Source organism: Nerophis lumbriciformis, linkage group LG01 (assembly GCF_033978685.3).
Source record: "Nerophis lumbriciformis linkage group LG01, RoL_Nlum_v2.1, whole genome shotgun sequence".
Classification (NCBI taxonomy): Eukaryota; Metazoa; Chordata; class Actinopteri; order Syngnathiformes; family Syngnathidae; genus Nerophis; species Nerophis lumbriciformis.
The window spans coordinates 78,360,289-78,607,779 of NC_084548.2; the positions used below are offsets into that span (position 1 = coordinate 78,360,289).

Genomic DNA, 247,491 nt, shown 5'->3' on the forward strand with positions numbered 1-247,491 from the left:
TCCTTTTTTTTTTTGCAAAGATTGCAAAGTGGCACTTTTATTGTATTTATTATTGAACTTGATGCAAGTTATTTGATTTATTATTGAACTTGATGCAAGTTATAACACTTTTTTTGATTTATTATTGAACTTGATGCAAGTTATAACACTTTCGTTTTATTTATTATTGAACTTGATGCAAGTTATAACACTTTTTTTGATTTATTATTGAACTTGACGCAAGTTATTTGATTTATTATTGAACTTGATGCAAGTTATAACACTTATTTGATTTATTATTGAACTTGATGCAAGTTATAACACTTTTTTTGATTTATTATTGAACGTGATGCAAGTTATAACACTTTTTTTGATTTATTATTGAACTTGATGCAAGTTATAACACTTTTTTTGATTTATTATTGAACTTGATGCAAGTTATAACACTTTTTTGATTTATTATTGAACGTGATGCAAGTTATAACACTTTTATTTGATTTATTATTGAACTTGATGCAAGTTATAACACTTTTTTTGATTTATTATTGAACGTGATGCAAGTTATAACACTTTTTTTGATTTATTATTGAACGTGATGCAAGTTATAACACTTTTATTTATTTATTATTGAACGTGATGCAAGTTATAACACTTTTTTGATTTATTATTGAACGTGATGCAAGTTATAACACTTTTATTTGATTTATTATTGAACGTGATGCAAGTTATAACACTTTTTTTGATTTATTATTGAACTTGATGCAAGTTATAACACTTTTATTTGATTTATTATTGAACGTGATGCAAGTTATAACACTTTTTTTAATTTATTATTGAACTTGATGCAAGTTATAACACTTTTTTGATTTATTATTGAACGTGATGCAAGTTATAACACTTTTTTATTTATTTATTATTGAACGTGATGCAAGTTATAACACTTTTTTTTTTTTATTATTGAACTTGATGCAAGTTATAACACTTTTTTTGATTTATTATTGAACTTGATGCAAGTTATAACACTTTTTTTGATTTATTATTGAACTTGACGCAAGTTATAACACTTTTATTTGATTTATTATTGAACGTGATGCAAGTTATAACACTTTTATTTATTTATTATTGAACTTGATGCAAGTTATAACACTTTTTTGATTTATTATTTATTATTATTTAAAGGCACATCACATCTCTAATGTAATCATTTTCACTTTTCAACAGAAATAGCACTGCAAAAATATTAAGGACATACTTCTGTATTTTGGTAGTTATGCTGTCAACATTTAACAAGATTTCTTCAACTTGGACTTGAAAGCATAAATAGTATAAACACTTTTAACAGTATAACAGTACTAAACAATTCCAATAGATAACATTGGTGTCATTACCTTTTTGTGGCTAAAATCCAAATGTATTCTAGGTGCAATTCGCGTAGTTTTCACCCTTTTTCTTTTCGGTTTAAGACTCGTTTGCGATTTTTCTCCGGCTGATTCCATGATCGTTCGCTCGTTTGGAAACAATGGCAACTGGTGCCTCGTGCTTGGCAGCGGTGCTATAAATAGCCTCGCGCATGGCATTCGGAATGGCTCGATAGGAAGTTACGGGAAGCAGTGTCGATTGTCATTGTTGTTACGCGATTTTGTGAATAAAACTTTAAAAAAATAAAAATAATTTTAATTAATGAAAAAACGTATTTTTTATCACTGCAACCGTAACCCGGAATAGGGTTGATGAAAACCGTACTAATTACGGGAAAACTGGAGTAGTTGGCAGGTATGCTAATGTGACACTATATAAATGACTCAACTAAAATAGAAGAAATGGTGTGCTTGTTGGAGGACATTTAGATGTGAACTGTCAAGAGATTTTCAATGCAAGCTGATATAATCCAATTTTTGCTCATCATATCCGAGCGATATACGATATCTTTATCGAATGAAGACACCCCTAGGCGTCCTAACAGGGGTGCAACGGTACAGATGAAGCCACGGTACGGTATTACCTGTCTGTTAACAGTTTAGTACCTCTTCCTGGGGACTCAATGGGACTCCTTTGAGTTTCCTGAAGTACAGGCTGGTGTAAGTCTGCACATCCCGTGCACGCTGGAGGGCAAAAGTCCAACTTCCTCTACGCCTCTGTTCCCTGATCTCACTTAGGTTTGCCTGGATGGCAAACATCCACCATTGCTTGCAGCTAGGAAAGAAAATGAAATTAAAGTTAATTATCTTATTGCCGTCAACCATTAGCGATGCAAACAGAGTAACTAGGGGAGTTGGTACCACACCTCTCATACAGTTCTGAAAATGTGACATACATACGAAGCTCTGTCTTACTTTCCAGAGATGGGGCAATTGGGTCTCCACTTTCGGTAAAGCATCTCCCTTTCCCTGCGGTATAGTTCCTTGAGGAAAGCCATGAGCTGTTGGTACTGGACCTGACAGAACACAATGACCCAGATGAGGCAATATGAATGAAGTTGGTATGGTTTTATAATATGAGCTCACTCGCACACCGAGTAAATGATGTTACTGGAACAGTATAAACTGATGTCTTTCAAACGTGCAAAAATGGAAATGGATAACATACAGTGGTGGTGAAAAGTGTACATAGACTTGTAAAGAACATCATGTCATGGCTGTCTTGACTTTACAATCATTTCTACAACTCTTATTGTTTTGTGATGTAGTGATTGGAGCACATACTTGTTGGTCACAAAAAACATTCATGAAGTTTGCTTCTTTTATGAGTCTACTGAAAATGTGAGGGTCAAAAGTATACATACAGCCAGGCCCGGCCCTAACCAATCTGGCGCCCTAGGCAAGATTTTAGGTGGCGCCCCCCCACATCGGCAGTGAAGTGTATATACTCACAAGAACCCGAATAGCTTTGTCTTTGACCTTTTTTTTTTACTTAAAACTATACCTAACATATAAAGGGGTGGAAAAGTGACTATTACCTGCAGGGCAAACATTAGCTAACCAGAAGGCAATAACAATGTAAACAAAAAACACCTGCTTAAAAGATCTAATACAAATGTCCCTGAGGAATGTAAGGTGGGAGTACTGTAATTACCTAACGTTACATTATTATTTTCCATAACAATTTAGCCCCCTCCACAATATTAACCTGACGTTAAAACAGAACTAGCTATTTATTGATTAGCAATTGCCGAATCATGTAACATTAGCTTAATGCTAAAAAGCCAGCTACTATCACATTCTGTAACAGACAAATAATTTCATGTAGGCTAACGTTACCTACCTGCTACCTCTGTCTTTTCTCGTTTCTCCTCCTCTTCTTTTCTCTTTTTTCTTCCCTGGGCACCTGACAGTTTTGGCCGTTTTGACATCTTGTGTTGATTTTTTTGATGTGGTGACGTCCAAAAAGAGTCATGATACGGGAAGGGAGGGGGCGCACCGTGCGGGGGGAGGAGGGGACGTAATGTTGTAACAAATAATATTTCTATTAAATAGGCTTTACTTTGCATTTTAATTAACGTGGGATTATTTTTTGTATTTAGAAATAATAGTACCAACTTTTTTTTCTCTTTTTTTTTTCTCTCCAACATTTGTGGCACTGGCGTGGCGCCCCCTGATGGACGGCGCCCTTAGCATTTGCCTATATGGCCTATGCCACGGGCCGGCCCTGCATACAGCAACATATATGATCAATTTTGGTGATGTAGAAAAGTTACAATCAAATAAAATCAGCTTCATGGCCTCTTAACTTCATGTGAGTGATTATGATTGACGACACCTGTTGACTTGTCTGAGCACATTTAAATAGGGCTCATGTGATGCAGTCATTAGACTCGCTTACAAACGCCACAATGGGAAAGTCAAAGGAACTCAGCACAGATCTGACAAAACTAATCATTGACTTGAACAAGTCAGGAAAGTCACTTGGAGCCATTTCAAAGCAGCTTAAGGTCCCAAGAGCAACTGTGCAGACAATTGTTGGTAAGTATAAAGTGCATGGCACAGTTTTGTCACTGCCACGATCAGGAAGAAAACGCAAGCTATCACCTGCTGCTGAGAGAAAATTGGTCAAGAGTCAACCAAGAACGACCAAAAAGCAGGTCTGCAATGAATTGGAAGCTGCTGGAACACAGGTGTCAGTGTCCACGGTCAAGCGTGTTTTGCATCGCCATTGACTGAGAGGCTACCATGCAAGAAGGAAGACCTTGCTTCCAGAAGCCACACCTTAAGGCTCGTCTAAAGTTTTCTGCTGATCACATGGACAAAGATAAGACCTTCTGGAGGAAAGTTCTGTGGTCAGATGAAACAAAAATGGAGCTGTTTGGCCACAATACCCAGCAATATGTTTGGAGAAGAAAAGTTGAGGCCTTTAATCCCAGGAACATCATGCCTAACGTCAAGCATGGTGGTGGTAGTATTATGCTCTGGGCCTGTTTTGCTTCCAATGGAACTGCTTCTTTAAATGGGACAATGAAAAAGGAGGATTAGCTCCAAATTCTTCAGGACAATCTAAAATCATCAGCCCGGAGGTTGGGTCTTGGGCCAACAGGACAATGACCCCAAACACACCTCAAAAGTGGTAAAAGAATGGCTAAATCAGGCTAGAATGAAGGTTTTAGAATGGCCTTCCCAAAGTCCTGACTTAAACGTGTGGACAATGCTGAAGAAACAAGTCCATGTCAGAAAAGCAACACATTTAGCTGAACTGCAGCAATTTAGTGGTCAAGTGGTCAAGCAGACACTTGTGGATGGCTACCAAAAGCGCCTTATTGCAGGTCAACTTGCCAAGGGACATGTAAGCAAATATTAACATTGCTGTATGTATACTTTTGACCCTCACATTTTCAGTAGAGCCATAATAAATTCATAAAAGAAGCAAACTTCATGAATGTTTTTTGTGAGCAACAAGTATGTGCTCCAATCACTACATCACAAAAAAATAAGAGTTGTAGAAATGATTGTAAAGTCAAGACATGATGTACTTTACAAGTGTATGTACACTTTTGACCAGGACTGTACAGCAGCAGTTTACTCCTACAGACCTGAGATAAGCGTATGGACATGGTCTCCAGCTGAACATGACCTTCAATCCGTGGGGTGTGTCGGAACCTCAGAGGCTCCTTGGAAGCATTTCTTCTGAGCAACACGGAGGCACACACTGGCTCAAAGATATACTGATGAGTCCACGTCTTCATGCACTGAGTCATCGCCTCCTGTTTGTTCCCAAAACAACAAAAATACTGTTAGGAAATGGAAATAAGTAGTCTTTTTTTAGGCATTCTAAAATGCATGTTTTTTTTTTTGCAAAATCTTTAAAAATGTCATCAAACTAAAAAATGCAATGTCATGATGGGCACAATGTACAACAGCAGGTATATCCCAGACCTGGGCAGTTATTTTGACACAGGGGCCACATTGTTTGCTGAAATGTGTCTGGGGGCCAGTGTGTGTTATGTGTATGAATTAGAGATGCGCGGTTTGCAGGCACAACCGCGGAGTCCGCGGATTATCCGCGGATCGGGCGGATGAAATTAAAAAAAATTAGATTTTATCCGCGGGTCGGGTCGGGTCGGGCGGTTGAAATAAAAAAAAATTAGATTTTAAATAGATTCAGGCGGGTGGCAGTTAAACCAATTGGTAAATATATATACATAGTTAAATGTTGTTACCCACATACGAAAAACGAGCAGGCACCTGCAGCATATGCCACAACAGAAGAAAAAAAAAAAAAAAGAGATGGACACTTTTACGGAGCGGAGAAGGGACGCCTCGCCGGGGTCCGGGACCGAGGCCCCTTCCCCCGAGAGGGCCCCACCGGGAGCCGTAGCTGAGGCGATCCGCGAGAAGGGCCCGACGCACGTCCAGGGTCACCACCGCGCCCACCGCACCGACACCCCGCCTCGTCCGCCTTCGCCGCGGCCGGCGTCACGCGCAGCAGGTAAGCAGCTTACCTGCCCGCCACCCCCGTGGCCGGGGGCTCGTAACAGGGGTCACTCCGCGCGCTCCGCCGGCGCAGCTTACCTGCCCGCCACCCCCGTTGCCGGGGGCGCGTAACAGGGGTCACTCCGCGCGCAGTGCGCTCACGAAAGGGGTGGGGCTCACCCTGGTTGATATAGACAGCAGGACGGTGGCCATGGAAGTCGGAACCCGCTAAGGAGTGTGTAACAACCTACCTGTCGAATCAACTAGCCCTGAAAATGGATGGCGCTGGAGCGTCGGGCCCATACCCGGCCGTCGCCGGCAGCGAGACGCGCTTGGAGGTGCGCTCAGCGCGGCTCCCATATGATTGCGCACTGGTGTGCGTCTGGGTCGTGACAGCGTGGCACACGAATGTCTGTGCTGCATTGGATCAGTCTCCTTTCTTTAACAGGCAAAAGCTTTATAACCTCACTAATGCCTTGCATCGTCTATATTAGATATATAACAACGGGCGGGTGCGGTTCTGATCAAATGTTAGATCGGGTGGATGGCGGATGGTTGACGACTTTCTGATGCGGTTGCGGATGAAATAATTGCCTATCCGCGCATCTCTAGTATATATACACTATAAGAGTTAACTTCTTTAGTCTTACTTTTAGACCTGTCTCTTGGTGATGCTATGGTTGCGTTTTAAGGGCTGGTCACCTAAAGCTTTAGTAAAACTTGGCCAAGTACTATTGTGTCTCTGTGGTCCTTTTGACTCAACATGTATGTCATCCAAAGAAGGACAGATCAGTGTGTTTTATTGCCTGAGCAAAAGGTGCAACGGGAGTGGGGGTCCCGTTCAATTTTGCTCGAAGCTTTATTCATTATTGTGAGGGCAAACATTGCCCTGAGGTGAAGTTTCTAGTCTGCCGTTAGCCGTTTTTGATCTTGTTAAGGCTAAGAATAAGCGTTGATCTGAGAACAGAGCTGTTGAGTGAATAAACCTTAATCCCTGGCACGGTGCCAAGCAAAGACAAGCCACCAAAACCTCTCATGTCAGGATTGCGAACTCCAATCAAAAGGAGGACAGATGAACCCTGACCTGGATCTGATTCACAGGGAGTTTAGCCAGCATTTGACATTGGGTATCCCAGTAGACCCTGAAATCATCGATCTCCAGCTGCTTCTGTCGAAAGGGATTTCCGGCCTAATGAAAGGAAAAAGATGTATTAGTTCCAAATGTGGACAACATGCCTTGTGTGAAATGAGGGAAGTCTGTCAAAGTCTAATGAAAGTTGCACACCGCTGGTGATGTTCTTCTCCTTTCCACACAATCACATGAAGACATTCTAATTTTTTATTTGAAAATGTTCAGTGGATCCTAACTTTTCTAGATTCATACTGTAAGGGTTACATTTGAAGTCAAACTACTTGCCTTGTCTTTGGAAGGATTCTGAGCAGAGATGTTGTTGATGCAGACTCCAAAGGAGAAGGGCTTGTCTGGATTGCAGGTGTCATCCTCAAATCTCAGGTGCACATCTTGGATGTTGAGCTGAACAAATGCATCAGAAAATCAGGGTGTTGTTGAGGCATTGTCCACTCAAATAACACAGAGGGTAAATGTTAAGACCAGGTCTTGGCAAGGACTTCACGATACAATAGGAACACAATATTGTGACATGGTGATATATTCGACATGAGGACTGAGTCTTGGCAAGGACTTCACGATACAATAGGAACACAATATTGTGACATGATCACCATGTCACAATCAGTCCTCAAGTAGAATATATCATATTCTACATGAGAACTGAGTCTTGGCAAGGACTTCACCATCTGAAATGTAGGGCTGCAGCTATCCATTATTTTAGTAATCCACTAATCCAGTGATCCTCAACAGGCGGACCGCGGTCCATGTCCGGACCCAGTGACGTGTCCGTCCGGACCCAGCACGAATTATAGTATAAAAAACAAAAACAAAAAAAAACAAAAAATTTTATTATTATAATTATAATTATTATAAAAAAATATAATAATTGTATTCATCTGTGAGTTATCGCTAGCGCAAGTCAACGTTCTTCGTTGTTTTTAATCAAATATCTCCACGTTTCGTTTACACTTTTCGTGTCTCTCTCTCTCTCTCTCTCTCTCTGAGAGAGAACGCCACTCTGATTGGCTAATTCCGGGGTATGGGTTGTCATCTCTATCACAACGACGCGCTGATAGGCTGTTACCACCTGGGTCATGTGCACAGTGCATGGAACCTTTCGCTGCAGGCACACAGTTGTCTCGTATCGCTACTTCGCTAACTGTTCACTTGTCAGTCACTGAATGTGAATCAAATCACAATGGCATGCTCCAAGTTGGCTCAGGCTGGTAAAAGAAAGGTGGACAGGGAAAACCGACGTTTCAAGGAAGAATGGACAGAGCAATATGTTTCATCCTACCTACTGCAAGTACCAGACCAATGTGTCTACTATGCAACAGTACTGTTGCTCTGGTGAAAAGTGAAAATCTGAAACGTCACTATCTGAAAGAGCACCGTGAATTTGAAGAGACATTTCCTCATGATTCAGAGCTAAGAAAAAAAAGAAATCACGAGGCTGAAAAAGTCATATGAAACATCAAGCAAGATTTTTGTTAAATCTATGACACAACAACAAATAGCAACAGAGCAGTAACGTGCGGTGAGGTTGATGGCTGGTGAGGCACTGACTTCATCACAGTCAGATTTACAAACATATGAACCCTAAAGAGTATCTTATTCACCATTTGATTGGCAGCAGTTAACGGGTTATGTTTAAAAGCTCATACCAGCATTCTTCCCTGCTTGGCACTCAGCATCAAGGCTTGGAATTGGGGGTTAAATCACCAAAAATGATTCCCGGGCGCAGCGCCACTGCTGCCCACTGCTCCCCTCACCTCCCAGGGGGTGATCAAGGGATGGGTCAAATGCAGAGGACACATTTTTTCAAAGTTCTTATTTATTTTTGTTTCAAAGAAAATATTTCATGTATTTTTTTGGATATTTATTTTATTTTTGTTAATTTTAAGAAAATGTTAAACTACCTACCTCCTGCTACTATATAAGCTTGACCGATAATAAACGGACCCAGACTGTTTGAAAAAAAACATTTGTGGACCTTCAAGATTTGTACTTGAGGACCCCTGCACTAATCTATCGACTAGTTTGTTCCATTAATCGAGTAATCGGATTAAATACACTTTATATCCTCATTTTATTTTAAGGCAAATAGTTGCAATTACTTTTCTGCTTGCCATACCCTTCATTACCTTCTATTTCCCTTCTTTTAAGTTTTTTTTACCTTCAATTTCACTTGTTTACGGTAACCTTCGTTTACCTTCAATTTTTTTTTTACCTTCTATTTAACTATATTTACCTTTTATTTCCCTGCTTTTACATTTTATTTATCTTTTTTACTTTCTATTTAGCTTGTATTTACCTTCTAATTACGTTTTACTTTCTTTTACCTTCCATTTACCTTTTATTTACCTTCTATTTAAGTCGTTTTACCTTTTAATGACCTTTCACTTAACTTGCTTCACCTTTTATTTACCTTCTATTTAACTTGTATTTACCTTCTAATTACGTTTTACTTTCTTTTACCTTCCATTTACCTTCTATTTAAGTCGTTTTACCTTTTAATGACCTTTTACTTAACTTGCTTCACCTTTTATGTACCTTCTATTTAACTTGTATTTACCTTCTAATTACCTTTTACTTACGTTTTACTTTCTTTTACCTTCCATTTACCTTTTATTTACCTTCTATTTAAGTCGTTTTACCTTTTAATGACCTTTTACTTAACTTGCTTCACCTTTTATTTACCTTCTATTTAACTTGTATTTACCTTCTAATTACCTTTTACTTACTTTTACCTTCCATTTACCTTCTATTTAAGTTGTGTCATTCACATCGACGTCCCACTGGGGTGAGTTTTTCCTTGCCCTTATGTGGGCTCTGTACCGAGGATGTCGTTGTGGCTTGTGCAGCCCTTTGAGACACTTGTGATTTAGGGCTGTATAAATAAACATTGATTGATTGATTGATTGATTGATTGATTGATTGATTGATTGTTTTACCTTTTAATTACCATCTATTTAAATTGGTTTACCTTTTATTTACCTTCTATTTAACTTGCTTTACCTTTTAGTAATCTTATTCTACCTTCTATTTAACTTGTTTTACAATATTTTACCTTTTATTTACGTTATTTTACTTTTGATTGACCTTTTTTTAAATTTTTATTTAGCTTGTATTACCTTATATATACATTCTACTTACCTTTAACCTTTTATTTACCTTCTATTTAACTTGCCTTACCTCTTATTTACCTTCTATTTAACTTGTTTTACATTATTTTACCTTTTATTTACCTGCTTTTATCGCCTGTTTAAGTTGCTTTATCTTTTGTTTACCTTATTTTACACCTTCTAACTTGTTTTACCTTGTTTTTAGGATTCAAGGAGCTTTATTTGTCGTACTCGCACACATTTGCAAGGTGTACGGTACGAAATTTGACCGCGATTAGCAGGATAAGAACGCTGTTTGGAATGAGATTTACCTTTTATTTACCATCTTTTACCTTCTTTACCATATATTACCTTGTATTTAACTTGTTTTACTTTATTTTACCTTCAATTTACATTGACCTTCTTTTACCATATTTTACGTTCTATTTAGGGTCACTTGTCATACCTTCCTTTACCCAGAACACTTTTCAACTCCCGTTCCGTTGCTCTGAGTTTATAAGGATCATTTTACAATCCTTTAAGTGATGTTTTCTTTGTCAAATCTGCCATCTTAACATATTTTATTGGAGACTGTATTCGTGTTTAGAGTAGCTGAAAAGGAGCTTCCCTTACTTGACACTGGTTTCCGATAACACCAGAAAAAGATACTAGATTCATTGCTAGTCATTCATAATAAATAAATAGTCTCTAAAAGGATCGGATAAGTCCCTAGAAAGCTGAAAAATTCTCAACAAAGTATACAGTAAGCAGCAACAATTGAAAAAACGAGCAAAACGATAAGAAAAAATATATATTAATAATAATAAATAATAATAATAATAATAAAAATATATATTAATACCAATGAATATTTTAATAAAAAAAAAAAAAAAGCATCATTGTTGGAATAATTGTTTGTAAGTTATCACAAAAGAAACGTTGTATTATGAATGCTGTCTTTTGAGGCCTAACAAGAGGAAGAAGGCTCGTGAAACGCCACTGTGATTTCAACACGGACAGATGGCAGGATCTGCTCAACTTCCAGAGGAACTCTCTTTGAAGTGTTAAACGAACTCTCTTTGAAGTATTTCACAAACTCTCTTCCAACTGTTTGGTTGACCGAGGTCAACGCTGTTTACGAGCCGCTGCCCTCTTGAAGTCACTGTGGTCAGGAGACGGGAGGGGTTATCCATTGTCCTCCAACACCTGCCCCAGCTGGATCCAGGAAGAGCCCAAGCCCGAGAAATCCTCTTCTTGGACTTCAAAGCGACCGAAAACAATGACTGTTTTACATACTCCCCATTCCTGCTGTGACATGTGTTGGTGCGTGAACATTGAACATCTGAATAAAGGAGGTGACGAAAACCTTCTTCGTCAGAGCGTGGTGCAGGACTGTACAGAGAGTGCAGTGGCCATGTCTCTCCTCAATATTGAGTCCAAATTGAATTCTGTCTCTGTTTGATTCCTTGCCGTTTGTCTTGTTTAATAGATGTCCTCAGTGTTTGAACGTGACAATCATCGAGGATTATGCAAATTGTATGCTAATGTAATTTTGACCGCGCCCCGCAAGCTGTGGGAAACATGCAGCGTACATACGGACTCCTTACTTCAATGTTTTCCACGATTCTCGTAACCACGGATGCAGTGACGGAGTACCAGTAAGACTCTCCTCTCTGCTCACACTCACTCTGTAGACGGAACAACAAAAATAGATCATACATTCATACAGTATGTCTCAAATGTACACGCTTCAAGTCATTAGTAAACAAAAAAGCAGACATTACAGAAAAGGTGGATGATTTCATGTCAAATCAGGGTCCCCTTACCTTGAATTTGTCTTCAAGAGTCTTGAGGAGATACTTCTTGCGCTCCCTCTGCTCCTCTTTCTCTTTCTGGTCGTCATACTCCTGCAGCTGGGCAGGGCCGATGATGAGGTTGAGCTGGGACATGGAGATGACCCACGGGTCGCTGTGAGGCCGGTAGAACGGGATCTGCAGAGTAATCTTTCCAATGAAGCCTAAAGCCGACACAACACGGGTTATTTTAGGGGTCACGTGGAGAAATACAACAGACTATTTCCATAAATACAATCATTATTGGTAGGGTTGTCCCAATACCAATATTTTGGTACCGGTACCAAAATGTATTGCGATACTTTTCTAAATAAAGTGGACCACAAAAATTGTCATTATGGGCTTTATTGTAACAAAAAAATGTTACAACATGTGTTTATTATTGCAATTTAGTCCTTAAATAAAATGTTGAACATACTAGACAACTTGTCTTTGTCATGTCTGTGTAATCATGTTTTGTTTTAAGTCATGTTTTGTTTAGTTTCTGGCTTTTCACTCCCTTGTCTTGTTTGCATGATTAGTTTCACCTGTTCCACGTTTGGACTCATTGTGCACTCTTGTTTGTCACCATAGCAACCATTAGTTTTCACCTGTCACGTCACGCACCTGTTTCACGTTTTGAGTCACGCACCTGTTTTCGTTAATCATGTCTGTTATTTAAGCTTTTCATTTTCTGCTGTTCGTCCTGACGACCTCACCACATTTATGCTCTGTCCATTCTTTCCATGTCCATTCTTCATGCAACTATTTTTGTCCAAGCCAATTAAGTTTTTGTTCCATGTTTATAGTCTTTTTGTTTTTCATAGTTTGTTCTTCGCCACTGTGCGTGTTTTTCGTTTGTACTTTTTTGCTATAGTCTTTTGGTTTCATAGTTTATTCTCCGCCACTGTGCGCGCTTTTCGTTTGCACTTTTTTTTTGATATATTAAATAAATCATGTACCTTCATTCCCGTCTCGCCCGTGCCAACTTTCCGTTGCATCCCGGAAAAGCAAACACCCAAGACCAAGACTTGACAGTCTTTTAGTAGTAAGTAAACAAACAAAGACTCCTAATTAGTCTGCAGACGTATGCAGTAACATATTGTGTCATTTATACACCTATTATTTTGTACACTTTATGAGGGACAAACTGTAAAAAAATGGATTATTAATCTACTTGTTCATTTACTGTTAATATCTGCTTATTTTCTGTTTTAACATGTTCTATCTACACTTCTGCTAAAATGTAATAATCACTTATTCTTCTCTTCTTTGATACTTGACATTAGTTTTGGGTGATACCACACATTTAGGTATCGATCCGATACCAGGTAGTTACAGGATCATATTCAAAGTCCTCATGTGTCCGGGGACGTATTTCCTGACTTTATAAACATAGTATGAATTTTTTAAAAAGGAAAAAATATTTTGTGACAATAAAAAATAGATGTAATCATAGTGGTATCGACTCGATACACTCTTGTACTTGGTATCATTACAGTGGATGTCAGGTGGAGACCCACCCATGGCATTTGTTTACATTCATGGGTTAGCGGTGAGCTATTGCATCCTCCCACGGTGTGTAGTGAAACTTGTTTAGCTATTCATTGTCCTGCAGTGAATTTCCTGGAAAAGGATGCCAAAGCAGACTTATTTCACACTACCTCTTGTTCAGCGGCACAAAAGCACACACACGGCCCCTCTTTGTCTGCTCCTTTCTTTTCAGCTTTACTTTTTTAAATGTTTACTAGTGCAGCAACATTGTTGTTGTTGTTGTTATTTTGGCTTGTTAATCAACATAAAGTTGATCCATCACCATCTTGTCATGTTTGTTTGATATACAGTACTGTATAGCACTTTCAATTGTATTCAAAATGTACAAACCTTCACTAAAATATGGACTTTTGTCGAGGCTAGAACCCATTATTCATAATTACGTTGTTTCTTACGGAGAAATGTGCTTAACTATACAAACTTTTCCATTTACGATGCCTGTTAAGGAACCAATTAGGTTGGTAAATCAAGGTTTGACTGTACTATAAATTTGATATAGGGTTCACGGTGACCCTGGAAAGGATTATTTCTATTTCCATTGTGTTCCATTTGACAAAATACATTTTGATTTTGTTCAGCCTTAGAAGTTCCAGCGAGTTCATCCCAAACGAAAGTGAAAATGCTCACGTCCATGAAGCAAAAAAATCGATTAGTTATCAAGTTGGGTCAGTATTGCACCACCTCATGCAACCTTTGACCTGCAGCCTCACCTGCTTTGACCTCAAAGGGCAGGTCGAACTCTCTGAGTGCATCTTTCCTCAGAGGGAGGTTCTCCAACTCAACTGCACCTGAAGAACAGACGTTGCCTGGTAAAAACACTCAATCGTGTCCACGGGAAATGTCAATTTAATACAAACATGGCTTTCCAGATAAAGCATTGATGTAAGCTATAAACATTTAACATACACTACATTGCCAAAAGTATTTGGCCACACATCCAAATGATGAGAACCAGGTGTCCTAATCACTTGGCCCGGTGTATCAAATCAAGCACTTAGGCATGGAGACTGTTTCTACAAACATTTGATTTCCAGCTTGGAACTGTCACAGGTGTGCCACCTGTGCAACAAATCCAGTCCTGAAATGTCCTCGCTCCTAAATATTCCAAAGTCAACTTTATTATAAGGAAAGTGAAGAGTTTGGGAACAACAGCAACTCAGCCACCAAGTGGTAGGCCATGTAAACTGACAGAGAGGTCAGCATAGTGCGAAGACTTTCTGCACAGTCACTTGCTACATAGCTCCAAACTTCATGTCACCTTCCAGTTAGCCCACGTACAGTACGCAGAGAGCTTCATGGAATGGGTCGCCACTGGACTCTCCTGGCAACCTCCAAACCCAGACTGGTCCATCAGATTGCCAGATGGAAAAGTGTGATTTATCAGTCCAGAGAAGGCGTCTCCACTGCTCTAGAGTCCAGTGGTGATGTCCTTTACACCACTGCATCCCACGCTTTGCATTGGACTTGGTAATGTATGGCTTAGATGCAGCTGCTCGGCCATGGAAAGCCATTCCATAAAGCTCTCTGCGTACTGTACGTGGGCTAACTGGAAGGTGACATGAAGTTTGGAGCAAGTGACTGTGCATAAAGTCTTTGCACTATGCTGACCTCTCTGTCAGTTTACGTGGCCTACCACTTGGTGGCTGAGTTGCTGTTGTTCCCAAACTCTTCACTTTTCTTAGAATAAAGTTGACTTTGGAATATTTAGGAGCGAGGACATTTCAGGACTGGATTTGTTGCACAGGTGGCATCCTATGACAGTTCCACGCTGGAAATCACTGAGAGCGGCCCATTCTTTCACAAATGTTAGTAGAAACAGTCTCCATGCCTAAGTGCTTGATTTGATACACCGGGCCAAGTGATTAGGACACCTGATTCTCATCACTTGGATGGGTGGCCAAATACTTTTGGCAATATACAGGTAAAAGCCAGTAAATTAGAATATTTTGAAAAACTTGATTTATTTCAGTAATTGCATTCAAAAGGTGTAACTTGTACATTATATTTATTCATTGCACACAGACTGATGCATTCAAATGTTTATTTCATTTAATTTTGATGATTTGAAGTGGCAACAAATGAAAATCCACAATTCCGTGTGTCACAAAATTAGAATATTACTTAAGGCTAATACAAAAAAGGGATTTTTAGAAATGTTGGCCAACTGAAAAGTATGAAAATGAAAAATATGAGCATGTACAATACTCAATACTTGGTTGGAGCTCCTTTTGCCTCAATTACTGCGTTAATGCGGCGTGGCATGGAGTCGATGAGTTTCTGGCACTGCTCAGGTGTTATGAGAGCCCAGGTTGCTCTGATAGTGGCCTTCAACTCTTCTGCGTTTTTGGGTCTGGCATTCTGCATCTTCCTTTTCACAATACCCCACAGATTTTCTATGGGGCTAAGGTCAGGGGAGTTGGCGGGCCAATTTAGAACAGAAATACCATGGTCCGTAAACCAGGCACGGGTAGATTTTGCGCTGTGTGCAGGCGCCAAGTCCTGTTGGAACTTGAAATCTCCATCTCCATAGAGCAGGTCAGCAGCAGGAAGCATGAAGTGCTCTAAAACTTGCTGGTAGACGGCTGCGTTGACCCTGGATCTCAGGAAACAGAGTGGACCGACACCAGCAGATGACATGGCACCCCAAACCATCACTGATGGTGGAAACCTTACACTAGACTTCAGGCAACGTGGATCCTGTGCCTCTCCTGTCTTCCTCCAGACTCTGGGACCTCGATTTCCAAAGGAAATGCAAAATTTGCATGGTTGGGTGATGGTTTGGGGTGCCATGTCATCTGCTGGTGTCGGTCCACTCTGTTTCCTGAGATCCAGGGTTAACGCAGCCGTCTACCACTTCATGCTTCCTGCTGCTGACCTGCTCTATGGAGATGGAGATTTCAAGTTCCACCAGGACTTGGCGCCTGCACACAGCGCAAAATCTACCCGTGCCTGGTTTACGGACCATGGTATTTCTGTTCTAAATTGGCCCGCCAACTCCCCTGACCTTAGCCCCATAGAAAATCTGTGAAAAGGAAGATGCAGAATGCCAGACCCAAAAACGCAGAAGAGTTGAAGGCCACTATCAGAGCAACCTGGGCTCTCATAACACCTGAGCAGTGCCAGAAACTCATCGACTCCATGCCACGCCGCATTAACGCAGTAATTGAGGCAAAAGGAGCTCCAACCAAGTATTGAGTATTGTACATGCTCATATTTTTCATTTTCATACTTTTCAGTTGGCCAACATTTCTAAAAATCCCTTTTTTGTATTAGCCTTAAGTAATATTCTAATTTTGTGACACACGGAATTTTGGATTTTCATTTGTTGCCACTTCAAATCATCAAAATTAAATGAAATAAACATTTGAATGCATCAGTCTGTGTGCAATGAATAAATATAATGTACAAGTTACACCTTTTGAATGCAATTACTGAAATAAATCAAGTTTTTCAAAATATTCTAATTTACTGGCTTTTACCTGTAGTGTATGATGGTAAAAAAAGAACCTGCATCCTTAATATTGAGATATTTGACACACGTTCAGTTAAATGTGCATTACACTAGTTCTGAATCTACTGTATGAACACGGATTCACAGGTAGGAGAAGAGAAAGGAAAGTATATTAACAAACAATATAATGATTAAAAGGTAACTGGTGTATGATTACCTTTGAGGAGGGCAATGGACAGCTGATCTGTGTTCAAGTTGCTGACATATTTTCCCAAGTATGTGTTCAGCACCCAGGCGACAAGACCCTCCAACATCCTGTTTGTTCAGGGAACGCCGCCACTCCCCAAAATGTGTCTGCAGCAGACAAAAGTGGGGCTCTCAGGGGGAAGGCCCTCAGTGTCTGATAAGAAGAAGGCAGCAAAATGCACATGAAAGCAATGTTAGATAGTATACCTTCCATTTCACTGCAGCACCATATGAGCTATTTTACCTGGCAGAAAGACACCTTTAGCAAATCCTGCTGTATTTTGGAAGTGAAAGAATGTTTTTTGTAAGGCTGAAACGACGCGTCGACGTCATCGGTTACGTAAATACGTCGACGCCGTTTTTGTGCGTCGACGCGTCGCATATTTACGTCACACTACTGTCATGGCGGAGCGTAAAGCAGACGGTGCGAGCGGTGCGAGCGAGGGGAAAAAAGCACGCCAAAAGTCGTCAAAAGTGTGTGAGTATTTCAATAAACGGCCTAATAATGTTGTTGTATGCACACTGTGTGGAGCGGAAATGGCCTATCATAGCAGCACAACGGCTATGAAGGAACATTTGAAAAGAAAACACCCGACAGCGTTCTTGCCATCACCATCAACTAGTCAATCGTCCGCGTGAGTATACGTTGTCATCATTACACAAAAACATGAATGTGTCAATTGTATCTGCGTTGTAAATTCATAAACTAAAGCACCGTTTCGCTCTGAGAGGCGCGTTTGGCGTGCCTGTTCAGTGTTTACAAAGACGCGCTCCTCTTTAACGCTGTGGAGAGGCGGGGCCGGCGAAAGAGCGGCGAGGCGGGGCGCGCCGGGAGCGACGACGCAATCGTGCCCAGGTGCGCGATCCGCGCACCTGGGCACGATCATCCAATCTCCTCTCGCTGAAGAAAAGGGGAGCAGCAGAGAGACTGGAAGGAGCCAGAGTGAAGCTGACGTGGAGCGAGAGAGGAGGAGAGACAGAGACAGGGGACGACGAGCGAGCGAGGAAGAGGAGCTGAAAAGCGAGGAAAGAAAGAGAAAAGAGTTGGAAGAGAAAAGACTTTGTGTAAAATTAAAAGATTGTAAACCCGGCAAAGCCGTCTGGCGTTCAGTCTGTCGGTCCTGGAAGAACCTCACTGCACAAGACGTGTCACAAACGCTAACGTTAATTAGTTGTGCAAATACCTTTTACAACATTAACAGTTACATATACTATGTACAAACCAACAATTAACTTTCACTTTAATCATACTATCATTGTTGTGTTATTAAGCAAAATAAGCAATACTTTTACTTTTGTTGAAATGTTTACACTGTACACTTTTTTGTATTGGATGTTTAGCTTTATTTTTGCACATTTTAGCAAATAAGCAATACTTTTACTTTTGTTGAAATGTTTACACTGTTACAGATTATTTTCGTTTTGCACTTTTTTGTATTGGATGTTTATCTTTATTTTTGCACATTTTAAAGCAAAATAAGCAATACTTTTACTTTTGAAATGCTGATACTATTGCAGAATATTAAGATTTGCACTGGATGTTTACTTTTATATTTGCACATTAAAAAGCAAATAAGCTACTTTTAATTTTGTTAAATGTTAAAAGTTTTAAATGTTTACATTGTTACAGAATATTTTGTCATGTTGTTGTCAATGTTGACTGAGTGGCCATACTTTTTTTTTTTTGTAAATAAAAGCCATGCCTTTTGAAAAAACTGGCCTACATTTATTTTTTCATCTTCATTTTAAATAAAAAAAAATTATCGGTAAAAGGAAAAATAATCTATAGATTAATCGAAAAAAATAATCTATAGACTAACCGATTAATCGAAAAAATAATCTCTAGATTAATCGATAGAAAAATAATCGTTAGCTGCAGCCTTAGTTTTTTGTTCATATGGTAGCACACTAATATGTAGAAGTACATGTTAGTCTTTATTACCAAAGCTTTTTTTGGTACTGAATTTATTTAACTGAATTTCATTACATTAATTTCATTAAATTTACCGGGAGTAGGTCTTGAATTTTGAAGCGACAAATATATTATTGAGTAAAAACACTGTATTTTACTCAACTGAATTTTTAAACACATACATTATGCTCACTTTGATTAAATACCAAAATTGAGAGCAAAATGTGTGTGTTTAAAAATTCTGTTTGTAAAAATACTAAAATATAATATTTACAATAAAATAAATCAGTGCAGAAACATTCTTTGCTTCAAACTCCGGTAAATTAAATGATTTTTTAAAAATTTAATAAAACGAAAATCTAATGAAAATGTCAGTATAATTTGATGTAAAAAGGACTAGGATCCGACCGAAATGAAACAGTCATTGTCGCGCCTGACAGACTGCTATGATATATATATATATATATATATATATATATATATATATGACACTATAACAGTACTGTATGTTGGCTCTGTAAAGGTTAGCCACTGCCAAGCCGAACTCTAACCAACTTGTAACATTTATTAGGTGATCGTGTAAATCAGTGTTTTTCAACCACGGTGCCGCGGCACATTAGTGTGCCGTGAGATACAGTCTGGTGTGCCGTGGGAGATTATGTAATTTCACCTAATTGGGTTAAAAATATTTTTTGCAAACCAGTAATTATAATCCGTAAATGTGTTGTTGTTGAGTGTCGGTGCTGTCTAGAACTCGGCAGAGTAACCGTGTAATACTCTTCCATATCAGTAGGTGGCAGCAGGTAGCTAATTGCTTCGTAGATGTGGGAAACAGCGGGAGGCAGCGTGCAGGTAAAAAGGTGTCTAATGCTTAAACCAAAAATAAACAAAAGGTGAGTGCCCCTAAGAAAAGGCATTGAAGCTTAGGGAAGGCTATGCAGAACAAAACTAAAACTGAACTGGCTACAAAGTAAACAAAAACAGAATGCTGGACGACAACAAAGACTTACTGTGGAGCAAAGATGGCGTCCACAAAGTACATCCGAACATGACATGACAATCAACAATGTCCCCACAAAGAAGGATAAAAACAACTGAAATATTCTTGATTGCTAAAACAAAATAGATGTGGGAAATATCGCTCTAAGGAAGACATGAAACTGCGACAGGAAAATATCAAAAAAAGAGAAAAAGCCACCAAAATAGGAGCGCAAGACAAGAAGTAAAACACTACACACAGACTCAAAATAAGTCAGGGTGTGATGTGACAGGTGGTGACAGTACACCTACTTTGAGACAAGAGCTATATTGATGCATGCTTGGTTATGATTTAAAGCAGACCTGCGCAAATTAAGGCCCGGGGGCCCATTGAGCTTTTCAATATGGCCGGCCGGACATTCCCAAATAATTTTTTTAGATGTTTAAGATGTAAAGTGTAGCTGCCATTATCATGTGCACTGACAATTTCCAATTACAGCAAGTCTTGAACTATACAAAGTATTTCAATGGTTGGAATCTGTGCTTTTGCATGATATACTAGTTACTATGGTAATCTAATTAGTTACTATGGTAATCTAATTAGTTACTATGGTAATCTAAATCACAGCAGCTCAGACGAGGCTGTTTCCAGAGCGGCCAGCCTTAAATGTGGGTGTCAGGGACAGACGCGGAAGGAGATTTTTACAACAAAGTGCTAAAGCTTAGTGATGTATCACATATATCAGATTGTAGGTGTTTATTATTTTTTTTACCCTTCGCGTTCATATTTTGCTGTGTTTATTGCATTTTTGTTGCGTTTCGCTTGATAGTAAAATATCGAGAGGGGGTGTGATGTGCATATGTTGTCAATATTCAGTTTTTTATCAGTCATAGTTAATATTGTAAATCCCACTGTGGGGGGTGGGGGGGGGGGGGCCTGCGGACCTGCAGCGAAGCGGGGTGTGCCAGGATCGGCTTCGAGATCAGGGACAGGTGCGTAGATGACCCAGCTGGGAGTGTTTGTCTGATCACCTGTCGTTCTGTCAAAAGGCAGCAGTCAGGAAGGAGAAGGGAAGTTGTTGATGGTGGTGGAACACGAGTACAAGTGAGAGCGAGACGGACAGAACTGTCAAGACCTGATGGCTGAAAAGCACGAGGAGCAAGAGCTCCACACCCACATTCTTTATTTTCATGTACATTGTGGGTGTCTCATTCAGTAGAACAACTTCAAATTCCACTACGTTTTTTTAAGGCGGTCTGTCGTAACGTTCTTAGCTTTCAATCAGACATTATTGTATTAAGTGTTCCTAACAATCAGATATACTGGCCCCCAGACACAATTCTTTCTCTAAATTTGGCCCTCCGGGTCAAAATAATTGCCCAGGCCTGCTTTAAAGTCATATCCAACAACGACTTTTTACTGTCAACTGAGTTTAGTTTTTTGAATGATTTCTGCTGGTGGTGTGCCTCCGCATTTTTTCAACGCAAAAAATGTGCCTTGGCTCCAAAAAGGTTGAAAAACACTGATGTAAAGAATGAAAGAATGAAAAGGTGAAGAACTCACAGGTTGCAAAAGACTGGTGTAAAGAATGAAAGAATGAAAAAAGGTTGCAAAAGTGAAGTGAATTATATTTATATAGCGCTTTTCTCTAGTGACTCAAAGCGCTTTTACATAGTGAAACCCAATATGTAAGTTACATTTAAAGCAGTGTGGGTGGCACTGGGAGCAGGTGGGTAAAGTGGCTTGCCCAAGGACACAATGGCAGTGACTAGGATGGCGGAAGCGGGCATCGAACCTGAAACCCTCAAGTTGCTGGCACGGCCACTCTACCAACCGAGCTATACCGCCCCACAAAAAACTGGTGTAAAGAATGAAAGAATGAAAAAAGGTTGAAAAAGACTGTTGTAAAGAATGAAAGAATGAAAAGGTGAAGAACTCACAGGTTGCAAAAGACTGGTGTAAAGAATGAAAGAATGAAAAAAGGTTGCAAAAGACTGATATAAAGAATGTAAAGAACGAAAAAAGGTTGCAAAAGACTGGTGTAAAGAATGAAAGAAGTTTGAAAAAGACTGTTGTAAAGAATGAAAGGATGAAAAGGTGAAGAACTCACAAGTTGCAAAAGACTGGTGTAAAGAATGAAATAATTAAAAAAGGTTGCAAAAAAAACTGGTGTAGAGAGTGAAAGAATTAAAAAAGGTTGCAAAAAAAACTGGTGTAGAGAATGAAAGAATTAAAAAAGGTTGCAAAAGACTGGTGTAAAGAATGAAAGAATGAAAAAAGGTTGCAAAAGACTGGTGTAAAGAATGAAAGAATGAAAAAAGGTTGAAAAAGACTGTTGTAAAGAATGAAAGAATGAAAAGGTGAAGAACTCACAGGTTGCATAAGACTGTTGTAAAGAATGAAATAATTAAAAAAGGTTACAAAAAAAACTGGTGTAGAGAATGAAAGAATTAAAAAAGGTTGCAAAAGACTGATATAAAGAATGTAAAGAACAAAAAAAGGTTGCAAAAGACTGGTGTAAAGAATGAAAGAATGAAAAAAGGTTGCAAAAGACTGGTGTAAAGAATGAAAGAATGAAAAAAGGTTGAAAAACACTGTTGTAAAGAATGAAAGAATGAAAAGGTGAAGAACTCACAGGTTGCAAAAGACTGATGTAAAGAATGAAAGAATGAAAAAAGGTTGCAGAAGACTAGGGCTGCAGCTAACGATTATTTTTCTATCGATTAATCTATAGATTATTTTTTTCGATTAATCGGTTAATCTATAGATTATTTTTTTCGATTAATCTATAGATTATTTTTCCTTTTACCGATTTTTTTTAAAATTTAAAATGAAGAGGAAAAAATAAATGTAGGCCAGTTTTTTCAAAAGGCATGGCTTTTATTTACAAAAAAAAAAGTATGGCCACTAGTCAGTCAACATGACAAAACATTCTGTAACAATGTAAACATTTAAAACTTTTAACATTTAACAAAATTAAAAGTATCTTATTTGCTTTTTAATGTGCAAATATAAAAGTAAACATCCAGTGCAAATCTTAATATTCTGGAATAGTATAAGCATTTCAAAAGTAAAAGTATTGCTTATTTTGCTTTAAAATGTGAAAAAATAAAGCTAAACATCCAATACAAAAAAGTGTACAGTGTAAACATTTCAACAAAAGTAAAAGTATTGCTTATTTTGCTTAATAACACAACAATGATAGTATGATTAAAGTGAAAGTTAATTGTTGGTTTGTACATAGTATATGTAACTGTTAATGTTGTAAAAGGTATTTGCACAACTAATTAACGTTAGCGTTTGTGACACGTCTTGTGCCGTGGGGTTCTTTCAGGACCGACAGACTGAACGCCAGACGGCTTTGCCAGGTTTACAATCTTTTAATTTTACACAAAGTCTTTTCTCTTCCAACTGCGCGGATCGCGCACCTGGGCACGATTGCGGCGTCGCTCCCGGCGCGCCCCGCCTCGCCGCTCGCTCGCCGCCGCCGCCTCTCCACAGCGTTAAAGAGGAGCGCGTCTTTGTAAACACTGAACAGGCACGCCAAACGCGCCTCTCAGAGCGAAACGGTGCTTTAGTTTATGAATTTACAACGCAGATACAAATGACACATTCATGTTTTTGTGTAATAATGACAACGTATACGCACGCGGACGTTTGACTTGTTGATGGTGATGGCAAGAACGCTGTCGGGGGTTTTCTTTTCAAATGTTCCTTCATAGCCGTTGTGCTGCTATGATAGGCCATTTCCACTCCACACAGTGTGCATACAACAACATTATTAGGCCGTTTATTGAAATACTCCCACACTTTTGACGACTTTTGGCGTGCTTTTTTCCCCTCGCTCGCATCGTCTGCTTTGCGCTCCGCCATGACAGTAAAGTAGTGTGACGTAAATATGCGACGCGCCGACGCACAAAAACGGCGTCGACGTATTTACGTAACCGATGGCGTCGACATAGTCGACGCGTCGTTTCAGCCTTACAGAAGACTGATATAAAGAATGTAAAAAATGAAAGAATGAAAAGGGGAAGAACTCACAGGTTGCATAAGACTGTTGTAAAGAATGTAAAGAATGAAAGAAGGTTGCAAAAGACTGGGTAAAGAATGAAAGAATAAAAAGGTGAAGAACTCACAGGTTGCAAAAGAGTAATATAAAGAATGTAAAGAATGAAAAAAGGTTGCAAAAGACTGATATAAAGAATGTAAAGAAGTCACAGGTTGCAAAAGAGTGATATAAAGAGTGCTATAAAGAATGTAAAGAATGAAAAAGGTAAAGAAGTCACAGTTTGCTAAAGAGTGCTATAAAGAGTGCTATAAAGAATGAAAAAGGTAAAGAAGTCCCAGGTTGCAAAAGAGTGCTGTAAAGAATGTAAAATGTGAAGAACTGACCGCCAGAGACATGAGTTGCTGTTCATGGATCAACCTTTGCGATGAAGACGATGTTGCTGTCAGGAGAAGACATACAAACATGTTATATATTATTAACATGGACTTAATCAGGACATATTTGAAATACGTACAGAAATAAGAAAGCACTTCAAAGATGAGTAAAAAAAGGAGAAGGTTGAAGTCCAGCAAGCAGCTAGCCAACAAGCTAAAAGTAGCCTCGGCTCACAGTCCAGACGGCCGGTCGTCAGGACAACAAACTAAAGCACAAAATAAAACGCAGGATGTTTTCATGGAAGACAATGTTGTTCCGCGCTTATCTTCTATTCTTCACTTCATGTACTTTCACATTTGTGTCGCATGAGCTTAAAACCAGGGGACTTCCAACTCATACTTCCGGTCACGTGATCAAAACAAACCCTCTCTTCTTCGTTGAGCTTCTTCTTCTTCTTCTTCTTCTTCTTCTTCTTCCGCTTTTTTTTGTTTTTTTTATAAACCTTTATTCATAAATTGCAACATTTACAAACAGTTGAGAAATAATAATCAAAATAAGTACAAAAACAGTACAAAACAGCGCCAGGGGGTTGTAAATTCAAATTAAATTTGGAACACAGCATCATCGTTTTCACAGCTTTTTGCTTGTTAGAGGTCGAGAGTGTTTTAACATAGAGTTCTAATTCTTTTCTAAAGGCACTTCTTCTTCTTCTTCTTCTTCCTCTACAGATCTTATTATTATTATTATTTTTAATTTTATAAACCTTTATTTATAAATTTCAACATTTACAAACAATTGAGAAATAATAATCAAAATAAGTACAAAAACAGTACAAAACAGCGCCAGAGGTTGTAAACTCAATAAAGTAATTAAAATAGAATGCTATATATATATATATATATATATATATATATATATATATATATATATATATATATATATATATATATATATATATATATATATATGTATGTGTGGGAAAAAAATCACAAGACTATTTCATCTCTACAGGCCTGTTTCATGAGGGGGGTTCCCTCAATCATCAGGAGATTTTAATGGGAGCATTCACATACCATGGTTTATATAGGGCACAGAGTGGGTGGGTACAGGCTGGTGTAGGGGCGTGGTGATTGGCTCATGTGTTACCTAGGAGGTGTTTCCGTCTGTGGCGGCATGCTGTTACAATTTTGTTGCGCTTGTTGAGGGATGACAGGTCTGGACGGTAAATAATAAACAGTTTCTCTTTTAAGCATAGGTTGCATCTTTTATTACCACTATTGTAAGGTGTGCTGGATGCAAGAATTTGCCATGTTATTGAATATTCAACATTATTGTCTTTGAGGTCCCAAATGTGTTTGCTGAGTTCTGTGGTATTTCGCAGGTTTTTGTTCCTGAAAGAAGCCTTGTGATTGTTCCATCTGGTTTTGAATTCACCCTCGGTTAATCCTACATATGTGTCGGATGTGTTGATGTCCTTGCGTATTACCTTAGATTGGTAGACAACTGATGTTTGTAAGCACCCCCCATTGAGGGGGCAATCAGGTTTCTTTCGACAGTTACATGCTTTGTTGGTTTTGGAGTCGCTCTGACTGGGGGTCGACGGCTCATTTGCAATTGTTTTGTTGTGGTTTGAGATGATTTGTCGTATATTGTTCATGCAGCTGTAGCTCAATTTAATGTTGTTCTTGTTGAATACTTTTCTTAGGTTGTTGTCTTTGGGAAAGTGTTTGTCAATCAGATTGAGGAATTTGTGTCCAATGTTCGTTGAGACGTTTTTGCTGTATGGGGGGTTGTACCAGATGATGTCATTTCGTTTTCTGTTCTTTTTCGGTTGGTTTCCTGGCGTGGGTTCATAGGAAACGAAAACGAAAACAAAACGACATCATCTGGTACAACCCCCCATACAGCAAAAACGTCTCAACTAACATTGGACACAAATTCCTCAATCTGATTGACAAACACTTTCCCAAAGACAACACCCTAAGAAAAGTATTCAACAAGAACAACATTAAATTGAGCTACAGCTGTATGAACAATATACGACAAATCATCTCAAACCACAACAAAACAATTGCAAATGAGCCGTCGGCCCCCGGACAGAGCGACTCCAAAACCAACAAAGGTTGCAACTGTCGAAAGAAACCTGATTGCCCTCTCAACGGGGGGTGCTTACAAACATCAGTTGTCTACCAATCTAAGGTAACACGCAAGGACATTAACACATCCGACACATATGTAGGATTAACTGAAGGAGAGTTCAAAACCAGATGGAACTATCACAAGGCTTCTTTCAGGAACCAAAACCTGCGGAATACCACAGAACTCAGCAAACACATTTGGGACCTCAAAGACAATAATGTTGAATATTCAATAACATGGCAAATTCTTGCATCCAGCACACCTTACAATAGTGGTAATAAAAGATGCAACCTATGCTTGAAAGAGAAACTGTTTATTATTTACCGTCCAGACCTGTCATCCCTCAACAAGCGCAGCGAAATTGTATCAGCATGCCGCCACAGACGGAAACACCTCCTAGGTAACACATGAGCCAATCACCACGCCCCTACGCCAGCCTGTACCCACCCACTCTGTGCCCTATATAAACCATGGTATGTGAATGCTTCCATTAAAATCTCCTGATGATTGAGGGAACCCCTCATGAAACAGGCCTGTGGAGATGAAGAAGTCTTGTGATCTTTTTCCCCACACATACATATATATATATATATATATATATATATATACAAAGTGCAAAGCCATAGGCTCACACAATTTCAGTAAATAATTTAAATTTGGAACACAGCATCATCGTTTTCACAGCTTTTTGGTTGTTAGAGGTTAGAAAGCGTTTTAAAGTAAAGTTCTAATTCTTTTTTAAAGGCACAAAAAACAGGTTTGGTATTGAGAAACTTACAATTTATATTTATAGTATAATGAGGTTGCAAAGGTAAAATTCCTTTTCAATGGTTTTCTCATACTACTCATACGGTGTAAATCCAAATAGCACATCTTTAAAACAAAGCACACATTTGTCATGAATATTGTCCAGGATGAAAGGACAGATGTTCTTCTTCTTCGAACTCTTTCATGTCATTGATAGTACTGTATGTCTATGGAAAAAAATAAAATAAAATAAAAAAGAATATAGATGGAATATAAAGTATACATGGCAAGAAAGCTCGATAGGTAGATGTTTAAAACAAACGGTGTTTAATAAAAAAACAACCTTGTCTGTATGCACATGTGTCATGTCAGCAAGTTTTAATGTTGTAAATGTGATGTTTTATGTGTTGTTTACTGTTTTTAATGTAACCTTGCTGCTGCCCTCTTGGCCAGGTCTCCCTTGGAAAAGAGATCTTTGATCTCAATGGGATTTTTACCTGGTTAAATAAAGGCTAAATAAAAAATAAAATATTCTTTATTCGGTCATTCTTTTTGTGTGTAAATGTGTATGATTGTTAAATATGTATAATCTGTACTCCATCCATCCATCCATCTTCTTCCGCTTATCCGAGGTCGGGTCGCGGGGGCAGCAGCCTAAGCAGGGAAGCCCAGACTTCCCTCTCCCCAGCCACTTCGTCCAGCTCTTCCTGTGGGACCCCGAGGCGTTCCCAGGCCAGCCGGGAGACATAGTCTTCCCAACGTGTCCTGGGTCTTCCCCGCGGCCTCCTACCGGTCGGACGTGCCCTAAACACCTCCCTAGGGAGGCGTTTGGGTGGCATCCTGACCAGATGCCCGAACCACCTCATCTGGCTCCTCTCCATGTGGAGGAGCAGCGGCTTTACTTTGAGCTCCCCCCGGATGGCAGAGCTTCTCACCCTATCTCTAAGGGAGAGCCCTGCAACCCGGCGGAGGAAACTCATTTCGGCCGCTTGTACCCGTGATCTTGTCCTTTCGGTCATAACCCAAAGCTCATGACCATAGGTGAGGATGGGAACGTAGATCGACCGGTAAATTGAGAGCTTTGCCTTCCGGCTCAGCTCCTTCTTCACCACAACGGATCGATACAGCGTCCGCATTACTGAAGACGCCGCACCGATCCGCCTGTCGATCTCACGATCCACTCTTCCCCCACTCGTGAACAAGACTCCGAGGTACTTGAACTCCTCCACTTGGGGCAAGATCTCCTCCCCAACCCGGAGATGGCACTCCACCCTTTTCCGGGCGAGAACCATGGACTCGGACTTGGAGGTGCTGATTCTCATCCCAGTCGCTTCACACTCGGCTGCGAACCGATCCAGTGAGAGCTGAAGATCCTGGCCAGATGAAGCCATCAGGACCACATCATGTTTAAAAAGCAGAGACCTAATCCTGCAGCCACCAAACCAGATCCCCTCAACGCCTTGACTGCGCCTAGAAATTCTGTCCATAAAAGTTCAGAACAGAATGGGTGACAAAGGGCAGCCTTGGCGGAGTCCAACCCTCACTGGAAACGTGTCCGACTTACTACCGGCAATGCGGACCAAGCTCTGACACTGATCATACAGGGAGCGGACTGCCACAATCAGACAGTCCGATACCCCATACTCTCTGAGCACTCCCCACAGGACTTCCCGATGGACACGGTCGAATGCCTTCTCCAAGTCCACAAAGCACATGTAGACTGGTTGGGCAAACTCCCATGCACCCTCAAGGACCCTGCCCAGAGTATTATTGCAACATTTAAAAATGAGCTAACTCTGATAACTGCTCTCCAGTTGCTACATCTTGTCTTTTGAAGTCTACCCAGTCCAAGAAGTGAGATGGCGGACGCTTTCCTCTCTCCCTTTTCTCTGCTTCTGTGTTTTGTCTGTACTGTTAAACCTTTACACAAAATGGTTGATGGTTGATGATATAAACTTATTTCATACCATATACAGGTATGGCCTTCCTCTCCTTCCTTGGTATTGCACTGCAGCCCAGAGGCCCTCGGTGCATCTGACAGTGCAGCTTGAAGATTAGGACGTCACCGCAGAGTTGTAAAGAGCATCACGAGGATCACAGAGAAGATTAGGTGGCAGCATGGGACTCCAGGAGTGGGTCGTAAGGAAACGAGCAGCTACGTGAAGGATGAAGAAGACAATGAAACGTGTCGTCTTGTCCTTGGTAAGCCAAATGATGTATTCTGCATGAAGACTTACATTGACTGCCTCATCTTTTTTCAGATTGCCCCGTGGATCCACGGCCAGTTTTAACAGGCAGGATGAAGGTGAAGTGGACCATGTTGGGCATGGTGGTCTTCTTCTTGCTCTCCGTGGTTATGACCTGCTGCTTCATTTGGCAATATAGGATCCCCAAGATGAAGACAGGTAACCTTTACAGTTACACCTTGACCAAGGCGTCCTTGGCTCCAGGGCTGACTTGAGGAATCTGCAGCAGGATTACACAAAGCTGGCACAGGCTTACTCGCTTCTGTGGGGGGGGGGGGGGGGAAAGGTCAATACTGCTATCAAAAGTGTTCAAGCTCCGTGTAAAAGGACATTTGTAAAGTGATGAAAGATTTAAAGTTAGTCAACAAATCATCACTTTGAACACCACTGCTCTAAAAATGCATGTAACTTGTTCTATACTGTATATACAAAAGAAAAAATATCATAATGGCTCACCATTACTTAGATCAGCGGTCCCCAACCACCGGGCCGCGGCCCGGTACCGGTCCGTGGATCGATTGGTACCAGGCCGCACAAGAAATAAAAAAATAAAAATAAAAAAACAAAAACATTTTTTTAAATTTTTTATTAAATCAACATAAAAAACACAAGATACACTTACAATTAGTGCACCAACCCAAAAAACCTCCCTCCCCCATTCACTATACTTGCCAACCTTGAGACCTCCGATTTCGGGAGGTGGGGGGGTGGGCGGAGTCGGGGTGGGACGGGGGCGTGGCTGGAGGCGTGGTTGGGGGCGTGGCTAAAAGGGGAGGAGTATATTTACAGCTAGAATTCACCAAGTCAAGTATTTCATATATATATATATATATATATATATATATATATATATATATATATATATATATATATAAGAAATACTTGACGTTCAGTGAATTCTAGCTATATATTTATTTTATTATATGTATATATATATATATATATATATATATATACACATATATATATATATACATATATATATATTTATTTTATTATATGTATATATTAGAGATGCGCGGATAGGCAATTATTTCATCCGCAACCGCATCAGAAAGTCGTCAACCATCCGCAATCCACCCGATCTAACATTTGATCAGAACCGCATCCGCCCGCCATCCGCCCGCACCCGCCCGTTGTTATATATCTAATACAGACGATGCAAGGCATTAGTGAGGTTATAAAGCTTTTGCCTGTTAAAGAAAGGAGACTGATCCAATGCAGCACAGACATTCGCGTGCCACGCTGTCACGACCCGGACGCACACCAGTGCGCAATCATATGGGAGCCGCGCTGAGCGCACCTCCAAGCGCGTCTCACTGCCGGCGACGGCCGGGTATATGGGCCCGACGCTCCAGCGCCATCCATTTTCAGGGCTAGTTGATTCGGCAGGTGGGTTGTTACACACTCCTTAGCGGGTTCCAACTTCCATGGCCACCGTCCTAGCTGCTGTCTATATCAACCAGGGTGAGCCCCACCCCTTTCGTGAGCGCACTGCGCGCGGAGTGACCCCTGTTACGCGCCCCCGGCAACAGGGGTGGCGGGCAGGTAAGCTGCGCGGGCGGAGCGCACGGAGTGACCCCTGTTACGAGCCCCCGGCCACGGGGGTGGCGGGCAGGTAAGCTGCTTACCTGCTGCGCGTGACGCCGGCCGCGGCGAAGGCGGACGAGGCGGGGTGTCGTGCGGTGGGCGCGGTGGTGACCCTGGACGTGCGTCGGGCCCTTCTCGCGGATCGCCTCAGCTACGGCTCCCGGTGGGGCCCTCTCGGGGGAAGGGGCCTCGGTCCCGGACCCCGGCGAGGCGTCGGGGGCCTTCTCCGCTCCGTAAAAGTGTCCATCTCTTTTTTTTTTTTTCTTCTGTTGTGGCATATGCTGCAGGTGCCTGCTCGTTTTTCCTATGTGGGTAACAACATTTAACTATGTATATATATTTACCAATTGGTTTAACTGCCACCCGCCTGAATCTATTTAAAATCTAATTTTTTTTTATTTCAACCGCCCGACCCGACCCGACCCGCGGATAAAATCTAATTTTTTTAAATTTCATCCGCCCGATCCGCGGATAATCCGCGGACTCCGCGGTTGTGCTTGCAAACCGCGCATCTCTAGTATATATATATATATATATATATATATACATACGTATATATATCTATTTTATTATATATATATATATATATATATACGTATATATATCTATTTTATTATATATATATATATATATATATATATATAAAAAATAAATACTTGAATTTCAGTGTTCATTTATTTACACATATACACACACACAACACTCATCTACTCATTGTTGAGTTAAGGGTTGAATTGTCCATCCTTGTTCTATTCTCTGTCCCTATTTTTCTAACCATGCTGAACACCCTCTCTGATGATGCATTGCTGTGTGGCACGCACAAAAGTGCTTTCATCAAATGCACTAGATGGCAGTATTGTCCTGTTTAAGAGTGTCACAACATTGCTGTTTATGGCAGACGAACTGCTTTACGGTATACAAAAATGTGACTGCTGTTGTTGTGTGTTGTTGCCGCGCTGGGAGGACGTTAATGAAACTGCCTAACAATAAACCCATGAGGACCTGAGTCCGCCTGAATTTCGGGAGATTTTCGGGAGAAAATTTGTCCCGGGAGGTTTTCGGGAGAGGCGCTGAATTTCGGGAGGGTTGGCAAGTATGCCCATTCACACAAAAGGGTTGCTTCTTTCTGTTATTAATATTCTGGTTCGTACATTATATATCAATATATATCAATACAGTCTGCAAGGGATACAGTCCGTAAGCACACATGATTGTATTTTTTTATGACCAAAAATTAAAATAAAAAAAAATAAAAAATTCAAGCGTTGACTGGTCCGCAGTTACAAAAAGGTTGGGGACCACTGCCTTAGATTGTTCAGTATGTGGCTCTCTGTCAGGTTCAAACACTGATGACATCTATTAAACAAGACAAGAAGCAAGGAATCAAACAGAGACAGAATTAAATTTGGCTCAATGAGGAGAAATGCGTACACCTGTATCTTTGCACAGTGTCGTCACGCTCTGACGAAAGATTGTATGCCTCCTCTTTTATTTGGACTTTCCCTGATTACATGGCAACAGCTGTTTCTAAGGGAGGGGGGTCGTAAACAGCCATTGCCTTTGGTTACAAAACAGTTCAAAGAAGAGGTGCCTTGAGGGGAGTCAGGTCCTGCTTCCTCTTCGCTTTGTAGTTCTCAAGTCAAGACAAAAATCTTTCTGTGGATTACAATACATCAAAGAAACCAAACACCTTCATGCTGCTTCCCATCCTACACAGTGGAGTTTTACAAGCCTTCTTCTTGGTAGGATCAAAGACAGCTTTTGTCTGCTGGCCGGGAACTCATTGAAACACAAAGTTTTGGGATAACTTACGTCAGGGCCGGCCCGTGGCATAGGCCGTATAGGCAAATGCTAAGGGCGCCGTCCATCAGGGGGCGCCATGCCAGTGCCACAAATGTTGGAGGAAAAAAAATAAAAAAAATAAAGTTGTTACTATTATTTCTAAATACAAAAAAATAATCTCACGTTAATTAAAATGCAAAGTAAAGCCTATTTAATAGAAATATTATTTGTTACAACATTACGCCGCCCCCTCCCTTCCCGTATCATGACTCTTTTTGGACGTCACCACATCAAAAAATCAACACAAGATGTCAAAACGGCCAAAACTGTCAGGTGCCCAGGGAAGAAAAAAGAGAAAAGAAGAGGAGAAACGAGAAAAGACAGAGGTAGCAGGTAGGTAACGTTAGCCTACATGAAATTATTTGTCTGTTACAGAATGTGATAGTAGCTGGCTTTTTAGCATTAAGCTAATGTTACATGACTCGGCAATTGCTAATCAATAAATAGCTAGTTCTGTTTTAACGTCGGGTTAATATTGTGGAGGGGGCTAAATTGTTATGGAAAATAATAATGTAACGTTAGGTAATTACAGTACTCCCACCTTACATTCCTCAGGGACATTTGTATTAGATCTTTTAAGCAGGTGTTTTTTGTTTACATTGTTATTGCCTTCTGGTTAGCTAATGTTTGCCCTGCAGGTAATAGTCACTTTTCCACCCCTTTATATATTAGGTATAGTTGTAAGTAAAAAAAAAAGGTCAAAGACAAAGCTATTCGGGTTCTTGTGAGTATATACACTTCACTGCCGATGTGGGGGGGCGCCACCTAAAATCTTGCCTAGGGCGCCAGATTGGTTAGGGCCGGGCCTGACTTACGTACAATTATTCTGGAAAATGTGAACTACGACACGACTGTGACCTACTCAAAAACTAAAAGTTGTAGTCCTTGTTTGTTGTTTTTGAACCCAGAAGAGGACCTGAGAGAAGCAGCAGTTGAAGACATGTGCCCACGTTACCCCGAGCCCTTGCCCCTCAAACATCCCATCGTGGCCTTGAGGGTGGCTTTGGAGAAGGTGACTGACCTTTTATTCTTGGCAAATATTCTTACTGCAATTGTTGTTATGAAATATTTGTACTGCAATTGTTGTTTCCCCAACAGGTCGATGTCCTCCTGAGGAGCAGTGTGGACGCCACCGAGCGTCCAGCGCTGTCTGCTATTCTAGTTTTAAATGACTCAGTTCTATGGCTGGGTAATTTTGGAAAGAAGAACATCAGCGAGCGGACGTCAGCCCCGCCCCACGAGCACACAGTGTACAGGTGAGCACACCTTTGCAGGGGGCGGAACTGTTACCACGTAAAAGTTGTACACTACATTTATTTATACTTGGATATTTAATACGTTACTTTTACTTTGTTACATTGACCTTCATTCCGATCACTACATTTATTTATACGTTACTTTTACTTTGTTACATTGACCTTCATTCCGATCGCTACATTTATTTATACGTTACTTTTACTTTGTTACATTGACCTTCATTCCGATCACTACATTTATTTATACGTTACTTTTACTTTGTTACATTGACCTTCATTCCGATCACTACATTTATTTATACGTTACTTTTACTTTGTTACATTGACCTTCATTCCGATCACTACATTTATTTATACGTTACTTTTACTTTGTTACATTGACCTTCATTCCGATGGCTACATTTATTTATACGTTACTTTTACTTTGTTACATTGACCTTCATTCCGATCGCTACATTTATTTATACGTTACTTTTACTTTGTTACATTGACCTTCATTCCGATCACTACATTTATTTATACGTTACTTTTACTTTGTTACATTGACCTTCATTCCGATGGCTACATTTATTTATACGTTACTTTTACTTTGTTACATTGACCTTCATTCCGATCACTACATTTATTTATACGTTACTTTTACTTTGTTACATTGACCTTCATTCCGATCACTACATTTATTTATACGTTACTTTTACTTTGTTACATTGACCTTCATTCCGATCACTACATTTATTTATACGTTACTTTTACTTTGTTACATTGACCTATGAACTATGGACTGGACTCAAACACACATCTGTTGTAATACATGCTATAGTAGGGTCACACACACATCTGTTGTAATACATGCTATAGTAGGTTCACACACACATCTGTTGTAATACATGCTATAGTAGGTTCACACACACATGTTGTAATACATGCTATAGTAGGTTCACACACACACATCTGTTGTAATACATGCTATAGTAGGGTCACACACACATCTGTTGTAATACATGCTATAGTAGGTTCACACACACACATCTGTTGTAATACATGCTATAGTAGGTTCACACACATATGTAATACATGCTATAGTAGGTTCACACACACATCTGTTGTAATACATGCTATAGTAGGTTCACACACACATCTGTTGTAATACATGCTATAGTAGGTTCACACACACACATCTGTTGTAATACATGCTATAGTAGGTTCACACACATCTGTTGTAATACATGCTATAGTAGGTTCACACACACATCTGTTGTAATGCATGCTATAGTAGGTTCACACACACATCTGTTGTAATACATGCTATAGTAGGTTCACACACACATTTGTTGTAATACATGCTATAGTAGGTTCACACACATCTGTTGTAATACATGCTACAGTAGGTTCACACACACATCTGTTGTAATACATGCTATAGTAGGTTCACACACACATCTGTTGTAATACATGCTATAGTAGGTTCACACACACACATCTGTTGTAATACATGCTATTGTAGGTTCACACACACATATCTGTTGTAATACATGCTATAGTAAATTCACACACACATGTTGTAATACATGCTATAGTAGGTTCACACACACATCTGTTGTAATACATGCTATAGTAAATTCACACACACATATGTTGTAATACATGCTATAGTAGGTTCACACACACATATGTTGTAATACATGCTATAGTAGATTCACACACACATCTGTTGTAATACATGCTATAGTAAGTTCACACACACACATCTGTTGTAATACATGCTATAATAGGTTCACACACATCTGTTGTAATACATGCTATAGTAGTTTCACACACACACATCTGTTGTAATACATGCTATAGTAGGTTCACACACACACACATCTGATGTAATACATGCTATAGTAGGTTCACACACACATCTGTTGTAATACATGCTATAGTAGGTTCACACACACATCTGTTGTAATACATGCTATAGTAGGTTCACACACACATCTGTTGTAATACATGCTATAGTAGGGTCACACACACATCTGTTGTAATACATGCTATAGTAGGTTCACACACACATCTGTTGTAATACATGCTATAGTAGGTTCACACACACACATCTGTTGTAATACATGCTATAGTAGGGTCCCACACACATCTGTTGTAATACATGCTATAGTAGGTTCACACACACATGTTGTAATACATGCTATAGTAGGTTCACACACACACATCTGTTGTAATACATGCTATTGTAGGGTCCCACACACATCTGTTGTAATACATGCTACAGTAGGTTCACACACACATCTGTTGTAATACATGCTATAGTAGGTTTACACACACATCTGTTGTAATACATGCTACAGTAGGTTCACACACACATTTGTTGTAATACATGCTATAGTAGGTTTACACACACATCTGTTGTAATACATGCTACAGTAGGTTCACACACACATTTGTTGTAATACATGCTATAGTAGGTTCACACACACATCTGTTGTGAGTCATACCAAAGACTATAAAAATGGGACCCATTACCTCCCTGCTTGGCACTCAGCATCAAGGGTTGGAATTGGGGGTTAAATCACCAAAATGATTCCCGGGCGCGGCCACCGCTGCTGCCCACTGCTCCCCTCACCTCCCAGGGGGTGATCAAGGGTGATGGGTCAAATGCAGAGAATAATCTCGCCACACCTAGTGTGTGTGTGTGACAATCATTGGTACTTTAACTTTAACTTTAATACATGCTATAGTAGGTTCACACACACACACATCTGATGTAATACATGCTATAGTAGGTTCACACACACATCTGTTGTAATACATGCTATAGTAGGTTCACACACACATCTGTTGTAATACATGCTATAGTAGGTTCACACACACATCTGTTGTAATACATGCTATAGTAGGGTCACACACACATCTGTTGTAATACATGCTATAGTAGGTTCACACACACATCTGTTGTAATACATGCTATAGTAGGTTCACACACACACATCTGTTGTAATACATGCTATAGTAGGGTCCCACACACATCTGTTGTAATACATGCTATAGTAGGTTCACACACACATGTTGTAATACATGCTATAGTAGGTTCACACACACACATCTGTTGTAATACATGCTATTGTAGGGTCCCACACACATCTGTTGTAATACATGCTACAGTAGGTTCACACACACATCTGTTGTAATACATGCTATAGTAGGTTTACACACACATCTGTTGTAATACATGCTACAGTAGGTTCACACACACATTTGTTGTAATACATGCTATAGTAGGTTTACACACACATCTGTTGTAATACATGCTACAGTAGGTTCACACACACATTTGTTGTAATACATGCTATAGTAGGTTCACACACACATCTGTTGTGAGTCATACCAAAGACTATAAAAATGGGACCCATTACCTCCCTGCTTGGCACTCAGCATCAAGGGTTGGAATTGGGGGTTAAATCACCAAAATGATTCCCGGGCGCGGCCACCGCTGCTGCCCACTGCTCCCCTCACCTCCCAGGGGGTGATCAAGGGTGATGGGTCAAATGCAGAGAATAATCTCGCCACACCTAGTGTGTGTGTGTGACAATCATTGGTACTTTAACTTTAACTTTAATACATGCTATAGTAGGTTCACACACATATGTTGTAATACATGCTATAGTAGGTTCACACACATGTGTTGTAATACATGTTATAGTAGGTTCACACACACACACACACACACACACACACACACACACACACATCTGTTGTAATACATGCTATAGTAAGTTCACACACACATCTGTTGTAATACATACTATAGTAGGTTCACACACACATCTGTTGTAATACATGCTATAGTAGGTTCACACACACATCTGTTGTAATACATGCTATAGTAGGTTCACACACACATCTGTTGTAATACATGCTATAGTAGGGTCACACACACATCTGTTGTAATACATGCTATAGTAGGTTCACACACACACATCTGTTGTAATGCATGCTATAGTAGGTTCACACACATCTGTTGTAATACAGGCTATAGTAGGTTCACACACACATCTGTTGTAATACATGCTATAGTAGGGTCCCACACACATCTGTTGTAATACATGCTATAGTAGGTTCACACACACATCTGTTGTAATACATGCTATAGTAGGTTCACACACATCTGTTGTAATACATGCTATAGTAGGTTCACACACACACACACACACACACATCTGTTGTAATGCATGCTATAGTAGGTTCACACACATCTGTTGTAATACATGCTATAGTAAGTTCACACACATCTGTTGTAATACATGCTATAGTAGGTTCACACACACATCTGTTATAGTACATGCTATAGTAGGTTCACACACACACACACACATCTGTTGTAATACTAGCTATAGTAGGGTCACACACACATCTGTTGTAATACATGCTATAGTAGGTTCACACACACATATGTTATAATACATGCTAAAGTAGGTTCACACACATCTGTTGTAATACATGCTAAAATAGGTTCACACACATCTGTTGTAATACATGCTATAGTAGGTTCACACACACATCTGTTGTAATACATGCTATAGTAGGTTCACACACACATCTGTTGTAATACATGCTATAGTAGGTTCACACACACACACATCTGTTGTAATACATGCTATAGTAGGTTCACACACACATCTGTTGTAATACATGCTATAGTAGGTTCACATACACATCTGTTGTAATACATGCTATAGTAGGGTCACACACATCTGTTGTAATACATGCTATAGTAGGTTCACACACACATCTGTTGTAATACATGCTATAGTAAGTTCACACACACATCTGTTGTAATGCATGCTATAGTAGGTTCACACACACATCTGTTATAATACATGCTATAGTAGGTTCACACACACATCTGTTGTAATGCATGCTATAGTAGGTTCACACACATCTGTTGTAATACATGCTATAGTAAGTTCACACACATCTGTTGTAATACATGCTATAGTAGGTTCACACACACACATCTGTTATAGTACATGCTATAGTAGGTTCACACACACACACACACACACACATCTGTTGTAATACATGCTATACTAGATTCACACACACACATCTGTTGTAATACATGCTATAGTAGGTTCACCACTAGGCCACTGAGTAGGTCCAAGTAAAATTGTGTGACGCCACATAAACCGGACGAAATGTACCCAACACACAATATTTTTCCTTACTAAAAAAAACCTAACTTTTACGAATTAAAATGGAACAAGTTAAAAATATTTAAACGCTCAAAAAATAAATGTCATGACTGGGTCTTGGGTGTGTGCTTTTCCGGGATGCAACGGAAAGTTGGCTCGTGCGAGACGGGAATGAAGGTACATGATTTATTTATTATTATCAAAAAAAAAAGGAATAAATGAAAGCGCGCACAGTGGCGGAGAACAAACTATGAAAAACAAAAAGACTATAAACATGGAACAAAAACTTACTTGGCTTGGACAAAAATAGTTGCATGAAGAATGGACATGGGAAGAATGGACAGAGCATAAATGTGGTGAGGTCGTCAGGACGAACAACAGAAAATGAAAAGCTTAAATAACACAGACACGATTAACGAAAACAGGTGCGTGACTCAAAACGTGAAACAGGGTGCGTGACGTGACAGGTGAAAACTAATGGTTGCTATGGTGAAAACAAGAGTGCACAATGAGTCCAAACGTGGAACAGGTTAAACTAATGGGGTAATCATGCAAACAAGACAAGGGAGTGAAAAGCCAGAAACTTAACAAAACGTGACTTAAAACAAAACATGATTACACAGACATGACAATAATATTAAGTAACCAGAATATTACGCAACATATTTCTTCTGCCATTTTTTTGTATTTTTTTTAATATATAAAACCTTGTCATAAGTGTGTATAAGTACTTTTTGAGCACATGCAACAATATTGTGATAATAATGACAACTATGATCATTTTAGTGACAATAATCGTGATATGATTTTTTTTTATTTGGTTCCATCCCTACTCGCACCAAGTACTACAGAAATATCACAGCAAGAATAAACTCACCTTAACGCAGAACCAGTTGACCTCCGTCCTTCCCCTGCAACTCATTTTGCTAGTTTCGGGTATTTTATTCTTTCACAATAAAATACCCGGAAAACAAAACATGATATGGATGTGATTTCAAATCAATGTCCTTGCTGATTTAACTAACACCTTCCTAATAAAGCGATGAAATGATTACCTCTGCAGAATAGCAAGCCTCTCCAAGATCTTTCCCACTCTGATGTTGTACAAGCTGTGGGAAGAAGGACTTGTGGGCTCTCTCGACGACTCCGTGGAGAAGTATGCAGACAACTTCACCATCAAGAATCCTCTGGGAAGAAGTGCTGAGTCAGCAGCCACCTTCAAAAGACCTGCAATTACTTTGCGAAGGATGGCCAGCCATCTCTCTGGTAACGCCACACAACCTTCCTTTACACTTTGCAACCTTTATGATGGCGGGCGCTAACTTTCCAGATATACAGTAACTAGATATGTCACGCTCCTCTTAGCTAGAAGGGACAACGTGCCAAGGTACTTCATCGTTGTAGATGGCGCAGGAACCAAGACATCAACAATGCCATATATATATATATATATATATATATATATATATATATATATATATATATGTATGTGTGGGAAAAAAAATCACAAGACTATTTCATCTCTACAGGCCTGTTTCATGAGGGGGGGTACCCTCAATCGTCAGGAGATTTTAATGGGAGCATTCGCATACCATGGTTTATATAGGGCACAGAGTGGGTGGGTACAGGCTGGCCTAGGGGCGTGGTGATTGGCTCATGTGTTGCCTAGGAGGTGTTTCCTTCTATGGCGGCATGTTGTTACAATTTCGCTGCGCTTGTTGAGGGATGACAGGTCTGGACGGTAAATAATAAACAGTTTCTCTTTCAAGCATAGGTTGCATCTTTTATTACCACTATTGTAAGGTGTGCTGGATGCAAGAATTTGCCATGTTATTGAATATTCAACATTATTGTCTTTGAGGTCCCAAATGTGTTTGCTGAGTTCTGTGGTATTTCGGAGGTTTTTGTTCCTGAAAGAAGCCTTGTGATTGTTCCATCTGGTTTTGAATTCTCCCTCGGTTAATCCTACATATGTGTCGGATGTGTTAATGTCCTTGCGTATTACCTTAGATTGGTAGACAACTGATGTTTGTAAGCACCCCCCGTTGAGGGGGCAATCAGGTTTCTTTCGACAGTTACATGCTTTGTTGGTTTTGGAGTCGTTCTGACTGGGGGTCGACGGCTCATTTGCAATTGTTTTGTTGTGGTTTGAGATGATTTGTCGTATATTGTTCATGCAGCTGTAGCTCAATTTGATGTTGTTCTTGTTGAATACTTTTCTTAGGTTGTTGTCTTTGGGAAAGTGTTTGTCAATCAGATTGAGGAATTTGTGTCCAATGTTCGTTGAGACGTTTTTGCTGTATGGGGGGTTGTACCAGATGATGCCGTTTCGTTTTCTGTTCTTTTTTGGCTGGTTTCCTGGCGTGGGTTCATAGGTGAGGGTGAAAAGCCCTTGATGAAAGCGGATACAATTTCACCCTCACCTATGAACCCACGCCAGGAAACCAGCCAAAAAAGAACAGAAAACGAAACGGCATCATCTGGTACAACCCCCCATACAGCAAAAACGTCTCAACTAACATTGGACACAAATTCCTCAACCTGATTGACAAACACTTTCCCAAAGACAACAACCTAAGAAAAGTATTCAACAAGAACAACATCAAATTGAGCTACAGCTGCATGAACAATATACGACAAATCATCTCAAACCACAACAAAACAATTGCAAATGAGCCGTCGACCCCCAGTCAGAACGACTCCAAAACCAACAAAGCATGTAACTGTCGAAAGAAACCCGATTGCCCCCTCAACGGGGGATGCTTACAAACATCAGTTGTCTACCAATCTAAGGTAATACGCAAGGACATTAACACATCCGACACATATGTAGGATTAACCGAGGGTGAATTCAAAACCAGATGGAACAATCACAAGGCTTCTTTCAGGAACAAAAACCTGCGAAATACCACAGAACTCAGCAAACACATTTGGGACCTCAAAGACAATAATGTTGAATATTCAATAACATGGCAAATTCTTGCATCCAGCACACCTTACAATAGTGGTAATAAAAGATGCAACCTATGCTTGAAAGAGAAACTGTTTATTATCTACCGTCCAGACCTGTCATCCCTCAACAAGCGCAGCGAAATTGTAACAACATGCCGCCATAGACGGAAACACCTCCTAGGTAACACATGAACCAATCACCACGCCCCTAGGCCAGCCTGTACCCACCCACTCTGTGCCCTATATAAACCATGGTATGCGAATGCTCCCATTAAAATCTCCTGACGATTGAGGGTACCCCCCCTCATGAAACAGGCCTGTAGAGATGAAATAGTCTTGTGATTTTTTCCCCCACACATACATATATATTTTTATATATATATATATATATAAATATATATTAGTGATGGGTTGATGAGGCGTCATGAAGCGTTTCGACACATTGCAAAACTGTATTGATACTGTGTCGATACTGTGTCACTAAATACTGACATCTGCTGGACATTAAAAATCCCTACAGGCAACCTATGGACCGACTCAACTGACACTGATTTGATGCCCTAGTACAGGGGTCACCAACCTTTTTGAAACCAAAAACTACTTCTTGGGTACTGATTAATGCGAAGGGCTACCAGTTTGATACACACTTAAATAAATAAATATATTGTCATTTGTAAGTTACACGTAAGTGTGATTTAAACAAGAATAGCTAAATAAATAAATGTATATATATAAAAAAATGGGTATTTCTGTCTGTCATTCCGTCGTACATTTTTTTTTCCTTTTACGGAAGGTTTTTTTGTAGAGAATAAATGATGAAAAAAACACTTAATTGAACGGTTTAAAGGAGGAGAAAACACGAAAAAAATTAAAATAAAATTTTGAAACATAGTTTATCTTCAATTTCGACTCTTTAAAATTCAAAATTCAACCGACAAAAAGAAGAGAAAAACTAGCTAATTTGAATCTTTTTGAAAAAATTATTATTATTAAATTTTTTAAAGAAATTCAAAATACTTTGAAATAAGATTTAAATTTGATTCTACAGATTTTCTAGATTTGCCAGAATAATTGTTATGAATTTTAATCATAGTAAGTGTGAAGAAATATTTCGCAAATATTCTTCGTCGAAAAAACAGAAGCTAAAATATTTATTATTCTTTACAATAAAAAATAAATTTACTTGAACATTGACTTAAATTGTCAGGAAAGAAGAGGAAGAAATTTAAAAGGTAAAAAGGTATATTTGTTTAAAAACCCTAAAATCATTTTTAAGGTTGTATTTTTTCTCTAAAATTGTATTTCTAAAAGTAATAAGAAGCAAAGTAAAAAATAAATGAATTTATTTACACAAGTGAAGACCCATCCATCCATCCATTTTCTACCGCTTATTCCAAGTGAAGACCAAGTCTTTAAAATATTTTCTTGGATTTTCAAATTCTATTTGAGTTTTGTCTCTCTTAGAATTAAAAATGTCGAGCAAAGCGAGACCAGCTTGCTAGTAAATAAATAAAATTTAAAAAATAGAGGCAGCTCACTGGTAAGTGCTGCTCTTTGAGCTATTTTTAGAACAGGCCAGCGGGCGACTGATCTGGTCCTTACGGGCTACCTGGTGACCGCGGGCACCGCGTTGGTGACCCCTGCCCTAGTATATACAATAATATAAACCAAGTCATTGTATTTCATTTAGGATTATTTCATATCTTCATTTAAATAAAAATATATTTGTATCTTTTTTAGATACAGTCAATAAATAATGTGAACATGTATCATAACATGGAAATCTAAGAGAACGTGTTGTGGATGATTGTGGACTGGGAATTTTTTTTATTAAATTTTTTTACACATTTTTATTAAAAAAAAAATTAAAAAAAAGTTTTTCCGACGTATTACATTTTAGACGATTTCTCTTCTTGGTTATTATTTCTCGGGCTGTAGAAAAGAGCCGCTCACAGGGCACAGAGGAGGCGACACAGTTCGCGTATCGGTCACGTGACCAAAACAGCTCATGATCGGTCACGTGACTTTCTAAAACCGACACAGGGTTTTGCTCTATGAGCTCGACGCATGCGCCGATGCATCGGTGTTGCCGGACCCATCACTAATATAATATATATATATATATATATATATATATATATATATATATATATATATATATATATATATATATATACATACACACACACACACACGTATATATACATTCACATATGATGAAACAAAAATGGAGCTGTTTGGCCACAATACCCAGCAATATGTTGGGAGGAGAAAAGGTGAGGCCTTTAATCCCAGGCACACCATGCCCACCGTGAAGCATGGTAATAATAATAATAGATTTTATTTGTAAAAAAAGCACTTTACATTGAGCAAACAACCTCAAAGTGCTACAGTGTATTAAAAAAAATAATAAAAAGATAATACAAAAATAAATACAAATATTAACTAAAACAGCCTAATAGCTAGAACTAGTATGCATGTATCTATAAAAAGGCGTTTTTAAAAAGAAAGGTTTTTAAGCCTTTTTTTTTTTTTTTTAATCATCCACAGTCTGTGGTGCCCTCAGGTGGTCAGGGAGAGCGTTCCACAGACTGGGAGCGGCGGAGGGGTGGTGGTAGTATTATACTCTGGGCCTGTTTTGCTGCCAATGGAACTACTGCTTTTAAATGGGACAATGAAAAAGGAGGATTAGCTCCAAATTCTTCAGGACAAGCTAAAATCATCAGCCCGGAAGTTAGCTGATGATTGATGAAAGGAATGGCTAAATCAGGCCAGAATGTAGGTTTTAGAATGGCCTCCCCAAAGTCCTGACTTAAAGGTGTGGACAATGCTGAAGAAACAAGTCCATGTCAGAAAAGCAACACATTTAGTGGTCAAGTGGTCAAGCAGAAGCTTGTGGATGGCTACCAAAAGCGCCTTATTGCAGGTCAACTTGCCAAGGGACATGTAAGCAAATATTAACATTGCTGTATGTATACTTTTCACCCTCACATTTTCAGTAGAGCCATAATAAATTCATAAAAGAAGCAAACTTCATGAATGTTTTTTGTGACCAACAAGTATGTGCTCCAATCACTACATCACAAAAAAATAAGAGTTGTAGAAATGATTGGAAACTCAAGACAGCCATGACATGATGTTCTTTACAAGTCTATGTACACTTTTGACCACAACTGTGTGTAATATATACACAGTAGAGATGCGCGGATAGGCAATTATTTCATCCGCAACCGCATCAGAAAGTCGTCAACCATCCGCCATCCACCCGAACTAACATTTAATCAAAACCGCATCCGCCCGCACCCGCCCGTTGTTATACATCTAATATAGACGATGCGAGGCATTAGTGAGGTTATAAAGCTTTTGCCTGTTAAAGAAAGGAGACTGATCCAATGCAGCACAGACATTCAATGCGTGCCACGCTGTCACGGCCCAGACGCACACCAGTGCGCAATCATATGGGAGCCGCGCTGAGCGCACCTCCAAGCGGCGGCCATCCTACTCGTCGCGGCCTAGCCCTCGCGGCTCTCGCTGCCGGCGACGGCCGGGTATGGGCCCGACGCTCCAGCGCCATCCATTTTCAGGGCTAGTTGATTCGGCATGTGGGTTGTTACACACTCCTTAGCGGGTTCCGACTTCCATGGCCACCGTCCTGCTCTCTATATCAACCAGGGTGAGCCCCACCCCTTTCGTGAGCGCACTGCGCGCGGAGTGACCCCTGTTACGCGCCCCCGGCAACAGGGGTGGCGGGCAGGTAAGCTGCGCGGGCGGAGCGCGTGGAGTGACCCCTGTTACGAGCCCCCGGCCACGGGGGTGGCGGGCAGGTAAGCTGCTTACCTGCTGCGCGTGACGCCGGCCGCGGCGAAGGCGGACGAGGCGGGGTGTCGGTGCGGTGGGCGCGGTGGTGACCCTGGACGTGCGTCGGGCCCTTCTCGCGGATCGCCTCAGCTACGGCTCCCGGTGGGGCCCTCTCGGGGGAAGGGGCCTCGGTCCCGGACCCCGGCGAGGCGTCCCTTCTCCGCTCCGTAAAAGTGTCCATCTCTTTTTTTCTTTTTCTTCTGTTGTGGCATATGCTGCAGGTGCCTGCTCGTTTTTCGTATGTGGGTAACAACATTTAACTATGTATATATATTTCCCAATTGGTTTAACTGCCACCCGCCTGAATCTATTTAAAATCTTTTTTTTTTTTAATTTCAACCGCCCGACCCGACCCGCGGATAAAATCTAATTTTTTTTTTATTTCAACCGCCCGATCCGCGGATAATCCGCGGACTCCGCGGTTGTGCCCGCAAACCGCGCATCTCTAATACACAGTAACCAGAGGTGGGTAAAGTAGCCAGAAATTGTACTCAAGTAAGAGTTGTGTTACTTTAGAGATTTATTACTCAAGTAAAAGTAAGGAGTAGTCACCCAAATATTTACTTGAGTAAAAGTAAAAAGTATCTTGTGATACTCACGTACTGAGTAACTGATGAGTAACCCGTTTGTTTAATGATGACGGCAACAAATAATGCACAAAAACATAAAAATAGCAATGAACAAATTCAGAGCCAGGAATATCTCTTAAACAACTAAAACATTAATATATATTAAATAATAATACATTAACATTTTAAAAAAAATGAAGGCAAATTGAGCCACAATAACTTAACAGCACCATAGGCTCAGTAGGCAGAGATTACAAAGGAAAATAACAAGTTAGCCTTTACGCCAGGGGTGCTCATTACGTCGATCGCGATCTACCGGTCGATCTCGGAGGGTGTGTCAGTCGATCACCAGCCAGGCATTAAAAAAATAGTCCTAAAAATGAGCGATCATAAATCTTCACTATGACGTCACTTTCGTCACTTGATTGGCATTCACGGCACCCGAGGGTCTTCTGAGATGACGCTGGCTGCTGCCAGCTCATTAAAATTACCGACTGGAAGGCGAGAAACACTTTATTTCAACAGACTCTGGCGCCGTACCTGTCGTCAAAACTCCAAAGACCGACTGCACAGTTGCACAATAAAAGCGCCGCTTCATCCTGCCTGCGCTACCAAAATAAGAGTCTCAGAAAGCTGGCGTGCACAAGCTAGCAAGCTACGGAGTTTGCCGACAATGTATTTCTTGTAAAGTGTATACAAAGGAGTACGGAAGCTGGACAAATAAGATGCCAAAAAGCAACCACTTTCATGTGGTATTGGACAGAAAGGAGGACTTTTTTTCTCCTCCATTCGAAAATGTGGACGTTATCATCACCACTGTCTGATTCCTATCAATGCAAGTCATCAGAATCAGGTAATACACCAACTTATATTCTTGTCTTCATGAAAGAAAGGAATCTATATGTGTTAAACATGCTTGTATTATCTTTAAACACCTTTAACTTCCATCCATCCATCCATCCATCCATCCATCCATCCATCCATCTTCTTCCGCTTATCCGAGGTCGGGTCGCGGGGGCAGCAACCTAAGCAGGGAAGCCCAGACTTCCCTCTCCCCAGCCACTTCGTCCAGCTCTTCCTGTGGGACCCCGAGGCGTTCCCAGGCCAGCCGGGAGACATAGTCTTCCCAACGTGTCCTGGGTCTTCCCCGTAGCCTTCTACCGGTCGGACGTGCCCTAAACACCTCCCTAAGGAGGCGTTCGGGTGGCATCCTGACCAGATGCCCGAACCACCTCATCTGGCTCCTCTCCATGTGGAGGAGCAGCGGCTTTACTTTGAGTTCCCCCCGGATGACAGAGCTTCTCACCCTATCTCTAAGGGAGAGCCCCGCCACCCGGCGGAGGAAACTCATTTCGGCCGCTTGTACCCGTGATCTTGTCCTTTCGGTCATAACCCAAAGCTCATGACCATAGGTGAGGATGGGAACGTAGATCGACCGGTAAATTGAGAGCTTTGCCTTCCGGCTCAGCTCCTTCTTCACCACAACGGATCGATACAGCATCCGCATTACTGAAGACGCCGCACCGATCCGCCTGTCGATCTCACGATCCACTCTTCCCTCACTCGTGAACAAGACTCCGAGGTACTTGAACTCCTCCACTTGGGGCAAGATCTCCTCCCCAACCCGGAGATGGCACTCCACCCTTTTCCGGGCGAGAACCATGGACTCGGACTTGGAGGTGCTGATTCTCATCCCAGTCGCTTCACACTCGGCTGCGAACCGATCCAGTGAGAGCTGAAGATCCTGGCCAGATGAAGCCATCAGGACCACATCATCTGCAAAAAGCAGAGACCTAATCCTGCAGCCACCAAACCAGATCCCCTCAACGCCTTGACTGCGCCTAGAAATTCTGTCCATAAAAGTTCAGAACAGAATGGGTGACAAAGGGCAGCCTTGGCGGAGTCCAACCCTCACTAGAAAAGTGTCCGACTTACTGCCGGCAATGCGGACCAAGCTCTGGCACCGAGCATACAGGGAGCGGACCGCCACAATCAGACAGTCCGATACCCCATACTCTCTGAGCACTCCCCACAGGACTTCCCGAGGGACACGGTCGAATGCCTTCTCCAAGTCCACAAAACACATGTAGACTGGTTGGGCAAACTCCCATGCACCCTCAAGGACCCTGCCCAGAGTATAGAGCTGGTCCACAGTTCCACGACCAGGACGAAAACCACACTGTTCCTCCTGAATCCGAGGTTGGACTATCCGGCGTAGCCTCCTCTCCAGTACACCTGAATAGACCTTACCGGGAAGGCTGAGGAGTGTGACCTTTAACTTGTTAACAATATTAACTATATGTGTTAAACATGCTTGTATTATTTTTAACCACCTTTAACTTGTTAACAATATTAACTATATGTATTAAACATGCTTGTATTATCATTAAACACCTTTAATGTATTAACAATATTAACTATATGTGTTAAACATGCTTGCATTATCATTAAACACCTTTAACTTGTTAACAAAAACATATATTTCATAAATAAGTAAATATAAATGATACATATGAATGAGGTAGATCCCCACGACTTGATCAATTGAAAAGTAGCTCACCTGCAGAAAAAGTGTGAGCACCCCTGCTTTACGCAAACCATAAACTGATAGGTGTGGGCTGCACCTGGGAACACACTGATTGGTGTTTCTATGCATGCGTGTGTGTGTGTGTGTGTGTGTCTATGAGGCTGCAGTGCGTTAATAAATGTCCCCACACGATGTACATTTGACACTGATTCATAGCAGGGAAGCTAACATCAGCCTACGGTGACAACCAAAATATCTACTAACGTTACTTACCGCCATGTGCAAATTTGACGTTGAGTTCATGTAAGCTTAAGCTTGTTAATCATGTGACCGCCTGGCTCTGTTTGATTGGTGAAACGTCACCAGTGACTGCATTTGATTGGTGAAACGTCACCAGTGACTGCATTTGATTGGTGAAACGCAGGCATGTGATAGATCCTACTTTGAAGGTCTGTCTGACAGACCAAAACAAACAAAGCGTGCATTAACAGATGGATGAAAATCAGTAGCGAGTAGCGAGCTGAATGTAGATAAAAGTAGCGGAGTAAAAGTAGCGTTTCTTCTCTATAAATATACTCAAGTAAAAGTAAAAGTATGTTGCATTAAAACTACTCTTTGTCATGACTTGGTCCTGGGTGTTAGCTTTTCCGGGATGCAACGGAAAGTTGGCTCGGGCGAGACGGGAATGTGAGTAAATTTTTTATTGAAACACTAGAACTACAAAAAAAAGAAGTAAACAAAAGGCGCGCACAATGGCGGAGAACAAACTATGAAAAACAAAAAGACTATAAACATGGAACAAAAACTTACTTTGGCATGGGACATGAAGCAGGATCTTAGAGGATGAAGAGTGTACAGAAGCATAAATGTGAGGTCGTCAGAACGACAAACGGAAAAGTATGAACTTAAATACTATGGACATGATTAGTGAAAGCAGGTGCGTGACTCAAAACGTGAAACAGGTGCGTGACGTGACAGGTGAAAACTAATGGGTTGCTATGGTGACAAACAAGAGTGCACAATGAGTCGAAACGTGGAACAGGTGAAACTAATGGGTAATCATGCAAACAAGACAAGGGAGTGAAAAGCCAGAAACTAAACAAAACATGACTAAGACAAAACATGATTACACAGACATGACACTCTTAGACGTACAATTTATCCCAAAAGTTACTACTAGCGCGTTACTACCCACCTCTGACAGTAGGTATATATATATATATATTAGAGATGCGCGGTTTGCGGGCACAACCACGGAGTCCGCGGATTATCCGCGGATCGGGCGGATGAAATTTAAAAAAATTAGATTTTATCCGCGGGTCGGGTCGGGCGGTTGAAAAAAATAAAAAATAGATTTTAAATAGATTCAGGCGGGTGGCAGTTAAACCAATTGGTAAATATATATACATAGTTAAATGTTGTTACCCACATACGAAAAACGAGCAGGCACCTGCAGCATATGCCACAACAGAAGAAGAAAAAAAGAAGAGATGGACACTTTTACGGAGCGGAGAAGGGACGCCTCGCCGGGGTCCGGGACCGAGGCCCCTTTCCCCGAGAGGGCCCCACCGGGAGCCGTAGCTGAGGCGATCCGCGAGAAGGGCCCGACGCACGTCCAGGGTCACCACCGCACCGACACCCCGCCTCGTCCACCTTCGCCGCGGCCGGCGTCACGCGCAGCAGGTAAGCAGCTTACCTGCCCGCCACCCCCGTGGCCGGGGGCTCGTAACAGGGGTCACTCCGCGCGCTCCGCCCGCGCAGCTTACCTGCCCGCCACCCCTGTTGCCGGGGGCGCGTAACAGGGGTCACTCCGCGCGCAGTGCGCTCACGAAAGGGGTGGGGCTCACCCTGGTTGATATAGACAGCAGGACGGTGGCCATGTAAGTCGGAACCCGCTAAGGAGTGTGTAACAACCCACCTGCCGAATCAACTAGCCCTGAAAATGGATGGCGCTGGAGCCTCGGGCCCATACCCGGCCGTCGCCGGCAGTGAGACGCGCTTGGAGGTGCGCTCAGCGCGGCTCCCATATGATTGCGCACTGGTGTGCGTCTGGGCCGTGACAGCGTGGCACGCGAATGTCTGTGCTGCATTGGATCAGTCTCCTTTCTTTAACAGGCAAAAGCTTTATAACCTCACTAATGCCTTGCATCGTCTATATTAGATATATAACAACGGGCGGGTGCGGGCGGATGCGGTTCTGGTCAAATGTTACATCGGGTGGATGGCGGATGGTTGACGACTTTCTGATGCGGTTGTGTATGAAATAATTGCCTATCCGCGCATCTCTAATATATATATATATTTTTTTTTTGTTTGTTTTCTTTTTCAATTCAACTGTTGGACATTTTTAGGCCATCTCCATGCAATCAAAAAGATATTTTCTAACTTGTAACCTGTTTTGAAAAAGTTGTACCATACTGTGTATGACCAAATAACGCATTGTGAGAAACGGTTTGAATCGAGAATCGATTCTGAATCAATTTCGTTACATCCGGAATCGGATCAAAGGTCCCCCAAGATTCACACTCCTACTGCATAAAATATGATGTACTGTTGAAACAAGGACATTAAGAATAATCTTTCATAGGTAAGATTTAGATTTTAGTTTTGATGTTGTCAATAAAGTAGACCGCATGAAAAACGATTGAGAAATGCGCAAGTTTTGATTTGTTTTTAATATACAACGCACTGAATTGGGAAAGAGGCCCCCTACAAATATGTCCGCCACATAGGCACGTTGACGTATCTACTGTATATATCTGTGGTTGTAAGCATTAAACTACTCCCGTATGTAACACACTAAAAATCAAGAGTAAGATTTCTAAATCAGTGTTAATATTGGGGTCGGTCCCGGGCCCCCCTGTAATGGAAAAGGTGATGTGATTTCCTTCCTTTTTTGATTTTTACAGGATTACCGCGCAGATTAAGGTCAACTAATCTCCTCTGGAGTGGAGACACACAAGCAGCCATTAATTTGTTACGAGATGATGTCCTTGTTGCGGACCCTGGAACAAAGTAAGGCAGTTGAAAGCTGTGATGTTGCGTCATTTGATGAGTTGTGTCTTTACTCCCAGATGCCACTACAGCAACGTTGCCTTTTCCTTACTGGCCAACGTCCTGGCCCACAAACTGACCGGAATGGACTTTGAGAAGTGGCTTTTTCACAATATTTTGGCTCAGCTGGGCATGAAGAACACTGGTTTCGACATGAGTCCAATGATCCGGAGGCAGATGGCGGTGGGTGTCTACAGCAACGGTGAGCCCGCCCCTCTTTACAACTTGGGCTGGTATCGGCCCGCGGGTCAGATGTACTCCACGACTGCTGACATGGCCAAACTTATGATGGCCCTCCTGGGCTCACACAGCAGGACGCTTCTCCGAAAGGACACGCTGAACACAATGCTTGCCCTGGTTTTCCAGTGCCAGAGGGGCTACTTTGCCAACTACACAGGCACGCCCTGGGAGATCAACCAGCAACTGGGCTATGATGTGGTAAGAAAGGATGGCGACTTGGACGGATATGCAGCCACTCTCTCTCTTGTGCCACGGCTTAAATTGGGACTGGTGATCCTGATGGCCGGAGTTCGACCTTCGAACAAGGATTTGGTGAGCCTGATCTACAGCCACCTCCTCCCTGCCGTGGAAGGCGCATTTAGGAATGCTGAACGGATTCCTAGACCACCGCCTGACCCGGCTCCTTATATTGGCTTTTTCACTTACAAGAATATGACTTTCTATGAGATTAAAACGGGATCAGATGGAGCGCTGGTTATGCAGCAGTTTGGGCCACAGGTGGAGAAAAGTCTTCCATCCAAATACCAAACCCTCAGACTTGAATACCTGCAGGACAGGGTGTTCAGAGTGGTGTTGAAGAGCCCATACCCTTGTCAATTAAAGTTCAACAGTGCCTCGGTCTCGCTGGAGACACAAGACAGACAACTCTTTAATTTCTACCTCTTCAACAAGAAAGGTGTGTCGCCAGGTTTTGATTCTCCAGGACTCAACACATACAAAGTCATGCGGATAGCCAGCAGACCATTTTTTACCACATGAAGACTGAATGTTGTCATGGCGATGACTACACCCGGGATCATTTGTATGGTGAATTGATTGATCTTACTGTGTGAGTCCGCTATGTGAACTAGTACGCTACCAATGGCCATGTGAGTCTTGGAGCACTCACCTATGTCTGCTTCAGGGAATAAAACCATTAATTTCTTAGACAGACCCCCAGGTTAGCCAAATAGTCCTCAGAAGATTCCAATAAAATAGAGAAACATGGTGGTCATGACTGTGTATTGTTGGAGAAAGACTGCCTGAAACTGGTCACTTCTGTGGGTTCACATTTAAAAACTTGGCAAGGAATCCGTGGAGATGTGTGTTCGCCTTGTACGAATCTATCTACTTGTACTTAGCTGAGGTCGAGTTACGAACGCAGCAGCCTAACCCAAGACTTTCCTCTCCTCAACACCTCCCGAGGTGTTCCCAGAGAGATATAGTCTCCAACATGTCCTGGGTCTTCTCCAAGGCCTCCTCGCGGTCAGACGTCCTCTGACCTGATGCCTGAGCCACCTCATCTGGCTCCTCTCAATGTGGAAGAGCAAGGGTTTTTACTCAAGAGTTCCTCCCGAATGAGAGCTTCTCACCCTATCTTGAGTGCTCTGACGGGACACGCGTCCAGTCTGCCCTAGGGCGCCACCATCCTAATCTTGCAATTTCAGTCTCTACCTACAACTCATAACCATAGATGAGTGTAGGAACATCAATCGACTGGTAATTGAAAGCTTTGCCTTCTGGCTTAACTCCCTTTTCACCACGACGGACCGATGCAGAACCCCGCACTGATCCGCCTGTCGATCTCAAGATCCATTCACTTGTGAACAAGACCCCAAGGTACTTGAACTTCTCCAGTTGAGGCAGGATCTTATCCCTTGGAACGAGGGACTCGCGGCTTCTCATCCCAGTCGCTTCACGCTCAGCTGTAAACCGATCCAGTGAGAGCCGGCAGGAACACATCATCTGCCAAAAGCAGAGACCCAATCCTGCAGACGCCTAACCGGATCCCCTCAATGCCTTGATTGAGCCTACAAATTGGTGAGAAAGGACAGCCCTGGCAAAGTCCGACCCTCACTAGAAAAGGTTCAAACTTACAGCCGGTAACGTGGACCAAGCTTTCACACCCATTTTCACAAAGCAGACTGCCAAAATCAATACAAATTGAGCTGTTGTATAAAAAGGTGAGAGCCTTGCGCTTAAACTACTTATTAAACAGTAACGTAGGTTCTAAGGGCCCCTTGAATCAATCGCAACTGGACTGTTCAGTTTGTCGTAGAGAACAGTTCAACAGCTGTAGTCAGTTCATGCTCACAGATACACAGGACAAATCTAGTCTGAGTGCTTGGTGCCAGGCCCAATTTTTTTTATGCTCTACAAGAGGGGACAAGCGCCACAATTGAGCAAAAACCATTCTTATCGGGGCATGCACCCTCCTATAGCGGATCAATAGTTGGGGTTCAGCACCAAGCGCGCAGACTAAATCTATCCTACCCAAATCTGTGAGCATGGACTGACGAGGCCTGCTAGGATGAGAGATGAAACGACTTCAAAGACAGACAGAACAGTCCAGCTGCGATCCATTCATGGCCTGAATGAATGACATCATCCATAGGCCAGTTATCTAGGTTACATTTATCTACACTACTAAAAACAAACATTGTAATACAAATGCTTATACTGTATATGCAGCGTAAACAAGTCACTTTTTACCAGAAAAGAAACAGTGGTACCTCGGGATACGAGTGCCCCCGTTTCAGAACTTTTAGGGATACAAGCTGTCTCTCGGCTAATTGTTGTGCTTTAGGCTACAAGGAAAAACTCGGGTTACGAGCCTCCTCACCAAGCAGAAGCAGTCAACAACATGGAATGATAAGGCTGTTGGAACAAATCCAATAACATCAAGATCACATTTCTTATTCAATTCTGAATGGATTTAAACATTTCAAAAAATCTATGTTTTTAGGCCATCTCTGCGCTTACTCGCTACACGTCAGCAGCCAAGAGAAGCTTAGTAACCTATTTTGAAAATATTTTATCAAAATGTTCATACCAAATAATATAGCTTGTAAGAATCGGGTTAAATTAGAAAGGAGATTAAAGACAACGCATCCCAGCTACAACTGGGTTCTATGAACACAGATACAACTGTATCTACGACGGATACTGCAATACAAAATAGTCTCTCTCTTTTTGATGAAATAACATTAGAGGAACTATTACGGCGTGTAAGTGGGATAAAACAAACAACATGTTTACTTGACCCACTTCCTGGGAAACTTATCAAGGAGCTTTTTGTATTATTAGGTCCATCAGTGCTAAATATTATAAACTTATCACTTTCCTCTGGCACTGTTCCCCTAGCATTCAAGAAAGCGGTTATTCATCCTCTGCTCAAAAGACCTAACCTTGATCCTGACCTCATGGTAAACTACCGACCGGTGTCCCACCTTCCCTTTATTTCGAAAATCCTCGAAAAAATTGTCGCACAGCAGCTAAATGAACACTTAGTGTCTAACAATCTCTGTGAACCTTTTCAATCCGGTTTCAGGGCAAATCACTCTACGGAGACAGCCCTCGCAAAAATGACTAATGATCTACTGCTAACGATGGATTCTGATGCGTCATCTATGTTGCTGCTTCTTGATCTTAGCGCTGCTTTCGATACCGTCCATCATAATATTTTATTAGAGCGTATCAAAACACGTATTGGTATGTCAGACTTAGCTTTGTCGTGGTTTAACTCTTATCTTACTGACAGGATGCAATGCGTCTCCCATAATAATGTGACCTCGGACTATGTTAAGGTAACGTGCGGAGTTCCTCAGGGTTCGGTTCTTGGCCCTGCACTCTTTAGTATTTACATGCTGCCGCTAGGCGACATCATACGCAAATACGGTGTTAGCTTTCATTGTTATGCTGATGACAGCCAACTCTACATGCCCCTAAAGCTGACCAACACGCCGGATTGTAGTCAGCTGGAGGCGTGTCTTAATGAAATTAAACAATGGATGTCCGCTAACTTCTTGCAACTCAACGCCAAGAAAACGGAAATGCTGATTATCGGTCCTGCTAAACACCGACATTTATTTAATAATACCACCTTAACATTTGACAACCAAACAATTACACAAGGCGAATCAGTAAAGAATCTGGGTATTATCTTCCACCCAACTCTCTCCTTTGAGTCACACATTAAGAGTGTTACTAAAACAACTCTCTCCTTTGAGTCACACATTAAGAGTGTTACTAAAACGGCCTTCTTTCATCTCCGTAATATCGCTAAAATTCGTTCTATTTTATCCACTAGCGACGCTGAGATCATTATTCATGCGTTCGTTACGTCTCGTCTCGACTACTGTAACGTATTATTTTGGGGTCTCCCTATGTCTAGCATTAAAAGACTACAGTTGGTACAAAATGTGGCTGCTAGACTTTTGACAAGAACAAGAAAGTTTGATCATATTACGCCTATACTGTATATACCTTTATATACATATATACATATATATATACCTATACTGGCTCACCTGCACTGGCTTCCTGTGCACTTAAGATGTGACTTGAAGGTTTTACTACTTACGTATAAAATACTACACGGTCTAGCTCCGTCCTATCTTGTCGATTGCATTGTACCATATGTCCCGGCAAGAAATCTGCGTTCAAAGAACTCCGGCTTATTAGTGATTCCCAGAGCCCAAAAAAAGTCTGCGGGCTATAGAGCGTTTTCTATTGGGGCTCCAGTACTATGGAATGCCCTCCCGGTAACAATTAGAGATGCTACCTCAGTAGAAGCATTTAAGTCCCATCTTAAAACTCATTTGTATACTCTAGCCTTTAAATAGCCCCCCTGTTAGACCAGTTGATCTGCCGTTTCTTTTCTTTTCTCCTCTGCTCCCCTTTTCCTTGTGGAGGGGGGGGGCACAGGTCCGGTGGCCATGGATGAAGTGCTGGCTGTCCAGAGTCGGGACCCGGGGTGGACCGCTCGCCTGTGCATCGGCTGGGAACATCTCTGCGCTGCTGACCCGTCTCCGCTCGGGATGGTGTCCTGCTGGCCCCACTATGGACTGGACTCTTACTATTATGTTGGATCCACTATGGACTGGACTCTCACTATTATGTTAGATCCACTATGGACTGGACTCTTACTATTATGTTGGATCCACTATGGACTGGACTCTCACAATATTATGTTAGATCCACTATGGACTGGACTCTCACTATTATGTTAGATCCACTATGGACTGGACTCTCACAATATTATGTCAGACCCACTCGACATCCATTGCTTTCGGTCTCCCCTAGAGGGGGGGGGTTACCCACATATGCGGTCCTCTCCAAGGTTTCTCATAGTCATTCACATCGACGTCCCACTGGGGTGAGTTTTTCCTTGCCCTTATGTGGGCTTTGTACCGAGGATGTCGTTGTGGCTTGTGCAGCCCTTTGAGACACTTGTGATTTAGGGCTATATAAAGAAACATTGATTGATTGAAATCGAGTTGAAGGGAAAAGAGATTATAAATCAAATCGTCACCCCAAGAATCGAAATTCAATTGAATCGTGAGTTGCTGTAAGATTACCCTTTCTACAGAATGACGTTAAAATAATATCTGAACGGCAGACATTTATCCATAAAAATATTGAGAAGCTGCTAATGGTGTGTTTGATGAAGAAGTAGCAGGCGGGAGATACCTCAGGCAAATGCAGCACATTACATTACTTCTTAAAACTACTGTAGTTGTTTGCACTACATTGCAATGTATTGTTTATATATACCGTATTTTCCGCACTATTAGCCGCACCTAAAAACCACAAATTTACTCAAAAGCTGACAGTGCGGCTTATAACCCGGTGCGCTTTATATATGGATTAATATTAAGATTCATTTTCATAAAGTTTCGGTCTCGCAACTACGGTAAACAGCCGCCATCTTTTTTCCCCGTAGAAGAGGAAGCGCTTCTTCTTCTATGGTAAGCAACCGCCAAGGTAAGCACCCGCCCCCATAGAACAGGAAGCGCTTCTTCTTCTACTGTAAGCAACCACCCGCCCGCGTAGAAGAAGAAGCGCGCGGATATTACGTTTCATTTCCTTTGTGTGTTTACATCTGTAAAGACCACAAAATGGCTCCTACTAAGCGACAGGTTTCCGGTTCATGAAAAGACGCAATCTCTCCATCCGCACACGGACTACTATTTCACAGCAACTGCCTAAAGACTTTCAAGAAAAGCTGGCTACTTTCCGTGCATATTGTAAAAACAAGATAGCTGAAAAAAAGATCCGGCCAGAGAACATTATCAACATGGACGAGGTTCCACTGACTTTTGATATTCCTGTGAACCGCACTGTGGATACAACGGGAGCACGTACGGTGAATATTCGCACCACAGGGAATGAGAAGTCATCCTTCACTGTGGTTCTAGCTTGCCATGCTAATGGCCAGAAACTTCCACCCATGGTGATATTCAAAAGGAAGACCTTGCCAAAAGAGACCTTTCCAGCCGGCGTCATCATAAAAGCTAACTCCAAGGGATGGATGGATGAAGAAAAGATGAGCGAGTGGTTAAGGTAAGTTTACGCGAAGAGGCCGGGTGGCTTTTTTCACGCAGCTCCGTCCATGTTGATATACGACTCCATGCGCGCCCACATCACGCTGGTTTTTAATATATTATTAAAGTTTGACTGACCTATCCGACTGTTTTTTTGACATTCCTTTAGCGCAGTTAGATGCGGCTTATAACACGGGGCGGCTTATAGGTGGACAAAGTTTTGAAATATGCCGTTCATTGAAGGCGCGGCTTTTAACCCAGGGCGGCTTATGGTGCGGAAAATACGGTAATACTTATTATATAAAAGTATGTTTTTCTTTTAAAAGGCATGTTAAAATTGTGCTGCTTTAGTGGGGCCAAGCACCGAATAATTTGACACAATGGGTGAGGCTATTTCGCGATAAAAGTTTTTTGAGGACACAGAACAAATTAAACTCATATCCTGAGGTACCATTGTACATCAAAAAATGTTTTTTTAAATTATTATCTACCGAGCTGTAGTCAAAGGTATGAATCCAACTGGTTCTGACAAAATCTGAGACGTTATAGGGAGTGAGACAGAACAGAACACCAACACTGTCAAGCAGTGGGCACTTGTCATTTAAAAGCCAGCTCATCCAGGGTGAACCAGAAAGGCGGAATCATTTTGTGGGTTTTTTTTGTAGACGCCCAAGATTTAATCAGCAAGAAAAGCACAGAATTACCACACTGACAGTTGAGGTGTAGCAGCTGTGGTGACATTACTAGGGGTGATCAAGGGGATGGGTCAAATGCAGAGGACAAATTTCACCGCACCTAGTGTGTGTGTGACAATCATTGCTACTTTAACTTTAATTAATGCACGTCACATTGGGAACTTTGAATTATTAAAATAACTTGGCTTTTACTATGATAAAAAAAACTTTCAACATTTAATAACATGAAGTCCATTGAAATTTTAAACTATGATGCACATTTTGTATTAAGTTGGGAACATTTTTTTTTTTTTTATAAGAAAATCTGCAATTGAAACAAAGTTTTGACTGAAAAACACTAATATGTACAATGTTCAAAGATGTGTACAGATAGCGGTATTTCTGTTACCACCCCTCCCGTGTCAGAACAGGTATTTTCTACACGAATCCGATCCACAGCGGCACTCCACCCGACCCCTTTTCTTTGGAGAACTGGAGACGCCTGCTAGGGTGAAACTGGAGTCCATCTTGGAGCTTTCTGTGTCTACTGGATCAACTGGAAGCAAAAGAAAAGTTTCAGACTAGAACCAATAGTTTTGTCTAATGTCCAATATTGTTTATGTATTCTTTCTCCGTTCAACGTCACAATGATGAGGACGTTGAGGCTGGAGTCTACTTTAGCTGACTTACGGCATGAGGACATACATTGGACTCGTCATCAGTCATTCATAGGACTTAAACAAAAAAGGCACAAGTAAACAAGAGACAAGCGATTGTCTTCAATCAACCCAATGCTAAGGATGGGCGATATGGCCTAAAATCTATACCGCGATATACAGGTAAAAGCCAGTAAATTAGAATATTTTGAAAAACTTGATTTATTTCAGTAATTGCATTCAAAAGGTGTAACTTGTACATTATATTTATTCATTGCACACAGACTGATGCATTCAAATGTTTATTTCATTTAATTTTGATGATTTGAAGTGGCAACAAATGAAAATCCAAAATTCCGTGTGTCACAAAATTAGAATATTACTTAAGGCTAATACAAAAAAGGGATTTTTAGAAATGTTGGCCAACTGAAAAGTATGAAAATGAAAAATATGAGCATGTACAATACTCAATACTTGGTTGGAGCTCCTTTTGCCTCAATTACTGCGTTAATGCGGCGTGGCATGGAGTCGATGAGTTTCTGGCACTGCTCAGGTGTTATGAGAGCCCAGGTTGCTCTGATAGTGGCCTTCAACTCTTCTGCGTTTTTGGGTCTGGCATTCTGCATCTTCCTTTTCACAATACCCCACAGATCTTCTATGGGGCTAAGGTCAGGGGAGTTGGCGGGCCAATTTAGAACAGAAATACCATGGTCCGTAAACCAGGCACGGGTAGATTTTGCGCTGTGTGCAGGCGCCAAGTCCTGTTGGAACTTGAAATCTCCATCTCCATAGAGCAGGTCAGCAGCAGGAAGCATGAAGTGCTCTAAAACTTGCTGGTAGACGACTGCGTTGACCCTGGATCTCAGGAAACAGAGTGGACCGACACCAGCAGATGACATGGCACCCCAAACCATCACTGATGGTGGAAACTTTACACTAGACTTCAGGCAACGTGGATCCTGTGCCTCTCCTGTCTTCCTCCAGACTCTGGGACCTCGATTTCCAAAGGAAATGCAAAATTTGCTTTCGTCAGAAAACATGACTTTGGACCACTCAGCAGCAGTCCAGCTGGTGTCGGTCCACTCTGTTTCCTGAGATCCAGGGTCAACGCAGCCGTCTACCAGCAAGTTTTAGAGCACTTCATGCTTCCTGCTGCTGACCTGCTCTATGGAGATGGAGATTTCAAGTTCCAACAGGACTTGGCGCCTGCACACAGCGCAAAATCTACCCGTGCCTGGTTTACGGACCATGGTATTTCTGTTCTAAATTGGCCCGCCAACTCCCCTGACCTTAGCCCCATAGAAAATCTGTGGGGTATTGTGAAAAGGAAGATGCAGAATGCCAGACCCAAAAACGCAGAAGAGTTGAAGGCCACTATCAGAGCAACCTGGGCTCTCATAACACCTGAGCAGTGCCAGAAACTCATCGACTCCATGCCACGCCGCATTAACGCAGTAATTGAGGCAAAAGGAGCTCCAACCAAGTATTGAGTATTGTACATGCTCATATTTTTCATTTTCATACTTTTCAGTTGGCCAACATTTCTAAAAATCCCTTTTTTGTATTAGCCTTAAGTAATATTCTAATTTTGTGACACACGGAATTTTGGATTTTCATTTGTTGCCACTTCAAATCATCAAAATTAAATGAAATAAACATTTGAATGCATCAGTCTGTGTGCAATGAATAAATATAATGTACAAGTTACACCTTTTGAATGCAATTACTGAAATAAATCAAGTTTTTCAAAATATTCTAATTTACTGGCTTTTACCTGTATATTGCAGCCTCCTGCGATCACGATACATTATTTGGCATAAAAATGATAATAGAAATATTTCAAAATAGGTTACAAAATCTCCAAATTTGGCTGCTTATGTATACCGTTACATATAACTAGGTATGGGTACCGAATTCAGTATTTTTATAGGCACCGACCAAATTCCGTCGGTACCGCCGAGTATCGAGTCACGTAAAACCAAACTGTGCCATATTTTGATACCTTTGTTGCACGTGAAGTCACGTCCGGTTGCAGTCTAAACAGCGGCTCATGTACCGTATTTTCCGCACTATTAGCTGCACCTAAAAACCACAAATTTACTCAAAAGCTGACAGTGCGGCTTATAACCCGGTGCGCTTTATATATGGATTAATATTAAGATTCATTTTCATAAAGTTTCGGTCTCGCAACTACGGTAAACAGCCGCCATCTTTTTTCCCCGTAGAAGAGGAAGTGCTTCTTCTTCTACGCAAGCAACCGCCAAGGTAAGCACCCGCCCCCATAGAACAGGAAGCGCTTCTTCTTCTACTGTAAGCAACCACCCGCCCGCGTAGAAGAAGAAGAAGCGCGCGGATATTACGTTTCATTTCCTTTGTGTGTTTACATCTGTAAAGACCACAAAATGGCTCCTACTAAGCGACAGGGATCCGGTTCATGAAAAGACGCAATCTCTCCATCCGCACACGGACTACTATTTCACAGCAACTGCCTAAAGACTTTCAAGAAAAGCTGGCTACTTTCCGTGCATATTGTAAAAACAAGATAGCTGAAAAAAAGATCCGGCCAGAGAACATTATCAACATGGACGAGGTTCCACTGACTTTTGATATTCCTGTGAACCGCACTGTGGATACAACGGGAGCACGTACGGTGAATATTCGCACCACAGGGAATGAGAAGTCATCCTTCACTGTGGTTCTAGCTTGCCATGCTAATGGCCAGAAACTTCCACCCATGGTGATATTCAAAAGGAAGACCTTGCCAAAAGAGACCTTTCCAGCCGGCGTCATCATAAAAGCTAACTCGAAGGGATGGATGGATGAAGAAAAGATGAGCGAGTGGTTAAGGGAAGTTTACGCGAAGAGGCCGGGTGGCTTTTTTCACGCAGCTCCGTCCATGTTGATATACGACTCCATGCGCGCCCACATCACGCTGGTTTTTAATATATTATTAAAGTTTGACTGACCTATCTGACTGTTTTTTTGACATTCCTTTAGCGCAGTTAGATGCGGCTTACAACACGGGGCGGCTTATAGGTGGACAAAGTTTTGAAATATGCCGTTCATTGAAGGCGCGGCTTATAACCCAGGGCGGCTTATGGTGCGGAAAATACGGTACTTCAACTTTTATAAATCATTTTGTATCACAATTATAAACAGACACAAACACATGATGGCTGTGTAAATATATCAATTCAATATTTAAATTAGTCCCTTTCATTATATACATTTTGAGGAAAATAAAGTCAATAGTGCAAAATAACTATAATTGTTCCTTTTTCCATAAAACGTTCCATCTTTACTCCTGACTGAAGGGTCCTTCGACTTGAAGTACAACTGCAAGTGGACTTACTTTGCATTTTGTAGTCAAATGTCAGTTCCTCTCCTGCCCGAATGGACCGCGTTGAAAACAAAGCGATTCGTGGGAGTCTCTCATCGATGTTGTCAATAAACACATTGAACACTTGCAGGTTTGGGTTACACTGCAAATACGACAAAAGGGTGTGAGCGAGACACAGAAGCAAATGGAATAAAGATGCAGTTGAAAACGCTCACGCTGTGGTTGACAAAGTGAGAGACGTTGCCTTGGTGAGCAGCGTCCACTGTGTACACGTCGTCCACATAGTCCAGGTCAAATAGGTACGTCGAGCCTTGGCTGTCGTAAATGTGACCTCGTTTCTCTGCTTCCTCCGTTGTGATGATCTGGAAGAAACAAGAATGGAATTTATTTCTCCATACTGTAGGGATGTAACAGTATCAAAATGCCACGGTACGATATTGTCACGGTATTAAAGGACCACGTGAGGTTGATTTTGGCGGCGCCAGCGGTAGTGTTTTGCCAGAAGAAGACCACATTTTTCATGAGTAGCTCATATAATGTCAGACTGATGTCCGCTGTAATATTGGCACAAATATGATGTCTCTAATGGCATACCTGCCAACTTTTGAAATCAGAAAAACCTAGTAGCCAGGGTCCAGGGGCCGCAGGCCCCGGGAGGTCCAGGACAAAATCCTGGTGGGGGGTTCAAGCTTCGCCCCCCGACGCAAAATGATTATTAGCATTCAGACAGGTTAAAATGTTGCTAAAACCATCACTTTTCTATCAGTCACAGTGACTTTTCAAAACAAAAATATTACAGCAAAAATCATATGGGTTGATTGACATGTTTATTCTGTAAGCTAACTTCAATAGTTTGAAATTATTTTGACAGTTAATGCCAGTTATCCTGTCAACCTTTCACAAGACTTCAATTTGTTCATTGAAAGTATAAACACTTTTTACAGTAAACAAATGGTAAAACAGTACTAAACAATTGCATTAAAAAAAAAATTGGTGTCATTATTAACTTTCTGTCCAAGCTTGTATAATCTACTGCCTTGTTCAATTGTAAAAAATATTCTGTGCCTAAAATTCACATTTCTATCACAATTATCATACTGTAAACATGGTAAGCTAACTTCATTAAAATTAATAGTCCTGTCAATAGCATGGAATTACAATTCAAATGTAGTTTTTTTGGAAGCCTTTCAAAAGAATTCAAAATATGAAAAATTAATGAAAATTAATTGAAGCCATCAGACACTTGAAAAGTGGCACATCACATCTCTAATGTAATCATTTGAACTTTTCAACAGAAATAGCACTGCAAAAATATTAAGGACATACTTCTTTTTCTTCGACTTGGACTTGAAAGCATAAATAGTATAAACACTTTTAACAGTATAACAATACTAAACTATTCCAATAGATAACATTGGTGTCATTACCTTTTTGTGGCTAAAATCCGAAAAACGTTGAAAGTTTTCCACTTGTATCGCTAGCAACGGCATTAGACTTGTGTTTTTTTGTCCCAACGTGGTCTTTTACATCGCTAATTCCTCCGTGTCCGATCGAAAAATCTTGTCTGCACAAGGTGCAATTCGCGTAGTTTTCACCCTTTTTTGGAACGGATAATTATTCCCGGATAGGCTTTTGAATATTCTTCACGGAATGACTGCGGTTTTCTTTTCGGTTTAAGACTCGTTTGCGATTTTTTCTCCGGCTGATTCCATGATCGTTCGCTCGTTTGGAAACAATGGCAACTGGTGCCTCGTGCATAAATAGCCTCGCGCATGGCATTCGGAATGGCTCGATAGGAAGTTACGGGAAGCAGTGTCGATTGTCATTGTTGTTACGCGATTTCGTGAATAAAACTTTAAAAAAAACATTTTTTTTTAATTAATGAAAAACCATATTTTTTATCACTGCAACCGTAACCCGGAATAGGTTGATGAAAACCATACTAATTACGGGAAAACCGGAGTAGTTGGCAGGTATGCTTTTACCTTTTATTTGATTCGGTTTACTTCATTTTACCTTCTATTTACCATTTATTTACATTTTACCTTCTATTTAACTTGTTTTATCTTCTTTTATGCAGTCCAGATTTTATCCGTTCTTTATTTACAGTCAGTAAATAATCAATAGAAGCTTCTTTTCCCTCATCGATTAATCGTTGCAGCCCTATTCGATCCTGCATAGTTCCAATGATGAAAGTTCTTTTCTTACCTCTCCCACATATTCCATGACGAACGTGTTCTTCTTTATGTGATGCAAAGTGCGAACTCCCCATCCACGGCCGTTGTCGGTCTTGAAGATACACAAGTCGACCTGAATGCCTTTTTGCACCACTCTGTTGGGGCAGCCCGGGCCACAGAGGCACTGAGCGTTGCACTCGTATATGGGCTTTCCTGGCCGCACCCGAACCTGGCCAAGTTCGTTGTAGGCAACACGGTGCAAGGACGCGCCGGGACAGCAACCGTTCACCGGCTCTTCTAAGCAGTTTTTACACTCGCAGCCCACGGCCATTTCATCAAAAACAATGCCAGGGCCCGCCTTGTATTGGTTGATGTAGGTGAAGTTCTTCGGGGGACCCTCCAGGTCCACGTCGTTCCTGACATAGATGCGACCGGGATGGTTGCATGTTTGGTTGAGCTGAACCTCCCAGCGTTCCAATCGCTGACGTAGCTTAGCTTTCAAAACTAAGAAGGCTGAGATTTCCTTATCCAGCTTTTTAGGGACGCTTCGTCTTTTCTGGCGCCTGAGCACCTGATCCAGGTCTAGGTGGAACTGCTTTATCACTTTGGGGCATTTAAGGTTCCTTTTAGGTTCCCAGGTGTTGACCGACTCTGGAAAGCCCCTCCATTTTACCAGGTAAAATTCTTCACCCTAAAACACACATTGTCAGTCAGTAATTGTACAACTCACATTTGGGGATGCAACAATTAGAGATGAGGACTCTGGGATTATAGTCTGAGTAATAAGCACGGTTTCATGATTATTATGCATCACCTGTGTGAAGTTGGCCCCCCCTTGTAATTGCTCATGTGAAAATAACACTGCTGCTCATTTGTGGTGTAACATTTTTTTTTGGGCCATTACCGTTTTTAAGTTATTGTAAAATACATGTTCTGGCCAGTGACATCATTGATGGCTGTGGAAGAAAAAATATATATATACACACAGGTAAAAGCCAGTAAATTAGAATATTTTGAAAAACTTGATTTATTTCAGTAATTGCATTCAAAAGGTGTAACTTGTACATTATATTTATTCATTGCACACAGACTGATGCATTCAAATGTTTATTTCATTTAATTTTGATGATTTGAAGTGGCAACAAATGAAAATCCAAAATTCCGTGTGTCACAAAATTAGAATATTACTTAAGGCTAATACAAAAAAGGGATTTTTAGAAATGTTGGCCAACTGAAAAGTATGAAAATGAAAAATATGAGCATGTACAATACTCAATACTTGTTTGGAGCTCCTTTTGCCTCAATTACTGCGTTAATGCGGCGTGGCATGGAGTCGATGAGTTTCTGGCACTGCTCAGGTGTTATGAGAGCCCAGGTTGCTCTGATAGTGGCCTTCAACTCTTCTGCGTTTTTGGGTCTGGCATTCTGCATCTTCCTTTTCACAATACCCCACAGATTTTCTATGGGGCTAAGGTCAGGGGAGTTGGCGGGCCAATTTAGAACAGAAATACCATGGTCCGTAAACCAGGCACGGGTAGATTTTGCGCTGTGTGCAGGCGCCAAGTCCTGTTGGAACTTGAAATCTCCATCTCCATAGAGCAGGTCAGCAGCAGGAAGCATGAAGTGCTCTAAAACTTGCTGGTAGACGGCTGCGTTGACCCTGGACCTCAGGAAACAGAGTGGACCGACACCAGCTGGACTGCTGCTGAGTGGTCCAAAGTCATGTTTTCTGACGAAAGCAAATTTTGCATTTCCTTTGGAAATCGAGGTCCCAGAGTCTGGAGGAAGACAGGAGAGGCACAGGATCCACGTTGCCTGAAGTCTAGTGTAAAGTTTCCACCATCAGTGATGGTTTGGGGTGCCATGTCATCTGCTGGTGTCGGTCCACTCTGTTTCCTGAGATCCAGGGTCAACGCAGCCGTCTACCAGCAAGTTTTAGAGCACTTCATGCTTCCTGCTGCTGACCTGCTCTATGGAGATGGAGATTTCAAGTTCCAACAGGACTTGGCGCCTGCACACAGCGCAAAATCTATCCGTGCCTGGTTTACGGACCATGGTATTTCTGTTCTAAATTGGCCCGCCAACTCCCCTGACCTTAGCCCCATAGAAAATCTGTGGGGTATTGTGAAAAGGAAGATGCAGAATGCCAGACCCAAAAACGCAGAAGAGTTGAAGGCCACTATCAGAGCAACCTGGGCTCTCATAACACCTGAGCAGTGCCAGAAACTCATCGACTCCATGCCACGCCGCATTAACGCAGTAATTGAGGCAAAAGGAGCTCCAACCAAGTATTGAGTATTGTACATGCTCATATTTTTCATTTTCATACTTTTCAGTTGGCCAACATTTCTAAAAATCCCTTTTTTGTATTAGCCTTAAGTAATATTCTAATTTTGTGACACACGGAATTTTGGATTTTCATTTGTTGCCACTTCAAATCATCAAAATTAAATGAAATAAACATTTGAATGCATCAGTCTGTGTGCAATGAATAAATATAATGTACAAGTTACACCTTTTGAATGCAATTACTGAAATAAATCAAGTTTTTCAAAATATTCTAATTTACTGGCTTTTACCTGTATATATATCTGCGAGGGGTAAATTAATGGCGCTCACATGTATGGAAGATTCGACAAAGCAGGCTTCGTAGCACAGCAAATTGTAATTGTGATGAGAAGGGACTTTTCTTAAAAAAATATGCCAAAGCAGACTTATTTCACAGCGTAGAAAAATAACTCTCGTTCAGTGGCGCCTCTTTCAAGGCACACACACGCGGCCCCTCCCTCCCGCTACCTGTTTTCCCACTGTCTGCTCCTTTGCCAATGTCAATTTAATTTTACTTTTTTTAAATGTTTATTATTGTAGCAATATGATTGCTAAAGTTAAGGATTTGTGTGATTTCTGATCGTTTGTGAGGGAATCGTAGGAATTTCTGTTGACAGAGCAGCGCATGCAGATGACAGTAGCTTGTTTGCTTGTCTTGTTAATCAAGAGGAAGTAGATTCATGTTATGATTGTTTGATGTACAGTACTATATAGCACAGGCCTGGGCAATAATTTTATATATAATATATATAATTATATATATATATATATATATATAAAATATATATATAAATATACAATATATAATAATAAGTTTGTTTGTCTTGTTGATCAAACAATTTGTCAAACAATTTGTCAAACAGTTTGTCTTGTTAATCAAACAATTGTTAATCAATATAATATAATATAAATAAATATAAAATAAAATAAAATAAAATAAAAATAAAATAATAAAATAAAAATAAATATAAATATAATAATAAGTTTGTTTGTCTTGTTAATCAAACAATTAAGTTTGTTTGTCTTGTTAATCAAGAGGAAGTAGATTCATGTTATGATTGTTTGATGTACAGTACTATATAGCACAGGCCTGGGCAATTATTTAAGACTCAGGGGGGCCAAATTTAGAGACAAAAATGTCTCTGGGGGCCGGCATATCTGATTTTTAGGAACACTAATACAAAACCTCACAATAATGTCTGAATGAATGCTTAAAAACGTTATGACAGACCGCCTTAAAAAACGGAATGGAATTTTAATTTTTTTTACTGAATGAGACACCCAGAATGTACATGAAAATAAAGAATGTGGGATTTAAAATATTAACTATGAAGGATAAAACACTGAATATTGACAACATATGAACGCCGCACCCCCTTTTGATCGACATATTTTACAAACCCCATTTCCATATGAGTTGGGAAATTGTGTTAGATGTAAATATAAACGGAATACAATGATTTGCAAATCCTTTTCAACCCATATTCAGTTGAATATGCTACAAAGACAACATATTTGATGCTCAAACTCATAAACTTTTTTTTTTTTGTGCAAATAATAACTAACTTAGAATTTCATGGCTGCAACACGTGACAAAGTAGTTGGGAAAGGGCATTTTCACCACTGTGTTACATGGCCTTTCCTTTTAACAACACTCAGTAAAGGTTTGGGAACTGAGGAGACACATTTTTGAAGCTTCTCAGGTGGAATTCTTTCCCATTCTTGCTTGATGTACAGCTTAAGTTGTTCAACAGTCCGGGGGTCTCCGTTGTGCTATTTTAGGCTTCATAATGCGCCACACATTTTCAATGGGAGACAGGTCTGGACTACAGGCAGGCCAGTCTAGTACCCGCACTCTTTTACTATGAAGCCACGTTGATACAACACGTGGCTTGGCATTGTCTTGCTGAAATAAGCAGGGGCGTCCATGGTAACGTTACTTGGATGGCAACATATGTTGCTCCAAAACCTGTATGTACCTTTCAGCATTAATGGTGCCTTCACAGATGTGTAAGTTACCCATGTCTTGGGCACTAATACACCCCCATACCATCACACATGCTGCCTTTTACACTTTGCACCTTTAACAATCCGGATGGTTCTTTTCCTCTTTGGTCCGGAGGACACGACGTCCACAGTTTCTAAAAACAATTTGAAATGTGGACTCGTCAGACCACAGAACACTTTTCCACTTTGTATCAGTCCATCTTAGATGAGCTCAGACCCAGCGAAGCCGACAGCGTTTCTGGGTGTTGTTGATAAACGGTTTTTGCCTTGCATAAGAGAGTTTTAACTTGCACTTACAGATGTAGCGACCAACTGTAGTTACTGACAGTGGTTTTCTGAAGTGTTCCTGAGCCCATGTGGTGATATCCTTTACACACTGATATCGCTTGTTGATGCAGTACAGCCTGAGGTGTTCGAAGGTCACGGGCTTAGCTGCTTACGTGCAGTGATTTCTCCAGATTCTCTGAACCCTTTGATGATATTACGGAGCGTAGATGGTGAAATCCCTAAATTCCTTGCAATAGCTGCTTGAGAAAGGTTTTTCTTAAACTGTTCAACAATTTGCTCACGCATTTGTTGACAAAGCGGTGACCCTCGCCCCATCCTTGTTTGTGAATGACTGAGCATTTCATGGAATCTACTTTTATACCCAATCATGGCACCCACCTGTTCCCAATTAGCCTGCACACCTGTGGGATGTTCCAAATAAGTCTTTGATGAGCATTCCTCAACTTTATCAGTATTTATTGCCACCTTTCCCAACTTCTTTGTCACGTGTTGCTGGCATCAAATTCTAAAGTTAATGATTATTTGCAAAAAAAAAAATGTTTATCAGTTTGAACATCAAATATGTTGTCTTTGTAGCATATTCAATTGAATATGGGTTGAAAAGGATTTGCAAATCATTGTATTCCGTTTATATTTACATCTAACATAATTTCCCAACTCATATGGAAACGGGGTTTGTACAATGAAGCGAAACGCAACAAAAATGCAACAAACAGCAAAATATGAACGCGAAGGTCAAAAAAAATATTCTGATACAACACTAAGCTTTAGAACTTTGTTCCGCGTCTGTCTCTGACTTTGTATAGTTCAAGACTTGCTGTAATTGGAAAACATCACTGCACATCATAATGGCAGCTACACTTTCCATCTTAAAGATCTAAAAAATAATAATATGGGAATGTCCGGAGGGCCAGATTGAAAAGCTTAAGTGGCCCCCGGCCTTACTTTGCCCAGGTCTGATACAGCACCTTGTTTTGTGTTCAAAGTGTCCAGGTTGGAACCCATTATTCATATTTACATCATTTCTTATGGAGAAATTGGGTTTCACTATACAAATAAGTCCTTAAATGGAGGTTTTACTGTATTAGCGTAATGTCTGTTTATAGCGATTGAAGCAGGAGGACTGAAACATTCGGTGCCTTTGCGATGAAATAACCTTGACGTTTTTAATCAGGGTTAATAGTAGTGATGGGTCCGGCAACACCGATGCATCGGCGCATGTGTCGAGCTCATAGAGCGAAACCCTGTGTCGGTGCGCGTACCGCTTTTAGAAAGTCACGTGACCGATCATGAGCTGTTTTGGTCACGTGACCGATACGCCAACTGTGTTGCACTGACGCCTCCTCTGTGCCCTGTGAGCGGCTCTTTTCTACAGCCGGAGAAATAATAACTAAGAAGAGAAAGCGTCTAAAATCGAATACGTTGGAAAAACTGTTTTTAAAAAAAATAAAAATGTGTAAAAAAAAAAAAATAATAATTTCCCAGTCCACAATCATCCTCATTCACAACATGTTCTCTTAGATTTCCATGTTATGATACATGTTCACACTATTTATTGACTGTATCTAAAAAAAGATAAAAAATATATTTTTATTTAAATGAAGTTATGAAATAATCCTAAATGAAATACAATGACTTGGTTTATATTATTGTATATACCAGGGGCGTCACTAGCTTTTAAGGACAGGGGGGGCTTTGCCCCCAGGAGATGCACAGGATGCGAGCGAATGTTACGCACGAGCACAAAACTTCACAAACGGCTAACAAAGACTTAGAAATTATTCATTGTTATTATTATTATTTTTTTTAAATGCACGGGACGAAATGAAATGCTCCCCGGGACGATGGCTTTTAACCATATATTTTCTTTTTCTTTTTATGTATTTATTCATTTTACATTTTATATCAAATGTCTTGGTTTTTCCTCCCTCTGAAAATCCTATTAAATGTTTAACAAGCCATCCTATAATAATAAAACAGCTATTAATGTAACAATACAATAAAACAAATATATTTAATTATGTTTTTTTTCATTATTTTAACAATAGGCTAATGTATAATACTTTATATAGATTCTACAAGAAACACAAAACTTAAAAAAGAAATGATTTACAATTGCACACACAAGGTTTTGTGCAGCTTCACTCATTGTAAAGGAAGATAATGTGCTTCGTACACCTGCAGGACCGCAAGCAAGGTCGCAGAGAAAATGCGGGCTGGAATTTGAGTGATGTGGGCATTTTCTATATGAACAAGTGGAATGGATTGGATACCGACGCACTAAAGGGGCTCTCTACCTTACGCTACGAAGTGGGGGGAAACTGAGTGAATAATAACAGGTTATATGATTATTTACTCATATTTGGGCCACTTTATAATGAATATGTCGGCATTTATTTGTAAAAAAAAAACAAAAAAACACAAAATTATTTAGGGGGGCTTAAGAATATTTTAGGGGGGCTTTAGACCCCCTAAAATAGGCCTAACAACGCCAATGGTATATACTAGGTCATAAAATCAGTGTCAGTTGAGTCGGTCCTTAGGTTGCCTGTAGGGATTTTTAATGTCCAGCAGATGTCAGTATTTAGTGACACAGTATCGACACAGTATCAATACAGTTTTGCAATGTGTCGAAACGCTTCATGACGCCTCATCAACCCATCACTAGTTAATAGTCAAAGCGGTTAATTGCTGCGTCTCGACTCACATCATTACTGAACTGCACCGGAAGTAGTCGGATAAGAACTTTGACCACACCGTTTCACTCCCACGGAAATCGATCCTTACCACGTCAAAGATGATGAGGCAAAAATACGAATGATGGCGGCGTACCTTATTCTTCTTGAAGTCGCAGAGGAACTCCACCTCATAATCCTTGGCGTTGGCTTTGGTAATGCCCAAATCTTCACAGTGGAGCTTCTCTGTGCGACACAAGGCTTCAAGGTAATGCCAGGACAGCTTGCTGGGCACACTGCAGTCTGAGGAAACACACAAGTTACTAGGGCTGCAGCTAACGATTATTTTTCTATCGATTAATCTATAGATTATTTTTTTTTCCGATTAATCGGTTAATCTATAGATTATTTTTTCGATTAATCTATAGATTATTTTTTCGATTAATCTATAGATTATTTTTCCTTTTACCGATTATTTTTTTTATTTAAAATGAAGAGGGAAAAAAAAAAAGTAGGCCAGTTTTTTTCAAAAGGCATGGCTTTTATTTACAAAAAAAAAAGTATGGCCACTCAGTCAACATTGACAACAACATGACAAAATATTCTGTAACAATGTAAACATTTAAAACTTTTAACATTTAACAAAATTAAAAGTAGCTTATTTGCTTTTTAATGTGCAAATATAAAAGTAAACATCCAGTGCAAATCTTAATATTCTGGAATAGTATAAGCATTTAAAAAGTAAAAGTATTGCTTATTTTGCTTTAAAATGTGCAAAAATAAAGATAAACATCCAATACAAAAAAGTGCAAAACGGAAATATTCTGTAACAAGTGTAAACATTTCAACAAAAGTAAAAGTATTGCTTATTTGCTAAAATGTGCAAAAATAAAGCTAAACATCCAATACAAAAAAGTGTACAGTGTAAACATTTCAACAAAAGTAAAAGTATTGCTTATTTTGCTTAATAACACAACAATGATAGTATGATTAAAGTGAAAGTTAATTGTTGGTTTGTACATAGTATATGTAACTGTTAATGTTGTAAAAGGTATTTGCACAACTAATTAACGTTAGCGTTTGTGACACGTCTTGTGCCGTGGGGTTCTTTCAGGACCGACAGACTGAACGCCAGACGGCTTTGCCAGGTTTACAATCTTTTCATTTTACACAAAGTCTTTTCTCTTCCAACTCTTTTCTCTTTCTTTCCTCGCTTTTCAGCTCCTCTTCCTCGCTCGCTCGTCGTCCCCTGTCTCTTGCGGCGTCGCTCCCGGCGCGCCCCGCCTCGCCGCTCGCTCGCCGCCGCCGCCTCTCCACAGCGTTAAAGAGGAGCGCGTCTTTGTAAACACTGAACAGGCACGCCAAACGCGCCTCTCAGAGCAAACGGTGCTTTAGTTTATGAATTTACAACGCAGATACAAATGACACATTCATGTTTTTGTGTAATAATGACAACGTATACGCACGCGGACGATTGACTTGTTGATGGTGATGGCAAGAACGCTGTCGGGGGTTTTCTTTTCAAATGTTCGTTCATAGCCGTTGTGCTGCTATGATAGGCCATTTCCGCTCGACACAGTGTGCATACAACAACATTATTAGGCCGTTTATTGAAATACTCCGACACTTTTGACGTGCTTTTTTCCCCTCGCTCGCATCGTCTGCTTTGCGCTCCGCCATGACAGTAGTGTGACGTAAATATGCGACGCGCCGACGCACAAAAACGGCGTCGACGTATTTACGTAACCGATGACGTCGACTATGTCGACGCGTCGTTTCAGCCTTACAAGTTACCAAGCGTTAACACGTCAAACACTAACCACATGGCTGCTGGCACTCTTGCAATAATACGAACATTTCCTATTACTATCATTCTGACCAACATGATCATTTTAGTACTCTTTTAAACCAAAAATGCCTTTTGATATTTGGCGCCATCTTACAAGTATGCTGACTTTTCCTATGTCATCATGCTAACATTTTAGCAAAAGTTATTTTTATTTGTTTAAACCTAAAAAAATCATGGCTTTTGATACCTGGCGCCATCTTAGACGAACGCTAACTTTTTCAAAGTCATCATGCTAACGATAGCATGCTAAAGTTGTAAGCTAGCTTTTTAGCTAATGTTGTATAACCTAAAAACCATGGATTTTGATAGTAGGCGTCATCTTGGAAGTATGCTAACATTAGCATACCAAATTTTATGCCAGCATTTTTGCTAATTTTATTCGTATAAAGCTAAGAATAATAGCTTTCTTGATTGGCAGCACTAAATTGGCCCTAGTGTGTGAATGTTGTCTATCTGTGTTGGCCATGCGATGAGGTGGCGACTTGTCCAGGGTGTACCCCGCCTTCCACCCGAAAGCAGCTGAGATAGGCTCCAGCACCCCCCGCGACTCCCAAAAGGGACAAGCGGTAGAAAATGGATGGATGGACACTTGGCGCCATCATAGAGGTACAACTTTTCCTATGTTATCATGCTAACAATAGCATGCTAATGTGGTGTTTGCTGTTTTATTTTCAATGAAACAATAGAAAATAGGTACTCATATAGTAGTACAGTTGGCACAGTAGAGTAAACTGACAGTTAAAATTTAAACATTTAACATTTCTAACAATTTTGAACAGAAATAGTTCATGCACATTCAGATGAATTCTTCAAAATTACAATTTAAACATTTTTGGCCGGGGGCCGGGCTGTATATATATATATATATATATTGCACAAATTGACTGAAAGAGCACGCACTTGGCGCGATGATGTCATGTTGTCGATGGAAAAATGCATTTTTGGACTGTATGATTTCCCTGAGCGGCTCGGAGACCCCGAGAGTAACAAGCGGTTGCCTTTCCATTAAGAATAATAAATTAGTTTTTAGTATAAGTTTGCTGGTTTCAAGAAATGTAATGCCGAGCGCATATCATTATGTCAAGATAATGGCACTAGCGTTTACTTAGTGGTTAGAGTGTCCGCCCTGAGATGGGTAGGTTGTGAGTTCAAACCCCGGCCGAGTCATACCAAAGACTATAAAAATGGGACCCAAATCATAACACGATTATTGTCACTAAAATGATCATAGTTGTCATTATTATCACAATATTGTTGCATGTGCTCAAAAAGTACTTATACATACTTATAACAAGGTTTTATAAATAAAAAAAATACATTAAAAACATTTTTCAAGGTAAAAAATGATTTTCAAGGGAAAAAATGATTTTCAAGGTAAAAAATTTTTTCAAGGTAAAACAAATTTTTCAAGGTAAATTTTTTTTTTCAAGGTAACATTTTTTTTTCAAGGTAAAAAATGATTTTCAAGGTAAAAAATGATTTTCAAAGAAAAAAATGATTTTCAAGGTAAAAATAAATTTCAAGGTAAAATGATTTTTTCAATGTTAAAAATGATTTTCAAGGTAAAAAATGATTTTCAAGGTAAAAAAATTTTTTTTTTCAAGGTAAAAAATGATTTTCAAGGTAAAAAAAAAAATTCAAGGTAAAAAAATTTTTTCAAGGTAAAAAATGATTTTCAAGGTAAAAAATATATTTCAAGATAAAAAAATGTTTTCAAGGTAAAAAAAAGATTTTCAAGGTAAAAAATGATTTAAAAAAAAAAGATTTTCAAGGTAAAAAATTTTTTTCAAGGTAAAAAATTATTTTCATGGTAAAAAATGATTTAAAAAAAAAAAAAGATTTTCAAGGTAAAAAAATGTTTTCAAGGTAAAAAAATTTTTTCAAGGTAAAAAATTTTTTTTTCAAGGTAAAAAAAGATTTTCAAGGTAAAAAATGATTAAAAAAAAAAAAGATTTTCAAGGTAAATTTTTTTTTTCAAGGTAAAAAATGATTTTCATGGTAAAAAATGATTAAAAAAAAAAAAAGATTTTCAAGGTAAAAAATGATTTTCAAGGTAAAAATCATTTTTAACCTTGAAAAAAATTGTTTACCGTGACAAATTTTTTTCACCTTAAAATTTTTTTTTACCTTGAAAATAATTTTTAACCTTCAAAAAAAAATTTTCTGCCAAATGTTCTTGTTCTATTGGCAGATAATTTTGCTTAGTTCAAGTAAAATACCCCTAATTTTTGTATTTTTTTTTCTCTTTTGTTTGAACACTGACTTTTTGCAGTGTACAAGGTGGCAAAGCAAGCTGAGGGGAATAGATGAGCTCCATGAGGACAAATGAAGCGACTTTTAACAACATTGACGAGACATGCGGTGTGTGGAACTTTGGCAATCTAACAACAACACACAAAAAGTTGTGTAAACAACACGTAACATCTTCATTATCAGCAAAAAGGTCTCTTTTTTTTCCACCAATAAAAGTGCACTTGTTATTAGTGAGAATATACTTATTTTAAAGTATTTTTGGGTTCATTGAAGTTAGCTAATTTTACTTGTTTTGGAAAGTCTTGACAAAGCCAAATGTTCTTGTTCTATTGGCAGATAATTTTGCTTAGTTCAAGTAAAATACCCCTATTATTTTTTCTTGTGTTTGAACACTGACTTTTTGCAGTGTACAAGGTGGCAAAGCAAGCTGAGGGGAATAGATGAGCTCCATGAGGACAAATGGAGCGACTTTTAACCACATTGACGAGACATGCGGTGTGTGGAACTTTGCCAATCTAACAACAACACACAAAAAGGGTGTAAACAACATGTAACATCTTCATTATCAGCAAAAAAGTTTCTTTCTTTTTTTTTTCTACCAAGAAAAGTGCACTTGTTATTAGTGAGAATAAACTTATTTTAAAAGGTATCTTTGGGTTCATTGAAGTTAGCTAATTTTACTTGTTTTGGAAAGTCTTGACAAAGCCAAATGTTCTTGTTCTATTGGCAGATAATTTTGCTTAGTTCAAGTAAAATACCCCTAATTTTTGTATTTTTTTTTCTTGTGTTTGAACACTGACTTTTTGCAGTGTACAAAGTGGCAAAGCAAGCTGAGGGGAATAGATGAGCTCCATGAGGACAAATGGAGCAACTTTTAACCACATTGACGAGACATGCGGTGTGTGGAACTTTGCCAATCTAACAACAACACACAAAAAGTTGTGTAAACAACATGTAACATCTTCATTATCAGCAAAAAAGTTTCTTTCTTTTTTTTTCTACCAAGAAAAGTGCACTTGTTATTAGTGAGAATATACTTATTTTAAAGTATTTTTGGGTTCATTGAAGTTAGCTAATTTTACTTGTTTTGGAAAGTCTTGACAAAGCCAAATTTTCTTGTTCTATTGGCAGATAATTTTGCGTAGTTCAAGTAAAATACCCCTAATTTTTGTATTTTTCTTTTCTTGTGTTTGAACACTGACTTTTTGCAGTGTACAAGGTGGCAAAGCAAGCTGAGGGGAATAGATGAGCTCCATGAGGACAAATGGAGCGACTTTTAACCACATTGATGAGACATGCGGTGTGTGGAACTTTGCCAATCTAACAACAACACACAAAAAGTTGTGTAAACAACATGTAACATCTTCATTATCAGCAAAAAGGTCTCTTTTTTTCCCACCAATAAAAGTGCACTTGTTATTAGTGAGAATATACTTATTCTAAAGTATTTTTGGGTTCATTGAAGTAAGCTAATTTTACTTGTTTTGGAAAGTCTTGACAAAGCCAAATGTTCTTGTTCTATTGGCAGATAATTTTGCTTAGTTCAAGTAAAATACCCCTAATTTTTGTATTTTTCTTTTCTTTTGTTTGAACACTGACTTTTTGCAGTGTACAAGGTGGCAAAGCAAGCTGAGGGGAATAGATGAGCTCCATGAGGACAAATGGAGCGACTTTTAACAACATTGACGAGACATGCGGTGTGTGGAACTTTGCCAATCTAACAACAACACACAAAAAGGGTGTAAACAACACGTAACATCTTCATTATCAGCAAAAAAGTTTCTTTCTTTTTTTTTTCTACCAATAAAAGTGCACTTGTTATTAGTGAGAATATACTTATTTTAAAGTATTTTTGGGTTCATTTAAGTTAGCTAATTTTACTTGTTTTGGAAAGTCTTGACAAAGCCAAATTTTCTTGTTCTATTGGCAGATAATTTTGCTTAGTTCAAATTAAATACCCCTCATTTTTGTAATTTGTTTTCTTCTTGTTTTGGAACACTGACTTTCTGCGGTGTACAAGGTGGCAAAGCAAGCTGAGGGGAATAGATGAGCTCCATGAGGACAAATGAAGCGACTTTTAACAACATTGACGAGACATGCGGTGTGTGGAACTTTGCCAATCTAACAACAACACACAAAAAGTTGTGTAAACAACATGTAACATCTTCATTATCAGCAAAAAGGTCTCTTTTTTTTCTACCAATAAAAGTGCACTTGTTATTAGTGAGAATAAACTTATTTTAAAAGGTATCTTTGGGTTCACTGAAGTTAGCTAATTTTACTTGTTTTGGAAAGTCTTGACAAAGCCAAATGTTCTTGTTCTATTGGCAGATAATTTTGCTTAGTTCAAGTAAAATACCCCTAATTTTTGTATTTTTTTTTTCTTGTGTTTGAACACTGACTTTTTGCAGTGTACAAGGTGGCAAAGCAAGCTGAGGGGAATAGATGAGCTCCATGAGGACAAATGAAGCGACTTTTAACCACATTGACGAGACATGCGGTGTGTGGAACTTTGCCAATCTAACAACACACAAAAAGTTGTGTAAACAACATGTAACATCTTCATTATCAGCAAAAAGGTCTCTTTTTTTCCCCACCGATAAAAGTGCACTTGTTATTAGTGAGAATATACTTATTTAAAGTATTTTTGGGTTCATTGAAGTTAGCTAATTTTACTTGTTTTGGAAAGTCTTGACAAAGCCAAATGTTCTTGTTCTATTGGCAGATAATTTTGCTTAGTTCAAGTAAAATACTCTTAATTTTTGTTTTGTTTTTTCTTGTGTTTGAACACTGACTTTTTGCAGTGTACAAGGTGGCAAAGCAAGCTGAGGGGAATAGATGAGCTCCATGAGGACAAATGGAGCAACTTTTAACCACATTGACGAGACATGCGGTGTGTGGAACTTTGTCAATCTAACAACAACACACAAAAAGTTGTGTAAACAACACGTAACATCTTCATTATCAGCAAAGAGGTCTCTTTTTTTTCTACCAATAAAAGTGCACTTGTTATTAGTGAGAATATACTTATTTTAAAGTATTTTTGGGTTCATTGAAGTTAGCTAATTTTACTTGTTTTGGAAAGTCTTGACAAAGCCAAATGTTCTTGTTCTATTGGCAGATAATTTTGCTTAGTTCAAGTAAAATACCCCTATTATTTTTTCTTGTGTTTGAACACTGACTTTTTGCAGTGTACAAGGTGGCAAAGCAAGCTGAGGGGAATAGATGAGCTCCATGAGGACAAATGGAGCGACTTTTAACCACATTGACGAGACATGCGGTGTGTGGAACTTTGTCAATCTAACAACACACAAAAAGGGTGTAAACAACACGTAACATCTTTATTATCAGCATAAAAGTGCACTTGTTATTAGTGAGAATATACTTATTCTAAAGTATTTTTGGGTTCATTGAAGTTAGCTAATTTTACTTGTTTTGGAAAGTCTTGACAAAGCCAAATGTTCTTGTTCTATTGGCAGATAATTTTGCTTAGTTCAAGTAAAATACCCCTAATTTTTGTATTTTTTCTTTCTTTTGTTTGAACACTGACTTTTTGCAGTGTACAAGGTGGCAAAGCAAGCTGAGGGGAATAGATGAGCTCCATGAGGACAAATGAAGCGACTTTTAACCACATTGACGAGACATGCGGTGTGTGGAACTTTGCCAATCTAATAACAACACACAAAAAGTTGTGTAAACAAAATGTAACATCTTCATTATCAGCAAAAAGGTCTCTTTTTTTTTCTACCAATAAAAGTGCACTTGTTATTAGTGAGAATATACTTATTTTAAAGTATTTTTGGGTTCATTGAAGTTAGCTAATTTTACTTGTTTTGGAAAGTCTTGACAAAGCCAAATGTTCGTGTTCTATTGGCAGATAATTTTGCTTAGTTCAAGTAAAATACCCCTATTATTTTTTCTTGTGTTTGAACACTGACTTTTTGCAGTGTACAAGGTGGCAAAGCAAGCTGAGGGGAATAGATGAGCTCCATGAGGACAAATGGAGCAACTTTTAACCACATTGACGAGACATGCGGTGTGTGGAACTTTGTCAATCTAACAACAACACACAAAAAGGGTGTAAACAACATGTAACATCTTCATTATCAGCAAAAAAGTTTCTTTCTTTTTTTTTTCTACCAAGAAAAGTGCACTTGTTATTAGTGAGAATAAACTTATTTTAAAAGGTATCTTTGGGTTCATTGAAGTTAGCTAATTTTACTTGTTTTGGAAAGTCTTGACAAAGCCAAATGTTCTTGTTCTATTGGCAGATCATTTTGCTTAGTTCAAGTAAAATACACCTAATTTTTGTAATTTGTTTTCTTCTTGTTTTGGAACACTGACTTTCTGCGGTGTACAAGGTGGCAAAGCAAGCTGAGGGGAATAGATGAGCTCCATGAGGACAAATGGAGCGACTTTTAACAACATTGACGAGATATGCGGTGTGTGGAACTTTGGCAATCTAACAACAACACACAAAAAGTTGTGTAAACAACATGTAACATCTTCATTATCAGCAAAAAGGTCTCTTTTTTTTCTACCAATAAAAGTGCACTTGTTATTAGTGAGAATATACTTATTTTAAAGTATTTTTGGGTTCATTGAAGTTAGCTAATTTTACTTGTTTTGGAAAGTCTTGACAAAGCCAAATGTTCTTGTTCTATTGGCAGATAATTTTGCTTAGTTCAAGTAAAATACCCCTAATTTTTGTATTTTTTTCTTCTTTTGTTTGAACACTGACTTTTTGCAGTGTACAAAGTGGCAAAGCAAGCTGAGGGGAATAGATGAGCTCCATGAGGACAAATGGAGCGACTTTTAACAACATTGACGAGACATGCGGTGTGTGGAACTTTGGCAATCTAACAACAACACACAAAAAGTTGTGTAAACAACATGTAACATCTTCATTATCAGCAAAAAGGTCTCTTTTTTCTACCAATAAAAGTGCACTTGTTATTAGTGAGAATATACTTATTTTAAGGTATTTTTGGGTTCATTGAAGTTAGCTAATTTTACTTGTTTTGGAAAGTCTTGACAAAGCCAAATGTTCTTGTTCTATTGGCAGATAATTTTGCTTAGTTCAAGTAAAATACCCCTATTATTTGTTCTTGTGTTTGAACACTGACTTTTTGCAGTGTACAAGGTGGCAAAGCAAGCTGAGGGGAATAGATGAGCTCCATGAGGACAAATGGAGCGACTTTTAACCACATTGACGAGACATGCGGTGTGTGGAACTTTGTCAATCTAACAACAACACACAAAAAGTTGTGTAAACAACATGTAACATCTTCATTATCAGCAAAAATTTCTCTTTTTTTCTACCAATAAAAGTGCACTTGTTATTAGTGAGAATATACTTATTCTAAAGTATTTTTGGGTTCATTGAAGTTAGCTAATTTTACTTGTTTTGGAAAGTCTTGACAAAGCCAAATGTTCTTGTTCTATTGGCAGATAATTTTGCTTAGTTCAAGTAAAATACCCCTATTATTTTTTCTTGTGTTTGAACACTGACTTTTTGCAGTGTACAAGGTGGCAAAGCAAGCTGAGGGGAATAGATGAGCTCCATGAGGACAAATTCAGCGACTTTTAACCACATTGACGAGACATGCGGTGTGTGGAACTTTGCCAATCTAACAACAACACACAAAAAGTTGTGTAAACAACATGTAACATCTTCATTATCAGCAAAAAGGTCTCTTTTTTCCCACCAATAAAAGTGCACTTGTTATTAGTGAGAATATACTTATTTTAAAGTATTTTTGGGTTCATTGAAGTTAGCTAATTTTACTTGTTTTGGAAAGTCTTGACAAAGCCAAATGTTCTTGTTCTATTGGCAGATCATTTTGCTTAGTTCAAGTAAAATACCCCTCATTTTTGTATTATTTTTTTCTTGTGTTTGAACACTGACTTTTTGCAGTGTACAAGGTGGCAAAGCAAGCTGAGGGGAATAGATGAGCTCCATGAGGACAAATGAAGCGACTTTTAACAACATTGACGAGACATGCGGTGTGTGGAACTTTGCCAATCTAACAACAACACACAAAAAGTTGTGTAAACAACATGTAACATCTTCATTATCAGCAAAAAGGTCTCTTTTTTTTCTACCAATAAAAGTGCACTTGTTATTAGTGAGAATATACTTATTTAAAGTATGTTTGGGTTCATTGAAGTTAGCTAATTTTACTTGTTTTGGAAAGTCTTGACAAAGCCAAATGTTCTTGTTCTATTGGCAGATAATTTTGCTTAGTTCAAGTAAAATACCCCTATTATTTGTTCTTGTGTTTGAACACTGACTTTTTGCAGTGTACAAGGTGGCAAAGCAAGCTGAGGGGAATAGATGAGCTCCATGAGGACAAATGGAGCAACTTTTAACAACATTGACGAGACATGCGGTGTGTGGAACTTTGCCAATCTAACAACAACACACAAAAAGTTGTGTAAACAACATGTAACATCTTCATTATCAGCAAAAAGGTCTCGTTTTTTCCCACCAATAAAAGTGCACTTGTTATTAGTGAGAATATACTTATTTTAAAGTATTTTTGGGTTCATTGAAGTTAGCTAATTTTACTTGTTTTGGAAAGTCTTGACAAAGCCAAATGTTCTTGTTCTATTGGCAGATAATTTTGCTTAGTTCAAGTAAAATACCCCTAATTTTTGTATTTTTTTTTCTTGTTTGAACACTGACTTTTTGCAGTGTACAAGGTGGCAAAGCAAGCTGAGGGGAATAGATGAGCTCCATGAGGACAAATGGAGCGACTTTTAACCACATTGACGAGACATGCGGTGTGTGGAACTTTGGCAATCTAACAACAACACACAAAAAGGGTGTAAACAACATGTAACATCTTCATTATCAGCAAAAAAGTTTCTTTTTTTTTCCCCCACCAATAAAAGTGCACTTGTTATTAGTGAGAATATACTTATTTTAAAGTATTTTTGGGTTCATTGAAGTTAGCTAATTTTACTTGTTTTGGAAAGTCTTGACAAAGCCAAATGTTCTTGTTCTATTGGCAGATAATTTTGCTTAGTTCAAGTAAAATACCCCTCATTTTTGTATTTTTCTTTTCTTTTGTTTGAACACTGACTTTTTACAGTGTACAAGGTGGCAAAGCAAGCTGAGGGGAATAGATGAGCTCCATGAGGACAAATGGAGCAACTTTTAACCACATTGACGAGACATGCGGTGTGTGGAACTTTGCCAATCTAACAACAACACACAAAAAGTTGTGTAAACAACACGTAACATCTTCATAATCAGCAAAAAGGTCTCTTTTTTTTCCCACCAATAAAAGTGCACTTGTTATTAGTGAGAATATACTTATTTTAAAGTATTTTTGGGTTCATTGAAGTTAGCTAATTTTACTTGTTTTGGGAAGTCTTGACAAAGCCAAATGTTCTTGTTCTATTGGCAGATAATTTTGCTTAGTTCAAGTAAAATACCCCTCATTTTTGTATTTTTTTTTTCTTGTGTTTGAACACTGACTTTTTGCAGTGTACAAGGTGGCAAAGCAAGCTGAGGGGAATAGATGAGCTCCATGAGGACAAATGAAGCGACTTTTAACCACATTGACGAGACATGCGGTGTGTGGAACTTTGGCAATCTAACAACAACACACAAAAAGTTGTGTAAACAACATGTAACATCTTCATTATCAGCAAAAAGGTCTCTTTTTTTTCTACCAATAAAAGTGCACTTGTTATTAGTGAAAATATACTTATTTAAAGTATTTTTGGGTTCATTGAAGTTAGCTAATTTTACTTGTTTTGGAAAGTCTTGACAAAGCCAAATGTTCTTGTTCTATTGGCAGATAATTTTGCTTAGTTCAAGTAAAATACCCCTCATTTTTGTATTTTTTTTTTCCTTGTGTTTGAACACTGACTTTTTGCAGTGTACAAGGTGGCAAAGCAAGCTGAGGGGAATAGATGAGCTCCATGAGGACAAATGGAGCGACTTTTAACCACATTGACGAGACATGCGGTGTGTGGAATTTTGTCAATCTAACAACAACACACAAAAAGTTGTGTAAACAACACGTAACATCTTCATTATCAGCAAAAAGGTCTCTTTTTTTCCCACCAATAAAAGTGCACTTGTTATTAGTGAGAATATACTTATTTTAAAGTATTTTTGGGTTCATTGAAGTTAGCTAATTTTACTTGTTTTGGAAAGTCTTGACAAAGCCAAATGTTCTTGTTCTATTGGCAGATCATTTTGCTTAGTTCAAGTAAAATACCCCTATTATTTTTTTCTTGTGTTTGAACACTGACTTTTTGCAGTGTACAAGGTGGCAAAGCAAGCTGAGGGGAATAGATGAGCTCCATGAGGACAAATGAAGCGACTTTTAACCACATTGACGAGACATGCGGTGTGTGGAACTTTGTCAATCTAACAACAACACACAAAAAGGGTGCAAACAACACGTAACATCTTCATTATCAGCAAAAAGGTTTCTTTTTTTTCTACCAAGAAAAGTGCACTTGTTATTAGTGAGAATAAACTTATTTTAAAAGGTATCTTTGGGTTCATTGAAGTTAGCTAATTTTACTTGTTTTGGAAAGTCTTGACAAAGCCAAATTTTCTTGTTCTATTGGCAGATAATTTTGCTTAGTTCAAATTAAATACCCCTAATTTTTGTAATTTGTTTTCTTCTTGTTTTGGAACACTGACTTTCTGCGGTGTACAAGGTGGCAAAGCAAGCTGAGGGGAATAGATGAGCTCCATGAGGACAAATGAAGCGACTTTTAACAACATTGACAAGACATGCGGTGTGTGGAACTTTGGCAATCTAACAACAACACACAAAAAGTTGTGTAAACAACACGTAACATCTTCATTATCAGCAAAAAGGTCTCTTTTTTTTCTATCAATAAAAGCGCACTTGTTATTAGTGAGAATATACTTATTTTAAAGTATTTTTGGGTTCATTGAAGTTAGCTAATTTTACTTGTTTTGGAAAGTCTTGACAAAGCCAAATGTTCTTGTTCTATTGGCAGATAATTTTGCTTAGTTCAAGTAAAATACCCCTAATTTTTGTATTTTTCTTTTCTTTTGTTTGAACACTGACTTTTTGCAGTATACAAGGTGGCAAAGCAAGCTGAGGGGAATAGATGAGCTCCATGAGAACAAATGGAGCGACTTTTAACAACATTGACGAGACATGCGGTGTGTGGAACTTTGGCAATCTAACAACAACACACAAAAAGTTGTGTAAACAACATGTAACATCTTCATTATCAGCAAAAAGGTCTCGTTTTTTCCCACCAATAAAAGTGCACTTGTTATTAGTGAGAATATACTTATTTTAAAGTATTTTTGGGTTCAATTAAGTTAGCTAATTTTACTTGTTTTGGAAAGTCTTGACAAAGCCAAATTTTCTTGTTCTATTGGCAGATAATTTTGCTTAGTTCAAATTAAATACTCTTAATTTTTTATTTTTTTTTCTTGTGTTTGAACACTGACTTTTTGCAGTGTACAAAGTGGCAAAGCAAGCTGAGGGGAATAGATGAGCTCCATGAGGACAAATGAAGCGACTTTTAACCACATTGACGAGACATGCGGTGTGTGGAACTTTGTCAATCTAACAACAACACACAAAAAGGGTGCAAACAACACGTAACATCTTCATTATCAGCAAAAAGGTTTCTTTTTTTTCTACCAAGAAAAGTGCACTTGTTATTAGTGAGAATAAACTTATTTTAAAAGGTATCTTTGGGTTCATTGAAGTTAGCTAATTTTACTTGTTTTGGAAAGTCTTGACAAAGCCAAATTTTCTTGTTCTATTGGCAGATAATTTTGCTTAGTTCAAATTAAATACCCCTAATTTTTGTAATTTGTTTTCTTCTTGTTTTGGAACACTGACTTTCTGCGGTGTACAAGGTGGCAAAGCAAGCTGAGGGGAATAGATGAGCTCCATGAGGACAAATGAAGCGACTTTTAACAACATTGACAAGACATGCGGTGTGTGGAACTTTGGCAATCTAACAACAACACACAAAAAGTTGTGTAAACAACACGTAACATCTTCATTATCAGCAAAAAGGTCTCTTTTTTTTCTATCAATAAAAGTGCACTTGTTATTAGTGAGAATATACTTATTTTAAAGTATTTTTGGGTTCATTGAAGTTAGCTAATTTTACTTGTTTTGGAAAGTCTTGACAAAGCCAAATGTTCTTGTTCTATTGGCAGATAATTTTGCTTAGTTCAAGTAAAATACCCCTAATTTTTGTATTTTTCTTTTCTTTTGTTTGAGCACTGACTTTTTGCAGTATACAAGGTGGCAAAGCAAGCTGAGGGGAATAGATGAGCTCCATGAGAACAAATGGAGCGACTTTTAACAACATTGACGAGACATGCGGTGTGTGGAACTTTGGCAATCTAACAACAACACACAAAAAGTTGTGTAAACAACATGTAACATCTTCATTATCAGCAAAAAGGTCTCGTTTTTTCCCACCAATAAAAGTGCACTTGTTATTAGTGAGAATATACTTATTTTAAAGTATTTTTGGGTTCAATTAAGTTAGCTAATTTTACTTGTTTTGGAAAGTCTTGACAAAGCCAAATTTTCTTGTTCTATTGGCAGATAATTTTGCTTAGTTCAAATTAAATACTCTTAATTTTTTATTTTTTTTTCTTGTGTTTGAACACTGACTTTTTGCAGTGTACAAAGTGGCAAAGCAAGCTGAGGGGAATAGATGAGCTCCATGAGGACAAATGAAGCGACTTTTAACCACATTGACGAGACATGCGGTGTGTGGAACTTTGCCAATCTAACAAAAACACACAAAAAGGGTGTGAACAATACGTAACATCTTCATTATCAGCAAAAAAGTTTCTTTCTTTTTTTTTCCTACCAATAAAAGTGCACTTGTTATTGGTGAGAATATACTTATTTTAAAGTATTTTTGGGTTCATTGAAGTTAGCTAATTTTACTTGTTTTGGAAAGTCTTGACAAAGCCAAATGTTCTTGTTCTATTGGCAGATAATTTTGCTTAGTTCAAATTAAATACCCCTAATTTTTGTAATTTGTTTTCTTCTTGTTTTGGAACACTGACTTTCTGCAGTGTACAAGGTGGCAAAGCAAGCTGAGGGGAATAGATGAGCTCCATGAGGACAAATGGAGCGACTTTTAACAACATTGACGAGACATGCGGTGTGTGGAACTTTGGCAATCTAACAACAACACACAAAAAGTTGTGTAAACAACACGTAACATCTTCATTATCAGCAAAAAGGTCTTTTTTTCCCCACCAATAAAAGTGCACTTGTTATTAGTGAGAATATACTTATTTAAAGTATTTTTGGGTTCATTTAAGTTAGCTAATTTTACTTGTTTTGGAAAGTCTTGACGAAGCCAAATGTTCTTGTTCTATTGGCAGATAATTTTGCTTAGTTCAAGTAAAATACCCCTCATTTTTGTATTTTTCCTTGTGTTTGAACACTGACTTTTTGCAGTGTACAAGGTGGCAAAGCAAGCTGAGGGGAATAGATGAGCTCCATGAGGACAAATGGAGCGACTTTTAACCACATTGACGAGACATGCGGTGTGTGGAACTTTGCCAATCTAACAACAACACACAAAAAGTTGTGTAAACAACACGTAACATCTTCATTATCAGCAAAAAGGTCTCTTTTTTTTCTACCAATAAAAGTGCACTTGTTATTAGTGAGAATATACTTATTCTAAAGTATTTTTGGGTTCATTGAAGTAAGCTAATTTTACTTGTTTTGGAAAGTCTTGACAAAGCCAAATGTTCTTGTTCTATTGGCAGATAATTTTGCTTAGTTCAAGTAAAATACCCCTAATTTTTGTATTTTTCTTTTCTTTTGTTTGAACACTGACTTTTTGCAGTATACAAGGTGGCAAAGCAAGCTGAGGGGAATAGATGAGCTCCATGAGGACAAATGGAGCGACTTTTAACAACATTGACGAGACATGCGGTGTGTGGAACTTTGGCAATCTAACAACAACACACAAAAAGTTGTGTAAACAACACGTAACATCTTCATTATCAGCACAATACGTTAGTTACATATTCAAAAAGGGAGAGCACATGAATGTTGTAAACGCGCACGACTGGTATTACGTCATTCACCGCGGCGCTCAAATATTATGTGACGCAGACTCGGAGACGCCGAACAGTACGTTGATAAAAACGTCGTTAATAATAAGAATAACCATCGAATGAATTCAAACGCGCGTTTTACCTTTCAAATTTTCCGCCATGTTTCCTGTGCAGCCGCCAAAAGTACATAGCTGGGTTGACCCGACAGCCGAGACCACTGTCGCGACTGCTCATTGGTTGAGCGGTTTTTACCCGCCTTCTCATTGGTCCGTGTTGGACCGAAGCCCCGCCTCCTTCTTCTCTTGTTCCTCCTCGTCTTTTTCCTTTTCTTCGTCTATTGTGTGCTTTTGTGTAGCCTTTTTTCCCCCCTTTTAACCCGGCAGCATGTTGGTCCTTGTGGGCCCCAAAGCGACACCGCCGTAAAGAAAACCAAGTATGAGAAAGAAAAGAGTGGTGTAAATAAACTCCGGTACGCTAGTGGACGCTGTGTTATTTTGAAGCGACTTCCTCCTGCTTGTCTTTGGCGCTCGCTCCAAAAATGTTGCGGTCGTGTCCATCTTTTTGCTGCTAAGCCAACAAATCAGTTGAAGAACATGTAAGAATCCTCTTCCCAGGATTGGATAGTTTACTTTCTGTCGAATAAAGTAAGTCGACACATTTAACTTGATTATTTGAGTCACGCGGGTGAACTTAAAAGTGAGTCAACTGTACTATAACGACACTATCACTTTAAGAGTACATTTTCTTGAATATACTTCTTTCGTGACAAATGCATTTTGGGGGGTTTAAAAAGACAATATTGGTATTTATGCGAAAGTAACACTATATATTGTCACTGGCTGTTGTTGACTGGAAAAATGTGTGTTAAGTTTTATTTTTATTATTAGGGCCCGCCATGGACATAAGGACCTATTGTTTTTCGTCCGTTTTATTAGGGCCCGCCATGGCCCATTGCAAAAGGACTCCCACAGGGAGTCCTTATGCAATGGGACATAAGGACCTATTGTATTTCGTCCGTTTTATTCTTTCTTATTATTATTCTTCCGCAGCTTTGCGCACTACTTTGACCCCCTTAACATGCTTCAAAACTCACCAAATTTTACACACACATCAGTAATATACGGCAAAACTTTTTATCAAAAAACCAAACCTCAAAACTCAAAATTGCGCTCTAGCGCCCCCTAGGAAAAAAAAAAACTAGACTGCCTGTAACTCCCATTAGGAAGGTCGGACAAACATGAAACAAAATCCTCTATGTAGGTCTGACTCAGACCTAACTTTCATAATGGTACATTCTCGGGCTAAAATCAACAGGAAGTTGGCAATTCCCCCTTCAAGACAAAAAAGTACTAAAAACAGTCACTTTTGCCTCTTTGCGCTGTAATTTGACCCCCTTGACATGCTTCAAAACTCACCAAACTGAACACACACATCAGGGCTGGCAAAAACTGTGATCTAATAAAAAAACCTAACCCCAAATTCAAAAATTGCGCTCCACAGCAATTTTTGAATAAAACGGACAAAAAACTGCTCCTCGGAAGAAAACCACTACAAAACTGCCCGTAACTACCACTGGGAAGGTCGGAGAGACATGAAACAAAAACCTCTATGTAGGTCTCACTTAGACCTACATTTCATAAATTCACAACCCCCAGCAAAAATCAACAGGAAGTTTGCTATTCCCCCTTCAAAACTAAATTTTTGTAAAAACCGGTCACCTTCCTTCAAAATCGTACTCCTCTGAGCGCGTTTGTCGTTTCGCCTTCAAAATAACACAGGACAGACATTGAACCCTTGTTAATACAACAACAGAAGCCTTTTTTAATTAAGTGCTCCGGTTTTGATTTTATGACCCTTCAAAGACCCGCTGCACTCATGCTCCTGCGGTGCTGTTTTTCTAAGATGGCTGCTCAAAAGCAGGAAGCACCAACGTGCCCACACAATGCAGACAAGGTAGGTACACTAGACAAAAGTCTTGGGACACTTCAGACTACAAGTAGACAAAAGTATTGGGACACTTAGGACTAGCACCTGCCAAATACGCGGGCCCGACCAACGCTGCTTGCAGCTTTAATTAGGGCCCGCACGGCCCATTGCATAAGGACTCCCACAGGGAGTCCTTATGCAATGGGACATAAGGACCTATTGTTATTCGTCCGTTTTATTATTATTAGGGCCCGCAGTGGCCCATTGCAAAAGGACTCCCACAGGGAGTCCTTATGCAATGGGACATAAGGACCTATTGTTATTCTAAGGTTTTATTATTATTATTATTATTATTATTATTCCGCCGCCTCTTCGAACACTAATTTGACCCACTTAACATGCTTCAAAACTCACCATATTTGACACACTTATCAGGACCTGCGAAAATTGTCTTTTGATAAAAAAACCGAACCCCAAAAATCAAAATTGCGCTCTAGCGCCCCCTAGGAAAAAAAAAAAACAGAATGCCTGTAACTCCCACTAGGAAGGTCGGAGAGACATGAAACAAAAACCTCTATGTAGGTCTGACTTAGACCTAGTTCTCATAATTGTATATCTTCGGGCTAAAATCACCAGGAAGTTGGCAATTCCCCCTTCAAGACAAAAAAGTACTAAAAACAGTCACTTTTGCCCCTTTGAGCTGTAATTTGACCCCCTTAACATGCTTCAAAACTCACCAAACTGAACACACACATCAGGACTGGCTAAAACTGTGATCTAATGAAAAAACCTAACCCCAAATCTAAAAATTGTGCTCTACAGCAATTTTTGAATAAAACTGATAAAAAACTGCACCTCGGAAGAAAAAAATTACAAAAATGCCTGTAACTCCCACTGGGAAGGTCGGAGAGACATGAAACAAAAACCTCTCCGTAGGTCTCACTTAGACCTACATTTCATAAATTCACTACCCCCAGCAAAAATCAACAGGAAGTTTGCTATTCCCCCTTCAATACCACTTTTTTGTCTAAACCTGTCACCTTCCTTCAAAAACGAACTCCTCTGAGCGCGTTTGTCGTTTCGCCTTCAAAATAACACAGGAGAGACATTGAACCCTTGTGAATACAACAACAGAAGCGCTTTTTAATTAAGTGCTCCGGTTTTGATTTTATGACCCTTCAAAGACCCGCTGCACTCATGCTGCTGCGGTGCTGTTTTTTTAAGATGGCTGCTCTAAAGCAGGAATAACCAACGTGCCCACACAATGCAGACAAGGTAGGTACACTAGACAAAAGTCTTGGGACACTTAGGACTAGCACCTGCCAAATACGCGGGCCCGAACAACGCTGCTTGCAGCTTTAATTATTATTATTATTCTTTATTCTTCCGCCGCCACAACAAACTGTAATTTGACCCACTTAACATGCTTCAAAACTCACCATATTTGACCCACTAATCAGGACCTGCGAAAATTACATGTTTTTGAAAAAACCGAACCCCAAAAATCAAAATTGCGCTCTAGCGCCCCCTAGGAAAAAAAAAAACCGGACTGCCTGTAACTCCCACTAGGAAGGTCGGAGAGACATGAAACAAAAACCTCTATGTAGGTCTGACTTAGACCTAGTTCTCATAATTGTATGTCTTCGGGCTAAAATCAACAGGAAGTTGGCAATTCCCCCTTCAATACAAAAAAGTACTAAAAACAGTCACTTTTTTCTCTTTGAGCTGTATTTTGACCCCCTTAACATGCTTCAAAACTCACCAAACTGAACACACACATCAGGACTGGCTAAAACTGTGATCTAATGAAAAAACCTAACCCCAAATCCAAAAATTGTGCTCTACAGCAATTTTTGAATAAATCTGATAAAAAACTGCTCCTCGGAAGAAAAACGTTACAAAACTGCCTGTAACTCCCACTGGGAAGGTCGGAGAGACATGAAACAAAAACCTCTCCGTAGGTCTCACTTAGACCTACATTTCATAAATTGACTACCCCCAGCAAAAATCAACAGGATGTTTGCTATTCCCCCTTCAAAACAATTTTTTTGTAAAAACCGGTCACCTTCCTTCAAAAACTATCTCCTCTGAGCGCGTTTGTCCTTTCGGCTTCAAAATAACACAGGAGAGAGATTAAACCCTTGTGCATAAATTAACAGAAGCGTTTTGTGATACCTGCTCCGGTTTTGATTTTATGACCCTTCAAAGACCCGCTGCACTGATGCTCCTGCGGTGCTGTTTTTTTAAGATGGCTGCTTAAAAGCAGGAAGCACCAACGTGCCCACACAATGCAGACAAGGTAGGTACACTAGACAAAAGTCTTGGGACACTTCAGACTAAAAGTAGACAAAAGTATTGGGACACTTATGACCATCACTGGACAACAGTATTGGGACAAAACCACCACAAATAGATGCCTGTCTTGTTGGACTTGTTCTTTATAATTATTCTTCCGCCGCCTCTTTGAGCACTAATTTGACCCACTTAACATGCTTCAAAACTCACCAAATTTGACCCACACATCAGGACCTGCAAAAATAGCCTTTTTTATAACAAACGAACCTCTAAAATTAAAATTGCGCTCTAGCGCCCCCTATAAAAACAAAAAAAGTACACTGCCTGTAACTCCCACTAGGAAGGTCGGAAAAACATGAAACAAAAACCTCTATGTAGGTCTGACTTAGACCTACCTTTCATAATTGTACATTGTCGGGCTAAAATCTACAGGAAGTTGGCAATTCCCCCTTCAAGACAAAAAAGTACTAAAAACAGTCACTTTTGCCTCTTTGAGCTATAATTTGACCCCCTTAACATGCTTCAAAACTCACCAAACTTTACACACACATCAGGACTGGCTAAAACTGTGATCTAATGAAAAAACCTAACCCCAAATCTAAAAATTGTGCTCTACAGCAATTTTTTAATACAACGGAGAAAAAACTGCTCCTCGGAAGAAATTAACTACAAAACTGCCTGTAACTCCCACTGGGAAGGTCGGAGAGACATGAAACAAATACCTCTATGTAGGTCTCACTTAGACCTACATTTCATAAATTGACAACCCCGCGCAAAAATCTACAGGATGTTTGCTATTCCCCCTTCAAAACAATTTTTTTGTTAAAACCGGTCACCTTCCTTCAAAAACTATCTCCTCTGAGCGCGTTTGTCCTTTCGGCTTCAAACTAACACAGGAGAGAGATTAAACCCTTGTGCATAAATTAACAGAACTGTTTTGTGATACCTGCTCCGGTTTTGATTTTATGACCCTTCAAAGACCCGCTGCGCTGATGCTGCTGCAATGCTGTTTTTTCAAGATGGCTGCTTAAAAGCAGGAAGCACCAACGTGCCCACACAATGCAGACAAGGTAGGTACACTAGACAAAAGTCTTGGGACACTTCAGACTAAAAGTAGACAAAAGTATTGGGACACTTAGGACTAGCACCTGCCAAAGACGCGGGCCCGACCAACGCTGCTTGCAGCTTTAATTGGTCTTGTTCTTTATATTTATTCTTCCGCCGCCTCTTTGAGCACTAATTTGACCCACTTAACATGCTTCAAAACTCACCAAATTTGACCCACACATCAGGACCTGCGAAAATTGCCTTTTTTATAAAAAACGAACCTCAAAAATTAAAATTGCGCTCTAGCGCCCCCTAGAAAAACAAAAATAGTACACTGCCTGTAACTCCCACTAGGAAGGTCGGAAAAACATGAAACAAAATCCTCTATGTAGGTCTGACTCAGACCTAACTTTCATAATTGTACATTGTCGGGCTAAAATCTACAGGAAGTTGGTAATTCCCCCTTCAAGACAAAAAATTACTAATAACAGTCACTTTTGCCTCTTTGACCTGTAATTTGACCCCCTTAACATGCTTCAAAACTCACCAAACTTAACACACACATCAGGACTGGCTAAAACTGTGATCTAATGAAAAAACCTAATCCCTAATCTATACATTGTGCTCTACAGCAATTTTTTAATAAAACGGACATAAAAATGCTCCTCGGAAGAAAACCACTACAAAACTGCCTGTAACTCCCACTGGGAAGGTCGGAGAGACATGAAACAAAAACCTCTATGTAGGTCTCACTTGGACCTACATTTCATAAATTGACAACCCCCAGCAAAAATCAACATGGTGTTTGCTATTCCCCCTTCAAAACAATTTTTTTGTAAAAACCGGTCACCTTCCTTCAAAAACTATCTCCTCTGAGAGACTTTGTCCTTTCGGCTTCAAACTAACACAGGAGAGAGATTAAACCCTTGTGCATAGATTAACAGAAGCGTTTTGTGATACCTGCTCCGGTTTTGATTTTATGACCCTTCAAAGACCCGCTGCACTGATGCTCCTGCGGTGCTGTTTTTCTAAGATGGCTGCTCAAAAGCAGGAAGCACCAACGTGCCCACACAATGCAGACAAGGTAGGTACACTACACAAAAGTCTTGGGACACTTCAGACTACAAGTAGACAAAAGTATTGGGACACTTAGGACTAGCACCTGCCAAATACGCGGGCCCGAACAACGCTGCTTGCAGCTTTAATTATTATTATTATTCTTCCGCAACTTTGCGCACTACTTTGACCCCCTTAACATGCTTCAAAACTCACCAAATTTCACACACACATCAGTAATTTTTGGCAAAACTTTTTATCAAAAAACCAAACCTCAAAAATCAAAATTGCGCTCTAGCGCCCCCTAGGAAAAAAAAAAAACAGACTGCCTGTAACTCCCACTAGGAAGGTCGGAGAGACATGAAACAAAAACCTCTATGTAGGTCTGACTTAGACCTAGTTCTCATAATTGTATGTCTTTGGGCTAAAATCAACAGGAAGTTGGTTATTCCCCCTTCAATACAAAAAACTACTAAAAACAGTCACTTTTGCCTCTTTGACCTGTAATTTGACCCCCTTAACATGCTTCAAAACTCACCAAACTGAACACACACATCAGGACTGGCTAAAACTGTGATCTAATGAAAAAACCGAACCCCAAATCCAAAAATTGTGCTCTACAGCAATTTTTTTATCAAACGGACAAAAAACTGCTCCTCGGAAGAAAAAAAAGACAAAACTGCCTGTAACTCCCACTGGGAAGGTCGGACAGACATGAAACAAAAACCTCTATGTAGGTCTCACTTACACCTACATTTCATAAATTGACAACCCCCACCAAAAATCAACAGGAAGTTTGCTATTCCCCCTTCAAAACAAAATTTTTGTAAAAACCGGTCACCTTCCTTCAAAATCTATCTCCTCTGAGCGCGTTTGTCGTTTCGCCTTCAAATTAACACAGGAGAGAGATACAACCCTTGTGATTAAAAGTATAGATGGGATTTGTAATACCTGCTCCGGTTTTGATTTTATGACCCTTCAAAAACCCGCTGCGCTGATGCTCCTGCGGTGCTGTTTTTTAAAGATGGCTGCTTAAAAGCAGGAAGCACCAACGTGCCCACACAATGCAGACAAGGTAGGTACACTAGACAAAAGTCTTGGGACACTTCAGACTAAAAGTAGACAAAAGTATTGGGACACTTAGGACTAGCACCTGCCAAATACGCGGGCCCGAACAACGCTGCTTGCAGCTTTAATTATTCTTTCTTTCTTCTTCCGCCGCCTCTTTGAGCACTAATTTGACCCACTTAACATGCTTCAAAACTCACCAAATTTGACCCACACATCAGGACCTGCGAAAATTGCCTTTTTTTAAGAAAACGAACCTCAAATTTTAAAATTGCGCTCTAGCGCCCCCTATAACAACACAAAAAGTACACTGCCTGTAACTCCCACTAGGAAGATCGAAGAGACATGAAAAAAAATACTTCTATGTAGGTCTGACTTAGACCTACATTTTATAATTGTACATCTTCGGGCTAAAATCAACAGGAAGTTGGCAATTCCCCCTTCAAGACAAAAAAGTACTAAAAACAGTCACTTTTGCCTCTTTGAGCTGTAATTTGACCCCCTTAACATGCTTCAAAACTCACCAAACTGAACACACACATCAGGACTGGCTAAAACTGTGATCCAATGAAAAAACCTAACCCCAAATCTAAAAATTGTGCTCTACAGCAATTGTTTTATAAAACGCACAAACAACTGCTCCTCGGATGAAAAAACTGACACAACTGCCTGTAACTCCCACTGGGAAGGTCGAAGAGACATGAAACAAAAACCTCAATATAGGTCTTACTTACACCTACATTTCATAAATTGACAACCCCCAGCAAAAATCAACAGGAAGTTTGCTATTCCCCCTTCAAAACAATTTTTTTGTTAAAACCGGTCACCTTCCTTCAAAAACGAACTCCTCTGAGCGCGTTTGTCGTTTCGCCTTCAAAATAACACAGGAGAGACATTGAACCCTTGTGAATACAACAACAGAAGCGCTTTTTAATTAAGTGCTCCGGTTTTGATTTTATGACCCTTCAAAGACCCGCAGCGCTGATGCTGCTGCAATGCTGTTTTTTCTACATGGCTGCTTAAAAGCAGGAAGCACCAACGTGCCCACACAATGCAGACAAGGTAGGTACACTAGACAAAAGTCTTGGGACACTTCAGACTACAAGTAGACAAAAGTATTGGGACACTTAGGACTAGCACCTGCCAAATACGCGGGCCCGTCCAACGCTGCTTGCAGCTTTAATTATTATTATTTTTGTCCTGTCCAGCTCCTCAGGCAAATCATATAGTTCAGTGTTTTTCAACCTTTTTGAGCCAAAAAAATCCGGAGGCACACCACCCGCAGAAAACATAAAAAAACGAATCTCAGTTGACAGTAAAAAGTTTTTTTGCTGTTTTCCTGTTTGCAGTGTTTTACTTTTTGTCTTGCGCTCCTATTTTGGTGGCTTTTTCTCTTTTTTTTGGTATTTTCCTGTAGCAGTTTCATGTCTTCCTTTGAGCGATACGTCCCGCATCTACTTTGTTTTAGCAATTAAGAATATTTCAGTTGTTTTTATCCTTATGTACATTGTGGACGCCGTCTTTGCTCCACAGTAAGTCTTTGCTGTCATCAGGCCCGGCCCTAACCAATCTGGCGCCCTAGGCAAGATTTTAGGTGGCCCCCCCCCCCCCCCCCCCCCACATCGGCAGTGAAGTGTATATACTCACAAGAAGCCGAATAGCTTTGTCTTTGACCTTTTTTTTTTTTACTTACAACTATACCTAATATATAAAGGGGTGGAAAAGTGACTATTACCTGCAGGGCAAACATTAGCTAACCAGAAGGCAATAACAATGTAAACAAAAAACACCTGCTTAAAAGATCTAATACAAATGTCCCTGAGGAATGTAAGGTGGGAGTACTGTAATTACCTAACGTTACATTATTATTTTCCATACCAATTTAGCCCCCTCCACAATATTAACCCGACGTTAAAACAGAACTAGCTATTTATTGATTAGCAATTGCCGAATCATGTAACATTAGCTTAATGCTAAAAAGCCAGGTTACTATCACATTCTGTAACAGACAAATAATTTCATGTAGGCTAACGTTACCTACCTGCTACCTCTGTCTTTTCTCGTTTCTCCTCCTCTTCTTTTCTCTTTTTTCTTCCCTGGGCACCTGACAGTTTTGGCCGTTTTGACATCTTGTGTTGATTTTTTGATGTGGTGACGTCCAAAAAGAGTCATGATACGGGAAGGGAGGGGGCGCACCGTGCGGGGGAGGAGGGGGGCGTAATGTTGTAACAAATAATATTTCTATTAAATAGGCTTTACTTTGCATTTTAATTAACGTGGGATTATTTTTTGTATTTAGAAATAATAGTACCAACTTTTCTTTTTTTTTTTTTCTTCTTCTCCAACATTTGTGGCACTGGCGTGGCGCCCCCTGATGGACGGCGCCCTTAGCATTTGCCTATACGGCCTATGCCACGGGCCGGCCCTGGCTGTCATCCAGCATTCTATTTTTTGTTTACTTTGTAGCCAGTTCAGTTTTAGTTTCGTTCTGCATGGCCTTCCCTAAGCTTCAATGCCTTTTCTTAGGGGCACTCACCTTTTGTTTATTTTTGGTTAAAGCATTAGATACCTTTTTACCTGCACACTGCCTCCCGCTGTTTCCCACATCTACAAAGCAATTAGCTACCTGCTGCCACCTACTGTTATGGAAGAGTATTACACGGTTACTCTGCCGAGCTCTAGACAGCACCGACACTCAACAACAACGCATTATTTGCAGACTATAATTACTGCTTTGCAAAAAATATTTTTAACCTAAATAGATTAAATTAGATAATCTCCCACGGCCATACTTGCCAACCTTGAGACCTCCGATTTCGGGAGGTGGGGGGTGGGGGTTGGGGGCGTGGTTAAGATGTACAGGTAAAAGCCAGTAAATTAGAATATTTTGAAAAACTTGATTTATTTCAGTAATTGCATTCAAAAGGTGTAACTTGTACATTATATTTATTCATTGCACACAGACTGATGCATTCAAATGTTTATTTCATTTAATTTTGATGATTTGAAGTGGCAACAAATGAAAATCCAAAATTCCGTGTGTCACAAAATTAGAATATTACTTAAGGCTAATACAAAAAAGGGATTTTTAGAAATGTTGGCCAACTGAAAAGTATGAAAATGAAAAATATGAGCATGTACAATACTCAATACTTGGTTGGAGCTCCTTTTGCCTCAATTACTGCGTTAATGCGGCGTGGCATGGAGTCGATGAGTTTCTGGCACTGCTCAGGTGTTATGAGAGCCCAGGTTGCTCTGATAGTGGCCTTCAACTCTTCTGCGTTTTTGGGTCTGGCATTCTGCATCTTCCTTTTCACAATGCCCCACAGATTTTCTATGGGGCTAAGGTCAGGGGAGTTGGCGGGCCAATTTAGAACAGAAATACCATGGTCCGTAAACCAGGCACGGGTAGATTTTGCGCTGTGTGCAGGCGCCAAGTCCTGTTGGAACTTGAAATCTCCATCTCCATAGAGCAGGTCAGCAGCAGGAAGCATGAAGTGCTCTAAAACTTGCTGGTAGACGGCTGCGTTGACCCTGGATCTCAGGAAACAGAGTGGACCGACACCAGCAGATGACATGGCACCCCAAACCATCACCCAACCATGCAAATTTTGCATTTCCTTTGAAAATCGAGGTCCCAGAGTCTGGAGGAAGACAGGAGAGGCACAGGATCCACGTTGCCTGAAGTCTAGTGTAAAGTTTCCACCATCAGTGATGGTTTGGGGTGCCATGTCATCTGCTGGTGTCGGTCCACTCTGTTTCCTGAGATCCAGGGTCAACGCAGCCGTCTACCAGCAAGTTTTAGAGCACTTCATGCTTCCTGCTGCTGACCTGCTCTATGGAGATGGAGATTTCAAGTTCCAACAGGACTTGGCGCCTGCACACAGCGCAAAATCTACCCGTGCCTGGTTTACGGACCATGGTATTTCTGTTCTAAATTGGCCCGCCAACTCCCCTGACCTTAGCGCCATAGAAAATCTGTGGGGTATTGTGAAAAGGAAGATGCAGAATGCCAGACCCAAAAACGCAGAAGAGTTGAAGGCCACTATCAGAGCAACCTGGGCTCTCATAACACCTGAGCAGTGCCAGAAACTCATCGACTCCATGCCACGCCGCATTAACGCAGTAATTGAGGCAAAAGGAGCTCCAACCAAGTATTGAGTATTGTACATGCTCATATTTTTCATTTTCATACTTTTCAGTTGGCCAACATTTCTAAAAATCCCTTTTTTGTATTAGCCTTAAGTAATATTCTAATTTTGTGACACACGGAATTTTGGATTTTCATTTGCTGCCACTTCAAATCATCAAAATTAAATGAAATAAACATTTGAATGCATCAGTCTGTGTGCAATGAATAAATATAATGTACAAGTTACACCTTTTGAATGCAATTACTGAAATAAATCAAGTTTTTCAAAATATTCTAATTTACTGGCTTTTACCTGTGTGTGTGTGTGTGTATATATATATATATAAGAAATACTTGACTTTCAGTGAATTCTAGCTATATATATATATATATATATATATATATATATATATATATATATATATATATATATATATATATAATAAATACTTGAATTTCAGTGTTCATTTACAAACTACAACTCACAAACACTTTAGAGTTAGGCTCCACCATCAGAATGTGTACTTAAACTTAAAAAGATCACATGGATATTATTCAGTGAGTTGATTCACCAAAACTAACCTGTTATACAGGAGGAAAAGGCACACAGAACGTTTCAATTGTTCACAGACTGGTCGCGCTCATCAGAATGACAAGACACTTCCGGTCTGCAGGTGATAGCATTCAATTGGGAAGAAACGCCCTACTGACCAATGTGAATACTGATAAATGTGTAATGACAGCTCCAAAAACGAATTCAAACCACAAAGTAAAATAAATAAATCAACACAAAAATGTGACACATTATGGGTGGGTCACATATGCATGTACAGTAGATGGCAGTATTGTCCTGTTTAAAAGTGTCACAACATTGCTGTTTATGGCAGACCAACTGCTTTACGGTAGACACTGTTGTTGTGTGTTGTCACACGGGAGAAAATTTGTCCCGGGAGGTTTTCGGGAGAGGCGCTGAATTTCGGGAGTCTCCCGGAAAATCCGGGAGGGTTGGCAAGTATGCCCACGGCACACCAGACTGTATCTCACAGCACACTCCCGCGGCACAGTGGTTGAAAAACACTGATATAGTTGATGTAGATGCCCATATCGGCTGTACAGATTTACTTTACAAAAGAGAAGTGTGGGATACTTCTCTTGTTGCCTTATTTGTAATTGACTTTATTAAATGTATTTATATTATCATTTGGTGCAGCCGGACCGGAGCAAGAGGGGATAGAAAGAGGAACAAAAAGGAAGACAGAGGGGGAAATTGTGGGGACAAGACAGAGAGACAAAAACAACAACAACAGCAAACACAACAATAACAACATCAAGCAATATGATGGTAAAAGTGATAGCAAAGAAGCAGTTAGCGAAATAAATAATAATACAGAAATGACAATGAGCATTATTACACTACAAATGGAGCAATACACATACCAATAGAAATATCACTATTGATAATGAACAATACCAATCATTTACCTCTATTATCAACAATACAGTTGTTCAAATGCAACAATACATATACGTCATGATAACTACAGATACAAAAGAAAGCAGAAAAATGGAGGGGAAGAAAGAGAAGCCAGCTATATTAACCTTGTAGATTGTTATAGTAACAATAGGTTAAGCTTTGTCAGTGTGACATGTGTTACCCAGTTTACCCTAGGGCAACAACGTTACCGTATTTTCCGCACCATAAGGCGCCCTGGGTTATAAGCCGCGCCTTCAATGAACGGCATATTTCAAAACTTTGTCCACCTATAAGCCGCCCCGTGTTGTAAGCCGCATCTAACTGCGCTAAAGGAATGTCAAAAAAACAGTCAAATAGGTCAGTCAAACTTTAATAATATATTAAAACCAGCGTGATGTGGGCGCGCATGGAGTCGTATATCAACATGGACGGAGCTGCGTGAAAAAAGCCACCCGGCCTCTTCGCGTAAACTTAAACTTACCTTAACCACTCGCTCATCTTTTCTTCATCCATCCCTTCGAGTTAGCTTTTATGATGACGCCGGCTGGAAAGGTCTCTTTTGGCAAGGTCTTCCTTTTGAATATCACCATGGGTGGAAGTTTCTGGCCATTAGCATGGCAAGCTAGAACCACAGTGAAGGATGACTTCTCATTCCCTGTGGTGCGAATATTCACCGTACGTGCTCCCGTTGTATCCACAGTGCAGTTCACAGGAATATCAGTTGCTGTGAAATAGTAATCCGTGTGCGGATGGAGAGATTGCGTCTTTTCATGAACCGGATCCCTGTCGCTTAGTAGGAGCCATTTTGTGGTCTTTACAGATGTAAACACACAAAGGAAATGAAACGTACGGTAATATCCGCGCGCTTTTTCTTCTTCTACGCGGGCGGGTGGTTGCTTACAGTAGAAGAAGAAGCGCTTCCTGTTCTATGGGGGCGGGTGCTTACCTTGGCGGTTGCTTGCGTAGAAGAAGAAGCGCTTCCTGTTCTACCTTGAAAAAAGATGGCGGCTGTTTACCGTAGTTACGAGACCGAAACTTTATGAAAATGAATCTTAATATTAATCCATATATAAAGCGCACCGGGTTATAAGACGCACTGTCAGCTTTTGAGAAAATTTGTGGTTTTTAGGTGCGCCTTATAGTGCGGAAAATACGGTAATTTATGTTTGATGAAACGTGATTATGTGCATGAGTGTATGTTGTAAATGTACAGTATGTGTATATGTATGTTTGTATATATTTATGTGTGTGTTAAGTGAAGATCTAAATGAGTGGTCCCCAACCGCCGGTCCAAGGACCAGCGGTTCGTTACCGGGATTCATAGAAACATTAAATATTTGATAAATGACTGCATTTTCTCGGACTTAAATTTCGCCTGTCCCGCTAAACACACCAGGAAGCTTTCTCATAGATGTGTAATAAAACTCATAATGGGAAGTTGCCATTTGTTATTGTGTGAATGCTCCAAACATTATAGCACACATGGCTTTCTACACCAAAATTATTCTATTTATTCTACTTCTTCTTCTCCAGATTGTGGCACGCTCTACCTTCCACATTTTTCACCCGATTCAAACCGTTCGAACTTCAAACTGTTCAGCCTGTTCGGGTATCACGGGCTTTCCCTTGACAAATTCCAAAAATTCCCAGATTTGCCAGGATTCCAGGTTTTCCGGGACATCTTTCCCATTCAAAATGAATTGGCCATTTTTCTAACTTCCACCATTTCCACATTTGTCAACCGATTCAAACCATTCCACCTTCAACACATTCCACCATCCTGGAAATTTAAACTACCTTTTTTCCAAGTTCAAAACAATTCCAGGATTTCCCAGAATTCCTGGTTTTCCAAAGCCCTATTTCCAACCTTTTTTCTGGTGACTACTCCTTCCACATTTTTCAACGCATTTCAATCGTTCCACCGTCAAAAAATTCCTCTTAATGAGGACAAAAACCGAAGTTGTTTTTTGAACTGGAAAAATTCCCGGTTTTCTCAAAATTCCAGGAATTTTGTAACACCATTTCTCAATTCAACATGTTACAACATTTCTCCACCAGTTTGAAAAATTCTGACACCAACCATTTCAACTCATTCAGGACATTCAAGTTTTTTTTTAGCATTTTCAAAAAAATTCCCGCTTTTCCCGAAATTCCCAAATTTTTGGGAAATTCCCATTGAAATCAAAGGGACATTCTTCAAAGTTCCACAACTCCCACATTTTTCATCTGATTCAAACTGTTCCAACTGCAAAATATTCAGCCTGCTTGGGGATCGCGGGCTTTCCCTTGACAAATTCCAAAAATTCCCAGATTTGCCAGGATTCCAGGTTTTCCGGGACATTTTTCCCATTCAAAATAAATTGGACATTTTTCAAACTTCCACCATTTCCACATTTGTCAACCGATTCAAACCATTCCACCTTCAACACATTCCACCATCCTGGACATTTATACTACCTTTTTTCCAAGTTCAAAAAACTTCCACGATTTTCCAGAATTCTTGGTTTTCCAAAGCCCTATTTGCACCCTTTTTTTCCTGGTGACTACTCCTTCCACATTTTTCAACGCATTTCAACCGTTCCACCGTCAAAAAATTCCTCTTAATCAGGACAAAAACCAAAGTTGTTTTTTGAACTGGAAAAATTCCCGGTTTTCTCAAAATTCCAGGAATTTCGTGACACCATTTCTCAATTCAACATGTTACTACTTCAACATTTCTCCACCAATTTGAAAAATTCTGACACCAACCATTTCAACTCAATCAGAACATTCAAGTTTTTTTTTAGCATTTTCCAAAAAATTCCCGCTTTTCCCGAAATTCCCAAATTTTTGGGAAATTCCCATTGAAATCAAAAGGACATTCTTCAAAGTTCCACAACTCCCACATTTTTCATCTGATTCAAACTGTTCCAACTGCAAAATATTCAGCCTGCTTGGGGATCGCGGGCTTTCCCTTGACAAATTCCAAAAATTCCCAGATTTGCCAGGATTCTAGGTTTTCCGGGACATTTTTCCCATTCAAAATACCGTAAATTGGACATTTTTCAAACTTCCACCATTTCCACATTTGTCAACCGATTCAAACCATTCCACCTTCAACACATTCCACCACCCTGGAAATTTAAAGTACCTTTTTTTCAAGTTCAAAACAATTCCAGGATTTCCCAGAATTCCTGGTTTTCCAAAGCCTTATTTCCAACCTTTTTTCTGGTGACTACTCCTTACACATTTTTCAACGCATTTCAATCGTTCCACCGTCAAAAAATTCCTCTTAATCAGGACAAAAACTGTAGTTGTTTTTTGAACTGGAAAAATTCCCGGTTTTCTCAAAATTCCAGGAATTTCGTGACACCATTTCTCAATTCAACATGTTACTACTTCAACATTTCTCCACCAGTTTGAAAAATTCTGACACCAACCATTTCAACTCATTCAGAACATTCAAGGTTTTTTTTACCATTTTCAAAAAAAAATCCCGCTTTTCCCGAAATTCCCAAATTTTGGGGAAATTCCCATTGAAATCAATGGGACATTCTTCAAAGTTCCACAACTCCCACATTTTTCATCTGATTCAAACTGTTCCAACTGCAAAATATTCAGCCTGTTTGGGGATCGCGGGCTTTCCCTTGACAAATTCCAAAAATTCCCAGATTTGCCAGGATTCCAGGTTTTCCGGGACATTTTTCCCATTCAAAATAAATTGGACATTTTTCAAACTTCCACCATTTCCACATTTTTCAACCGATTCAAACCATTCCACCTTTAACACATTCCACCATCCTGGACATTTAAACTACCTTTTTTCCAAGTTCAAAAAACTTCCAGGATTTCCCAAAATTCCTGGTTTTCCAAAGCCCTATTTCCAACCTTTTTTCTGGTGACTACTCCTTCCACATTTTTCGACGCATTTCAATCGTTCCACCGTCAAAAAATTCCTCTTAATGAGGACAAAAACCGAAGTTGTTTTTTGAACTGGAAAAATTCCCGGTTTTCTCAAAATTCCAGGAATTTCGTAACACCATTTCTCTATTCAACATGTTACTACTTCAACATTTCTCCACCAATTTGAAAAATTCTGACACCAACCATTTCAACTCAATCAGAACATTCAAGTTTTGTTTTTTTTAGCATTTTCAAAAAAATTCCCGCTTTTCCCGAAATTCCCACATTTTTGGGAAATTCCCATTGAAATCAAAGGGACATTCTTCAAAGTTCCACAACTCCCACATTTTTCATCTGATTCAAACTGTTCCAACTGCAAAATATTCAGCCTGCTTGGGGATCGCGGGCTTTCCCTTGACAAATTCCCAGATTTGCCAGGATTCCAGGTTTTCCGGGACATTTTTCCCATTCAAAATAAATTGGCCATTTTTCAAACTTCCACCATTTCCACATTTTTCAACCAATTCAAACCATTCCACCTTCAACACATTCCACCATCCTGGACATTTAAACTACCTTTTTTCCAAGTTCAAAAAAATTCCAGGATTTTCCAGAATTCCTGGTTTTCCAAAGCCCTATTTCCAACCTTTTTCCTGGTGACTACTCCTTCCACATTTTGCAACGCATTTCAATCGTTCCACTGTCAAAAAATTCCTCTTAATGAGGACAAAAACCGAAGTTGTTTTTTGAACTGGAAAAATTCCCAGGTTTTCTCAAAATTCCAGGAATTTCGTAACACCATTTCTCAATTCAACATGTTACTACTTCAACATTTCTCCACCAATTTGAAAAATTCTGACACCAACTATTTCAACTCATTCAGAACATTCAAGTTTTTTTTAGCATTTTAAAAAAAATTCCTGCTTTCCCCGAAATCCCCAAATTTGGGGGAAATTCCCATTGAAATCAAAGGGACATTCTTCAAAGTTCCACAACTCCCACATTTTTCATCTGATTCAAACTGTTCCAACTGCAATATATTCAGCCTGCTTGGGGATCGCGGGCTTTCCCTTGACGAATTCCAAAAATTCCCAGATTTGCCAGGATTCCAGGTTTTCCGGGACATTTTTCCCATTCAAAATAAATTGGACATTTTTCAAACTTCAACCATTTCCACATTTTTCAACCGATTCAAACCATTCCACCTTCAACACATTCCACCATCCTGGACATTTAAACTACCTTTTTTCCAAGTTAAAAAAAATTCCAGGATTTTCCAGAATTCCTGGTTTTCCAAAGCCCTATTTGCACCCTTTTTTTCTGGTGACTACTCCTTCCACATTTTTCAACGCATTTCAATCGTTCCACCGTCAAAAAATTCCTCTTAATGAGGACAAAAACCGAAGTTGTTTTTTGAACTGGAAAAATTCCCGGTTTTCTCAAAATTCCAGGAATTTCGTAACACCATTTCTCAATTCAACATGTTACACTTCAACATTTCTCCACCAATTTGAAAAATTCTGACACCAACCATTTCAAATCATTCAGAACATTCAAGTTTTTTTTAGCATTTTCAAAAAAAATTCCCATTTTTCCCGAAATTCCCAAATTTGGGGGAAATTCCCATTGAAATCAATGGGACATTCTTCAAAGTTCCACAACTCCCACATTTTTCATCTGATTCAAACTGTTCCAACTTCAAAATATTCAGCCTGTTTGGAAATGGTGGTGCTCTACTTCAACAATTCTAAAAAAAATTCCAGGATTTCAGTTCAACTTCAGCATTGGAGCGTTCACACGCAATTCCTTCAGGAATTGCCTCATTATATTTTAATATCTTTTATACATGCAACATTTAATGCACATAAATAAACATATACAATGTAAATATGCCAAATTGTAGCCAGAGGCTAATTTCCATCTGCAGTACCCAACAGGTTAATGCTCTATACTGTAGTGTATACCAAATTTGATGGTATTGGTACATACCATCAACCTTCCGGGGACCACCTCGTCACAAAGAAACAAGCTCCCACTAATTCAGGGTTTAGTGTGTGTTGTATTTTCCATTTAATTCTTTTTGCTGTATTTGTCTGCCACACGTGAAAGGCTGGTCCGTAATAATAACGCCTACATTAAACCGGTCCCTGGTTGGGGACCCCGTGATCCAAGTTATAAAAATGTTCTTTAAAAGAGGCAACAGTACAGTATTAGAATCAAACACTGCATGCCAAAATGTGTTTAGGTTTTGTTTTGACAAGGTAACATACAGTATGTGCATGTAATGTCTGTGCAGTTGCACCATGGACTGGCCCAGCAGGCTCCAGGTGTGGATGGAGCTGGCTGAGAGCTGTGGACTCAGTACCCTCCAGCAAGGCATTCAGCAGGTCTGGAAGCTGCTGCTCATTTGTCTCATCAGCAGGCTGCTCTTCAGATTGGGTGAGCATCACTTCAACTACCTGAGATGAGATGATAGAGATGGAACTTTCGAGAATGAATCGAGTCTTTTGAACGTCTCCTTTAAGGGAATGATGTGTACCGATTCAGAGTTTTTTTACACATATAAAATAAACTGAATCAAACTTCCATACCTTTTGTTGCACGTGACATCACGTCCATTTGCAGACTCAGCACTGGCTTAAAGTGGCCCTATTATGCAAAACCTGTTCTTACCCATTAGTACCTACTATTGGGTATTTGGGATCTGCATTTGAAATCAAACCGTGGAGGCATTGCGGAGATATTTATAAAATAATGTTGCCTTCTGTCATACTTCTTGTAAACTGCCTATAATGAAGCAGCTGCCTACATAAGCCTGGACAACTTGGCATGCCGGCGCCGGAGTATAGTCTTCTTTACCCTTCGCTTCCCGTGTTCTTCCGTGATCTCCTGTTGTTTCCCTTACCTCCCGGACTGCCCTTTTGGATTCTTGACCTCCCGCTTGGAAACGGATCTTGCCTCTTCTCTCCTGCCCTGGATCATCTGCCTGCCCAACGGACTGTCTTCCTGCCTTGTTCCTCCTCTCGCCCAACACAACACTCGGTAACACACACTACAGCTAATCACACACATAGCCACACACCACATACACTTTTGAATCTAGTTCACACTCCATTTCCTTAGTTTATATTTGTATTGTTTGATTATTATATATATATATATAATAAATCATTGTACATACTGCCCCCTGGTGTCTGAGCCGTCACCTCCCATTAGTGATACATAACAGTATACTCCGGCCAATTGATTAGTGACCTGACGGCACAGTGACTTTAGCCCCGCCCCAGTGACTTTAGCCCCGCCCCCAGTGACTTTAGCCCAGCACCCAGTGACATTTTGACGTACTGCCCCCTGGTGTCTGAGCCGTCACCTCCCATTAGTAATACATAACAGTATCAGCCTCATTGACTACTAATAATTGATATCGGCCTCATTGACTACGAATAATCGGTATTGACTGAATAATCGGTATCGGCCTCATTGACTACTAATAATCGTATCCGCCTCATTGACTACTAATAATCGGTATCGGCCTCATTGACTACTAATAATCGGTTATCGGCCTCATTGACTATTAATAATCGGTATCCGCCTCATTGACTACTAATAATCGGTATCGGCCTCATTGACTACTAATAATCGGTGTCGGCCTCATTGACTACTAATAATCGGTATCGGCCTCATTGACTACTAATAATCGAAATCGGCCTCATTGACTACGAATAATCGATATCGGCCTCATTGACTACGAATAATCGGTATCGGCCTCATTGACTACTAATATTCGATATCGGCCTCATTGACTACGAATAATCGATATCGGCCTCATTGACTACAAATAATCGATATCGGCCTCATTGACTACTAATAATCGGTATCGGCCTCATTGACTACTAATAATCGGTATCGGCCTCATTGACTACGAATAATCAGTATCGACCTCATTGACTACTAATAATCGGTATCGGCCTCATTGACTACTAATAATTGGTATCGGCCTCATTGACTACCAATAATCGATATCGACCTCATTGACTACGAATAATCGGTATCGGCCTCATTGACTACTAATAATCGGTATCAGCCTCATTGACTACTAAAAATTGTTATCGGCCTCATTGACTACTAATAATTGGTATCAGCCTCATTGACCACTAATAATCGATATCGGCCTCATTGACTACGAATAATTGGTATCGGCCTCGTTGACTACGAATAATAGGTATCGGCCTCATTGACTACTAATAATCGGTATCGGCCTCGTTGACTACTAATAATCGATATCGGCCTCATTGACTACTAATAATCGATATCGGCCTCATTGACTACTAATAATCGGTATCAGCCTCGTTGACTACTAATAATCGATATCGGCCTCATTGACTACTAATAATCGGTATCGGCATCATTGACTACTAATAATCGTTATCGGCCTCATTGACTACTAATAATCGATATCGGCCTCATTGACTACGAATAATCGTATCGGCCTCATTGACTACGAATAATCGGTATCGGCCTCATTGACTACTAATAATCGGTATCGGCCTCATTGACTACTAATAATCGATATCGGCCTCATTGACTACGAATAATCGATATCGGCCTCATTGACTACAAAAAAATCGGTATCGGCCTCATTGACTACTAATAACCGGTATCGGCATCATTGACTACGAATAATCGTTATTGGCCTCATTGACTACTAATAATCGATATCGGCCTCATTGACTACGAATAATCGGTATCGGCCTCATTGACTACTAATAATCGATATCGGCCTCATTGACTACGAATAATCGTTATCGGCCTCCTTGACTACTAATAATCGTTATCGGCCTCATTGACTACTAATAATCGGTATCGGCCTCATTGACTACTAATAATCGGTTATCGGCCTCATTGACTACTAATAATCGGTATCCGCCTCATTGACTACTAATAATCGGTATCCGCCTCATTGACTACTAATAATCGGTGTCGGCCTCATTGACTACTAATAATCGGTATCGGCCTCATTGACTACTAATAATCGAAATCGGCCTCATTGACTACTAATAATCGGTATCGTCCTCATTGACTACTAATAATCGAAATCGGCCTCATTGACTACTAATAATCGAAATCGGCCTCATTGACTACGAATAATCGATATCGGCCTCATTGACTACGAATAATCGGTATCGGCCTCATTGACTACTAATATTCGATATCAGCCTCAATGACTACGAATAATCGGTATCGGCCTCATTGACTACTAATATTCGATATCGGCCTCATTGACTACGAATAATCGATATCGGCCTCATTGACTACGAATAATCGGTATCAACCTCATTGACTACTAATAATCGGTATCGGCCTCATTGACTACTAATAATCGGTATCAGCCTCATTGACTACTAATAATGACTAGAGTGGATGAAAGTTTGCATGACAGGTGCTTTATAAACATGATTCCTAACTGTGTTTGTTAGGGGGCGTGTCCTGGTGGAATCACCTGGTGTCCATGCTGGCTGGAATGTACAGCCTCTTCCTCTTCTTTGACCTGCACATGCTGTGGGTGATGCTGCTCAGTGTCCTCTGCTACCTCTCTCTTCTTCTTGGCCCACGCTGCAGCAGCAGAGGTCTCTTCCTGTCCTGCGCCATTCTCATCTACCTGCTCGTTGGGTAAGAAGACCTAACCTGGGCTCTTTTACTCAGTCTGTGCTGGTCATCCTGACTTGTCTCTGTTTGGTGTGGACGTTACTGTCCTGTGTCTGTACTAGGGTTGTTCAGTATAGTGGTACTAGTATAGTATCGCGGTACTAATGAATCAAAAACGCTACTATACTCTGTTTGAAAAGTCACGTCATTACATTGCCGAGCAGAGGAGCATGTTGGGCAGCGCACACACACAGAGTACTTACAAGCAGACACAGTGTGTAGACAGAAAAGGGAGAATGGACGCATTTTGGTGTAAAAAGTAAAGATAAAGGTAAGGCTCCAGCTAACGATGATTTTTCTATCGATTAATCTACAGATTATTTTTTTTTCGATTAATCGGTTAATCTATAGATTATTTTTTTCGATTAATCTATAGATTATTTTTCCTTTTACCGATTATTTTTTTATTTAAAATGAAGATGAAAAAGTAAATGTAGGCCAGTTTTTCAAAAGGCAGACTTTTATTTACAAAAAAAAAAGTATGGCCACTCAGTCAACATTGACAACAACATGACAAAATATTCTGTAACAATGTTAACATTTAAAACTTTTAACATTTAACACAATTAAAAGTAGCTTATTTTCTTTTTAATGTGCAAATATAAAAGTAAACATCCAGAGCAAATCTTAATATTCTGCAATAGTATAAGCATTTCTAAAGTAAAAGTATTGCTTATTTTGCTTTAAAATGTGCAAAAATAAAGATAAACATCCAATACAAAAAAGTGCAAAACAAAATATTCTGTAACAGTGTAAACATTTCAACAAAAGTAAAAGTATTGCTTATTTTGCTTAATAACACAACAATGATAGTATGATTAAAGTGAAAGTTAATTGTTGGTTTGTACATAGTATATGTAACTGTTAATGTTGTAAAAGGTATTTGCACAACTAATTAACGTTAGCGTCTTTGTAAACACTGAACATGCACGCCAAACGCGCCTCTCAGAGCGAAACAGTGTTTTAGTTTATGAATTTACAACGCAGATACAAATGACACATTCATGTTTTTGTGTAATGATGACAACGTATACTCACGCGGACCATTGACTAGTTGATGGTGATGGCAAGAACGCCGTCGGGTGTTTTCTTTTCAAATGTTCCTTCATAGCCGTTGTGCTGCTATAATAGGCCATTTCCGCTCGACACAGTGTGCATACAACAACTGTCAAGTGTTTTGCTTTTTTCGCTGTGCTTATCCCACACTTGAAGGGATGTACCAATGCTGAATGTGGCTTCTGGATTTCACTCAAAAGACCAGACCGTAGTTACTTTTTCCTTTTATTTTCCTTTAGTTTGCAACAGTTTTTCCAACCAAGAAACAGCTTCTTTTTTCTTCTTTAGTCTTTTTAGCAGTCTTTAGCAGTGTTAGTAGACTTTAGTTTCTTTAGCTGTCATTAGCTGTCTTTAGTAGCCTTTAGCTTCTTTAGTAGGTGAAAAACCTTTAAGGACAAAACACCACAAGATTAACAAGCTGTAAAAAAAAATCAATCAATTATCAATCCCATAATTTACAATTATTAATTAGGCTATCAAACTCTTAACCATTAAACAAGTGCAAGAAAATGGACACATCTTTTCCCTTTAAGTTAAAACAGATTTTAAATAAATTGTCTCAACATAAATGCACCAAGATACATATAAAATACATTTAAACCCAGAAACACAATATGCAAATACATAAATACCTAACCAATTAACCACCTATTTAGATACATATTTAAAATCCATATTCAATATAAATATGTTATTAATTTAGCAGTGAAACACTCAATCTTAAACGCTGTCTACTGGTAGAAAAATGCCCCTTTTTCTATGCCCTCACCAGCAGCCAATGATCCAACACAGTTAAATCCAACACTTTAAGTTGAGCGACTTCACCCTCCTGATGAAGCAAACTGCTCCAACATTTATCAAACTAAGCAAAGAATATCAACACTAAACAACAGTTACATAAAACACTGTGTGTATTTAGCCTCCAGACTAAGCATGCTACATGCACACAACTCCCCCCCCCCCAATCTCACCAGCGCAACAGGTGCGCCACACCCACAAAGAGAAATATTAAATCTTACCGGCTGTCCGTTCAGCTTTTGGTTTTGGTACACTTTTGGCACAACTCTGGGTTATCTGTAATGAACTAAACCTTTTTCCACTCTGCGCTGGCGTCTTTTGTACTCCATGATTTGACAAAGCTGTCTAATTACCGGGCTCGCGCACCAGCAGATGAGACAGGAGTGCGCCGCGTTATACCTGCGCGTGAACGTAAACTGATCGGCTCTGATCATATAAGCCGACTGGCCGAAATAATGCCGAATTATATACATTTCCTGGGGTTTCCTAGGTGAATAGGGATGCGGATGTGCTCTAAGATAAAATATAATTTTATTATGTGGGGTTTGGCTGGTTGCTAAGCAGCCATGGTTGCGAGCTCGCGCGTCAGCTGACGAGACAGCTGTTCCCCGCTACTACATTATTAGGCCGTTTATTGAAATACTCCCACACTTGACGACTTTTGGCGTGCTTTTTTTCCCTCGCTCGCACCGCTCGCATCATCTGCTTTGCGCTCCGCTATGACGGCAGTGTGACGTAAATACCCGACGCGTCGACGCACAAAAACGGCGTCGACGTATTTACGTAACTGATGACGTCGACGCGTCGTTTCAGCCTTAGATAAAGGTGAAGTTATAACACCGAAGCACCCTCAGGAAGAGCTGCTTTAACACATGGCTAACATCCATCCACAGTGTTTTAGCTACTTCTAAATCACTAATCCTGGCCTCCAAGGTTTCTCATTGTCATCCCATTGGGTTGAGTTTTTTTCTTGCCCTGATGTGGGATCTGTGCCCAGGATGTCGTTGGGGCTTGTGCAGCCCTTTGAGACACTCGTGATTTAGGGCTATATAAGTAAACATTGATTGATTGAACAAAGACCCCCTGTGGGATATTTAGAACCTTTCCTTTTGTGTGTGTGTGTGTGTGTGTGTGTGTGTGTGTGTGTGTGTGTGTGTGTGTGTGTGTGTGTGTGTGTGTGTGTGTGTGTGTGTGTGTGTGTGTGTTCTGGCAATGCTTACTTAATCAGAATCAGAATCAGAATCAGCTTTATTGTCATTACGCAAGGTAACGAGATTGAGGCCATTCCATACAGTGCGATGTGTGCATGCTAGAAAAACAATGTGCAAATATATAAAAATATAAAAAATGTAGAAGTGCAATGAATATGGTGTGAAATGAATATATACATGAAAAAACAAAACAAAAACAGGGTGGTTGGTGGAATGGGTTATTGCACCGAAGAGAAGGCAGTTATGAGGGACAATGGGGCAGTCCGTTCAGGATGGTTATGGCCCTGGGGAAGAAGCTGTTCTTTAGCCTGTTTGTTTTGGTTTTAATGCACCTGTAGCGCTTCCCAGAGGGCAGCAGGTGGAACAGGTCAGAGCCAGGGTGGGTGCTGTCCTTGATGATGGCACTGGCTCTGTTGAGGCAGCGGGAGGTGTAGATGTCCGTCAGAGAGGGGAGAGGGCGGCCGATGATCTTCTGAGCCGTCTTGACCACTCTTTGCAGCCTCTCCCTGTCTGCTGCAGTGCAGCTGCCGTACCATACCGTAATACAGTAGGTCAGCAGGCTCTTGATGGACGAGCGGTAGAAGGTCAGCAGCAGGTCAGGCTTCAGGTTGTACTTCCCGAGGACTCTAAGGAAGTGTAGCCGCTGCTGAGCCTTCTTGATGATTGATGTGGTGTTGACTGTCCAGGAGAAGTCATTAGAGATGTGGACTCCAAGGTACCTGAAGGTGTGGACCCTCTCTACACGCTCGCCGTTGATGTAGAGGGGGGCAGGGTCGGTGCTGCTCCTCCTGAAGTCGACGATGATCTCTCTGGTCTTGCTGGTGTTGAGAGCGAGGTTGTTCTCCGAAGACCAGGCCGTCAGCTTCAGGACCTCCTCTCTGTAGGCAGCCTCGTCACCCCTGGAGATGAGCCCGACCACTGTGGTATCGTCGGCAAACTTGATGGGGACATGGCTCTGTTTACACAGTCACCTTTAGGGGACCTCTGACGGTATGGGGACAAAAAAACAGGTCCCCTGAAGGGAAACCTTTTTAAATGATATTCAGATCCATTCTGAAGATGCCTAAGTGATTTTTAAGCTTTGGCCCATAAAACATGTTTACTGCTTAGTTTCTTTTCATTCATGATTTTCCATCCTTCTATATATGCTAGTTGGAGTTGCAGACAACTAGTGATGGGTTGATGAGGCGTCATGAAGCGTTTCGACACATTGCAAAACTGTATTGATACTGTGTCGATACTGTGTCACTAAATACTGACATCTGCTGGACATTAAAAATCCCTACAGGCAACCTATGGACCGACTCAACTGACACTGATTTTATGACCTAGTACAGTGGTTCTCAAATGGGGGTACGCGTACCCCTGGGGGTACTTGAAGGTATGCCAAGGGGTACGTGAGATTTTTAAAAAATATTTTAAAAATAGCAACAATTCAAAAATCCTTTATAAATATATTTATTGAATAATACTTCAACAAAATATGAATGTAAGTTCATAAACTCAGTGAAGCACAAGCTCAGGTTTGTCACTAAAATGTCTGTCAAAAAGAAGTGTGAAAAGAAATGCAACAATGCAATATTCAGTGTTGACAGCTAGATTTTTTGTGGACATGTTCCATAAATATTGATGTTAAAGATTTATTTTTTTGTGAAGAAATGTTTAGAATTAAGTTGATGAATCCAGATGGATCTCTATTACAATCCCCAAAGAGGGCACTTTAAGTTGATGATGACTTCTATGTGTAGAAATCTTTATTTATAATTGAATCTCTTGTTTATTTTTCAACAAGTTTTTAGTTATTTTTATATCTTTTTTTCCAAATAGTTCAAGAAAGACCACTACAAATGAGCAATATTTTGCATTGTTATACAATTTAATAAATCAGAAACTGATGACATAGTGCTGTATTTTACTTCTTTATCTTTTTTTTTTTCAACCAAAAATGCTTTGCTCTGATTAGGGGGTACTTGAATTAAACAAAATTCACAGGGGGTACATTGCTGAAAAAAGGTTGAGAACCACTGACCTAGTATATACAGGTAAAAGCCAGTAAATTAGAATATTTTGAAAAACTTGATTTATTTCAGTAATTGCATTCAAAAGGTGTAACTTGTACATTATATTTATTCATTGCACACAGACTGATGCATTCAAATGTTTATTTCATTTAATTTTGATGATTTGAAGTGGCAACAAATGAAAATCCAAAATTCCGTGTGTCACAAAATTAGAATATTACTTAAGGCTAATACAAAAAAGGGATTTTTAGAAATGTTGGCCAACTGAAAAGTATGAAAATGAAAAATATGAGCATGTACAATACTCAATACTTGGTTGGAGCTCCTTTTGCCTCAATTACTGCGTTAATGCGGCGTGGCATGGAGTCGATGAGTTTCTGGCACTGCTCAGGTGTTATGAGAGCCCAGGTTGCTCTGATAGTGGCCTTCAACTCTTCTGCGTTTTTGGGTCTGGCATTCTGCATCTTCCTTTTCACAATACCCCACAGATTTTCTATGGGGCTAAGGTCAGGGGAGTTGGCGGGCCAATTTAGAACAGAAATACCATGGTCCGTAAACCAGGCACGGGTAGATTTTGCGCTGTGTGCAGGCGCCAAGTCCTGTTGGAACTTGAAATCTCCATCTCCATAGAGCAGGTCAGCAGCAGGAAGCATGAAGTGCTCTAAAACTTGCTGGTAGACGGCTGCGTTGACCCTGGATCTCAGGAAACAGAGTGGACCGACACCAGCAGATGACATGGCACCCCAAACCATCACCCAACCATGCAAATTTTGCATTTCCTTTGGAAATCGAGGTCCCAGAGTCTGGAGGAAGACAGGAGAGGCACAGGATCCACGTTGCCTGAAGTCTAGTGTAAAGTTTCCACCATCAGTGATGGTTTGGGGTGCCATGTCATCTGCTGGTGTCGGTCCACTCTGTTTCCTGAGATCCAGGGTCAACGCAGCCGTCTACCAGCAAGTTTTAGAGCACTTCATGCTTCCTGCTGCTGACCTGCTCTATGGAGATGGAGATTTCAAGTTCCAACAGGACTTGGCGCCTGCACACAGCGCAAAATCTACCCGTGCCTGGTTTACGGACCATGGTATTTCTGTTCTAAATTGGCCCGCCAACTCCCCTGACCTTAGCCCCATAGAAAATCTGTGGGGTATTGTGAAAAGGAAGATGCAGAATGCCAGACCCAAAAACGCAGAAGAGTTGAAGGCCACTATCAGAGCAACCTGGGCTCTCATAACACCTGAGCAGTGCCAAAAACTCATCGACTCCATGCCACGCCGCATTAACGCAGTAATTGAGGCAAAAGGAGCTCCAACCAAGTATTGAGTATTGTACATGCTCATATTTTTCATTTTCATACTTTTCAGTTGGCCAACATTTCTAAAAATCCCTTTTTTGTATTAGCCTTAAGTAATATTCTAATTTTGTGACACACGGAATTTTGGATTTTCATTTGTTGCCACTTCAAATCATCAAAATTAAATGAAATAAACATTTGAATGCATCAGTCTGTGTGCAATGAATAAATATAATGTACAAGTTACACCTTTTGAATGCAATTACTGAAATAAATCAAGTTTTTCAAAATATTCTATTTTACTGGCTTTTACCTGTACATGAGCTAACTAAGTTTTTTTATGTCTCCACAACCTGTAGAAAGGGTGGTCCCCACAAGTGATGATCAAAAACTTGGTCCTCATTCCAAATGATTGTGTGTGTGTGTGTGTGTGTGTGTGTGTGTGTGCGTGTGTGTGTGCGTATGGTTTAACTTTGTCAATTTGTGCTTTTTGCTTGTACGTATATTCCAGTGCAGATGTGAGATGTTGTGCTTTGTGTGTTTCAGAGAATTACATCTAATTGACACGGTGACCTGGCACAAGATAAGAGGTGAATGTCTCTTTCAACACAATATTCTTTTCATGTATCCTAGTGAGAGTTGCAGGTGAAACACAAAACAATTTAAATATGGTGCAAAAAGGAATTAATTTCTGCAATTCAACTTCAAATGGGAGCAGGCATGTGATTTCCCCCCCTATAGTCAAAAATGCCTCTTTTTTTTTTGTGGACAAAAATATTAAATGTACTTGTTAAATAAAACCTCTGCCTTGTTTTTAGTGAATACTTAGGCTATAATAATAATAATACACTATTGTATTTTTTAATTTTGTCATTATGGTGGTACTTAATGAATACTTAAGGCCTACTACGCTACTGCATTTTTTTTTTAATGTTGCCATTATGGTGGTACTTAATGAATACTTAGGTCTACTACACTACTGTATTTTAATGTTGTCATTATGGTGGTACTTTATGAATACTTAGGTTTACTACACTACTGTATTTAATGTTGTCATTATGGTGGTACTTAATGAATACTTAGGTCTACTACACTACTGTATTTAATGTTGTCATTATGGTGGTACTTAATGAATACTTAGGTCTACTACACTACTGTATTTAATGTTGTCATTATGGTGGTACATAATGAATACTTAGGTCTACTACACTACTGTATTTAATGTTGTCATTATGGTGGTACTTAATGAATACTTAGGTCTACTACACTACTGTATTTAATGTTGTCATTATGGTGGTACTTAATGAATACTTAGGTCTACTACACTACTGTATTTAATGATGTCATTATGGTGGTACTTGGAGAGCCAAGTTTCTTCTGAGGTGGTACTTGGTGAAAAAAGGTAGAGAACTTCTATATTAGAAGATAAAGGACAATATCGGTGGAAACGATACCAAGAGTAGTATCAGTATATGATCCATTAGACTACAGCGATTAGGTCACTATTTTCATTTTCACAAAATTTGTTTTTTAGTTACTTTTGTCATCATGGATTTGGGGGCAAAAACCAAAACATTTCAAATAGTAATAGATAGTAGTTTGTAATATATATTTTTTGTTTAGATATTGTGTACGATTAACTTTGTTTTGCTGAAACAGTATGTAATAAATGCGAATAAGGAACTAGTTTAAATATTGTCTTGATATGTTTGCAAAATAAATACATTTTAAAGATTAAGTTGATACATGTGATCAATATCAGCTGATCTCACTCACAGATGATCACAATCAGCCGCATAAAAGCATGATCAAAACATCCTCAGCTTCTGTTGTTTACTTAAAATGTTTTTGCACAATTATTGAGGTCAAGCTGTCAGTGCCTACTTCCTGTGTGTTCTTGCCTGTGTTTTGAGAGGCAGTCAGATGGTGGTGGCCATGAAAGCCATTTCTCTGGCCTTTGACCTGGATGGCGGGACGGTCGCCGCTCTGCCCCCACCGACAGAGTTCCTAGGCTACGTTCTCTTCGTGGGAAACGTGGTCTTCGGTCCGTGGATCAGCTTCTCATCATACAAGGCTGCTGTCCTGGGCAGACAACTGGTGAGCAAGTCTTTTGTGGGTGCCGACAAAGTTCTAAGGCTTTTTTTCTGCTCCTCAGAGCTGGTTGTGGTTTTGGCGTTCCTCCCTCAGCCTGCTAAAGAGTCAGGTTTGCCTGCTGGTGTCGTCTTGCATCGCCCCTTACCTCTTCCTGTTCTTCATCCCCATCCACGGAAATGCATTCACACACAAGTAAGGGCATTTTTCTTTTTTCCCCCCCATATCCAAATCCATACTACAGATGAAACACACCAGATTGAGACAATGGGGTCTGTGGAACACTCTCCCTGACCACCTGAGGGCACCACAGACTGTGGATGCTTTTAAAAAAGGCTTAAAAACCCATCCATCCATCCATTTTCTACCGCTTATTCCCTTTGGAGCCTATCTCAGCTACAATCGGGCGGAAGGCGGGGTACACCCTGGACAAGTCGCCACCTCATCGCAGGGCCAGCACAGATAGACAGACAACAGTCACACTCACATCCACACACTAGGGCCAATTTAGTGTTGCCAATCAACTTATCCCCAGGTGCATGTCTTTGGAGGTGGGAGGAAGCCGGAGTACCCGGAGGGAACCCACGCAGTCACGGGGAGAACATGCAAAGTCCACACAGAAAGATCCCGAGCCCGGGATTGAACCCAAGACTACTCAGGACCTTCGTATTGTGAGGCAGATGCACTAACCCCTCTGCCACCATGAAGCCCCTCACACACCCAAATATATGAACACCAAACACTTTGGCCAAACTCATCCTTTTTCATGGAAATGAAGTAGTCAATCAATAATCACTGTCAGACAAATTCTGTGAAATGGGATGATTTCCAGCGGCACACTAAAAAGTAAATAAAAATGTGTGTATTTGTAGGTGGCTGGGTGCCTATGAGAATGCCTTGTCCTTCCACTTCAGCAACTACTTTGTGGGCCACCTGAGTGAGAGCAGCAGCATGTTGGCAGGAGCCGGACATGTGGAGGAAAAAGACCACGTGCGCTGGTGAGTTTATCCACAGATGACTCACAGCCTGGACCTCATTACGGATGCAGTGTCATAACTTCTTTTCCATAACCAGACCCTTTTATGGCACTTGTAAAAGATTGATGCTATTTTGCCTTTCGGTGTTCATAAATGACCCTACTTAAATCAAATGTGAACAAAAAATAATAAATCAAACATAATTACTAGAGATGCAAAGTTGTTGTTTTTCTGAAGCTGTTACAGATAACTTCCTGCTTCTCAGGACCAATACCATGAATGTTATTTTTTAAATAGTTTGTGCACACCTTTCTTTGTGGCTGGCTTTGAGGAAGCTTCTTTAGCACTGCCGGCGTCTTATTTGTGGGCTTTCAAAACATCGTCGTAGTGATGCTGGGGTTTCAGTTAACTGATGAGGTTTGATGTGTTGAAGCTCAATGTTTTTTTTGTTGTTTTTTTTCCATCCTCGTGGAATGTTTGCAGAACACTTGGCGCAAATAGCATACCATACCATACCAACTTTATTTATAAAGCCCTTTAAAAACAAGCACAGTTGAAAAACAAAGGGCTATACACCACAAAGAAATAGAGGCAAAGGACAGACTAAAAAATAGCATTTAAAACAGAAATAAGAATACACATTTAAAAAGCAAATATAAATTACCCTAAGAACAGTTTGTTAGATAAAAATAGTTCAAAAAGTTAAAAGCGAAAAACAGTTCAAAGTCTCATGCTGGGTTAAAAGCCAGTGAATAAAAATGGGTTTTAAGAAGGGTCTTAAAAGTAGCCAAAGAAGGGGCCAGTCTCACATGGAGAGGGAGATCGTTCCAGAGTCTGGGACCCGCAACAGAGAAGGCTCTCTCCCCTCTGAGCTTTCGCTTTGTTTTGGGTACCTCCAGGATCAGCTGACCTGAGAGACCGGGTGGGGGGGCATAGATATGGAGCAGCTCAGAGAGGTACGGTGGGGATTTAAAAACGAGTAAGATAATTTTAAAATGGACTCTAAAAGACACAGGCAGCCAGTGGAGGGAGGCTAAAACAGGAGTAATGTGCTCTCTTTTTCTTGTGTTAGTTAAAAGTCGGGCAGCTGCATTTTGGAGCAGCTGCAGACGTGAGAGGGAGGATTGACTACCGTATTTTCCGCACCATAAGCCGCCCTGGGTTATAAGCCGCGCCTTCAATGAACGGCATATTTCAAAACTTTGTCCACCTATAAGCCGCCCCGTGTTATAAGCCGCATCTAACTGCGCTAAAGGAATGTCAAAAAAACAGTCAGATAGGTCAGTCAAACTTTAATAATATATTAAAAACCAGCGTGATGTGGGCGCGCATGGAGTCGTATATCAACATGGACGGAGCTGCGTGAAAAAAGCCACCCGGCCTCTTCGCGTAAACTTCCCTTAACCACTCGCTCATCTTTTCTTCATCCATCCATCCCTTCGAGTTAGCTTTTATGATGACGCCGGCTGGAAAGGTCTCTTTTGGCAAGGTCTTCCTTTTGAATATCACCATGGGTGGAAGTTTCTGGCCATTAGCATGGCAAGCTAGAACCACAGTGAAGGATGACTTCTCATTCCCTGTGGTGCGAATATTCACCGTACGTGCTCCCGTTGTATCCACAGTGCGGTTCACAGGAACATCAAAAGTCAGTGGAACCTCGTCCATGTTGATAATGTTCTCTGGCCGGATCTTTTTTTCAGCTATCTTGTTTTTACAATATGCACGGAAAGTAGCCAGCTTTTCTTGAAAGTCTTTAGGCAGTTGCTGTGAAATAGTAGTCCGTGTGCGGATGGAGAGATTGCGTCTTTTCATGAACCGGAAACCTGTCGCTTAGTAGGAGCCATTTTGTGGTCTTTACAGATGTAAACACACAAAGGAAATGAAACGTAATATCCGCGCGCTTCTTCTTCTTCTACGCGGGCGGGTGGTTGCTTACAGTAGAAGAAGAAGCGCTTCCTGTTCTATGGGGGCGGGTGCTTACCTTGGCGGTTGCTTGCGTAGAAGAAGAAGCACTTCCTCTTCTACGGGGAAAAAAGATGGCGGCTGTTTACCGTAGTTGCGAGACCGAAACTTTATGAAAATGAATCTTAATATTAATCCATATATAAAGCGCACCGGGTTATAAGCCGCACTGTCAGCTTTTGAGTAAATTTGTGGTTTTTAGGTGCGGCTAATAGTGCGGAAAATACGGTAATTCCAAAATACAAAGAGTTACAGTAATCCAGCCGAGATGTGATAAAGGCATGGATTACTGTCTCTAACTGTTGCCTAGAAAGAAGGTTTTTAACCTTGGCCAGCTGACGTAAATAAAAAAATGCTGGCTTTCACCACTGTGCCAATCTGACGCTCCAATTTAAAATCACAGTCAATACGAAAGCCCAGGTTGGTGACCGTGGGCTTAACGTGCAAAGCCAAAGGGCCAAAGTCAACAGGGGGGAGCTCACAGGTACCACTAGGTCCAAACACTATTACTTCTGTCTTCTTGTCATTGAAATGTAAGAAGTTTAGGGCCATCCAGGCCTTGATATCCTCAAGACAGGCAAGTAATGGCTGTATTGAAGAGGCATGATTTCTCTTTAATGCATGCGAAATGTTTGTTTACAATGAGCTCAGGGGAAGTTCTTGACCTCCTATGAGAAAAGGAGCGTTTGATTTTCTCACGGCACATTGCAGATAATTATGATTTTTTTAATCAGTTATCAGAGCAATTTTTTTAATTGTGTGTGTTCCGATACAACTTTTTCTGTGCTTTTATTGAAACCTAGATATAAGGCCATTTGATAACAGCACGAAACATAGTACCTACTTTTGTTATTCTGTAGTGTGGAATGTTCGAAAAGGCTTGATTATGACTCACAATAGGGTAAAATAAACACTGACCTATTTATTATTAACCATTTGGAACGGACTTTGCGGTCTTTAAGTTGAAGTGGAGTGGGTTTTTTTTTTAGCAACACCTACTTGCCACAAGAAATCATTAAGTTAAGCTCATGACGCAGTAATAGAGATGCGCGGATAGGCAATTATTTCATCCGCAACCGCATCAGAAAGTCGTCAACCATCCGCCATCCACCCGATCTAACATTTAATCAGAACCGCACCCGCCCGTTGTTATATATCTAATATCGACGATGCAAGGCATTAGTGAGGTTATAAAGCTTTTGCCTGTTAAAGAAAGGAGACTGATCCAATGCAGCACAGACATTCGCGCGCCCAGACGCACACCAGTGCGCAATCATATGGGAGCCGCGCTGAGCGCACCTCCAAGCGCGTCTCGCTGCCGGCGACGGCCGGGTATGGGCCCGACGCTCCAGCGCCATCCATTTTCAGGGCTAGTTGATTCGGCAGGTGGGTTGTTACACACTCCTTAGCGGGTTCCGACTTCCATGGCCACCGTCCTGCTGTCTATATCAACCAGGGTGAGCCCCACCCCTTTCGTGAGCGCACTGCGCGCGGTAGAGATGCGCGGTTTGCGGGCACAACCGCGGAGTCCGCGGATTATCCGCGGATCGGGCGGTTGAAATAAAAAAAAATTAGATTTTATCCGCGGGTCGGGTCGGGTTGGGTCGGGTCGGGCGATTGAAATTTAAAAAAAAAAGATTTTAAATAGATTCAGGCGGGTGGCAGTTAAACCAATTGGGAAATATATATACATAGTTAAATGTTGTTACCCACATACGAAAAACGAGCAGGCACCTGCAGCATATGCCACAACAGAAGAAAAAAAAAAAAAGAGATGGACACTTTTACGGAGCGGAGAAGGCCCCCGACGCCTCGCCGGGGTCCGGGACCGAGGCCCCTTCCCCCGAGAGGGCCCCACCGGGAGCCGTAGCTGAGGCGATCCGCGAGAAGGGCCCGACGCACGTCCAGGGTCACCACCGCGCCCACCGCACCGACACCCCGCCTCGTCCGCCTTCGCCGCGGCCGGCGTCACGCGCAGCAGGTAAGCAGCTTACCTGCCCGCCACCCCCGTGGCCGGGGGCTCGTAACAGGGGTCACTCCGCGCGCTCCGCCCGCGCAGCTTACCTGCCCGCCACCCCTGTTGCCGGGGGCGCGTAACAGGGGTCACTCCACTAGCAGTGCGCTCACGAAAGGGGTGGGGCTCACCCTGGTTGATATAGACAGCAGCTAGGACGGTGGCCATGGAAGTCGGAACCCGCTAAGGAGTGTGTAACAACCCACCTGCCGAATCAACTAGCCCTGAAAATGGATGGCGCTGGAGCGTCGGGCCCATATACCCGGCCGTCGCCGGCAGCGAGACGCGCTTGGAGGTGCGCTCAGCGCGGCTCCCATATGATTGCGCACTGGTGTGCGTCTGGGTCGTGACAGCGTGGCACGCGAATGTCTGTGCTGCGTTGGATCAGTCTCCTTTCTTTAACAGGCAAAAGCTTTATAACCTCACTAATGCCTTGCATCGTCTATATTAGATATATAACAACGGGCGGGTGCGGGCGGGTGCGGTTCTGATCAAATGTTAGATCGGGTGGATTGCGGATGGTTGACGACTTTCTGATGCGGTTGCGGATGAAATAATTGCCTATCCGCGCATCTCTAATGTGTAAGTAATATGCAACTCTAATTATTTGGTATTTGTTTATATTGACAATTGTGCTGTTTTAGACTGCAATATTGTTAAATTAAGGACTTTTATTACGTATGTTTAGTTTGTGTGCTTGACTGTTGTGTAGCTACACGCTCCTAGTAGACTATAGCTTAGCATGTTTACCTTTTTGGAAGTGACTTGACTAAAAATAGAAGAAATGGTGTGCTTGTTGGAGGACATTTAGATGTTTTGCACAAGTAAACACGTTGCAGCACAGCTGATGTTTTTTGCTTGTATTGTCATCATTTCCTCATATCACCCCAATAACTGTCTCCTTGTCCTGCATCCCTGATGATTACCCAGCAGATAACAAGTGAACTGTGTGATGACAAGCTCATCTTATTTAAAGACAGTCAAATATTTAGTCACCAATGAGAGGTTCTGATCTTCTAATTGAAAGAATGAACATTGGCATCGTGTTGATGTTTCGTTTCCCCGCCGTCCTGGAAACCGGATTTATACCCTGCAAGGTTTTGTTGAGATCCAAAAGAACTTCTATAATGTGTTGTTCAATGACCAGGACACTCTGGTTTCTCGGTTCGTATCTTTCTCGTGAACTGTGTGCCGTTGTTTGTGCAGGGAAATGCAAGTGGTCAAACCTCTGAATGTGGAAATGCCTCGCTCCATGGTGGAAGTGGTCACTTCCTGGAACATTCCCATGTCACGCTGGCTTAAAACCTGTAAGTCGTACAGTATATCATACATTCTCTTGTCATCGCTGCTTTTTCACATTCTGCCTTCCGCTGCCTTCCGCTGCCTTCCAGCTTTAAATCGTTAACTGACAATAACCCTAAATATCTAACAACTAAGGTTGTACGTATACCGGTATTAGCAGGCCCGGCCCTAACCAATCTGGCGCCCTAGGCAAGATTTTAGGTGGCGCCCCCCCACATCGGCAGTGAAGTGTATATACTCACAAGAAACCGAATAGCTTTGTCTTTGACCTTTTTTTTTAACTTACAACTATACCTAATATATAAAGGGGTGGAAAAGTGACTATTACCTGCAGGGCAAACATTAGCTAACCAGAAGGCAATAACAATGTAAACAAAAAACACCTGCTTAAAAGATCTAATACAAATGTCCCTGAGGAATGTAAGGTGGGAGTACTGTAATTACCTAACATTACATTATTATTTTCCATAACAATTTAGCCCCCTCCACAATATTAACCCGACGTTAAAACAGAACTCGCTATTTATTGATTAGCAATTGCCGAATCATGTAACATTAGCTTAATGCTAAAAAGCCAGGTTACTATCACATTCTGTAACAGACAAATAATTTCATGTAGGCTAACGCATACTTGCCAACCTTGAGACCTCCGATTTCGGGAGGTGGGGGCTGGGGGCGTGGTCGGGGGTGGGGCGCGGCGTGGTTGGGGGCGTGGTTAAGAGGGGAGGAGTATATTGACAGCCAGAATTCTCCAAGTCAAGTATTTCATACATATATATATATATATATATATATATATATATATATATATATATATATATATATATATATATTAGAGATGCGCGGTTTGCGGACACAACCGCGGAGTCCGCGGATCGGGCGGATGAAATTAAAAAAAATAAGATTTTATCCGCGCGCGGGTCGGGTCGGGTGGATTAATTAGATATATATATATATATTTTTTTTTTTTTTTTTTTTTTTGCGGGTGGCAGTTAAACCAATTCGGAAATATATATACATAGTTAAATGTTGTTACCCACATACGAAAAACGAGCAGGCACCTGCAGCATATGCCACAACAGAAGAAAAAAAAAGAAAAGAGATGGACACTTTTACGGAGCGGAGAAGGGACGCCTCGCCGGGGTCCGGGACCCACCGGGAGCCGTAGCTGAGGCGATCCGCGAGAAGGGCCCGACGCACGTCCAGGGTCACCACCGCGCCCACCGCACCGACACCCCGCCTCGTCCGCCTTCGCCGCGGCCGGCGTCACGCGCAGCAGGTAAGCAGCTTACCTGCCCGCCACCTCCGTGGCCGGGGGCTCGTAACAGGGGTCACTCCGCGCGCTCCGCCCGCGCAGCTTACCTGCCCGCCACCCCTGTTGCCGGGGGCGCGTAACAGGGGTCACTCCGCGCACAGTGCGCTCACGAAAGGGGTGGGGCTCACCCTGGTTGATATAGAGAGCAGGACGGTGGCCATGGAAGTCGGAACCCGCTAAGGAGTGTGTAACAACCCACCTGCCGAATCAACTAGCCCTGAAAATGGATGGCGCTGGAGCGTCGGGCCCATATACCCGTCCGTCGCCGGCAGCGAGACGCGCTTGGAGGTGCGCTTAGCGCGGCTCCCATATGATTGCGCACTGGTGTGCGTCTGGGTCGTGACAGCGTGGCACGTGGAAGTCTGTGCTGCGTTGGATCAGTCTCCTTTCTTTAACAGGCAAAAGCTTTATTACCTCAGTGAGGTTATAAAGCGTGCGCACCAAACACGAAGCAAGGCCATGGTGCAGGAGAACAAAGGACTTCTTTCATTTAAGGTTTGTGATAAACCATCAAACTCATTCGTTAAAAGGACTCTATAGTAATATAAAGCGAATTTTTCTGGACATTATCATGCAAGAAAAGTTTATTTTTGGGACCGCGATCACCGCGTAATGATTTTTAAAGGTTGCATGACAAACATTTAACTGTCCCATGTGATCAGCAAGTGCGATTGGAAATCCATGCTCAATTATTGCCTCCGTAAATAAAACTTCGGCATTTATCACATCCAAAGAATCTGTTTGGGCGACGAAAAACGTTGAAAGTTTTCCACTTGTATCGCTAGCAACGGCATTAGACTTGTGTTTTTTTGTCCCAACGTGGTCTTTTACATCCCTAATTCCTCCGTGTCCGATCGAACAATCTTGTCTGCACAAGGTGCAATTCGCGTAGTTTTCACCCTTTTTTTTTTTTTTAATTAATGAAAAACCCGGAATAGGTTGATGAAAACCGTACGAATTACGGGAAAACCGGAGTAGTTAGCAGGCTCACTAATGCCTTGCATCATCTATATTAGATCGGGCGGATGGCGGGCGGGTGCAGTTCTGATCAAACGTTACATCGGGTGGATGGCGGATGGTTGACGACTTTCTGACGCGGTTGCGGATGAAATAAATTGCCTATCCGCGCATCTCTAATATATATATATATATATATATATATATATATATATATATCCTGAAAATATGCAAACAAAACTGTGTTTAGATAATTGATACTTCAAACTTGCATAAATAAATATTAAGGAATATAACATAACTTGGCTTCTGAGAGCTTCAAAATGTAATGAATAAATTGCTAAAGTTGTTGATAAACAAGCAATTATTTTAATAATTAAATATGGTCGTTTTAAATTAATTATGATAATTTAAAATTAATTATTTCAAATATGTTTATTTTAATGTATAATTCTATGGCTGGATGTAATAAGGAGTCAGAAAAAATACAAATAAAAATACAATTAATTTTTAGCAAAATATAGTAAAAATGTATTTTTATTTTTTTTAATTAAATAAATATATTTATTTTTAGGTAAGATAAACATAATAATACAATTTATCTCTACTCTGGATGTGGGTAATGTTGTAACAAATAATATTTCTATTAAATAAGCATTACTTTGCATTTTAATTAACGTGGGATTATTTTTTGTATTTAGAAGTAATAGTACCAACTTTTATTTTATTTTTATTTTTTTCTCCAACATTTGTGGCACTGGCGTGGCGCCCCCTGATGGACGGCGCCCTTAGCATTTGCCTATACGGCCTATGCCACGGGCCGGCCCTGGGTATTAGTATAGTACCGCGATACTAATGAATCATATTCAGTACTATACCGCCTTTAAAAAGTACTGGGTTTTTTTTACAAGCATGATGGCACGTCTTCGTCACGTGGTGACATTGCTGGTTTTACCAGCAGAGGAGCATGTTGGGCAGCGCACACACACAGAGTACTTACAAGCAGACACAGTGTGTAGACAGAAAAGGGACACATTTTGGTGTAAAAAGTCAAGATAAAGGTGAAGTTTTAACACTGAAACACCCTCAGGAAGAGCTGCTTTAAGACATGGCTAACATCCATCCGCAGTGTTTTAGCTACTTCTAAATCACTAATCCTGGCCTCCATGGTGACAAATAAAGTACGTTTCTTACAAGTAGCATTATCACTGGAGGATGAGGAATAGCTAAACATGCTTCACTACACACCGTAGGAGGGTACAATAGCTCACCGGCGTCACAATGTAAACAAACACCATGGGTGGATCTACACCTGACATCCACTGTAATGATACCAAGTATAGGAGCGTATCTAGTCGATACTACTATGATTACATTGATATTTTTTTAGCATCACAAAATCTTTTTTCCTTTTTTTAATTCATATTATGTTTATAAAGTCAGTAAATATGTCCCTGGACACATGAGGACTTTGAATATGACCAATGTATGATCCTGTAACTACTTGGTATCACATCCATACCTAAATGTGTGGTATCATCCAAAACTAATGTCAAGTATCAAAGAAGAGACGAATAAGTGATTATTACATTTGAACAGAAGTGTAGATAGAACATGTTAAAACAGAAAATAAGAAGATATTAACAGTAAATGAACAAGTAGATTAATAATACATTTATACAGTTTGTCCCTCATAATGTAGACAAAATAATACGTCAGCAGACTAATTAGGAGTCTTTGTTTGTTTACTTACTACTAAAAGACAAGTTGTCTAGTATGTTCACCAGAGGTGGGACCAAGTCATTGTTTTGCAAGTCACAAGTAAGTCTCAAGTCTTTGCCCTCAAGTCCGAGTCAAGTCCCGAGTCAAGACAGGCAAGCCCCGAGTCAAGTCCAAAGTCAAGACTGGAAAGTCTCAAGTCAAGTCCTAAGTCCTGCATTTTGAGTTTCGAGTCCTTTCAAGTCCTTTTAACCACAGACTAATATATTAACACAGATTGTGTATGCTTTTCAAACGCTGTATTTATTTATTAAAACAAGTGCATTTTAAATTGCAGGAAAGAAAATTGTGCTGACATTGCACTTTATAATAGCACTATTAACCAGTCATTTTAAACATGAACTCATTCCTTTACAGAACAAGCACATTGAAAAATAAAGTGCAAATGTACTTATTTGTACAAAAGTGTTAACATTGAAAAAACATGACATATACGTGAACATAACAAAAAAGTTGTACTTTTTATATGTCAGGGCCCTATGCTGCATTGCATTTGCAAAAGACCAAATTAGCCAAGAGTCTGTCAGTCATTTGTGCACGATGGGGGCGTAGTATGATGCCACCATGGCTGAAAACTCGCTCCACTGGAGCACTGGAGGCAGGCACTGCCAAGACTCTCATGGCCACTCGGAACAGTGAAGGAAGAGTCTTCATGTTCAATGCCCAGAACAAAAGGGGGGAGAGAGTTGTTTTGGGTTGGTGCACTACTTGTAAGTGTATCTTGTGTTTTTTATGTTGATTTAATTAAAAAAAGAAAAAAATATATATATATATTTCTTGTGCGGCCCGATACCAATCGATCCACGGACCAGTAGCGGGCCGCGGCCCGGTGGTTGGGGACCACTGAGGTAAACAACCAACAGTATGTCAGAAAGCTAGCTAAAACGGTACACATATTCATAATATAGTATACATTTTAACTGACCTTTATTTGACTATTTTTGTCTTTTTTTAGGTGGCTAAAATACGCGGTGCTGCTGACCGCCGTCTAACGTTACGTGTGATATATTGACTAACGTAACCCTGCTTAAAAAAAATCACTGAACAAAAAGTATGAATAAGGTAGTGAACTGCAACAGATTCCCGTGTTTGCAATAACGTTATAACGTTAGCAGTGAGTTTACAGCCTCACTGATTTAACTACACAGCAAATAAAAGTCACGTTACTTAGCCAATAAACGTTATCTTACATTCAAAACTTACCGTTCTTTGTGCAACTTCAAATGCCGGACGAAGTTGGAAGTTGTTGCCTCTCCATCAGTCATTTTGGAACCGCATGTGTTGCATACTGCAAACCGTTTTGTGTTGACCACCTCGTAATTTTTATACCCAAACGAAATTATTTTAGGTATCGTTTTTTGTTCACTGGCGTGTGGTTTGGACATGTCTTCTTCGTTGGTTGTCCTGCAATTTGATTGGATGAATGCTGTGTGATGAAAACAAAGTAGATCTAATTTGATTGGCTGTTGTACTGAGAGCACACCAGCTGACACACGCAACGCTGATAGACAAGTACACAATGAAAAATTACGGAGCGCTCCCGAATAACTTTTTCATCTTTGGGTTTTGGGGAAAGTAGCAAGTCATGTCAAGTCATGTCAATTCAAAAGGCTCAAGTCCAAGTGAAGTCACAAGTCATTGATGTTAAAGTCTAAGTCCAGTTGCAAGTCTTTTTACATTTTGTCAAGTCCAGTCTAAAGTCATCAAATTCATGACTCGAGTCTGACTCGAGTCCAAGTCATGTGACTCGAGTCCACACCTCTGATGTTCACTATTTTATTTAAGGACTAAATTACAATAATAAACATATGTTTCATGTATCCTAAGATTTTTGTTAAAATAAAGACAATAATTACATTTTTCGTGGTCCGCTTTATTTAAAAAAGTATCAGAAAGTATCAAAATACATTTTGGTACCGGTGCCAAAATATTGGTATGGGGACAACCCTACTAACAACAAAATAATGTCTGATGTCACACCATCGAGAGGTTTAAACATCATCCATTTCTTTCCTTTCAGACGTCTTCAAGAACGCCATGAAACTGGGGACTTTTCCCGCCATCCTTGTCACGTACACAGCCAGCGCTTTACTGCATGTGAGTACAACCTCCATTGGCATTTCTAAAAGTACTTTTAATACATTTAAAAAAAAAAAAAAAAAAAAAGGTTGTCAAATTTGTGTTGAGCTAGATATTTAAAATATACTGTATTCATATATATTTTTATTGCAAACTACTCCAAAGTTAATCATCTCTGCACGTACAGGAGATAGCAATCCGATGCTGAGTTCAAGTGTACATTGCAATATTTCAAATACAATTACGGCTTCAGCGGTCGCAGAGGCGAAAACTCAGACATGGGAGGAGTTCGGGGAAGCCATGGAAAAGGACTTCCGGACGGCTTCGAAGCAATTCTGGACCACCATCCGCCGCCTCAGGAAGGGTAAGCAGTGCACTATCAACACCGTGTATGGCGAGGATGGTGTTCTGCTGACCTCGACTGCGGATGTTGTGGATCGGTGGAGGGAATACTTCGAAGACCTCCTCAATCCCACCAACACGTCTTCCTATGAGGAAGCAGTGCCTGGGGGGTCTGTGGTGGGCTCTCCTATTTCTGGGGCTGAGGTTGCCGAGGTAGTTAAAAAGCTCCTCGGTGGCAAGGCCCCGGGGGTGGATGAGATCCGCCCGGAGTTCCTTAAGGCTCTGGATGCTGTGGGGCTGTCTTGGTTGACAAGGCTCTGCAGCATCGCGTGGACATCGGGGGCGGTACCTCTGGATTGGCAGACCGGGGTGGTGGTTCCTCTCTTTAAGAAGGGGAACCGGAGGGTGTGCTCTAACTATCGTGGGATCACACTCCTCAGCCTTCCCGGTAAGGTCTATTCAGGTGTACTGGAGAGGAGGCTACGCCGGATAGTCGAACCTCGGATTCAGGAGGAACAGTGTGGTTTTCGTCCTGGTCGTGGAACTGTGGACCAGCTCTATACTCTGGGCAGGGTCCTTGAGGGTGCATGGGAGTTTGCCCAACCAGTCTACATGTGCTTTGTGGACTTGGAGAAGGCATTCGACCGTGTCCCTCGGGAAGTCCTGTGGGGAGTGCTCAGAGAGTATGGGGTATCGGACTGTCTGATTGTGGCGGTCCGCTCCCTGTATGATCAGTGCCAGAACTTGGTCCGCATTGCCGGCAGTAAGTCGGACACGTTTCCAGTGAGGGTTGGACTCCGCCAAGGCTGCCCTTTGTCACCCATTCTGTTCTGAACTTTTATGGACAGAATTTCTAGACACAGTCAAGGCGTTGAGGGGATCTGGTTTGGTGGCTGCAGGATTAGGTCTCTGCTTTTTGCAGATGATGTGGTCCTGATGGCTTCATCTGGCCAGGATCTTCAGCTCTCACTGGATCGGTTCGCAGCCGAGTGTGAAGCGACTGGGATGAGAATCAGCACCTCCAAGTCCGAGTCCATGGTTCTCGCCCGGTAAAGGGTGGAGTGCCATCTCCGGGTTGGGGAGGAGATCTTGCCCCAAGTGGAGGAGTTCAAGTACCTCGGAGTCTTGTTCACGAGAGAGGGAAGAGTGGATCGCGAGATCGACAGGCGGATCGGTGCGGCGTCTTCAGTAATGCGGACGCTGTATCGATCCGTTGTGGTGAAGAAGGAGCTGAGCCAGAAGGCAAAGCTCTCAATTTACCGGTCGATCTACGTTCCCATCCTCACCTATGGTCATGAGCTTTGGGTTATGACCGAAAGGACTAGATCACGGGTACAAGCGGCCCAAATGAGTTTCCTCCGCCGGGTGGCGGGTCTCTCCCTTAGAGATAGGGTGAGAAGCTCTGTCATCCGGGGGGAGCTCAAAGTAAAGCCGCTGCTCCTCCACATGGAGAGGAGCCAGATGAGGTGGTTCGGGCATCTGGTCAGGATGCCACCCGAACGCCTCCCTAGGGAGGTGTTTAGGGCACGTCCGACCGGTAGGAGGCCGCGGGGAAGACCCAGGACACGTTGGGAAGACTATGTCTCCCGGCTGGCCTGGGAACGCCTCGGGGTCCCACAGGAAGAGCTGGACGAAGTGGCTGGGGAGAGGGAAGTCTGGGCTTCCCTGCTTAGGCTGCTGCCCCCGCGACCCGACCTCGGATAAGCGGAAGAAGATGGATGGATGGATGGACAATTACAGGTGTCCCGATCTGATATTGGTATCAGCAAAATAATCTTCCCCATATAAGCGCTCTGTGACAAGCAGCATGTTTTATTGTGTAAGGTTAACATCTAAATGTCCTTCAATAAACACACTATTTCTTCCATTTTAGTCGAGTCCTTTACAAAAGGTAAACGTGCAAGGCTATAGGCTACTAGGAGCTAGCAGCTACACAACAGCGAAGCACAAAATAGCACACAAGCTAGACATGCGTGGTAAGTCTCCTTAATTGAACGATATTAGTCTAAAACAGCACATTTGTCAACGTAAACAAGTATCAAATAATTACAGTTGCATATTACTTCCCCACACAGTCTCCAAGGAAGAAGTGTATTAGAAGGTATCCAAAAACAAACGTGTCCGCATCATTTAACTCACTCCATGAGTTTATTTGATGAATCATTGTGGCCACTAGGTGTCGCCACAAGACAGCATAAGTCCATTCCAGACAGTTAATAATAAATAGGTTAGTGTTTTTTACCCACCTACAGTAGGGAAGGGATTCATATGTTCACATTCCTGGCTGGACCCCGCGGGAGATGGAGAGGAGGGGTCAATCATTTTGCAATGCAGTCTGCTGAAAATGGTGGAAAGCGCCACTCTCCATTGCAACTGTGCTCAAAGTTACAATAGCTACAAAACACATATTAAGATAGTCAACACTCTACTGTAGAAAGTAAAGTGCATAGTACCCCCCGCCCCCAATTCGTCACATTTCATGTGTCAGGTAAACTGTGACGAATGAATCCCCTTTCCTACTGTACCATTGTTCTCTGTTTGACTCGTTTCACCTGATCGCATACTTGCCAACCCTCCCGGATTTTCCGGGAGACTCCCGAAATTCAGCGCCTCTCCCGAAAACCTCCCGGGACAAATTTTCACGCCCCCTCCAGCTCCATGCGGACCTGAGTGACGTGTTGACAGCCTGTTGTACATGCACATGTGACCCACCCATAATGTGTCACATTTTTGTGTTGATTTATTTAGTTTATTTTGCGGTTTGAATTCGTTTTTGGAGCTGTCATTACACATTTATCAGTATTCACATTGGTCAGTAGGGGGCAGTAGGGCGTTTCTTCCCAATTGAATGCTATCACCTGCAGATCGGAAGTGTCTTGTCATTCTGATGAGAGCGACCAGTCTGTGAACAATTGAAACGTCCTGTGTGCTTTTTCCTCCTGTATAACAGGTTAGTTTTGGTGAATCAACTCACTAGAATAATATCCATGTGATCTTTATAAGTTTAAGTACACATTCTGAAGGTGGAGCCTAACTCTAAAGTGTTTGTGAGTTGTAGTTTGTATTTGTGAATGAATCCAGTGCACAGCTGCGGTAATCAATACAAAAAGGCGACGTGAGTACGCAATGTTTATATAGGAACTTCTGATCCTAATTCAGACTCCCGAATTAGAGCTCCCGTTTTCTTATTGATTTTATAATGTATATTTGTATAATGTGTGTGTTCTGAAATAGTGACAGAGAATAGAACAAGGATGGACAATTCAACCCTTAACTCAACAATGAGTAGAGGAGTGTTATGTGTGTGTATATGTGTAAATAAATGAACACTGAAATTCAAGTATTTCTTTTATTTATTTATATATATATATATATATATATATATATATATATATATATCTTAACCACGCCCCCCACACCCCACCTCCCGAAATCGGAGGTCTCAAGGTTGGCAAGTATGCCTGATCGAGCCTTTTCTGACATTTCACTCGTCAAAATGATAGAAGCTCGTATGATTCTTGCTCATATTACGGATTAATATGGATATCAGCCAATCTTTAATATGGATACTGTATCAGAAGTGAAAAAGTTGTATTATTGATCATGTATAAACTATTATTAATCAGTCATTTAACATGTCAAACACAGGAAGAGAACAAACTGTCGGAGAACAGACAGGATTACGTAGGGCTGGGCGATACGGCTGAAAACTGTTTCACGATATACGTTTTTTTGTATTGATCGGTATTGATAATTATTGATATTTTTTATGACTTATTTAAGCCTGCCAATAAATACAGTAAGTCTGCATTGAAACCAACAAAACTGAAGACAAGTTTTTGTCGTTGATGTATCAAGATATCACACTTTCTCTTCTCCCTCCATGCAGAGAATCCACAGCGAGACGGCGCAACCAAACTTGGCAGTCGATACCGTTACCTGATTGGCTGTTTGCGCGTCCCTCCCATTGCTCATGGACACTTCCTGTTTCCTGTTTAGCTGGGTTCCCAGAGCGAATCTTGCGTCATAATTTCTTGTTTCTTCCGACAAAAAAATATATACCGTATTTTCCGCACCATAAGGCGCCCTGGGTTATAAGCCGCGCCTTCAATGAACGGCATATTTCAAAACTTTGTCCACCTATAAGCCGCCCCGTGTTGTAAGCCGCATCTAACTGCGCTAAAGGGAATGTCAAAAAAACAGTCAGATAGGTCAGTCAAACTTTAATAATATATTAAAACCAGCGTGATGTGGGCGCGCATGGAGTCGTATATCAACATGGACAGAGCTGCGTGAAAAAAGCCACCCGGCCTCTTCGCGTAAACTTAACTTACCTTAACCACTCGCTCATCTTTTCTTCATCCATCCCTTCGAGTTAGCTTTTATGATGACGCCGGCTGGAAAGGTCTCTTTTGGCAAGGTCTTCCTTTTGAATATCACCATGGGTGGAAGTTTCTGGCCATTAGCATGGCAAGCTAGAACCACAGTGAAGGATGACTTCTCATTCCCTGTGGTGCGAATATTCACCGTACGTGCTCCCGTTGTATCCACAGTGCGGTTCACAGGAATATCAGTTGCTGTGAAATAGTAATCCGTGTGCGGATGGAGAGATTGCGTCTTTTCATGAACCGGATCCCTGTCGCTTAGTAGGAGCCATTTTGTGGTCTTTACAGATGTAAACACACAAAGGAAATGAAACGTAATATCCGCGCGCTTTTTCTTCTTCTACGCGGGCGGGTGGTTGCTTACAGTAGAAGAAGAAGCGCTTCCTGTTCTATGGGGGCGGGTGCTTACCTTGGCGGTTGCTTGCGTAGAAGAAGAAGCGCTTCCTGTTCTACCGGGAAAAAAGATGGCGGCTGTTTACCGAAGTTGCGAGACCGAAACTTTATGAAAATGAATCTTAATATTAATCCATATATAAAGCGCACCGGGTTATAAGGCGCACTGTCAGCTTTTGAGAAAATGTGTGGTTTTTAGGTGCGCCTTATAGTGCGGAAAATACGGTACAGTGTTCCCTCGCTACAACACGCTTCACTTTACACGGCCTCACTGTTACACTGATTTTTTGTGTGTGTGTGCCATTTTTTTTACAGTGTCGCATGTCTTTTTTTTGTTTGTTTTTTACAGCGTATGGATGCGCATTGTGTTCTGCGCCCTGTAGACCATTGTCAACCAATACTCTTCTTGCTCTGTGTCCTGTACAGTACAGAATGTATACTGTGGTGGGGGATATAATCCTGAACACGTTTTTTAATATGGATGAGACAGACTTATTTTGGAAACGCACCTTTATAATGCAGGACGAAGACTAAAGCGCATGATTTAAGGCCCAAAAAGATCATGTGACTCTGGTTATGTGTGGGCTTTATGATAAAACCTGGGCTTATTTATAGGTCAAAAAATACTGGAGCCCTAAAAAACAGGTTTTGATCTTTGGTTTCATTCTTTTTTCTTATTTTTTTTTAAAAATCCACAAAGGTTTAAACTTTGAGTGTCTTAACGAGATAATGTTAATGCCTGTCTGAGAAAAGTTCATAAAGTGTGTTAGGGGTTTTACAGACTTAAAACATATATAAGAAACGAAAAACATATGCTGTACTCATACCTGCCAACTACTCCGGTTTTCCCGTAATTAGTACGGTTTTCATCAACCTATTCCGGGTTACGGTTGCAGTGATAAAAAATACGGTTTTTCATTAATTAAAAAAAATAATTTTTTTTTAAGTTTTATTCACGAAATCGCGTAACAACAATGACAATCGACACTGCTTCCCGTAACTTCCTATCGAGCCATTCCGAATGCCATGCGCGAGGCTATTTATAGCACCGCTGCCAAGCACGAGGCACCAGTTGCCATTGTTTCCAAACGAGCGAACGATCATGGAATCAGCCGGAGAAAAATCGCAAACGAGTCTTAAACCGAAAAGAAAACTGCAGTCATTCCGTGAAGAATATTCAAAAGCCTATCCGGGAATAATTATCCGTTCCAAAAAGGGTGAAAACTACGCGAATTGCACCTTGTGCAGGCAAGATTTTTCGATCGGACACGGAGGAATTAGCGATGTAAAAGACCACGTTGGGACAACAATAACAAAGCTGTGTCACAATGATTGACTGTGATGTGACCATGGAAGATGTGATGTGCTGCATTTACAACTGTCTTGATTGCTAAAATTCATTTTTTATTAATTCTTCTTCAATTCTTTTGAAAGGCTTACAGAAAACTGCAATTGAATTGTAGTTCCATGCTAATGATGCTATTGAATTACATTTTAATGAAGTAAACTTATCATAAAGTTACCATATCATTTTTGCAGTATGATCAATCTGATAGAATAAATTTGGATTTTAGCCACAAAAAGGTAATGACACCAATGTTATCTATTGGAATTGTTTAGCACTGTTATACTGTTAAAAGTGTTTATACTATTTATGCTTTCAAGTCCAAGTTGAAGAAATCTTGTTAAATGTTGACAGCATAACTACCAAAATACAGAAGTATGTCCTTAATATTTTTGCAGTGCTATTTCTGTTGAAAAGTTCAAATGATTACATTAGAGATGTGATGTGCCACTTTTCAAGTGTCTGATGGCTTCAATTAATTTTCATTAATGTTTCATATTTGGATTTTTTTGAAAGGCTTACAAAAAAACTACATTTGAATTGTAATTCCATGCTATTGACAGGACTATTAATTTTAATGAAGTTAGCTTACCATGTTTACAGTATGATAATTGTGATAGAAATGTGAATTTTAGGCACAGAATATTTTTTACAATTGAACAAGGCAGTAGATTATACAAGCTTGGACAGAAAGTTAATAATGACACCAATTTTTTTTTAAATGGAATTGTTTAGTACTGTTTTACCATTTGTTTACTGTAAAAAGTGTTTATACTTTCAATGAACAAATTGAAGTCTTGTGAAAGGTTGACAGGATAACTGGCATTAACTGTCAAAATAATTTCAAACTATTGAAGTTAGCTTACAGAATAAACATGTCAATCAACCCATATGATTTTTGCTGTAATATTTTTGTTTTGAAAAGTCACTGTGACTGATAGAAAAGTGATGGTTTTAGCGACATTTTAACCTGTCTGAATGCAATCAATCATTTTGCGTCGGGGGGCGAAGCCACCAGGACTTTGTCCTGGACCTACCGGGGCCTGCGGCCCCTGGACCCTGGCTACTAGGTTTTTCTGATTTCAAAAGTTGGCAGGTATGCAATACTCTTCTTGCTCTGTGTCCTGTACAGTACAGAATGTATACTGTGGTGGGGGATATTTTTTAATATGGATGAGACAGACTTATTTTGAAACGCATCTTTATAATGCAGGACGAAGACAAAAGCGCATGATTTAAGGCCCAAAAAGATCATGTGACTCTGGTTATGTGTGGGCTTTATGATCAAACCTGGGCTTATTTATAGGTCAAAAAATCCTAGAGCCCTAAAAAACAGGTTTTGATCTTTGGTTTCATTCTTGTTTTTCTTTTTTTTTTTTAATCCACAAAGGTTTAAACTTTGTCTTAACGAGATAAATGTTAATGCCTGTCTGAGAAAAGTTCATAAAGTGTGTTAGGGGTTTTACAGACTTAAAACATATATAAGAAACGAAAAAACATATGCTGTACTGTACTGTAAATGAAAAAAAACATATAATTTTAAAAAAAACCTGTAAAGAAAAAAACATGCACAGTAAATGAAAAAAAACATCCTGTAAATAAAAAAATATATAGTCAATGAAAACATAAAAAACGAAAAAATAAATCAACTTCTATTACACGGATCTTACTTATTTTTTGGAACGTAAGTAACCCCAGCGTTGAACAAGGGAACACTGTATATCCAATGTTTTATTGAACACACTTTATACTGATATCGATGATGTGTCTATCGTGACATAGGCCCAGCCCTAGGATGAAGTATGCGCCTTTTCCCGCTTGTTTAATTGATGTTTCTCACTCTAAGATGTTGCTAAGCATGTCCAAAGTTCCCGTTCATTGATTGAGATGCTCATCGATACTTTGCTGTCTCTAGGGTTTGAGTTTCCACCTGGGAGCTGTGCTGCTGTCTTTAGGCTTCATCACATATGTTGAACACGGTAAGAAAGCACATTCTAGTCCTGTGAGAGATACATGAATATTCATTCATTGGGTGGAATAATGTCTGTCTTATATGAATATGAAAATGTTCCTAAATGTAAGTCGTGTGTCACTTCCGGTGAGACTGGATGAAACATGAGCAGGACATGAATGGATGAAACATATCTTCTCATACTAATTCACATTGTTCATTTCAGTCCTGCGGAGGCGACTTGCTGCTATCTTCAGCGCCTGCATCCTCTCCAGACCTTGTTCCTCTGACTGCAGCCACCTACATAAAAAGGTACGACCTCTTCCACGCAAACTTTCACATTTCAGGTGACTAGCTCTTGAAGCTCACGGAGAGAATGCCAAGAGTGTGCAAAACAGTAATCAGCGCAAAGGCTGGCTATTTTGAAGAAACTAGAATGTAAAACATGTTTTCAGTTATCTCACCTTTTTTCATAGTTTTGATGTGACAATCTACACACACACATTATATATATATATATATATATATATATATATATATATATATATATATATATATATATATATATATATATATATATATGTCTTAATAAGGTTATCCAAAAAATAGTGCTCGATACCGTAGTAGAGCGCAATATGTGTGGGGAAAAAAAAATCACAAGACTATTTCATCTCTACAGGCCTGTTTCATGAGGGGGGGTACCCTCAATCATCAGGAGATTTTAATGGGAGCATTCGCATACCATGGTTTATATAGGGCACAGAGTGGGTGGGTACAGGCTGGCCTAGGGGCGTGGTGATTGGCTCATGTGTTACCTAGGAGGTGTTTCCGTCTATGGCGGCATGTTGTTACAATTTCGCTGCGCTTGTTGAGGGATGACAGGTCTGGACGGTAAATAATAAACAGTTTCTCTTTCAAGCATAGGTTGCATCTTTTATTACCACTATTGTAAGGTGTGCTGGATGCAAGAATTTGCCATGTTATTGAATATTCAACATTATTGTCTTTGAGGTCCCAAATGTGTTTGCTGAGTTCTGTGGTATTCCGCAGGTTTTGGTTCCTGAAAGAAGCCTTGTGATTGTTCCATCTGGTTTTGAACTCTCCCTCAGTTAATCCTACATATGTGTCGGATGTGTTAATGTCCTTGCGTGTTACCTTAGATTGGTAGACAACTGATGTTTGTAAGCACCGCCCGTTGAGAGGGCAATCAGGTTTCTTTCGACAGTTGCAGCCTTTGTTGGTTTTGGAGTCGCTCTGTCCGGGGGCCGACGGCTCATTTGCAATTGTTTTGTTGTGGTTTGAGATAATTTGTTGTATATTGTTCATACAGCTGTAGCTCAATTTAATGTTGTTCTTGTTGAATACTTTTCTTAGGGTGTTGTCTTTGGGAAAGTGTTTGTCAATCAGATTGAGGAATTTGTGTCCAATGTTAGTTGAGACGTTTTTGCTGTATGGGGGGTTGTACCAGATGATGTCGTTTCGTTTTCTGTTCTTTTTTGGTTGGTTTCCTGGCGTGGGTTCATAGGTGAGGGTGAAATTGTATCCGCTTTCATCAAGGGCTTTTTGGTACGGGGGGGTTGCTTGGTCAAATTCAGCTTTGCTAGATGACAGCATCGATAGCCTTTTATTAATTCCGGTAGGTATTCTTTTCGTGGTGGTGGGTGGGTGGTTGCTGTCATGGTGCACGTATTGGAGTGTTGTGTTGGGTTTCGTGAATGGTTGGTAGCTGTTATTTCTCAGGTTGAAAGTGACGTCGAGGAAGTTGACGGTTTGCTTGTTGGCTTCAATCGTGATCCGTAGGCCGTTCTCTTTGAAAATTTGGCATATGCGCTTCTTGGTATTCTCGCTGCTCCTTGGCGAGGCGCGACACACTGCCAGTCCGTCATCACGGTAAATACCAAGGTTCAGATTGAGGCTAGCGAGCTGGGAGAGGAGGAAACTCCCAACGAGTTCACACGTTTCTGCTCCGTCAAAACTTCCCATAGTGACGTCAAATGTTGCATATATATATATATATATATATATATATATATATATATATATATATATATATATATATGTATATATATATATGTGTATGTATGTATGTATGTATGTATGTATGTATATGTATGTGTATATATATATGTATATATATATGTGTATATATATATATATATATATGCATGTATATGTGTATGTATATGTGTATATATATATAAATTGTAGATTGTCACATCAAAACTATGAAATAAGGTGAAATAACTGAAAACATGTTTTATATTCTACACTGTACTAAACACACTGTATTAAATACACTGTACTAAATACACTGTACTAAACACACTGTAGTAACTACAATGTATTAACTTCACTGTACTAAATACGCTACTAAACACACTGCTAAATAAGATGTACTAAATACACTGTACTAACTACACTGTACTAAATACTCTGTACTAACTACACTGTACTAGGGTTGTACAGTATACCGGTATTAGTATAGTACCGCGATACTAATTAATCATATACGGTACTTTACCGCCTATAAAAAGTACCTAAATGTGTGGTATCATCCAAAACTAATGTCAAGTATCAAAGAAGAGAAGAATAAGTGATTATTACATTTGAACAGAAGTGTAGATAGAACATGTTAAAAGAGAAAATAAGCAGATATTAACAGTAAATGAACAAGTAGATTAATAATCCATTTTTACAGTTTGTCCCTCATAATGTGTAGAAAATAATAGGTGTATAAATGACACAATATGTTACTGCATAGACTAATTAGGAGTCTTTGTTTGTTTACTTACTACTAAAAGACAAGTTGTCTATTTTATTTAAGGACTAAATGACAATAATAAACATATGTTTCATGTACACTAACATTTTGTGTTATAATAATGACAATAATGACATTTTTGTGGTTCCCTTTATTAAGAAAAGTATGGAAATACATTTTGGTACCAGTACCAAAATATTGGTGTCAGGACAACACTACACTGTAGTAACTACACTGTACTTAATACACTGTACTAACTACACTGTACTAAATAGTACTAACTACACTGTACTAAATAGTACTAACCACACTGTACTAAATACACTGTACTAAATACACTGTACTAAATACACTGTACTAAACACAATGTACTAAACACAATGTACTAAATACACAGTATTAATTAGTACCGGTACTAATCAGAGGTGGGTAGTAATGCGCTACATTTACTCCGTTACATCTACTTGAGTAACTTTTGGGATAAATTGTACTTCTAAGAGTAGTTTTAATGCAACATACTTTTACTTTTACTTGAGTATATTTATAGAGAAGAAACGCTACTTTTACTCCGCTACTTTTATCTACATTCAGCTCGCTACTCACTACTAATTTTTATTGATCTGTTAATGCACGCTTTGTTTGTTTTGGTCTGTCAGACAGACCTTCATAGTGCCTGCGTTTCAACAAATACAGTCACTGGTGACGTTCACTCCGTTCCACCAATCAGATGCAGTCACTGGTGACGTTGGACCAATCAAACAGAGCCAGGGGTCACATGACCTGACTTAAACAAGTTGAAAAACTTATTGGGGTGTTACCATTTAGTGGTCATTTGTACGGAATATGTACTGTACTGTGCAATCTACTAATACAAGTTCCAATCAATCAAAAGTGTGAAGGAAAAAAGACCCTTTTTTATTTCAACCGTACATCCCGTCAAAAGCCTAAAGACTGACTGCACAGTTCCTGTCTTCACAATAAAAGTGCCGCTCCATCGCGCCTGCGCTTTCAAAATAAGAGTCTCCGAAAGCCAGCGCAAACAAGCTGGCAAGCTACGGAGTTTGCCGCCAATGTATTTCTTGTAAAGTGTATAAAAACGAATATGGAAGCTGGACAAATAAGATGCCAAAAACCAACCACTTTCATGTGGTATTAGACAGAAAGGAGGAACTTTTCTTCTCCTCCATTTGAAAACGTGGACGTTATCATCACTACTGTCTGATTACAATCAATGCAAGTCATCAGAATCAGGTAATACACCAACTTATATTCTTGTCTTCATGAAAGAAAGGAATCTATATGTGTTAAACATGCATGTATATTCATTAAAACACCTTTAACATGCAAACAAAAACGGCAAAATAAATATAAATTATATACTGTATATATCAATGTATGTATATATATATATATATATATATGTGTGTATGTATATATATATATATATATGTGTGTGTGTGTGTGTGTTTATAAATATATATATATATGTTTGTGTGTATATATATGATATGTGTGTGTATGTTACTCATCAGTTACTCAGTACTTGAGTAGTTTTTTCACAACATACTTTTTACTTTTACTCAAGTAAATATTTGGGTGACTACTCCTTACTTTTACTTGAGTAATAAATCTCTAAAGTAACAGTACTCTTACTTGAGTACAATTTCTGGCTACTCTACCCACCTCTGGTACTAATACATACACTGTACTAAATACACAATACTAATTAGTACTAATACATACACTGTACTAAATACACTCTACTAAACACAATTTAGTAAATAGTACTAATAAATACTCTGTACTAAACACACTGTACTAAAAACACTGTACACACTTTACTAAACACAATATACTAAATACACTGTACTAAATAGTACTAAAGACACTGTACTAAACACACTGTACTACTAAATACACTGTAAACATGTGCCCCCGCAGGAAGAAAGTCTGCTTTGTACACAGTATACATTACATGTCCTGCTTTGTACACAGTATACACTACTGGTACATGTCCTGCATACCTGCCAACTACTCCGGTTTTCCCGTAATTCGTACGGTTTTCATCAACCTATTCCGGGTTACGGTTGCAGTGATAAAAAATACGGTTTTTCATTCATTAAAAAAAAAAAAGGGTGAAAACTACGCGAATTGCACCTTGTGCAGACAAGATTTTTCGATCGGACACGGAGGAATTAGCCATGTAAAAGACCACGTTGGGACAAAAAAACACAAGTCTAATGCCGTTGCTAGCGATACAAGTGGAAAACTTTCAACGTTTTTCGTCGCCCAAACAGATTCTTTGGATGTGATAAATGCCGAAGTTTTATTTACGGAGGCAATAATTGAGCATGGACTTCCAATCGCACTGGCTGATCACATGGGACAGTTAAATGTTTGTAATGCAACCTTTAAAAATCATTACGCGGTGATCGCGGTCCCAAAAATAAACTTTTCTTGCATGATAATGTCCAGAAAAACTCGCTTTATATTACTATAGAGTCCTTTTAACGAATGAGTTTGATGGTTTATCACAAACCTTAAATGAAAGAAGTCCTTTGTTCTCCTGCACCATGCATGCGCTTTGGCCTTGCTTCGTGTTTGGTGCGCAATCCTGTCGGCTGTATTTCGCAGCACGTCTTTGACAACTTGAAGTGGCATAAAACATTTAAAACAAAGGGGTTATAGGAACAATCACTTTCAGTGTTTTATGCCACTTCAAGTAAACTTATAAAGTTACCATATCATTTTTGCAGTATGATCAATCTGATAGAATAAATTTGGATTTTAGCCACAAAAAGGTAATGACACCAATGTTATCTATTGGAATTGTTTAGTACTGTTATACTGTTAAAAGTGTTTATACTATTTATGCTTTCAAGTCCAAGTTGAAGGAATCTTGTTAAATGTTGACAGCATAACTACCAAAATACAGAAGTATGTCCTTAATATTTTTGCAGTGCTATTTCTGTTGAAAAGTTCAAATGATTACATTAGAGATGTGATGTGCCACTTTTCAAGTGTCTGATGGCTTCAATTAATTTTCATATTTTGAATTCTTTTGAAAGGCTTACAAAAAAACTACATTTGAATTGTAATTCCATGCTATTGACAGGACTATTAATTTTAATGAAGTTAGCTTACCATGTTTACAGTATGATAATTGTGATAGAAATGTGAATTTTAGGCACAGAATATTTTTTTACAATTGAACAAGGCAGTAGATTATACAAGCTTGGACAGAAAGTTAATAATGACACCAATTTTTTTTTTTTAATGGAATTGTTTAGTACTGTTTTACCATTTGTTTACTGTAAAAAGTGTTTATACTTTCAATGAACAAATTGAAGTCTTGTGAAAGGTTGACAGGATAACTGGCATTAACTGTCAAAATAATTTCAAACTATTGAAGTTAGCTTACAGAATAAACATGTCAATCAACCCATATGATTTTTGCTGTCATATTTTTGTTTTGAAAAGTCACTGTGACTGATAGAAAAGTGATGGTTTTAGCAACATTTTAACCTGTCTGAATGCTAATAATCATTTTGCGTCGGGGGGCGAAGCCCTGAACCCCCCACCAGGACTTTGTCCTGGACCTACCGGGGCCTGCGGCCCTTGGACCCTGGCTACTAGGTTTTTCTGATTTAAAAAGTTGGCAGGTATGGTCCTGCTTTGTACACAGTATACACTACATAGTCTGCTTTGTACACAGTATACACTACATATCCAAGTGTACTGACAGAAGTATTCCATGTTTGCAGGAGTTGTGGGTGTGGCTACTGAATCTGTGTTTTACTTTCTTGGCCATCTTCCACCTCACCTACTTGGGCTCCATGTTTGATGCTGGTGTTGAAGAGGAAGTGGAAGAGGTAAGAATTAGCTACCAGGCTGATATTTTTGTCTAAGAAAATGAAACATATAGTAGTATTAGTACTGATTTCTTGTCAGTACTACCTAACTAAAGGCAGGTAAGTACTACGGTGTATTTTAGGAACCTGGATATAGTGTCTTTGGTGATGTTTCCTGGTGGTTTGTTGCAGGGTTACACAGCCATCCACACTATTCGCAGGTGGTCAGATCTCAGCTGGGCCGGCCATTGGCTCCTTTTGGTCTCCTGGATCTTTTACCGTTTAATCCTGTGACGTCTTCCAAGCACAACACCGTGGCTTCGTACTTCCTGTCTGGCCACTCCACGTGCAGATCCATGAGCCTTCTTTCTTCCGCTGAGATAAAGTGGAGGTTGGAGAAGAAGCAGTCAATGAACAAATGTTTGGCATCATCTATTATATTCCTTGTGTCCAAGTATCATTTCAAAATGTAAGAAGTGCTTGTACTGTAAGTCCGTCAGGGACAACTTGTGTTGCTTTTGTCCACGTCAAAGGTACACTTTGATTTTAGATACAGAAGAAACGTTTTTTATATATATATATATATATATATATACACTATTGTCTTTTTGTATATTGTCTATTAAAACTCTACACTTTGAACAACATACAAAGGTGTTGTTAATGGAGAGCCAGAGGATGGAAGAGCAGCGACATGTTGTGTGACTTGTTTCTATCAGTAGGAATTCATCTCCAACCTAAGCTCTAAGGCACAGCCCACGTGCTCCACTATTTATTCGGGAGGTCCCTGGTTACATCACTGAGGCTGCTTCTGAAGGAAGGGGGGGTCATTTCAGCAGCCTCCAGTTAGACACAATATATGATTATTCAGAAATGGAAATGTGCTGACACTCGTGATATCCCCCTGTCTCTGCTTTGTCTGCGTCAAGGTACTCGATGTTCGCCCTTGGCAGTCAGCAGGCCGAGTCTGGACACAAACACTGATACGAGACGACTCGCAATCCAAGATTGCAAGTTTACCATGAATTGATTTACGTGGACCCCGACTTAAACAAGTTGAAAAACTTATTGGGGTGTTACCATTTAGTGGTCAATTGTACGGAATATGTACTGTACTGTGCAATCTACTGATAATCAAAAAGCCCCTTTGCACAGATAGAAAAGTACAACTTCAGCACAATTGATAATAACCATAGCAATGGCCTTTAAGCATAAGAGTTGTGTGATAACTTATACATAATTATTGTAACAATGGTCATAATTCAAACTATTCATTCAATACATCTAGATTTAGTAGCATTAAATCACGAGTGTCTCAAAGGGCTGCACAAGCCACGATGACATCCTGGGCTCAGATCCCACATCAGAGCAAGAAAAAACTCAACCCAATGGGATACAATGAGAAACCTTGGAGGGGACCGCAGATTTGGTCTTTATTCAATATAATTAATGATAGTTAAAAATAGACACTTTAAACATATATATGTTCTATTAAGCCCCTGTTGGTAACATAAGAGCCCCTTTATAGTGTCAACATTTTGCCTTTTTCTCTTTGAATTCAGCGTTTTTGCTCTGTTTTTCACATTTTTGCAGATTCTTGAAAAACAAACCACCCGATCTACCATATACTGCATGTGTGTGTATATATACACACATACAGTATACATATATATATAGTATGTATGTGTATATATTGTATGTGTATGTACATATGTATAAATATATATACATATAAATGTATGTATGTATATATATATACAGGTAAAAGCCAGTAAATTAGAATATTTTGAAAAACTTGATTTATTTCAGTAATTGCATTCAAAAGGTGTAACTTGTACATTATATTTATTCATTGCACACAGACTGATACATTCAAATGTTTATTTCATTTAATTTTGATGATTTGAAGTGGCAACAAATGAAAATCCAAAATTCCGTGTGTCACAAAATTAGAATATTACTTAAGGCTAATACAAAAAAGGGATTTTTAGAAATGTTGGCCAACTGAAAAGTATGAAAATGAAAAATATGAGCATGTACAATACTCAATACTTGGTTGGAGCTCCTTTTGCCTCAATTACTGCGTTAATGCGGCGTGGCATGGAGTCGATGAGTTTCTGGCACTGCTCAGGTGTTATGAGAGCCCAGGTTGCTCTGATAGTGGCCTTCAACTCTTCTGCGTTTTTGGCTCTGGCATTCTGCATCTTCCTTTTCACAATACCCCACAGATTTTCTATGGGGCTAAGGTCAGGGGAGTTGGCGGGCCAATTTAGAACAGAAATACCATGGTCCGTAAACCAGGCACGGGTAGATTTTGCGCTGTGTGCAGGCGCCAAGTCCTGTTGGAACTTGAAATCTCCATCTCCATAGAGCAGGTCAGCAGCAGGAAGCATGAAGTGCTCTAAAACTTGCTGGTAGACGGCTGCGTTGACCCTGGATCTCAGGAAACAGAGTGGACCGACACCAGCAGATGACATGGCACCCCAAACCATCACTGATGGTGGAAACTTTACACTAGACTTCAGGCAACGTGGATCCTGTGCCTCTCCTGTCTTCCTCCAGACTCTGGGACCTCGATTTCCAAAGGAAATGCAAAATTTGCATGGTTGGGTGATGGTTTGGGGTGCCATGTCATCTGCTGGTGTCGGTCCACTCTGTTTCCTGAGATCCAGGGTCAACGCAGCCGTCTACCAGCAAGTTTTAGAGCACTTCATGCTTCCTGCTGCTGACCTGCTCTATGGAGATGGAGATTTCAAGTTCCAACAGGACTTGGCGCCTGCACACAGCGCAAAATCTACCCGTGCCTGGTTTACGGACCATGGTATTTCTGTTCTAAATTGGCCCGCCAACTCCCCTGACCTTAGCCCCATAGAAAATCTGTGGGGTATTGTGAAAAGGAAGATGCAGAATGCCAGACCCAAAACCGCAGAAGAGTTGAAGGCCACTATCAGAGCAACCTGGGCTCTCATAACACCTGAGCAGTGCCAGAAACTCATCGACTCCATGCCACGCCGCATTAACACAGTAATTGAGGCAAAAGGAGCTCCAACCAAGTATTGAGTATTGTACATGCTCATATTTTTCTTTTTCATACTTTTCAGTTGGCCAACATTTCTAAAAATCCCTTTTTTGTATTAGCCTTAAGTAATATTCTAATTTTGTGACACACGGAATTTTGGATTTTCATTTGTTGCCACTTCAAATCATCAAAATTAAATGAAATAAACATTTGAATGCATCAGTCTGTGTGCAATGAATAAATATAATGTACAAGTTACACCTTTTGAATGCAATTACTGAAATAAATCAAGTTTTTCAACATATTCTAATTTACTGGCTTTTACCTGTGTATATATATATATATATATATATATATATATATATATATATATATATATATATATATATACATACACACATACAGTTTTTAATTGGACGATTGAACAGACAAACCATCATATATACAAATCAAAAATATCAAATAAAAAAAAATATCAAATCATAATATACAAACCCATAAAAACAATTTATGACACTTCCAATACATTTCAATATTTTCAAATATTCACCAGGTTGTGCAATCAAAAACAGAAAAATGGGCTTATTAAAAACAACTTAAATTCTTCAAATAAAGAAAATAATTTAAAGGATTTTTTTTTTTTTTTTTAACTATTTTCCAAGTATTTTATTAATAATTTCGATGGTAATGGGTCACTTTAATAAATCGACTTTTATGAATGAAAATGTTATCTTGCAGCATAATATTAATAATCATTTTAGATAACTATCTTTTATGAATATGTCACATCTAGCCTATTCTATTGTGAATGGGGATATATCTCTACCTTTGTCTTTCAGCCAACCTCTGACATCCTCTTAAAATAAATGTACACTATTACATTCGGAAATATTTCTAGGTATATAAATGCTTATTTGCTGTGGATTTATTGCAGCAATAGTATTTTCGGAGGGTACACTAAGGACATATTTTTAAAAAGCTTTATTTCTGCGGGTGGCGGAACTAAAGTTGGTGCGTGTTGTTCTAGCACGGACTGAAAATATTGGCGCGTGTTCCACTGACTCGGCCAAAACGGGCGGAGTTTGAACACATCCGGGCATTTGGCCATTTGCAGCAATGGAACATCATGTTTTATACCTCACATCGGAACATCATGTTTTATATCTCATAAGTAAGTCGAATACTCACTAAAACAAAGCAAGTGAAAGAAAAGATGATCGAAAAGTGACCATTTAAATCGGACAAATTGGACTCTTTAAATGTTTTTTTTTTTTTTTTTTTTTTTTTGTGACTGCAGTTCCGCCGAGTAGCCAGAGGGGGCGATAGAGAGGCGAGGCTTCTGTCCATGGTGCTGAAGGTTGGAGTGTCCATCAAGTGTTGGCCGTCAAGTGTGGACTTCTTGGCCGCGCACGGCTGCTCTTTTCCCGCAGGCCTGATCGGACATGAAGGCCAACTTCTGAAGCTCGGACGCTCCATTAAACGTCGGCGCGTGAGGATGTCGACGAGGACGAGGGCGAGGGCGAGGAGGGGGAGGGGAGGGCATTAGTCTCCATCTAAGGTAAGCTAAGCTTCATTTCTCTCACAAAGAGACGCGATCATGTTGTCTTCCAAACCAATTCTGCCTCGATCGTCCCTCTTCTTCCGCCGAGACGCTTTGACGCCACATTTGACGTCAGGTCGCCGGGCTTTCAGAGGAGATTTACTCCTGCCGATGGACAACAATGGCGACTGCGTGCCAATAAGAAGTGTGGCACGGCACGGCACGGCCTAGAAATCAACAATAAATAACAATAATAATAAGTGTGGCACGGTACGCCTCGTTCTTACCGGCCTAGAAGTCAATAAATAACAATAAGAAGTGTGGCACGGTACGCCTCGGCCTAGAAATCAACAATAAATAACAATAAGTGTGTCACGGCACGGCACGCCTCGTTGTTACTGGCCTAGAAATCAACAATAACTAACAACAAATAATAATAAGTGTGGCACGGCATGGCATGCTTCGTTCTTACCGGCCTAGAAATCAACAATAAATAACAACAAATAACAATAATAAGTGTGGCACAGCACGGCATGGCACACTTCGTTCTTCCCGGCCTAGAAATAAACAATAAATAACAACAAATAACAATAATAAGTATGGCACGGCACGCTTCGTTCTTACCGGCCTATAAATCAACAATAAATAACAATAAGTGTGTCACGGCACGGCACGCCTTGTTGTTACTGGCCTAGAAATCAACAATAAATAACAATAATAAGTGTGGCATGGTACGCCTCGTTCTGGCCTAGAAATCAATAAATAACAATAATAAGTGTGGCACGGTACGCCTTGGCCTAGAAATCAACAATAAATAACAATAAGTGTGTCACGGCACGGCACGCCTCGTTGTTACCGGCCTAGAAATCAACAATAAATAACAATAATAAGTGTGGCACGGCACGGCATGGCACGCTTCGTTCTTCCCGGCCTAGAAATCAACAATAAATAACAACAAATAACAATAATAAGTGTGACACGGCACGGCACGGCACGCCTCGTTGTTACTGGCCTAGAAATCAACAATAAATAACAACAAATAATAATAAGTGTGGCACGGTACGCCTCGGCCTAGAAATCAACAATAAATAACAATAAGTGTGTCACGGCACGGCACGCCTCGTTGTTACTGGCCTAGAAATCAACAATAACTAACAACAAATAATAATAAGTGTGGCATGGCATGCTTCGTTCTTACCGGCCTAGAAATCAACAATAAATAACAACAAATAAAAATAATAAGTATGGAACGGCATGCTTCATTCTTACCGGCCTAGAAATCAACAATAAATAACAATAAGTGTGTCACGGCACGGCACGCCTCGTTGTTACCGGCCTAGAAATCAACAATAAATAACAACAAATAACAATAATAAGTGTGGCACGGCACGGCATGGCACGCTTCGTTCTTGCCGGCCTAGAAATAAACAATAAATAACAACAAATAACAATAATAAGTATGGCACGGCATGCTTCGTTCTTACCGGCCTAGAAATCAACAATAAATAACAATAAGTGTGTCACGGCACGGCACGCCTCGTTGTTACCGCCTAGAAATCAACAATAAATAACAACAAATAACAATAATAAGTGTGGCACGGCACGGCATGGCACGCTTCGTTCTTCCCGGCCTAGAAATCAACAATAAATAACAACAAATGACAATAATAAGTATGGCACGGCACACTTCGTTCTTACCGGCCTAGAAATCAACAAGAAATAACAATAAATAATAATAAGTATGGCACGGTACGCCTCGTTCTTACCGGTCTAGAAGTCAATAAATAACAATAAGAAGTGTGGTGTGGCACGGCACGGTACGCCTCAGCCTAGAAATCAACAAAAAAAAACAATAATAAGTATGGCACGGTACGCCTCGTTCTTACCGGCCTAGAAATCAATAAATAACAATAATAAGTGTGGCACGGTACGCCTCGGCCTAGAAATCAACAACAAATAACAATAATAAGTAAGGCACGGTACGCCTCGTTCTTACCGGCCTAGAAACCAATAAATAACAATGATAAGTGTGGCACGGCACAGTACGCCTCGTTCTTCCCGGCCTAGAAATCAACAATAAATAACAACAAATAACAATAGTAAGTGTGACACGGCACGACACGGCACGCTTCGTTCTTCCCGGCCTACAAATCAACAATAAATAATAATAAGTATGGCACGGTACGCCTCGTTCTTACCGGTCTAGAAGTCAATAAATAACAATAATAAGTGTGGCACGGTACGCCTCGGCCTAGAAATCAACAATAAATAACAATAAGTGTGTCACGGCACGGCACGCCTCGTTGTTACCGGCCTAGAAATCAACAATAAATAACAACAAATAACAATAATAAGTGTGGCACGGCACGGCATGGCACGCTTCGTTCTTCCCGGCCTAGAAATAAACAATAAATAACAACAAATAACAATAATAAGTATGGCACGGCACGCTTCGTTCTTACCGGCCTAGAAATCAACAATAAATAATAATAAGTATGGCACGGTACGCCTCGTTCTTACCGGTCTAGAAGTCAATAAATCACAATAAGAAGTGTGGTGTGGCACGGTACGCCTCAGCCTAGAAATCAACAAAAAAAAAACAATAATAAGTATGGCACGGTACGCCTCGTTCTTACCGGCCTAGAAATCAATAAATAACAATAATAAGTGTGGCACGGTACGCCTCAGCCTAGAAATCAACAAAAAAACCCAATAATAAGTATGGCACGGTACGCCTCGTTCTTACCGGCCTAGAAATCAATAAATAACAATAATAAGTGTGGCACGGCACGGCATGGTACGCTTCGTTCTTCCCGGCCTAGAAATCAACAATAAATAACAACAAATAACAATAATAAGTAATAACAATGATAAGTGTGGCACGGCACAACACACCTCGTTGTTACCGGCCTAGAAATCAACAATAAATAACAACAAATAACAATAATAAGTGTGGCATGGTACGCCTCGTTCTTACTGGCCTAGAAATCAACAATAAATAATAATAAGTATGGCACGGTACGCCTCGTTCTTACCGGTCTAGAAGTCAATAAATCACAATAAGAAGTGTGGTGTGGCACGGTACGCCTCAGCCTAGAAATCAACAAAAAAAAAACAATAATAAGTATGGCACGGTACGCCTCGTTCTTACCGGCCTAGAAATCAATAAATAACAATAATAAGTGTGGCACGGTACGCCTCGGCCTAGAAATCAACAACAAATAACAATAATAAGTAAGGCACGGTACGCCTCGTTCTTACCGGCCTAGAAACCAATAAATAACAATGATAAGTGTGGCACGGCACAGTACGCCTCGTTCTTCCCGGCCTAGAAATCAACAATAAATAACAACAAATAACAATAATAAGTGTGACACGGCACGGCACGCTTCGTTCTTACCGGCCTAGAAATCAACAATAAATGACAACAAATAACAATAAGTGTGGCACGGCACGGTACGCTTCATTCTTACCGGCCTAGAAATCAACAATAAATAACAACAAATAACAATAATAAGTGTGGCACGGTACGCCTCAGCCTAGAAATCAACAAAAAAAAAACAATAATAAGTATGGCACGGTACGCCTCGTTCTTACCGGCCTAGAAATCAATAAATAACAATAATAAGTGTGGCACGGTACGCCTCGGCCTAGAAATCAACAACAAATAACAATAATAAGTAAGGCACGGTACGCCTCGTTCTTACCGGCCTAGAAACCAATAAATAACAATGATAAGTGTGGCACGGCACAGTACGCCTCGTTCTTCCCGGCCTAGAAATCAACAATAAATAACAACAAATAACAATAATAAGTGTGACACGGCACGGCACGCTTCGTTCTTACCGGCCTAGAAATCAACAATAAATGACAACAAATAACAATAAGTGTGGCACGGCACGGTACGCTTCATTCTTACCGGCCTAGAAATCAACAATAAATAACAATAATAAGTGTGTCACGGCACGGTACGCCTCGTTCTTACCATCTTAGAAATGGACAATAAACTGGAAACTGATCATTTAACGATCAGCATTTACTTTTATGACCTAATGCGAACAACCTGCCCTAGTCATGGTGCAAAAAAAAAAAGAATTATCATGCTTTGACTGTCACTAAGCGCAGCATTCACTTTTATGACCTAATGCAAACAACCTTCCTTAGTCATGGTGCAAAAAAAATAATTATCATGCTTTGACTGTTACCGAGCGCAGCATTTACCTTTTAGAAATCAACAATAAATAACAATAAATAATAATAAGTATGGCACGGTACGCCTCGGCCTAGAAATCAACAACAAATAACAATAATAAGTAAGGCACGGTACGCCTCGTTCTTACCGGCCTAGAAACCAATAAATAACAATGATAAGTGTGGCACGGCACAGTACGCCTCGTTCTTCCCGGCCTAGAAATCAACAATAAATAACAACAAATAACAATAATAAGTGTGACACGGCACGGCACGGCACGCTTCGTTCTTACCGGCCTAGAAATCAACAATAAATGACAACAAATAACAATAAGTGTGGCACGGCACGGTACGCTTCATTCTTACCGGCCTAGAAATCAACAATAAATAACAATAATAAGTGTGGCACGGTACGCCTCGTTCTTACCATCTTAGAAATGGACAATAAACTGGAAACTGATCATTTAACGATCAGCATTTACTTTTATGACCTAATGTGAACAACCTGCCCTAGTCATGGTGCAAAAAAAAGACTTATCATGCTTTGACTGTCACCAAGCGCATCATTCACTTTTATGACCTAATGCAAACAACCTTCCTTAGTCATGGTGCAAAAATAATAATTATCATGCTTTGACTGTTACCGAGCGCAGCATTTACCTTTATTACCTAATGCAAACAACCTTCCTTAGTCATGGTGCAAAAAAATTAATTATCATGCTTTGACTGTTATCAAGCACAGCATTGACTTTTATGACCTAAGGCAAACAACCTTCCTTAGTCATGGTGCAAAATAAAATAATCAAACGACACAAAATGGTCCCACATAGCACAATGTAACACTAATGTTGTTGGTGTTACAAAACACATCCATGCATTGTGTACAAAATCAGAATTACCCCATTTAAAGCCGTTACAAAGCATGATGGGAAAAATGCTAAACACTCTCTACACTTATCCATGTTTGCTGCATTTTAGCCGCTTAATATTTCTGATTGATTACAAAACTTTAATGAGTTTGTCACGGAAGTAAACAATGTCGGAGCCAAACTTTCACATTCTCTTAATACACAATGATATGAATTATTAATGATACATCAATATAATATGTACTCCGACAGTCGGCTTTTGGCCCTTGTACATTTAGTTTTAGCCCAACTCCGCCCCCAGAGCAAAAAGTTTGGACAGTTCTGGTTTGAATGCAAATGCTGAGTGGAAGTGTTACTTTGAAAAGTGTTATTCCAAGTTGCTGTGTATTTCCATACTTTTCTATACTTTTCTAAATAAAGGGGACCACAAAAAATGTCATTATTGTCTTTATTTGAACAAAAAATTACTAGTAGTCAATGAGGCGGATACCGATTATTAGTAGTCAATGAGGTTGATACCGATTATTAGTAGTCAATGAGGCCGATACCGATTATTAGTAGTCAATGAGGCGGATACCGATTATTAGTAGTCAATGAGGCCGATACCGATTATTAGTAGTCAATGAGGCCGATTTCGATTATTAGTAGTCAATGAGGCCGATACCGATTATTAGTAGTCAATGAGGCGGATACCGATTATTAGTAGTCAATGAGGCCGGTACGGATTATTCGTAGTCAATGAGGCCGATACCGATTATTAGTAGTCAATGAGGCCGATACCGATTATTAGTAGTCAATGAGGCCGGTACGGATTATTCGTAGTCAATGAGGCCGATACCGATTATTAGTAGTCAATGAGGCCGATACCGATTATTAGTAGTCAATGAGGCGGATACCGATTATTAGTAGTCAATGAGGCCGATACCGATTATTAGTAGTCAATGAGGCCGATACCGATTATTAGTAGTCAATGAGGCCGATACCGATTATTAGTAGTCAATGAGGCCGATACGATTATTAGTAGTCAACGAGGCAGATACCGATTATTAGTAGTCAATGAGGCCGATATCGATTATTAGTAGTCAATGAGGCCGATACGATTATTAGTAGTCAACGAGGCAGATACCGATTATTAGTAGTCAATGAGGCCGATATCGATTATTAGTAGTCAATGAGGCGGATACCGATTATTAGTAGTCAATGAGGTTGATACCGATTATTAGTAGTCAATGAGGCCGATACCGATTATTAGTAGTCAATGAGGCGGATACCGATTATTAGTAGTCAATGAGGCCGATACCGATTATTAGTAGTCAATGAGGCCGATTTCGATTATTAGTAGTCAATGAGGCCGATACCGATTATTAGTAGTCAATGAGGCGGATACCGATTATTAGTAGTCAATGAGGCCGGTACGGATTATTCGTAGTCAATGAGGCCGATACCGATTATTAGTAGTCAATGAGGCCGATACCGATTATTAGTAGTCAATGAGGCCGGTACGGATTATTCGTAGTCAATGAGGCCGATACCGATTATTAGTAGTCAATGAGGCCGATACCGATTATTAGTAGTCAATGAGGCGGATACCGATTATTAGTAGTCAATGAGGCCGATACCGATTATTAGTAGTCAATGAGGCGGATACCGATTATTAGTAGTCAATGAGGCTGATACCGATTATTAGTAGTCAATGAGGCCGATATCGATTATTAGTAGTCAATGAGGCGGATACCGATTATTAGTAGTCAATGAGGCCGATACGATTATTAGTAGTCAATGAGGTCGATACGATTATTAGTAGTCAACGAGGCCGATACCGATTATTAGTAGTCAATGAGGCCGATACCGATTATTAGTAGTCAATGAGGCGGATACCGATTATTAGTAGTCAATGAGGCCAATATCGATTATTAGTAGTCAATGAGGCCGATACCGATTATTAGTAGTCAATGAGGCCGATACCGATTATTAGTAGTCAATGAGGCCGATACCGATTATTAGTAGTCAATGAGGCCGATACCGATTATTAGTAGTCAATGAGGCCGATACGATTATTAGTAGTCAATGAGGTCGATACGATTATTAGTAGTCAACGAGGCCGATACCGATTATTAGTAGTCAATGAGGCCGATACCGATTATTAGTAGTCAATGAGGCGGATACCGATTATTAGTAGTCAATGAGGCCAATATCGATTATTAGTAGTCAATGAGGCGGATACCGATTATTAGTAGTCAATGAGGCCGATACCGATTATTAGTAGTCAATGAGGCCGATACCGATTATTAGTAGTCAATGAGGCGGATACCGATTATTAGTAGTCAATGAGGCCGATACCGATTATTAGTAGTCAATGAGACCGATACGATTATTAGTAGTCAATGAGGCCGATACCGATTATTAGTAGTCAATGAGGCCGATGCGATTATTAGTAGTCAATGAGGCTGATACAATTATTAGTAGTCAATGAGGCCGATACCGATTATTAGTAGTCAATGAGGCCGATACCGATTATTAGTAGTCAATGAGGCGGATACCGATTATTAGTAGTCAATGAGGCCGCTACCGATTATTAGTAGTAAACGAGGCCGATACCGATTATTAGTAGTCAACGAGGCCGATACCGATTATTAGTAGTCAATGAGGCCGATACCGATTATTAGTAGTCAATGAGGCCGATACCGATTATTAGTAGTCAATGAGGCCGATACCGATTATTAGTAGTCAACGAGGCCGATACCGATTATTAGTAGTCAACGAGGCCGATACCGATTATTAGTAGTCAACGAGGCCGATACCGATTATTAGTAGTCAACGAGGCCGATACCGATTATTAGTAGTCAACGAGGCCGATACCGATTATTAGTAGTCAACGAGGCCGATATCGATTATTAGTAGTCAATGAGGCCGCTACCGATTATTAGTAGTAAACGAGGCCGATACCGATTATTAGTAGTAAACGAGGCCGATACCGATTATTATTAGTCAACGAGGCCGATACAGATTATTAGTAGTCAATGAGGGCGATACCGATTATTAGTAGTCAATGAGGCCGATACCGATTATTAGTAGTCAATTAGGCCGATATCGATTATTAGTAGTCAATGAGGCCGACATCGATTATTAGTAGTCAATGAGGCCGATAACCGATTATTAGTAGTCAATGAGGCCGATACAATTATTAGTAGTCAATGAGGCCGATACGATTATTAGTAGTCAATGAGGCCGATACGATTATTAGTAGTCAATGAGGCCGATACGATTATTAGTAGTCAACGAGGCCGATACCGATTATTAGTAGTCAACGAGGCCGATACCGATTATTAGTAGTCAACGAGGCCGATATCGATTATTAGTAGTCAATGAGGCCGCTACCGATTATTAGTAGTAAACGAGGCCGATACCGATTATTAGTAGTCAACGAGGCCGATACCGATTATTAGTAGTCAACGAGGCCGATACCGATTATTAGTAGTCAACGAGGCCGATACCGATTATTAGTAGTCAACGAGGCCGATACCGATTATTAGTAGTCAACGAGGCCGATATCGATTATTAGTAGTCAATGAGGCCGCTACCGATTATTAGTAGTAAACGAGGCCGATACCGATTATTAGTAGTAAACGAGGCCGATACCGATTATTATTAGTCAACGAGGCCGATACAGATTATTAGTAGTCAATGAGGGCGATACCGATTATTAGTAGTCAATGAGGCCGATACCGATTATTAGTAGTCAATTAGGCCGATATCGATTATTAGTAGTCAATGAGGCCGACATCGATTATTAGTAGTCAATGAGGCCGATAACCGATTATTAGTAGTGTAGTAGAGGAGGTTAGCCTGGTGTGGTGAGCAGTTCTTTGAGGTAGAGGGGGGCATTTCCATGGAGGCACTGGTGAGTTAGTAGGGAGACTTTGTATTCAACCCTGAGAGGAACAGGAAGCCAGTGAAGGGATTTGAGATGATAAACATACTGAGATGAAGAATATCTTATTTTCAAAAACATATTTCTCATCCTTCTTCTTCTGTGTACTTTGTAAGCACTTTTGATTTGAACAACCTCTTAAAGTGGATCATATCAGTACTTTTGTTTATTCATCCATTCCATAGTTTCATTCCACACACAATTATGCTACAGGTCTTAAATGTTGTACGTGCATTAGAGATGCGCGGTTTGCGGGCACAACCGCGGAGTCCGCGGATTATCCGCGAATCGGGCGGATGAAATTTTTAAAAATTAGATTTTATCAGCGGGTCGGGTCAGGTCGGGTCGGGCGATTGAAATTTAAAAAAATGAGATTTTAAATAGATTCAGGCGGGTGGCAGTTAAACCAATTGGTAAATATATATACATAGTTAAATGTTGTTACCCACATACGAAAAACCAGCAGGCACCTGCAGCATATGCCACAACAGAAGAAGAAAAAAAAAAGAGATGGACACTTTTACGGAGCGGAGAAGGCCCCCGACGCCTCGCCGGGGTCCGGGACCGAGGCCCCTTCCCCCGAGAGGGCCCCACCGGGAGCCGTAGCTGAGGCGATCCGCGAGAAGGGCCCGACGCACGTCCAGGGTCACCACCGCGCCCACCGCACCGACACCCCGCCTCGTCCGCCTTCGCCGCGGCCGGCGTCACGCGCAGCAGGTAAGCAGCTTACCTGCCCGCCACCCCTGTGGCCGGGGGCTCGTAACAGGGGTCACTCGGCGCGCTCCGCCCGCGCAGCTTACCTGCCCGCCACCCCTGTTGCCGGGGGCGCGTAACAGGGGTCACTCCGCGCGCAGTGCGCTCACGAAAGGGGTGGGGCTCACCCTGGTTGATATAGACAGCAGCTAGGACGGTGGCCATGGAAGTTGGAACCCGCTAAGGAGTGTGTAACAACCCACCTGCCGAATCAACTAGCCCTGAAAATGGATGGCGCTGGAGCGTCGGGCCCATACCCGGCCGTCGCCGGCAGCGAGACGCGCTTGGAGGTGCGCTCAGCGCGGCTCCCATATGATTGCGCACTGGTGTGCGTCTGGGTCGTGACAGCGTGGCACGCGAATGTCTGTGCTGCATTGGATCAGTCTCTTTTCTTTAACAGGCAAAAGCTTTATAACCTCACTAATGCCTTGCATCGTCTATATTAGATATATAACAACGGGCGGATGGCAGGCGGATGCGGTTCTGATCAAATGTTAGATCGGGTGGATTGCGGATGGTTGACGACTTTCTGATGCGGTTGCGGATGAAATAATTGCCTATCCGCGCATCTCTAACGTGCATACAAATGTTTTTTAGGTAGTTTTTCCTCTAAGGTTCCATTCCTCCTCTTTAGCTGAGAAGAATTGTTGTACATTCTTGACTAGCAGGTTCTAGTTTGCTTTGTGCTTCAAATGACGTTTGCAATTTTAACAATCAATATTCTTGATTGAATAAAAAAAGTGTAAGCAACATTCTAACTAATCTGTTTTGTAACAGTTAGTGAATGAAGTGTACTTATTTCTGCACAATAACTCAGACATGCTAACACTAGCGAGCAGTAGACAACATAAAGTGATTTTTGGTCCAAAACATATTTTGCTTTATTCATTATTGACAGATTTCTTGCCACATTATGTTGCATATTTTTTATGACATTTCCAGTTGATTTGATCATCTATTATTACACCCAAAAATGTAGTTTTTTTACCCTTTCAATGTCTACTCCGTATATTTGTATTTGTCTATGATGCTCTTTTATAGCAAATAGCATTATTTGACTTTTACTAAGATTCAAAGATAGTTCTTCACTATCTTTGTGAACTATCTACAACAGTCTTTTTCAACCTTTATTGGAGCCAAGGCACATTTTCTTCATTGAACAAATCCAGACGGACACTATTCCATCCTCGTCGCCATTGTTGTGTGCCAAACTTGTCACTTATTAGCAGTGTTGGGACTAATGCGTTACAAAGTTACTGTAACGCTGTTACTTTCGGCGGTAACTAGTAATCTAACGCGTTATTTTTTATATTCAGTAACTCAGTTACTGTTACTACATGATGCGTTACTGCGTTATTTTACGTTATTTTTTATGTAGTATCGGCTAGAAACTGAAGATCTGAGTGTGTTTTATTGCAGCGCTGCAGAAGAGGCGACAAGAAAGAGGCGCGCCGCGCTGTCTGTGTGTACGTGTATGTGTGTGTGTGGGAGGGGGCGTGTCTATGTTTACTAACAAGACATCATGGTGAAGCCCAAAGCCGAGTTTCTTAACATGTAGATATTCTCAACACTTTTCATCCCTATAGCTCTTGTCTCAAAGTAGGTGTACTGTCACCACCTGTCACATCATACTCTGACTTATTTGGACTTTTTTGCTGTTTTCCTGTGTGTAGTGTTTTACTTCTTGTCTTGCGCTCCTATTTTGGTGGCTTTTCCTCTTTTTTTGTATTTTCCTGTAGCAGTTTCATGTCTTCCTTTGAGCGATATTTCCCGCATCTACTTTGTTTTAGCAATCAAGAATATTTCACTTGTTGCTATCCTTCTTTGTGGGGACATTGTTGATTGTCGTGTCATGTTCGGATGTACTTTTTGCTGTCGTCCAGCATTCTGTTTTTGTTTACTTTGTAGCAAGTTCAGTTTTAGTTTGGTTCCGCATAGCCTTCCCTAAGCTTCAATGCCTTTTCTTAGGGGCACTCACCTTATGTTTATTTTTGGTTTAAACATTAGACACCTTTTTACCTGCACCCTGCCTCCCGCTGTTTCCCACATCTACAAAGCAATTAGCTACCTGCTGCCACCTACTGATATGGAAGAGTATTACACGGTTACTCTGCCGAGCTCTAGACAGCACCGACACTCAACAACAACACATCATTTGCAGACTATAATTACTGCTTTGCAAAAAATAGTTTTAACCCAAATGGGTGAAATTAGATCATCTCCCATGGCACACCAGACTGCATCTCACTAGTGTGCCGCGGCACAGTGGTTGAAAAACACTGATCTACAATAAACATTCATTTCAGGGCGGAGGCGTGAAAACAATTTTGTCCTTTAAAAAGGGGCGTGACAGACAATAAGTCCTAAATCTTACCTACATTTTGGCTACTCTGCCCACCTTTGCTTATTTTCAATATATTATGCTTATATTCAATATATTATGTTTATATTCAATATATTATGCTTATATTCAATATATTATGCTTATAATCAATATATTATCCTTATATTCAATATATTAGCATATCTTCAACAATACTTGAGTGGGGTTAGCACAAAAAAAGAAATAAGAGGATAATGTGCATCCTTCGCGTGACAGAAAATAAGTCCTAAATCTTACCTACATTTTGGCTACTCTGCCCACCTTTGCTTATTTTCAATATATTATGCTTATATTCAATATATTATGCTTATAATCAATATATTATCCTTATATTCAATATATTAGCATATCTTCAACAATACTTGAGTGGGGTTAGCACAAAAAAAGAAATAAGAGGATAATGTGCATCCTTCGCGTGACAGAAAATAAGTCCTAAATCTTACCTACATTTTGGCTACTCTGCCCACCTTTGCTTATTTTCAATATATTATGCTTATATTCAATATATTATGTTTATATTCAATATATTATGCTTATATTCAATATATTAGCATATCTTCAACAATACTTAAGTGGTGTTAGCGCCTTTGATCACAAAAAAAGAAATACAAGGATAATGTGCATCCTTCAAATGTGGCTGTCAAAAGACATGAGTCATCATTTCTTCCCTCGGAACCTCTTAAGGCCCAAGCTGTTTCTTTACATGATATTTTTATTTCTCTTTGCTATTTGGGCTTATTGGACCCTAATTAGAATAAAAACTAAGAATCATCTTTTGATATGATGTACTTAGTCCATAAGTACACAAACGTGTACTTCATGTTTAGTGACATGCTAATTCTTATTTTTACACTTTTTTTCCTCCAAATTCCATTGTATGTTATACTCTTCTGACACCACCAGATGGCAGTATAAGTGTCCACATAAGTGGCCATAAGACCCCAATTCAGTAGTGTACACAATTTTGGAAAAAAAGAGCTAAAAGGTGCTGTCCACGCATGTGGCCACTAAGCCTTTAGAGGAATGAAGAGTCTTTTTGTTTCTTCTCATGATCTTCATGATCCCACCAAGGTTTTCTCTCACATGAAATACTCACCCACTCTGCTTTGTGGGAAATGCTGTTGCAGCTTTTAGTTGACGGGCTTGCTCTCTTTTCCAGGTCTGCTTCTGTCAACTCAACTGGTGCGGTGCCTCTTTCAGATGAGCCAAGACACCGCAGAGACTCGAACACGAACACGCTCTAAAGGCATTCGAGGTCAGCAAGCACGCACACAGCGAGGAGGGGAAGTGGTGACCTTTACGGGCTGTACTCACATTCTCATGAAGACATTACACAACTCATTTATTTCACCTTCTTTTTTTAGTTAGTCATCGCTTGCAACATGCCAGACCAATCAAACAAAAACACTACTTTTTCCCACAAGAAATAATGCAAAAATACAAAAGCCCAAAAGCAGTGAAGTTGTCAGGTTGTGTAAATGGTAAATAAAAAGAGAATACAACAAATCCTTTTCAACTTATATTCAATTGAATAGACTGCAAAGACAAGATATTTCATGTTCACACTGACAAACTTTCTTCTTTTTTGCAAATAATCATCAACTTAGAATTGAATGGCAGCAACACATTGCAGAAAAGGCATTTTTACCAGTGTGTTACATGGCCTTTCCTTTTAACAACACCCAGTAAAGGTTTGGGAACTGAGGAGACACATTTTTGAAGTGGAATTCTTTCCCATTCTTGCTTAAGTTGTTCAACAGTCTCCCTTCTCATGTTTTAGCCTTCACACATTTTCAATGTCTGGACTACAGGCAGGCCAGTCTAGTACCCGCACTCTTTTACTATGAAGCCACGCTGTTGTAACACCTGGCTTGGCATTGTCTTGCTGAAATAAGCAGGGGCGTCCATGATAACAACATATGTTGCTCCAAAAGCTGTATGTACCTTTCAGCATTAATGGTGCCTTCACAGATGTGTAAGTTACCCATGTCTTGGCCACTAATACACCCCCATACCATCACACATGCTGCCTTTTACACTTTCACCCTAGAACAGTCCCCATGCTTCTTTTCCTCTTTGGTCCACAGTTTCCAAAAACTATTGAAATGTAGACCCGTCAGACCACTTTGCATCAGTCCATCTTAGATGATCTCGGGCCCAGCGAAGCGTTACTGGGTGTTGTTGATAAATTGCTTTGGCTTTGCATAGTAGAGTTTTAACTTGCATTTACAGATGTAGCGACCAACTGTAGTTACTGACAGTGGTTTTCTGAAGTGTTCCTGAGCCCATGTGGTGATATCCTTTACACACGGATGTGGCTTTTTAATGCAGTACCACCTGAGGGATCCAATGTGCGTAATGTCATGGCTTACGTGCAGTGATTTCTCCAGATTCTCTGAACCTTTTGGTGATATTACGGAGCGTAGATGGTGAAATCCCTAAATTCCTTGTTGAGAAATGTTGTTCTTAAACAATTTGCTCAGGCATTTGTTGACAAAGTGGTGACCCTCGCCCCGTCCTTGTTTGTGAATGATTTCATGGAAGCTGCTTTTTCACCCAATCATGGCACCCACCTGTTCCCAATTAGCCTGTTCACCTGTGGGATGTTCCAAAATAAGTCTTTGATGATAATTCCTCAACTTTCTCACTCTTTTTTGCCACTCGTGCCAGCTTTTTTGAAACATGTTGCAGACACCAAATTCCAAATGAGCTAATATTTGCAAAAAAGAAGAAAGTTTGTCAGTGTGAACATGAAATATGTTGTCTTTGCAGTCTATTCAATTGAATATAAGTTGAAAAGGATTTGTTGTATTCTCTTTTTATTTACCATTTACACAACTTTGGGCTTTGTACTTAGAGAAAGTGGACTCAGCCCAACTTTCTCTAAGTCATGTTGTAACTTTCCACACCAACAATGCTAGTATGCTTGGTAAAAACGCCTGGACTTAAAGTAAAAGACTCCCACTCTTTCAAAATACGCTTTTTTTACATTGGATTTGCCGTCGACAAGTTACTGTTAGCATTAGCGATTTTACATGGCGATTTCAAGGCCTCCAAATCTTGTAAAGGACACTACGATTAAGATGACAGCTGGTGTGTAATAAGCACAATACTTACGGTATAAACACTTTGTAGGGCGCAACATAACACATTCAAAAGGTTAGTAGTTAGACAACATACCATAGATAGCTACAGTGCTGCCATCTAATGTTTGACACAAATATCATCAGAAAACAAAACAATCTCATTTTTGAATGTTACATTAAAAATAATAATTTTATCATCAGACAAAAAGTATTTATTACCACACACAAAAGTACCAAAAATTGGAAAATTGTTGAGTACCGGTATCGAGTCCCAGGTACCTGGAATTGGTATTTAATCGGTTCAAATGTTAACGCTACCCATTTTTACATATCTATAAAATAATATTGGTCCAATATCAACCAAAAAGCCAGTATCGGATTATGGGCTTGCCGATAAAGTGCAAGCGCTCCGATACGAGCGTGTTTACTTGTGCAAAGTCCCCCTAAATGTCCCCTAATAATCCATCCATCCATCTTCTTCCGCTTATCCGAGGTCGGGTCGCGGGGGCAGCAGCCTAAGCAGGGAAGCCCAGACTTCCCTCTCCCCAGCCACTTCGTCCAGCTCTTCCCGGGGGATCCCGAGGCGTTCCCAGGCCAGCCGGGAGACATAGTCTTCCCAACGTGTCCTGGGTCTTCCCCGTGGCCTCCTACCGGTCGGATGTGCCCTAAACACCTCCCTAGGGAGGCGTTCGGGTGGCATCCTGACCAGATGCCCGAACCACCTCATCTGGCTCCTCTCCATGTGGAGGAGCAGCGGCTTTACTTTGAGCTCCCCCCGGATGACAGAGCTTCTCACCCTATCTCTAAGGGAGAGACCCGCCACCCGGCGGAGGAAACTCATTTGGGCCGCTTGTACCCGTGATCTTGTCCTTTCGGTCATAACCCAAAGCTCATGACCATAGGTGAGGATGGGAACGTAGATCGACCGGTAAATTGAGAGCTTTGCCTTCCGGCTCAGCTCCTTCTTCACCACAACGGATCGATACAGCGTCCGCATTACTGAAGATGCCGCACCGATCCGCCTGTCGATCTCACGATCCACTCTTCCCTCACTCGTGAACAAGACTCCGAGGTACTTGAACTCCTCCACTTGGGGCAGGGTCTCCTCCCCAACCCGAAGATGGCATTCCACCCTTTTCCGGGCGAGAACCATGGACTCGGACTTGGAGGTGCTGATTCTCATCCCAGTCGCTTCACACTCGGCTGCGAACCGATCCAGTGAGAGCTGAAGATCCTGGCCAGATGAAGCCATCAGGACCACATCATGTTTAAAAAGCAGAGACCTAATCCTGCAGCCACCAAACCAGATCCCTTCAACGCCTTGACTGCGCCTAGAAATTCTGTCCATAAAAGTTCAGAACAGAATGGGTGACAAAGGGCAGCCTTGGCGGAGTCCAACCCTCACTGGAAACGTGTCCGACTTACTCCCGGCAATGTGGACCAAGCTCTGACACTGATCATACAGGGAGCGGACCGCCACAATCAGACAGTCTGATACCCCATACTCTCTGAGCACTCCCCACAGGACTTCCCGAGGGACACGGTCGAATGCCTTCTCCAAGTCCACAAAGCACATGTAGACTGGTTGGGCAAACTCCCATGCACCCTCAAGGACCCTGCCCAGAGTATAGAGCTGGTCCACAGTTCCACGACCAGGACGAAAACCACACTGTTCCTCCTGAATCCGAGGTTGGACTATCCGGCGTAGCCTCCTCTCCAGTACACCTGAATAGACCTTACCGGGAAGGCTGAGGAGTGTGATCCCACGATAGTTAGAACACACCCTCCGGTTCCCCTTCTTAAAGAGAGGAACCACCACCCCGGTCTGCCTAATAATCTGGATTTATTTAATAATTGGACAACATTGCAGATGTCAATCTTACAATTCACAATTCCTGGGGTGATAATTCCATTCAGAATCGATTCTCACAATGGGTTATTTGGTGTATCAGTTATAATAACATCTTTTCAAAGCAGGTTACAAACCATACTTGCCAACCCTCCCGAATTTTCCGGGAGACTCCCGAATTTCAGTGCCTCTCCCGAAAATCTCCCGGGACAACCATTCTCCCGAATTTCTCCCGATTTCTAGCCGGACCTGAGTGAGGACAGCCTGTCGTCACGGCCGTTTTTCCTCCTTATAAGCCCAGTCACGTTATAACATCTACGGCTTTTGGAGCTCAGTGCGCAACTACACACACAACAAGAAGCAGACTATTATGTATGTCTCCGTTATCCATAGGTTTATCTATAACCCATAAAGTAGGCAGGCATGGAGCTATTTCTCAATGTGTGTTTATTCCAGCCGGCACGTCAATACACTGACACTAAACATCCGGATTCCCATCATGCATTGCTTCAAAACTAGGGCAAGTAGTAATGTCCAAAAACATAACAAGAGACGAAGCAGAAGAACGAAGAAGAGACAGTCATGGCGAGGACGAGGAAGAAGAAGAAGAAGTACGCTTGCAAGTTCCAAAACGATTAGAAACAAGAATTTCAGTTCATCCAGGACAGCTCGAAGGGGAAGGTGGTTTGCTAGGGAGAGATGGAAGATTCCAGACTCTAGTGCATTTGATGAAGGCACTTTTGTGCGTGCCACACATCAATGCATCATCACAGAGGGTGTTCAGCATGGTTAGAAAGATGTTGACAGAGAATAGAACGAGGATGGACAATTCAACCCTTAACTCACTCCTTTCCTGCAAATTACATTTCACAGATGCTGCCCATACCTATGCTCTTTCAAGGGCTGTGCTACTGGCTGCGAAGCATTGCACCTTCAAATACAACAATGAGTACATGAGTGTTATGTGTGTGTGTATGTGTAAATAAATGAACACTGAAATTCAAGTATTTATTTTATTTATATATATTTATTTATATACATACCGCGACCCCGAAGGGAATAAGCGGTAGAAAATGGATGGGATGGATGGATGGATTTGTGTATATATATATATATATATATATATATATATATATATATATATGTCTTAATAAGGTTATCCAAAAAATAGTGCTCGATACCGTAGTAGAGCGCAATATATGTATGTGTGGGGGAAAAAATCACAAGACTACTTCATCTCTACAGGCCTGTTTCATGAGGGGGTTCCCTCAATCATCAGGAGATTTTAATGGGAGCATTCACATACCATGGTTTATATAGGGCACAGAGTGGGTGGGTACAGGCTGGCGTAGGGGCGTGGTGATTGGCTCATGTGTTACCTAGGAGGTGTTTCCGTCTGTGGCGGCATGCTGATACAATTTCGCTGCGCTTGTTGAGGGATGACAGGTCTGGACGGTAAATAATAAACAGTTTCTCTTTCAAGCATAGGTTGCATCTTTTATTACCACTATTGTAAGGTGTGCTGGATGCAAGAATTTGCCATGTTATTGAATATTCAACATTATTGTCTTTGAGGTCCCAAATGTGTTTGCTGAGTTCTGTGGTATTCCGCAGGTTTTGGTTCCTGAAAGAAGCCTTGTGATTGTTCCATCTGGTTTTAAACTCTCCCTCGGTTAATCCTACATATGTGTCGGATGTGTTAATGTCCTTGCGTGTTACCTTAGATTGGTAAACAACTGAAGTTTGTAAGCACCCCCCGTTGAGAGGGCAATCAGGTTTCTTTTGACAGTTGCAGCCTTTGTTGGTTTTGGAGTCGCTCTGTCCGGGGGCCGACGGCTCATTTGCAATTGTTTTGTTGTGGTTTGAGATGATTTGTCGTATATTGTTCATGCAGCTGTAGCTCAATTTAATGTTGTTCTTGTTGAATACTTTTCTTAGGGTGTTGTCTTTGGGAAAGTGTTTGTCAATCAGATTGAGGAATTTGTGTCCAATGTTAGTTGAGACGTTTTTGCTGTATGGGGGGTTGTACCAGATGATGTCGTTTCGTTTTCTGTTCTTTTTTGGTTGGTTTCCTGGCGTGGGTTCATAGGTGAGGGTGAAATTGTATCCGCTTTCATCAAGGGCTTTTTGGTACCACGCCCCTACGCCAGCCTGTACCCACCCACTCTGTGCCCTATATAAACCATGGTATGTGAATGCTCCCATTAAAATCTCCTGATGATTGAGGGAACCCCCTCATGAAACAGGCCTGTAGAGATGAAGTAGTCTTGTGATTTTTTTTCCCCACACATACATATATATATATATATATATATATATATATATATATATATATATATATATATATATATATATATATATATATATATATATATATATATATATATATATATATATATATATTTTATTTTTTTTATATATATAAGAAATATTTGAATTTCAGTGAATTCTAGCTATAAATATACTCTTCCCCCCTTAGCCCTCCCCCTCCCCCCCAATCTCACGAATTCGGAGGTCTCAAGGTTGGCAAGTATGTTACAAACGCACATTTGGGGGCTGACATCTACGCCCCAGTGAGTTAGCGCAAAGATAGCCTAAAGAATGTATTTTTAAAAATATTTCGAGAACATTTTTAACTGATTCAGATCGGTATTTTATAAAAATCGGGATTCGGATGTTAATTCATTTTTTTCCTGCCACCCCTACTAAAAAATTCAATTTGTTAATATAAAAAAGTATCTTTAATAATTATGGTTACATATATTACTTACACGTACAAAGTCTCCAGTTAGAGAGTATCCAGTAACAAACGTGTCTGCATCGGTCAACTTACTGCCTCATGAGCTTAAAGTAATTAATTATTGTGGTCGCCAGAAAGCAAATAGCACTCCACTTCAATTTAAAGGTGTCATGACTTGATCTTGGGTGTTTGCTTTTCCGGGATGCAACGGAAAGTTGGCACGGGCGAGACGGGAATGAAGGTACATGATTTATTTAATATATCAAAAAAAAGTGCAAACGAAAAGCGCGCACAGTGGCGGAGAACAAACTATGAAACCAAAAGACTATAGCAAAAAAGTACAAACGAAAAACACGCACAATGGCGGAGAACAAACTATGAAACCAAAAAGACTATAAACATGGAACAAAAACTTACTTGGTTTGGACAAAAATAGTTGCATGAAGAATGGACATGGAAAGAATGGACCGAGCATAAATGTGGTGAGGTCGTCAGAAAGACAAACTGAAAAACACTGAACTTAAATACTACAGACATGATTAACGAAAACAGGTGCGTGACTCAAGACGTGAAACAGGTGCGTGACGTGACAGGTGAAAACTAATGGGTTGCTATGGTGACAATCAAGAGTGCACAATGAGTCCAAACGTGGAACAGGTGAAACTAATGGGGTAATCATGGAAACAAGACAAGGGAGTGAAAAGACAGAAACTAAAGAGTCCAATAACTAAATAAAACATGACTTAAAACAAAACATGATTACACAGACATGACAAAAGGCATCATAAGTTCATTCCAGAGGGTTAGTAATAAATAGCTCAGTGATTTTCTACCATTGTTCTCGGACTCATTTCACTTGATCAACCCTTTTCTAACCTTGCACTCTCTCTGGGGCGGTATAGCTCGGTTGGTAGAGCGGCCGTGCCAGCAACTTGAGGGTTCCAGGTTCGATCTCCGCTTCCGCCATCCTAGTCACTGCCGTTGTGTCCTTGGGCAAGACGCTTTACCCACCTGCTCCCAGTGCCACCCACACTGCTTTAAATGTAACTTAATTGGGTTTCACTATGTAAAAGCGCTTTGAGTCACTAGAGAAAAGCGCTATATACAGTGGGGCAAAAAAGTATTTAGTCAGCCACCAATTGTGCAAGTTCTCCCACTTAAAATGATGACAGAGGTCTGTAATTTTCATCATAGGTACACTTCAACTGTGAGAGACAGAATGTGAAAAAAATCCAGGAATTCACATTGTAGGAATTTTAAAGAATTTATTTGTAAATTATGGTGGAAAATAAGTATTTGGTCAATAACAAAAATTCAACTCAATACTTTGTAATATAACCTTTGTTGGCAATAACAGAGGTCAAACGATTACTATAGGTCTTTACCAGGTTTGCACACACAGTAGCTGGTATTTTGGCCCATTCCTCCATGCAGATCTTCTCGAGAGCAGTGATGTTTTGGGGCATTCGCCGAGCAACACGGACTTTCAACTCCCTCCACAGATTTTCTATGGGGTTGAGGTCTGGAGACTGGCTAGGCCACTCCAGGACTTTCAAATGCTTCTTACGGAGCCACTCCTTCGTTGCCCGGGCGGTGTGTTTGGGGTCATTGTCATGCTGGAAGACCCAGCCACGTTTCATCTTCAAAGCTCTCACTGATGGAAGGAGGTTTTGGCTCAAAATCTCACGATACATGGCCCCGTTCATTCTTTCCTTAACACGGATCAGTCGGCCTGTCCCCTTAGCAGAAAAACAGCCCCAAAGCATGATGTTTCCACCCCCATGCTTCACAGTAGGTATGGTGTTCTTGGGATGCAACTCAGTATTCTTCTTCCTCCAAACACGACGAGTTGAGTTTATACCAAAAAGTTCTATTTTGGTTTCATCTGACCACATGACATTCTCCCAATCCTCTGCTGTATCATCCATGTGCTCTCTGGCAAACTTCAGACGGGCCTGGACATGCACTGGCTTAAGCAGGGGGACACGTCTGGCACTGCAGGATTTGATTCCCTGTCGGCGTAGTGTGTTACTGATGGTAACCTTTGTTACTTTGGTCACAGCTCTCTGCAGGTCATTCACCAGGTCCCCCCGTGTGGTTCTGGGATTTTTGCTCACTGTTCTCATGATCATTTTGACCCCACGGGATGAAATATTGCGTGGAGCCCCAGATTGAGGGAGATTATCAGTGGTTTTGTATGTCTTCCATTTTCTGATAATTGCTCCCACAGTTGATTTTTTCACACCAAGCTGCTTGCCTATTGTAGATTCACTCTTCACAGTCTGGTGCAGGTCTACAATTCTTTTCCTGGTGTCCTTCGACAGCTCTTTGGTCTTGGCCATAGTGGAGTTTGGAGTCTGACTGTTTGAGGCTGTGGACAGGTGTCTTTTATACAGATAACCAGTTCAAACAGGTGCCATTAATACAGGTAACAAGTGGAGGACAGAAGAGCTTCTTAAAGAAGAAGTTACAGGTCTGTGAGAGCCAGAGATCTTCCTTGTTTGAAGTGACCAAATACTTATTTTCCATCATAATTTACAAATAAATTCTTTAAAATTCCTACAATGTGAAATCCTGGATTTTTGTTTCACATTCTGTCTCTCACAGTTGAAGTGTACCTATGATGAAAATTACAGACCTCTGTCATCATTTTAAGTGGGAGAACTTGCACAATCGGTGGCTGACTAAATACTTTTTTGCCCCACTGTAAATATCATTCACAAGCATGTATAATGTGAAACAATTATAGTTTTACATGCAGAAAAACAATGTGAAATACAAATCAATGAGGAATTAAATGAACATTTATCATCATTTTTACCTTTATTAATGAAGACTTGTTGGCAAAGACAGGGATCTCTTTGAAGTAGTGTTTCTCAACTTCTTCATCAAAAGTGCTGCAACTCCCTTTGGCCCCATGGTGGCTCATTTAGCAGTCGTACTCCATTAGAAAAGCAAAATGTGTAACTTCCTTTTAAAATCATCCAGAGAAAAGATTTAAATGACAAAGTGTTTCTACCTTTTTGTGTGGAATAAACATTTTGCTGCCTCATTTGCAGTTTTGTCAGAACCCTCCGGACATGAGATGAAGCATGAGTTGAGGTAAGTCTTTGGTATTTGTACACTTTGGGAACGCTCCATGGTGACTCATGATGGTTGTTTTCAGCAGCAGTTGTCCCACCCCTGGATGCGATGGCAAAGGTCACGTCAGTGGAAGATACTTAAGGCATAGAAGGTAGGAGGTATTAATAAGCAACATTTGAGGATCACCAAATAGGAATGTTCTACACCAGTGTTTTTCAAGAGATTATCTCATTTCACCTATTTGGGTTCAAAATATTGTTTGCAAAGCAGTAATTATAGTCTGCAAATGATGTGTTGTTGTTGAGTGTCGGTGCTGTCTAGAGCTCGGCAGAGTAACCGTGTAATACTCTTCCATATCAGTAGGTGGCAGCAGGTAGCTAATTGCTTTGTAGATGTCGGAAACAGCGGGAGGCAGGGCGCAGGTAAAAAGGTGTCTAATGCTTAAACCAAAAATAAACAAAAGGTGAGTGCCCCTAAGAAAAGGCATTGAAGCTTAGGGAAGGCTATGCAGAACCAAACTAAAACTGAACTGGCTACAAAGTCAACAAAAACAGAATGCTGGACGACAGCAAAGACTTACTGTGGAGCAAAGACGGCGTCCACAAAGTACATCCGAACATGACATGACAATCAACAATGTCCCCACAAAGAAGGATAAAAACAACTGAAATATTCTTGATTGCTAAAACAAAGTAGATGCGGGAAATATCGCTCAAAGGAAGACATGAAACTGCTACAGGAAAATACCAAAAAAAGAGAAAAAGCCACCAAAATAGGAGCGCAAGACAAGAAGTAAAACACCACACACAGGAAAACAGCACAAAAGTCCAAATAAGTCAGGGTGTGATGTGACAGGTGGTGACAGCACACCTACTTTGAGACAAGAGCTATATTGATACAGTACATCTACTTTGAGACAAGAACTATATTGATACAGTACACCTACTTTGAGACAAGAGCTATATTGATACAGTACACCTACTTTGAGACAAGACCTATATTGATACAGTACATCTACTTTGAGACAAGAGCTATATTGATACAGTACACCTACTTTGAGACAAGACCTATATTGATACAGTACACCTACTTTGAGACAAGACCTATATTGATACAGTACATCTTTGAGACAAGAGCTATATTGATACAGTACATCTACTTTGAGACAAGACCTATATTGATACTGTACATCTACTTTGAGACAAGACCTATATTGATACAGTACACCTACTTTGAGACAAGACCTATATTGATACAGTACACCTACTTTGAGACAAGACCTATATTGATACAGTACACCTACTTTGAGACAAGACCTATATTGATACAGTACATCTTTGAGACAAGAGCTATATTGATACAGTACATCTACTTTGAGACAAGACCTATATTGATACTGTACATCTACTTTGAGACAAGACCTATATTGATACAGTACACCTACTTTGAGACAAGACCTATATTGATACAGTACACCTACTTTGAGACAAGACCTATATTGATACAGTACATCTTTGAGACAAGAGCTATATTGATACAGTACATCTACTTTGAGACAAGACCTATATTGATACAGTACACCTACTTTGAGACAAGACCTATATTGATACAGTACATCTACTTTGAGACAAGACCTATATTGATACAGTACACCTACTTTGAGACAAGAGCTATATTGATACAGTACATCTACTTTGAGACAAGAGCTATATTGATGCATGCTTGGTTATGCTTTAAAGTCATATCCAACAATTGCGACAACGACTTTTTACTGTCAACTGAGTTTCCTTTTTTAATGATTTCTGCTAGAGATGTCGATAAATGCGTTAAAATGTAATATCGGAAATTATCGGTATCGTATTTTTTATTATCGGTATCGTTTTTTTGGGGGTTTTTTTTGTTTTGTTTTCTATGCAGAACCAAACTAAAACTGAACTGGCTACAAAGTCAACAAAAACAGAATGCTGGACGACAGCAAAGACTTACTGTGGAGCAAAGACAAAGTACATCCGAACATGACACGACAATCAACAATGTCCCCACAAAGAAGGATAAAAACAACTGAAATATTCTTGATTGCTAAAACAAAGTAGATGCGGGAAATATCGCTCAAAGGAAGACATGAAACTGCTACAGGAAAATACCAAAAAAAGAGAAAAAGCCACCAAAATAGGAGCGCAAGACAAGAAGTAAAACACTACACACAGGAAAACAGCACAAAAGTCCAAATAAGTCAGGGTGTGATGTGACAGGTGGTGACAGCACACCTACTTTGAGACAAGACCTATATTGATACAGTACACCTACTTTGAGACAAGAGCTATATTGATACAGTACATCTACTTTGAGACAAGAGCTACATTGATACAGTACATCTACTTTGAGACAAGAACTATATTGATACAGTACATCTACTTTGAGACAAGAACTATATTGATACAGTACACCTACTTTGAGACAAGACCTATATTGATACAGTACACCTACTTTGAGACAAGAGCTATATTGACGCATGCTTGGTTATGCTTTAAAGTCATATCCAACAATTGCGACAACGACTTTTTACTGTCAACTGAGTTTCCTTTTTTAATGATTTCTGCTAGAGATGTCGATAAATGCGTTAAAATGTAATATCGGAAATTATCGGTATCGTTTTTTTTATTATTGGTATCGGTTTTTTTTTGGTTTTTTTGTTTTGTTTTCTATGCAGAACCAAACTAAAACTGAACTGGCTACAAAGTCAACAAAAACAGAATGCTGGACGACAGCAAAGACTTACTGTGGAGCAAAGACGGCGTCCACAAAGTACATCCGAACATGACATGACAATCAACAATGTCCCCACAAAGAAGGATAAAAACAAGTGAAATATTCTCGATTGCTAAAACAAAGTAGATGCGGGAAATATCGCTCAAAGGAAGACATGAAACTGCTACAGGAAAATACCAAAAAAAGAGAAAAAGCCACCAAAATAGGAGCGCAAGACAAGAAGTAAAACACTACACACAGGAAAACAGCACAAAAGTCCAAATAAGTCAGGGTGTGATGTGACAGGTGGTGACAGTACACCTACTTTGAGACAAGAGCTATATTGATACAGTACACCTACTTTGAGACAAGAGCTATATTGATACAGTACATCTACTTTGAGACAAGAGCTATATTGATACAGTACATCTACTTTGAGACAAGACCTATATTGATACAGTACACCTACTTTGAGACAAGAGCTATATTGATACAGTACACCTACTTTGAGACAAGAGCTATATTGATGCATGCTTGGTTATGCTTTAAAGTCATATCCAACAATTGCGACAACGACTTTTTACTGTCAACTGAGTTTCCTTTTTTAATGATTTCTGCTAGAGATGTCGATAAATGCGTTAAAATGTAATATCGGAAATTATCGGTATCGTTTTTTTTATTATCGGTATCGGGTTTTTTTGGGTTTTTTTTGTTTTTTTTTCTATGCAGAACCAAACTAAAACTGAACTGGCTACAAAGTCAACAAAAACAGAATGCTGGACGACAGCAAAGACTTACTGTGGAGCAAAGACAAAGTACATCCGAACATGACACGACAATCAACAATGTCCCCACAAAGAAGGATAAAAACAACTGAAATATTCTTGATTGCTAAAACAAAGTAGATGCGGGAAATATCGCTCAAAGGAAGACATGAAACTGCTACAGGAAAATACCAAAAAAAGAGAAAAAGCCACCAAAATAGGAGCGCAAGACAAGAAGTAAAACACTACACACAGGAAAACAGCACAAAAGTCCAAATAAGTCAGGGTGTGATGTGACAGGTGGTGACAGTACACCTACTTTGAGACAAGACCTATATTGATACAGTACACCTACTTTGAGACAAGACCTATATTGATACAGTACATCTACTTTGAGACAAGAACTATATTGATACAGTACACCTACTTTGAGACAAGAGCTATATTGATACAGTACACCTACTTTGAGACAAGACCTATATTGATACAGTACACCTACTTTGAGACAAGAGCTATATTGATGCATGCTTGGTTATGCTTTAAAGTCATATCCAACAATTGCGACTTTTTACTGTCAACTGAGTTTCCTTTTTTAATGATTTCTGCTAGAGATGTCGATAAATGCGTTAAAATGTAATATCGGAAATTATCGGTATCGTTTTTTTTATTATTGGTATCGTTTTTTTTGTGTTTTTTTGGGGGGGGTTTTCTATGCAGAACCAAACTAAAACTGAACTGGTTACAAAGTCAACAAAAACAGAATGCTGGACGACAGCAAAGACTTACTGTGGAGCAAAGACGGCGTCCACAAAGTACATCCGAACATGACACGACAATCAACAATGTCCCCACAAAGAAGGATAGCAACAAGTGAAATATTCTCGATTGCTAAAACAAAGTAGATGGGGGAAATATCGCTCAAAGGAAGACATGAAACTGCTACAGGAAAATACCAAAAAAAGAGAAAAAGCCACCAAAATAGGAGCGCAAGACAAGAAGTAAAACACTACACACAGGAAAACAGCACAAAAGTCCAAATAAGTCAGGGTGTGATGTGACAGGTGGTGACAGTACACCTACTTTGAGACAAGACCTATAGTGAGACAGTACACCTACTTTGAGACAAGAGCTATATTGATACAGTACATCTACTTTGAGACAAGAACTATATTGATACAGTACACCTACTTTGAGACAAGAGCTATATTGATACAGTACATCTACTTTGAGACAAGACCTATATTGATACAGTACATCTACTTTGAGACAAGAGCTATATTGATGCATGCTTGGTTATGCTTTAAAGTCATATCCAACAATTGCGACAACGACTTTTTACTGTCAACTGAGTTTCCTTTTTTAATGATTTCTGCTAGAGATGTCGATAAATGCGTTAAAATGTAATATCGGAAATTATCGGTATCGTTTTTTTTATTATCAATATCGGGTTTTTTTATTTATTTTTTTTATTTTTTTTCTATGCAGAACCAAACTAAAACTGAACTGGTTACAAAGTCAACAAAAACAGAATGCTGGACGACAGCAAAGACTTACTGTGGAGCAAAGACGGCGTCCACAAAGTACATCCGAACATGACATGACAATCAACAATGTCCCCACAAAGAAGGATAAAAACAACTTAAATATTCTTGATTGCTAAAACAAAGTAGATGCGGGAAATATCGCTCAAAGGAAGACATGAAACTGCTACAGGAAAATACCAAAAAAAGAGAAAAAGCCACCAAAATAGGAGCGCAAGACAAGAAGTAAAACACTACACACAGGAAAACAGCACAAAAGTCCAAATAAGTCAGGGTGTGATGTGACAGGTGGTGACAGCACACCTACTTTGAGACAAGAGCTATATTGATACAGTACATCTACTTTGAGACAAGAGCTACATTGATACAGTACACCTACTTTGAGACAAGACCTATATTGATACAGTACATCTACTTTGAGACAAGAACTATATTGATACAGTACATCTACTTTGAGACAAGACCTATATTGATACAGTACACCTACTTTGAGACAAGAGCTATATTGATACAGTACATCTACTTTGAGACAAGACCTATATTGATACAGTACATCTACTTTGAGACAAGAGCTATATTGATGCATGCTTGGTTATGCTTTAAAGTCATATCCAACAATTGCGACAACGACTTTTTACCGTCAACTGAGTTTCCTTTTTTAATGATTTCTGCTAGAGATGTCGATAAATGCGTTAAAATGTAATATCGGAAATTATCGGTATCGTTTTTTTTATTATCGGTATCGTTTTTTTTTTGTTTTTTTTTGTTTTTTTTTCTATGCAGAACCAAACTAAAACTGAACTGGCTACAAAGTCAACAAAAACAGAATGCTGGACGACAGCAAAGACTTACTGTGGAGCAAAGACGGCGTCCACAAAGTACATCCGAACATGACATGACAATCAACAATGTCCCCACAAAGAAGGATAAAAACAACTGAAATATTCTTGATTGCTAAAACAAAGTAGATGCGGGAAATATCACTCAAAGGAAGACATGAAACTGCTACAGGAAAATACCAAAAAAAGAGAAAAAGCCACCAAAATAGGAGCGCAAGACAAGAAGTAAAACACTACACACAGGAAAACAGCACAAAAGTCCGAATAAGTCAGGGTGTGATGTGACAGGTGGTGACAGTACACCTACTTTGAGACAAGAGCTATATTGATACAGTACATCTACTTTGAGACAAGAGCTACATTGATACAGTACATCTACTTTGAGACAAGAGCTATATTGATACAGTACATCTACTTTGAGACAAGAGCTATATTGATACAGTACATCTACTTTGAGACAAGACCTATATTGATACAGTACACCTACTTTGAGATAAGAGCTATATTGATGCATGCTTGGTTATGCTTTAAAGTCATATCCAACAATTGCGACAACGACTTTTTACTGTCAACTGAGTTTCCTTTTTTAATGATTTCTGCTAGAGATGTCGATAAATGCGTTAAAATGTAATATCGGAAATTATCGGTATCGTTTTTTTTATTATCAATATCGGGTATTTTTTCTTTTCTTTTTTTTTTTTTTTTTTTCTATGCAGAACCAAACTAAAACTGAACTGGCTACAAAGTCAACAAAAACAGAATGCTGGACGACAGCAAAGACTTACTGTGGAGCAAAGACGGCGTCCACAAAGTACATCCGAACATGACATGACAATCAACAATGTCCCCACAAAGAAGGATAGCAACAAGTGAAATATTCTCGATTGCTAAAACAAAGTAGATGCGGGAAATATCGCTCAAAGGAAGACATGAAACTGCTACAGGAAAATACCAAAAAAAGAGAAAAAGCCACCAAAATAGGAGCGCAAGACAAGAAGTAAAACACTACACACAGGAAAACAGCACAAAAGTCCAAATAAGTCAGGGTGTGATGTGACAGGTGGTGACAGTACACCTACTTTGAGACAAGACCTATAGTGAGACAGTACACCTACTTTGAGACAAGACCTATATTGATACAGTACACCTACTTTGAGACAAGAGCTATATTGATACAGTACATCTACTTTGAGACAAGAGCTACATTGATACAGTACATCTACTTTGAGACAAGAACTATATTGATACAGTACACCTACTTTGAGACAAGAGCTATATTGATACAGTACATCTACTTTGAGACAAGACCTATATTGATACAGTACACCTACTTTGAGACAAGAGCTATATTGATGCATGCTTGGTTATGCTTTAAAGTCATATCCAACAATTGCGACAACGACTTTTTACTGTCAACTGAGTTTCCTTTTTTAATGATTTCTGCTAGAGATGTCGATAAATGCGTTAAAATGTAATATCGGAAATTATCGGTATCGTTTTTTTTATTATTGGTATCGGTTTTTTTGGGGGTTTTTTTTGTTTTGTTTTCTATGCAGAACCAAACTAAAACTGAACTGGCTACAAAGTCAACAAAAACAGAATGCTGGACGACAGCAAAGACTTACTGTGGAGCAAAGACGGCGTCCACAAAGTACATCCGAACATGACATGACAATCAACAATGTCCCCACAAAGAAGGACATGTTCTGTGTGGTGTTTGTGTCTCCTCTCAATTGCTGTTTATTGCAGTTCTGAGTGTTGCTGGGTCGGGTTTGCTTTTGGAATTGCATTGTTTTGTTGGATTGATTAATTTAAGAAAAATAAAATAACATAAAAAATTAAAAAAAAAATGGAAAAAATAAATAATTTATTTTTTAGAAATGAGAATCGATTCTGAATCGCACAACATGAAAATCGATTCGAATTTGAATCGATTTTTTCCCACACGCCTATTAAGTTTATTAGTTTTTTCATGTTTTTGTATATTTTATACCCTTTTTGTCCAAGAAACACCCTCTGTAAATGACAAACACACAAACTGTAATTTACCCCCCCTAAAATTCAAAAATCTAATATTTGCCGTGAAGTGATTGGAGCCTTAAATAGGTCAATAATTCATAACAACATGGCTTCTGATTCATAATTCTCTTTTGAGCATTGACCGTTGTAAATAAAAATCGACATTGTAGGTCCTGCGGACCCTTGAGGGTCTCACTCATAAAAGTGTCAAAAGTAAGTCATATATTAATATTTTTTAATCCTTTGAACACTTACCTTCCTAGATCAACTTCAGTTATGTCCATTGATATTAAGTTTTTATTATTTTTTTCAGGTTTTTGTACATTTTATAGCCTTTTTGTCAAGTGGACAAAGCCAAGCGGACATCCACCATGCTAGTAACACTCCTGAACATGCTAGCGCTCCCTCTCCTAACTCGCCCGCTCACTTACTCGCCCCACATACCGCCATTCTTAAAGGGGAACACACAGCTTATGGCCATCACCATAACCACAACACCAGGGGGAGCTCCACTAACCACGTTAAACCCAGATTCCCATCTAAAAAAGTTTCAAATCAATCAATCAATCAAAAACGTCCAACTATCGCATTGTCGCATTGTTGATTTGATGGGCTCACATAACGACTCAACTGTCAGTAGCCCAACCCCGAGTGCTTGTTTCCAGCTGTAGCGAGGTTTTTCTTTCAAAAAAAACAAAAATCCAGGAAAAAAAAGGACAAAAACCGTGAATTCTCCGGAAATACGGGAAGGGTGCCAATGAGGCTACACGTATGCTACGTAGAAAATGCACTGGTGAATGAATGGGATGATCTTAGTGCGCTACCTTGCCTTACCTTCTTAGTGCACTGGGATGTCCAACCGTGAAGAAGAGGAAGCTGGAAGAGGCTGAGGAGAACCAGTCTACTCCCAAGAAGAAAGGTCAGTCTGCTGTAATGGAGGAAGACGGCGGCGAAGAAGAAGAAGTGTTCACACCACACCACCACATCGACGAGGAAGACAATGAGCTGGAGGAGGAGAAAGAGGAGGAAGACCTCCAAGAGAAGAAGAAAAGTCTTGCAAGCAGCGAACCAGAATCAATACAAAGTAAGTGGAGACATGGAGCCCATGTTCATGTTCATTTGCAGTATTTGTTTTCAAATGTCTTCTTTATGTGGACTTGGAGAAGGCATTGGACCGTGTCCCTCGGGAAGTCCTGTGGGGAGTGCTCAGAGAGTATGGGGTATCGGACTGTCTGATTGTGGCGGTCCGCTCCCTGTATGATCAGTGCCAGAGCTTGGTCCGCATTGCCGGCAGTAAGTCGGACACGTTTCCAGTGAGGGTTGGACTCCGCCAAGGCTGCCCTTTGTCACCCATTCAGTTCTGAACTTTTATGGACAGAATTTCTAGGCGCAGTCAAGGCGTTGAGGGGATCCGGTTTGGTGGCTGCAGGATTAGGTCTCTGCTTCATCTGGCCAGGATCTTCAGCTCTCACTGGATCGGTTCGCAGCTGAGTGTGAAGCGACTGGGATGAGAATCAGCACCTCCAAGTCCGAGTCCATGGCTCTCGCCCGGGAAAGGGTGCAGAGCCATCTCCAGGATGGGGAGGAGACCCTGCCCCAAGTGGAGGAGTTCAAGTACCTGGGAGTCTTGTTCACGAGTGATGGAAGAGTGGATGGTGAGATCGACAGGTGGATCGGTGCGGCGTCTTCAGCTGTATCGATCCGTTGTGGTGAAGAAGGAGTTGAGCCGGAAGGCAAAGCTCTCAATTTACCGGTCGATCTACGTTCCCATCCTCACCTATGGTCATGAGCTTTGGGTTATGACCGAAAGGACAAGATCACGGGTACAAGCGGCCCAAATGAGTTTCCTCCGCCGGGTGGCGGGTCTCTCCCTTAGAGATAGGGTGAGAAGCTCTGCCATCCGGGAGGAACTCAGAGTGAAGCCGCTGCTCCTCCACATGGAGAGGAGCCCGATGAGGTGGTTCAGGCATCTGCTCAGGATGCCACCCGAACGCCTCCCTAGGGAGGTGTTTAGGGCACGTCCAACCGGTAAGAGGCTACGGGGAAGACCCAGGACACATTGGGAAGACTATGTCTCCCGGCTGGCCTGGGAACGCCTCGGGATCCCCCGGGAAGAGCTGGACGAAGGGGCTGGGGAGAGGGAAGTCTGGGCTTCCCTGCTTAGGCTGCTGCCCCCGCGACCCGACCTCGGATAAGCGGAAGAAGATGGATGGATGGATGGCTAGGGGGTGCTCGCCGCCCAACAATGGTTAAGAAACTTGGATCTAGTTCACTCATTATTTTTTTGATTTGTAAATACAGGTATCATATGTTTATATATTGTATTTGCTAATCTAATTGTCAGGTTTAAGCACCGAACTATCTATTAAACAGAACAAGAAGCAAGGAATCAGGCAGAGACAGAGTTAAATTTTGCTCATAAGGAGAACGCATGGAGCTGCACACTCAGTTACAGTCTCACCCTACGCTCTGAGGAACAGCCCACGCGCTCCCCTATTTATTCAGTTTATGAGTTCCCGAGTTACATCGCTGAGGCTGCTTCTAAAGGGAGGGGTCACACATTATGCCAGCAGCTCAGTACGCACAATACGTGATTATTCAGAACGGAAATGTGCTGGGGGCCTTGTGATTGCGCCCTGTCTCTGCTTGGTCTGCCTGCTGTTGATATGACTTATCTTCGTTGAGGTGCTCGTTCATCCTTGGCTGTTAGTTAGCAAGCTGAAAGACAGAAAACATCTGCGGCGAGGCCACTCCTCACATGCCGTGGAAGATAACAAGTAGTGTGTCCTTGCACGAAACATAAAAAGTACAGCTTGAACACAATAGATAATAACGAGAGAATGGGAGCAGCTGGGGCAGTATTGCAGTCTCTCTGCCGCACTGTTGTGACGGAACGAGAGCTGAGCCAGAAGGCAAAGCTCTCGGTCTACCGAGCTATCTACATTCCTACTCTCACCTATGGTCATGAAGTGTGGGTCATGACCCAAAGAATAAGATGGCGGATACAAGCGGCCGAAATGAGTTTCCTCAGAAGGGTCCCTTAGAGATAGGGTGAGAAGTTCAGTCACCCGAGAGAGACTCTGAGTAGAGCCGCTGCTCCTTCGCTTGGAAAGGAGCCAGCTTAGGTGGTTCGGGCATTTCGTGCTGATGCCTCACGAGCGTCTCCCTAGGGAGGTCCTCGTTGCACGTCCCACTGGGAGGAGACCCCGCGAAAGGCCAAGGACCAGATGGGGGGATTACATCTCCTCTCTGGCCTGGGAACACTTCGGGATTCCCCAGGAGGAAGTTGCTAATGTTGCTATGGAGAGGGAAGTCTGGGGGTCTCTGCTAGAGCTGTTGTCCCCGCGACCCCATTCTGGATAAGCGGTTAAAGATGGATGGATGGATGGATAGAGCAACGGCCTTTAAGCATAAGAGTTGTGTGATAACGTCTATATAATTATTCTAAGCCGTATGGCTCATCTGTAATGCAAGTTATCATACTCAATAACCAGTCTGGTTCCTCTTGATCCACAGACCACTGTTCCCCATTCATGAAGGAAGACAATGTGGCAGAAACTGTGGTCTGTTCCACAACGAGAGAGGAGGACAGCATCACGGTGGAGGCGGAGAATGAAGTTGTGACCGAGAAAACCGGTAAGGACGAGACGTTGGTGAGCCCAGAACAACTGGCTGAGGATAATCATGAGGAAAGCAATAATAGGCCGGACACAATCGAAGATAGAGAGACAAGAGGGCAGAGTGACTTTGGGAGAACTGAGCTGGAACATACAAAAGAAGAGGAGGAGGACGAAGAGGAGGAGGAAGAGCAGATTGATGAACATCAGTTTGTAGACAACAGAGCAGTAGGAAGACAGATGCTCAGCCAGGAAATCTCAGACCATCAATACTCCACAGGTCATTACAACCATCACCAGGTCAACCAGGCAGCAGAAGAGCAGAGAAGGAGGGAGCTGAAAGAGGAGGAGGAGGAGGAGGAAGAGGAAGAAGAGGAGGACGACGAAGAGGAGAGAGTCCAACAAGAGGTGGATACCCCTTACTCCATGAGTCCACACAGTCAAACATCTCAGGAATCTCTTGATGAAGAAAAGGTCTGCTCTCCCATGACTGAAGAAGACGCCAAGGAGGAGGAGGAAGCAAGCAAGGTGCCGGTGGAGGAAGAGGAAGAGGAGGACGACCATTGCTCTGGCAAAGTCTCTCCGGCCACTGTGGTCATTGAGGTGCGCTCCGAAGAGGACGACGACGAGGAAGAGGACGACGATGAAGAGGGGCCCGATTTTATCTCGGAGGGTTCGGGGATCACCGACGATTCGGAGAACTGGGACATGACTCGGGGCAACCTGGGCCTGCTGGAGCAAGCCATCGCCTTGAAGGCCGGCGAGGGGACGGAGGGTCAGAGCTCCCAGGACTACCAGTCCTACGACAGCCCCGGCAAGAGCTCGGACGGAGCGGTGCGGCGCAGCTCTCACTACAGCAAAGGTAGGCTTTCACATTTACTGCATGCACTTTGATAATACTACTGCTAATTCATGGCACTCTCCTTTCCCAAACACTGCAAAGAAGTCTTAATAGCTGTGAACTCTCTAGTCTAAGCTCTCTTCGACACTCGAGCAGCAGCATTCTGGACCAGCTTGTCAGCTGATGGTGATCATTTACAGTAAATACTAGTGGTGCTCTGCTAATTCGTGGGTCTCTCCTTTCCCAAACACCGCAAAGAAGTCTTAATAGCTGTGAGCTCTCTCGTCTTAAGCTCTCGGCGACATTCGAACAGCAGCATTCTCTACCAGCTTGTCAGCTGATGATAATAATTTACAGTAAATACTAGTGGTGCTCTGCTAATTCATGGGTCTCTCCTTTCCCAAACACCGCAAAGAAGTCTTAATAGCTGTGAGCTCTCTCGTCTTAAGCTCTCGGCGACACTCGAGCAGCAGCATTCTGGTCGACACTCGAGCAGCAGCACTCTGGACCAGCTTGACAGCTGATGATGATAATTCACAGTAAATGTTGACACATAATGTTAAATTATAAATGGTAAATTGGTTATACTTGAATAGCCCTTTTCTACCTTCAAGGTACTCAAAGCGCTTTGACACTATTTCCACATTCACCCATTCACACACACATTCACACACTGATGGCGGGAGCTGCCACGCAAGGCGCTAACCAGCACCCATCAGGAGCAAGGGTGAAGTGTCTTGCTCAAGGACACAACGGACTAGGTTGGTAGAAGTTAAAGTACCAATGATTGTCACACACACACTAAGTGTGATGAAATTTGTCCTCTGTATTTGACCCATCCCCTTGTTCACCCCCTGGGAGGTGAGGGGAGCAGTGAGCAGCAGCAGCGGTGGTCACGCCCGGGAATCATTTTTGGTGATTTAACCCCCAATTCCAAGCCTTGATGCTGAGTGCCAAGCAGGGAGGTAATGGCTCCCATTTTTATAGTCTTTGGTATGACTCGGCCGGGTGTTTGAACTCACAACCTACCCATCTCAGGGTGGACACTCTAACCACTAGGCCACTGAGTAGGTTGGGAAAAAGTTAGTGGTTGTACCTGGGGACACACCTGCCTCAGCTGACCAGGTTCTCAGGATACGAGCGGTCTTTCGGCTTATTGGTATTCTTATGTTGTGAGCAAAACTGGGTTTACAAGACATGTTACATGTTCTGGGAAGGAAGAAGCGGTGACATCGATGTCATTTCATTTTAGTGGTTGACACACTTTCACATTACGAGTTTTTGGAGTACAAGCTGCATCACTTATTGTACTGTACTGTACTGTGTACAACTATTTTGTAAGAGAGATCCTTGTCATGATTCTGTATTGCCAGTGTTCCAACAACAACTGACTCCTAATTATTCCATCCTTTCAGACAAGAAGGAAGTGAAGTGTCCAACCCCCGGGTGTGATGGCACGGGTCACGTGACTGGGCTGTACCCTCACCACCGCAGTCTCTCTGGATGTCCTCACAAGGACAGAATCCCACCAGAGGGTAAGCACACACACAGTACAAGCAGACACGGACTCTAGAAACCCTTCAAGTGTGTCGTTGACTGTGAAACACCACACTGTTGTTTTAACAGGTCATTCTGCGGGATCTTTCAGAGTTGGTGATATTTTGCTTCAACTCTTATTTCATTTGTAGTAACTTTAGTAATCATGTTACCACTATTAATGCTGCTGCAAAGAGTACTACTTGCACTAATACCACTAACTTTTTCTCTTCCACTACCGTCTGCAGTGTGCTACTACTGTACTGTCTTTAACTACCTGCCAGTGTTTCAACCGACCCCGAGCTCACTCATTTCTATCTGCTGTGTGTCTGTAGTCCTGGCCATGTATGAGAACGTCTTGAAGTGCCCCACCCCTGGCTGCACAGGCCAAGGCCATGTCAACAGTAACCGCAACACACACCGCAGGTTACAACTCACTCCATCTTCTCTACTGCTCGCCACTCTTACCATATCAGGATTATGCAGAGAATAATTTGGCCACACCTGTGTGACAATCATTGGTACTTTAACTTTAATTATGGTATAACGACTGCAAAAGTATGCGTCGTTCACTCGCCTTGTGACAAAAAGATCGGTTAGAATTAGGGTTGCAAAATTCCAGGAATATTCAAAGTTGGAAACTCCATGGGAATTAACGGGAATGAATGGGAATAAACATTGAATGCTCAGAGAGTACGGGGTATCGGACTGTCTGATTGTGGCAGTCCGCTCCCTGTATGATCAGTGCCAGAGCTTGGTCCGCATTGCCGGTAGTAAGTCGGACACGTTTCCAGTGAGGGTTGGACTCCGCCAAGGCTGCCCTTTGTCACCGATTCCGTTCATAACTTTTATGGACAGAATTTCTAGGCGCAGTCAAGGCGTTGAGGGGATCTGGTTTGGTGGCTGCAGGATTAGATCTCTGCTTTTTGCAGATGATGTGGTCCTGATGGCTTCATCTGGCCAGGATCTTCAGCTCTCACTGGATCGGTTCGCAGCTGAGTGTGAAGCGACTGGGATGAGAATCAGCACCTCCAAGTCCGAGTCCATGGTTCTCGCCCGGAAAAGGGTGGAGTGCCATCTCCGGGTTGGGGAGGAGATCTTGCCCCAAGTGGAGGAGTTCAAGTACCTCGGAGTCTTGTTCACGAGTGAGGGAAGAGTGGATCGTGAGATCGACAGGCGGATCGGTGCGGCGTCTTCAGTAATGCGGACGCTGTATCGATCCGTTGTGGTGAAGAAAGAGCTGAGCCGGAAGGCAAAGCTCTCAATTTACCGGTCGATCTACGTTCCCATCCTCACCTATGGTCATGAGCTTTGGGTTATGACCGAAAGGACAAGATCACGGGTACAAGCGGCCCAAATGAGTTTCCTCCGCCGGGTGGCGGGTCTCTCCCTTAGAGATAGGGTGAGAAGCTCTGCCATCCGGGGGGAGCTCAAAGTAAAGCCGCTGCTCCTCCACATGGAGAGGAGCCAGATGAGGTGGTTCGGGCATCTGGTCAGGATGCCACCCGAACGCCTCCCTAGGGAGGTGTTTAGGGCACGTCCGACCGGTAGGAGGCCGCGGGGAAGACCCAGGACACGTTGGGAAGATTATGTCTCCCGGCTGGCCTGGGAACGCCTCGGGGTCCCACAGGAAGAGCTGGACGAAGTGGCTGGGGAGAGGGAAGTCTGGGCTTCCCTGCTTAGGCTGCTGCCCCCGAGACCCGACCTCGGATAAGCGGAAGAAGATGGATTGATGCAACATGCTAGATCTTGCAGCATGATTATTAGCTACAACAACCTGATTTCATGCAAATTCAGTAGAATTTCAACCCTGCACTGTGCATTCTTCCATCACATTCACAGATAATTCCCACTGGGGTAAATATATTTGATCTATGGTATTTAAGTTTAACAGCTTGTTACTGTATGACTGTAGACTACTCCAGCAGACTAGCTGTTCCTGTACTTGTTCAATGATTTTGGGGCCAATATCTCTAGCTAGTGTCGGAGGCAGATATTTACATATATCCGAATTTAAGTTGTACTTCTTTCATTTCTTAGTCATATTTGAAAACAGCTCGTGTTTTCCATTTCGTCTCTTGATGCTCTGTCAGCAAGTAAACTGTGTGTGTTAACCTTGAGTTCTTTGGAATGTATTATGACTAGGGAGATGTTGTGCTTGTATTATGGCTAGGGAGGGGGAAGGAAAGAGGGGTTTTTGGCGTTGGGAAGACAGACCATTTTGGGAGGCGCAATAGAATGTTCTAGGGTTAGACTGGTCTCAAAATGTATATTGGCAAAGCTTTGAAAATATACAACGAAATACCTATTCTGTCTCTGGTGGTTTTTCAACTCAGCTTTAAGTGTCGTAAAGAGCTTGGGAGCGAATTGTGACTTGAATTCCCTGGGAGGAACAGCTGGTCCAAAACGCAACACTAGCTAGGTTTATGTACCACCACAGTCTCATAATGAACCCAAAATATTTCTCCGTTAGCCGTGATGCTAATTTTCTCTATGTTAAATCCCATTCATTCATGCTAACAACGTTAGCAATCCGAATTTACCTTTTTGTGATGTGTAAAGTTCATGTAGCAAATACTAAACCAAAAGGTGTAGTTTCCTCTGCCTTCTGTTCTGCTAGCCATTCTGTTGCCGTACAAGAATGTAGGATTGCTGATTGAGTGTTCATTTATTCATCTAGCCTATTTCTATTCATTTGTCCATCAGTCAAATATTTTTAAAGATTGTTTAGCTGACTATTTATATCTGTGTGTAGCATTGCATTAGTCTTTTACAAGCTTCTCATCTTATTCTACACAATAAGATAGACGCTGTCCAACTTTGAATAATCAAAAAATGGTCAAAATTTCCAACCTTCCCAAGCTTAACTTCCCGTGGTAAATTTACGGAAAGTCCCTAGTTAGAATAATACATGAGGTTGGCTATCGACAACATTTAAACCTTTTATTTATTAAATCAAAAATATAGAAATTCAATGAATTAGTGCTAAAATAATGTATGCCGCTAACTCATTTCAACACAAAGTTTTTTGTGATCACTTACAAACAATTATTCTAACAAACTTTTTTTTTCTATTTTATTTCATCTAAACATTTCAATGTGTCAATCTTGCCAGTCTGTCCGGTTGCCCCATCGCTGCTGCATCCAAGCTGAACAAGAACCCAGACAAGCAGGTCCATTTGCAAGCCTCAGTCAGTGAACCCACCTCCAACTCTGACAGAGTGCTCAGGTAAGTACTGATATCAACTCACTTGGTTTTGTTGGAAGACACTACCACAACACCGTTGCTATTATTTATTATTGGCCATTCCACTAAACCTATGCCATCTGCTAGTTGAAACTCTCAAAAGAAACTCTTAATTCTTATCATACATTTATTGAATTATTCCAAATGTGCATTGGCCCACGTCAGGTAACATGTATCAGTGTGCAAAGTTCCTCAAGCAAAGATGACTCATTTGAGTAACAGGACGGAAAATAACGTGAGTGAGTTTTGAGCATAGAATTATACAAACCCCGTTTCCATATGAGTTGGGAAATTGTGTTAAATGTAAATATAAACGGAATACAATGATTTGCAAATCCTTTTAAACCCATATTTAATTGAATGCACTACAAAGACAAACTCATAAACTTTATTTTTATTTTGCAAATAATAATTAACTTAGAATTTCATGGCTGCAACACGTGCCAAAGTAGTTGGGAAAGGGCATGTTCACCACTGTGTTACATGGCCTTTCCTTTTAACAACACTCAATACGATTGGGAACTGAGGAAACTAATTGTTGAAGCTTTGAAAGTGGAATTCTTTCCCATTCTTGTTTTATGTAGAGCTTCAGTCGTTCGGGTCTCCGCTGTCGTATTTTACGCTTCATAATGCGCCACACATTTTCGATGGGAGACAGGTCTGGACTGCAGGTGGGCCAGGAAAGTACCCGCACTATTTTTTTTACGAAGCCACGCTGTTGTAACACGTGCTGAATGTGGCTTGGCATTGTCTTGCTGAAATAAGCAGGGGCGTCCATGAAAAAGACGGCGCTTAGACGGCAGCATATGTTGTTCCAAAACCTGTATGTACCTTTCAGCATTAATGGTGCCTTCACAGATGTGTAAGTTACCCATGCCTTGGGCACTAATGTACCCCCATACCATCACAGATGCTGACTTTTCAACTTTGCGTCGATAACAGTCTGGATGGTTCGCTTTTCCTTTGGTCCGGGTGACACAATGTCGAATATTTCCAAAAACAATTTGAAATGTGGACTCGTCAGACCACAGAACACTTTTCCACTTTGCATGAGTCCATCTTAGATGATCTCGGGCCCACAGAAGCCGGCGGCGTTTCTGGGTGTTGTTGATAAATGGCTTTCGCTTTGCATAGTAGAGCTTTAACTTGCACTTACAGATGTAGCGACCAACTGTATTTAGTGACAGTGGTTTTCTGAAGTGTTCCTGAGCCCATGTGGTGATATCCTTTAAAGATTGATGTCGGTTTTTGATACAGTGCCGTCTGAGGGATGGAAGGTCACGGTCATTCAATGTTGGTTTCCGGCCATGCCGCTTACGTGGAGTGATTTCTCCAGATTCTCTGAACCTTTTGATGATATTATGGAGCGTAGATGTTGAAATCCCTAAATTTCTTGCAATTGCACTTTGAGAAACGTTGTTCTTAAACTGTTTGACTATTTGCTCACGCAGTTGTGGACAAAGGGGTGTACCTCGCCCCATCCTTTCTTGTGAAAGACTGAGAATTTTTGGGGGAGCTGTTTTTATACCCAATCATGGCACCCACCTGTTCCCAATTAGCCTGCACACCTGTGGGATGTTCCAAATAAGTGTTTGATGAGCATTCCTCAACTTTATCAGTATTTATTGCCACCTTTCCCAACTTCTTTGTCACGTGTTGCTGCCATCAAATTCTAAAGTTAATGATTATTTGCAAAAAAAATTTTTTTTATGAGTTTGAACATCAAATATGTTGTCTTTGTAGCATATTCAACTGAATATGGGTTGAAAATGATTTGCAAATCATTGTATTCCGTTTATATTTACATCTAACACAATTTCCCAACTCATATGGGAACGGGGTTTGTATATAGATGTGTGTGTGTATATATATATATATATATATATATATATATATATATATATATATATATATATATATATATATATATATATATATATATATATTAGAGATGCGCGGTTTGCGGGCACAACCGCGGAGTCCGCGGATTATCCGCGGATCGGGCGGATGAAATTTAAAAAAATTTGATTTTATCCGCGGGTCGGGTCGGGTCGGGTCGGGTCGGGCGGTTGAAATAAAAAAAAATTAGATTTTAAATAGATTCAGGCGGGTGGCAGTTAAACCAATTGGTAAATATATATACATAGTTAAATGTTGTTACCCACATACGAAAAACGAGCAGGCACCTGCAGCATATGCCACAACAGAAGAAAAAAAAAAAAAGAGATGGACACTTTTACGGAGCGGAGAAGGCCCCCGACGCCTCGCCGGGGTCCGGGACCGAGGCCCCTTCCCCCGAGAGGTCCCCACCGGGAGCCGTAGCTGAGGCGATCCGCGAGAAGGGCCCGACGCACGTCCAGGGTCACCACCGCGCCCACCGCACCGACACCCCGCCTCGTCCGCCTTCGCCGCGGCCGGCGTCACGCGCAGCAGGTAAGCAGCTTACCTGCCCGCCACCCCCGTGGCCGGGGGCTCGTAACATGGGTCACTCCGCGCGCTCCGCCCGCGCAGCTTACCTGCCCGCCACCCCTGTTGCCGGGGGCGCGTAACAGGGGTCACTCCGCGCGCAGTGCGCTCACGAAAGGGGTGGGGCTCACCCTGGTTGATATAGACAGCAGGACGGTGGCCATGGAAGTCGGAACCCGCTAAGGAGTGTGTAACAACCCACCAGCCGAATCAACTAGCCCTGAAAATGGATGGCGCTGGAGCGTCGGGCCCATATACCCGGCCGTCGCCGGCAGCGAGACGCGCTTGGAGGTGCGCTCAGCGCGGCTCCCATATGATTGCGCACTGGTGTGCGTCTGGGTCGTGACAGCGTGGCACGCGAATGTCTGTGCTGCATTGGATCAGTCTCCTTTCTTTAACAGGCAAAAGCTTTATAACCTCACTAATGCCTTGCATCGTCTATATTAGATATATAACAACGGGCGGATGGCGGGCGGGTGCGGTTCTGATCAAATGTTACATCGGGTGGATGGCGGATGGTTGACGACTTTCTGATGCGGTTGCGGATGAAATAATTGCCTATCCGCGCATCTCTAATATATATATATATATATATATATATATATATATATATATATATATATATATATATATATATATATATATATATATATATATATATATATACATATACATAGGCCCTGCGATGGGGTATTGACTTGTCCAGGGTGTACCCCGCCTACCGCCCAAATGCAGCTGAGATAGGCTCCAGGGGTCAAGGCAAGGGTTGCCTTAAAGGAGGGCTCATATTTTAGGACACATATAAATATATATACATATAGATATAGATATAGGTATAGATATAGATGTATAAACTTATTTAAATTCATTATTAATATCAACTTGTCAGCTTTTTGTCACTACATGATGCCTTTATCACTATTTTTACATTTTGATAGAGGGAGGTATTTTTTATTATTTATTAATTTATTGAAGTTATTACATTTCTATGTACATGTAGATGATGTATCGGGACAATCATTGCTACTTGAACTTTAACTTGAAATGAGACTGCCAGAAAACAAGATGCAACAACATGTCATTGTATTATTCAACAAATGAACATTTATTCCTACATGAACCTACACAAACGAATTGCACATTGGTACCGTTGAGTACCGGAATCGGTCCCTAGGCAACGGTAATTGGTACTGTATAGGTGGAAATGTGAAAGGTGCCCATCCCTAAATGGCATGTAGCAAAAGTAATGCAGTGTAAAGACATTTTGTCAATTACTGATCTAAATGATGCTACATTTGGGAAGGAACTTGCACAACACTTTTTGTTCTGGCGTACAATCCACGTCTGCCTGCCTTCACTTTGATATGAATACTAATATGTGTCCTCTCTCCGGCAGGCCTATGTGTTTCGTGAAGCAGCTGGAGATCCCCCAGTACGGCACCTACGGGCCCAACACGGTCACCACCACGCCTCGGGCCAACCTGGCCAAGGAGCTGGAGAAGTACTCCAAGGTGTCTTTCGACTATGCAAGCTTTGACGTGCAGGTGTTTGGGAAGCGTATGCTCGTTCCAAAGACCCCCGCCGCTGAAACATCACCCAAAGCCTTCAAAAGTGAGGAGACTAAACGCCGCCGCACTGATCTATGATGTCAGGATTGGGAAAGCACATAACGCCCATCATTGTGTGTAGGGTTGTACGGTAAACCAGTACTAGTATAGTACCGCCATACTGACGAATCATATTTGCTACTATACCGCCTCTAAAAAGTACCGGTCCAAAACCCCCCCACGTCCCCTATCGTCGTCACGTCGCTGGTTTTACGAGCAGAGGAGCATGTTGGGCAGCGCACACACACAGAGTACTTACAAGCAGACACAGTGTGTAGACAGAAAAGGGAGAATGGACGCATTTTGGTGTAAAAAGTCAAGATAAAGGTGAAGTTATAACACTGAAACACCCTCAGGGAGAGGTTGCAGTGTTTTATCTACTTCTAAATCACTAATCCTGGTCTCCATGGCGACAAATAAAGTAAGTTTCTTACAAGTATTATTATCACTGGAGGACGAGGAATAGCTAAACAGGCTTCACTACACACCGTAGGAGGATACAATAGCTCACAGCCGTCACAATGTAAACAAATGCCATGGGGTGGATCGACACCTGACATCCACTGTAATGATACCAAGTACAAGAGCGTATCTAGTCAATACTACTATGATTACCGTATTTTCCGCACCATAAGGCGCCCTGGGTTATAAGCCGCGCCTTCAATGAACGGCATATTTCAAAACTTTGTCCACCTATAAGCCGCCCCGTGTTGTAAGCCGCATCTAACTGCGCTAAAGGAATGTCAAAAAAACAGTCAGATAGGTCAGTCAAACTTTAATAATATATTAAAAACCAGCGTGATGTGGGCGCGCATGGAGTCGTATATCAACATGGACGGAGCTGCGTGAAAAAAGCCACCCGGCCTCTTCGCGTAAACTTCCCTTAACCACTCGCTCATCTTTTCTTCATCCATCCCTTCGAGTTAGCTTTTTATGATGACGCCGGCTGGAAAGGTCTCTTTTGGCAAGGTCTTCCTTTTGAATATCACCATGGGTGGAAGTTTCTGGCCATTAGCATGGCAAGCTAGAACCACAGTGAAGGATGACTTCTCATTCCCTGTGGTGCGAATATTCACCGTACGTGCTCCCGTTGTATCCACAGTGCGGTTCACAGGAATATCAAAAGTCAGTGGAACCTCGTCCATGTTGATAATGTTCTCTGGCCGGATCTTTTTTTCAGCTATCTTGTTTTTACAATATGCACGGAAAGTAGCCAGCTTTTCTTGAAAGTCTTTAGGCAGTTGCTGTGAAATAGTAGTCCGTGTGCGGATGGAGAGATTGCGTCTTTTCATGAACCGGAAACCTGTCGCTTAGTAGGAGCCATTTTGTGGTCTTTACAGATGTAAACACACAAAGGAAATGAAACGTAATATCCGCGCGCTTCTTCTTCTTCTACGCGGGCGGGTGGTTGCTTACAGTAGAAGAAGAAGCGCTTCCTGTTCTATGGGGGCGGGTGCTTACCTTGGCGGTTGCTTGCGTAGAAGAAGAAGCACTTCCTCTTCTACGGGGAAAAAAGATGGCGGCTGTTTACCGTAGTTGCGAGACCGAAACTTTATGAAAATTAATCTTAATATTAATCCATATATAAAGCGCACCGGGTTATAAGCCGCACTGTCAGCTTTTGAGAAAATGTGTGGTTTTTAGGTGCGGCTAATAGTGCGGAAAATACGGTACTTCAATATTTTTTAGCATCACAAAATATTCTTTGTTTTTTTTTTAAATTCATATTATGTTTATAAAGTCAGTAAATACGTCCCTGGACACATGAGGACTTTGAATATGACCAATGTATGATCCTGTAACTACTTGGTATCGGATCGATACCTAAATGTGTGGTATCATCCAAAACGAATGTCAAGTATCAAAGAAGAGAAGAATAAGTGATTATTACATTTGAACAGAAGTGTAGATAGAACATGTTAAAACAGAAAATAAGCAGATATTAACAGTAAATGAACAAGTAGATTAATAATCAATTTTTACAGTTTGTCCTTAATAATGTGTAGAAAATAATAGGTGTATAAATGACACAATATGTTACTGCATAGACTAATTAGGAGTCTTTGTTTGTTTACTTACTACTAAAAGACAAGTTGTCTAGTATGTTCAACATTTTATTTAAGGACTAAATGACAATAATAAACATATGTTTCATGTACACTAACATTTTGTGTTCAAATAAAGCCAATAATGACATTTTTGTGGTCCCCTTTATTTAGAAAAGTACCGAAAAGTATCAAAATACATTTTGGTTCCGGTACCAAACTATTGGTATCGGGACAACACTAGTAGTGTGTAACCTTAAACTGTTTGACCCTGGGGCCCAACTTTTACACTACAGAGTAGAACATTTGAATTAATGATCTATATACAGGTAAAAGCCAGTAAATTAGAATATTTTGAAAAACTTGGTTTATTTCAGTAATTGCATTCAAAAGGTGTAACTTGTACATTATATTTATTCATTGCACACAGACTGATGCATTCAAATGTTTATTTCATTTAATTTTGATGATTTGAAGTGGCAACAAATGAAAATCCAAAATTCCGTGTGTCACAAAATTAGAATATTACTTAAGGCTAATACAAAAAAGGGATTTTTAGAAATGTTGGCCAACTGAAAAGTATGAAAATGAAAAATATGAGCATGTACAATACTCAATACTCAATACTTGGTTGGAGCTCCTTTTGCCTCAATTACTGCGTTAATGCGGCGTGGCATGGAGTCGATGAGTTTCTGGCACTGCTCAGGTGTTATGAGAGCCCAGGTTGCTCTGATAGTGGCCTTCAACTCTTCTGCGTTTTTGGGTCTGGCATTCTGCATCTTCCTTTTCACAATACCCCACAGATTTTCTATGGGGCTAAGGTCAGGGGAGTTGGCGGGCCAATTTAGAACAGAAATACCATGGTCCGTAAACCAGGCACGGGTAGATTTTGCGCTGTGTGCAGGCGCCAAGTCCTGTTGGAACTTGAAATCTCCATCTCCATAGAGCAGGTCAGCAGCAGGAAGCATGAAGTGCTCTAAAACTTGCTGGTAGACGGCTGCGTTGACCCTGGATCTCAGGAAACAGAGTGGACCGACACCAGCAGATGACATGGCACCCCAAACCATCACCCAACCATGCAAATTTTGCATTTCCTTTGGAAATCGAGGTCCCAGAGTCTGGAGGAAGACAGGAGAGGCACAGGATCCACGTTGCCTGAAGTCTAGTGTAAAGTTTCCACCATCAGTGATGGTTTGGGGTGCCATGTCATCTGCTGGTGTCGGTCCACTCTGTTTCCTGAGATCCAGGGTCAACGCAGCCGTCTACCAGCAAGTTTTAGAGCACTTCATGCTTCCTGCTGCTGACCTGCTCTATGGAGATGGAGATTTCAAGTTCCAACAGGACTTGGCGCCTGCACACAGCGCAAAATCTACCCGTGCCTGGTTTACGGACCATGGTATTTCTGTTCTAAATTGGCCCGCCAACTCCCCTGACCTTAGCCCCATAGAAAATCTGTGGGGTATTGTGAAAAGGAAGATGCAGAATGCCAGACCCAAAAACGCAGAAGAGTTGAAGGCCACTATCAGAGCAACCTGGGCTCTCATAACACCTGAGCAGTGCCAGAAACTCATCGACTCCATGCCACGCCGCATTAACGCAGTAATTGAGGCAAAAGGAGCTCCAACCAAGTATTGAGTATTGTACATGCTCATATTTTTCATTTTCATACTTTTCAGTTGGCCAACATTTCTAAAAAATCCCTTTTTTGTATTAGCCTTAAGTAATATTCTAATTTTGTGACACACGGAATTTTGGATTTTCATTTGTTGCCACTTCAAATCATCAAAATTAAATGAAATAAACATTTGAATGCATCAGTCTGTGTGCAATGAATAAATATAATGTACAAGTTACACCTTTTGAATGCAATTACTGAAATAAGTCAAGTTTTTCAAAATATTCTAATTTACTGGCTTTTACCTGTATACTGCAAAAGAAGGGCCGAAAATAAACGCAGATACAATTATGTTGTGCTAAAATAAACACATTTGAACTAAATTAATAATCATTTTCTAAAATAAACTGTCAATAAAATTTAAGTGCTAAAGAAAAACAGCTACACCACTTTAGTCATAATTTTTGCACTTTAGAAACGTCTTGATGACTTCAGCTCCAGACTTCTTCAGTTGGTTTTAATATTGTCATTACTGCCACAAGTGGTGGAACAGAGTATTACAACTGAGTACCACAGCTGAGAAACACATCTCACAGCTTTAGGCCAGTCTTTTTCAACATTTTTTCAGCCAAGGCACATTTTTTGCGTTGACAAAATGTGGAGGCACACCACCAGCAGAAATCATTAAAAAACGAAACTCAGTTGACAGTAAAAAGTTGTTGTCGCAATTGTTGGATATGACTTTAAAGCAGTGGTCTCCAACCACCGGGCTGCGGCCCGATACCGGACCACGGACCGATTGGTACCGGGCCGCACAAGAAATAAAAAAATTAAATAATAAAAAAGTTTATTCCATCCATCCATCCATCCATCTTCTTCCGCTTATCCGAGGTCGGGTCGCGGGGGCAGCAGCTTAAGCAGGGAAGCCCAGACTTCCCTCTCCCCAGCCACTTCGTCCAGCTCCTCCCGGGGGATCCCGAGGCGTTCCCAGGCCAGCCGGGAGAGATAGTCTTCCCAGCGTGTCCTGGGTCTTCCCCGTGGCCTCCTACCGGTCGGACGTGCCCGAAACACCTCCCTAGGGAGGCGTTCGGGTGGCATCCTGACCAGATGCCCGAACCACCTCATCTGGCTCCTCTCCATGTGGAGGAGCAGCGGCTTTACTTTGAGTTCCTCCCGGATGGCAGAGCTTCTCACCCTATCTCTAAGGGAGAGCCCCGCCACTCGGCGGAGGAAACTCATTTGGGCCGCTTGTACCCGTGATCTTGTCCTTTCGGTCATGACCCAAAGCTCATGACCATAGGTGAGGATGGGAACGTAGATCGACCGGTAAATCGAGAGCTTTGCCTTCCGGCTCAGCTCCTTCTTCACCACAACGGATCGATACAGCGTCCGCATTACTGAAGACGCCGCACCGATCCGCCTGTCGATCTCACGATCCACTCTTCCCCCACTCGTGAACAAGACTCCGAGGTACTTGAACTCCTCCACTTGGGGCAAGATCTCCTCCCCAACCCGGAGATGGCACTCCACCCTTTTCCGGGCGAGAACCATGGACTCGGACTTGGAGGTGCTGATTCCCATCCCAGTCGCTTCACACTCGGCTGCGAACCGATCCAGTGAGAGCTGAAGATCCTGGCCAGATGAAGCCATCAGGACCACATCATCTGCAAAACGCAGAGACCTAATCCTGCAGCCACCAAACCAGATCCCCTCAACGCCTTGACTGCGCCTAGAAATTCTGTCCATAAAAGTTATGAACAGAATGGGTGACAAAGGGCAGCCTTGGCGGAGTCCAACCCTCACTGGAAACGTGTCCGACTTACTACCGGCAATGCGGACCAAGCTCTGACACTGATCATACAGGGAGCGAACTGCCACAATAAGACAGTCCGATACCCCATACTCTCTGAGCACTCCCCACAGGACTTCCCGAGGGACACGGTCCAATGCCTTCTCCAAGTCCACAAAGCACATGTAGACTGGTTGGGCAAACTCCCATGCACCCTCAAGGACCCTGCCCAGAGTATAGAGCTGGTCCACAGTTCCACGACCAGGACGAAAACCACACTGTTCCTCCTGAATCCGAGGTTCGACTATCCGGCGTAGCCTCCGCTCCAAAAAAAGTTTATTTTATTTTATTTTTTTAATTAAAAACACAATATATACATGATATATATCCATATAGATCAATACAGTCTGCAGGGATACAGTCCGTAAGCACACCTGATTGTATTTCTTAATGAAAAAAATAAAAATACACCCCCAAATTTTCAAGCATTGACCCAAATTTTCAAGCGTTGACCGGTCCGCAGCTACAAAAAGGTTGGGGACCACTGCTTTAAAGCATAACAAAGCATGCATCACTACAGCTCTTGTCTCAAAGTAGGTGTACTGTCACCACCTGTCACATCACACCCTGACTTATTTGGACTTTTTTTTATGTTTTCCTGTGTGTGTAGTGTTTTACTTCTTGTCTTGCGCTCCTATTTTGGTGGCTTTTTCTCTTATTTTGGTATTTTCCTTTGAGCGATATTTCCCGCATCTACTTTGTTTTAGCAATCAAGAATATTTCACTTGTTTTTATCCTTCTTTGTGGGGACATTGTTGATTGTCATGTCATGTCCGGATGTACTTTTGTCTTTGCACCACAGTAAGTCTTTGCTGTCGTCCAGCATTCTGTTTTTGTTGACTTTGTAGCCAGTTCAGTTTTAGTTTCGTTCTGCATAGCCTTCCCTAAGCTTCAATGCCTTTTCTTAGGGGCACTCACCTTTTTGTTTATTTTTGGTTTAAGCATTAAGACACCTTTTTACCAATTAGCTACCTGCTGCCACCTACCGATATGGAAGAGTATTACACGGTTACTCTGCCGAGCTCTAGACAGCACCGACACTCAACAACAACACATCATTTGCAGACTATAATTACTGCTTTGCAAAAAATATTTTTAACCCAAATAGGTCAAATTGGATCATCACAGTGGTTGAAAAACACTGATTTAGAGTACAGCCACATTTCCAATATTCCTTCACTTTCACTTACCATTATTTATTTTTGATCTTGCCTGTAGTTCTGGTGAGAATGCTGAGTGTCTAGTATGTTGACTGTCAAACTCTAAAAATGTTCCTTGATTTTAAAACAAAGAACCTAACTGGATTTTTTTTTTTTACCACCAAGATCCAAGAGCGAGGTATTATGTCACAGTGACATCATCTGAAAGCTTTTAGCAAGCATCCAATCAGATTGCTCTAATGTCACATCCTGCTCACGTACTATCTAGGGAGTGCTATGATGTGCTGTGATCCATTAAGCGCTCTCACTGTCGACGGTGCATGTCTCAAAAGCATTAGAGTGCAAGACTAATCTGCTGTTGAAAGCCAACAATGTTGAAACTAACTTTTGCCTTACCTCTACCCCGCTCAGCTAAACCCTTCACCAAGGCCTCCTCTCCGCCCCGGACAGGATCGGGAGCCGTCGCCAAGACCGCGTTGTCGTCCAACGAGTACGACTGCAGTCAAGATGCCGAGGCGGCCCACATGGCAGCGACGGCCATCCTCAACCTGTCCACTCGCTGCTGGGAAAGACCCGAGACCCTCAGCGCCAACCCCAGGGAGCCCTGCACCGAGGTACGCCAACTTTCTTGTCTTCATCATTTCCTCAGTTGAAGGGAAAATGCACTTCAGGGGGGGAATTTTGACCAACAAGAACACACTTTTTTTCTGCATTCTACAGAGTGAAAAACTGCTAGCACAAGGCGGCTACCAATGCAGGTCATTCACCTATTTCGCCCATTAAAAATCCCTCCATTGCTTCAAAGTTGGGCTCTCCTGGGATATCCATTTCCTAGTAATGCTCTTTTTACAAGTCATGACTTTTTTTCAGCCAGTCCTGAGGTACATGTCCCAAAAACATAGTCTTACTTTCGAGCAATGGATGGAAATCACAATGGACATGGAGAAGATAACTGCCTTTATACATTATGCATTCTGGGACAACTATGTCACCAGCTAGTAGTGATGGGTTGATGAGGCGTCATGAAGCGTTTCGACACATTGCAAAACTGTATTGATACTGTGTCGATACCGTGTCACTAAATACTGACATCTGCTGGACATGAAAAATCCCTACAGGCAACCTATGGACCGACTCAACTGACACTGATTTGATGCCCTAGTACAGGGGTCACCAACCTTTTTGAAACCAAAAACTACTTCTTGGGTACTGATTAATGCGAAGGGCTACCAGTTTGATACACACTTAAATAAATAAATATATTGTCATTTGTAAGTTACACGTAAGTGTCATTTAAACAACAATACCTAGATAAATAAATTTATATATATAAAAAAATGGGTATTTCTGTCTGTCATTCCGTCGTACATTTTTTTTTCCCTTTTATGGAAGGTTTTTTGTAGAGAATAAATGATGAAAAAAACACTTAATTGAACGGTTTAAAAGAGGAGAAAACACGAAAAAAATTAAAATAAAATTTTGAAACATAGTTTATCTTCAATTTCGACTCTTTAAAATTCAAAATTCAACCGACAAAAAGAAGAGAAAAACTAGCTAATTTGAATCTTTTTGAAAAAATTAAAAAAAAGAATTTATGGAACATCATTAGTAATTTTTCCTGATTAAGATACATTTTAGAATTTTGATGACATGTTTTAAATTGGTTAAAATACAATCTGCACTTTGTTAGAATATTTAACAAATTGGACCAAGCTATATTTCTAACAAAGACAAATCAGTATTTCTTCTAGATTTTCCAGAACAAAAATGTTAAAAGAAATTCAAAATAATTTGAAATAAGATTTAAATTTGATTCTACGGATTTTCTAGATTGGCCAGAATCATTTTTTTGAATTTTAAAGAAGAAGAAATATTTCACAAATATTCTTCATCGAAAAACCAGAAGCTAAAATATTTATTATTCTTTACAATAAAAAAAAAAAAATTACTTGAACATTGATTTAAATTGTCAGGAAAGAAGAGGAAGAAATTTAAAAGGTAAAAAGGTATATTTGTTTAAAAATCCTAAAATCATTTTTAAGGTTGTATTTTTTCTCTAAAATTGTATTTCTAAAAGTAATAAGAAGCAAAGTAAAAAATAAATGAATTTATTTAAACAAGTGAAGACCCATCCATCCATCCATTTTCTACCGCTTATTCCAAGTGAAGACCAAGTCTTTAAAATATTTTCTGGGATTTTCAAATTCTATTTGAGTTTTGTCTCTTTTAGAATTAAAAATGTCGAGCAAAGCGAGACCAGCTTGCTAGTAAATAAATACAATTTAAAAAATAGAGGCAGCTCACTGGTAAGTGCTGCTCTTTGAGCTATTTTTAGAACAGGCCAGCGGGCGACTGATCTGGTCCTTACGGGCTACCTGGTGACCGCGGGCACCGCGTTGGTGACCCCTGCCCTAGTATATACAATAATATAAACCAAGTCATTGTATTTCATTTAGGATTATTTCATATCTTCATTTAAATAAAAATATATTTTTATCTTTTTTAGATACAGTCAATAAATAATGTGAACATGTATCATAACATGGAAATCTAAGAGAACGTGTTGTGGATGATTGTGGACTGGGAATTTTTTTAATTTTATTTTTTTATAAATTTTTATAAAAAAAAAAAAAAAAATGTTTTCCCGACGTATTACATTTTAGACAATTTCTCTTCTTAGTTATTATTTCTCCGGCTGTAGAAAAGAGCCGCTCACAGGGCACAGAGGAGGCGTCAGTGCGACACAGTTGGCGTATCGGTCACGTGACCAAAACAGCTCATGATCGGTCACGTGACTTTCTAAAAGCGGTACGCGCACCGACACAGGGTTTTGCTCTATGAGCTCGACGCATGCGCCGATGCATCGGTGTTGCCGGACCCATCACTACCAGCTAGACATAGGTAACAATCATTGCACAATAAAACAGCACATTTGTCAATATAAAGAAGTATCAAATCATTATAGTTGCATGTTACTCACACACACTTCTAGGTCAGGGGTCGGCAACACAAAATGTTGAGACATATTGGACCAAACATACAAAAACAAATCTGTCTGGGGCCGCAAAAAACTAAAAGCCATATTACATACAGATAGTGTGTCATGAGATATAAATTGAATTAAGAGGACTTAAAGGAAACTAAATGAGCTCAAATATAGCTACAAATGAGGCATAATGATGCAATATGTACATATAGCTAGCCTAAATAGCATGTTAGCATCGATTAGCTTGCAGTCATGCAGTGACCAAATATGTCTGATTAGCACTCCACACAAGTCAATAACATCAACAAAACTCACCTTTGTGCCTTCATGCACAACGTTAAAAGTTTGGTGGACAAAATGAGACAGAAAAAGAAGTGGCATAAAACACGTCCTAGAAAGTCGGAGAAAGTTGTACATGTAAACAAACTGCGGTGAGTTCAAGGACCGCCAAAATTAGTAGGACAAAACGGCGCTCGCCAAATACTCTAATCAGTGAAGCATGTTTAATATAAACAGTGTGCTTTATAACAATTAGGGAGGGTTGTGCTACACAAACCATATTAACACAAAAAATATATTATTTTCCCTTCATCTTTTTCCATTTTTCATACATTTTTGAAAAAGCTCCAGAGGGCCACTAGGGCGGCGCTAAAGAGCTAGAGCCGCCAGTTGCCGACCCCCGCTAGGCAGATGCCTTTTAGAGAGTATCTAGTATTAAACGTGTCCGCATCATTCATTTTGCTGCATTTTGAGCTTAACTTTGTGAATTATTGTGAGTTATTATGAATTATGGTCTCCACTTCAACATAAAGACAGCAGAAATCCATTCCAGATGGTTAATAATAAAAAGGTTAGTGTGTCGCCCCCCCCCCCATACAGTAGGGATGATATGCCCCATAAGCCTGACATTAATTTCTCGAATTGTACTGCTTTAGAAAAACATTTTTTTTATAAGGATTACAAAAGCGTCCATCATTGAGGTGTCCTCGGGGGTGTTTTTCAGAACAGCCTGGTCCTGTTTTCACAGCGTCAAGGCCGTTCGAGGGAGTCAAATCGTAGATTAGGATGTTTGTTTTCCCGCGAGCAGACAATGCAATGACTTGTCTGTTCTATTCGTCCATGCTGGCTTCTCTCATATTCAATTCAATGTTCCTTTTCATCAAGCTTCTCCATGATGTGATCCATCTTGCGATTCAGTTCAGAAATCGCCACAGTGCCCAAACCAGCCTTTGGACTCCTTGAGTGGCTGCCATCGTCTTACGAATTTGACGATACATCAGAGCAATGCCCAGCCCAATCAGCAGGTGCCCCGCGATCACGGTTCCAAATAGGTAGATGTCTTCCACGTCCTCGATGGAAAGGACTGAGAGGCACATGATTCTCCATTTATCCCAGGAATCTCTCACGAACCCCGCAGCAATGGTAGACAGGCTCCCCCAAACCTCTTTTCCTCGTCGAAAAGATTTTGTCAATTGCGTCGAGAGTCCAGCTGATCATATCCATGTCTGATGTTTAGATTTGAGGACAGCGCAAAGAAAGAGGCTTTAAAAAAGTTCAGACAAGACAAAAACAAAGAGAGCAAGCAGGGAGAAGAGGGGGCGGAAAGAAATGGGACCGCCCAGAAAAGTCTATTTATCTATCAACAATACCTAAAAGTAGTTTGACCGTGTCCGCGCTCAGTGCTGAGTCGGCAATCAGGCGTCATGTCAAGCCCCGAAACTTGGCACCGTTGGATTTTACGCTAAAAAAGTACAAGATTGGGTACCCGTCCCTACAGCTAATACATGTGATCAGTATCGGTGTCAGCCCATCTCACTCATTAATGATCAATATCAAAACTGGCTGCATAAAACCTTGATTGGAACATCCTCATAAAAAAATCAGTAAAGATCTCCACTCACTTGGATGCGGACAGATGGGATGGTTGTATCTTTCAGCACTCCTTGAGGTTGTGGCTTGTGCAGCCCTTTGAGACACTCATGATTTAGGGCTATATAAGTAAACGTTGATTGATTGATTGATCTTTTTTGTTGCCTAGTTGCCGAGTGTCTTGGTCGTCCATTTCCAGGAGCCTGACATTGAAGTGGACGAGAACGGCACCTTGGACCTCAGCATCAAGAAGAGCAAGAGAGAGAGCGTGCAGTCACCGGAGCCTTCGTCGTCCTCGTCCTCGTCCTCTCAGCACGCGGGAGGAGGTGCGTTATCTCAGGGCCACACCCAACCTGAGTGGGAGGGGCCGCTGGACTTCACCAAGTCAAGCAGCTTGAAGGAAGAAGGCCACGATGAGGTACTAACTCTCAAATCACACTCAACAAAAACAGTTTTTCTGCTTATGCGAAAGGCATTAAACCAGTCAGTATTTGTCCCTGCCCACGCATGCATTGTCACTTCCTGCTCAGGGGCCTAGTGGTTAGAGAGTCCGCCCTGAGATGGGTAGGTCGTGAGTTCAAACCCCGGCCGAGTCATACCAAAGACTATAAAAATGGGAGCCATTACCTCCCTGGTCGGCACTCAGCATCAAGGGTTGGAATTGGGGGTTAAATCACCAAAAATGATTACCGGGCACGGCCACCGCTGCAAAGTTCCTTAAGGCTCTGGATGCTGTGGGGCTGTCTTGGTTGACAAGACTCTGCAGCATCACGTGGACATCGGGGGCGGTACCTCTGGATTGGCAGACCGGGGTGGTGGTTCCTCTCTTTAAGAAGGGGAACCGGAGGGTGTGTTCTAACTATCGTGGGATCACACTCCTCAGCCTTCCCGGTAAGGTCTATTCAGGTGTACTGGAGAGGAGGCTACGCCGGATAGTCGAACCTCGGATTCAGGAGGAACAGTGTGGTTTTCGTCCTAGTCGTGGAACTGTGGACCAGCTCTATACTCTGGGCAGGGTCCTTGAGGGTGCATGGGAGTTTGCCCAACCAGTCTACATGTGCTTTGTGGACTTGGAGAAGGCATTCGACCGTGTCCCTCGGGAAGTCCTGTGGGGAGTGTTCAGAGAGTATGGGGTATCGGACTGTCTGATTGTGGCGGTCCGCTCCCTGTATGATCAGTGCCAGAGCTTGGTCCGTATTGCCGGCAGTAAGTCGGACACGTTTCCAGTGAGGGTTGGACTTCGCCAAGGCTGCCCTTTGTCACCCATTCTGTTCTGAACTTTTATGGACAGAATTTCTAGGCGCAGTCAAGGCGTTGAGGGGATCTGGTTTGGTGGCTGCAGGATTAGGTCTCTGCTTTTTGCAGATGATGTGGTCCTGATGGCTTCCTCCGGCCAAGATCTGCAGCTCTCACTGGATCGGTTCGCAGCCGAGTGTGAAGCGACTGGGATGAGAATCAGCACCTCCAAGTCCGAGTCCATGGTTCTCGCCCGGAAAAGGGTGGAATGCCATCTTCGGGTTGGGGAGGAGACCCTGCCCCAAGTGGAGGAGTTCAAGTACCTCGGAGTCTTGTTCACGAGTGAGGGAAGAGTGGATGGTGAGATCGACAGGCGGATCGGTGCGGCGTCTTCAGTAATGCGGCCGCTGTATCGATCCGTTGTGGTGAAGAAGGAGCTGAGCCGGAAGGCAAAGCTCTCAATTTGCCGGTCGATCTACGTTCCCATCCTCACCTATGGTCATGAGCTTTGGGTTATGACCGAAAGGACAAGATCACGGGTACAAGCGGCGGAAATGAGTTTCCTCCGCCGGGTGGCGGGGCTCTCCCTTAGAGATAGGGTGAGAAGCTCTGTCATCCGGGGGGAGCTCAAAGTAAAGCCGCTGCTCCTCCACATGGAGAGGAGCCAGATGAGGTGGTTCGGGCATCTGGTCAGGATGCTACCCGATCGCCTCCCTCGGGAGGTGTTTAGGGCACGTCCGACCGATAGGAGGCCACGGGGAAGACCCAGGACACGTTGGGAAGACTATGTCTCCCGGCTGGCCTGGGAACGCCTCGGGATCCCCCGGGAGGAGCTGGACGAAGTGGCTGGGGAGAGGGAAGTCTGGGCTTCCCTGCTTAGGCTGCTGCCCCCGCGACCCGACCTCGGATAAGCGGAAGAAGATGGATACACACATACATATATATATATGTATATATATATATATATACACACACACACTCACACACATAGTCTATACATAAATACGAAATACAAAAAATTATACATATTATATTAATTAATTAAAATTAATTATATTATAATTGGATATTAAGAGTATGTGAAAGCTGGAGTCCTACCTTGTTTACTTCTGTGACGACCTTCTTCAAGTTTTGTAATCAATCAGAAATATAAAGCAGCTAAAACGTGCCAAACATGGATAGTGTGGAGAGAGTTTTTTTGCATTTTTCCCATCATGCATAGCAGGGGGTTTAAATGGGTGTTGTCACGGCCAGGGTGCATTCCAATGCGCCCCTATCTTTGCGTCCTGACGAGCCCACCGCGGGCCACGCCCGCAGGCGCTCTCTCTCCCCTGCGGACGTGCCTCCTCGCGTCTGCAGACAATCTGCAATCTGCACACCTGCCCGTGATGAGCGAGCTGCCTTCATAAGCCGGCACAACCTGCCATCCCGGGCCGGAATATAACCACCTGTTCGCGTCAATACCCTCTGTCGCCTGGAAAGTGAGCTGTGCATCTCACGTTTCCCTGGATCTCCCTCTAGACTCTGACTGCCTCCCTCGATCCTTGACTTCCCCCGCTTTGGACTCGGACCTGTAGACGTCTCTCTCCCCTGGACTTCCTCGTCTCTCGTTCGACATTTACAGTAACACTCAACAGCTAATCTACACACATAGTCTCACACCATACACACTCTTGGATTTTGTCACACTCCATTTCCTTAGTTAGTATATTTAGTATTGTTTGATTATTATATATATACTATAATATATATAATAAAATACTTAGAGCTATACTGCCCCCTGGTGTCTGTGTCATCATCTCCCCTCTGTTAAACCATAACAGGTGTAATTTCGAATTGTGTGCTGTGCTTAGACACGTTTTATAATGTCCAGGAAGTTCAGTGAGCAGGTTATGTTCTGCGTGACCATGTGTGTTGACTTTTTATGTTGGTTTATTTGAATTTGTTTTCTGCACCATGACTAGGGAAGGTTGTTTGGATTGCGTCATACAAGTAATTGCTGTGCATTATTGAAAATTAAGTTATTTACTTTTGCTGGCCACCAAATGGTGACAAAATGGCAGTTATTAGACCATTGGCTATTTGTATATGAAATGCAAACATTGTGCCTGACCAAATTGCTTATTGGACTTGGACCTGCTTTAAATAGATGTGAGAGATTTGTGACTTTATTAAAAAGATCTTTTTGAGTTCAGCTCATGAAAATAGGAGCAAAAACAAAAGTGATGCATGCATATTTTTGTAGAGAATAAATGCATGCAAAGCCATTCATGGATTCATTCCTGGGCATCTTGTCACCAGGTGGATTATACAGTCACCTCATACACTTCATCCGACGTTGAGGACGAGGACCAGGAGAACTTGGAGGACAGGAAGTACCCTGGGGAAGTTACTACCAGCAGCTTTAAGGTCAAGTTTTCACCTAAAGACTGCAAAAAAGACATTCTTGTGTAAGTAAAACTACTAAACAACTCCCCGATCCATCACTAAAATGTTGCAAATTAAAACCAGAGTACAAAGGAGCATAAGCAGGGGCGGCTTATTAGACATTAGGCCTGATCTACCTAGTGTTTGTGTGTATGTACTTGCAAACTTGATAGTCACCTAGTAAGCTTGTAGGCTGAGGTTTGCGTCTCCCGAAATAAGCTCATGCAACCCATTTAGCCTCCTCATCTTCATGAAGATGCAGAATATATGCAGATAATTACAACGCGCACAACACTTGGAGGGAGACATTCACTGTAATTATTTAGCGTCCGGCATGTGATTTTTAACAAGCCTAAAACCGTTGCAGCCGCTGTTTTCGCGTCTATATTTAGCACGTTTGATAACTGGCACAGTTAGGAATAAATGGCTGCGGCATTGTGTAAATATATGTATGTAATGTAGTAACATTCATAATAACATGTAATATATACATGATGTAAGTATATATGTCATGTAGTAACATTCATAATAACATGTATTATATACATGATGTAAGTATATATGTCATGTAGTAACATTCATAATAGCATGTAATATATACATGATGTAAGTATATATGTCATGTAGTAACATTCATAATAACATGTAATATATACATGATGTAAGTATATATGTCATGTAGTAACATTCATAATAACATGTAATATATACATGATGTAGGTATATGTCATGTAGTATCTAGTAACATTCATAATAACATGTAATATATACATGATGTAGGTATATGTCATGTAGTAACATTCAAAATAACATGTAATATATACACATGATGTAAGTATATTAGTCATGTAGTAACATTCATAATAACATGTAATATATACATGATGTAAGTATATATGTCATGTAGTAACATTCATAATAACATGTAATATATACATGATGTAAGTATATATGTCATGTAGTAACATTCATAATAACATGTAATATATACATGATGTAAGTATATATGTCATGTAGTAACATTCATAATAACATGTAATATATACATGATGTAAGTATATATGTCATGTAGTAACATTCATAATAACATGTCATATATACATGATGTAAGTATATATGTCATGTAGTAACATTCATAATAACATGTAATATATACATGATGTAAGTATATATGTCATGTACTAACATTCATAATAACATGTAATATATACATGATGTAAGTATATATGTCATGTAGTAACATTCATAATAACATGTCTTATATACATGATGTAAGTATATATGTCATGTAGTAACATTCATAATAACATGTAATATATACATGATGTAAGTATATATGTCATGTAGTAACATTCATAATAACATGTAATATATACATGATGTAAGTATATATGTCATGTAGTAACATTCATAATAACATGTAATATATACATGATGTAAGTATATATGTCATGTAGTAACATTCATAATAACATGTAATATATACATGATGTAAGTATATATGTCATGTAGTAACATTCATAATAACATGTAATATATACATGATGTAAGTATATATGTCATGTAGTAACATTCATAATAACATGTAATATATACATGATGTAAGTATATATGTCATGTAGTAACATTCATAATAACATGTAATATATACATGATGTAAGTATATATGTCATGTAGTAACATTCATAATAACATGTAATATATACATGATGTAAGTATATATGTCATGTAGTAACATTCATAATAACATGTAATATATACATGATGTAAGTATATATGTCATGTAGTAACATTCATAATAACATGTAATATATACATGATGTAAGTATATACTCTATGTAATGTAGTAACATTCATAATAACATGTAATATATACATGATGTAAGTATATATGTCATGTAGTAACATTCATAACAACATGTAATATATACATGATGTAAGTATATATGTCATGTAGTAACATTCATAACAACATGTAATATATACATGATGTAAGTATATATGTCATGTAGTAACATTCATAATAACATGTAATATATACATGATGTAAGTATATATGTCATGTCATAACATTCATAATAACATGTAATATATACATGATGTAAGTATATATGTCATGTAGTAACATTCATAATAACATGTAATGTATACATGATGTAAGTATATATGTCATGTAGTAACATTCATAATAACATGTAATATATACATGATGTAAGTATATATGTCATGTAGTAACATTCATAATAACATGTAATACATACATGATGTAAGTATATATGTCATGTAGTAACATTCATAATAACATGTAATGTATACATGATGTAAGTATATATGTCATGTAGTAACATTCATAATAACATGTAATATATACATGATGTAAGTATATATGTCATGTAGTAACATTCATAATAACATGTAATACATACATGATGTAAGTATATATGTCATGTAGTAACATTCATAATAACATGTAATACATACATGATGTAAGTATATATGTCATGTAGTAACATTCATAATAACATGTAATATATACATGATGTAAGTATATATGTCATGTAGTAACATTCATAATAACATGTAATAAATACATGATGTAAGTATATATGTCATGTAGTAACATTCATAATAACATGTAATATATACATGATGTAAGTATATATGTCATGTAGTAACATTCATAATAACATGTCATATATACATGATGTAAGTATATATGTCATGTAGTAACATTCATAATAACATGTCATATATACATGATGTAAGTATATATGTCATGTAGTAACATTCATAATAACATGTCATATATACATGATGTAAGTATATATGTCATGTAGTAACATTCATAATAACATGTAATATATACATGATGTAAGTATATATGCCATGTAGTAACATTCATAATGACATGTAATATATACATGATGTAAGTATATATGTCATGTAGTAACATTCATAATAACATGTCATATATACATGATGTAAGTATATATGTCATGTAGTAACATTCATAATAACATGTAATATATACATGATGTAAGTATATATGTCATGTAGTAACATTCATAATATCTAATATTTACATTTTCATTTACATATTAATTTTAAGCATACGACAACATATCAATTTCACAGGCGCATCACAACGTTTGTTATGTCATACAACAACTACAACTACAACAACAACAACAACTACTAATCATGCAGACTTTGCGAAAGCCCAAAAAGACTACATTGGGACAAAGAATCATCTTAAAACCTTATCTTTTTTAGCCTGAATATAAGGAGGATGAGCTCCACATTTTAGAAGCTGTCTGCTAAACAGACCCAGCTGTCATAAATGTAGCAGTATTGCTAAGTGCTGAACAAGAAATACAAACATAATAAAACAAGCACTTACTGTACAATGTCTGCCCTCACTGGGATGCCGACTGACGGGATGTTTATATCTTCCCGTTTAGATGAAGAATTAATACTAATTCTTGCGCAGGTTAAAATAAATAAAAAATGAAACAAGCGTCTTTTCGTGTCTTTTTCACCATCTCCGGGTGTAAGTTGGATGTCAAAGTTGGTCAACTTCTTGGTTTATGTCCACAACATTCTACTATCCAGGTGCGAGGCATGGTTTAGACTCCAAAATAACTTTCACCAACTCAGAGGCAATGCAGCAGCTCACCGGTTCGATACGTCAATATAGCAGAATAAGCTAGTTATTAAGCTTTAATAAGCTAGCTCTCTGAGTTAGCGATTATATTAACAATATCGCTAATACTTGCTTATTATTCAGGGCACAAAATGCAAATTAAGCATCGTTGGAGGTTTTTGTATGTTTTTTAGAGGGCTTTACGGGCGGAATAGTGTATGTATATATATATATATATATATATATATATATATATATATATGGTTTATTTGAAATAGGGACAGATACAGAAACATAGATATCTGAAACAGTTATCCAATGTATGCATCATAGTGTTTGTAGCCAAAGCTCATTTACAACACTTGTCCCCAACAACAACAACACCACCAGCAAGAACAACAACACCAACAACACCAACACCACCACCAACAACAACACCAACAACAACACCAACAACAACAACACCACCACCACCAGCAACAACAACACCACCCGCAACAATAACACCCCGAGCAACAACAACACCAACAACAACAACAACAACACCAACAACAACACCACCACCACCAACAGCAACACCAACACCACCAACAACAATGCCAACAACAACACCCACCAACAACAACAACACCAACACCAACAACACCACCAGCAACACCACCACCAACAACACCATCAACAACAACAACACCAACACCAACAACACCACCAGCAACACCACCACCAACAACACCATCAACAACAACAACACCAACAACAACACCACCAACATCACCAACAACAACAACACCACATTTACAACACTTGTCCCCAACAACAACAACAACACCACCACCAACAACAACACCACCAGCAATAACAACAACACCCCGAGCAACACCACCAACACCACCACCAACGTCAACACCATCAACAACAACACAACCAACAACAACACCAACAACGCCAACAACAACAACACCACCACCAACAACAACAACACCACCACCAGCAACACCAGCAACAACACCACCACCAACAACACCATCAACAACAACAACACCAACAACAACAACAACACATTTACAACACTTGTCCCCAACAACAACACCACCAGCAATAACAACAACACCCCGAGCAACAACACCACCACCACCAACAACAACACCAACAACAACAACACCACCACCACAACACCAACACCCACAACAACAACACCAACAACAACAACAACACCAACAACAACAACAACACCAACAACAACACCACCAACATCACCAACAACAACAACAACACCACATTTACAACACTTGTCCCCAACAACAACAACAACACCACCACCAACAACAACACCAACAACAACACCACCAGCAATAACAACAACACCCCGAGCAACACCACCAACACCACCACCAACGGCAACACCATCAACAACAACACAACCAACAACAACACCAGCAACGCCAACAACAACAACAACACCACCACCACCAACAACAACAACACCACCAGCAACACCAGCAACAACACCATCAACAACAACAACACCAACAACAACAACAACAACACCACATTTACAACACTTGTCCCCAACAACAACAACACCACCAATAACAACAACACCCCGAGCAACAACACCACCAACAACACCAACAACACCAACAACAACAACACCACCACCACAACACCAACACCCACAACAACAACACCACCAACAACAACAACAACAACAACACCAACAACAACAACACCACCACCACCACCAACACAGATCTAACATCATTAAAAATAGGAAAATAGAAAGAATAAGGCAGAGAGGAGTGGATAATAGTAATAATGCAGACAAAGTGCAAACTAGATAAAAGCCAATAATAATAATAATAATAATAATAACACAGACAAAATGCAGACTAGATAAAAAAAAAATAGTAAAAATGAGTAAAAACTAAACATGGGAACACGATTATTGCTCAACTAGCCACAATTGTGTTAGTTTTTTGAAAGTGACAAGAGCAGGTGTGTCGGGTGGAGAGTTCCAGAGTTGTGGTCCCGTCATTAGCTGACCTTTGCTGGTGTACATTTAGCAGTTAGAATGCATAAAAAAAGAGAAACATTTGTGTTCTTGAAGGATTGTGAATGATAGGCACAATTCCCCCAAAAGGTGCAGTCCCTCATTGAAGTGCTGATTTCAAATCAGTTGATTAGTTTTGTTGTAAGAGAATGTTTATTTGTTGTTGATAATGAAGTGTTTGCACCACACTGTGTGTTGGCACCAGATGTCCCACCCCAGGCTGTGATGGTAGTGGACACATCACTGGCAACTATGCATCCCATCGAAGGTAAGACATCCGCTGACTGTAGAGTCCTAAATGTCAGGTTTGTGGGGATAAATGAATAAATGTGCTCCACTTGACTTTTGTGTCCAAGCAGGCTAACACAAAAAGGTTTTTTTTGAAAGGCTTTTGGATCCAAAACAACAGCGCTGTCTTTCCTATGTCTTGTCAGGCTCTGCTTCATTCAATCTTCCATGCCCCGAATCCTTCTCCTGCTCTGTTTTCTGATAGTTTCTCTCTAATCTTCCAGTCTATCAGGCTGTCCTCTTGCAGATAAATCACTACGGACACTCATGGCTGCCCACTCAGCTGAACTTAAGTATGTGAGCTGTCTTTTGCCTCTCCACCTCATCACGTTCTCTTAACGATTACTTACCTCTCTTTTGAAGTCTTTGATTAATAGCCGATAGGATGTCCTATTCATTTTTGTTCAAGTTCCAAATATATGACTTTTGAGAAGATGTAGCGCATGTAAGTGAGACAGTTACATCTTACACGACTTAGGTGTCCAACTCCTGGCTGTGATGGATCAGGCCATATCACAGGAAACTATGCCTCGCATAGAAGGTATAAACTCTTCTTCTTCTGTACTCCACCTCCTTTTTCTGGACGCTTCTTCAGTCAGCTGCTCTGTGTTCCTCTCTGGCAGTTTGTCCGGGTGCCCTCGAGCCAAGAAAGGTGGAGTCAAATTCAACCCCACAAAGGACGACAAGGAGGACTCTGACTTGCTGCGGTGAGAAACAACCACAACACAACTAACTGTAGACTTGTGATCGACCAGAAGTTGACCTGAACTATAACTGTAGACATGTGATCGACCAGAAGTTGACCTGAACTATAACTGTAGACATGTGATCGACCGGAAGTTCACCTGAACTATAACTGTAGACATGTGATCAAGCAGAAGTTGACCTGAACTATAACTGTAGACATGTGATCGACCGGAAGTTCACCTGAACTATAACTGTAGACATGTGATCAAGCAGAAGTTGACCTGAACTATAACTGTAGACATGTGATCGACCAGAAGTTGACCTGAACTATAACTGTAGACATGTGATCGACCAGAAGTTGACCTGAACTATAACTGTAGACATGTGATCAAGCAGAAGTTCACTGAACTATAACTGTAGACATGTGATCAAGCAGAAGTATACCAGAACTATAACTGTAGACATGTGATCGACCAGAAGTTGACCTGAACTATAACTGTAGACATGTGATCAAGCAGAAGTTGACCTGAACTATAACTGTAGACATGTGATCGACCAGAAGTTGACCTGAACTATAACTGTAGACATGTGATCAAGCAGAAGTTGACCTGAACTATTAACTGTAGACATGTGATCGACCAGAAGTTGACCTGAACTATAACTGTAGACATGTGATCGACCAGAAGTTGACCTGAACTATAACTGTAGACATGTGATCGACCAGAAGTTGACCTGAACTATAACTGTAGACATGTGATCGACCAAAAGTTGACCTAAACTATAACTGTAGACATGTGATCAAGCAGAAGTTCACTGAACTATAACTGGAGACATGTGATCGACCAAAAGTTGACCTGAACTATAACTGTAGACATGTGATCGACCAGAAGTTGACCTGAACTATAACTGTAGACATGTGATCGACCAGAAGTTGACCTGAACTATAACTGTAGACATGTGATCAAGCAGAAGTTGACCTGAACTATAACTGTAGACATGTGATCGACCAGAAGTTGACCTGAACTATAACTGTAGACATGTGATCGACCAGAAGTTGACCTGAACTATAACTGTAGACATGTGATCGACCAGAAGTTGACCTGAATTATAACTGTAGACATGTGATCGACCAGAAGTTGACCTGAACTATAACTGTAGACATGTGATCGACCAGAAGTTGACCTGAACTATAACTGTAGACATGTGATCAAGCAGAAGTTCACTGAACTATAACTGTAGACATGTGATCGACCAGAAGTTGACATGAACTATAACTGTAGACATGTGATCGACCAGAAGTTGACCTGAACTATAACTGTAGACATGTGATCGAGCAGAAGTTCACCTGAACTATAACTGTAGACATGTGATCAAGCAGAAGTTGACCTGAACTATAACTGTAGACATGTGATTGACCAGAAGTTGACCTGAACTATAACTGTAGACATGTGATCAAGCAGAAGTTGACCTGAACTATAACTGTAGACATGTGATCAAGCAGAAGTTGACCTGAACTATAACTGTAGACATGTGATTGACCAGAAGTTGACCTGAACTATAACTGTAGACATGTGATCAAGCAGAAGTTGACCTGAACTATAACTGTAGACATGTGATCGAGTATTTGCATGAAGTACTTAGTACTTGGAGAAGAGTACATAGAGTATTTGCATGAAGTACTTAGTACTTGTAGGTGTGTGCCATTGAGTATTTGCATGAAGTACTTAGTACTCTGCCATAGAGTACTTGCATGAAGTACTTAGTACTCTGAGGTGTGTGCAGGTGTCCTGTGCCCGGCTGTGACAGTCTGGGCCACATCAGCGGCAAGTACGCCACGCACCGCAGCGCTTACGGCTGTCCTCTGGCCGCACGCCGCCAGAAGGAGGGTCTTCTCAATGGCACTCCTTTCTCGTGGAAGACTTTCAAGACCGAGGGCCCCACCTGTCCCACGCCTGGCTGTGACGGCTCCGGACACGCCAATGGCAGTTTTCTCACACACCGCAGGTATCTTTGGACTTTCTCACTACATACACTGCGCCCTCGTACAGTGTCACCCCACGCTCTGAGGAACAAGTTCCACGCCTCCCCATTTATTTTGGCATTCCCTGATTACATAGTTGCAGCTTCTTCTAAGGGAGGGGTCTCATTATGCAGCAGCTGCACTGGGTCATAAACAGTTCAAACAAAAGGTGCTTGGTGCGGTGTCAGGTTTGCCCCCTCTGCTTGTAGATTTTGGGTCCTAATAAGGCCCTTCCTGTGGCTGTCCGGATCTGAGAAACCAACACTTCTACGGCGCATTCCATCACACACAGTGGAGATTTACCAGCTGTCCACCTTTTGCTTGATAAGATCTAAGACAGCTTTCAGTGGATCGTAACTCGGGCAACCTGAACTCATAGAAAAGAAATGGTGTGATAATTTATATACAATTATTCTCACGCTAACTTTGTACGTGACAAACTATTCTGTTTGTGTGCAAAGGCACAAACAAAGTGATGAATTATTCTATGATAGGGCTGAGAACTGTACCACCACGTAAGTGTTAGGGATATTTGATCACCTGTCACAAATATATGAAATGTCAACATTTGTATTTGAATGTAACTTCCTCTCGGCTATCAAGGCGGAAAGAAAATGTCAACACAAGCATGGAAAACAAAGTAAATAAAATCGTCAAATCACATTGAACACTTAACAATAAGCTCTTAAAATGAAAGTACAAAAATCATGAATATGTAAGAAATGCTTCATAAAGAGTAAGGAAATAGTGCAAAGTGTGAAAATGTAAACAGAGAAACCTGAGAAGAACTATTTAGTGGCAGGAAATAACGGCTGTGTAACATGAATTTGCCCTGTTATTCTTATTTAACTATGCAAAGGAATTTTTGTTATGCGTTCATTGTTTAGATATTATTAATATATCGGTCGATGTCGATAATTAGCGACATTTTTTTATGACTTACGGAAAATATATTTGATTAGTAATCTAACCTTCCTGTGATTATAATCCCTCAGCTATCAAGGCAGAAAGGGAATGTCAACACAAGGATGGAAAACAAACAATATCAACAAAATAGCCAAATCACATTTAACTATTTAACTATAAGATCTTAAAATGAAGGTGCAAAAATCATGAATATGTAAGAAATGCTTGATAAAAGTGTAAGGAAATAGTGCAAAGTGTGAAAATGTAAACATAGAAACCTGAGAAGAACTATTTTCTGCAGGTTTAGTGGCAGGAAGTTACAGCTGTGCTCTAAATGGTGAGCTAAGGTGGTGTGGTGTTAGCGGTCTAACTTGCATCATTTACACACCACAATGGTCTGACTACGGTCCCTTTGGGAAAATATTTTTTTATTTCTTTAAAGTGCCATACTGTCCAGGTGACTTTTCCTCTTTTATCCACAATTTCTTCATGTTGACTTCCTCTTCTCACTCCATGCAAAGAATCAAGCAAACGTGATAGTTGATACTGTCACCTGATTGGCTGTTAGCGTGTCACGCCCACTGATCACTTCCTGTGTTGTTCAGTTACAAGTGCCTCTGTTCATGCAACCAACCTTGCTTTCTTCCTCAAATGTATTTTTTTAATTGATATCAATTACGTGTGTTTGACGATACGTATCGATATTGTCTTATCGGCCAACCTTTGAATCGGAGAAAGAAGTGGCAGGCAGCAAATGACCGTCTTTGCCACAAAAGAGCAGGAAAGGTCAAAGTGATGCTAAAAGTAGCCTTTGATCTTTGTAAACCTGGCTACCACTGTACTGTGCTTATTTGATGTGCCGCTTCTCCCAGTCTGTCAGGTTGTCCCAGAGCGCTGGCCACTAAGAAGAAAGCCAGGTTCCCAGGAGACGAGTACATCACGGCCAAGTTCAGAGCCAGTGACGGTACGTGTCCTCCGAGACCTGGCTTGGCCTGGCCTGGCCTGGCCTGGCCTGGCGTGGCGTGACCTGACGTGACCTTGACCTGGTTTTTATGTGTGACTCAGTTCTGGACAACGATGAGGACATCAAGCAACTCAACCAGGAGATCAACCAGCTGACTGAGTCCAACTCAGAGATGGAGGCTGACATGGTCAACTTGCACACGCAGGTCAGTGGAAGGAACCTGACCTTTGAACCCTGTCCTACATCTCTTGGGATTTCTTGTCTGACAATATATCTACAAAATATGTACAATATGACTACAATATATCTACAATATTACTACAATACTACTACAATATGACTACAATATGACTACAATATATCTACAATACTACTACAATATGACTACAATATATCTACAATATTACTACAGTACTACTACAATATGACTACAATATGACTACAATATATCTACAATATTACTACAATACTACTACAATATGACTACAATATGGCTACAATATATCTACAATATTACTACAATACTACTACAATATGACTACAATATATCTACAATATGACTACAATATATCTACAATATTACTACAATATGACTACAATATTGCTAGAATATTACTACAATATTATTACCATATGACTACAATATTACTACAATATGACTACAATATTACTAGAATATTACTACAATATTATTACCATATGACTACAATATTACTACAATAATATTACAACATTACTACAATATTATTACAATAATACTACAATATGACTACCATGACTACAATGCTACTACAATACGACTACAATATGACTACAAAATATCTACAATATTACTACAATATACAATATGACTACAATATTACTAGAATATTACTACAAAATTACAACAATATTACTACAATATGACTACAATATTACTACAATATTATTACAATATTACTACAATATGACTATAATATTACTACAATATGACTACCATGACTACAATACGACTACAATATTACTACAATATATCTACAATATGACTACAATATATATACAATATATCTACAATATGACTACAATATATCTACAATATATCTACAATATGACTACAATATATCTACAATATATCTACAATATGACTAGAATATTACTACAATATTACTACAATATTACTACAATATTATTACCATATGACTACAATATTACTACAATATGACTACAATATTATTACAATATTACTACAATATGACTAGAATATTACTACAATATGACTAGAATATTACTACAATATGACTATCATGACTACAATACTACTACAATACGACTACAATATTACTACAATATGACTACAATATATCTACAATATATGTACAATATGACTACAATATTACTAGAACATTACTAGAATATTACTACAAAATTACTACAATATGACTACAATATTATTACCATATTACTACAATATGACTAGCATATTACTACAATATGACTACAATATTATTACAATATGACTACAATATTACTACAATATGACTAGAATATTACTACAATATGACTACCATGACTACAATACTACTACAATATGACTACAGTATATCTACAATATGACTACAATATATCTACAATATTACTACAATATTATTACCATATGACTACAATATTACTACAATATGACTACAATAATATTACAACATTACTACAATATTACAATATTACTACAATATGACTACCATGACTACAATACTACTACAATACGACTACAATATGACTACAAAATATCTACAATATTACTACAATATATCTACAATATGACTACAATATTACTACAAAATTACTACAATATTACTACAATATGACTACAATATTATTACAATATGACTACAATATTACTACAATATTGTTACAATATTACTGCAATATGACTAGAATATTACTACAATATGACTACCATGACTACAATACGACTACAATATTACTACAATATATCTACAATATGACTACAATATATCTACAATATATCTACAATATGACTACAATATATCTACAATATGACTACAATATATCTACAATATATCTACAATATGACTAGAATATTACTAGAATATTACTACAAAATTACTACAATATTACTACAATATTATTACCATATGACTACAATATTACTACAATATGACTACAAAATTACTACAATATTATTACCATATGACTACAGTATATCTACAATATGACTACAATATTATTACAATATTACTACAATATGACTAGAATATTACTACAATATGACTAGAATATTACTACAATATGACTACCATGACTACAATACTACTACAATATTACTACAATATGACTACAATATATCTACAATATATGTACAATATGACTACAATATTACTAGAACATTACTAGAATATTACTACAAAATTACTACAATATTATTACCATATGACTAGAATATTACTACAATATGACTACAATATTATTACAATATGACTACAATATTACTACAATATGACTAGAATATTACTACAATATGACTACAATATTATTACAATTTGACTACAATATTACTACAATATGACTGGAATATTTCTACAATATGACTACCATGACTACAATACTACTACAATATGACTACAGTATATCTACAATATGACTACAATATTATTACAATTTGACTACAATATTACTACAATATGACTGGAATATTACTACAATATGACTACCATGACTACAATACTACTACAATATGACTACAGTATATCTACAATATGACTACAATATATCTACAATATTACTACAATATATCTACAATATGACTACAATATTACTAGAATATTGCTACAAAATTACTACAATATGACTACAATATTATTACCATATGACTACAATATTACTACAATATGACTACAATATTACTACAATATGACTACAATATTACAATATTACTACAATATTATTACAATATTACTACAATATTACTAGAATATTACTGCAATATGACTACCATGACTACAATACTACTACAATATTACTAGTATATGACTACAATATTACTACAATATGACTACCATATGAATACAATATATCTACAATATTACTGCAATATGACTACAATATTACTGCAATATGACTACAATATGACTACAATATGACTGCAATATGACTACAATATTACTGCAATATGACTACAATGTTGCTGCAATATATCTACAATATGACTACAATATACTGTATCTACAATATTACTACAGTATATCTACAATACATCTCCAATATTACTACAGTATATCTACAATGTTACTACAGTATATCTACAATATTACTACAATATATCTCCAATATTATTACAATTTATCTCCAATATTACTACAGTATATCTACAATATTACTACAATATATCTACAATATTACTACAGTATATGTACAATATTACTATAAATAGGACTACAATATATCTACAATATGACTGCAATATTCCTACAATATATCTACAATATTGCCACAATATATCTACAATATTACTACAGTACATCTACAATATTACGACAGCATATCTACAATATTACTACAATATATCTATAATATATCTCCAATATTACTACAATATATATATAATATTACTACAGTATATCTACAATATTACTACAATATATCTACAATATTACTACAATATATCTACAATATTACTCAGTTTATCTACAATATATATACACAATATTACTACAGTGTATCTACAATATTACTACAATATATCTACAATATTACTACAATATATCTCCAATATTACTCAGTTTATCTACAATATATATACACTTTTACATTTAATTTTTTTTTTCAAGGTTGAAAATGATTTTAGAGGTAAACAAATGATTTTCAAGGTACATTTTTTTTTTCAAGATAACATTTTTTTTTCAAGGTACATTTTTTTTTTCAAGGTAGAATTTTTTTTTCAAGGTAAAAAATGATTTTCAAGGTAAAAAATTTTTTTCAAGGTAAAATTTTTTTTTCAAGGTTAATGATTTTCAAGGTAAAAAAAAATTTGTTCAAGGTAAATTTTTTTTCAAAGTTACAAATGATTTTCAAGGTAAAACAAATGATTTTCAAGGTAAAAAAAAAATTTCAAGGTAAATTTTTTTTTTCAAGGTTAAAAATGATTTTCAAGGTAAACAAATGATTTTCAAGGTAAAAAAAAAAATTTCAAGGTAAAAATTTTTTTTCAAGGTAAAATTTTTTTAAGGTAAAAAAATTTTTTCAAGGTAAAAGATTTTTTTGAGGTAAAAAATTTTTTTCAAGGTAAAAAATGATTTTCAAGGTAAACATTTTTTTTCAAGGTAAAAAATTTTTTTCAAGGTTAAAAATGATTTTCAAGGTAAACAAATGATTTTCAAGGTAAAAAAAATGTTCAAGGTAAATTTATTTTTCAAGGTTAAAAATGATTTTCAAGGTAAACAAATGATTTTCAAGGTAAAAAAAAATTTTCAAGGTAAAATTTTTTTTTCAAGGTAAAAATTTTTTTAAGGTAAAAATTTTTTTTCAAGGTAAAAAATGTTTTTGAGGTAAAAATTTTTTTTCAAGGTAGAAAATGATTTTCAAGGTGAACATTTTTTTTCAAGGTAAAAAATTTTTTTCAAGGTTAAAAATGATTTTCAAGGTAAACAAATGATTTTCAAGGTAAAAAATTATTTTCAAGGTAAATTTTTTTTTCAAGGTTAAAAATGATTTTCAAGGTAAACAAATGATTTTCAAGGTAAACATTTTTTTTCAAGGTAACATTTTTTTTCAAGGTTAAAAATGATTTTCAAGGTAAAATTGTTTTTTCAAGGTAAAAAATGATTTTCAAGGTACAAAAAAATTTTCAAGGTAAATTTTTTTTTTCAAGGTAAAAAATGATTTTCAATATTTTTTAATTTTTAAAAAATGTTTTTGAATTTTTTTTTATTTTATTTTTTTTAATTTGTAATTTTTTTTTAAATTTTTTTATTTATTTATTTTTTTTTAATTTTTTAAAACAATTTAAAACAATTTTTAATTTTTTTTAATTTTTTTAAACAATTTTAACAATTAACATTTTTTTTTAGGGTTAGGGTTAAGGTTAGGGTTAGGGTTAGGGTTAAGATTAGGGTTAGGGTTAAGGTTAAGGTTAGGGTTAGGGTTAGGGTTAAGATTAGGGTTAGGGTTAGGTTTAGGGTTAAGATTAGGGTTAAAAATGATTTTCAAGGTAAACAAATGATTTTCAAGGTAAAAAAAAATGTTCAAGATAAAAAAAATTTCAATGTTAAAAATGATTTTCAAGGTAAACAAATGATTTTCAAGGTAAAAAAAAAATTTCAAGGTTAAAAATGATTTTCAAGGTAAGCAAATGATTTTCAAGGTAAAAAAAAATTTTCAAGGTAAAATTTTTTTTTCAAGGTAAAAAATTATTTTCAAGGTAAATTTTTTTTTCAAGGTTAAAAATGATTTTCAAGGTAAACAAATGATTTTCAAGGTAAACATTTTTTTTCAAGGTAACATTTTTTTTCAAGGTTAAAAATGATTTTCAAGGTAAAATTGTTTTTTCAAGGTAAAAAATGATTTTCAAGGTACAAAAAAATTTTCAAGGTAAATTTTTTTTTTCAAGGTAAAAAATGATTTTCAATATTTTTTAATTTTTAAAAAATGTTTTTTAATTTTTTTTTATTTTATTTTTTTTAATTTGTAATTTTTTTTTAAATTTTTTTATTTATTTTTTTTTTTTTAATTTTTTAAAACAATTTAAAACAATTTTTAATTTTTTTTAATTTTTTTAAACAATTTTAACAATTAACATTTTTTTTTAGGGTTAGGGTTAAGGTTAGGGTTAGGGTTAGGGTTAAGATTAGGGTTAGGGTTAAGGTTAAGGTTAGGGTTAGGGTTAGGGTTAAGATTAGGGTTAGGGTTAGGTTTAGGGTTAAGATTAGGGTTAAAAATGATTTTCAAGGTAAACAAATGATTTTCAAGGTAAAAAAAAATGTTCAAGATAAAAAAAATTTCAATGTTAAAAATGATTTTCAAGGTAAACAAATGATTTTCAAGGTAAAAAAAAAATTTCAAGGTTAAAAATGATTTTCAAGGTAAGCAAATGATTTTCAAGGTAAAAAAAAATTTTCAAGGTAAAATTTTTTTTTCAAGGTAAAAATTTTTTTAAGGTAAAATTTTTTTTTCAAGGTAAAAAAATGTTTTTCAAGGTAAAAAATGATTTTCAAGGTAAACATTTTTTTTCAAGGTATCATTTTTTTTTCAAGGTTAAAAATGATTTTCAAAGTAAACAAATGATTTTCAAGGTAAAAAAAAATTTTCAAGGAAAAATGTTTTTTCAATGTTAAAAATGATTTTCAAGGTAAACAAATGATTTTCAAGGTAAAAAAAAAATTTCAAGGTAAAAAATTGTTTTCAAGGTTAAAAATGATTTTCAAGGTAAGCAAATGATTTTCAAGGTAAAAAAAAATTTTCAAGGTAAAATTTTTTTTTCAAGGTAAAAATTTTTTTAAGGTAAAATTTTTTTTTCAAGGTAAGAAAATGTTTTTCAAGGTAAAAAATGATTTTCAAGGTAAAAATTTTTTTTCAAGGTATCATTTTTTTTTCAAGGTTAAAAATTATTTTCAAAGTAAACAAATGATTTTCAAGGTAAAAAAAAATTTTCAAGGAAAAATGTTTTTTCAAGGTTAAAAATGATTTTCAAGGTAAACAAATGAATTTCAAGGTAAAAAAAATGTTTCAAGGTAATATTGTTTTTTCAAGGTAAAAAATGATTTTCAAGGTACAAAAAAATTTTCAAGGTACAAATTTTTTTTCAAGGTAAAAAATGATTTTCAATATTTTTTAATTTTTTTTTACATTTTTTTATTTTTTAAAGTTTTTTATTTTTTAAATTTTTTAAAACAATTTAAAATAATTTAAAACAATTTTTAATTTTTTTTAATATTTTTAAACAATTTTAACAATTAACATTTTTTTTTAGGGTTAGGGTTAGGGTTAGGGTTAGGGTTAAGGTTAGGGTTAGGTTTAGGGTTAGGGTTAGGGTTAAGATTAGGGTTAGGGTTAGGGTAATTTTTTTTTTTTTAAGTTAAAAAAAAGTTAAAAGTTTAAAAAAAAGTTTAAAAAAGTTTTAAAAAAAGTTTAAAAATTTAAAAAATTTAAAAAATTTAAAAAATTTAAAAAATTTAAAAAAATTAAAAAAAATTAAAAATATTAAAACAAAATTTAAAAAATAAAAACATTTTTTTTTTAAATTTAGAAAAAATTAAAACTTTTACAAAAATTTAAAAAACATTTTTTTTAAGTAAAACACAATTTTTTTTTTAAATAAAAAAAATTTTAAAAATTTAAAAATTAAAAAAAAATGTTTTAAGTTAAAACATGATTTTCAAGGTAAAAAATGATTTTCAAGGTAAAAAAAAATTTTCAAGGTAACATTTTTTTTTCAAGGTAACATTTTTTTTCAAGGTAAAAAATTATTTTCAAGGTAAAAAAAATGTTTCAAGGTAAAAAAAAATTCTCAAGGTTAAAAATGATTTTTAAGGTAAACAAATGATTTTCAAGGTAAAAATAAATTTTCAAGGTAACATTTTTTTTTCAAGGTAAAAAATGATTTTCAAGGTAAAAAAAAATTTCAAGGTAAAATTTTTTTAGGGTCCCACCTATAAAAGTGTTCAAAGTCAGTCATATATTAATATTTTTCCATGCTTTAAACGCTTACATTTGTACATCCACTTCAGATCTATTTGTTGATATTAAGTTTTTATTATTTTTGTATGTTTTATACCCTTTTTGGCTAAAAACAGCCTTTTTATTTGGCAAAAACACAAACTGTAATATTTACCTCGGATAAGCGGAAGAAGATGGATGGATGGATGTAATATTTACCCCCAAAGTCAAATATTTGATGTGAAGTGATTGGAGCCTTAAATAGATCAATAATTCATAACAACATGGATTTTAATTCATCAAACATTGTATTGTTCCCATGGTTACACGCCAGCTACAAGATAGCTTTAGATTTATTAGTGCAAGATGTTTTCTTGAGTTGGAAGTGACTGAAATGTTTTATGTTGTAGATCTCTTCCATGGAGAAGAACCTGAAGAGCATGGAGGAGGAGAACCAGCAGATTGAGGAGAAAAACGAGGCCTTGTTTCTAGAATTGTCCGGTCTGAGTCAGGCACTCATTCACAGCCTGGCCAACATCCGCCTGCCCGCCATGGTGAGCACAGTGATGACGTCATCACACCTTATAAGGCAGCATGCATGAAAGACAATACAAAACTAAGTGAAATACGTATAAATGATGATGAAATGTATTGATCAATCACTTGGACCTGAAGACCCTTGCCGCTAACGCCCCTCTACTTAACTTGGAGTTAACACACACGCTTAAGTTAACTTGGAAGTAACTAAAAAAAGCAACAGGAAATAACTAAAAATTAAAGCTGCAAGCAGCGTTGGTCGGGCCTGCGTATTTGGCAGGTGCTAGTCCTAAGTGTCCCAATACTTTTGTCAAGTTTTAGTCCCAATTGTCCCAATACTTTTGTCCAGTGTAAGTGTCCCAATACTTTTGTCCAGTTGCCCAATGCTTTTGTTCAGTGGTAGTAGTAAGTGTCCCAATACTTTTGTCCAGTGGTAGTCCTAAGTGTCCCAATACTTTTGTCTACTTTTAGTCCGAATTGTCCCAATACTTTTGTCCAGTGTACCTACCTTGTCTGCATTGTGTGGGCACGCTGGTGCTTCCTGCTTTTAAGCAGCCATCTTGAGAAAACAGCAGCGCAGCAGCATCAGCGCAGCGGTTCTTTGAAGGCTCATAAAATCAAAACCGGAGCAGTTAGAAAAATTATTTCGATAACTTTTATTTGGAAGGGTTCAATCTCTCCCCTGTGTTAGTTTGAAGCTGAAACGACAAACGCGCGTTTAGTCCATGTCACCATACACCATATACAGGTAAAAGCCAGTAAATTAGAATATTTTGAAAAACTTGATTTATTTCAGTAATTGCATTCAAAAGGTGTAACTTGTACATTATATTTATTCATTGCACACAGACTGATGCATTCAAATGTTTATTTCATTTAATTTTGATGATTTGAAGTGGCAACAAATGAAAATCCAAAATTCCGTGTGTCACAAAATTAGAATATTACTTAAGGCTAATACAAAAAAGGGATTTTTAGAAATGTTGGCCAACTGAAAAGTATGAAAATGAAAAATATGAGCATGTACAATACTCAATACTTGGTTGGAGCTCCTTTTGCCTCAATTACTGCGTTATTGCGGCGTGGCATGGAGTCCATGAGTTTCTGGCACTGCTCAGGTGTTATGAGAGCCCAGGTTGCTCTGATAGTGGCCTTCAACTCTTCTGCGTTTTTGGGTCTGGCATTCTGCATCTTCCTTTTCACAATACCCCACAGATTTTCTATGGGGCTAAGGTCAGGGGAGTTGGCGGGCCTATTTAGAACAGAAATACCATGGTCCGTAAACCAGGCACGGGTAGATTTTGCGCTGTGTGCAGGCGCCAAGTCCTGTTGGAACTTGAAATCTCCATCTCCATAGAGCAGGTCAGCAGCAGGAAGCATGAAGTGCTCTAAAACTTGCTGGTAGACGGCTGCGTTGACCCTGGATCTCAGGAAACAGAGTGGACCGACACCAGCAGATGACATGGCACCCCAAACCATCACTGATGGTGGAAACTTTACACTAGACTTCAGGCAACGTGGATCCTGTGCCTCTCCTGTCTTCCTCCAGACTCTGGGACCTCGATTTCCAAAGGAAATGCAAAATTTGCATGGTTGGGTGATGGTTTGGGGTGCCATGTCATCTGCTGGTGTCGGTGTCTACATTAAAACATTCTTCTTCATACTGCATTAATATATGCTACTTTTAAACTTTCGTGCAGAGAAGGAAACCACAACTAAAATAATCACTATTTTTTTTCATACGGTGTTGATCTGGAAATGTTTGCCTCGGCATTTTGATGGTGTGGACGTGCGGCACCGAACGGAGATGTTGACGTGCGGAGTAAGCCCTCTTCATTGTCTAGCGGGTGACTTTTGAAATGATGCTACATATTAGCAGTGTAGTCGAGTGTCCTGGGTTCGCCTATACAGCGTACTTATCTAATAAAATAATAAAACGGGAGACATTAGAGCAGGTTCGGTAGCCACCGCTTCTTTAATGTCAACATCACACACCTCCTTCCACAACCACACACACCCTACGTCACAGCCCTACGGCAACAACTCTGGAGGGACAAAACTCCTCCTCCTTTCTAACACACTCCGGTAACTTGGGACACCCTGAACTGTTTGTTACAGCAGTAATGCTACTTTTTATAGCAACGCTTTTGCCCCACACTTGACAAATTACGGTTGTCTGTTCGACATATTCCCACTTGAAGCCAAACCACCGCCAGATGTTTTTCTTGGGAATTAATTATTCCTTCATTTGTTACCAGATTCGCACCTTCTTTCTCTCATATTACCGCTAGCATCACAGCTAACGTTAGCCATGCTGCTACCTCTCTGCTCGGGAAGGGCGTATACGTATGTGACGTATGACGTGACAGTATGTGACGTATGACGTGACAGTATGTGACGTATGACGTGACAGTATGTGACGTATGACGTGACAGTATGTGACGTATGTAAGAAGGTGCGCTTGCTGTCTGTGAGAGGGAGACACAAGAAAGAGTGAGTGTAGTGTAATGTCCGCAGCTAAAAGCAACTGCGTGGGAACGTATACTCGATATCACGATATAGTCATTTTCTATATCGCACAGAGACAACCCCGCGATATATCGCGTATATCGATATATCGCCCAGCCCTAACAGGAAGTAACTAAAAATTAACAGGAAGTAACTAGTCCTCGGTCCCCACTTGGCCCTGGTTCTAGTCCTTGGTCCCAAGTATGTCTCGTCGTCTGTCCCCACTTGACCCCGGGTTTAGTTTTTTAAAAAAAAGTTAAAAAAGTTAAAAAAAAGTTTTTAAAAAGTTTTTAAAAAAGTTAAAAATATTTTAAAAAAAAATAATAATAATAATAATAATTAAAAAAAATTAAAAATATGTTTTTAAAAATTTTTTTTTTTTAAAGTTTTTTTAATGTGTAATTGTTTTAATTTTTTTTTAATTTTTTTAAACAATTTTAACAATTAACATTTTTTTTTAGGGTTAAGGTTAGGGTTAGGGTTAGGGTTAGGGTTAGGGTTAAGATTAGGGTTAGGGTTAGGGTAAAAAAAAATTTAAAAAGTTAAAAAAAAGTTTTTAAAAAAAATAAATAAAATAAATTAAAAAAATGTAAAAAATTTAAAATATTTAAAAATATTTAAAAATATTTTTTTTTTAAATTAAAAAAAATTAAAAATTAAAAAAAATTAAAAATTAAAAAAAATTACAAAAATTTAAAAAAATGTTTAAAAAAAAATTAAATTTTTTTTTTTTTAATTAAAAAAAAAAAAATTTAAATTTTTTTTTTTTAATTAAAAAAAATTACAAAAAAATGTTTTAAGTTGAAACATGATTTTCAAGGTAAAAAATGATTTTCAATATTTTTTAATTTTAAAAAAATGTTTTTAAATGTTTTTATTTTTTTAATTTGTAAAAATTTTTTAGATTTTTTAAAAACTTTTTAAATTTTTTTTAAACAATTTTAACAACATTTTTTTTAGGGTTAAGGTTAGGGTTAGGGTTAGGGTTAAGATTAGGGTTAGGGTTAGGGTTAGGTTTAGGGTTAAGATTAGGGTTAGGGTTAGGGTAAAAAAAAATTTAAAAAAATGTTTTTATAAAAAGTTAAAAATATTAAAAAAATTAAAAAAAAATTAAAATTTAAAATTTTTTAAAAAAAATGTAAAAATTAATTTAAATTTTTTTTTTTAATTAAAAAAATTAAAAAAAAAAAAAAATTATTTTTTTTAAAAAAATAATTAAAAACAATTAAAAACAATAAAAAAAAAATAAAAAAAAATGTTTAAATAAAAAAAACTTTTATTTTTTTTTAAGTTAAAACATGATTTTCAAGGTGAAAAATGATTTTCAAGGTAAAAAATTTTTTCAAGGTAACATTTTTTTTTTAAGGTTAAGGATTTTCAAGGTAAACAATAAAAAAATGTTTTCAAGGTTAACGATTTTCAAGGTAAACAAATGATTTGGCCCCGGGTGTGTCTAGTCCTCAGCCCCCACTTGGCCCCGGGTGTGTCTAGTCCTCGGTCCCCACTTGGCCCCAGGTGTGTCTAGTCCTCGGTCCCCACTTGGCCCCGGGTGTGTGTAGTCCTCGGCCCCGGGTGTGTGTAGTCCTCGGTCCCCACTTGGCCCCGGGTGTGTGTAGTCCTCGGTCCCCACTTGGCCCCGGGTGTGTGTAGTCCTCGGCCCCCACTTGGCGAGTGTTGAGAAGGTGTTGTGCGTCCAGCAGGAGCCGCTGTGCCAGGACAACTTTGAGGGCTACGTGGAGACGCTGACCCACATGTTCACCAACAAGGACCCAGAGAACCGGGCCCTGCTGGAGTCCATCAACCAGGCGGTGAAGGGAATCGAGGTGTGAGGAAAGAATCTTCTTCTGCCGGCCATCTTTCTTTCTTTCTTTCTTTCTTTCTTTCTTTCTCCATTTCTTGGCTCTTCTCCCGCCTGCATGTTGCTTTTGGGACTTTGGGCCATGAGAACATATCCTGTGATGATCATGTTAGTGTTCAGTAGTTCCACACTTTAATGTGACTAGATATTGATGATCTCCTCCTTTTATTCTGTTACTTTCCTCTGCACTGATGAACAAAGGACATATTTTAAGATATCAACTATGAATTGTTTTATAAAGTTATTTATTTAAAATGCTGGCATCTTTTTACAGTAAATGCAAACATTTTGTATATGAAGGTTTTGAAACAAGCTTTTTATTTATGTATTTATTGGTGCTTCTGTTCTTATGATTTGGGACCACTGATGTGTTGGACTACTTTGCAGTTGACTCAAAATATTCAAGTGCACTAATTTGTTGCTGAACAAAGTGATGCTGGTTTTGGTTTTGTGATGACGACTGTGTGTGTGGACTCTGTGCTAGTTTTTCAATAAACCTCCACTAACTAATTACTCTGTGCTACTTTTTCAATAAACCTCCACTAACTAATTACTCTCTGCTACTTTTTCAATAAACCTCCACTAACTAATTACTCTGTGCTACTTTTTCAATAAACCTCCACTAACTAATTACTCTGTGCTACTTTTTCAATAAACCTCCACTAACTAATTACTCTGTGCTACTTTTTCAATAAACCTCCACTAACCAATTACTCTGTGCTACTTTTTCAATAAACCTCCACTAACCAATTACTCTGTGCTACTTTTTCAATAAACCTCCACTAACTAATTACTCTGTGCTACTTTTTCAATAAACCTCCACTAACTAATTACTCTGTGCTACTTTTTTAATAAACCTCCACTAACTAATTACTCTCTGCTACTTTTTCAATAAACCTCCACTAACTAATTACTCTGTGCTACTTTTTCAATAAATAGTTTTTCAATAAACCTCCACTAACTAATTACTCTGTGCTACTTTTTCAATAAACCTCCACTAACTAATTACTCTGTGCTACTTTTTCAATAAACCTCCACTAACTAATTACTCTGTGCTACTTTTTCAATAAACCTCCACTAACTAATTACTCTGTGCTACTTTTTCAATAAACCTCCACTAACTATTTACTCTGTGCTAGTTTTTCAATAAACCTCCACTAACTAATTACTCTGTGCTAGTTTTTCAATAAACCTCCACTAACTAATTACTCTGTGCTACTTTTTCAATAAACCTCCACTAACTAATTACTCTGTGCTACTTTTTCAATAAACCTCCACTAACTATTTACTCTGTGCTAGTTTTTCAATAAACCTCCACTAACTAATTACTCTGTGCTAGTTTTTCAATAAACCTCCACTAACTAATTACTCTGCTACTTTTTCAATAAACCTCCACTAACTAATTACTCTGTGCTACTTTTTCAATAAACCTCCACTAACTAATTACTCTGTGCTACTTTTTCAATAAACCTCCACTAACTAATTACTCTGCTACTTTTTCAATAAACCTCCACTAACTAATTACTCTGTGCTACTTTTTCAATAAACCTCCACTAACTAATTACTCTGTGCTACTTTTTCAATAAACCTCCACTAACTAATTACTCTGCTACTTTTTCAATAAACCTCCACTAACTAATTACTCTGTGCTACTTTTTCAATAAACCTCCACCAACTAATTACTCTGCTAGTTTTTCAATAAACCTCCACTAACTAATTACTCTGTGCTACTTTTTCTATAAACCTCCACTAACTAATTACTCTGTGCTACTTTTTCAATAAACCTCCACTAACTAATTACTCTGTGCTACTTTTTCAATAAACCTCCACTAACTAATTACTCTGTGCTACTTTTTCAATAAACCTCCACTAACTAATTACTCTGTGCTACTTTTTCAATAAACCTCCACTAACTAATTACTCTGTGCTACTTTTTCAATAAACCTCCACTAACTAATTACTCTGTGCTACTTTTTCAATAAACCTCCACTAACTAATTACTCTGTGCTACTTTTTCAATAAACCTCCACCAACTAATTACTCTGTGCTACTTTTTCAATAAACCTCCACTAACCCTGTTTGGGTCCCACATCAACCTTAAGAAAGTCAATGACTTCACTATAAAAGCGGGTGACATTGTTATCACCAGGAAAGATGAGGTCACCTACCTAGGTTCCATTCTAGAGGCTAATCTTTCCTGTGATCAAATGGCAACCAAGGTCATCAAAAAGGTCAACCAACGAACGAGATTTCTCTACAGAATCTCCTCTCTGGTCAACAAAAGCACCATGAAGATTCTGGCGGGAACTCTCGTTCAACCCTTTTCCCATTACGCATGCACCTCCTGGTACCCTAGCACCTCCAAAACCCTCAAATCTAAACTCCAAACATCCCAGAACAAGCTAGTCAGATTACTTCTAGACCTCCACCCCAGATCACACCTCACTCCTACCCACTTCTCCAAAGTGGGCTGGCTCAGGGTGGAGGACAGAGTAAAACAACTTGCACTGAGCCTGGTCTATAAAATCCACTACACCTCCCTGATACCGAAGTACATGTCAAACTACTTCCTTAACCACAACACCAGGGGGAGCTCCACTAACCACGTTAAACCCAGATTCTGATCTAACAAAGGTCTTAACTCATTCTCTTTCTATGCCACATCAATGTGGAATGCACTCCCAACAGGTATAAAAGAAAGGGCATCTCTATCCTCCTTCAAAAGCACACTAAAACACCTCCAGGCAACTTCAACCCTTGACTAACACCTTCCCAGATTGTAAATAATCAAATGTATATACTTGTTCTTATGCTTTCTGAACTCTATGTCCACTACTTGCTGTACATATCCTACCAAGTCAGACCTACACTGTTTCAATGTCCATTTCTCTGATGATACAATTGTTGATGACTGAAGTGCTGATATCAACCAAACCCTCCTCATCCCACCCCCCGGATTGTAAATATTGTAAATAATTCAATGTATATACTCTGATGATGAACTTGTGTGATGACTGTATTATGATGATAGTATATATTTGTACCATGAATTGATTAACGTGGACCCCGACTTAAACAAGTGTAAAAACTTATTGGGGTGTTACCATTTAGTGGTCAATTGTACGGAATATGTACTGTACTGTGCAATCTACTAATACAAGTTTAAAAATCAATCAATCAATCAATCAGCATATGCGTTGAGCTCTTATTTTGAAGGCGCTAAGAGCGGAAGTGGTGACACGTTGTGGTGGAGCAGTTTTGGAAATAAAGGAAATAAAAGTGGTCCTCATGTAAAACTGGCATACTTGCCAACCTTGAGACCTCCGATTTCGGGAGATGGAGGGTGGGGGGCGTGGTCGGGGGTGGGGCAGGGCGTGGTTGGGGGCGTGGCTAAAAGGGGAGGAGTATATTGACAACTAGAATTCACCAAGTCAAGTATTTCATATATATATATATATATATATATATATATATATATATCCTGAAAATATGCAAACAAAACTGTGTTTAGATAATTGATACTTCAAACTTGCATAAATAAATATTAAGGAATATAACATAACTTGGCTTCTGAGAGCTTCAAAATGTAATGAATAAAATGCTAAAGTTGTTGATAAACAAGCAATTATTTTAATAATTAAATATGGTCATTTTAAATGAATTATTATGATCATTTAAAATTAATTATTTCAAATATGTTTATTTTAATGTATAATTCTATGGCTGGATGTAATAAGGAGTCAGAAAAAATACAAATAAAAATACAATTAATTTTTGATGTTTTTAGCAAAATATAGTAAAAATTTATTTTGTTTTTTTAATTAATAAATATATTTATTTTTAGGTAAGATAAACATAATAATACAATTTATCTCTAGTCTGGATGATTTAGTTCTTGTCACCCTGTTGTCCTCCCGTCGTGAAAAAAGGCTGTCCTCACTCAGGTCCGCATGGAGTTGGAGGGGGTGTGGCCTCCAGCTCCGGCTGAAAATCGGGAGATTTTCGGGAGAGGCAATGAATTTCGGGAGTCTCCCGGAAAATTCGGGAGGGTTGGCAAGTATGAAAACTGGAGCCTCCGTGTTTGTTATTGTGTGTTGTTCTACAGTACAGGCGACATATATCAACCCTCGGTTACATTAGTGGCAGCGGTGGGATTTAGGTCCCGCAAAAGAAAGACGTCTAATCATCGTAAAGTTCAGCTAGCTCCATCTCAGTTAGCCGCAGCTAGCAACGGCGGAGCTTCGTCTTGTCAGAAAGCACGAAGACTTCTTTCATCTTGCTGCTGTCCTCTGAGTAATGTGGAATAAAGGCGAGGACCCGCTGGACTATATAGCTAGCTAGTAGCTTCAGAGAGCAACGTGGAGAAAGATCTTTCGCCAGTAATGTAAAGATTGAACTCCGCTCCACCACAACGTGTCACCACTTCCGCTCTTAGCGCCTTCGAAATAAGAGCTCAAGGCATATACTGTATAACAGCTTATAACAGGAACTTACTCACAAAGAGGCAAGTCCATAAAAATAAGTTACACTATGATGAAAACGAAACTTTTTAAATTCGATTAATGAACGATGTGGACCTGTTACACGTTTTAATTTTGAAGTGTGGATGTCAATAATTTAAGGTTTGTGAAAGATCGTTTTAAAAATAGTACCATTTCTAGCTTGATTTTTTAGCGCATGCGCACGTCCGACGCGGCGCGTGATGCGTCTTGTGAGCTAACATCCTATTTGAAGGGCTCGTAAATGATGGGATAATTAATCGTGCACAAAACTATTATACACATACGGTTTATGTATATTTCTAAATCATTCTGTAAATGTTAAGCTGAATATTTATTGCATACTTGCCAACCTTGAGACCTCCGATTTCGGGAGGTGGGGGGTGGGGGCGTGGTCAGGGTGGGGCGGGGCGTGGTTGGGGGCGTGGTTAAGAGGGGAGGAGTATATTGACAGCTAGAATTCACCAAGTCAAGTATTTCATACATACATACATACATACATACATACATACATATATATATATATATATATATATATATATATATATATATATATATATATATATATCACTTTCAACCTGAGAAATAACAGCTACCAACCATTCACGAAACCCAACACAACACTCCAATACGTGCACCATGACAGCAACCACCCACCCACCACCACGAAAAGAATACCTACCGGAATCAATAAAAGGCTATCGATGCTGTCATCTAGCAAAGCTGAATTTGACCAAGCAACCCCCCCGTACCAAAAAGCCCTTGATGAAAGCGGATACAATTTCACCCTCACCTATGAACCCACGCCAGGAAACCAGCCAAAAAAGAACAGAAAACGAAACGACATCATCTGGTACAACCCCCCATACAGCAAAAACGTCTCAACGAACATTGGACACAAATTCCTCAATCTGATTGACAAACACTTTCCCAAAGACAACACCCTAAGAAAAGTATTCAACAAGAACAACATTAAATTGAGCTACAGCTGCATGAACAATATACGACAAATCATCTCAAACCACAACAAAACAATTGCAAATGAGCCGTCGACCCCCGGACAGAGCGACTCCAAAACCAACAAAGGATGTAACTGTCGAAAGAAACCTGATTGCCCCCTCAACGGGGGGTGCTTACAAACATCAGTTGTCTACCAATCTAAGGTAATACGCAAGGACATTAACACATCCGACACATATGTAGGATTAACCGAGGGAGAATTCAAAACCAGATGGAACAATCACAAGGCTTCTTTCAGGAACAAAAACCTGCGAAATACCACAGAACTCAGCAAACACATTTGGGACCTCAAAGACAATAATGTTGAATATTCAATAACATGGCAAATTCTTGCATCCAGCACACCTTACAATAGTGGTAATAAAAGATGCAACCTATGCTTGAAAGAGAAACTGTTTATTATTTACCGTCCAGACCTGTCATCCCTCAACAAGCGCAGCGAAATTGTAACAACATGCCGCCATAGACGGAAACACCTCCTAGGTAACACATGAGCCAATCACCACGCCCCTAGGCCAGCCTGTACCCACCCACTCTGTGCCCTATATAAACCATGGTATGTGAATGCTCCCATTAAAATCTCCTGATGATTGAGGGTACCCCCCCTCATGAAACAGGCCTGTAGAGATGAAATAGTCTTGTGATTTTTTTTCCCACACATACATATATATATATATATATATATATATATATATATATATATATATATATATATATATATATATATATAGATAGATAGATATCTACATCCTGAAAATATGCAAACAAAACTGTGTTTAGATAATTGATACTTCAAACTTGCATAAATAAATATTAAGGAATATAACATAACTTGGCTTCTGAGAGTTTCAAAATGTAATGAATAAAATGCTAAAGTTGTTGATAAACAAGCAATTATTTTAATAATTAAATATGGTCATTTTAAATGAATTATTATAATTTAAAATCAATTATTTCAAATATGTTTATTTTAATGTATAATTCTATGGCTGGATGTAATAAGGAGTCACGAAAAAATACAAATAAAAATACAATTAATTTTGATGTTTTTAGCAAAATACAGTAAACATTTTTTTTTTTTTTAATTAATAAATATATTTATTTTTAGGTAAAATAAACATAATAATACAATTTATCTCTAGTCTGGATGATTTAGTTCTTGTCACCCTGTTGTCCTCCCGTCATGAAAAAAGGCTGTCCTCACTCAGGTCCGCATGGAGCTGGAGGGGGCGTGGCCTCCAGCTCCGGCTGAAAATCGGGAGATTTTCGGGAGAATATTTGTCCCGGGAGGTTTTCGGGAGAGGCGCTGAATTTCGGGAGTCTCCCGGAAAATTCGGGAGGGTTGGCAAGTATGATTTATTGACGTTTCTGGGACGGTCATTTGAGACCATAGTGTGAGACACACCGCTGCACTTTTTAACTCCTTAATGCCACCTACAGGACTGGAGTTGAACTACATCTCTACACCTCTTTTGTGCTCATTAGTTTTCTAAGAAGCGTCTCTTTCACCAACTCTGCACAACTGGTTTACTCCCACACTCCGCAAGTTAAAAACAAAGAGACGCCAACTTGAACGTCCATCCATCCATCTTCTTCCGCTTATCCGAGGTCGGGTCGCGGGGGCAGCAGCCTAAGCAGGGAAGCCCAGACTTCCCTCTCCCCAGCCACTTCGTCCAGCTCCTCCCGGGGGATCCCGAGGCGTTCCCAGGCCAGCCGGGAGACATAGTCTTCCCAACGTGTCCTGGGTCTTTCCCGTGGTCTCCTACCGGTCGGACGTGCCCGAAACACAGCGTTCGGGTGGCATCCTGACCAGATGCCCGAACCACCTCATCTGGCTCCTCTCCATGTGGAGGAGCAGCGGCTTTACTTTGAGTTCCTCCCGGATGACAGAGCTTCTCACCCTATCTCTAAGGGAGAGCCCCGCCACCCGGTGGAGGAAACTCATTTGGGCCGCTTGTACCCGTGATCTTGTCCTTTCGGTCATGACCCAAAGTTCATGACCATAGGTGAGGATGGGAACGTAGATTGACCGGTAAATCGAGAGCTTTGCCTTCTGGCTCAGCTCCTTCTTCACCACAACGGATCGATACAGCGTCCGCATTACTGAAGACGCCGCACCGATCCGCCTGTCCATCTCACCATCCACTCTTCCCTCACTCGTGAACAAGACTCCGAGGTACTTGATCTCCTCCCCAAACCGCAGATGGCACTCCACCCTTTTCCGGGCGAGAACCATGGACTCGGATTTGGAGGTGCTGATTCCCATCCCAGTTGCTTCACACTCGGCTGCGAACCAATCCAGTGAGAGCTGAAGATCTTGGCCAGATGAGCAAAAAGCAGAGACCTAATCCTGCAGCCACCAAACCAGATACCCTCAACGCCCTGACTGCGCCTAGAAATTCTGTCCATAAAGGTTATGAACAGAATCGGTGACAAAGGGCAGCCCTGGCGGAGTCCAACCCTCACTGGAAACGTGTCCGACTTACTGCCGGCAATGCGGACCAAGCTCTGACACTGATCATACAGGGAGCGGACTGCCACAATAAGACAGTCCGTTACCCCATACTCTCTGAGCACTCCCCACAGTACATGGTCGAATGCCTTCTCCAAGTCCACAAAGCACATGTAGACTGGTTGAGCAAACTCCCATGCACCCTCAAGGACCCTGCCGAGAGTATAGAGCTGGTCCATAGTTCCACGACCAGGACGAAAACCACACTGTTCCTCCTGAATCCGAGGTTCGACTATCCGGCGTAGCCTCCTTTCCAGTACACCTGAATAGACCTTACCGGGAAGGCTGAGGAGTGTGATCCCACGATAGTTAGAACACACCCTCCGGTTCCCCTTCTTAAAGAGAGGAACCACCACCCCGGTCTGCCAATCCAGAGGTACCGCCCCCGATGTCCACGCGATGTTGCAGAGTCTTGTCAACCAAGACAGCCCCACAGCATCCAGAGCCTTAAGGAACTCCGGGCGGATCTCAACTTGAACGTCTTTACAAAAGAACTGGTCTCACTGTACACAAGGACATGTACATCCAACACTACAAAGACTGCCTAAACAACACCAAATCATCCTACTACACAACTTTCATCAGTTCTAATGAAGGCAACTCCAAGACACTTTTTTTCTATTCTTGGCAAAATTTCAAATCCTCCGCACTCACTTCCCTCTCATGTGGCCTCAACTTCTTTTTGTTGTTCCTTTATGCAAGTTTTTATTTCCAAAATCACCAACAACTTCCTTCTTCTTCTCCTCAACCCCAGTTCACCTCCCTGCCTCCCTCATCCATTCATTTTCTAGTGTTTCACTGCCTTCTCAGTTGGACATCACTGCACTTATCCGTGGATCCAAGCCATCCACCTGTCTTTTAGATCCCCTCTAGAGATGCGCGGTTTGCGGGCACAACCGCGGAGTCTGCGGATTATCCGCGGATCGGGCGGATGAAATTAAAAAAAATTAGATTTTATCCGCGGGTCGGGTCGGACGGTTGAAAAAAAAAAAAATGAGATTTTAAATAGATTCAGGCGGGTGGCAGTTAAACCAATTGGTAAATATATATACATAGTTAAATGTTGTTACCCACATACGCAAAACGAGCAGGCACCTGCAGCATATGCCACAACAGAAGAAAGAAAAAAAAAGAGATGGACACTTTTACGGAGCGGAGAAGGGACGCCTTGCCGGGGTCCGGGACCGAGGCCCCTTCCCCCGAGAGGGCCCCACCGGGAGCCGTAGCTGAGGCGATCCGCGAGAAGGGCCCGACGCACGTCCAGGGTCACCACCGCGCCCACCGCACCGACACCCCGCCTCGTCCGCCTTCGCCGCGGCCGGCGTCACGCGCAGCAGGTAAGCAGCTTACCTGCCCGCCACCCCCGTGGCCGGGGTCTCGTAACAGGGGTCACTCCGCGCGCTCCGCCCGCGCAGCTTACCTGCCCGCCACCCCTGTTGCCGGGGGCGCGTAACAGGGGTCACTCCACGCGCAGTGCGCTCACGAAAGGGGTGGGGCTCACCCTGGTTGATATAGACAGCAGGACGGTGGCCATGGAAGTCGGAACCCGCTAAGGAGTGTGTAACAACCCACCTGCCAAATCAACTAGCCCTGAAAATGGATGGCGCTGGAGCGTCGGGCCCATACCCGGCCGTCGCCGGCAGCGAGACGCGCTTGGAGGTGCGCTCAGCGCGGCTCCCATATGATTGCGCACTGGTGTGCGTCTGGGTCGTGACAGCGTGGCACGCAAATGTCTGTGCTGCATTGGATCAGTCTCCTTTCTTTAACAGGCAAAAGCTTTATAACCTCACTAACGCCTTGCATCATCTATATTAGATATATAACAACGGGCGGGTGCGGTTCTGATCAAATGTTACATCGGGTGGATGGCGGATGGTTGACGACTTTCTGATGCGGTTGCGGATGAAATAATTGCCTATCCGCGCATCTCTAATCCCCTCCCTACTGCTTTGGTGAAAGTCTGCCTCGCCTCACTGATCCACCTCATCACCAACATCATCCATTCTTCTCTCACTACTGGAATTGTTCCCTCTGCTTTCAAAACAGCAGCCAAAACACAAATTTAAAAAAAACCAGGCTCAGATCCAAATAATTTTAATAATCTTCGTCCAATTTCAAATCTGCCATTCATCTCAAAAATCCTTGAAAAAACTGTCTCCTCCCAACTACACTTAAATAACCTACAGGTAAAAGCCAGTAAATTAGAATATTTTGAAAAACTTGATTTATTTCAGTAATTGCATTCAAAAGGTGTAACTTGTACATTATATTTATTCATTGCACACAGACTGATGCATTCAAATGTTTATTTCATTTAATTTTGATGATTTGAAGTGGCAACAAATGAAAATCCAAAATTCCGTGTGTCACAAAATTAGAATATTACTTAAGGCTAATACAAAAAAGGGATTTTTAGAAATGTTGGCCAACTGAAAAGTATGAAAATGAAAAATATGAGCATGTACAATACTCAATACTTGGTTGGAGCTCCTTTTGCCTCAATTACTGCGTTAATGCGGCGTGGCATGGAGTCGATGAGTTTCTGGCACTGCTCAGGTGTTATGAGAGCCCAGGTTGCTCTGATAGTGGCCTTCAACTCTTCTGCGTTTTTGGCTCTGGCATTCTGCATCTTCCTTTTCACAATACCCCACAGATTTTCTATGGGGCTAAGGTCAGGGGAGTTGGCGGGCCAATTTAGAACAGAAATACCATGGTCCGTAAACCAGGCACGGGTAGATTTTGCGCTGTGTGCAGGCGCCAAGTCCTGTTGGAACTTGAAATCTCCATCTCCATAGAGCAGGTCAGCAGCAGGAAGCATGAAGTGCTCTAAAACTTGCTGGTAGACGGCTGCGTTGACCCTGGATCTCAGGAAACAGAGTGGACCGACACCAGCAGATGACATGGCACCCCAAACCATCACCCAACCATGCAAATTTTGCATTTCCTTTGGAAATCGAGGTCCCAGAGTCTGGAGGAAGACAGGACAGGCACAGGATCCACGTTGCCTGAAGTCTAGTGTAAAGTTTCCACCATCAGTGATGGTTTTGGGTGCCATGTCATCTGCTGGTGTCGGTCCACTCTGTTTCCTGAGATCCAGGGTCAACGCAGCAGTCTACCAGCAAGTTTTAGAGCACTTCATGCTTCCTGCTGCTGACCTGCTCTATGGAGATGGAGATTTCAAGTTCCAACAGGACTTGGCGCCTGCACACAGCGCAAAATCTACCCGTGCCTGGTTTACGGACCATGGTATTTCTGTTCTAAATTGGCCCGCCAACTCCCCTGACCTTAGTCCCATAGAAAATCTGTGGGGTATTGTGAAAAGGAAGATGCAGAATGCCAGACCCAAAAACGCAGAAGAGTTGAAGGCCACTATCAGAGCAACCTGGGCTCTCATAACACCTGAGCAGTGCCAGAAACTCATCGACTCCATGCCACGCCTCATTAACGCAGTAATTGAGGCAAAAGGAGCTCCAACCAAGTATTGAGTATTGTACATGCTCATATTTTTCATTTTCATACTTTTCAGTTGGCCAACATTTCTAAAAATCCCTTTTTTGTATTAGCCTTAAGTAATATTCTAATTTTGTGACACACGGAATTTTGGATTTTCATTTGTTGCCACTTCAAATCATCAAAATTAAATGAAATAAACATTTGAATGCATCAGTCTGTGTGCAATGAATAAATATAATGTACAAGTTACACCTTTTGAATGCAATTACTGAAATAAATCAAGTTTTTCCAAAATATTCTAATTTACTGGCTTTTACCTGTATATGAACAATTCCAGTCTGGTGTCCGCCCCCTGCACAGCACTGAAACAGCATTAGTAAAAATGACAAACAATCTCCTCCTGGCAGCTGATTCTGGTCTTCTCACTATCCTAATCCTCTTAGATCTCACACACTGTCCTCCTCCATAGATTGCACAGTATTGGCATCACAAGCACACCCCTTCACTGGTTTAGATCATATCTCTCCGACCGCACTCAGATTGTTCAACTCCGTTCATTCAAATCCCCTCCGTCTCCCGTTTCCTCTGGCGTCCCCCAGGGCTCTGTTCTTGGTCCCCTGCTTTTTACCATTTACATTCTTCCCCTGGGCAATATTTTCCGTAAATTTAAAATACATTTTCACTGTTATGCGCAGGGCCGGTCCGTGGCATAGGCCGTATAGGCAAATGCTAAGGGCGCCGTCCATCAGGGGGCGCCACGCCAGTGCCACAAATGTTGGAAAAAAAAAAAAGAAAAAAAAAAGTTGGTATTATTATTTCTAAATACAAAAAAAAAACACCCACGTTAATTAAAATGCAAAGTAAAGCCTATTTAATAGAAATATTATTTGTTACAACATTACGCCCCCTCCCTTCCCGTATCATGACTCTTTTTGGACGTCACCACATCAAAAAATCAACACAAGATGTCAAAACGGCCAAAACTGTCAGGTGCCCAGGGAAGAAAAAGGAGAAAAGAAGAGGAGTAGAAACGAGAAAAGACAGAGGTAGCAGGTAGGTAACGTTAGCCTACATGAAATTATTTGTCTGTTACAGAATGTGATAGTAACCTGGCTTTTTAGCATTAAGCTAATGTTACATGATTCGGCAATTGCTAATCAATAAATAGCGAGTTCTGTTTTAACGTCGGGTTAATATTGTGGAGGGGGCTAAATTGTTATGGAAAATAATAATGTAACGTTAGGTAATTACAGTACTCCCACCTTACATTC

The 247,491-nt window shown here is 40.0% G+C and overlaps 5 protein-coding genes and 2 long non-coding RNA genes across 24 annotated transcripts in view; 3 read left to right on the plus strand and 4 right to left on the minus strand.

Annotated features, from left to right (window-relative positions):
* The window catches only part of vps13d (vacuolar protein sorting 13 homolog D), a 231,646-nt gene extending 206,774 nt beyond the window's left edge, over positions 1–24,872 (minus strand). For 3 of the 4 annotated variants that reach the window (XM_061973410.2, XM_061973417.2, XM_061973395.2), the window contains exons 1-11: positions 24,613–24,872; positions 24,482–24,537; positions 17,170–17,352; positions 14,212–14,289; positions 11,942–12,132; positions 11,723–11,803; positions 7,297–7,413; positions 6,964–7,068; positions 5,000–5,170; positions 2,313–2,413; positions 2,004–2,172 (exon numbers count right to left, since the gene is read on the minus strand). In XM_061973410.2, coding sequence (XP_061829394.2) covers positions 2,004–2,172; positions 2,313–2,413; positions 5,000–5,170; positions 6,964–7,068; positions 7,297–7,413; positions 11,723–11,803; positions 11,942–12,132; positions 14,212–14,289; positions 17,170–17,266 — 1,110 coding nt within the window. In that variant the 5' untranslated portion in view covers positions 17,267–17,352; positions 24,482–24,537; positions 24,613–24,872. Of the gene's footprint in view, positions 1–2,003; positions 2,173–2,312; positions 2,414–4,999; positions 5,171–6,963; positions 7,069–7,296; positions 7,414–11,722; positions 11,804–11,941; positions 12,133–14,211; positions 14,290–17,169; positions 17,353–17,442; positions 17,470–24,481; positions 24,538–24,612 lie in introns of all 4 variants that reach the window. The other variant, XM_061973402.2, reaches the window with a different exon arrangement.
* Positions 24,873–29,446: 4,574 nt separating this feature from the next.
* lactbl1a (lactamase, beta-like 1a) lies at positions 29,447–53,655 on the plus strand. Its single transcript, XM_061970231.2, has 7 exons — positions 29,447–29,561; positions 29,621–29,764; positions 33,946–34,049; positions 34,136–34,293; positions 40,546–40,748; positions 52,298–52,403; positions 52,463–53,655. Exons 2-7 carry the CDS (start codon positions 29,659–29,661, stop codon positions 53,439–53,441), a joined length of 1,656 nt encoding a protein of 551 aa, XP_061826215.2. The 5' UTR covers positions 29,447–29,561; positions 29,621–29,658; the 3' UTR covers positions 53,442–53,655.
* A 5,990-nt stretch (positions 53,656–59,645) lies between these two features.
* suv39h1a (SUV39H1 histone lysine methyltransferase a) lies at positions 59,646–89,581 on the minus strand. The gene is made up of 6 exons (XM_061970246.2): positions 89,447–89,581; positions 73,290–73,435; positions 65,866–66,525; positions 63,873–64,019; positions 63,670–63,799; positions 59,646–60,217 (listed from the first exon to the last, which is right to left on the minus strand). Exons 1-6 carry the CDS (start codon positions 89,463–89,465, stop codon positions 60,084–60,086), a joined length of 1,236 nt encoding a protein of 411 aa, XP_061826230.1. The 5' UTR covers positions 89,466–89,581; the 3' UTR covers positions 59,646–60,083.
* Positions 89,582–89,620: 39 nt separating this feature from the next.
* On the plus strand, positions 89,621–148,110 carry LOC133615148 (protein-serine O-palmitoleoyltransferase porcupine-like). Of its 5 annotated transcripts, none has more exons than XM_072914841.1 (14): positions 89,687–89,737; positions 97,668–97,758; positions 108,481–108,623; positions 111,662–111,854; positions 118,814–118,857; positions 120,183–120,364; positions 120,423–120,553; positions 121,231–121,356; positions 126,518–126,618; positions 132,685–132,761; positions 141,124–141,187; positions 141,386–141,471; positions 147,685–147,792; positions 147,964–148,110. In XM_072914841.1, the coding sequence occupies exons 2-14, from the start codon at positions 97,748–97,750 to the stop codon at positions 148,063–148,065; spliced, it is 1,368 nt and encodes a 455-aa protein (XP_072770942.1). In that variant the 5' UTR covers positions 89,687–89,737; positions 97,668–97,747; the 3' UTR covers positions 148,066–148,110. The 5 variants fall into 5 exon arrangements, with proteins under 5 accessions (XP_061829531.2, XP_072770942.1, XP_072770941.1 ...); XM_072914840.1 differs by lacking the exon at positions 89,687–89,737 and adding an exon at positions 89,745–89,773; XM_072914839.1 differs by lacking the exon at positions 89,687–89,737 and adding an exon at positions 89,814–89,948.
* Positions 148,007–203,245, minus strand: LOC140679430 (uncharacterized). 2 transcript variants are annotated; one of them, XR_012050850.1, is made up of 4 exons: positions 203,141–203,245; positions 175,152–175,315; positions 174,954–175,073; positions 148,007–148,146 (listed from the first exon to the last, which is right to left on the minus strand). It is a non-coding gene; the product is annotated as an uncharacterized lncRNA (long non-coding RNA). The 2 variants fall into 2 exon arrangements; XR_012050851.1 differs by having other exon boundaries at positions 175,152–175,352; positions 203,141–203,238.
* LOC133615077 (myelin transcription factor 1-like) lies at positions 152,098–235,294 on the plus strand. 8 transcript variants are annotated; one of them, XM_061973472.2, is made up of 23 exons: positions 152,098–152,348; positions 165,617–165,712; positions 175,192–175,234; positions 175,299–175,367; positions 183,970–184,211; positions 186,644–186,763; positions 187,025–187,606; positions 189,001–189,120; positions 189,457–189,547; positions 192,237–192,350; positions 196,231–196,445; positions 203,522–203,724; positions 208,135–208,383; positions 211,503–211,651; positions 217,527–217,589; positions 217,834–217,902; positions 218,088–218,150; positions 218,233–218,316; positions 220,079–220,300; positions 222,095–222,186; positions 222,288–222,391; positions 230,244–230,387; positions 234,576–235,294. In XM_061973472.2, the coding sequence occupies exons 2-23, from the start codon at positions 165,658–165,660 to the stop codon at positions 234,705–234,707; spliced, it is 3,225 nt and encodes a 1,074-aa protein (XP_061829456.2). In that variant the 5' UTR covers positions 152,098–152,348; positions 165,617–165,657; the 3' UTR covers positions 234,708–235,294. The 8 variants fall into 8 exon arrangements, with proteins under 8 accessions (XP_061829456.2, XP_061829409.2, XP_061829416.2 ...); XM_061973425.2 differs by having other exon boundaries at positions 186,644–187,606; XM_061973432.2 differs by having other exon boundaries at positions 186,644–187,606; positions 234,579–235,294.
* Positions 177,669–182,987, minus strand: LOC140679431 (uncharacterized). 3 transcript variants are annotated; one of them, XR_012050853.1, is made up of 4 exons: positions 182,256–182,987; positions 180,734–182,183; positions 179,841–180,589; positions 177,669–179,804 (listed from the first exon to the last, which is right to left on the minus strand). It is a non-coding gene; the product is annotated as an uncharacterized lncRNA (long non-coding RNA). The 3 variants fall into 3 exon arrangements; XR_012050854.1 differs by having other exon boundaries at positions 177,669–179,043; positions 179,224–180,589; XR_012050852.1 differs by having other exon boundaries at positions 177,669–180,589.
* Positions 235,295–247,491: the final 12,197 nt, after the last annotated feature.

Bases quoted from the DNA above. Each gene is read 5' to 3' on its own strand.
- LOC133615077 (XM_061973425.2), top strand. From the start codon at position 165,658: ATGAGCCAAGACACCGCAGAGACTCGAACACGAACACGCTCTAAAGGC. The intron at 187,607-189,000 runs GTAGGCTTTCAC...CCATCCTTTCAG, and splicing joins CAGCTCTCACTACAGCAAAG to ACAAGAAGGAAGTGAAGTGT. The intron at 208,384-211,502 runs GTACTAACTCTC...TCTTGTCACCAG, and splicing joins AGGAAGAAGGCCACGATGAG to GTGGATTATACAGTCACCTC.
- LOC133615148 (XM_072914841.1), top strand. The intron at 120,554-121,230 runs GTAAGGGCATTT...GTGTATTTGTAG, and splicing joins GGAAATGCATTCACACACAA to GTGGCTGGGTGCCTATGAGA. The intron at 141,472-147,684 runs GTACGACCTCTT...CCATGTTTGCAG, and splicing joins GCAGCCACCTACATAAAAAG to GAGTTGTGGGTGTGGCTACT.
- suv39h1a (XM_061970246.2), bottom strand. The intron at 64,020-65,865 runs GTAAGAAAAGAA...TGTTTCTTCCAG, and splicing joins TCATGGAATATGTGGGAGAG to ATCATCACAACGGAGGAAGC. The intron at 60,218-63,669 runs GTAAGTCCACTT...TTTTGCTTCCAG, and splicing joins ATTTGACTACAAAATGCAAA to TTGATCCAGTAGACACAGAA.
- lactbl1a (XM_061970231.2), top strand. From the start codon at position 29,659: ATGAAGGTGAAGTGGACCATGTTGGGCATGGTGGTCTTCTTCTTGCTC. The intron at 34,050-34,135 runs GTGACTGACCTT...TTTCCCCAACAG, and splicing joins TGAGGGTGGCTTTGGAGAAG to GTCGATGTCCTCCTGAGGAG. The intron at 34,294-40,545 runs GTGAGCACACCT...TTACCTCTGCAG, and splicing joins CACGAGCACACAGTGTACAG to AATAGCAAGCCTCTCCAAGA.